At 42.5% G+C, this 211173-nt stretch overlaps 2 protein-coding genes and 1 long non-coding RNA gene across 3 annotated transcripts; 1 reads left to right on the forward strand and 2 right to left on the reverse strand.

The window, feature by feature from the left end:
- Positions 1 to 11765: 11765 nt before the first annotated feature.
- PLXND1 (plexin D1) lies at positions 11766 to 167302 on the forward strand. Its single transcript, XM_080995514.1, has 36 exons — positions 11766 to 14721; positions 58732 to 58908; positions 62926 to 63057; positions 69372 to 69472; positions 71592 to 71721; positions 75930 to 76104; positions 78224 to 78332; positions 80129 to 80231; positions 87145 to 87249; positions 90684 to 90773; positions 91380 to 91473; positions 95113 to 95276; positions 97515 to 97666; positions 100940 to 101039; positions 104588 to 104727; positions 105992 to 106159; positions 108438 to 108528; positions 109928 to 110194; positions 111654 to 111803; positions 117035 to 117149; positions 118153 to 118260; positions 119423 to 119535; positions 123286 to 123393; positions 125523 to 125653; positions 127827 to 128025; positions 143460 to 143606; positions 146080 to 146236; positions 147369 to 147472; positions 148608 to 148671; positions 151892 to 151926; positions 152948 to 153052; positions 154806 to 154969; positions 156373 to 156520; positions 160550 to 160690; positions 161143 to 161217; positions 164635 to 167302. The coding sequence occupies exons 1-36, from the start codon at positions 13117 to 13119 to the stop codon at positions 164749 to 164751; spliced, it is 6084 nt and encodes a 2027-aa protein (XP_080851640.1). The 5' UTR covers positions 11766 to 13116; the 3' UTR covers positions 164752 to 167302.
- LOC308471514 lies at positions 148678 to 179193 on the reverse strand. Its single transcript, XR_013982989.1, has 3 exons — positions 178837 to 179193; positions 178025 to 178651; positions 148678 to 151167 (listed from the first exon to the last, which is right to left on the reverse strand). It is a non-coding gene; the product is annotated as an uncharacterized lncRNA (long non-coding RNA).
- Positions 179194 to 195944: 16751 nt separating this feature from the next.
- RHO (rhodopsin) lies at positions 195945 to 208476 on the reverse strand. Its single transcript, XM_080995541.1, has 5 exons — positions 207073 to 208476; positions 204919 to 205087; positions 204132 to 204297; positions 202885 to 203124; positions 195945 to 196350 (listed from the first exon to the last, which is right to left on the reverse strand). The coding sequence occupies exons 1-5, from the start codon at positions 207620 to 207622 to the stop codon at positions 196228 to 196230; spliced, it is 1248 nt and encodes a 415-aa protein (XP_080851667.1). The 5' UTR covers positions 207623 to 208476; the 3' UTR covers positions 195945 to 196227.
- Positions 208477 to 211173: the final 2697 nt, after the last annotated feature.

A 211173-nucleotide genomic window follows, 5' to 3' on the forward strand; every position in this document is an offset into this window, starting at 1 on the left:
TTGCAATCCCTCCTACACACTAGCAACATTGAATTCAGGCTGGGGAAACTGCCAGCCATTCCCAGGTACAACGTGCACAACAACAAGAACTTGTTGGTTTCTGGAGTAAAGTATTGCACTAAAGGGCTTAGGAAAATAGTCTGCTGCAGTTCCCAATCAGGAAAGGATAAATTATCTCGAAGAAAGAGACTCTCGATGCACACGAATGGGATTTTATTTCAGAAACAGAGATTGGGCACTTGATATTGTTACATAGTCCACACATAGTCTAGACCGCTTGCACGTTTTTGGGTCCCTGAAAAACGCTTCTTGAGAAACTGGATTCATTCCAAAAATGAAAGGTCATGGCAGATTGAGTCTGCATTACCCTGCAGTGTGTCCACTGGAAAAGAGATGTAGATGACCCTGGCCAATGACGTGGTGGGTATCCCAAGATCACGACCACCACATCCTCTATCACTCACGGGGATGGAGGCATGTGCAGGGAGGAAAAGGCGTGGATTACCTAATCCAGGGGAGGGTTTTCAAACATGTTTCAAGTAACCACACTTACCTTTGTGACAGTAGCATCTAGAACAGATTGAAAACAGCATGTTGAGGACAAGCATGAAGCATTCTGCATTGAGAAAAAGTACATTTTTGCACGACAAACAGGTTAATGCATATGCAGCCTCTGTGTGTTTTTGCCATGCGTCCAGATTTTCCCGGACATTTCAGTGATTTCCAGTGCTCAGAGCAGACCTATTGTAGTTAATGGACATAACTAATTGAGATGCATTAATTTCACTGGAAAAGTAGACCTTATTTAGATACACAGTCCTTTTTTCTATATTAAAAGGCTGTTTTATTTGATCTTTCTCATAGGAAAGATGGACATATTATACATGTCATTTTCCTCTAATAATTTCCTAATAATGCTGTTTTGCTTACCTTTTATACTGCCAGAGCAAAATGGACAGTTTTGCATTATTTTTCTCTCTTCTCCCTTTTTTTCCTGAGCAGCTTCATGAAATCCAGAACCTTTAGGTGTATTATTTCACTCACTGGCTTTCCATTTGGTGGGTCACATAACCCACTGCTAGCTTCTATCTTGACCTAAGGAGGATGTCAACAGCAATACCACCACATTCTTTCTTAAACATGGGTTAAGAAGATAAGAGGGTGAGAGAGAAGTAGAATAAATTAAATGTGGGCTGCATGTTGAATGTTAATTCATTATCTGGCACTTATCAACACTTAATCTCATCTTCTAAATTTTGCCATGACCTCTATTCTGGAGAGATCCTTCAGGAGCTCTTCAAGTTGTATTTAGGCTTTATTATCATGGATACTGTGGTGTCATCTGCAAATTTGGCTATCTCATTAATTACCCATCTTCCATGGCTGCTACCAGTTCCACAAATAGTAATATGGGGGGAAATCATATTTGGAAGCATGAATCTCACAGCAGCTCCTGAAGAACAGTGAAAGGTTAATTAACAGAATATCTGCAAAAACTCAGGCTTCTTGTATGTGTCCTAATTGTGCTTGCTAGTGTGCTCAGACCACAATATTACTGGGTTCTGTGCTGGATGTGGCCAAGTCTCTAATGTGTTTTAGTGGATTTAGAATTTTGTGCCTCTTGTGTTTTGTGAATTCTGTATTTCAGCAGCAAGAGACTCTGTGGATCAATTTAGCTCACTCTCATGTGACCAAGAAAGCATATCCTTAAATTAGCTTCTCCAACTTGGTGCCCTACAGCCATTCTGGCCTCAAATTCCCTTGTCCCAGTCAATATGGCCAATGGTCAGGGATGATGGGAGTTGTAGATCAACAACATAGGGAGGGCACCACATTGAGGAAGCTGAAGCATACACAATACATGCCTGCTTAAGCCCTTACTAAAAATCTCCACACCTCTTCTGAAGATCTCCTAACATGAAAAAGTAGCATCTCCAGGCAACTTATATTAATACTGAATTGCCTCTACCCTAATTTTAAAGTTAAATTCATTTTTCTTGAGCTTAAATAAATTATTACTGCATTTTGCACATTGGATGAATTGAACAACCATCTCCCTTTTTGAGATCTTTTAAATGTTTGAAAGCTGTCAACACGCTGCTAATGTTTCTTTATAAAGTGCCGCACTATATTTATAATGCTGTATTTTTAAAAAAACCAAGTATTGTTATGATATTTCTGCTTCCTCAGTCTTTTCTCTGGCCAAAACATCCCAGAATCACACTCCTGCTCCCTATATTCAATCTAGACTGGGTTTCATCTTGCACTTATGCAAATGTTCTTCTTTATCTGTAGTACTGTAGTGGTTCATCTAGGATCTTCTCAGCACTGAAAGTGGGATTAGCACTATTATATCCTAAATCCTGGAAACAGTATTTTCTTTCAACACAAATTATGCCAGTATACTGGTTCACAGTCACTTTGTTGTCTGTTAGAATCCCCAAATCTTGCTGTGCCAGTTGTCACCTGACATACTATGTGCATTTGGTCCAGTGGGTCAGAAACAGGGGAGCAGCTTCCCCTGTGTGCAAAATGTGCAATGTGACTTGGAAAAGGAGTGGTCAAGAGCAAAGCCCATCCAGAAAAAGAGGATCCTGCCATAGGCAAAGCATCCAGAGAGGCAGAGAATGTATGAGAGCTTCTGGCCGTATTAGTTCTACACTCTCCTGTCTGGTTTCAGAAGGGTGTCTTCAAATTCCAGTGTGAAATATGTCCCAGTGTGAAATATGTCCCGCAAAGATTCTGTGACTCTGCTTGCCATCTACTTCCAAATGACTAATAGATGTTGTTGTTGTTGTTTAGTCGTTTAGTCGTGTCCGACTCTTTGTGACCCCATGGACTAGAGCACGCCAGGCACTTCTGTCTTCCACTGTCTCCCGCAGTTTGGTCAGACTCATGTTTGTAGCTTCGAGAACACTGTCCAACCATCTCGTCCTCTGTCGTCCCTTTCTAATAGATATATGAAGGGAATTTCCTGCAACACTTATTCCTGCAAAACATGGTTAGATGTGTTTTTCCACCCTTATATTAGAAAAAAAATGTGTTGCTACTCTGCACGTGTTTTTTACGAGTCAGTTGCACATATTTAACATAGTAATCATACCCACCAGATAGATAGGATGGCTCCTAAATCCCCTTGTACTGGTTACGACAGGGAAATAAATATGGCAACATAGCAATACTCTGGTGTCAGGAGGAGGCTTCTGCCAATGTTACCCTGATGTTGGCAGGATGACGTCAAAGCAAAAGGAACCTGAGTGGAACTGGGGGCATGGTGGGCAGGAATGGGCCTAGCGGAAGCGCTATGCTATGTGCTATGCTATGTGTGGGAGACAGTGTGGTGTAGTGGTTAAGAGCGGTAGACTCATAATCTGGTGAACTGGGTTCGCGTCTCCGCTCCTCCACATGCAGCTGCTGGGTGACCTTGGGCTAGTCACACTTCTCTGAAGCCTCTCAGCCCCACTCACCTCACAGAGTGTTTGTTGTGGGGGAGGAAGGGAAAGGAGATTGTTAGTCGCTTTGAGACTCCTTAGGGTAGTGATAAAGAGGGATATCAAATCCAAACTCCTCCTCCTCCTCCTCTTCTTCTTCTTCTTCTTCTTCTTCTTCTTCCTTGGGATTCTTACTGCCTTTAATAATGGCATATTGCTATGTCTGCAAGTGTGACGTATTAAGTTAAAACGCTCCCACTAAAACCAGACTGGGAGCCGAAGGCAACTGCCTCCCATTTAACTGTGCAGCCAACCGGGACAGATAGATTTCATATCTCAATATATGTTGGATGCGACTCTAACTCCCATATTTAGAGAAACAGGAGAGTGCAAGTGGAAACTTTGGTCCTGGCACATTTTTCACAAAGGCCAGGCTTTGGTCAAGCAGAGAGAGGTATGGGATGCAAATGTGGCTTCGTAAATGGAATACGGTTTTTGTATTCAGAACTGCAGACAATAATAGGTCTTTGGGTCTGTTTTTCTTGGAATGCAGCCCGTGTGAGAATTGTTGGCAATGATATGGTGGACCAGGCTGCTAAGAATGCACTCAAACATAAGGGCACCGACATTGTGTTGCCATTGTCCTCCCTGGAATTAAAATGGGTTTAGTAGAAGCTTGTGAGTGAACAGCATAGATACTTTGAACCAGGCTTCATGGGTAGGAGGGTCTCTTCATTTTTGTCCAGCTCTAGATTTTCAAAATTTAAAGCTGCAGGGAATGGATGAAACAAGCAAGTCTGTTTTGGATTTTGATAGAACGCTGCTCTTCAGGGTAATTTGTTCAAACTTGGAAGGACTGGCACTGACCTTTATGAAGCTCATGGGATGAAGGAAACAAATTGATCAAATAGGATGGGTTTGTCTGAGATATTGGACTGGATTCAGCTGAGCCCTGATAGTGGAAACCAGTGCAAGGACTCCCACTAGTGCAACAGGGTTTTCTTTTTCTTTTTTTAAATGATATTTATTTAAAAAAGAGTTTTTTTTTAAATTACAAAGAAAAAAGACAAAACAGAAAAAGAAAAAGAAAAAATAAAACCATCATTTTCAAATTCTCCACTTTCATTACCTTCTTTCTATGACCTCCTCCTCCTCCCTTTTCTTGTATCTTGATTAATAGTTGTCACAGCAAATCCTTTCCATAATTCATAGTATTCTGTCATTACATTACCTTACTCTATTTTCATCTTATCTTATAAAAAACCTTAAAGCTTAAGACTTAAATCTTATTTTTACCAACTTCTCATAACCATTACCTTTTTACCTAATTCTTTAAACATTTTTACAAGAGCCAAGTAATTTCATTACAACATTTTTCTAACATTCATCAATTTTATAAAACATTCCTAATGATAGAAAAAAGAAATAAGAACAATCCAATCTTCTTCCAGCGTCCCTTCCTCCTGGTCCCGGGTTTGTCAGTCCTTTTTATCCCATTAGTCTGGCACATTAACCTGGTGATCTTATATCCGAGGCCTTCAAGTCTCTTCCATGTCCCTTCCGCAGCTCTTCTTCATATTTTCCTTTCACTCGTGGAAACTCCAGCTTGGTAGTGTTTTTGACCCTTTTCAACAAATCAGCCCCTTTCCCATAGTCCAGACTAGACTCCATGTGGTATTTTAAGACATCTTTCAAATTCCCTCCAAAATTGGGAGCCCCCACGGCTCCAAACATCTGACGGCCCATTGCCAGACTCGGTAAGTCCAAACATCTCTGCATAGGGGGGTCAGTCCAACCCCCCATTTCCAAATCAATCCAAACTTTATCTTTCCAAATCTGGTTTTTTCCAAGTTCATTTGTCAAATCCAAAGGCTCATTTTCCTGCAGGGCCAAAAGTTCCTCCCTTTCTGGTGCCCAAGATTCAGCAACATCCTCTTCTCTCAACTGTTCTGTCATGGCACACTCCTGTTTAAGTTCCTGGGTGGGCTCCATATAGTTTCCCACTACCTGTTCAAATGTTCTGGCTGCATTAGTCATCAAATCCGTCTTCTAACTTAACTGATCCAGTAGGGCATTTATTTTACAGAAAGCACCCAACAGTGCTTCTGAAAACATTGTCCTGCAAGGTCACAAGTCCTTTCCCACGGTTGTAATCTGTGGCAGCTGCAAGCTCCCTAGAATTAGTTACAGTTTCACAATCCCCCTCTAGGCGGAAAACTTCTGGTTGTTCTTTCTTTTAAGGACAATAGCAACAAAGTTTCTTTTTTTAAAGATATTTTGTCAATATTTGTTCCTTTAAGATGCGAAAGGAAACAGTGGAATCACAATGTTACTCTTCTTTTAACTATCTGTCAAAAACATTTGTCTCTGGTCAATGAGCTTCAAACGTCAATTCTGACACCCCGCTCCAGAATCAGGACGGTGGAAAGTTACTTTACTTTAAACTCACTTCTGCAGGTTTAAACAGTCCCAAAAAAAGATCCCCCTTCTTCTCCTGCTACCGAAGGGGGGTTCAATGATTTTAAATGGTGAAAACCAATCCTTTAAAAGTGATTTTCTAAGCTCTAGTTTACGTTGTCTTTGCTTTCTTCTGACTACAAGGAAACGGAAGGCTGACTTCCTGTTTAGACCTTCCCGTTTCAGTACTAAAATTAAAGTAAATTTTTAAGTCCAATTCCTTTCTAATTGCCAGTTCTTATTTGAAGTCCAATTGTTCAATGTTTAAGTACTCACCGGTAATTATTTTAGATGCCAAATTGTCCCAGGAAAAAGGCAGCGCTCTCCGGCAACGGCTATGCAGCTTCGCTCCATGGAAAAAGCAATTGACTCACAGCACCGCGCCACTTCCCCCTCTTCGCTTCGGAGCCCGTTAGTGGGTTCCTTTGCGGGTTGGGGGGGCGCTAAGGGTGCCCGCCGAGTCCCACGGTCACAGGCTTCATCCGCCTGTGATTTCTAAAAGGGTCCCCGCTTCGCCGCAGTGGAAAAGACCCGTTTCGCGCGGAGCTGGACCCTCCGGTTCAGAGGGAGTCCGCCATTGCCGATGGCACCACCCCGAAAGTCAGGGTTTTCTGTCCCATCTCCTCCCCCTGTGTGCCCCCCAACTTGGCTGGGAGTGGGTGGTCCCAGAGCAGCGCATGAAGGAAGAGGAGGGGAGCTTGTTCCTTCCAGCAAGTTGAAATGCTTGTGCTGCTGGAACAATCTCATGAGTGCTATGTTAAATTTCTCCAAGAGGAATGAAAGGGAAGCCCCACTTTGCAAACTTAATGTATTGGATGTTATAAGTTTGTCTTGAGGGACTGACCTTCAGGACAGAAATCTCCAGGGACTCAATGTTGGCAATTTTATGGAAGTTCTTGCAAATTATTAAGCTTTGCAAATGATTATAACTGACTAGTAAAAATGTTGTAGCCCATTAAATGATAGTAATAAGACCTTACAAGACCATTCAGATCCAAGAGAGAAAGAGGAAGAAGGAAGAGCAGAAGGAGAAGGGAGAATGGCTGATGTGTGGTTGTTGGTCAACCAAAGGAAGAGCTGAAAGTGGAAGTCGGGAAGTTTAAGAACTGGCTTTGAGAGGCTTCAGAAACCAAAAGCTGACATCACTGGGCTACAGTTGAGGTTTGTGGAGAGAAACTTGTGGCTCAGGAGGCAGCCCTTGGGAGAGTTCTACAGACAGCTGTCAGTAGGATTCCTAAGTACTTGAGGCAACAGCAGTTGCTGGACCAGAGGAAGTCCTGACAAAAACCTGACGGACTCCAGAGGGCATAGATCTGCTTCTTTCCTCAGCTGTTTGTATCTTCCTTCCCCTGTGATTCCCTTGATGACGGGCCCCATGATGCTTTTTCCAAAGATTTATAGCAGTCCAGAGGGGGCGGGGATTTCCACCAGAATTGTGGGAGAGGAAGTTCAAAGTTTTCTTCTCCCTGCAATGCCCCTTGTGCTGTTCAGCTGACTGTGCTGCTCATCTGAGGGTGAAGAGGCTGGATTTCAAAAAACAGAACAAACAAAAAACTCTTTATCTGGAACCCCACAATGCAACCCAACTGCTTGACTGATCAGTGGGATTGTATGTTGTGGGACATGTAAGATTAGGCAGTGGGCTAGGAGAAGCCTGGGAAGCATAGATGGTACACTTCTGAAACATAAATACCCAAAGGAGGGCATGCTTTTTTTTTTTTGATTGTTTTTTAAAAGACTATACATACTGAGCAGATAATCTCACATTGCCAAGAGAATGTACAAAATTCAGACCCTAAGGTCTGCTGGTTATTATGCCTTATTAGCCAGAAAATGTAAAAAAATTCAGCTGAGATACACACACAAAAAAAAGCCTGTTGGAGATTATGCATAACGGCCAGAGAATTTACAACATTATGCTGATATATGCACAGCCCTGAAAGCTTGTTGGAGAGTACAGTGGTACCTGTGGTTACGTACTTAATTCGTTCCGGAGGTCTGTTCTTAACCTGAAACTGTTCTTAACCTGAAGCACCACTTTAGCTAATGGGGCCTCCCGCTGCTGTTGTGCTGCCACTGCACGATTTCTGTTCTTGTCCTGAAGTCTGTAACCTGAAGCGTATGTAACCCGAGGTACCACTGTATGTACAATTGCCAGATAACGTACAAAATTCAGTCACTATACGCACATTCCCCAAGGCTAGTTGGAGATTGTGCACATTGACTTGGAAATGTGCACAATTCCCATTTCCTGGAAGGATTAAGTGAACGTTACCCATGAAGGGGTTGGTGGAGGCATTTTCCATGGACACTAGGTGTGACTGTTGCTGTTGCTATACTGGCATTTTTTGCTTCTTCTGTTGTACTGTTGACTCTCCTTCTGTTTGAGCAGAAAGTTGTGACTAAGCCCTCATCTGCACTATACATTTAAAGCAGTACCATACCACTGTAAATAGTCATAGCTTCCCCCCATGAATTCTGGGAACTGTAGTTTGTTAATGGTGCTTAGTTGTTAGGAGATCCCTATTCACCTCATAGAGCTATAATGCCCATAGTCCCCTGGGAAGAGGGGCTGTTAAACCAGTTTTGAAATTGCAGCTCTTTGAGGGGAAAAGGGATCTCCTAACAACTCTAGGCACTCCGAACAAACTACCATTCCCAGGATTCTTTGGGGAAAGCAATGACTGTTTTGAAGTGATATGATACTAAGTGAAATGCATAGTGCAGATGGGATGTATATTACACTAGTGTGATTCCAGTTTAGCAGCTGCCTGATGTGAAGACCATAGAATCACTGGCTATGACTGTTTCTTCTAGATTCCTCCTTATAGTGCCAGAGTTTGGGCCTCTAATACAAATAAGCCTGTTCTCTTTCTCCCCTCCCCCAAAGATTCACCCTATCAGATAATTGGCTGAAGACCCTAAAATGAAAGCATCACAATTCAGTAAAGATATTGGAAATTATAGGCCCAGTATCTCATTCTATCCTTTTGTGAAATGGGGCTAATGATTCTTCTGTAGCTCAGCTGTGTATCGTAATGTTTAATTAACTTATGCTTATAAATTCCTTTGGCACTTTCCAATAAAAGGTGTTAAACATAAGGTGTTATTATCTTCAAAACATTGGTGTTTATTCCTTGCTCACAGTTGGATTTGAAACTCAGAAACTGAAAATGTAAAATCCCAGCAATTATAGGAGTTCCACATTAATAACTCTGTCCATTAGGAATATGATTAGCATGAACTATGAGATAGACGGACAGACAGAGGAAGGAATATTCTGTATTTCATTTAATACACGCTTTTGGCTAGCCACTGCTCTTATGTATTAATTAATGCTCTGAAGAGGAGAAAAGGCTAGGAAAGCGGGTGAAACAAGCTGGCAGGTGTAGAAATAAGATTAGACAATGAGGTAGGGCTCGCATGGCTCATTCAGAATTCCCATCACCATTACTGATGTCTTCTACACGTGAAAATAACTTGGGTGACGCAAGATCTAGAGTGGGCACAAGGAAATAAAATAGGAAATGGAGCCTTTCAACACTAGCAGGCAGGTGACTAACAAAGCAGCAAATCTGCTCTACCAAAGGGAAGCTTTTGCTAGTCAGTGCTAAAATCATAGTCTTTCTTAGCAAAATAAGGCTGTCCCATTGCTTAGGGTCCTGGCATCTAATGAGGTGTGTGGAATACAAAGCATGGGACTATGGATGTCAGTTTCCCAGCCTTTGGGAGGGAGGAAAGCATGTCCTTCCCCTGCTCCTTATATCTATCATATTAAACTACATCAACACTATAAGATTAACGATAAAGAAAAATGCAGTTGCGTGGTTCCCCCTCCCCCCTTCTTTTTTTAGTTCTGAGCCTTTAGGGGACACTACAGGCACATTATTAATTTTTCCTTCACATGCCTTTGGAGCATTAAAAGGCTGAATTAGAGAAGATAAAATAATAATAACAATAATTTGCGTTCCCATGATTTAACATTGAGTCGTGATTTTAAGGTTAAGGAATCTCTGCATCATGTGACTTTTTTTGGGGGGGGGGGGAAACGTTGTCAACTCCATGGAGCCAGCAAGGCTCAGAGTTAAAAAATGATTGCTGTTTCCCCTCTGATTGAATCAATCTTGTAAGAAAGCTTGATATGCCATCTACTAGTCACCTCCCATTTCCTAAAGGGCAACATTCTGGCCCAATGCCAGGAACTGCTTCTATAGATACAGAACCTTACAGGAAAAATTAACACTGGAGAATCAGCCACCCACTCTTTGTGTGAGCTTGAACTATGAAGGGGCATTCAACCAGTTAGTCTGGGTGGCTGAAGGCCAATGTGACACAGCAGATGTGTGTAATTGTGTCATTCTGGGGTTTTTTTCTATATAAAAAAAGACAATAAAAGTAAAATGTAGAAGGGTAAGACTATGATCAGAAGAATGGAGGAGACAGGAGAGTGGCTTAACCATTTCCATTCTGGGGAATTACCCCAGCTGCTTTTCCACCCTCAGGAGAAAAGATACACATGGGTAGAAAGCACGGGGGTGGGGAATACTGAGAAGAAAAATGACAAGACGGTAAAGCATAAAACTCACTCTTTCAGTTCCCTCAATTAAATTCCCAGCACCCCAGAACTGAAGAAGTGATCATGAGACTGCCGAACATGTCAGCCACGTGTCATTTGGTCAGGCCTTAACTAACCATCTGCATATCACAATAAGCTTAGGAGTTGAACTTGTGTTCTCTTTGCTTTGTTTCTACATACTAAATACAGCTGAGTGAAAAGTGATTTTCAGGACATGTATCCCCCTACTCATATTTGTTTACTCAGAAGGGTGTGCACTCCTGTAGGTGTGGGGCATTTGCTCCTGAATAATATTTGCAGGCGGGGGGGATGTAAAGTGGCTTGAATTGCCTTTGTTTGCATGAAGATACCCAGATCTTAGGGGCAGAAATCCGTGCCAGAATCCGACAGGTGAGGCAATCAAATGTTAAGAGTCTGGGAAGCTAGCATGGAACAGTGGGAGCAGAGTGCTGGGGAATGATGGCAGTGGGAATGTTGCAAGAGTTCTAAATCACAAGAGAAGCAGGAAATGTTTGAAGTGTGTGTAGGCACCAGGAGTTTCAAGTGTCTCTGATGTACCAACAGCTTCCATTTGTGACATGCCACTTTACTACATTTGTAACCCATCACCTTTGAGCAGCTCAGGTCAGAGTATGTGACAAAAGCTCCAGTGATGTCCAGAAAGCTTTGTGGCAGAGTGGAGGTATCTAACCAGGCATCCCAGACCAAAGTCTATGCTTTACACAACAGACGTTCTTCACAAAAAGCTATTACTACACTATTTTTTTTTAAAAAATTAAAAATAAATTTGTTGTTGTTTAGTCATTTAGTCGTGTCCGACTCTTCGTGACCCCATGGACCAGAGCACGCCAGGCACTTCTGTCTTCCACTGCCTCCCCCAGTTTGGTCAAACTCATGCTGGCAGCTTCGAAGACACTATCCAACCATCTCGTCCTCTGTCGTCCCCTTCTCCTTGTGCCCTCCATCTTTCCCAACATCAGGGTCTTTTCCAGGGAGTCTTCTCTTCTCATGAGGTGGTGAAAGTATTGGAACCTCTGCTTCACGATCTGTCCTTCCAGTGAGCACTCAGGGCTGATTTCCTTCAGAATGGATAGGTTTGATCTTCTTGCAGTCCATGGGACTCTCAAGTGTCTCCTCCAGCACCATAATGCAAAAGCATCAATTCTTCGGCGATCAGCCTTCTTTATGGTCCAGCTCTCACTTCCATACATCGCTACTGGGAAAACCATGGCTTTTACTATACGGACCTTTGTTGGCAAGGTGATGTCTCTACTTTTTAAGATGCTGTCTAGGTTTGTCATTGCTTTCCTCCCAAGAAGCAAATAAAACCATTGAAAAAAGCATGTATCATTAACAGTGCGCTAAGCAGTGTGATCTAAAACAGGCACTGTCTTCTCAAAATAATGATAGTCAAGAGACGATTCCTCCAAGTGGTGGACTGATGAGGAGGAAACCTGGAGTGTGCTACAACTGATCTGTGGGGAAGGAGGTCCCTGAGATTGTGAACTTGGGAGAACACAAGAGGTGCCCTGCAGTTCAGCACACTCTGAAGTACATTTTCAAACACCCTCACTGCTCTATGGTGCCAATGAGCAAAACACAGTGGGACTGAACCAGTTCACCCCTCCCTCATCTTACATGCTTGGCATACTTGTCCTCTTAATTTATTCCTGACCCCCAAACCCCAGACAGCCTGACCTTCTCTTTTTTGTTATCCTTTCTGGTAAAACCCTTTTTATGAGTAGGGCAGCACTTCAAGCAGATGGAGAGTTAACTTATTTTCATTGCTGGGGGGTGGGAGAGGGAGAGAATAACAGCTTGCAAGGAGAAGGGGTCGCTTAGTGTTCCCTTTTCCTGAAATTAATGTTGTTTGGTTAGGTCTATTTTTACAACTGATTGCAGTGTTGCTTTATGGCTAGAGGAGAAAAGTTTTCTATCTCCTACTCTTCTTCTCCCCACCACCACCACCACCCTTTCCCTCCGCCTCCCGCTAGTGGAGTCCTACATTCTTGCTTCCCAACATTAAAAAAAAAAAGGAGAAAAGCGCAAAACACAAGAGTTATTTGTTAGCAAAGGAGCTGCTATCAAGAGCTGCTTCTTTGTGTTTGGGGCTGGTGCGGTGATTGCCTTCCAGCTTTGGGGAAAAATTGCTTCAACTTAATCATATTCACATGACAAACCCTAAATAAAGGAGGGGGGAGAGGTAATGCAAAAAAAAAAAAAAAAAAAAGAGGACCTCGGAGAAGTCGGAGAGCGGCAGCTTGTCCTCAGGCAGAGACAGAAAGAGAGAGAGAGAGAGAGAGAGAGAGAGAGAAAGGAAGGAGAGAGAGAAGCTGTCAGACTTAGGGGAGGGCGCAGCTTTTCTCAGACGTGCCGTTTTAACCCCACTCGAGACGTCGGTCCAGTAAGGAGGCAAAAGGCTGCCGATCGCTTGCAACAAAGGCTCGGGACTTCCCTCCTGGCGTCACTCCGGAGCTGAGGCGTGTTAGATCCTCTGCAGGAAACAGGTTTTCCTTTCTCGTGCTCCGCTGCGTTGCTTCATCCGCCGCCGCCGCCGCCGCCGCCGCCGCTCTTTCCTTTCCTGGCGATTGCCAAGCCCCGTTTCGCCGAGGAGCCTCATGCTCTGTTCCGAGCAGCAGCCCAGGAGGCAGGATGGTTTCTTCGCCGGGTCGGCGAGGCGCTAGCCAGGTGCTGCCGCGGGGCGACCGCCTTCTCCCAGCCTTTCCCCTCGTGCTCTTGCTGCTGCTCCCGGCGCTCCCGGTGCCCGGGCTGGAAGTGCAGCACAAGTTCGTCTCGCTCACGGCCACCAACAACTTCGCTCTGGATGCGTCGGGAGGCAAGGTGTACCTGGCGGCCGTCAACCGGCTCTACCAGCTGTCGGGCCCCAACTTGACCCTGGAGGTGGAAGAGCAGGTGGGACCCAAGGAGGACAACCCGCTTTGCCACGCTCCGCAGCTGCCCCAGGCGTCGTGCGAGCACGCCCGGAAGCCCACCGACAACTACAACAAGCTGCTGCAGCCCGACCCGGAGCAAGGCATCCTGGTGGTGTGCGGCTCCGTCTACCAGGGCTTCTGCCAGCTGCGCAGCATGGACAACATCTCCGTCGTGGCCGTCGCTTTCCCGCCCGGGGCAGGTGGCGGCGGCGGCGGCGGCGGGGGGGACCAGGTCACGGTGTTCCCCAGCATGCTCAACGTGGCGGCCAACCACGCCAACGCGTCCACCGTGGGCTTGGTGCTCAAGCAGGCCGGGCAGGACACGCGCCTGCTGGTGGCCGCCACTTACACGGGCTTGGGCAGCCCCTTCTTCCCGCGCAACGCCAGCCTGGAGGACCACCGCTTCGAGAACACGCCCGAGATCGCCATCCGCGCTCTGGACGCCCGCGGGGACCTGGCGCGCCTCTTCACCTTCGACATCAACCCCTCCGACGACAACATCTTCAAGATCAAGCAGGGCGCCAAGGAGCGCCACAAGCTCAGCTTCGTGCGCGCCTTCCTGCACCGCGGAGCCCGCCCGCCGTCGCAGCCGCAGCCGCCGCCTTCTCGCCCCGGCGAGGAAAAGGGCGCCCCCAGCGGCCGGAGCCCCTACGCCGGGCCTGGGGCCTCCCTTCTCCCCGGCGGCGCCCCTGCCCGGAGCGGCCTCCCGCTCTCGCCTCCGGCGGGCGCCCCGCTCGGCCGCTACGCCTACTTGGCCCTCAACAGCGAGGCGAATGCGCGGGAAAAGGAGAGCCACTCGCACAGCCTGCTGGCGCGCATCTGCCTGGGCGACCCGGCCGAGGCGACGACTCTGAACGGCAGCAGCGGTGGCGGCGGCGGCGGCGGCGCGGAGACCAAGAAGCTGACCGAGTCCTACATCCAGATGGGGCTGCAGTGCAGCAGCGGCGCCTGGCGCGGAGGTGGGGCGGCGTCGGGGGCGGCCGGCGGCGGCGGCGGCGACCTCTTCAACCGGCTGGTGTCGGTCTTCCCCGCCAGCGCCGCCCTGCAGGTGGGCTCGGGAAGCGCTTCGCCGCCCCGGCCGGAGGAGCTGCTCTTCGGGGTCTTCGAGAAGGCCTCGTCCGCCTCCTCCTCCTCCGGGACGGGGTTTGGGGGCCGGCAAGCGCCCCAGCCCTCGGCGCTGTGTGTTTTCCGCTTCGCCGAGATTGAGGAGGCCATCCGGGTGGCCAGGAACTCTTGCTTCGTGGCTCCCGACGCCGGGCTGGTCACGGTGCTGGACAGCGTGGTGCAAGGCACCGGGCCCGCCTGCGAGAAGAGGAAAATCCAGGTAAGGGAGAAGGCGGGCGACCCAGAAGGCCTGCCTATCAGTGTCCACAGTTAGGCAAAGTTTGGCCTGCTTTTAGTGCCAGGGCTCTCACTACCATGTATTTTGGGGGCCCACCATGTTTTTGTAGTTTTAGGTGGTTTTAAACTTGTTTTCCATAGTGCTTGTTAATAGCAATGTTGTGTTTTAATTTGCTGCAACCAGCCCTGGGAACTTGGGGTGAAGGGTGGGTAATAAATTGTAGCATGATAATGCCAACAGTGATAAAGAGAGTGCAGCTGAGCATGTCCAGAAAGCTGAACAAGGGCAGCCACCCTCCATAGGGATTAGGAGGAAGACTTTGTGGGATGCACCTGGTAAAGCAGTTCCAATGTTAGAAGCAGAGGACTGTGTCATTCAGGTGTGTTTTTGGGCTGGGCTGGGCTGGGCTGGTGATGACTTACTTGGGAACCCCTCTGTAAGCAGCTGCAGCACAGAGAGTTATATTGGAGAGTGTCCCTTTTGACTGGGCAAAAGGAAAGGTCAACCAAAACCATCAAGGTCATGGAGCACTGTGTCCCCATTGAGCAAAGGTTAAATGGGGGCAGTGTTTTTCAGTTTACCTACTTTGTGGCCGAAGGATTGGATAGGGGCATGATAGAAGTTTATAGAATTGTGCATGGCGTGTGGAGAAAGTGAGTGGAGAGACATTTTACTCCTCCTTTGTAAGTCCAGAACTTGGGGTCACTAGATGAAATGGATTGCAAATAGCTTCAGGACAGCAAAAGAAATGGCAGGTTGCTTACCTGTAACAAACGTTCTTTGAACAGTCTGCTGTGTTTCAGGCACGCAGTGCATAATTAATGTCTGGGATTTGCTGCCATGCAATTAGATCCTGGCTTAGTTGACTTCAGAAGACACTTTTTGGATGTTTACTTTAAGAGTTCAACCTTCAGTTTATCCAGGCATGGGAATCTGAACTGTGACTTCTGTAAAAACCATAGATGGGGAACTTTTGTCTTTCCTGATGTTGTTGGACTTCAACTCCCGTTATCTCTATTAAAAGGGAATAGTTAGGCAGATTCATGGAAGATGATTCTATCCTATTGCTGTCAGCAATCAGTTGCTGGTGAAGAAGTAGCAGGGAATGGCTGCTGTTTTCAGGCCCTGCTAGAAAGCGTCTGTTTGGCTACTGTTGGAAGCAGAGTAATAGATTTAGGTGGGCTGATCTAGCAAGGTGGTCCTTAAGAGGTCTATTTGCATCATGTGTATCTCTGAAGAAAGACTCATTGTGATAGTAATCCTGTTTCCTGGGCATTTTACTATTCGAGAGCAAAGTACAGATTTTCCATTGGGAAAACAATGTGGGTGATGGAGAAAAGAGAAATCTCTCTGATGAAGCAATCTGCTGAGGCAATTTTGGAATCAAGGTACATTGTTTTGGTAGAATATGGTGCTGTGTTTCCCTTGGTTAGATGTCCTTCTCTTATGTTGTCATCTCTCCACAATGCTGATTGTGCAGATTTTGCACAGGGAAAGCTCCTTAAACAGTCAGTGTAAGCCTTGGATATAGTTCTTTGTACAAAGCTAACTTCTAAAAAATTAAACATTTATATCATGTGCAAAGCAATATGAAAGTTAAAAAGACATACTAGCCTGCCATCGTAACCCTACTTACCTGCAAGCAAGCCCCATTGAATTCAATAGGACTTACTTCTGAGATTACATGCTTAAGATTGCACTGTAAATCTGTAGTGTAGCTTAAAAAGCAATTTCTAACCAGTTCTTCAAGGCTTCCTTTGTTTTGTCCTGTTTTGTATTGCAAACAGTGAACTTTCATGTATCTGCTGACAGTATCCTTCACATGAGTAGACTAAATCAATACATTGGGTCCAAATATCACTGAGCTTTGACAGATTGATTTAGAACCCAGCATCTTTAATTTTTGTAGGTTTGATTCTGCATCCCAAACAAATTGCAAATCTGTTTCTGTGTGCAATGCCTGCTTTCTTCTATTTACTATCATTATTTACACTTGCACCCCTCCTTTCACTTAAGGAATGAAGGCAGCACACATGGTTCTCCAGTTTTCTTCTTGCAACAACCCTGTGAGGTAGGTTAGGGTGTGATACGAATATAAGAAGAGCCTGCTGGATCAGGTCAGTGACCCATCTAGTCCAGCATCCTGTTCTCACAGTGGCAAACCAGATGCCTATGGGAAACCCACAAGCGGGAACCAAGTACAAGAGCTCTGATCCATCATGAGGTTTCCAGCAATTAGCATTCAGAAGCATTGCTCCCTCCAGCCATTGAGAAAGAGCATAGCCACCATGGTTTTGCAAGACCGGGGTCTTAAATGCTTACACTGGCTTTTTATAATAGTCACATTTAAAGCTTAGATTGTTCTCAACATTGGTTTTTGTGTGTCTGTTAGAATGCATGTATAAAAGGGACCTGAATTCATAATCTATACCTCTAACTTGCAATTTAGCCATGTTAAAGTTCTATTCATTGGCATTTCCTCCTCAATGGTTGCAGCTGGACAGAGTAATGGGTGTTGGGGGCCTTAGGCTCTTTTAATCCCTTTCCAACTCCTGTGGATAAAAGTGCGTAATTAATTAGGGGATTCCACATTAATTTGAACACAGAATCTCAGTGATCAACCCTGCAACAGTTGTTGTTGTTGGCATCTGTCTTGAGAGCCAATGGAGTGCACCTTCGGGGGTGAAGTCAAACCGCTGTGTTAGCAGCACCAAAGTGACTTCCCTGGAGCACAAGCCTGGGCAGTGCGTATGGGGGTCCTGGGCTGCCCAGATGACAGTACACACCCACCCCTCGGCCTCGCTGATGTGGTCCAAAGGAAAGCAGAGCACTACGTTTGGCACCAGCTTGACTGCAGGAGTTGCCAGAAGGAGGTGTACAAGGCACCATCCAACTGTCTTAGAGTCTTCACTCTGGATTTGTGTAGGGTTTACTCCTTAGCCTTTTCTTCTCCCAAAAACATCCCGCAAGGCAGTGGAGGTTTTGGATCACAGTTTTCCTTCTCCTAGATGGGCTACCTTCCTGGGTTGACGAGCCCCATCTGCCCCTCACTTCCCTCTGCAGCACGTGCAGAAACTGCTTTCTTGCCTGTTGGACACACTGTTGGTTTCGTCCGCTCAATCTGCCAGAGCCTGTCTTTGAATGCAGGCAATGTCCCTAACTCAATGAGGGTTTGAGACCCATTGGCTACCATCACCTGGTTTAGCCGGCCAGTCAAAGCCTTTTCCAGGGTATGCCCAATCTGACAGCTTCTAGGAGCCACAGGTGAGTGCTGAGTACAGGGAACTAAAGATGTAAGTAACCCAGAAGGAGCATGCTTACCAGAGGTATTACCCACCCCCTAACACCACATACATAACCTGCAACAGTGAACCTGGTGGAAAGTACAGTTTCTTCCCACATTCAGATTTACTGGTTCATTCAGCACTTCCTGCAGTGAGAGGGGAAGGAGCAGAGATGAGAGTGTACATGTTAAGATCCATATCCAAAAGTGATGCTGTGAGTGGGAAAGGGGTGGGGGGAATGTTCCCTGAAGTTTTGGGTTGTTTTTTGTTTTGTGTTTTTTCATACCCATGATGACTATTAAATCCATTATCAGTTCTCCTAATGCATTGTGCGGGTCCTTAAGGCCACTTTACATATTACAGATTTAGAGTGTGTATCGTCCTGTACCCCCAAAATGTTTGAAGCTAAATGCATGTGTCTACTTTAACTCAAGCTATGGAGAGCGACATGCTATGGAGAGCGACAATGACTTTGGGTCTCCCGGTTAAGTTTCTTTGTGTACACTTGGTGAAATAAAAAGCATATAGTCACTTTATATGTGGGCCTTCTTGGTAGTGGCACCCGCCCTGTGGAACACCCTCCCACCAGATGTCAAAGAGAAAAACAACTACCAGACCAGACTTTTAGAAGACATCTGAAGGCAGCCCTGTGTAGGGAAGCTTTTAATGTTTAATAGACTATTGTATTTTAATATTTTGTTGGAAACTGCCCAGAGTGGTTGGGGAAAATTAGTAGTAGTAGTACATGATAAGTACTTGCTAAATGTGTGCTGCATACCTGCAACATAGGGAGTATCTTTTAGGGGAACAGATGGGTGAAGCATGGTGATCATCTTTCCCCCACATAGCTTATATTCATGCAGTATCATATATCAACCCTAGATACATTGTGAAAATCAGTTGGGTTCTTTTGCAGTTTACAATGAAGCCAAATGTGCAGTGGTTTTGTGCACACAAATGCATAAAGAATTTACCCCCCCCCACACACGCTTTTTTAAAATCAAGAAGTGCCTTTCTTCCCAAGTTCTCTGTCCTAAGTGAACCACTGGTGACTCATAGTTTTGCTTCCCCCCACCCCCACTCTCTGCTCACCCACTTTTGGGGTTTTTCTCTTAAGAATGTGTGTTCCATTACAGTTGTTCTCTTCCCACATATTCCTGCAGTGGGGCAGCTCTTGTATGTGTAAAGTTCAGAGAGAAGGGACACAGGCTGCCTTGTTTTACAGCTTTCAGGGTGAAAGTTTGCTATTGTCAAAATTTTTTACCAACTGGACATAAATGTTAGTGTCGGCTGAATGTCAGTGCCTGTTTTTCCTTTTTTGAAAAGTTACCAGGGCTGCCTTGTTTTCTCTTCCTCTGGGAAAGATGCACAACACATTTCTGCCGGGGATCATGAAACATCTGTTTGATTTCACAGAGAAGCTGGACCATGAAAGTTTGGTCTTCTCTCTCTGTCTGCCTTCCACTGACGGTGTCAGAAAGGAGTTTTTCTGTTAACCAAATGCATTTGGCATGGCAGCTTCAATGCTTTGCTAAAGTTTGCGGCCTCACTGCAGTTAATTCATAGATATGCTTCAGTAATCATCAAGTACAGGTTTTAAGCTGCTACAGCCAAGACATTTGGTAATTGGATGGTGTTTCAGTTAATTCCTTAAGGGTGAATACACTAAATATTGCACCGTTATGTAATCACATGTCCCACTGTAACTAATTTTTTAAAGCTGAGATTCTGCTTTTTACAGTGGCTGAACTGTCGACTGCTCTTAGAATCAGATATTCAATTCTTTGTAGGGTGAAGGTCTTTGTTGGGTAAAGCCCATATTTGGATTTTAAGAGGGGCCTAAAAAGAGGGCAGTGGTTAACTGAACATTTTGTTTGTTTTCCTGGGGCTTTTGACTTCTTTGGTGCATACCAGCCACATCTTAAATTAATCATCTTTAATTATATATTAAAAATGATTAATTTAAGGACACCGTTCTTCTTTTTAAATTAGTTTAGACTTGTAGGGTATATTGCTGATATAATAATAGGGTAGATAAAGATAAGTAAGCATTCAGACATTGATATTACAGGATTGGGAATAAAGGGAAAGAGAAAGAAAGAAAATCATGCTTCTGAAGTAAAAAGCAAAATGAAGCCATCCAGCACAATCAGTATGCCCAAAACTGACTTGCTTTGGGATTGTTTCATTTCTTTCTTTGCTTAAAACAACAATAAATATGTGCCCAGAAAACTGGGTACCTTTGTACAAAAACAACAGTAACTTTTTAAGTATGAAAATTGGGGTGGGGAGGTTCTTTTTAAAATTCAAAGGTACCTTGAAGTCTGCAATCCAAAAATGCAAACACAAAGCAACTTGAGGTTGTTGTTTTTTGTGAACCTGGGTGAAGAGATGAAAATGCATATACTCAGCATTATTTAAACTAATGGGAAAAACACTTCAATAGAAGCGTAACAAGGAAATGGCAGGGCTGAGGGCTGAGGAACTTTTCAGAATATATTAGTGAACATTTATATGGGACACATCACATAGATAGAAATTTAAGGGGTATTCCTTTTAATCTAGAGTAGGAATAACTGGCGTGAACTGGGACTTCATCTCCCATCATATGTGACCATTGGCCATACCGGCTGGGGCTGAAGGGAGCTGGAAGCCAACAACATCTGGAGGGCATCACATTGGCTACCGCATGCTCTACAGACACATTCCAGGTTAGTGGCTCTAGAACTTGGGTCTTGTCACCAGCACTTCGTTATGCAATGGACTTCTTCACATGGCATGGCTTACTAGAAGCATGTGAAAGTGAGCGTCCTGGAGAGGAATTCACAGCTGCATTGCTTCTCCTCTTTTTTTAAATTTCCATGCTGCACTTAGCTAAGTCAAGGTTTGGCTGAGTGTGTCATCTGAACTCAGGCTCATGGTTTCACTTTCCCCCTTGTTAACCATGAGCTTGTAACCAAGTTTTAAAATAGCTGAGATAGCTCAGTTGGTAGAGCATGAGACTCTTAATCTCAGGGCTGTGGGTTTGAGCCCCACGCTGGGCAAAAGATGCCTGCATTGCAGGGGGTTGGACTGGATGACCCTTATGGTCTCTTCAAACTCTACAATTCTATGATTCAGTACTAAAACATACACACAAGTTAGAATGCCTGGGCAAAGAAAAAAGTTTTAGTCTGGCCAACAGGCAAACCTCTGTTGAGAGGGCATTCCACGGTCAGAGCCCAAACCCTTTAACACTTTTCTGTAAATAAAAATACAGTCTAGAGTAGAAATGTATTCCAAACGTACTTGGTATTTGCCTTTCAGTTGAATTTTTAACCCATAGTCAAAAGTAATTGAATACAAAAAGCTAACCAGCTTACTTTCAATGCTTCTTGAAAGCTCAAGTGCCTCTAAAAGGTGTTAACTGCTTAGAATAACTGTTATGGCCACTTACAGCAATAAGTCTTTGTGCTAAGGTTGTTTATTTTGGGTTCTTTGCGAGGTTTTTTTGCTGCATTTGTATCTTGTCTTTCCTTCAGGAATCACACAATGGCTTATATCCTTCTCTCCCTTTTATATCCTCACAGCAACCTTGTGAGGTGGAGCAGGTTGAGAGGCAGTAACTGGGCTCAGGTTTTTTAGTTAGGTGTCTAAGCAGTGTAGAACCCATCTTCCTGGTCCTAGACTAAGACTATCAATTATGTCACCCAGTTGCTGAAGTGCAGCTTGTTTTCAATGCTTCTTCAAACTAGTTACTTAAAAATATTAACTGCCTTAAGTATGTTTGATGACTGAGCACAACAGATAACCTAGAATAATAATAATAATAATAATAATAATAATAATAAATAATAATTTTATTTATATCCCGCCCTCCCCAGCCGAAGCTGGGCTCAGGGCAGCTAACAACAATCAAAATAATCCAACGTTCTAAAAACATTTCATTATAAAAATTAATAAAAACAAATTGGTGGCAACCATTAAGCAAAATTCTGTGCAGATTGCCAGAGGAGGGGGTCAGGCTGCGCCCTGACCAAAGGCCTGGTGGAACAGCTCTGTCTTGCAGGCCCTGCGGAAAGATGTCAGGTCCCGCAGGGCCCTAGTCTCTTGTGACAGAGCGTTCCACCAGATTGGAGCTGCGGCCGAGAAAGCCCTGGCTCTAGTTGAGGCCAGCCTAACCTCTCTGTGGCCTGGGATCTTCAAGATGTTTTTATTTGCAAACCGTAAGTTCCTCTGTGGGACATACCAGGAGAGGCGGTCCCGTAGGTACGAGGGTCCTAGGCCCTATAGGGCTTTAAAGGTTAAAACCAGCACCTTAAACCTGATCCTGTACTCCACCGGGAGCCAGTGCAGTTGGTATAGTACCGGATGAATGTGATCACGCAGCGAAGACCCCATAAGGAGTCTCGCCGCGGCATTCTGCACCCGCTGGAGTTTCTGGGTCAGTCTCAAGGGCAGCCCCACATAGAGCGAGTTACAATAATCCAGTCTGGAGGTGGCCGTTGCGTGGATCACAGTGGCTAGGTCAGGGTGAGAGAGATAAGGAGCCAACTGCTTAGCTTGGCGGAGATGAAAAAATGCCGCCTTTGTTATAGCTGTAATCTGCGCCTCCATAGAGAGGGAGGTATCGAAGATTACACCCAAACTCTTAACGGACGATGCTGGCACTAATTGCACCCCCGCAAGAGATGGGAGTTGCCCCCTCAATCCCATATCGTCCCGTCCCAGCCAGAGGACCTCTGTCTTCGAAGGATTTAACTTCAATCGGCTCCCACGTAACCATCTAGCCACAGCTTCCAGACATCTGGTCAGTGTGTCTGAGGCCGAGTCAGGATGGCCATCCATCAACAGATAGAGTTGGGTGTCATCTGATGGCAGCCCAGCCCAAAACTCCGGACAAGCTGGGCGAGGGGGCGCATAAAGATGTTAAAAAGCATCAGGGAGAGAATCGCACCCTGAGGCACTCCACACACCAAGGAGTGGCGCGATGACAATTCCCCCCCAAGTGCCACCCTCTGTCCCCGACCAGAGAGAAACGAGCGCAGCCATTGAAGGACTGTGCCCTGGATCCCCACGTCAGCAAGGCGGTGGTCCAGGAGTTCGTGATCTACCATGTCGAAGGCTGCTGACAGGTCTAGAAGAATCAGCAGCCCCGACCCGCCTCGATCCAGCTGCCTGCGGAGATCATCTGTTAGGGTGACCAGAGCCGTCTCGGTCCCATGACCAGCGTGGAAGCCGGACTGGAATGGATCCAGAAGAAGTGGAGGAAGGATCCAAATGAATGCAACCGAACACTGGTAAGGGCTCATTATCGAGCCTACCTAGTGGCAGTGAAGGCAACAAAGAAGGCATATTTTGCTGCCTCCATTGCATCCTCATTATGTCGCCTGGCAGCGCTTTTCTGGGCGGTACAGGGCCTTTTACAGGCTGGCCCAAAGGAGGTGATAGAACCAACGGTAGCATGCTGTGACTTGTTTGCAAAGCATTTTAAGGATAGAGTCGCTTGCATGCACCAAGATCTTGACGCTGCTGTTATGATGAATCAATTTCATGGGGTGTCCAGAGCACAGTCTAGTCCTGTTGTGTTGGATGAGTTTCAGTTGGTAAGGCTCGAGGATGTGGACAAGGTGCTTGGATCAGTCAGGGTGACCACTTGCGCTCTAGACCCTTGCCCTTCTTGGCTGATAAAAACCAGCAGGGAGGGAACAGCTGGGCTGGGCCATGGAGGTGATCAATTACGAGAGGGGGTGGTCCCTGCCTGTTTGAAGGAGGCTAATCTCCCTTTCCTGGACAAGGTTCTGGAGCGAGTGGTTGCATACCGGATCCAGGTGCTTTTGGAAGAAACTGATTTTCTGGATCCATTTCAATCAGGGTTTAGGCCTGGTTTTGGCACAGAAACTCCTTTGGTCGCCCTGTATGATGACCTCTATTGAGAGAAAGACAAGGGAACCATCCCTGTTAATTCTTCTCGACCTCTCAGAGGTTTTCAATACCATCGACCATGGTATCCTTCTGGAGCAACTCTCTAAACTAGGGTTGGGTAGCCCTGCTTTGTGGTGGTTCCAGTCCTACTTGGATGGTCGTTCCCAGAGGGTGTTACTTGGGGAATGCTTTTCAGCCCATGGAACCTTCAATGTGGGGTTCCACAGGGCTCAATCCTATCCCCAGTGTTGTTTAACATCTACATGAAATCACTGGGTGGAGTTATCCAGAGGTTCGGAGTCAGTTGTCAACCGTATGCTGATGGCCCTCAGCTCTATTTCTCCTTTATGCCTGCAGGTGAGGCAGTGGAAGTGCTGGACCAGTGTCTTGCCTCGGTAATGGACTGGATGAGAGCCAACAAACTGAAGCTCACTCCAGATAAGACTGAGGCACTTTTGGTGGGTGGTTCCCTAGACCAGTTGGCTGGGAGGTCGCCTGCTCTTTATGAGGTTACACTTCCTCTGAAGGAGGAGGCCTGGGAGTACTCCTGGATCCTTTGCTGTCACTTCAGGCTCAGGTGGCTTCAGTGGCCCGGAGTGCCTTCCATCAGCATCGGCTGGTGACCCAGCTACGCCCCTATCTGGACAGGAATAGCCTAACTACTGTTATCTATGCTTCAAGGTTAGATTACTGCAGTGTGTTATATGTAGTAACTTCAAGGTTACATTACTGCAGTGTGTTATATTTAGGGCTGCCTTTGAAGACAGTTCGGAAACTTCAGCTAGTGCAGAATTCAGCGACCAGGTTGCTCTCTAGAGCAAGACAGTTTGAGCATATTACACCGATCCTGGTCCAACTGTACTGGTTACCAATTAGTTTCTGGGCCCAATTCAAAGTGCTGGTTTTGACCTATAAAGCCTTAAATGGCTCAGGATCACAATATCTCAAGGACCGCCTTTTCCCATATGAACCTACTTGGACCCTGAGATCATCTTCTGAGGCCCTCCTTTGTGTGCCCCCTCCTCGAGAGGTCCGGAGAGTGGCAACATGAGAACGGGCCTTCTCTGCAGTGGCTCCCCGTCTGTGGAATGCTCTCCCCAGGGAAATTTGCCTGGTGCCTTCATTATATGCTTTTAGGCACCAGGCAAAAACATTCCTTTTTAACCAGGCCTTTGGTTGATGTTATTGAATTCCAACACCCTTTTAGAATGTGGCTCTTTTTTGGGGTTTTTTTAATTGGGTTATTGTTCTTGGTTTGATTTATATGTTGTGGTCTTGTTTGTGAACTGCCCTGAGACCTCCAGGTATGGGGCGGTGTATAAATTGAAATAATAATAATAATAATAGCAGCGCAATTCAGCTTCATTCTGCTTGAGAAATTGGAATAAGAACTATCTGCTCTGAGAATATTTGTTCAAGACCTTTGAATGGGGCAGTCATTTTTTTCCCAGGGAACAGGAAGCCATTTCAGAACTGGTAGCAGTTCTGCCAACTAGTGACTTGACCTATATTGGCACCACCGGACTCAGAAATAACAAACTTAACATACCCGCAGAAATGCAACCACATCCTGCAAGAGAGCCATTATCCTTGGTGCTGGAGTTTTGAGAAGATAAAATTGTCCGCCATGTACCATGGAAGAGTGGTAGAGAGAAAGAAAAGGAAGCCACTCAAAAAAGATGTGATTAAGTAAGCATGTGATTGAATCACATGCTTAGACATGCCCCATCTTTCTTTCTTTCTTTCTTTCTTTCTTTCTTTCTTTCTTTCTTTCTTTCTTTCTTGCAAAACACTTCTGTGGCCACCAGATCCATTGAGGAAGAGTTTTATAGACATCTCCTGTTTTTTCCATTCGAAAATTGAAACTGTGTCAACAAATAGTAGTGATGCAAGTACTTTTTAGCAGGAAAAGAGCATAGGAGGTAAAAGAGTTAAATCTTTCCTCTAGTCTCTGCTAAGTCTGTGTTGATATTTTGTAAATATGGCCCATCTAAGCATGTTTTTGCACATGTTATAGTCACATCTAGTTTGGCCCTAAAGGTGTACTCACGGGTGTACAGGGTGCAAGGTAGAATTTTATTTCCTAAATTTATTCCCCATTCAAAAATCCTCTGAGGCTAAAACTTTTCTCGTGATACACTTCAATACCAAAGTCAATAAATCTTTGCCAATAAATACTTTTTTTGCAATTTTAAAAAGGCAAGACTTAGAACAGAAAAGTACTAATTCATGCTAAAGGACTGAAAGTGGATCTGTAGGTCAGAACAGTAATGGGTGATGTGGGGACTGTGCATGGCACATTCCAGCAGTAATCATGCGAGATGCAGCCAGACACATATTGCAAGGGTCACTCAAACTACATGCTTCACATTTTTATGTGACCTTTAAGTATGCCACATCATGTGCTTCATCTAGCTGTGATCTTTATAACAGCTCTTTTAGATAAGTTACTATTATTATCCTCCTCTGTGTTGTAGATGGGGGAAGTGGAGAGTACAGTAATTTTAATTGCGCATTGCATTGAAATCCAAATATAAGGAAGGGCATTAATAAATGTTCCAAATAAATAGTAAGCTACTGGTGAAATTCAAACCAGGAATTTGTTTATCCACAGCTCAGCTGGCTACTACCTTACACCAGTTTTTGTTACAATGTTACATTTGATGGCACAATTACCCCTGGTTGTTATTGTTTTAAACAAAACACAGTCATGGGAATTTTAATGGTGGAGCAGTAGACTGGGTATTTAATCTCTTCCCCAACCCAATTGCTTTTCCACTTCCCAGAAAAAAAGATATGGGTTCCTATATCTTTTTCCTGGAGAATGGAAGGACAGTTTTTTTTAAAAAAAAACCAACAAACCAGAAAACCACTGGATGAAAAAAGGATACACACTCTTTCCTTGCCAGTCCTCTTGTGAGATTCACAGTCTTCTGTGCATGCTTTATTATTATTATTATTATTATTATTATTAAGTTAGGGGAAAGTTACTAGCAACTATGTGTAATGTTCTATTTGGCCCCAAATCTAAAGTGTGAATCAAAGAATGAATGCATCAGTAGTTTGTAGATTAAGGTTTACTGCATCTTTGTAAGAAGTGGCTGGATTTGTGCACAAGTGTAGGCTTTTTATGATTAGTTTATTATCTTTGGGAGAAATATTATAGTGATCAAGAATGACTTAGAGTCATTTCTAGACTATATAGTCCATCAATTTTCAGGAGAACCTAGGGCCCTAAGGCTGCTCTCCTAAGCGATTTTATTTTAAAGTAGGTTCCATGGATATTAATGGTACATATTTCCAAGTCAATGTGTTTAGGCGTGCAGTAAAAGTTACTTTGAGGCCTTTGAAAATAACACCCGTAAAATTTAATAGATATAAAAACAGAACTCTGTATCTCATCTAGTTGTCATAGCAATTAGAAATTATTTGACAATTACACAGTTCCATATTCAAGGATCCTGGGTTTCTGTTCAGCACCTGGCAAAATCACAACATTAGAGCTGGAAAAGGTGCAGGAAAGGGATACTGATAATTCACTTGGAGCTATGTAGTTTAGAAGTTTATAAAACTAGACATTGCGTAAAGAAAGTAGAGAGAAGTCTTTCTCCTCTCATAACTTTAGAACCTGGGATCATCTAATGATGCTAAACCAGTGATGGCCAAACTTGGCCCTCCAGCTGTTTTGGGACTACAACTCCCATCATCCCTAGTTAACAGGACCAGTGGTCAGGGATGATGGGAGTTGTAGTCCGAAAACAGCTGGAGGGTCAAGTTTGGCCATCACTGTGCTAAACGATGGGAGATTCAGAAAAGACAAAGAACAGAACTTTATCTGAGCGTAGTTAAAACTGCACCTCATGATTTCTTTATTTCATACACTACTTGATATAGGAATCCCCAATTTTCATGGCTTTAAAATGGAAACGGACACATTCATGACAAATAAGAATAATAATTGGCTGTTAGTCATGAAGACTGTATGCTAATTCCAGCATCAAAGGCACCATGCCTCTGAATATCAGTTGATTGAAAACAGCTGCAGGAGAGGCCTGTTCATGTTCCTCTTCTAGACTTCCCATAAGCATCTTGTTGGCCATTGTTGGAAATAGGTTGTTGGACAAGATAGGCTCTGAGCCTGATCCATCAAGACTCTTCTTATGTGAAGACTTGCATGGTTTTGTAGAAAGTATGGGTGGGGCGTAATAATCCAAGCATTGGCAAACCACCTTTGTGGCTCATGGAGGAGCGGCTTTTGTGACTACTCCACTCTTGACCACACTTTCCTTTCAGTACTTGACCACCCCCTTACTGTGTTGCCTAGAGGGTAATTACAGTTCTGTGTAGAAGCAAATGTAAGTTAATCTGCAGCCGCAAGAATTTATTAATTCTTCCCCTGGTCAGCACTACCCCAGTAAACATAGGATTGAAACATTTATCTCAGTACAATTCATCAAAATCATTATGGGAACCAGTATTATTATTTTTTCCAATGACCTAGATTGATGTTCTGTTTCAGACTGCAGTTTGCCTTGAGCCTTTGCAACCAGGCATACTAGAAATTTAAATAAATAATTAGTTTTTTTAAAAATTCTGTTTTAAAATGTAAAAAATATATATTTCCAGTTGATATAATTTGTGCATAGCTCCAGAAGTCTGAAATGCAGACTCTTATATGTTTGTTCTTCACATTTTCCTCTCCGCGTCAAAGCTTCCAGCTTCCAGCTGGGAGAAGGTGATTGCTTCAAAGTGATCAGGGCAAACAGAAAAGAAGCAACAGGCTAGAGAGCTATTCTGCATTTGCAGAAGTACAAAAGCCCCCAACCGGGGGCGGGGGGAGCACTGAGAACTATTCATGTTCAGTGGCCACCGCAGGCTGACTGGTAACTCAGATGGGGGTGGGTGGGGAACCGCATGGAAGGGGGATGAAACCGAGTACCATAAAGATGAGATGGCTGACAATCTGGAATAGTTTTGCAATGTTTTGTTGTGGGTCCCACTTTCTTTATAGAAGGAGATTGACAGTGAAGCTAAGTGGAGATGCCACCAGCTAGGGAAAATGCACAGGGAGCAAGACAGTTCTTTAAACCTGGGTGGGTAGTTGCCTGAGGCCAGGGCTTTGAATTGAGAGCTGTGAACTGGAAGCTGAACAGGAGTAGCCCTAGATCAGGGATTGTCAGCCTGGTCCCTACCACCCACAAGTGGGCGTTTCAGGATTCTAGGTGGGCGGTAGAGGGTTCTACGGCACAAGCTGAATCCTCCTTCCATCAAGCTCTGGTGGGCGGTAAGGAAATTTTACCATCAAGAAAGATGCATTGGTGGGCGGTAGGCATAAAAAAGGTTGACTACTCCTGCCCTAGACTAAAAAATAAGGACAGACCAAGTTTCTCCTCAGTTACCTTGTGGATATGTCCATGGATGGCACAGTGTCTGGAGCCCATGGCTTGTATCCAACTACATTCTATTAAACGAGTAAACCCATTTAAATAAATGAACTTAAGCTAGTCGTGTCGCTTAATTTCAATGGGTCTACTCTGAGTAGGATTGGCATTGGATGGAACCCTGTATGTTTAGTAAGTATGGTTCTAATTTTGGTATTTCTGCAACGTTCCACAGATCCTTAGGCCCCACTCCTATACCAACCTGGAGCTGACATAGCAAAAAAGAGGGAGAGAAATGTCATATCCTGGCTAGTGTGAGCTGACAGTTCTTGGGCTGTGGTGGTGGATTTGTATTTCTCCACTCCCCCCACCCCCACAACCCATTTAGGATTGCTCTGTCCATTGTACAGTATAAATAATGATGCAGCAGATCTGAACCTGACCCTGATCATAACTACTGCAGTGAAAAGCTCTGCTCCCACCATCTCTGCCCTTCTCTGTTCTTTCCCATTCAAAAACAAAAAACTGCCTCACTTCTCTACCATGTAAGGGTTTGTCTTTAGACTTTGCACATAACTTTTAGTGCCAGAGCTCTTCTGCTGGATTTTGTTACATCTGAGTAGCAAGCACAGGATCAGGCAGTTAGGCTTTGATGCATGAAAAGCATCTGCTTCAGAGCAGATTTACTGAAGCTAGTGGAAGTATTCTGGGGAAAGAGGTTTGAAGTTTACACCTTGAGCTACTTAGGGCTTTACAGAAAGTTCATTCTCTACATGTTCGGGCTTTCAGATCTGTTAAAATATCATGTTTTTATCACCAAGCCTGCCTTACTGGCTGAAAAGCATTACGTTTTGAAAGTCCTTTGATAATTTTGGATTGAAGATTTTACTTCAGTGCGCAGTGTGAAACATGCTACTGTTGTTTGCTTACTGTTTTTATATGTCCCGTTAATTTGATCTCTGGGCCTCTAGAAACATTGACTGGATCCACTGGGCACCTCATTGCTCACCATCTACTTGGAAAGAGTTTTTCATGTCCCCTCCCCATTTTCCTTAATGATCATGAATGCCGGTGAACTAACAAGCTGCTTTTATTTCTGACTCCTTGAACTGCTGGAGAAAAAGGGGATTGTACCGTTGTGTTTCTTTGCACTAAGCCTGTTACCTTGGTTTTTACCTTTGAGGCAGCAAAATATTTTAAATCATTTTGTGTCCCAGCTTTGAATACGCAGTAGGAAAAATATATTCTAAGAGCAGCTGTCATGGTGTTGCAGTTAAGGGTCTGTCTCCCTTTCTGTTGCAATGCCACTTTTCAGCGGTTAGTGAATTTCCAAGTGTTTCTTTGCTCATGCACAATTCAAGTGCTTAACTCCTTTTTAGCCTAGATTATTTTGTTCTGTTTGGTTACACCCAGTGTAACCCAGAGCTTAGCATGTAGGATTATAACCAGGGAGACCCTGGTTCAAATCCTTATTCCGCAATGATTGAGTGGACTAGATTAATAGTGGGTCCAATGGTCAGGAAGGTGGTTTCTGCTAGGGCTCCACCACCTGGGAAGGTAGCCTGTCTAGGAGAAGGAAAACTCTGATCCTAAACCCATTATGAGGAACAAAGGTCCCACCTTCTAGCTCCCATTGGCCACCTCAGGCAACAATCGCCATATCCCTGGAAAGAGAAGCAGTCTTTCTAAACTGTTGGTAGAGGCATAGATGGCCTCAGTGGCAAGGAATGCTTACGTCCAGCTATGACTGGTTCACCAGCTACAACCATTCCTCAACTGAGTTTGCCTTCAGTGATCCACTCTCTAATGACCTCTACATGATGAAGATCCAGAAGCTTGGAGAGGATCAAGAAACTGCAGTTAGTATACAATGATTTTGCACAGTTAATATACAGTTTGAGGAGAGTATGTTACCTCTATCTTCAGAGCCCTACACTTGCTGCCTTTGAGCTAACAGCCCAATTAAGGGCAGCTAAGGAATGATGGTTCATTAACACAGATTATTTTTATCAACTGACAGAGTTTGCTTATAACAAACTAAACCCTGCTTTTACAAACACTAAAGAAAAGGAAGAAAGGAGCAGGAAAGCTAAGTTGCTTTCACTTTTCATAATACTCAGTGGGGTTTAGAGAAAAAGATACCCCTTATCTTAGGCCTCAAATCATTCCCCTCAAAGAATCAACACACAGTTCCAGCAAAAAGTACTTGTCTGTCAAGCCCTAAATGACTTGAGATGCAAGATTGTCCATTGAGGACAATTTTGAGCACCTGAAGGTGAGGAAGAAGTAAAAAAAAAAAAAGCTGTGATTTTGAGTGTTGTATTTAAGATTACAGACCTCTATGTTCAAGTCCTCATTCATCCCCCAAATTTATTGGATTATTTTGGACCATCCACCCTCTCTCAACCTACCTTGCAGGGTTATTGTGAGGATAAAGGGAGTATTGTATGTTGCCCTCAGCTCCTTGAAGGAAGGCTCTTGGGAACTGACTCTATCATCATCATCATCATCACTATTATTATTATTATTTACTACTTATACCCTGCCCATCTGACTGGGTTGCCCCAACCACTCTTAAGGAAAGGGCTGGTGTTGTGATTTTTTATTGTTATGATCTGTATGTTTTAATGGATCTTATACATAAATTATATTGATGTTTAATTGTTTTTAATTATTGCCTTTCTTTCTATGTTTTTAGCCATTTCTATTTTAGCTGTAAGCCATCTTGAGTCCCTGTCAGGGAAAAAGGCGGGATAGATTATTATTATTATTATTATTACAATACGATGCTTTGCCAGAATAGCATAGTATCTCTAGCGCTTAACAGGACTGTTTGTGTTTGGAGCCCCAGACAGTTCGAACTCAGGTGGGATTGGAGGTTGGTTGAAACGGAAGGCTCTCTTGAAATGTTTTCCCGCAGTGGTAAATAGTGCAAAAGGACTCAGGTTGGGTGCTGGTCACATAAAGTGAACAATGAACTGCAGAATTGTACTTCACATTGTAACCTTTTGTCAGAGAACCATTTGTCTTCCTTGCGCCACCTCAGGAAAATGTTTGTTTTATGCTTAATTTATGTTTGTGAATAGCCCTGTGAAGCTGAAAGTGGAATGTCGTTGCTAGAATACAGGTGCAGCGTTCTTACTTTCCACAGGGATGTGCTATTAATTAGATAATTGTTAGAGTAGACAAAGCCATTTTTAATCAAAAGGACCTTTAAAAATTATCTTACATGCATGGGAGCAGCTTTCCTTGACTTATGCCTCTGTAGCAGGAATAATATTTAAGTGACCAGGCTGTGTAGGCAGATCTGGTGGTGCAAGTCTTGAAAATGGAATCATCCTCCTTCTTGCAGGTAGGAGAGTTGGGTACTCATTTCATGGAAGACATGATTGATCTGTGCATACTCGGATAGCACATTAAACAGAACTTCATAAGAGTGACTCATTGGCAGTCCTTCACAAACTGTTTGAAGGTCTCTTAGTTCCCATTCAAAGCAGCAGAATGCTGCACCGAATAGCAGAGGCAATTTAAGCTACTGTTCTGTCTGTCTTGTTCAAAACTGTGCAGTATCATTGATTTATGAGGCTGTACAGTGGATTCTACTGCTCTTACACCATTTCTGACACTGAGCTAATCTCATTAAGATGATCTCACCAGTCTCCAATGAAGTTACTGAGGCTTGGGTGTGTGTCATGCATCTGGTGAACAATCAACTCACCAGAAGGTGCATATTGCGTGGAATGACTGCATTTGGGGATGTTTCCAACATGTAAGCAACTCCTGGTCTGGCACTTGTGTAGTCACAACCTAATGCCATTTCAGATACAGTGGTGCCCCGCAAGACGAATGCCTCGCAAGACGAAAAACCCGCTAGACGAAAGGGTTTTCCGTTTTTCGATGCGCTTCGCAAGACGAATTTCCCTATGGGCTTGCTTCGCAAAACGAAAAAGTCTTGCGAGTCTTGCGATTTTTTTCACTTCCCCCCCCCTTTTTCTAAGCCGCTAATAGTCTTTTAGCCGCTAAGCCGCTAAGCCGCTAATAGCCGCTAAACCGCTAAAACGCTAAAACGCTAATAGCGCTAATCCGCTAAGCCGCTAATAAAAAAACCGCTAGACAAAGAGACTCGCGGAACGGATTAATTTCGTCTTGTGAGGCACCACTGTATCCCCTTGAGTAAGATGTTCTCCTGTGAGTGAAGATTGCAGATGGTCATCTTCTACACAAGAGAAATAATTTCAAGCAAAAATATTTATGCTCCAAGTCCAAACAGTTCTACTTAAGCAGCTTCAGGGCTTACTCCAGAGTAAGTCCCACTGAACACAGTGGTACTTGCTTCTACGTAAACAGGCATAGGGTGATGCTGTAAAATGCGCAAGGGCAATTTTAGCATTAACTTTGAATTTCCTGGCTCTTGTGGTTTTCTGTCAGGCTTTGCATATCATTTGAAAATGGTGTTTTGTGGTTCAGCAACTGAATAGCCAATAGTTACTTTTACAGTAATGACTTGTTGAATAAAGTGTATTGCTTGAGTAAATTATATAAACATTTCTGGTATGTGTACCCTTGGGTTTAGAAATTGAACATAAACCAAGAAAATGTTCCCAGAGTAAAAGTTGAATCCACATGGGAATATGACGGAACATCTACTTACTGTCCAAATATACTCAAGCCTTTCTCAGCTGGATTGGGTTTTTAAGGAATTGTGCTACTTTGAAGTTCTAGTTTATACTAATCCAGAAAATCAAAACATGACAATGAATTTTTTTCCATTTCCAGCTGAAATTTCCACAAAAATGAAACTGGAACTCGACGCTTTACTTAAACTTTAAGATTAAAGCAATAATTCCTATAACATGTCACACATTAGAGTACTTTCTTTGCAAACAAATAATTATTACCTCTTGACCTAAGTGCACAACTTTTAACTCTTAGTTCCAGACTTCCATGGGCTGAGGTGCCTGCCTGAAAAGATTAAAGTTGCAGTATGTGTTAATGGGGCCTTTCATATAACAGTGAGATATACCGGTATGCGTTTTAAAAATTGGTTTCCCTCTGTTCAGCTTCAGGAAATAGCCATAAAGCCAAAGACAAGTGAAATTATAATGAAGTTTGGTACTCTTCTCTGGATTACCACAATAATATTTTGTAGCACTAAAAAGGTGGGGGGGAGAGTTAAAGGACCCCTGGATGGTTAAGTCCAGTCAAAGGCAACTATGGAGATGCAGCGCTCATCTTGCTTTCAGGCTGAGGGAGCCAGTGTTTGTCCACAGACAGCTTTCCGGGTCATGGTGGCCAGCATGACTAAACCACTTCTGGTGCAACGGAACATTGTGATGGAAGCCAGAGCGCACGGAAACACCGTTTACCTTCCTGCTGCAGTGGTACCTATTCATCTACATGCACTTGCATGCTTTTAAACTGCTAGGTTGGCAGGAGTTGGAACAGAGCAACAGGAGCTCACCCCATTGCAGGGATTTGAACTGCCAACCTTCTGATTGGCAAACCCAAGAGGCTCAGTGGTTTAGACCACAGCCCCACCCGCTCTCAAGAAATTTGCTCTCAAGACAGCATATAGTAAGGAGTTAAGGCTACAATCCTATACTTTTCTGATAAGAAGTCCTATTGAACTCGGTGGGGCTTACTTCTGATTATATACAAATAAGATTGCACTGTAAGGCTCTTGGTGCTTCTTGGGGGAAGGCGAATTGAAAAGTAAAAAATTCTTTCTCAGTAGTGAAGCTGCAGATCCAAAGGAAAGTCACTTGTTTATTCATTGAGTAGTTTGTGAACTGAGAACTCCAAGCCATGTGCTCTGTCAATGGAGAGCAATTGTCCTCTCTGTAGATCTTGAACTTTATCAATAGTTTGTGATTAAAAATAAAGTGAATTCAGTTGTGAATTTAGCATCAGGATAATTAACTTTCAAGTGCAGCTCTTCCCATGCTCAACAATTATTTCTCTATCTGCTGAGTAGCAGTTTCAGCTCTGCTTTCCTCACCGAGTGGGGAGAAAAAAATTTAAAAGTAACTGAAGAAATGAAAAATCTGTTTGAAATGATCCCTCTCTTAGGGAGACTGATTGAATTTATTGACATATTTCAGCAGAGAGAGCAGCATTCATATCGAACTTCTGTTTAAGAATTTTGATGGATTCTAACAGTGTGAGACTTTCTGGAATCTGTGAAGCTCCAACCTCAGAATGGGCTGACCTGAAACTGCAAATCTAGCTGTACACTCCTGATTATTCTGCATCCAGTGTGCTCCCACCACTGGTTTGGGATAAGTACCCTGTATCTGCCCTGTTGTTTCTTATGAAATGCTGCATTTTGATACATTGCACAAGTGTGTGTGACACATGGAGCCTAAATACTTTTGATTCTATGCTCATGTTCTGCCCATAATTCTCATCCTTTTGTGAGAGAATAGGAATTCACTGCTGAAGTGAACCTTGATCAGCAATGGTGCGCATTGCAACTGTGACCAGGGAAAGCAGGAATAAATTATAGGGAAAGGTGATAAATTATAAAGCATAATTAACTGTGATCTCTTCCCCCTTACTGTAAATCAGTGTGGTCTTATTGATATGTGTAGATATAGAGCTCTGGACTTTTCACACCTATATTGCCTCTTCTCTAGCCTCTATCAGGTGAGAACAAATTCCCCTTCGGGAATGAGGCACAGCAGAGGCTGTGGTATCTTTAGGATATATGGTTTATTTACACAAATATACAATGAGGGAGGGGCTCACAGCATTAACATCCCAAGAGGGTCTTGCTTCTGGAGCCAAAAGGATATCAACTATCGTGCTCTAAGCCTCTCTCCAGCTTGTCACCTTTACCAGCCTACAACACCTAAAGGACCTATTTCTCCTCTAGTTTGTTGGCCCTCATCCAGTCCATTACCTAGGCAAGGCAACAGTCCAGCACATCCACTGCCTCACCTGCAGATGTAAAGAAGTAAAGCTGTGTGTCATCGGCATATTGCTGACAACGTACTCCGAAACTGCAGAAAACTCCACTCAGCAGTTTCATAGGGGATAAAATTGAACCTTGAGGAACTCCCACACTGAAAGCTTCATGGGGCTGAAGAACTTTCCCCAAGCATCACCCTCTGGAAACAACCATCCAAGTAGGACCAGAACCACCACAAAGCAGTGCCACCTACCCCTAACTTGGACAACCACTCCAGAAGGATACTGTGGGTGAAGGTATCAAAAGCTGCTGAGAGGTTGAGGAAAATTAACAAGGACACATTTCCCTGTCTCTCTCCCGACGGAGGCCATAATACAGGGTGACCAAAGCAGTTTCTGTGCCAAAGCCAGGCCTAAATCCTGGTTGAAATGGGTCTAGAAAATCAGTTTCCTCCAAGAGCACCAGGATCTGGTCCATCACCAACCACTCAAGAACCTTGCCCAAGAGGAGAGATTGGCAACTGGGGGCACTCCTTGATCCAGGTATCTTCAGTGTCTAGGAGTGCCTTTTACCAGCTTTCACTAATATGCCAGTTATGACCATTCCTGGACAGGGAGAGTTTAGACTTCATTGTTATAATGCAGTTTACATGGGGCTTTGGTCCAGAAGCTACAGTAACTTAACAACAACATGCAACACCTCCTTTGAAAGTGTTGCATTGCCTGTCAATTGCTACTGTGCTAGATTAAAAGTGTTACTTCTGGTACATAAAGAGCCTTATGCAGTTCTGGACCAGGGTATTCCACTAATTTAATTTAGTTCTGTGGATGAAGATTTGCTGATGATGCAACATGCCACTGCAATAAAGCAGGCTGCGACCACAGCACACATTTTTAGCATTGCGGCACCAGTTTTGTGGAATTCTCTTCCCCTGGAAATGAAGAAAGCTCCTTTTCTCTGTATTTCCAACTCTGTTTTGTAGTGTTGTTTCACCCTGGCTACCCTAGGTGGAAGGGATAAGTGATTTATTATTGGTTACATTGAATGTGCTGTCATCTAGTTCACATCCTTCCATGATTTTAGACTACACACTATTGAAACTATAAAATATATTGGAATGAAAAAATGAGCGACCTGTGAACAAAGTTTGGGGGTAGATTCCAGATTATAGGAAGCTTAGGCCTAGGAAGAATCCAGATTCAGTTCTGTTAAGGCTGTTAAGGAATAAGTGCTGCCAAAAAAATCTTACGATAAATTACAGACATTATAAATCTTGCAGTCACAAATCTTGTGGAATTGGCAGGTAGTTTCTCAACAGCACTGATCCAAATTTCTGCATAAAAAAAGGACTGTGCAAATGATTATGTTAGTATTTAGTAGAATAGCATTTTTATTAAAATATTCAGAATTTTTAAAGATTAAAAAATAATTATATCACTTTTAGCAGTTTAAGCAGATTGGCTTTCATTATATTTTGGTAGTAGAATATCAAATATATTCACACTTTCTTTAATTTTTGATGCCAAAGAAACTTTGATTATTGTAGCTAAAAAGTGCTCAAAAGTGAACATGCTTGGTTGACTACTGCTGACATTATCATAGTTGCATAAAATACATGTTTATGTGTTTTAGAAAATAACCATTTGAAAATATTTCAAGCATAAATATTATCTATTTTGTTTAATAGATTTATGCGAGAGAAATGAACTTCAGATTCCAGCAAGCTGCTTTTGATGAGTTTCTCTTGAATGATAGTGATCTTCTTCGGTCACTTGTTGGCCACCATTTCTTATGCCTCTGGTTTAAATTACCAAGGAATCTAAAGACTCCAGAAACATATGAACCAAAAGTGGAAATGGAGAAAGAATTCTTCCAAATCCAGACTGAAATCAAAATATACGGTGTTGAATCCAGTTAATTCCATGTCTGTTCAAAGGGATATCTGTTCTTTGGCTTGGCTTCTTTCTGTTGAAATGTTAAGATATTTCATCTTTTGCTGATGTGTGTTACCATTACCATCAACTAAATTAACCCTCTGCAAAAACCCTCTGCTGCTTAATTTTGTAAGTGTATGGGTGCATATATCTCTCGATACACACGCACACACGACTGCACCCCTGCTTGCTCCATTTGCTAATCTCCTGAAATTATCCCCCACATTGACCCCCTAGAGCAGCCTTTCTCAACCTTAGTTCCCTGGATGTTGTTGGACTATAACTCCCATCATTCCTAGCCAGCACTCAGGGATGATAGGAGTTGTGGTAAAAGAACATCTGGGGACCCAAGGTTGAGAAAGGCTGCTCTAGAGCTTCCTTTTCCTACCCCATATAATTACTAAGCTCCCCTTTCACTTTCCCAAACCAATTTCCCAAATCACTTCTCTCTTCCATTCTGCAGCCCCACTTTGCTGCCCCGTTTCCACCTCCCTGCCAATTCCAACCCCCCCTCCTTTTGTGGGACCTCCCTGTCCGCACACACCAACTGCATGGGGTAAAAGAGAGTTGCCATTTAGAACACAGTGATCCTACTACAGGAGCCCAACAAGTGCAACAGTTCCACTTAACACACTTTAGGTAAGAAGAGAAACAATTACCGTATTTTTTGCTCTATAAGACGCACCAGACCACAAGACGCACCTAGTTTTTGGAGGAGGAAAACAAGAAAAAAAATATTCTGAATCTCAGAAGCCAGAACAACAAGAGGGATCGCTGCGCAGTGAAAGCAGCAATCCCTCTTGCTGTTCTGGCTTCTGGGATAGCTGCGCAGCCTGCATTCGCTCCATAAGACGCACACACATTTCCCCTTACTTTTTAGGAGGGGAAAAGTGAGTCTTATAGAGCAAAAAATACGGTATGTTATAAGGGAGCAGTGGTTAATCTGTGGTCCTCCAAATGCTGTTGGAGTGCAGCTTCCATCAGCCCAACCACCATGGCCAACGGTCAAGAATGAAGGGAGCTGTTGTTCAGCAACATCTGGAGGGCCACAGGTAAAAGTTTGATATAATGTATAATCACCCTGGCAACATTGCCTTTCTAGCAGCTGGAGAAAGATACTATCTAGATCGGGGCTAACAAAGGTAGCACTTTGCAGATCTTTTGGACTCCAACTCCCTCAGTCCCACCAGCATGGCCCAGTGGCCAGGGTTGATGGGAGGTGAACACAAAATGTTGGATACCTCTGAGTGAAATTGTAGTGAACCTGCTTGAATGTTGAGAGCATCCTCTGAGGCACTTCCCTGTGTGCCGCCACCTTCTGAGGGATGCAGGTGGGTGACTGGCCAAAGGGCCTTTGCAGTTGTGGTGTCCCACCTGTGAAACTCTCCCCTCCCCCATCCCCAAAGCTTTTTTCTTTCAGCACTAAAGAGCCTTTTATTTAAGCAAGCCTTTTAACTTTTAATCTGGTTTTACTGTTGTTGCTGCTGATTTCCCCTGGTTTTTTCTTTTTTGTTAGTCTGCTGCTCTGCTTGGTTATTTCACTGTATGCTGTGTGTTTCTTGCTTTCTCATTTTGTTTCATAACTCTAAGATGCCCTTGGGAGTTTAATCTGAAGGTGGGATAACAATGTTTATAAATTAATAATAGCCGTGATAGAAGAAGAAGAAAGCAGAGAGGAGCATGTGGTTCCTTTTGTTCTGGCAGGACTTGTGTGTCTTTAAACAGCAGAATGACTGAAGTCCAGCAGGTAAGTGTCTCCCAGTATTGTATGTCCATGCCAGGAAAAACAAAAGACACACAAGTCAAGCCAGAAGCAAAATGTGGTGTTTCTAGCATTATATAAGTGGGAGGCTGTTTGTGCTTCTGATCTTTCCTTCAGCCTCTCACAAAAGCCTCCCCAGAGGGTCATGGGGTGGTAGACTACGGAACATTGTGGGCCAGGCCACAGTGGGAAAGAGAAATTGCCCAAAATCAGTCAGAGGAATCTTTGTGTTCTCGTGGTACAAGATTCCCTTAGCAGATTCTGGTTAATTCTTCCTCTTACTGCCACTCCATATGACACAGACCATAACGTATGGTTGGTCCCCAACCCTATGGAGAGGCAGCCTTTCTGGTAGTACAGGGGACTGCAGGGGATGGGGAGGTAAAGGAAAGAGCTTGCCTTCCATTCGCACAATATTGGACACATCCTACGGAGAACATAGAGAGTGTACATTTATTCTACTACACCATTGTCCTTTTCTGTAACATTAGTTGAGTTTTATCTCCTGGAGTGATCTAAGCAGGTTCTTACTAGCTCTGAGAATGTATAATCTGAAAACAGAAACTTTAATTTGGAGCAGTGAACAAAAATCTTCACTCTTAATGACCACTGTCTGGTGAGACATTCCATCTTTCTTACTGTTCACTAAAGTGAATGAATCTGACCGGATGGCTTATGTGACTGATCTGAAAGTTCTAATGTTTAAGAAGTGAATCTGAAATGTAACTTTGTCTTTCATCCCTCTCATCACTTTCTGACTTTACTGAGTTCTGGTACAAGACGCACACTGGATTTGATATATTTACATGATCTTTCCAAAGATTCTTTGAAACATCTGTTTCTGTGAATGTTGGAAAGAACTATGAAAGTACAGTGATGTTTGGAAAAGTGTTTTATCATATTACTATAGACTACAGTTGTTGAGCATATTATTAATCATAATCAATTGTTCGATTACTTTGGATTTTACTTTTGATTAATGTGCTCAGTGCTATATAGCATCTTGCTTGTGCTCACTACATCCTTGTGAGGCAGTTTAAGCAAATGGAGATATATGATTTAGTGATGGAAGTATACTTCAGATTGGTTCCCACTCCCCCTAAATATTCTTAATCCCAATGTGAGGTGAATCCAAACGCTTTTAATTTAGGGTTGCCTTATAATGAGGTTTGTCCTTCATCACCAATACTGCTGTGTCCTGGATTGTTTTGAGAATAGCTCAGCACAGCTGGAGCATATCCACCCTACAGAATAAAATTGGCTTAACAGTCCCTCTTTTGTGAGAATCCTGGGAATTGCGGTGTCGTGAAGTCTCAATACTTCAGCAACTACAGTTTCCAGAATTCTTGAAGGAGCCATAGTCCAAACGGATCTAGAGAGGTATCAGAAGTTTAATATAGACTAAAAGGTAAAGGGACCCCTGACCATCAGGTCCAGTCGTGACCGACTCTGGGGTTGCAGCGCTCATCTCACTTTATTGGCCGAGGAAGCCAGCATACAGCTTCCGGGTCATGTGGCCAGCATGACTAAGCCACTTCTGGCGAACCAGAGCAGCGCAAGGAAACGGTGTTTACCTTACCGCTGGAGCGGTACCTATTTATCTACTTGCATTTTGATGTGCTTTCGAACTGCTAGGTTGGCAGGAGCAGGGACCAAGCAATGGGAGCTCACCCCGTCGCGGGGATTCGAACCGCCGACCTTCTGATCGGCAAGTCCTAGGCTCTGTGGTTTAACCCACAGCACCACCCGTGTCCCTTGCGCCACCCGCTGGCTGTGCACAAATCAGGGTATCAGAAATCTCTGAGTACTTGCCCTTTTGTGGACTTTCCATATGGCCTCAGACAAATCGTCTAATCTTTCTGGTATTGGTGTGATGCTTTAATACATTCCCAATTCACTTCCCCATGATGCACCATTCATTTATTCAAATAATCCAAAAAGTATTGTCAAAGTAGTAGTAATAGTACAAAATTAAAGCAATACAAAATGGTAAAGCAATACAAAAGGGAGCGAGGAGGACATGTTTTAAAAAGAAGCCCACTTATCAACAACCAGCACCCACATTTCTCATCCCTATATTACAGCATTCTGGCTTTATCTTTCCTTATCCCCATTTTCCCTCATACTTGCCTTATGTTTGCCTATTGCTATACACTACTTTTTCATGTAAAGCTAAAGCTATTCATTCCATTTTGGGGTATCTGTTGAATCAAGTTCTGATTTATGACTGCAGGTCTTCCTATTTCCTCCTGTTCTCCACACTTTTATTTCTTCACCGTTGAGATATATAACATTTTTTTCAAACTCCCATATACATATTTGTATGACCAGGTTTGATCTGCTGGTTACTTCATTCCCAAGATCTTTAAACACTTCACAGTTCCAGGATATGTGATATAGTTACTCCTTATTACCAACTTTGACACCCGGAGGTGTCTTATTTCCTCCTAAGCCAGTCCAGTGGGAAATGATTGCACCTGTGTCAGTTTTTAAAAATAACAATTTTAGGTTTGAGATCAATGGATGATTGTTTTTTTGTTTGCTTATAAAAGCCTGTTTTGGTATGCCTATAAAAATAAGCCTTGTGTGCCCCATTACTGGCATGCTATGCTTTCAAACTCCCTACTCTCATCAGAAATAAGATACAGGGTTGGAAGATGGGCCAGTCTTCCCTGTGCTAGTAAATCTGAAACAAATATTTCTCTTTCCTATTCTTCAAACTTTCTTACATGCATCAGTGCGCGAGAAGGTTGTTTCAAAAACGGCTTTAATAAAATGTGTGCCACATCAGCTGTCCTCTCTATTGAGTAAATTATGCAAGTTTGAGCGGGGATGAATTCCTCTGCCCTTTCCCATAATTCTATTGGCTGTGCAGGATTAGCAGGAAAAGATATGCAAAGATCCAGCATTTCACTAAACTAAGCAGACACATGATTAAGTACAAGCAAGGAATAGTCCTAATGACTACAAAGATGTTATTTGTACATGGGTATTTTTCAGAACAGAGCTGTATTTTATTGCTTCTGAAGCACTTTGAAGATCAGAGGGGCACTGTATTAGTGGCAGTATTAAGAATATATCCTCCAAAGTGTAAGAAGCCAAATTTACCGTCAATCCAAAATTCTGTCTTCTGGGAAAGTTAGGATATTTTTGAAGTCCGTTAGCAAAGCCAAAGCTAAACATAAATGAGAAACACAGCTTGAATGGTAAAAGGGGGATTCTCTTGAGAACTGAGCAGCTAAGAAAATATAGCTTGAATAATGTAGTATAGTCTGAATAAATCAGATGACTTATTCCAAACAATTTCAAAAGCGACATTTTAGCTGCGCTTTCTAAATTGGTGGGATGCCCTTGCAGAGAGGTGCTTTGACTTATGTCTCCTGTCCCAGGAGAGCATGGGCAGAAAAATAGCGTTTTCTAAAAAGGGTGATTTTAAAGGACACAAAGGATTTAGTTGCTTAAACATACAATATTTTAGCTATAAGAGGCCTTCTAGAGACTGTTATTCATTAATCCATCAGTCTAGCCATTGTTTGGGGATTTCATTGTTTAATCTTAAAGTATTGTATTTAACACAGAACGAAGAATAATCCGTCTTCATGGCTAGTAAAAAGGATGTGCATTCTCAGGAAAGGGCAAACACTTCCCTCAACAACTTTAATCAGTTGAGCACTCACTGTCTTAGTTGCATGGAGATTATAGCCATTCCTCCTTTTCCTTTATGACATAAAACACCCACCCTGGCCACATTCATAGGCTTAGGTGTTCTGATAGCATTGAGAAACTTGTGTAATGAAGCTGAGTAGTTCTTTAATTATTTAAAAAAACATATGCAGTCTTCAATAACAAAAAGAAAACCCTGTAAAACAAGTCCCGCTGGATTGTCAAATTAGCATTCATTTTAACTTGCCCTATGACTAGTTCGTTATTTGAACTTTTTTTCATTCAAAAGAAAATGTGAGGAACATTTAACTCTAAAACAGACAACTGATGAAATATTTGTATAGCAGTGTCTGCATTAGAGCTGATGCTATCTTTGATCCCCCTAACTTATATGCGTATGTATTTTCAACCTCTGGGTTTTTGAGGACATGGAAATTGTTCAGTTTTAATAGGAAGCATTTTGGTAAAGCTCCAACCTGAAAATATTAATATAAGGCTACCCTCTAAGATAACTTATCAAAACCACGCAGCTACTCTGAAGTAGCTAATTTGAAAATTAGTGCCTTGAGTTTGGGAGTGAGTTTAACACAAATTGGGTTTAAGATGTATTATTCCATGGACTGAACCACCTCGTAACTGATTAGTGGTTCTAGCTGATGGAATACTTCATTGCCAAAGTAACTTAGCAAGAAGTTTTATGAGATCATGACTTTTGTCTGTGATGGATAGTGTGGATTTTAACTTATTCCTGTGAGGAAAAATAGTTGAGAAATCTGTGTAGTGATGAAAAGAAATATTGGGATTTTTATAGAGAAAGATTTCAACTGGTTGTTCAAAAACTTGCCCTTCTGACAGCTAAGATCTCTTTGAAAGGAAATTCTGCCATTTTGATGTATAAATTGATCAGAGAACCTTCGTCATGTGCTAAAGTATTATTAATGGGAGAAGAAAGTAGATTCACTTAACAGTATTCCCTCCTAATACTTCCTAATACTTCTTGTTAGAATTTTCTAATACTTCGTGTTAGAATTTTCTAATACTTCGTGTTAGAATTTAATCAAGGCTTGGAGTGTTAAACTGAGTGCCAGACGCTTGCATTCAGCACGTGTTAAATTGATTGATGAGCCCCGGGACCCCCTAGCTCCCTCCAAAACAAATACACAAACACAAGTATATTGGGTTGATGGGATAAATAAGGCCACAACTTTATTGGTTACAGAAGTGAGCAGTTTGGCTTAGGCAATTGGGTGAAGCAAGACTATATCCTGACTCCTGCCCGACTGCAGGAAGTCTTTTTAAGGGTCAACCACCAGAAGGGGTAGCCCTATGATGTACATCAAATGAGCCCCCCCCCCCCGTGTCACTGTTGGGGTCGTGGCATGGCCCTAGCCCACACCCAGGCTTCGGACAGGAACCACACCCCCAGATCCCTTTAACAGGATACCCTTAACATGGAGGGGAAGGGGGAGGCAACAACCTCCCCTCCCATAATAAGGCTTACCCAATGCCTAACCTTACAAAGTTGTGACAATTGCTACTAGGTAGGCGAAAACCAAATGGCTAGTGCCAATTTTGCCAAGTGGATACCCGGTCCTGACAGCCAGGTGACAGACATAAGTCATAGCAAGGCCATAGTCAATCCACGCAAGAAAAGAGTGGGCTGGGAGATCCCTAGAGTGGAGGCAAATGAGGCTGCCTCCCCGGCCGCCCCACAATTTAAACTCTCATAGCCACACCTTTAACGAGATACCCCAGCGTTTGGAAGGTACTGGCCTACTATGAATTTTGGATATCCCTCTCAAGTCAAACATTTTTTATATGTATGGTGGAAAATATAGCTCAGAGGCAAAATGTTTACTATACTGCTGAACCGATGACTACTTTTTTCTTACTCTGTGATGGGGGCTAGAAAAAGCTACACTGAAATGCAAAAGGAATTTCAAGAGCAGGGAAAGCTTTTTTGTACAAGAAGAGACGTTCCGAATGTAAGGATATACCATATGAAAACAAACAAATGACAAACACTCAGTTGAAATGGAAACTTTCAACCCCAGCTCAGAAGACTGAGCTAAGTGCATGAATGTAGCTGCTTGCGTAAAATCATTAACTGATTTCCTCTGTCGACCCCTGATGCATCATCGTTGTTATTATAAATGAGCATTCACTGCACAAAAGCCAGTGACATCAAGAAAATCAGTAGAATTAGTTGAGAAAAACGAATAGCTGTTTCATCAGTTCATTGTCTTCTGTCTAGCTACTACAATAGATGAAAGAATTATGTTAGCTGAGCAGACTTCAAAGTGTTTGCTTTCACTGTTTCTTGTTTGTTTTTCTTTTCTCATTAGCATTCCCCCCATTGATTAGAGTGCTTATGTTCCCCTTTCAGTTCACAACAATTTCGGATCAAATCATGGAAATCTCTCTTAATAGATCCAATTGGAATTTCATCAGAACAAATATTTGGGCATTAGATATAAAAGAGGTCCATGTGGGATGGAAACATGATTCTAATTAATGACAGATTTAAGTTTTATCAGTTTTACATCCAGATACGTTGAGAGAGTTTTAGTTTCATGGAGAAGAAAATATATGCTATATATGAGCCATTCCTTTCAAAATACTTAGATATTATAAACAGGAAATAATTGCGCATAAAACTGTTTAAGAATTCAGAATTGTTAATAGATATTGCAAAGGAAGCAGCTACTCAAGATTCCTTTTTTCAGCATGTGGATTAGATAGATGCTGATAACTTAAAAACCTAATAAAATGACGAAGGCACTAAAATTAATGTCTATAAATGTTAGTGAACAATAATCCTAGAAAACAGGACAGTTGTCAATCTTTTTTTAAAAAAGATGCTGTAGATTGCATACTTTGTTGTTGTTTAGTCGTTTAGTCGTGTCCGACTCTTCGTGACCCCATGGACCAGAGCACGCCAGGCACTTCTGTCTTCCACTGTCTCCCGCAGTTTGGTCAGACTCATGTTTGTAGCTTCGAGAACACTGTCCAACAATCTCGTCCTCTGTCGTCCCCTTCTCCTTGTGCCCTCCATCTTTCCCAGCATCAGGGTCTTTTCCAGGGAGTCTTCTCTTCTCATGAGGTGGCCAAAGTATTGGAGCCTCAGCTTCACGATCTGTGCTTCCAGTGAGCACTCAGGGCTGATTTCCTTAAGAATGGATGCGTTTGATCTTCTTGCAGTCCATGGGACTCTCAAGAGTCTCCTCCAGCACCATAATTCAAAAGCATCAATTCTTCGGTGAGCAGCCTTCTTTATGGTCCAGCTCTCACTTCCATACATCACTACTGGGGAAACCATAGCTTTTACTATACGGACCTTTGTTGGCAAGGTGATGTCTCTGCTTTTTAAGATGCTGTCTAGGTTTGCCATCGCCTTTCTCCCAAGGAGCAGGCGTCTTTTAATTTCATGACTGCTGTCACCATCTGCAGTGATCATGGAGCCCAAGAAAGTAAAATCTCTCACTGCCTCCATTTCTTCCCCTTCTATTTGCCAGAGATTGCATACTAGGGTGGTTATATTCATTGCTAGTTCTACTCAGAATAAACCCAGTGAGGTTTATGGGCAGGGCTAGCGAGGTTCATTAATTTCTGTGGGTCTACTGTGTGTAGGCTATAATCCATATCATTGGAGTGGGTCGTATAGGTCATCTGTGACCCACTTACTGTGAATAACGAAAATCAAGTTTATACATCTCAGGCTTGTTACTTCTCTCAAGATCTGTGCAATAGGGTTTTCACGAAACAGGCAGATTTAGAGTCCAGGTTAAGAACAGATAGCGTTGTTCATAATTGACATCTTCATTTGATACTAAAGCAAATAAGATGATTTGGGTCTTGGGAATTTAATCATTAGCCTATAATAGCAAACACATTGGGATATTAGTTGCCAGGGTGCCAAAGAGTTCCTTTTGTGGGATTTAGCAGAACCCTACATTTAGCAGATAAATTGGTCTCTGCAGATATTATGCACATGGAACTTTAATTATACATGCTGTCCACAAAGTTTGGATATTAAAAGTTTTTCCATCCTGTTGATAACAAAAAGATAACAAAAACAAAACAAAACAAAACAAAACAAATCTTTCAGTAATTGCAGCTCAGTTTATGTTGTACAATGTATGTGATTATGTGTGCCTGTTCCAAGTTATATGTTGGCCAGGCATCTAGACCCCTTGGTGGAGGATAACTGAGCACAAGTCCAAGATGTTTACTAGAAATCTAGAAGCACCCATTAACTGTGAATTTTATGCAGTGCTATTTTTGTAGAAAAAATAGTGCCAGAACTCACCATGAACACCTCCCTCGTTCTCTTAGAATGGCAATAGTGTCCACCTGAGAGGTGCCGGAACTGAGTTCCGGGTGAAGAAAGCCCTGATTTTATGTAATGTCATCACATACATTCTGATTTTATTTATTTATTTATTTATTTAGAAAGATGTCATCCTATTTCATACAAAAAAAGAGATCCTTGGACTTGTCACCTTCCCTAAAAGAAGTATTTTGATATATAACTTGAATACCATGTCCCCACCACAGGTTTAAATGGCTTAAGTTTATCTATATTTCCATAAATATTTTCCTCTCTCAGAGAAAAGTGGATGTGAATATGTGGCTACTTTTTACAAAATAGCTCTACTCGTGAGTAATTGTTCTATTCAAATATAATCACATATGTTGGTGATATATGGCTTGTCAGCTGATTTCCATCACTCTAAGACCTTAGTTATATTACATTTTGTGAGAAGAAGTATCTTTTGAGCAGTAATACAGGCAAACCATATATATATGTATAAAACTTTGCCTTCATATGGTACGGTAAAGGTACGCCTGACCGTTAAGTCCAGTCGTGACTGACTCTGGGGTTGCGGCGTTCATCTCGCTTTATTGGCCGAGGGAGCCGGCATACAGCTTCCGGGTCATGTGGCCAGCATGACTAAGCCACTTCTGACGAACCAGAGCAGCGCAGGGAAACGCCGTTTACCTTCCCACTGGAGCAGTACCTATTTATCTACTTGTACTTTGATGTTCCTTCATATGGTAGCTTTGTATTATTCCATTATGCAAACTTTCTGTGCTAGAACGATTCGTGATAACTAAACAATCCTTTCATGTTGTAATCTTTGCGAGCAGCAAGCCCCTTGTGCAGGTCCATATGCGCCGCCGGGGTGCAAAGATCCACCCAGCACCCCCAAATTTAGTTTAGAGAAACATCAGTCTTGTCAAAGGTGCTGCTGACCCCGTTGCTGTATGGCAACTCAATACAATACATAACTTAATCTTTTGATGTAAGTGTTAATTTCGTGTGCACGGCGCCATTGAGAATGACAAGTGCCATCGTTGAGTCAGACAAGCACCGCCGTTGTGAATGACAAGCACCGCTGCTGGCACTGCGCGTCTTTAGTAAATGAGCACACAAAGTCGAAAATCCTTTAGTGAGACAGTAGGTATACATTTCGGTAATACCTAGGTATATATGGATTTTGTTTCTCTAGCTTGATCAAAATTATTTATTATTTCATAACAGGTAGATAGTTAAGAGCTTAGGCGGCTTCAGCAGCGGGCACCTGGCGCTCCCCAGAATTAGCACCCGGGTTCCCCGCACCCCTTGCACCCCCGGGTAAAGACGGCCCTGCCCTTGTGGGATAGGTTTCATTGATGAAGCTCTTGTGGAGGAACTATACTGAGTATTCCATTCATAATAGCATTTCACTCTTAAGTTTTGGATTCCAGTCAATTGGGTGACATTATTTATTGTATTATACTTTTAAAGATTAAAGATAAAGATTAGCATAATTTTGAAAAGTCAAACAACAAGGCTGTACAGTGGTACCTTGGTTTACAACCATAATCCATTCTAGAGGTCCGGTTGTAAACCAAAACAGGTTGTAACCCAAGGTGCACTTTCGCCAGTGGGGCGGGCCTCCAAAAAGGGGGGGGGGGTTGTAATCCAAAAAAAGGGACACGCACTTCCGGGTTTGACGTGGTTGTAATCCAAAATGGTTGTAATCCAAAACGGTTGCAAACCAAGGTACCACTGTAATGGGATGTACAGTTACCATCTGTGAGAAACCTCTGTGTTGTTCTGATGAAGCAGAAAGCAGGGTGCAGTCCAGGAGATCGCATCATCATAATTTGAATATTTGGAGAAATTGTTGTATATGTTATACAACAGTGGCTACCACTCATATTTATAAGCTCATTTATATGCACACAGCCTTGTTTTGTCTAGTTATAGCTCATTTTCATACCATTTTCATTGTTTAGGAGGTTGCTGTGATTTCTTGTACTCTTGGGAACTTCTTTGTTTTGGTTACCTGTCATTGTGAGTAATAGTTTGAAACAAACTATGGCTTACCGTGAACAAGCAGCATGCTGGTGTTGCATTCTGCTCAAATCCTGCTCATGCCACTCCTCAGTTTACCAAAGCCTGGCGGAAACAAACCACAGTGATGGCTTAGCATTGCATGATAACCGACACTTGTGACTTCCTTTTGTCAAATAAACCATGAGCAGAAATGAAGGTTAGGCCTTGGCTTGCCACTCGTGGTGTGTTTGGGAGAAGCAAACTGCATGCACTAGTTCTCATGTCATGTTGTGCCAGCACGGTGTCCTCTAAGATCAGCAAAGAGGAGCAGGGCAGGTGTGATTTGAGGAGTGCACACCAGCACACTGTTCATGCACAGCAAAACATGGTTTGTTTCAGACTATGGCTTACCAGGACGTGCAAACAGGAGGGCCATGTCTGAGCTGATTTTTCTGTGGAGACATTACACCTAATGTTTAACTGAAATCTTTTGTAACTTAATCCTTCACAATACTGTATATGTCTATATGTTTCCCCCACAGCCCCGGTCTGCTGCAGCAGAGAAAAAGTGCAGCCCTTCTCTGTGTGATAGCCCTTCAAGAATTTGAAAGGTGCTATCATGTTCCTTTGTGTTTCTTCGCTAGTCTAAACATAACCAGTCCCTTCAACCTTTCCAGTTTTCATATAAGATACAAATGTAAAAAAGAGAGAAGTTTATGCACTACAAAATCCAATGAATGGTAACTGTATTGCATCTGCTAATGCAAAAACCAAAGTATATAAACTTTGTAGTGTTGAGATGCTTTGGAAGATACATATTCTGATCGAATACTTGATGGCAGAACAAAAATCACTTTAAGCCAGCCTCCTCCTTCCCTTTCTTCCAGCTATTTTGGGTTGTAACTCCAGTCGTACCTAGCCTGGGCTGATTAAAGTTGTAGTCTGAAACATCTGGAGGGCACAGGTTGGGAAAGGTTGGTGGCTGAGCCTGAGCAAAGCACTGAGTTCATGTTTCCTCAAGGAGGAGGACTTTTGCAGTGTTTCATTTCACTTGAACCAAGGACCCTATGTTAAAACAAGGGGCTCTGTTTAAGATATTAAAAACCAAGCAGTTATAGATGAGAAAGGACAGTCTTTCAGATAACCTGCTCTGAAGCCGTTTTGAGCCTTAAAAGTTACAACCGGCACTTTTTAGTTGGAGCTGGAGGAAATGGTCTGGGACTCAGTGCATATGACAAAGCGCCAGTTGTTTTAAATCACTTTATCTTGATCGGGTAAAATACAGCTCCTTCCATGTATTCTGAAACTACAATGAGAGACGGAAAATACTTTTAGTGCCAGGGCAAAGGGGGAAATGAATAGGAAGGGAGGAACTCTGATGGGACGGAAGAAGGGGGCAGCTTCCACATAAAATTAGGTCAGTGGCTGCAGTTTACCCACCTGTGTTTTTAATATTACATGTGAACACAGCACATCCTAGGCAGAGACAATCAGAAGTAAAAGACTAGCATAGCATGAATGAGAATATACCGTAGCTGCAGTATATTTGGATACGAATGGAAGTGCTCATTTGGGGAGAATCCAACCTGCATTTGCTAGTATTACACAACATTATTACCTTTACTCAACCCTATTGGCATAGGGTGGGCTATTTATTTTTGATGTAAAAGGCTGAGTACTGCACAAGTCTACAGATTCATAACTATTGTCAAATTGTATGATGGTGAAAAGTGTTCTCTACACTGGATTTATGTCACTGGATATTATACAGCAGTTTATAGTTGGAGAGTTTTTCATTTTAATTCTAATGATAGCTAATAGTTTACTTTTAAAAAGTGGGTCTCTTTCATAAGAATTAATAGAAATTCTTTTTGTGTAGTAAAAAATAGCTTTTGACATGAGTCTTCATATGCTCCATATTTATGTCCCATAAATTCATAAAGAATAATTTAATGCTAGCAATGTCATTTTCCCAGGACTTCATGCATGCTTAGAGTCAACAGCTTAATCCTCTGCTAAGTTGCATGAAAAGGACCAGAAGAAACCTTCTGACTTCCTTTCGCATTGTGGCAAAAAAAGTTTTAATAGAAATACAGTATTTCCTGTTCAAATAAGTTTACAATTGATTTGTAAGGCACACACACACACTCCTCAATTTGGTCAAGAATGTTCAAGCTCACAAAATACAGGACCCAAAATCTGTTAAATTCATTGTTTCCTTGAGCGTTGCCTTACCACTTCTTTTCTGTGTTTCTTCAGAAACTGACTTCCTGAAAACTAACCTCTCCTTGTTTAATTTAATTAATCTTCTGCATGGCAGCAACTGTGGTTAATCATCTATCTTATACTGTACTCCAGTTTTGAGATTTAAGAAAAAATGCATTGGGGCCTTACGGTTTTAAATGGAATAAGCTTTTTCTTCTTCTCCCAGAATCATATCTTTTATATATGTATGAACTAGATGAATTGAAACAGTTTTGCCATTTTTGTTAATTGCAATAAGAATACTATACCCTACACTGAAATACCTCTCTGCCACGTTATATATGCTTACAGGTGTACAAAATATGCATTTCTCTAATTTGGACAGAAAGAAGGGTGGGTGTCTTGTTTGTGTCCTCCCTGGATTTTATTCAGTTATGTGAGACTGAAATAATATCACACATTCTTGATTTTGGTATCAGCTGTTAGGAGCAGGCATCACATAGGTAATCAGGTGCTTGGGAGCTTTTCAACCCTGTTGGCAGGGATATAACAGCAGCCCAGTAGGGAGCACTGTCATGCAACTCTTCCCCTACTCATCGTTCTTCATCAGCATAAAGATGTTGCAGAATTCCATACAAAGCAGGAACCTAAACAAGAACGACCAGTCAGTTGAAATATCATGGACGCCTACTACCACCATTTACTCTACCTCCCTTACCCTCCTTGCTAAGTAGCAGATGATGAAAAAGAAAATTGCTACCCTCACCCCACCCCCAAAAGTCATGTAGGCCATACAAATGTTTATGTCTTTTGGGGGGGGAATAATTTTGTAGGGGTGTGGAAGGAAATCACCCTAAAATTACATTAATAAAATATAGATGACAACAGAAGGTGAAGAATTGTAATTAATGAACTTGAAGCGAAGTTTAATCCACAACAGCTGATGCCGTAATAAAGTTGTTAGTCTTTTAGTTGCTAAAGCACTCTTCTGATATGTATCTTGTAGTATAATCCCAGAATTGGTATATAGATTCAGGATTATTCACTACTCTGGACAGAAAGGAAAGGATCACATCCTTTTACCATCCTTTTACTATCTCACAGTATCTCTGGAACAGGCAAGCATCATAACCAGGCTTCCCCGTATAGGAAGGCCACAACATTGTGTCATCAGCAAATAAATGGCATGATGATAAGCTAAATTTTGCAGAGAGGAAACATACAGTGCTCCACAAAAAATAAACCCACAGAAATATGAAAAAAACCATCATATTTAGAAGATTTTGATGAAAATTACAACAACCAAAGACTATAGACCCAACCCATCCAGTGTCCTTCCTCTCCTTCTTCTCTATCCTCTGTTATCCTAGTTCCTCTTTCAGCTTCATACCTTTCCCACTCCAGCTACCAAACTCTTGTTTCCGATCTGGTTTTACTATTTGTTAACTTAGAAGTTTTGCACCAGCCTATGTGCAATAGAAGGAAGACACAAAAAGATTAATAAACAGTTAACGTAAGCTGAGATGTGCAAAAATATGCCCAAACCCAAATTTTGCACATGGTAGCCTTCTAAATTCCTGACACATGTGTTCTTCAGTTTTACTTTAGCCTTTTGAAATGAATAGGTATTTATTCATTTGCCATAAAGTAAAACTCTGTACCCCCAGGCACACCATTGGGGTGGTGTGTGTTTGTCCTATGTCACGTGCAGGAGACAATTTGTTTTCTCTATCTGAAGGATGTCTTTTTTCCTATAGAAAGGAATGGGAGAGAGTGGCAATGTATTGGGGACAACTGTGGAGGTGAAGCCAAATGTGTGCTCTGACCCAGACACCACTTGGTCTCAGCTCAACGCACATAAGATCTGATGTATACCTCTGACTGAGGTTCCTCCAAGCTTTGGACTTTCTCTTTCTCTGCCCATTATATCTAGTACATGAAGGAAAATGATATATAGATTATTATACAGATTTGAATTAAAAACAGCCCTCCTGGCTCTTGATATGTTTATGATGAGGCATGAAAGTTGTCCTCTACAGCATTCAAAGAAGAAATCTAGACCTTCTAGTTCAGGAAACAATTATCTTCACCAGTGGTTGCCAAATCCAAGACTGTTAAATAAAGAAAGCAGCTGTTCCTGCCTCTCCCAAGGGCCTTCCATACTCTCATTTTCTGAAAAGGCCATGTGCTTTTGTTTCCAATTTGTAGTGTGCTGTCTGCGTGTGTTTTGCCTAGGTATAACTTTTGTTACAGGGATATCTCATTTCAGAGCGATATGTGCTGTTTTATATATAGACAGCCTCCACCATTGTACTGATTGCAAAGAAATGTTGCGTTTGAAAAGGATTCACTTGTTGAACCCATTTCTGGTGTGGAAGAAACACACTTTCTGGTGCCTGGTATTACAAAAGCATGAGCCTCCCCTGCTTGGTATAGCAGAATTCACAAAAATTGCTGACATATATAAGAATCAATATACTCATCCATGGACAACCTTTTGCATTCTGTAGTTAAGAACACATTGCTTATCCGGGTCTTTGGCTCATTTTTCCATTTCATAGAAAGGAGTTGTGCTGTCAGAGTACTTGAATCAGTTCAGTTGCTTGGACTACAAGGGACTAATCAACTATCATTAGTATGGGGAGCCAGCATAAAGTATGCTGGTTTAAGTTAAGCCAGTGTAAAGTAGTCTGATTGAAATGCTGTTCAGGAGTGAGGCTACTGCTAACTAGTAGCTGGCCTAAGCCTGGCAGAGGGAAAACAAACCTTTAAAATAATTTGATTTGTACCTCCTTTTTGCTGGTGTACATCCCATCAGGATGCCGGATCACATGGCTGAGCTGAATGGAGTTAGGATCCACCATAAGTCGCCCTTGCTCAGTCCTCTGCCCTGCCATTCCCCCATTTTCCATCCTCCAATGTTGCTCCAGCTTCCCTAACCTCAGCTGAGCCATATGAAGGAGTTAAACTAGCATAACTCCAGCTGAGCTGGGATGAGGGATTTACGCCAATGTAGTCTAGCTCAGGCATAGGCAAACTTGGCCCTCCAGATGTTCCCATCATCTCTGACCATTGGTCCTGTTAGCTAGGGATCATGGGAGTTGTAGTCCCAAAACATCTGGAGGGCCGAGTTTGCCCATGCCTAGTCTAGCCATTTCAGGAATCAACCGGCTGAGCTGGAGATCCGTTTGATCCTAACTCACTCATCCAGGAGATATTTTGTTTGGATTGTTCCCTTATTCTGATCTATAACCATTAATGGTACTTAAGTATCTGTAGTTTATATTTAGTGGCAACGACTTTGATTCAGATATCACTGTGAGAGAGACCTAGGAACTTGACTTAAAATATGTACAGTGGAACCTCGGTTGTTGAATGTAATCCATTCCGGAAGACCGTTCAACTTCTGAAACGTTCGACAACTGAGGTGCAATTGCCGGTTGTCAAAATCCATTGAAAAAATGGAGAAACGCGCCTTGGAAGCCATTTGACTTTTGAGGTGTGTTCGAAAACGGAAGCATTCACTTCCGGGTTGTCAGCATTCGGGTTCTGAATTGTTCAGCTTTGGAAGCGTTCAACAATCAAAGTTCCATTGTATAAGTAGACTAAAATGGGGAAGAACTATTAAATAAGAAAAATGAAAGGGACGCACATAGTAAAAACCAATTGTGTTGCCCAGTTACAGGAAGAAATAAAAGCATTGCTTCAGAGATGGGGTTGGATTTTTGTTTTTCATAGCATTAAATAATGCAGAGCTGCAAAATACATTTTGCAGAGATCCTCATATTTGTAACACATTATCTCTTCTGTTTGGTCTCTAATAAACCATGCCATATAGTTGAGCCTATGTTAGTCTTTCTTGGCACTTGTTTTCAGCATAAAAGGTTTTTAAATCAGCCCTTTCCAGCTTGCCTTAGTGTGGCTTACAAAGTCAGTTAACTCCTGGCCTAATGCCTTTGCAGGATAGGGGAGAATGACCAGACATAGTGATCGTTAATTTGGATAAAGCATGTCCTTTAGTTCGTGGCAACAAATTTGCATTTGCGTGCTAATGAAGAGAGAGGCTCCAAAAACAGGTTTGCAACTCTTCAATTCTGCCTTGGCAATGGTTCAAGATCAAAACAGATGATAAGAGGTGCATTTGATCAAGGAGAATATTATAGGTCACTATTTCCATACTTGCTTAAGTGCATCTAAAGGCTGTGAAGACCTATGGGGGATACTTCCTGCCCACCCGTTAGTCCTAGTCCACTCAGGACCTCCATACACACTGCCCAGGCTTGTGCACTGAGGAAGCCACTTTGGTACTGCTAACACAGCGGTTTAACTCCATCCTGGAGTTGCACTCCATGGATGACAACAATTACTTTCATCTGTAAAGAACAACGCCAAGGGAATGTTCAGAATAGGAATTGTTTATCACCATACCTGCTTAATCAAATATGATTTTGTGTTTCAGTTCCTTAGGAACAATAGCATCCTGAAACCAAAACCCCAGATCTATTAAAATTTGCAGTGAAAATGGCAAAACCAATCTCCATCTGAAAATGACCCATTCAGAGGCAACCTGGTGGGATTGTCCTATTTGATTTGCATCCCGGGGGGGGGGGGGATCCTTAACCCCAGGATCAACCTGGATGGCCTATCAGGCAGCATTCAGGTTGACTGATTCGGGATACATACCCAATGTCTGTGCCCAAACCGATTTACATCTGAATCAATAAAGCTGTGGCCATCTCAATCCCAAGATGCTTGCTGCTTCAGCACTTCGGAACCCGTCTCCCCAGTGACCTCCAACCTGCTTTGCTTGTGTTTCCAACTTAGCCCCAAGTCCTTGTTCAGACAGCATGCTAAACCAAACCTTTCCCTTGCTCAGCAACAAGGACCAAGGAGAGCAAAGCGGCAGCAAACTCCCCTTGGGGAGCCCAAGCATTTGCACGATCTTGCTAAGCCAAAGTTTGGGTTAGCGTGTTGTGTAAACCAGGACATTGACTTTAATAATAGCAGGCTGAAATTTAGTGTCTTTTCAAGTTGGGGTGCGGTTTTAACATGAAAAGCGGAGAGTTTTCAGCAAGTATATGACCCAAGTCCTTTATTGGCCATTCCACTAGTGTGAATCCTTCTATGATTCATCTCGTGTGTTTCTTCAACATGCACCGTTTCCTTGCTCAGAATCTCTGACCATCTCCTGCTAGACAGTCTGTGACGGCTGGCCAAAAACATTGATAAGTTGTGCAGGAGTCTTCTGTTTAGAGTCTGTTAAGTTGCTGCATTTTCCATGCTCATTTAGAACAATTCTGTAAACCATCAAAACAAAACAGAGCTATGAAGAAAAAAAAGTTGCATATTACTCATTTGTTTCTAGTCTGAGGACTTTTTTTAAAATTTACTTGTAGCATACACTGAAGTGCTGTTTTTTACTTAAATGATATCTGAGCAGATTCTGAGATTAGCAGTGCAGCTGTTATTAGTTTTTATTTCCAGTCCTGCAACCTTTATTGCTTTGTTCTTTTTAAAAAAACAGCTTTGGCAAGGTTAATATTTCTTGCCTTGGAATTCAGGAAACTATTCTTACCTGAAAGATACTGACATTGCTTGTTTTCATTCCTTAAATGGACCTTGAGCCTAAAGTGCAGTAGGATAGCTATATTCCTACTGAGAAGCATGAGTTCAGAGGAGTTTATTCAATATGCTGAGGATTGCAACCTGAAACCATTGGAAGGAAATGTTAAGGGAATTAGGTTGCTTAACTTCAGTAATATTGCAGTGTTGTAAAGATATATGCAAAATTGCCAAACATAGAGGACAGAATATTTACATATGTTTAAGTCAGGGAGATAGAAAAGCCACCTGCAAGTGTGACAAAGAATAAAACCCTGTAGACTTATACAAATAATGATACGATAACCTGTTTAGTCTTTTCTCTGCATTGCATCCTGCCTGTGAGAGCAAGTGCATTTGGTGCTGATGAATTCATGTATAGGGCCACTGTTTTCCCCCGTGGACTTTATGAATTTCGAGAAAATCCATCAGTGTCATGAGACTACGATACAATTTATCGGGCAAGCTATTTTGGTGACAGATTATGCAGATCTGTATTACACCAAACACTCTTTCAAACAGAAGTAGAAGATCAATCATTTTCAACTATGATTACATTAAGGCAGACAGTGATGTTCACTTTTGATAGTATTCCTGCTTTTATGGTTTTATGACCTTTTCATTTCTTACGTTACTGTTTTCTGTAATCATCTTCTAATTGTTTTATTCTTGTAAATGGCCCTGGGGTGGCCTAAAAATACTTGTAATAAATAGATGGTTAAGAAAAAAGGAGCCTCAAGCTGAAACCCTTGACATTATATATGTTCAATACCTATCTTGCATAGTAGTGTTATGTGGGGGAAGCAGGAAATATAGAACATGAAAAATAGATGTGTCTCTGGGAACATTGTGAAGTAATACAAAATTTGCTTCCCCTGTTAAAATCTCAGCACACCCACCCACCCCCAAGGCCACCTCCATTGCATTGTTTGCAATGTAGAGTGCAGGGGATGCAAAAACCAAATACAGATGCCTACAGTGTCCCAATAGTTATTTACTAATGTACCTTTCCCCCCTTTTCAGTTGCAACCAGAACAGTTGGACTGTGGAGCAGCGCATCTCCAGCATCCATTGTCAATCCTGCAACCTATCAAGGCCAGGCCAGTGTTCACTTCGCCAGGACTTACATCAGTAGCTGTCACCAGCGTCAATAATTACACAGTTGTATTTCTGGGAACAGCCAATGGAAGACTGCTCAAGGTAAAACTTAACAGTAGTAACCAAATGGTTACTAAAGGACTTTGTAGTAATCGGTATATATTTACATGGTGAAATGCTTGACAATAAGTAACCACCTTTGGAAAGCTGTTTTTTAAATTGCCACCTCACCTTTATGTAGCTATCATGCTTAGTAAATTGAGTCAGGCTGGCTCAGTTCCTGAATGATTGACTTCCAAGGAGCTCCTGAATCAGAAGGAAGTGGTTTTAATGATTCATCTCCCTTCTAATGTTACGGGACGCTAAAGAACCGAAGGCATGGTTTTTCAGAGAAAAGACAGAAGAAGTCCTGAGTGCTTGTGGTTGTTAAAGATTCTGTGGTGCTTTTTTGTAAACAATAAAATTGCTAATTTGTGCACTTTGGCTAAATAACAGTTTGTGCAACTGTACTTTCTAAACCCCAAATTCCCCAGCCACTTTCTTTGCATGTACAGTCATATTTGATTGTCTGACTGTTTCTCTTGAAAGTTTAAGATCAATTGAATTTCAGTTGCATTTTCCACCAAACTGTACTGTTCCAAACAGGCTGATTAAGCACTGTTTAATGTGCTATCAGTGCTAAACAGTAGATAAGCACCGAACATTATGATTATCTGCAATGCCAATTATCTGGCTCGTTCAGCTCTAGCTTGTCTGTTAATCAGAGTTATCCTAGGGCACTGGCTTTCTGTACTAGCTGTTCTTTTTTTTATCTCATAGGTGGCTGCAGGGATGTTATGAGGTCTGCTGAGTGATATTTAAGTGTTTGAAATCCCTGTATGGGAGGAACTGGGTGATCATGAAAGGCTGATATGACTGTCTGAACAACTTGGGTTAGCATTTGTGAAATGATGGCTTGTGATAGATCCTCACAACAATAGAATTATTTATTATTATTTCTTAAATTTGTATACTGCCCTAAACCTGTAGATTTCAGGTGTGGAGTGTATCTTGTAGAAATTTCCTGCACCATAAACTGGCAGTTTTATTGCCTATCCAAGCAAGGGACTGGGCCTGCCTGTGGCAGTTTAATATCTGGGGAAAATTAAAACAATACGCATGCTGCCTTACCATTGACCTCTCAGTTTGCTTTTGTGTCTTTGGCAGTCAAGACCTGTTTTGAAGGGGGCAGGACTGCAGGATGCATGTCATGTCATTGTTGTGGTAGCCAATGCAGCAGACCTTTATTCTTAGTGATTGCCATCTTTGTGTGTCAGCTGGCAGGAGATAAGAGTGGGAGAGTCCAGTCCAGGCACGATGCTGCCCAGAAGTCACTCTTGCATTGGAGTGAATTGCAGTTTCCCAGCAACGGGGTAGATGATGTCATCAGCCTGAGGAGGCTGCTCTAGGAATCTCTACAGCTCTTTCATCATGCAAATAAATTTTGCCTGACTGCTGCTGAAGGTTTATCACATATTTCTTAGACTACAGTTGGTCCAGGCTGAGTTTTCTTCACTCCCCTTGTTATTCAGCTGTTAGCCTTCTGCTGCAGTTCTTCCACCCTTTCCTAAGTCTTTCATTCAGTCATGGACCACGATAGCTCTTGTGCCGTGACCCATTCAGTCATGTCTCAAACAAAATGCTTCCATAGAGTGTTCGTCAACCTTGGGTCCCCAGATGTTATTGGACTACAACCCCCACCATCCACAGCCAGCTGAACCAATGTCCAGGGATGATAGGAGCTGTAGTCTAACAATATCTGAGAACCCACAGTTGAAAAACAGAGCTGGACTACTGCTTAAGTGAGCCTAATGATAACTGTGTTCAGTTCAGAGTTAAAAGCATCTTGACAAAGCACTGTGGGCATAAGTGTGCTGATACAGCACACTTGATCAGACTACTGATGATAAAATTAAAGAATTCATACTTGTGCAATGTAAGATTGGCATGTTAATCCATGATTCTGTTAATTTAAACAGGAAACTCCCTCACTTGACAAGCACACTGCACAGGCTTTCATTCTACAATAAAGAAGCAACTGGATGTTGGTTTTAAATTGCATAGTGATATACAATATCTACTAATTCTTAACTTTTAATCAGCATTTGAGGCTACAGTGCAATCAAGATGTCATTTAATATATTGTAGAAATAAATGCCCATACTTGAAGTGTTATGGCACAGCTTTTAGTTATTAACAACTTCCTCGTATGAAATGCTCCCTGTCTTGATTGGCACTTGTAAAAAAGCACATAGAGAGATACACCCTCCATTTTGAATAAATATTCCCTGATTGGTCCCCGCTATTGCTAAGCTGGAGAAGAGACGTAAACCAATGCATGTGATATGCCCGTTTCATCTGTGTCAAAACAATACATCAGGGGCCAAGATTTAAGGCACTATAATTGTCTTCAAGCCATGAACAGCCACCAGCTGCAATAACCATGGTGGGTGTATGCCCACTTGCCAAAGCAAGGTTCAGTATTGGCCAGTCAGGGTAGTCATTCAGTGGAGCTGCTACAATTGATGAGATGCCGACCATTAAGAAAAGGAAAGGGCATTATTAGAAACCTGTTTTATATCAGTCTGGAGATAATAACACATAATGTAGAATATTAGATCAGACGAGAGGGAGGACAGAAGGGAATCCAATTTCTTTGCTTTACAAATGTTCCTAGCAGGAAGGTGGGAAAGATCTCAGAGGTCCTCTGTTTTGACATTGGCCCAGAGGCACAGGCTACACAGCAGAGTGGTAGGCAGGCAGCATCAGAGCCAACTCCATAGGGCAGTCGGTGCAGATTCATTCCTTACAGAGCTTGTATTCACACAATAGTAACAGATCTGCTTCCATTATCATATCAGAAAAGGCAGCCTTATCTGCTGAACCTCCATTAGAGAAAGGCTCCTGGCTGCTCTTTGCTGGGATAATTTGCTCAGATAGCTATAATCTAATTCTGCTACACAGCTGCACCACCCGCTTTTTTTTTTTTTTTTTACCTTAGGGGCTCCTTGTTACTTGGCATTGCATACAGAATACTTGGTGTGAGTTATAATTCAGGTTTCCCATCCAAGACAAGACAGTATAAAAGGGCATAAGCAATGTTCAGCCAGCTCCCCAAGCAGCAATTATGTTTTCCTATCACATAGGGAATTAATCTGATCCGGTAAGTTATAAAGTGCACCGCAGAGGGGCATTTTACAAGGGCCATTATCAATGGCATATTCAAGAGATTCATTAATGGATAAGCAGTATGTGTAAAGCCTCAGTGCTTCTAGGGTTAGCGTTGCAGCGGCAGGGTTTCTGTGTCTGGTTTGCAGCAAATCTGCATATGACTTTTGCTTCACTGCACCCTGTAAGCGAGTGGGTGCAGCAAACTACAATCTCTGGCTTTAGCAATTCATCTTCATCATCAGAAGAGTTTGGATTTGATATCCCACTTTATCACTACCCTAAGGAGTCTCAAAGCGGCTAACATTCTCCTTTTCCCTTCCTCCCCCACAACAAACACTCTGTGAGGTGAGTGGGGCTGAGAAACTTCAGAGAAGTGTGACTAGCCCAAGGTCACCCAGCAGCTGCATGTGGAGGAGCGGAGACGCGAACCCGGCTCACCAGATTATGAGTCTACCGCTCTTAACCACTACACCACACTGGCTCATCAGAACTGTGGATTGTGGTTTGTTTCACTCCAAATAAATCATGACGTTAAGCTAAGGTGGCTTTGGATGTAATTCTAAGCAAGGGGTGGGAAATCCTTTTGGCCCAGCTTGACAGATACTTATCAGTCCCCAACCCACAGCCAACTTTGGCAGGTGAGCAGGACAATCCATCTTTCAAGTACCTGATGTCATTGTTGGTGTGGGTTGGGGAAAACAGCCAATAGTATTACAGTCTGAGTCCCCCCTCCTGGATATTCTTCATTTTAAAAACTGGTTTATTGAATCATCAAACACACAGTAATACTATGTTAATTCGTGCTAACTGTTTAGTTAATAACTTTCAAGTTTCTATAAACAATGATTCCCTTTCTTCATCCAAAAAACCCAAAGTGGTGGTCTTATGGAATATTTATTTCCCTGGCAGATTAATCTGAACAGTTCTATGGAGGAGATAAGCAGGGAGTCAATTACTGTGGCTTATGGTGAACCTGTCCATCCCATCATGCAGTTTGATCCTTCTGACTCCAGCTACCTGTATCTAATGACTTCCCACCAGGTAAGACACCTTTACAGACATACCTTCTCAGTGCCATTAGGTGAGTACGGAGGAATAAAAAGTGTTCTGGAGATGAGGTGATTTTTTTAAAAGGTGGTAGAAGTTTGATTCTAATCAATGAACAAGTTATGTTCATGCCTCTTTTATATGATTAATACTTTTGGGGTTTTCGTGGGTGTACAGGTCTATGCCTTTTTAATATCAACAAATAATCCTGGAAATAAATGTTTTCGGACTATTTGTCTGCTTTAATAATTTGGTATTAAATACCTTGTTGTTAAAAAGATAAGTCTCTTGGTATAACCTGTACACCCATGAAAACCCTAAAAGTATAAATTATATAAAAGGGGCTTGAACATAACTTGTTCATTGATTAGAATCAAATGCTTTGGGGGCAGTGGTTTTCAACCAGTGTGCAGTGGCACCTTGGGGTGCCTAGAATGATGGTCAGGGGTGCTGCAGGCAACACTGGCCTCTGTCCTTCTTTCCTTACCTCCCTCCTCTGATTCCTTCTCATATCTCTGCCTCCCAAAGGCTTGCACAGCTGTTGGTTGCAGCAACCCTGGCTACAAGCTCAGCAGGCGAATGGTGCCTCTGGGGCTGGTCAGAGGGTGCTGGTTGCCAGGAGTTGAGGTGGCCTTGGAATAAGCAAGCAAATGGGCAAGGGAGCCCAACCAGCCAGTCTGCCAACCCTTGCTGTTGGGAATAGACAGACAAGTCCCAGGCCCCTGTGGGGCAGCGTGAGGAGGCGCCTCTCTTTGGGGTGGGGGGAGGGAAGCTCAGAGACCAGGGTGGCTGCCCAGAGGACTCTCAAGGAGAGGAGGCTGAGGAAACACCCCACAAGGGAGGGTGTTGAAAAAAGGGTGAGAAGCTGTTAGCTCTGCAGGCAAGAGGTGACACAACTGGGCTCCTGAGCCCCACAGGGGTGCCACAGAAAGAACGTATTTGATCAAGGGAGCCGTGGACTCAAAAAGGTTGAAAACCTCTGCTTTGGGGCATCACAAAAATGCACAACAAAATGTTAACAAGACTTCAAATTTTGTTATCAATATTTATCTCATGGAACGTTAATATTATGTAGGATAATTTCGCTCTGTCTCTTTAAAGGACTTTAAAGTTTTATCTGTGTTGTTCATTCTGCATTTGGATTTTCCTGAAAGCTGAATGATAGTGGTTCCTTCCTTCCTTCCTTCCTTCCTTCCTTCCTTCCTTCCTTCCTTCCTTCCCTATCTTTACTGAAAGCAAAATAAGAATTATTTAGGTATCACTGAATTTCTACCACAATTTTGCCTAGAGTTTAAACTTGTCACTACTGGGGATTTTCTCAGTACACAGTTGTACCTAATTTATTGGATACCACAGTGCATGAGCGAGAACTATTCAGCATATAAAGTGTTCTTTTCTTGTATAATTATTGCCTTCCTGTTGCCTTTAAACTGCCTAGTTGAAGAGAAACTCAAGTTTGGTATGTGCTCCAGTCATCAATGGTGCAAGCTACATTCATTCTTAATCTACTGAAACAGATGTGCAACCAATAATTTTGTACTTGGTATTTAAACTCTCCAGCTGCAATTCCCTACAGAATATCCATATATCACTGTACAGACTCTCACAAGATTCCTTTTGTGATAGTATATCATGCCATTACTGTATCCCATTAGCATTAACAAATCAAAATGGTTTGCCTAGGATAGGCTTTATTATTCCGTCTGCAAGGCATCAGGTGATATAAGTTGTCTCTTCTCTGGCTAACTTGGTTCTGTTTCCTTTTCTCCAGAGGTATTTAGCATTGGGGAAATTTGTTTAGGCAAGGGAAGAGGGTGTTCCGAACAATATGTCAAAAGTTTCACTTAATCTACACAAGCCAGAGCTATGGTTTGAAATTACATAATGTACCAGCCTTGCTGAAGTTATGCATGTTTGGGTTGGGTCAAGTAACGCTGAATAGGAGAAGAAAAAGAAGAGTTTGGATTTGATATCCCACTTTATCACAACCCAAAGGAGTCTCAAAGCGGCTAACATTCTCCTTTCCCTTCCTCCCCCACAACAAACACTCTGTTAGGTGAGTGGGGCTGAGAGACTTCAAAGTGCATGTGGGGGAGCGGAGACGCGAACCCGGTTCCCCAGATAACGAGTCTATTGCTCTTAACCACTACACCACACTTAACCACTACACCACACCACACATAGGTAGCCCTATGCATGCCACCATCATGTTCTATTGAAGAAAGGTGGAACATAAATATAACTAATAAAAAATGAAGAGGAAAACTCAACTTGTTCTTTATGAATGTTAGTCCTTGAAAACATGCCTTTCTCTTGTCATTTGCTAGCATAGCATATGCTATCCGTTGGTTAGAGAAATCCCACAGCCTGCAGAATTCTCTGTTTGAGAGGTTTCACTGTGCTAACATCACTTATCACTATCTCATATCAGCTGCTGCTATCAGTGTGCGATTATACCATCCTGAAGCATTATCACCACCATACAGTGGCAGCAATATCCAAATTGTGTGTGGGTCCCCCCCCCCCCATATTGTCCTAGCATACCATAGGTTCTGGTTGAGTTATGTGTTAAATTTCACAAGAAAGCAAATGGAATTATGGCTGTTGTCGAGAACCATGATTTTGGATGTGATCTGAGGAGAAGCCAGAACAATGTAAAAACAATTCTTGTGGGAGTGTAAGAGGTTTATTTATGTCCCTTTTGAGTAGGTTTAAATCAAGCATTTGAAGGGCGATGTGATCTCTATGTCAGATCACTCTGGGTATTCTAGCTATTACCGTTAGAATGTTGCACACAGAACCTGCACCAGATAGTGGGCAGAGGTATTCTTTGTAATTGCAAAATGGCATTGAAATTGTTGTTGTTGTTGTTTATTAAATTTCTCTAGCACCCTTTAGCACGGAGGGCTAAGATGCTGGAACTATTTTTCACTGTCTTCTCTTCATATGGTATTTTATAATGGTTTTGAATATCTTGTCACTCAAGAGGCCACTAGTGAAATTATATCGCAGTGTTGCTTCATCCAAATAACTTTCAGCCAAATTATATATTTATTTAAACTCTTATATGCTGCTTTATCTTATGCTGCTTTATCTTATGCAGACCTTAAAGCAGTTTTCATAAAAGTGTACATAAACAACAAGAAGATCAATAAAATATCATAAAATACATAGTACATAGTAATTCATAACAATCTCATTCCACTGAACAATAGCATGAGAAAGAACAAAAAAAAATTGGGGGGGGGGGGGAATAGATTTAACCTCCAAAGTATTAAAAACAGATGAGTTTTCACCAACAGGTGCAAACCCATTAATGTTGTGGTCATTTATGTTTCCAAGGGGAGGGAGTTTCGTAATTCCATCCCGCGCCCCCCCCCCGCGCCCCGAGATGGCCCACTTCCAAGTCATCACATAACAAGCAACCCTCTGGACCTCTGGTAAGGCTCCCACTGCCTATCTTTGGGCTCAGGATGGGGACAGGCATTCTGTTAAGTACCTAGGTACCAATTTGTGTATATTTAAAGTTGGCATTTTGAAATGGACTTTGTCACATAGAGGCAACCAGTGCACATCCCACAAAAATATGATGATGGAAGTGATTATAAGGATGTTCTCTAACCTACTCTTCCATCCCAGACTGAGGAAGATAGGTATTACATGATACTTCACCGAAGTCCGGCTGTGCAACCAATCTGCCTAAATCCTGAACCAGATCATGCTGATTTGTGCCTGGTACAAGTTGGCTTGAAGCAACTATACATTGCTGCAGAGTCAGCCAGGTGGAGCCATATTGATTTGTAGCAATTTGTGCTAATCCAGAGTTTAAAACATGCTCCAAAAAAATGTAGATAGACTGTCTCTGAAGTATTGCATTTTCTAATTACAAGATTAGGATTTCTCAGTCCAGATTAGGTCGGATCAGGTCTGGATAGATTTCTGCCAAACCAGGGAGGGATCAGGGTAACTTTACACCAGATATCCCCAAACTCAGCCCTCCAGATGTTTGGGGACTACAACTCCCATCATCCCTAGCTAACAGGACCAATGGACAGGGGTGATGGGAATTGTAGTCCCAAAACATCTGGAGGGTCGAGTTTGGGGTTGCCTGCTTTACACAGACTTACATGGAATGCTGGTCAGTATTATTGGCAGCAGCATTCTGCACTATCCAATGTTTTTGTTTTTCACCTTTCAACAAAAACTTCCAGAGCAGTTTACATAAAGAAATACAGAAACAATCAAATTAGAAATAAAACAGCCTAGGAGTCATAACAACAGAAGAACTAAAAGGCATTGAATTGATCCTGCAACTTTCTTAAGGATGCCGTTTTCAGTAATAAGAAATCTAGACTTTTTTCTTGTCAGGCATCTTGACAATCTTCTCTTGTTCAGATCTTAATGTTTTGCATATAGAAGACAAATACAATCTTTTAAGTAAAAACGTATAGATTTATTGCCATACTCATCCAAAATTCCTCAACTGGGAAACAGCACTGGAATAGAATATTTAAAACAACAGAAGAACACACTGAACTGTCACTGCCATTTCCATCTTAGATGCTTCTACAGAAACTTAGCCCACAGAAATGATCTTGCAAGACTTCTCAGAATTCCTCTGCTCCATTTTTTTAATGAGTTTCCAGGAATGGGGATTTCTTAGATTAAATACAGAGCTGCTCCAGGGTGTGTGGGGAAGTGGGGAGGCTAAATTTGGCCGACTTAGCTTAGCTGGAGGTCATCCTTTTAATGCAGTACCTGTACCAACAGCAGCAGCCCCGAGTGTCGCTCAGGCACCAGACAACAGCTGGCTGGCATCTTCATGCTCACCCAGAAGCCCCTTTGCAGGGAGTCACTGAGCCTATAAAACTTTTAAAAATTGCTTAGCGTGGGCAACACATAAGGTAAGGTTGGGATGATACGGAGAAGAATTGCATGGCCTTTGTGTAAGAAGGACACATAAATTTGTGAAACATTCCATATTTTTCAAGCTAGGAGTCAGAGTGCTCTCTACTGAGCACACAGTGAATGGGTAAGAGTTGCACTTATGAAGCTGCTGTCTACTATAGATGTAAGGAGGTTAGAGAGGGAGATTGCAGGCTAAGGATTAGGAGGAAGACGGAAAAGAAAGTTAAAATGTTTTAGTCAATATTAGTGATGTTCTATATTTCTTAAAACAAAGTTAAAATGTTATGAGACATGAATAACGGGTGGACGTTTCACTTGGTGAGAATAAGCACTTCCATTACTTGATCTTAGAGTAAAGATTTCGGTTATAAATCCACCCCTGTTTAGGATTGTTCTACGTGATACATAAAGTTTAAATCTCAGTATTTTCAAAGGGGTGAGGTGGCGGCAGCAGGTGGAGGGGAGATTGTCGTGAAACACAAAAGAGAAGACTGGACGCTTACTCCTTCCTGGGTGGGTGCCTGTTGTGGCCTCTCGCACTCGGCCGCCATCCCCGGGCAATGAGAACGGAGCACGCATGGCTGAGCGGCCATTAGGGAAATTCCTCCGGCCGCCTGGACATCCGGCTGAAGTTCCAGCCTGCTGCAGCAATGGGCCAATCAGTGGCCTCAAATGGGCCAATCAGTCAGTGGCATAGCGTGGGGGGTGCAGGGGGGGCGGCCGCACCGGGCGCAACATCTGGGGGTTAGGGTTAGGGGGCGCAAATCCACGGGTTAGGGGGCGCAAATTACTTGCCTTGCCCCGGGTGCTGACAACCCACGCTACGCCACTGCAATCAGTGGCCTCCCTAGTGGGTGTGCCTCACAGGCTGATAGGGCATTGGCTGCACGCCTGCCCTTGGCGAGGCATAAAAGCCGGCAGTGCAAAACACAAAAGAGAAGAATGCAATTGTCTCTTGATTCACCCTAGGGCCCATACTCTCTACACATGACCCTGGGAATAACCAATCACTCATTTATTTATGCAACCTTGTATAAATCTGGTTGTAGGTGTACGAGAGCATTCCCACCTGGGAATAGCACACAGGAGAGAAGGCTTTCTCCTAGGAGATCAGATTTGGACCCAAGTGATGAATTTATAGCTCATTAGCTTGTTCTGGGGCCTGTCTCTAAAAACTGCTAGGATTGCTAACACTTTCTCCTTAAAGGTCTCTTGCAGCAGAGTGTTCTGTCACGATATATGCTAATAGTTAAAGACCTCTGTGGTGGCAGTAACCTATGACATAAAACAATAATGTTAATAAACTGTGGTTTCCTTCTTTCCTATTAACAAACTAGTACCTCTCTGAAAGCTTTTTTAAATAAAAAATATTACTCTCTTGGACTTTTGTTATTATGCAGATAGCCCGTGTGAAAGTAGCTGCCTGTGATCAATATACCACATGTACAGAGTGCTTGGCTGCAGCCGATGCTTACTGTGGATGGTGCACCTTGGAGACCAGGTGGGTATTTTTGTACACTACATGCCTCTTAGTATTAGGCTGCTCTGTGCAGAAAATAATTGTCTGTTGTTGAGGGAAATCACTAGTCTTTTTTATTTCATTACTCTGCTTCTGCTCTTTTGACAAGATTAGGGTTGTTTGATAGCAGTCTTCAAAAGTCATTTCTAATTTTAATAGCTCATTTTGAAGAAATCATTGCCATGGCTGAAACCTAAGCATTCAAAAGCCATTTTAAAAATATTTTGTAAACAAGGTACACTTTTCACAAGTGTAATTTCATAATTCATAATTCAAACACATAATTGTTTATGGAAAAAATAATAATACTTTACAAAATAAACATTATGAGATACTGAGTTTGACAAGAATAAAAAGCATCTCTAATTAAAATCAGTATAGAAGTGCTTTGTCATCTGTACTTCTATTATTGTACCATAAAATAAAAGATCTATGAAGAGACCTTTCAAGGTCCTTTTCAAGTGGCTTCCATTAAGCAGGGGACCAAAATCCTAGGAACATTTCTTTGATAACACATATACCTGAATATTAAGATTATTTTAAAACATGTTGCTAGGTAATATTTTGAAGGGACAACATAGGACTAAATGGCCGAGTGTTCTTTCTTTTTTCCTTTGTCAAATACAATGTCCACTGTAACCATGGGATTCAAGAGTGAAGCTAACAGGATTACACCACCCCTTGGGAAAATGATAAGAGTATTTTACAACTGAATATTGTTGGTCTTATTCTGAGCACAGTACCTACAGTCAGGTCATGTGCAATCTGTAGTCTTGATGATAATAATATATATTTTTTAAGTAAGTTTGTAAGCTATAGGTCTTGAAAACATGAAATCAGCATCCCCCGCCCCGAGAACTGAACTAATGGTCCCAAGTTAATGGTTTAGCAGAGGGAGCAAGGTCAGCCATAGGCTATATATTACGGGCAATCACCATGTCCCAGAACAACATATCCCCATAAAACCCTGCAATTCTCTAAGCTGTAAAATAGTCTGATGAACAAGAATAAGCTAGATAGCTCTGTCCTACTTGCCAAACATTAGATCAAAGTTTTTTCCTAAGGCTGTGCAGAAGGACATGGGAGGGAGAGTGCCTGCCTTGCCCATCAGAGCATGTGTGGAAAGAATTTGCCTCCAGCACTGAAAGGAAGATCTCTAGAAGGTTCTGTAGGTGGAGAACCTAATCATGCAACTTCACGGACGACCACTTGAAGAATGTCAATTGGAGATTAGCAACCGCTCTTTATTTTTACTGCCACATACTTATGTGCGGTTTTGAATGGTTCAAAAACTGGCCAAGCTCACCCAACTTCACATAGGTTGCTAGTTTGCCACGTCATAGGAACATAAGAAATTGCCATCTACTGAGTGAGACGATTGGCCCATCTGGTTCAGTATATTCTTCACTGATTGGCACCAGCTCTCCAGGGTTTCAGGCAAGAGTCTCTCCCACTTGGGGATTGAACTTCGGACCTTCTGCATGCCAAGCCTAGATGCTCTACCGCTGAGCTATGGCACTTCCCCTTCAGGAGTAATGCTACAACTAATAAGAATCCTGCCGCTCTCTCAAGCCTTTCCTAACTCAATCATAGGAGCAAAAGACTAAACAGAAGTATTTATAGGAAACAAGCCAGAACATAGTAAAGATAACCAAGGCAGAACAATCAATTTAGTTTGCTGGAACAATATATTTATTTAAAGGGAAAATCTGATAAAACAGAAATAGAACATGCAGGGGAGGGAGAGAAAGTAACTTTCATGGCTAGCTGATACACTGTCTCCTCTGAGTCTGCTAAGCCAACATAGTTCAAAAGCTTAATTTCTGGTTTCCATGGGTTTTTGAGTCGATTTTTCAGCATCAGATACAGAAAAAGGGTATGTGGGAAAACACAAGGAAAGCATAAGGTGTAAAGTATCTCTCAATTTTGTCTCTTGTGCACTTGGGCGTTGAAGCTAAAATGTTTATATCATGGAGATCATGTTGATTATATAAAATGGATGCTAGCGCAGTGAAAACTATGAGGAGGGTTGCAGTTCTCCCGGCAACATTATTAATAATTTTGAGAGTCTGGGGTCATGACTGTTTTTTAATTGTTTTAGGTGTTCCCTGCAACATGAGTGCACTAATTCTTCTGAACCCAATTTCTGGATAAGTGCCAGCGAAGGAGTGCAGCAGTGTCCGTCAATGACCATACTGCCCTCAGAAATAAACATTGAGAAGGAGAACAAAGTATGTCAAATGAGAATTGCACTGTTTGTTGATATTGTGTCATAAGCAGCGGGATTTATTCTAAACCCTTCTAAGTGGAACCTGCAAAAAAAATATAAAAATGACTTGGTGTGATGCCCAGGGTTCCAAACAGCCAGGAAACAACCAGGAAACACCACTCCTTTCCCTCTCTGCCCCAATTTTCTATCCACACTTCAACCGTCAGCATCCCGCTGCCACTGAGCATGCTCAGTCCCCATTGGGCTATTTTGGAGGGTCTGCCCCATTAGGCTCCCCCTCCCCCGAGACTTTTGTACTTTGCAAACTTTTGGTTTTCCTGAGCCTGCAGATACAACCCTCTTGTGGGTGGGTTGTGCTGTTTTGGTTGCATAATGACCCAAGCCACCTCTGAGCTTCAGAAATTATGAGGGAAAGTAGGACCTGCAGCAAAACACTGCAATGCATAGAGTGCTTTGCTTCGCTATTCCAGCCAGCCATGCCCTCTTTCAGAATACTTCCATTTTATCCTGGTTTCCTTTTCTTCTCCACAACAGCATTCCGTGGCGACTGAGTATGCTCCACCCTCATGAAACTGTTTCACCCCTTTTTTTCCCTCCCTCAGGTATTTTCCATAAATACTTTCATCTACACCTGTAAACCATGGGGTTTCCACAAGCCTGCAGGAACCATAATCACACCAGCAACTGAGTTTGCTATTATTAGAAGAACAGAACTTTGCAATCTGACTTTTATGTATGCTGGTAGGCATACATCACTTGGCTTTGTTGTTACCAGACTTCAGGTGCAGCCAGGGGCATCTTCAACTGTGTGCATTTTAAATAGATGTCACCAGTGGTGCTCTCCAGCAAAAATACCGCAGCTTGTTCTTTCATTCTGTACCCCTCCCCATTTTTGTCACTTTCCGCCCCCGCCACCATCAGTCTGTCAGTGTTCCATGCACGCTGAGCATACTGAGTCCTCCGTTTCTTTCCTCCTATGTTTTTTCTTCATTTTGGGAAAAAAAATTGGGTTTTTTGTGAGAGGCACCCATCCTCTTACAGTATCCAACCTACATGAAATTATTTGTTTTATCCATGAGTTTCCATGGTTTCTCTTTGCTACTGTATTGGCCCAAACATAAGCCTTTTTTTCCAAATTCTGACCATGAAAAGTTAAAGTGCATCTTAAATTTGTGACCTTACAAAAATTGGCTTTTACAATATCACTGCTGAAACACACATACGGTAAAACGGAACGGGTGTGAATGCCTGTGGAATTTTAAGGGAGTGGCTTATATTCGGGTATTGTATTTTTTTCTTTTCCCCCCCTTGAACTTTAAAGGTGCAGCTTATATTCAGGTGCAGCTTATATTTGGGCCAATACGGTACATCCTTGGGGAGATTTAAAAAAAAGGCTTCTCAGTATGAACCAGGATGTGACCTTTCTAGACAATGTGATGATTCTATCCTTTATGGGTTGTATCTGACTAAGTGAAACTCAGAGCACACCCCCATGGAAATCAATTGACCTAAGATGGTCTACTCTGAGTTAGAACTAATCAGATTCTGAGTAGGGATTGACAGGATCAGACTCTGTTCCCTCTGCCCCCTCCACCCTCACACATCCCACCCCCATTGTTATGGGTTTTTCTTCTCAGTCTCTCAGTGCTTCAAGCCACTGAGTTCTCATGGGGCTGTTTGGGGAGTTTTCTTTTTTTTTCTTTTTAAAGAGTTTTTGAGCAACTGCAAACCTTGGGGTTACCGCAGGTCTGCTATTGCGTCATCCTTTTGTATGGACAGTACAATTTTGGCTATGGAATGGTGCACATTTGAAGACTTGAATCACTATTAGAAGGAATGTTTGCCATGTTACCACCTCTGAAAGTTGAGACAGCACTGGTAATTTTGGATTTTTTGACTCTGTGAAGCAGCAATTTCATTCAAAATATTGCACCTGTGGAATCAAGTAGTCATTGGGGATATCTGTCCACGCAGAGGAAGTCAAATTGCGTTGTCAGTGTCATCCCTGTGCAAGGAGGAACTGGCTTAACATACCACTCAGGCCAAGTCTAAGGAGAGTACTACCTGAACACAAAAGGCTGAACCAGTTGAACTGATGAAAAATTGAAGTTTAAATATTCAGCATACCTATTTGCACACAAACATCAGTTTGATATTTCAGAGTTAAAATGGTTTTTCACTTTTTTGAAGCCTTTCCTCAAATCATTTCCCAAGATTTCTTCTCTGCTGAAGAAACTATGCCTAAATGATTATTGGTTCTATGTGGTAATATAATTATTCATAACATAATATAATTGTGATAATGGGCCACTTTTAGCTAATGTGCAAATAACTCTGAATGTGCATTCCACTGAACTCAGTGGGGATTTCTTCTGAGTAGTTACGTGCAGGATTGTACTGTTAATGACACAAGGCCAGTACTGTGGTACATTTCACTGGACGAAGAGTGTAGATGCCTTTAGCACTGAATGCTAAGCAGACTTGAACTTATTTATGTTTAAGAACAGCATCATCTGCACTTCCCTAGAGTTTGAGGGGAATATGGCTTGAATGACAAATCCAAAGACCTTTGCTGGTTGCCAGTAAACTGCAGAAGATTTTTGTTCAACTTCTGTCATTCCTCTCTGGAGATCAGGATTAGCTTACTATAAGAGCCAGTAAATAATTAAACCATTTCCCCTAGAAACCTCTAACCCTTTACACAACTGCATTAATAATGTTAAAATAAACCAACAAACATTCACTTAAAGTTTATTTTTTAGGACTAGTAAGCTACTGCTTCTTGGCTCTTCAGTAAAAAGCACACAATGGAAATTATGTTAATTAATGCATTTAGCTTAATCTTTCAGCTTTGAATTTGTGAAATAGCTTTTCGTAGATTTCCGTTAGTGGAACAGAAACCTCTTCAGTTTTGTTGCACCAATCAGGTGGGGTGAATTACATTATGCCGCCAGATTGTGTACTACTGGAACAGATTTATCGATCAGACTCCTTTTCAGTTGCACTTGGTTAGCCACCACTGGAATGCTACAGCACCACACCAGAGCAGGTTGCTTTGCTGCATTCCATCCCTTCTCCCAAGACTAGAGCTTCTCCCCCTTAGGGATTATGTCTCCTACAGTGCGGCGTTCTGTTTTTCACTTCCACTTTTCACTGGTTCTGAAAGGGAGGTTCACACAACACACTGAGACAGAGGGATGAGGATGGTTACAAGACCTCCTGGGTCAGTTTTTCCCCACTGATGTGCACCTTGGTCATTCCTCCATCCTGTGGCTTGCGTGGAATGATTGGTATAGGAAAGGGCTTTCCGCAAGTACTGTCTGATGTACACAGTTAGAGCTCAGCATTGGAAAGGACCCTGATTGAACCAAAGTACCCTACATAGAGAAGTTCTATCCATGAACATCAGTATCTGGGAAGCATCCTTTTCTTACACCATCCAAATATGCAGACATCAGGGAAGTGTTTCTGCTGTGTGCACTGACAGCAAGAGGTGTGGCCATTGTGCATGGGCAAAGGGGTGGATTTGGTACACGTGATTCCATTTCACTTGATAAGCAAAGCTGTTACACAACTGTTACAACTGGCTGGGGAGAGTCCACACAATATTTTTGCTGCTTATTGAGGCTATAGGTTGTATCCAGAATTGGTCTTACACATAGTAGATTAATTGAAATGAATGAACCTGATTAATAGATATGTTACTTCCAATGGGTCTACTCTCAATAAATGTAGTAGGATGCAACTATGTATGTTGTGTGTGTGTGTGTGTGTGTGTGTGTGTGTGTGTAATTTGTATATTAATATTGTTGCAAAACACTTCAGGGCTTTTTTAAAGGAAAAATGTTTATGCTAATTAATTGGAAAATAAATTTAAATAAATATACTTTTTTGTCCCTAAGCAAAATGTTTCTACTAACTTCCTTTTTCAAATTGTCCAAATAGAAATTGCAATAAAAACCTAAGAGAAAACAATGTTACTAGCCAAGAGTAAGTCTCCTTCATTGACTGCTTATTACCTTTCTGAAAGATGTACTAGTTTAGCCATGCTTTCCATACATTATTTTCCAGCTGACAAATATTATGCAAAATGAAAAATCAATTGTAGCCATTTGTTTCCTAAACCAGATAGTCAATGCAATTCAAAATTCTGTGTCCCCCCCCCCTTTTTTTTTGTAGCAATAACTCAATATTTTTTGTCTGTATTAGGGCATGATAATCCAAATAAATGGAAATATTCCAAGTTTGAATGGAATGGAGATGTCTTGCAATTATGGAAATAATATATCCACTGTAGCTAAAGTTGCTGCCCACTCTTGGAGCCAGTTTGTTTATTGCAATTTTCTTCCTAGAGAAAAATATCCAGCCTTCCCATACAATCAAGGTATGTAACAAAGAATAGAGACAACATGCTTTAAAAAAAAAAATGAGAGCAGTAGTGACTTTGACTTAGAAACTCCACTATTTCTGTAGTCATTCATATTTATTTGATATGGAAAACTGGGTTACTGCATGAAATGTGTGTGTGTGTTCATTTATGTGTGAGCATTATCAAGGAAATATTGAAGTCCTCATGTGTACTACCTTGGTAGGTTTTGGCCACAATCCTATGAACTCTGTAACAACAACAACAACAACAACAACAACAACATGTTGCCAGGGGAAAACACAATATCTGCTACCTTGCTATATCATGCAGGTTCAGACAATTCCTTTTTGAAGATCCAGTATGACTTTGGATACATGGTGGTTGTCACAGAGTCCTCAGGTTGAATATCACTATAGATGCATGGTAGAGAAGGATGTGCATATTTGTTCCTAAATCATTCAAATAGTATAAGTGCATATAAGAACCAGTTCATGGTGATAAGCCCACCATAAGCATGGTGTTAAGTCTTAGGCGTGTTCATATATGTCTTGAATATATTGGAATTTGCAGCTCACCATCTCCTGTCAAATATAAATCAACCCAGGAAGTACTGAGCTGTGATTTCGGCACATGCTAGAGCATCTGCAACACCAGCCTTGGTGGGAGAAAAAAGTCTCAATTAATGGTGACTTCATTTGTCATCGCCATATCCAAATGGTGGTATGGATTCCCTCTGGCCTTAGCAACCACCTCTTTCCTCCATCTGGTATTGATTGCTGGACCTTGACAATTCATGAATGCCACACTTGTGCATTATGCTGCAATTTTCCATATGCCAGACACCTGTAAAGTTCTGCGGGGAACTGCCAGCCTTTCCCCCTCAGCGCAGCAGCGCCTGTGTCTTCAACAGCTGTGTGATTAGCAGAAATTCTGCAGGAGAAGCATTTCCAGACATGCAAAGCCATTGGGAAAAGCTTTACCTGCTGATTAACTGCTTGCCATGTGGCTTTCTGCTCATTAGCCAGCAGTTGCCAAGCACGGTTTGTCAGTCTAAATGTGGCCTAGTTCTAATCACTTGTAATACTTTGCAACTCTGTGCTTAACAGAAATAGTATTTTGTATCTTGTGGGTGTTTTTGGTACTCTGATGTTGAATAAGTAATTGTGTAGAATTTTGTATCCTAACTTCTTGAGTACGGCACATGAACTTTGCCACAATGAACCAAGTCAGATGATTACCTTATTTCTGTAAAATAAATCTCTGCAACCTTCAAATTGGAGGATTCCCTGGGCATCCTGTTAGTGTAGACATGTGTGGAAGATAAAATGCTTCAGAACTTATGAAATGTTTTCTTACTAATGCGTTATTTTCTCACAGGTGTGTTAATGTTTGGTACCAAATTTTCCTTCATCCAGAAAAAGTTGCCCATGGGGCCCCTCCAGACTGGCATTTTATTGCAAGTCTATTCTGTAACATGGTCTTGACACAATAATAGTAGTGGTGGATTTATCCTGCTTTATTAGTTGTTCTGCAGTGCTTCCCCAATTACGGCCTGGAGGAACTATAGTGCAACAAGCACTGGACAAAAAACCCACCCCAGAATATTTGGGGTATGAGAGGTTATGGGATTTTATCAGTAGGTTACTGAAAATGCATTGACTAGAAAGGAAGCAGTATGAGTTTCTCAGAACCTTTGCAGGCATAAATAGTATTGAAAGTGAGATCACATATGACCTACCTAATAGCATCATGAGCACAAATCATCATGAATGTGCAATAAAAGGGGGTTACATGACAAAAGCAGAACCCTGCAGCTTTCTTTGTTCTATATGTTACATGCCCCCCCCCCCAATTTCCTCCAGGAAACACAAATTCCACTGCTAACATCAGTGTTACACATCACCCGCTTGTTGTGTGACTACCTAGTTTGGAGAAATAGAGTTGAAAGCTGTAATTTTAAGTGAAGAGAAACTTTTGAGTTTGGGGGGAGGGTAAACTGAGGACTTGCATTCCCCTGGGAAAAGAAACAGTTTTGAGACAACCCGCCCAGGCATTTATCTTGTCTTGAAAGCTTAGAAAAATATAAAAGCAACTCTCTTGTGATCTGTTATATTTTGGCTTGTTTTCCCCCCAGATCATGTGATTGTTCAAACTGCTGTACAGGTCAACGGCAAAAATATTGTGTGGGCCAATTTCACCATCTATGATTGCAAGAGAACTGGAAACATTTATCCAAAGACAGCGTAAGTGATCTCATGGTCCGTAAATTACAGTGGAGGGGAGATGGCAGCTTGCTGACAAACAGTAGGTTGCTTGGCTATGACTTGCATCAGAATCTGACACTGGGAAACCCTTTTCGTGTTTTGTTTTGTTTTTGGTAGGGGAGAGATTGTGAATTAGGTAGTCCTAAAAAAAAAAGTACATTCATCACCCAGGAGCAATTATTGTAGAGGGTTAACTAAGCAGGAACCACTTAGTTGTCAACCAGATATTTTAGACCCTGGGCAGGATTTGGCAGGGAAGTCTGTGTAGCGTGCCAAGATTCACAGAGAAAGGGTCTTAGAGCATTTCAGACCATCTGGACAATTTTGACGGCTTTTGGCATTTTTTCCCTTCAAGTTTCTTAAACGTGCTTAATATTTTATTTCATTTTATCTGAAAGCTTTAGCGTTAACCCTCAGAACTCTGCTTGATTTTCAGGAGATAAATTCTACGTATTAATAGACTGATCAGTCTATTGTAAAACAAAATACAATTTCCCAGGATTCAGTAAACATAGTGAGCATGAAGGTTATGCAGCTCATGGAGCTGTGGAAACAACTAGGTGTTAGCTTGTCAGGCCTGGTTTTTCTTCCACGCGCCACTGCCACTATCCCTAGGAAGTTCTCTTCCATGTGCTTGCAGATCATGCTCTTTAACCAATCAATCTTTGGAGACAACTTTTAGGAATAGTTACAGCAGTATGTGAAATGGCATTACTTCAGTAAAATTTCAAGAGCCGATCAACTGTTCTGTTGACAGGATTATCAGCCCCGGAGTTGGACACAGTTGGTTCCCCAAGTATAACCATCCCTTTTGTTTTGTTTATAGGAAGGGGGATATATTCTGCAGGAAGCATCAAAGGAAAGAGTAATTAAGGGATGTGAAGAGGCAGTTGTGGATGTGCAAAGTTAAAAGGATATGGGTTTTGAAGGCAGTATAGAGTTAATGACTTAGGGGAACAGATTCACTCTCCTTCTAGAATAATCTGATTGCTTGGGGTCAGCACTGAAAGCATGTCAGTAACATGCTTTCAGCATACCCATGCTAAGAAATGTTTTGTTGATGCAAGAATGTTATTCATGCTCACATATGGTCTTGTTGCCTCGATTTGAGAAATGCTGATTAAGACCTACATTATGATTGGATTGTTAGTGTATACTTTGCAGCCAATCAAACTGATCTTTTCGAAACTAAGGTTTAGATTCTTACCTACCACTCTGCAAAATATCCCCCAAAGCTTAAAAGTCACTATCACTAGCTAATATCATGCATGAACTACAAGGCACAGGATAAAATTTTACAACTCATGTTGGCAGGTCAGACAGGATTGCCGCAATGTTAACACTGGACTAAAGATTTCTTTATCTAATAGTAAAATAGTCCTGAGAGGGAGCAACGATGGTGGTGTTGAGTCTTTACTCAGAGCAAGTTTGGGTTGCTGCTTTTCAATGGCAAAGTTGCCTCTATGCAATGGTGGAAGTCGTGTTTATTGAAGAAAGTTATTCCTGAAAAACAATAAGGGAAGTAGCTCAAAACCAGATGTTATATTAGCTCTCTGGCCCATGGATTAAGTGGAATGGCAGAAGAGCAGTTTCTGGGCCTTCTCACCAGGGGAAAAAATGGAGTGTTAGACTTTTAAAAACCTTCAGTGGAAGGACTTGCCACAAGGCCATAATGAAGAGTCTGTAGACTTGCAACAGAAATTTAGCTCCGGACAGGAGTCTATAACCCGCCCTGGTGTGGATTAGTAAGTGTACATACTTTTTATGCATTTCAGATGTATCACCTGCCTCTCGGCTAAATGGAAGTGTTACTGGTGCACTAGAAAATACACCTGTGTCTCCAATTCAACTGAATGTGAGGACTCAATACAGATGAATGTAAGCACATAACACTGATACTTCTTTGTTTTAATGACACTAGGGTTCTTTTTCTCCTTGTCTGGTAGAAATTTGAGGACCTTGTTTTTACAAATCTTACAGAGTATGGTGTGTATAGAAGTTGTGCATAAACATTGCGTATTGTGGTGGTGGTGACGTTTTGAAGGACAAGGTCAGGCTCCCTCAAACTCGGCCCTCCAGATGTTTTGAGACTACAATTCCCATCAGCCCTGACCACTGGTCCTGATAGCTAGGGATCATGGGAGTTGTAGGCCAAAAACATCTGGAGGACCGAGTTTGAGGAAGCCTGGACAAGGTCTTTCGACACTGATTTCCAGTTATCCCCCAAATGATAATAGGTTGCAGAGCCTGCTCAGTATTTGGTATTCAAACCTCTAGTACTCAACATTTCTACATGTGTGTGCAGAAAAATAAATGGACAGTGGGTTGGATTACATAAATCTTCTGTGGCCCGTTTATTTAGCTGTTGAGTGTCCCAGGTAGTAGTTCTGTGAGCCTGATCAACTGAGCCACATGGAAGGCCAGATGACTTTCAAAAGTCATTCCTAATCATGATGGGTTTGTGTTCATGCTTTCCCCATCTTTCACTGACCTTGTTCGTTGACCAAATGTAAGGTTCCTCATCCCTCTGCGTCTCACATTCCATGTGTGTGAAATGAGCACTGCAATTCCTGTTGTTAAAAGTTGTGCTGTAGTGTTAATTGATAAAAAAAACCACCTCTTTCCTACTCGGATGCATGGAGAGTAGAGCATTTCTGTTTAAGTAGTTTATCCAGGTGCAGGATATTTGGAAGTTCGGACAATTTTTAAATAATAATAATAATAATAATAATAATAATAATAATAATAATACAGACAGTTATATGTGCTTAACAAAAGTATTCACATTTCCTGGCTGTTCAATCAGGTTTTATCCATTGGATTTTTATTACCATTTAAAACTGGAACAGTATCTTTATTTCCACATGGGTTGCAATGCCTGGATTTTAGCAATAAAATAAATCTAGTAATACCTTGCAGGGTGTTTTTTTTAACCTTTTACTAGTCTATTGTGGGATATTAATAAAACAAGCTAGCATTAGTAAAATCACCAGTTTGAACAGGAAATCACTGTTATCCAAAATCCATCTCGTCATTATAGTGAAATTTGGCATAATGTTCCTGAGGTTAATTTAAACAAATTGGCCTTTTAGCAGTCAGTTTACTGATCATTTACATTTTAAATACCATTCTACTTCTTTGTAGCTTTGAAAATTTTCTAGCGTGTTGAGTCTCTCCTTGATTGTTTTATTCAGAAAGGGCCTTGCCCTTCCTGTCATACTTTCTATTATCACTTTCCAGTTTTTACTCTGCCTCAATTATATATAAGTGCAAAATATTCAGAAAGAATACATTAGACAAATCAGATCTTATCAGTGTGGTGTAAATTTATTAAATACAGGGATTTTCATGCATGGCTTCGTTAAAAAATTGGCCTTGGTTTTGTTTGTTCAGTTATGTTTTCCTCAGTAAATGTCATTTTCACCACAGCAACATAACATTGAACTGATGGTTGTTAAAATCTACACATTTGCAAAATTATGCCTGTAGGCCTTTTCTGAAGCAGAATGAATAGTAAAAGTAGGCACATGAGTAGTTTGGTCTATAGGTAGTATCTAAGGCAGGCATAGGCAATCTCCAGAGGTTTTGGGACTACAATTCCCATCATCCTTGACCACTGGTCCTGCTAGCTAGGAATCATGGGAGTTGTAGTCCCAAAAACATCTGGAGGGCCGAGTTTGCCTATGCCTGATCTAAGGTGACAACCAACTGTTACTAGTTTGATCATAACTTTAAACGATTTAGAAGCTGTCCTTACAATCCACCTCTTCCAACATGATATCCTGAGGTTTCAAATTCGGGCTTCCTCAGAGGCTGCTAGATTGGTCTCAGCACCTCCATCACCACTGCTGACCCTAGAACCCACTGGATTCTGGTTCCTTCTGTTAATGTCCAGCTGCCAAGTCTGCTCTGTTGAACAACATTTGTAGCCAAGCCCTTTGCTTCATACCGACTACCACAAATTTCCATTACATGAAAAAGAAATCCCCATAGGGTAGAAAGGACTGTGTGAATTTGTCTGCTTTTCTTTGGAACAGAAGAAAAGGAAATATAGCATGGAGGGAGTAACTGCCTATACACTTGCATTGCTATCTGTATGGTTCCTTGGGAATCTGAATACACAGAGGAAGAAAACTCAGCTTTTCAGTTCCACAAACTGTCTTTTCCATGAAAGCATCCCTCATAAGGCATATGTTAGGCATGCCGTAGAATTCCACGCTAAGTCCTTTTGGGAAAGCATGGCCCTTTGACCACCACTTCACCTTTTCAAGACCCTAAGATCCTTGCACTGTCAGCAAAATGAGCCTCCTAAACTGTTGAGGATTAAACTAAGCAGATGAATCTAGGGCACCCAGAAGGGATCATCTTCAAAAAGGCTTGGCAAGGCTAATCTAGAAACCCCTGCGCTTACTTTTTATATACCTTTTAAATCTCCTTCTGGAATAGGTAGAAATTTTTGCTGCCATGAGATGGACTAAGAGAAGTGGGTGAGAGCCCCAAAGATTTGCATTAATCTGAAATTCACAGAATGGTTTTAGTTAGCAGATGTTACATCCTGAGGGGTGGGTGTGGGTGGGGATGGAGGAAAGAAAGCAAGATTTCAAATGAAGTTTCAAGGGCATGAACTGAATTTTAATAGACAAGTGTGCCAGCAAACCCTTACCATCTGAAAGCATAATTGCCTCAGTCCCACAAACATTTAAAAAACCATTCTGCATTCAAATAAACACACGTATTTGTATTCACAGACACCTGTGTGCCATCTTCTGTGTTATTTTTGGTGCCTCTCTGATATTAAGACATGAGGCCTAGTAATAGATATAAGAAACCATACGACTGCTTCACTGCTAAGACACCAAAATCCCAGGCTGCTTTCACCAAATTCATGTCTCAGCAGCCCTGAAGCAGACACCCTGCCTAACTGTTCTCACATTATAAACTGACACTTATCAAGTTCTGTTTTGGTAAAATGCAATGTGGGAACTCCTCTGATTTGTTTGAATAACAGATATGAATGCACAGATACAGTTAGATATTGTGCATTGTTTAAATTATGCAATACTTTTTGCTAAACTAATGGAGAAATGGAGTTTCTTCCCTGTCTCTGAGATGCTAACTTGTTTGAATGCACCACTGGTTTTCCCCTGTGTTTCAGTGTGCCCAGTACAAAATGGAGAGAAAATTTTTTCCCCCTATCCAGCTGAAAGAATTAGTGCCATTTTAGAGAGCTGCTTCATAGCAAAAGATGAAAAGCGCTGTTTCTATGCTTAGTAATAACAGACTAAAGGATTAAACACCAAATATGAAAAGGCCCTTTCTGTCTCAGGTACACTCAGGCGAGCTGTCCCTGCTGTGCAACTGAATGTACCAGGTTCATCCATCTAGAATGTGTTTGCTGGGGTGATTAAACATCAGGATGCGTGGGCTGCAGTATTCATTTGGTTTCCTTGGATTGGAAACTAAAGACAGGAGCACTGAAAATAAGGGACTAGTTGATAACCAGGATTTAGTAGTTTAACCCTTAATAAGCATTTGCAGTGCAGGCAAGTCATGAGCTGAAAGGGAGGGATCTGTTTCACTGAAACTTTTGCCCTCTGCTGAAATGGGGGAGGGTGTCTTGTTTTGGTAACCTTTCAGGGTCTGTCCGACAAGAGGGTGGTGGAGCAGGGATGGCGGAAATTACAATTAGCAAAGTGGACAGACTGGGGACAAACATGGATACAGGCTCTTCTCCCCTAGGCAGCCGCAAATGAAAGTAGTAGCTTGCACAAGGCAGAAGAAGGCACTGTGAGGTAGTGAGTTAATCTGTTCGCTATTGTTTGTTTTTCTAGCAATCTGAGCTAGCTTCTTTGCTGTGCAGGGACACACAAAGCTATGTTCATTTCCCTGCTGAGTTTGCTTGCCCTCTTTTTTTTTTCTTTTTCTTGCTCGCATTAAGGAGACTCAGGGACCAGAATCAATCCACTCCCTCTTTGTTGATTTACTTCTCTGCTTGCATATCGCCCTTATTTAATCTTCGTGCTGAGGCAGCCCAGGGAAGGTGCATGGTTAAGATCAGTGTCCCGATAAACCATGAAACATGCTTTTCCCCATCAAACAAGCACTTTAAGATAATTGAGAAGCCTTGAAGATGGGCTTAGCAGGAACCAGGGGAGAGCCAGTCTTAAGTGCAAGGAGTTCCCAGTGCTTGCAGCATATGAGATAGAGAAGTGTTCTACTGTTTATCTTTTTAAGTGTTACAAGGCCCAGGTCTTAAGTTGTCTCACTCAGGTGTAAATTAGAAGTCAGTCAATGACAAGAGAATCAACCTCTGTGCACTGTGGGACATGATGTTTTCTCAGTTAGCTCATGGAATCTATTTATGCATATTTGGTGGACTAGTGAGATAAGAATTTAGCCTGACTTTTCAGGGGGGGGTGTAACCCTTTTAGATGAACCAAATCGTGAAAGTTGGGCTCGTTGTAATCAGATCCTTTGTCCATCCATCAGTTTTATGTGATGCACTTTTGAGAAGATGGAGAGAGGGTTCTTTTATATTTTCCAACTTTGTACGTATGGCTTCATGCATGTTTGAGCCTTTGTTCGAACTGTGATAAAAGTCATCCAATAGAGCTGGGTGCTGTGGAATAATAGATAACATACAGTGGTTCCTCGGTTGTTGAATGTAATCCGTTCCGGAATACCATTTGACTTCCAAGACGTTCAACAACCAAGGCACAAAGGGCAGTAGGCAAAGTCAATGGAGAAAAAAGAAAAAACCGCAGTGGAAGCTGTTCGACCTCTGAGGCTCATTCGAAAATGGAAGCAATTACTTCCGGGTTTTCAACGTTCAGATTCCAAGACACTCGAAAACTGAGGTACCACTGTATTTGCTTCATATTCAGCCCTTGCTTAATCAAACAACACACATGTCACCACACCAATGGTTGTCCTTTTTCTCTTGTGCTCCACGATAGCCTGTCTTCAATGTCAACACTCAACATACACACAGTCTTTATACAGATGGTTATTTCATTTGGAGCAATGGGAATGACTTTCTCTATATGACTCCCATGACACAACACTAGACCTGGTCCAGCAGAGGAACCTTAATAACTTAATCCATTTTCATAAAAAAGCAAATTCCCCTAGTCCTGTACATATCAGTACAGTTGTGAACATGAACAAGATGAGGCCAGCTTAGGAGCAGCTTTTAACCTAGTCAGTTTACTCCTAAGGGAAACTGCTTCCATGTCCGTCCGTCCCCCCCCCCCCATCATTTAAATGGTTACGTGAATGTGGACAGAAATGTGTGCCCATTCTTTCATGCACTATACAGCAGCAGCAATGCAGTGCTCTTTATGGGTACTTAGTATTCACAGCCATCTCATATTGTACACCCATCTACTGCAACAGTGCTAGCCATGCTTCTGATTGTTTATTTCTGCTTTTTCAGGGCAGTTATAGAAGAGCTACAAAACTGCAAAATGGATTTGTTCAGAAATCATGCCTTAATAATGATGATGATGTGTGTGTGAGATAGGCAATGACAGCCCTTCAATTCCACCTCTAAAACTGATAAGAGTTATTGCCTGTACATAGCCACATGCATGCAGTGCTTAAATTTAGCATCAAGTGCATACTTAAAACAAAAAACAAAAAGCACAGCAAAATGCTCGGTTTTTTGCAAGGACTGTTGCTGGAATTTCTGTAAATACACTGTATCATATTAATTGGTTTCATTTCTTCTAGTGAAATAACGGGTATAGTAGCTACCTCAGACATGGCAGCTGATGAGAGCATATGGTTTTCCTTTTAATTTGTGAGGAAATTAATTTTGCTGTGAAAAATCCCAGATTGATAACACAGTTGCCTGAAGTCTGAGAGCACAGTGTTTATCCGTAGAACAGAAGATGAATAGGAAGGAATGGTGCAAGCCTCACACGGTCACACTCCAGGGAGGAGGTTGTTGGTGAAGTTTCTTCTGTTTTCGCACTAATATATTCTTGGTCTGCGCAAGCAAAGGTGCCAGCTCACACCACATGCAGTTGGCACCTGCCACTGAGTTCAGGATTGACGGCTATCTTCTATGTAAAGTAGAGGGCTTTTACTGATAATGCAGAGATGAAATGCATAGAATTAAATTACTAAGCCTATAGTTCTAAGCATGTTTACTAGTGATTAAGTCCCATTGGCCATGATGGGACTTTGCAGGATTGTATTTTAAGGCTGTGAGGCAAAGAACTGCCTTCAAAAGGGTGCTATAAGTTGGGGAAGGGATGTGGGTCGCACTGTGGTCTAAACCACTGAGCCTCTTGGGATTGCCGATCGGAAGGTTGACAGTTCGAATCCATGCAATAGGGTGAGCTCCTGTTGCTCTGTCCCAGCTTCTGCCACCCTAACAGTTCAAAAGCATACCAATGTGAGCAGATAAATAGGTACTGCTTTGGTGGGAAAGTAAATGGTGTTTCTATGCACTCTGGCTCTCATCATGGTGTCCCATTGCACCAGAAGCGGTTTAGTCATGCTGGCCACATGACCCAGAAAGCTATCTGTGGCCAAATGCCAGCTCCCTCAGCCGGAAGCAAGATGAGCACCACACCCCATAGTCTACTTTGGCTGTACTTAACCTTCCACAGGTCCTTTACCTTTACCTTATCTTTGCCTGTTATAACTTGGGACTAAAAATTAGTGAATGCCAAGGATGTATCAGCCATGCCATTTTTTCTAAATTCTGTTGCCTCAAGTGTTAAGAAGGCCCCAAGTTTCCCATATTAACCTTCCTTTCTTTTGCTTGCTTCTTGAACTACAGAACAGCACTGATTGTCCACAGATTGTACCTTCCTCTGTTGCACCAGCACCAACAGGGACTTCCCAGGACATTGTCATCACCTTGATGAATACCGCTTTCATAAAGGTAATAAAACAGAGAGTCATTGCAGAAAAGCAAGTAGAGTCCACATTTACACTGCGAGTCAGAAAACTGAGATTACTAATGGGGTAGCAATCTCTTATCATAAATGAAATGAAGTTAATGCATAACTTGCCTTTTCCCATTGCCATAATGGCAGAAATAGGCATAAGAGGAAAGACCTCTAATAGAAAGCAGTCACTTTGGCAAGCGACTGGGTGGGCTTAAAAAGAAAGAAGAAAATGTACTGTGTATGCAGACGTTCTCTTGGGGTCTGTTACATGTAATGCAAGAACCTTCATGGTATTTATACAATAGGTGGATTTATAATATTGTAAAACTTTCACTTGAACAGATTGTTTGGGGGCAAATCAACTTCATAGACTTGAAGATATTTTTTCCATATTTCACTCAGTGTACTTTGCAGGTGTGCAACTCTCACAGGGGAATGTACTCCAAGCCGTGCTTGAAAAAGAGAAAAAGCAGCTTGTTAAAAACAAGTGGCAAAATCTATGACTGGAAATGAATCAAGACCAGAAACATGGACATAATTCCTCTCTGCTCTGCAAATCACACCCTGAGTTTGGCAATCTGGGGTTTTTTTGCACTTACGGAAATACATGCTCTTTGTACTTTCCTGACACATGAATTGGGTCAGGCAAATAATTTTAGCATTACAGCATTATGTGTTTGAGGTACATTCATAGACTAGTTTCTATAGGAGTCTAGGAATCAATGACACAGAAGAATACTTCATTTGTATCTTATGCTTTTGTGCATTCCCCCTGAAGTATATGAAAGCTGCTATTATATGAACCCTTAAAAAGAATATGAGAGCTCATGTATTGCATTAGAATATAGTGTTTTGTCCTGCCCAGTATCCTCTTGTTCATTGGCCAGGTCTGGGTAATTTAGGGTGCTTATGTACACATGGTATTAATTTAGTCATCCATTCCTACCTTTCCATCTTGATCCCCTAGTAGTTTAATATATTAGGGATAACTAAGCTATAGTGTGGATGTACCAAATATTCTACCTTTCTTCTTCCTCTCGAGTTTTTGGGGTAGATGGAGCACAATGTTTTAGGTGCTTAATCAGCAAATGCCACATGAATTAATGAAGACAAGGAAACCCCCCCCCCCCATAAAAGCTAGCATTGTAGAGTATTTCAGTGTCTCATAGTGGTGCATGATTTTTAAATGATCACATGTGATTACAGGCCTCAATTAAATGTGGGTTTGTGTGAAAAGCACTCCCCCTGCTTATAGCTGTGCATGCATGTAGCCTGTCCTTTTTTGTTCAGAGCAAATAAGTGTTTTAAAAGCTTTAAAAGGGCCTTTATTGACAGTTTTTGAAGTAGTTGCAGTACCCAACAGAGGAGCTTAACAAGCCTTAGACAAAGGCACAGTTGGCTTGCAACACTAGCAAAGAAAACTCTTTATGTTGTAGCTTTATTACAGTTTCTTCCCTAAGGTCTGGCACTGGTAAATAAGGATATGCCCTTATGTTTACAGCAAAAGAGAAGGTGGGGGGAAGCTGCCTTCCTCTGGGGTGCTGCAAGGTGGCTACAGGGGAGAAATACTGTGTGTAACTTGATAAGAGGTGAAATAAACAGGAAAGGTACTAAAGAAACTCAGCTCCTAGATGGCAAATCCAGACAACTATCTTACAGTCTGGTTTTCTCTCAGCCTGTCTGCAAGTACAAGGGAAAGATTAGCAACACTGCATTTCTTTGGAAAATGTATGCTTCATGATTGCACTATATATGTACAAACACAAGTAAACGCCATTGACTGAAATCACACATGTATTTTGAGATCTTTAATGATTACTCATGAATTTTCCCACCCTATAGTATTATATAATAATTGCAATACCACCATTCATACGACCACAATACTACAATAACCAGTTGAACCCGTTTAGGGCTCTACTTCCCAAAATCATGCCTCAGATCCAGGGTTTCAAAATCTCCTCTAAAATTAGATTGAACTACAAGCCTAATCTCGCATTATTTCCAAGGTAGCCAAGAACAGAATTTGATTCACTGATTTATCAGAGTGTAGGAAAATAGGAGTGATACATATTTGCTTGATTCTGCACAACTGTAGGAAGGAAACTGAAGTCGTGGCTATCTGACTGCATTGAAAGGTGAGCCTTTAGGGGACGTGGGTGGCGCTGTGGTCTAAACCACTGAGCCTCTTGGGCTTGCTGATAAGAAGGTCGGCAGTTTGAATCCCCGCAACAGGGTGAGCTCCCGTTGCTTGGTCCCAGCTCCTGCCAACCTAGCAGTTCGAGAGCATGCCAAAAAGTGTAAGTAGATAAATAGGTACCACTCCAGCGGGAAGGTAAACGGCGTTTCCGTGCACTGCTCTGGTTGCGCCAGAAGCGGCTTAATCATGCTGGCCACATGACCCAGAAAAACTGTCTGCTGAAGTGGACAAACGGCGTCTCCCTCGGCCTGTAAAGCGAGATGAGCGCTGCAACCCCAGAGTCATTCGCGGCTGGACTTAATGGTCAGGCGTCCCTTTACCTTTACCTCTTAGTATTATATTTGGTAGTCTTAAGAGTGTGCATTATGCGTCATTCATCTTTTTACAGGAATAAACCTACCAGATTGATAAGAACCTTTTTTATATATAATGAGTCATACCTTGCTTCATCTAGACCAGTATTCTCTACTTTTTCAAAAAGTCAGCATTGTATCTAGAATGCCAACTTATTATGCATTCAAATCATATATCTTTACCAGTGAGTTATGGCTCCTGGTTAGTTCAGGATAAGTACTGTCTCTAAATCAAATGCTCTCATTCAAATTTCTTTCACCAAGCTTATTAGGATTATGAAACTAGTTATTGGTCACAGTTATTATTTCTGAAATTATTACTGGGCTAAATGAAATCTTATGTCACAGAGAACTAGGAACTGAAGGAGAGTTTCATTTGGTCCACTTTTTGAAATGAATTGACTTGGTTCATCCCTCCTGATTAATACATGGATTGGAATGTCATTACCCTTTGCATTTCACACCTCTGAATTTTGCAATATAGTTCTTGGCTGAAAAAAAATGACCAAGTGCATAAACAATGCATATTTTAGGATAAAATATGTTAAGAGGTACCTAAATTGAGACAAAATGCATATTTTAATATGTGATAAAATATTATTTGCATATGTATTTAAATACAGATTTTCATGCAGGTTTTTTTTAAAAAAAATGATGAATGCAGAAATGGGATGATATGATATAGATTTATGAATTGCAATGAACATATGTGAAATTAACCAGAAAATGATCTTCTGAAATTGATCAGACATCCATCACTACTAAGAACAGAATTGGGTTTATTGGGTTTATTGGAGTACTGAAAAATTGGTGTTTTTACTTTAAAAAATTGATATTGCTATGCAAATTCTTCCCTGTCTTCCCAATTGTCTAGGAGTTGCCTTTGGAATGTCATTTTCAAACTGACAGGATATTTGAGGCCCAATGGGTGAATGCATCTGCTGTTCAGTGCAGCAATGTGCTGGTGAGTTCACAGCTAGTGGGGATGTTTCCTCTGTTCTAGTGACAGAGCCACAGGCCCTGTGTATGCTGTTTTATCAAGTCATATCATCCTAGCAAAGTTCATTAGGTTCTGCTTCCATGAACTCTAGCATTTCCATGACGTAAGTTCATTCCAAGTTTTCTTACACTCTTTTTAGCATGAATATACAGCAGTGATGTGCAACATGTCCAGCAATGAAACTCCAGTTGAAAATTGGAGCCAATTGCTCTCTTATCTATAGGCTTTTCTGGCTAATTGTTGAGAGCTAGAAACAATTTTTTTTAAAAAAATAAGGTTGAGCTTGCTTGCCTGGCTTCCACATGGAAACATAATTTTTCTTTCCCATTGGTTTGGTACTCTGCTACTGAGGTTTAATTAACAAAGACAGAGCAGTACCTCTTTTTCTTTTCTTTTTTTGCCCCAGGCTCTTGATTTCTCCTGCTGAATTTGAATATCATATTCCAAGAAACATCTTGTTGCAATATAGAAATGCCTTGTGTTGACAGCTATAAAGCTAACATGTATTTTGCCACTGGGGTCTGGTGTTTCTGTAAATGGGATAACTCTTAATTCACTTTCTTTGTACAGCTTCACACTTCAGACAAAAGGCACCTCTTTCCACTAAACCTTCAGCTGAAGGAAAAACCCAATAGATACATTGATAGTCCAGCGCTGATGACAGGTTTGTTCTAAACCCATTTTCCACCTTTTTTTTCATTTAGGGAGGGTAAAATATCCTTTAGAAAGTTTACAGATTCTTAGCTAGTTGGTACTTTTGACCTCCTAGAGTCTCTTTGCATACTTTAGTAGCAGATGTTTTGAAATCAGGAAAACATACATCTTGTTTTACAACGTTTATTTATTTATTATTATATTTCTTGCCCACCCTTCACCATAAGGTGCAGATTACAACATACAGGGCATACTCGGAACTCACCATGAACACCTCCCTTGTTCTCTTATAATGGCAATGACGCCCACCTGAGAGGTGCCAGAACTGAGTTCTGGTGAGTTCCAGCTAAATACTCATATGTGAGTATACAGTATTCTCACACATGTTCTGCTATGTGCACTCATCCAATTATTAAATACACAATAGTTTGGGCTGTAGTTTTATACGTACATACTTGGGTGTAAGTCCCATTGATTTCAGTAGGACTTTCTCCTATGCAAACATGCATAGGATTGAGCTGTTAAAACTGTAATGCTATACATACCTGGAGCAAGCCCTGCTGAACTCAGTGGGGCTTTGCTTCAAATAGGCATGTGTAGGGTTGTACTGTAAATATCATACTGGATTGATATTGAAACAAAAATGTGTGGACTGTTTAGGGTCAGGGATGGAATTTAGCTCAAAGGAGATAAATCTCCAGATAAACCAGCAGCAGTTTTTATGGGAACACAGTGTCACTGTGGGATACATTTGAAATATGTGTATTTTCAATGCTGGGAAGAAACAAAATATGTAAACACATTTCTGCTAATTCTGTCATCCCTGCCTATATATTTGTAATCAAAGCAAACACTCTTGAGCAACCACTTAAGTTTTTAATTTATTTCCAACCAGGGAGGGAGGAGAATGTTGTTTGGCCTGCATTTTTAGCAAACTGACCTCATTCACACCCCTGAGGCTAATATAGGGATTGGGCCATTATTAGCCTTTGGGTTTTGTGCTTCTCTGAATTTTGCAATAAAGTTTTCAGCTCCAGAAACATACCAAAATATGTGAAAAGTGTGCATTTTCAAGTGAAATGTATTAAGAAATGTGTCCATTTGTATAAAACACATATTTAAATGTTTTCTCACAAAATATGTAGTTATGTAGTATGTAATTCAATAATTTATCACTAAAAACAGTTTGGGTTAACTAAGATTTCCCTAGAGTATGACCAGCTTTGCATTACTTGTTTAGTTGATAGCTGAATTCAAGTGTTCTGAATATTTATATCAACTTACCTGATTTTATTGTTCACTTCTCAGAAGAAATTATTTTCAAGTGAGGGGTGAACAAGCAATAAAATATATTTTGTCACCAGATAATATTTAAGTACACATTTAGGCATGAATTTAAATACAGATTTTCATACAGATTTTTTTAATGGTGGTTATTTTTGCATTATTTATATATAAAAATGTGTAATGCTCTTTGTAAAAATACTAAAGCAGCTAAAGCAGCAGAGAATATAAAATCATTAAATGCCATAATACATCCAAATACAGTGGTACCTCGGGTTAAGTACTTAATTCGTTCCAGAGGTCCGTAGTTATCCTGAAACTGTTCATAACCTGAAGCACCACTTTAGCTAATGGGGCCTCCTGCTGCTGCCGCTCCACCGGAGCACGATTTCTGTTCTCATCCTGAAGCAAAGTTCTTAACCTGAAGCACTATTTCTGGGTTAGCGGAGTCTGTAACCTGAAGCTTATGTAACCTGAGTTACCACTGTAATAAGTTCAATATCAGTGGTACATGGTTGGGTCAGGACTAGTCTGTCTAAACAAAAATGTGTTATGAAAATGGTTGAAAATTTTGCCCGGTTGATGCCTGCCTAATATCAATAGGGAGGAAATTCCAGAGAAAGAGACGCTGCAACCCTAAAAGCCCTGCTCCCGATAGTCAGACAATGCTCAGAAGCATATAGAACCACTAAAAGTGCCTTTGCTGAAGATTGTATTGACCAAGAAGGAACATAAGTAGTCCTTGAGATAACCTGGTCCCAAGTTGTTTGATTACTTAAACAATTACTTAAACTTGACCCAGTAGCATTCTGGCAGTCACTGCAGTTGCTTCAGCAAAGGTTGAATTTACCAACACTTGGATGACTGTGGCCAAGCTATGAGTCATCCAAGAACGACTGGAGATGTTGTATCAGCCAAACCGGTGAAAAACATTCTTAGCCACTGAGGTCACCTGGGCTTCGAGTGACAATGATGGAACGAGTAGTATCTCCAGACCACGGATCCAGTCCTCCAGATGGAGTGTAGCCTAATCCAGAACAAGCAACTGATATATCAGTTCACCCACAGAGCCTCCATCTTGACAGGATTCAGATGCAATTTATTGGCTCTCATCCAGCCCATCACTGCATTCAGGCACCAGTCCAGGACTGCATAGCCACACCTGATTAAGATGTTATCTAGAAATAGAACTTGGTGTCATCAGCACGCTGGTGGCACGTGGCACCAAAATCTGAATGACTGCTGCCAATGGCCTCATATAGATGCTAAACAGCACCAGGAAAAGACTAGTTGCCTGCAATATCCCATAGTGGAAGTGTCTATGGACATCTATATGTGGCTGTTAGCTGTAATACGCGTATGTAATATCAATGTTCATAGGTAATACATCTTTGATCAAAGGGTGCTGAAGGCAATCATTCAGATAGCTGTCTGAAAAATACTACTGTTTGGTAGAAAATACTGGGCAAAATCAAGCTTTGGTTCAGAATTATACTGTAAAGTTTTCGTTATAAAATTCAGTTGTTGCGTTTTCATTGCAACAGGGCTCCAGTTTGGCTGAAACACTAGTCTGTATGATTCCCCACCCGCAGTTATGAATCCAGATCTTTCCTACCCTTCTCCCATTTGGTTATTGCTTTCTATGTGATTTAGTTTTGTTCTATAGCATGTGGTGAAAATGTTTCTCGACACCACATTCTGTTGATTAATAAATAGGATTTCCTATTTATTCAGGGGCAAAAGGCCTAAACCTTAGGAGAGCAGGTAATCCCTTTGTGCTCTAACACAGGGATGAAGAACCTGTGGTCCTCCAGATGCTGTTGAACTACAACTCCCATCATCCTGTTTGCTATATTAGCTGGGGCTGATGAGAGATGGGACTCAGCAACATCTGGAGGCCCACATATTTTCCATTCCTGGTCTAATAAAAATGTAACAAGCCATTGAAACAAGGACAGGCAGAAATAAGAGAAGTAAAAAGATTCCCATTTGGGGGAAGTTGGTGAAATGTACGTATCATGCTGAGCATTGTAATGATAATTGTTTGCCATTGTAAACTAAAGTTTTTGCTAACTAGATGTATTGAGCTGTGCAAAGCTGCCTCTCATGTGGATATCTAGAATTAGAAAAATGTAGCACAAATTGACAAAGGGATTTTCAAGTACTAAATTATGTTGCAGTGGGAACGAGTGCCCAGAACTTCTGGGAAATCTTTAGGACCATGGCCAAAACTTCTTAAATTGTTGTATGTCCAGACTCTGCTTTTGGAAATGTTGCATTACTCTGGCAGGGGGGCAGTTGCACACACAAAATTAAGCAAAGTCATATATGCTTCCAGCTTAGGATATTTATCTCTTTTTTCTAGTGGAGATTTATAATTGTGCAATTGGAAGTGCTGACTGTTCTCAGTGTCTTGGGAGAGAAGATCTGGGTCATCAGTGCATTTGGAGCGAGAGCAGTTCTAATTGTAGACTAAACACTGAGTCCCTCCAGATTCCAGGCATGTGTCCTCCTCCTGAGATTAAGAAGGTAAGTCTTGGGCACAGTACAGAAAGAGGCATTCTGCTCAGTGTCATTTTGCCGCAGTAAATAGGAATTGGTTGTTATTAATGGATGATAGAACAGGGACCAGTATTCTGGACTTTACAGTGGATACATTGAGCTAGCTTGGTATTTAGAATTGGAGCCAACTTTAAAGACTTGTCTAGTGCAACCCCACCAATGCAGAGATTTTAAGATAGGAATTCTAACCATTAACTACTGTATGTATTTAGTCAGTGTACCAAAACGGTTTAAAAGTATTTAAATGTATTTCAAAAATACAATATTAAAACATTAGAAATACCCACTTCAAAGCAATACCAGTACCTAAAACCAACACAAAAGTAGGAATAAATTCACCAGTCTCAGTTTTAAAATGCTAACACAGATGATGCATGGCCAAACATAAATCTCTTGATGCTGCAAAGCCACTCCAGGAGGATGCTATGGTCAGTGGTATCAAAAGCTGCTGAGAGGTCAGGGAAAATCAAGAGGATCATGCTTGCCCACCCTCATCCCTCTCCTGACACAGGTCATCAACCAGAGCAATCAGTGCTGCTTCAGTGCTAAAACTAGACCTGACACCAGTTTGAAATGGGTCTAGAAATCTGCTTCCTCTAAGCACATATGAAGTTGCTTGGACACCGTCCTCTTTTACTCTTTGCTCATGAAGGGCTATTTGTGATTGGACAGTAGTAGTAATAAAAATATTATATATATATATATATATATATATATATATATATGTATATATATACACACACTGTATATATATATCACAATCCAGAAAAATGCTCTTAAAACTGTGTTGGTGAGGATGGGTAGGTCCCTACTGCATTCATAATCCAATAGCCATTTTATTGTTAACATCTACCGTTCCCGTTTCTCAGGCCTGGCTGTACAGAGGAAATTCTAGGGAGCGTGCCTTGCTCCACTGTATAGAAAACTTAGCCTCCTGCCTCTCTGCCAAAATCAAGAATTGAAAGCAAACCACAAGAATTAAGGTTACAGCATGTCATGGGGTTGGGATGCTATTTCTTAGCAGATACTGTACATTCAATCCAAATCCCTCCATTTGCAAAAACAAACAAGCTTTTCTTTAGTGTCTACAGAGTTGTCTTGTGGGGGAGGAGGACAACCACAAGTCTATTGGAAAGGGACGCTGAGCTTAGTAAGGGAACATTATCAGCCCTAAGCAGCTTGGCGGAAGAAGGAGCCTCCACTCTTGACCTCCTGCCCCTTGGCTTACGTCATGTTATGCTGGCAGCAGCTACAGTGAATGGCAAGCTGCAGCCTCTCTAACTGTACTTTGAGGAAGGAAGGCTGCTGTTCCTGTGCAGCTTTTGGCGGCTTTATTTTTTTCCAATAGGTTTCTTGCAATTTAAAAGGCCCTTTCTAAATGTAGGGCATTAAGCTAGGCCAGATGTCCAGCGAAATCAAAGTGGCTTTGTGGCTGACTGCAGAACAAAGTGTAACAAATAAAAATCTCTCCTGAATGTGCAACAAAATGTTGTTGTGTAGACACTAACCACAACCTCCCAGAGGACATTGTTGATCGGGGCAGTATATAAAAGCCATAGGTAGGTAGACAGGTAGATAAACACTTTTTTTGAAACAAACTATAGTCTTTTTTGCAGCAAGACTTGGATATTGTTGTTTAAATGAAAAACCCCAGGGTGATAATTAGGCAGTCTTCTCTCTGAATCAGTGCTGGGTCAGTATATAAAAAGGCAGGGAAGAAATAGCCCACTTATAGCTGTTATCATTCATAACATGCATGGAGGTGTTTATTTAGAGAGACCAACCCTTTTCTTAAGGATTATACAAAAGATTGTGCTGACTGTTCCCAGCGCAATGAGTTGGTATCATTATTATGTTTTCTCCACTTGTCAGTTCTTACTACTTTCCCCCTTCCCTTAACTGTTATTCAAAACTTTTAAGAATACTGATAGTTGTATTTTCAGTGGTGTATGAAATTATTTCTGTATGAGGTAAAAGGCACTGTAAAAACTGTATTAGTCACAAAGCCGAAGTAGGACATGAATCTTAAGCATATGGCTCATTTATTGGACCCACAGCCTTCCCCCCCCCCCCCCCGTAGAAGAATAGGGAGCATAAAATTGATGTTTGTACCCAGACGGGAATAAAAATGAATGCTCCCCACCTTGTTGCCTTCCATGCCTTTGCTTTTAACCTACTCTCATCAGGTTCCCTTTGAACTTGCAGATTGAGCCCCTGAATGGACCCCTGGAAGGAGGAACTCTAGTCACAATACGAGGAAGAAATCTGGGCCGTAGGTTCAGTGATGTCATTAACGCTGTCAAAATAGGGAATGTGAAGTGTTCGCCGCTCCCGGACAGATATATCGTCTCTGAGGAGTGAGTAACTCATGCTGAATGATTTAAAAGCGAGTGAAAGGAAAGGGATTGCTGTCGTTTATTTCCTCCTCTTCAGCTGATTGATCTCTTCCAGTGGTCTTTCTTCAGAGATCAGGAATGTGAGGGCTTGGTGTGAGCGTGCAAATGTTTGCAGGGATTCACATGCATGCGTAAATGGAGAGTAAGGCAGCCAATTATCCACTGGCCTCCTAGTTGTTAATAGTAGCTGCTACTGTTTGCTTTGTGACCCAGTGAACCAAGCTGACTCTGAATCAGCTCATTTATGAAAAGGGCAGATTTCTGTACGATACATATTGAAACTGATTAATGATTTTTATCCCCACAAGGAATTTATTCCACAGTAATAACTTCAGCTGAGAGAAGTCACATTCTAGAATTCTCAGGTCGTTCCTGTGAATTGTATTCTCTGCTGAGGACTTCCATCTGGAAGATTACCATAGGTCCTATCTGTTTTGTTTTGAGTGATGCACATGCATCCTCAGAGGGGAAGTTACCATGAGACAAACGCTTTCTGTGAAGACGTGCGGAAAAGACAGGTACTAACTAGCCTTCTAGTTAGCTGGCTGTGCCAGGGAATTGATCTCCACAATATTCTAAGCTCCCGCCTGTCTCCTACCTGTGCCCTCAGCAGGTCAGGAGGACAAATGTAATCAAAACTCGCACAGCTGCTACCCATTCTGCAGCTCCATCTAAAACAACTGGGAAACTTCTTCTGTGCTGTCAGACCTTTCACTAGCTTCACATTCACATACATTTTTGCAAAGTTGTCTTCGTTATCTCTGCTAGACAGGCTTCAGAGACCAGCTGAGGTGATCGTGTGCAGTTACTTTGGAATGAAATCATCCACAAAAACCTGGGAGAAATTCTTGTGATAATTTCTTATGGAAAACGGTTGTAGGAGGCCAATGAGCCGAGGCCACCAAAGATCAGCAGATCAAGCAATCTATAAGGGCTGTGCTTGAAGGCATGCTGTTGATAACAAGCAACAGAGCAAGATCTAATTTTGGAAGAAATTGAAATTACCCGTTAGGAACAGTTGAGGGAAATAGCTGGGTGTAGCAATTATGAAGTTACCATTTCCATCTGAGGAGGAAGAGGAGAAAATACGCAAACAAGGCATTGGTGTTCCTGCACCAATTGTTTTTCGTGTGGGAATAGTGGATATAATGAACACTTTATCCCAAGTCCTGACTCTGATTAACTTCCCAATCCTGGGTTTCTTTGAATTAAAGGTAGTGCCAGAAGTGACTCGCCAAGTGGGGCAGGGCCATTACACTAGCTTCCTGGCATGTGGGTTGCTTACCACAAGGAGAGGGGCAGGTCAGCGGAGAAGTTGGCATAGTGCAAATGCACCAGCAGGCGTAACGGAGTGGCTCTGCTGTTCCGTTTACACTGTGGTGACCTCCCTGCTGCCTCCCCTTCTCCCTCCAGGTAAGCAACAGTAATCCACTGGTAAGCTAGAGTAATGGCTCCACCCCACCCAGTGAGCTACATCTGAGTAGTGCCTCATTTATTAACCTTCCCATAGTGTCCTTTGCACCATCTTGAATAAGCATTCCAAAGTTTTTAAAGTAACAGTAATCCCCACAAAAAGAGATGCTGTTCCTTTGTTGGGTAGTGCTAGAGGGGGTATTTCCAGTGTTTAATGATGATGGTTGTTGTATTACCCTATGGAAATGACCTCTTGCTTCCTCCCACCTGCCACTCCCCCCCCCTTTCTTGCACCCTATAGTATGATATGCCATAGCTTTTGCAGTGTACATATTCAGCTCTTAGTTGTTGTTTATGAATGCAATTATCTGAAGAGCAGTCTGTTGACCCAATGGGAACATGCATGCCTGGACAGGAAATGCATAAACAGCAGCACTGGGACAACAAGGAGCAAATTAAAACACCAAAGATTAATTAATTAAAGCCCAAAGGTTGCTGGTACAGACATATTTTATTTAAGTTTGAAGTAGAGGGTGCTACCGAATCTAAATCACAGGATTATTTAATACTAATATAAACACCTAGTTATATCCTGTTGGGTCATGAACAAACTTCATATTTCTCTATAACGCAAAATACCTTTTATTTTATTTTTAGTGACTTTTCGTAAGAAATAAAGCATAATTGGAGTTTCATGAGCTTCACGTTTTCAAGTAATGTGAAATACGTAGTTGCTCGTTCAGAAAAAAATGGCAACAAAATTTCAAAAGTCAAGTCACTTTAAATAAGAATTAGCTTAATTCTTCATTCTGAGAAGGGCACCCCAAAATTCTGAACTGACTCTTGCCTCAATAGGAATGGTATTACTTTTTTCCGGCTCAGTTCATCATGAACAGAAAAGGGTTAGTAAAATAATTTGTACCAGGATAGTTTACACTTTGTTATATATGCCCCCTTCTGGAGGCTTACCTATTACCATGCATTTGCCATCATGAATTCATCAACTTGTGAATATTTGGATGTTGAAATGGCTTCTGTGTCAGGAAAGTATGACAAGCCACCTTGCCATAGAAGAGAGCACACTGTTTTCTGCTTGATCATGGTAATCCATGATGTGCAAGCTGGGCATTTGGATTCCATTTTGGGGGGCATCCCTGTTTCATCGAGAGAAGAGTGAGCTTTCCCTACCAAAACATCTAAAGTGCTCTGAATTCTTAATGCAAACTGGTGGGGAGACCAACAGACACTTCCCCCCTTTCATGCAGAATGGAGTATCTCTTAGCATGTGACCACACAAGCAAAATACAGTGGTATCTCTGGTTATGAACGCGATCCGTTCTGGAGGACTGGCCATATCCCAAAATCTTTGTAACTGGAGGCACCTGTTCTGCACATGCGTGCAGCGCCGTAGAGTGCTTATGTGCATGCACGAGCGGCAAACCCACTTCCAGGTTTGCCGCGTTCGCAACCCGAAAGTTACGTTACCCGGAGGTAACGTAACCCGAGGGTCCACTGTAATCTGATTCTAGTGCTTTTGACCTGGAGAACCCTTTTGTCAGACTTTCTGCATGGAAAAATCATCTGCACTGGAAATGGTAGCCAACCCCATTTGAGGCATTAAGTTTGAAGCTACTTTGTCTCCTGTATAGATTATCTTAGTTGGAATCCAAAATAATGCTTTTAATATAAAAATAAAGAATTTTAAAGAGCGGGGAATAGAATTCAATCCAGCCCACCTTTTATTTTATGAGGTGCTATTTCAAGTTCATCCATATTTTTCTTCTCAGTTAGAATTGCTTTTTTATTTTTTATTTTACACAGAATTGTGTGCTGGACTGGAGAAGCTCCAGGTGAATTTTCTGATGTGGTGACAGTTAATTTGAGCAGAGAAGGAAAATCCAGGGACCGATACTCTTATGTGGTAAGTTGTTTCTTGTTCTTACTGTGGGTTTTAACTTTGAATTTGTCACTGGGAAAATACCCATGTCTCAAACTCTGAAGAGCCCCTTCCAGTCAGTGTAGACAATACTGAACTAGGACCAATGGCATGAGGCAGCTTCCTTTGTTCTCTTTCTCTCAAGTCTCCTTTTTAAAAAATAGCAACACTAAGTCATCCACATATATGATGCAATGTAGCAAACTAGAGCTCACAAAAAAACTGTATCTGGTGTTAGAACTATTATGGCGGTGATGGGGAAGTTAAAAAGGATGAGGATGTTTTAAAGCTATTGATGGTGCCGGAGGAAATTGCATCTTCAGGAAACACCTGCACAGAAGCAAAAATAGGAGCCAGTGGCTTTGGTTGGAAGTCTTCCTTTAATGATTGATTTAACATTCCCAGGCCTTTGTTCAGGTCAGGCAACATTCCTACAGGAGAAAGCAATTGAAGGAACATCCATTAATTGCATGAGGAAAAACACATCAAAATTTGCCCAGCAACAATCACAAGTCTGAACAGGTTTTTTTTTAATGTTTTATTAATTAATTCAAAAGATTAAGAAAACAAACAACAAAAACATGCCATCACTGATGGAAACTCGCAGGTAGAGCTATCTTATCAACACTTCCAGCTTTGACACAAACGGAAATTTACAGGGTATACAATTCTCACGTCAATACTATAATTATCTTGCCAAGAGATATCTGCTCCAGAGCTTGGTGTGTGTCATTGGGGACTGCTAGGAGGTATTACTGTTAATAAAGCTGACAAACAGCACTATACAGTGTCAAACTTGCCATGTTTAGCTACACCTCTTGTTGCTCTTCTTTGATTATTAAAATGTTCTGAGAGAGCTCCTTCGCAGACTTTGGCCCAGCACCCTTCCATTATGTGCCCTTCTGCTGCCTTCTATCATCTGTCCACCTCCATCCAAACAGCTGGCAACATTAGTGATGCTAATTCGCTATAGAACACCAAGGGGGTTCTATTTGCTTTAATCTAAGAGCAACGTCAACACAACGTCTGGGAATAAAATCTTACCAGTTATAACGGAGGCTAATTCAAACACCCAAACCTAGAATTTGGTTACTTTGGCACATTCGCATCCCATGTGAATAGGGATTCTCCTTTCCTCACATCTGCACCAACAGAGTAGGGACAAGGTCCTTCTCCTATGAGAGAGTCTCACTGGGGTCCAGTGCTACCAGAGAAGCAATTTGTGGGTCATCTCTTGAATTCTGGTGGAGGGTGCTTCACCCAGATTATCTTCCATCTTAACTTGTCTCGTTGGACCTCAAAGTACCTCTCTCATCCAAGGTTCAACCTTTCAGTACCACTCATAACTTGACCACTTGGCAGTTTATATATTGGAGGTTACTGCTTGTCGTGGTCTGGCTCAATGCAGAGAAGGGGGCGGGTACCAGTTTGGGAACTCCCAAGAGAAGAAGGCTCAGATAACTTTCTGAAGAGATAGACATTAACAAATTGGCATTAACAAAAATAACAATTAAGGTAAAGGTAAAGGTACCCCTGCCCGTACGGGCCAGTCTTGCCAGACTCTAGGGTTGTGCACTCATCTAACTCTAGAGGCCAGGAGCCAGCACTGTCCGCAGACACTTTCGGGTCACATGGCCAGTGTGACGAAGCTGCTCCGGCGAACCGGCACCAGAGCAGCACACGGAAACGCCGTTTACAATTAATAACAATTAATAACCCCAATAAAGGGCAATCCAAACTATTACATTAATATGTTTTGGCTCTTAGGTAAATAGTAGCTTTGGAAAGGCAATTTAAAGCAGAGAGAGAGAGTTTAACTCCTTCCCTAGCATCGAAATCTTTATCCAAATCTTCAGCTTTCCACCAGTAACTGGTTTTCAGTGTTAAAAATGAGGCCTAGGGAGGAGATCCTGTTCACCATGGTTTGGCTCTTAAATCTCATACAAAGTATTTTTTACAAAAATGTAAAACTTTTCCACAGGATTATGGGGTTTTTAAAAGTCAAAGTGCTTTTAAAAAGTATCTAAAAACATTCTGCTTATCCCAGTATTTTTTGGTAAAAAGGCCCCTTCAAAGTTGCAATGTTACTGTATAGTATACACTTCGGTATTAAATTTTGCTGTGCAAGATTAAACTCAACTAAAAGGCATTTGAATATATTTCAGAAGGCCAGAAAAAGAACACCTATGGCATTTCTTTAAAAATGCTCCTTCAAAGGTACAATAAATTTCATCTCCGTTTTACTGTCACAGATATTATTATCCTTACTTACAAATCAAGGCAGTCAGAGCCTGCCAGTCTGATACAAATATGACTGAAAATGCAAGTGTATTACTGCATCAGAAACTCGAGAGGACTTTAAAATTTGAGCACGGTTTTAGGCCGGGTTCAGAGTTCAAGGGGCACTGTTTGAAAACCAGTCACTGGTGGGAAGTGAGAAATGATTGTTGTTTGTTTTCTGTGTTGCTCTTCAGCTTCTGTTTTCAAAGTTTAAAAACAATTTCAAAGACTCAGATATGGAATATTACAAAACAATGAAAGCAGCAGAATAGATAAAACAAGGCAGATAAGGCAGCAATGGCTTCGATTTATTTATTTTTACAGTCAGGAAAAGAATTAGAAATTTGTATGTGGTATCAAAATGACATCAAAATAAAAAGGTAAAGGTACCCCTGCCCGTACGGGCCAGTCTTGACAGACTCTAGGGTTGTGCGCTCATCTCACTCTATAGGCCGGGAGCCAGCGCTGTCCGCAGACACTTCCAGGTCACATGGCCAGCGTGACAAGCTGCATCTGGCGAGCCAGCGCAGCACACGGAACGCCGTTTACCTTCCCGCTTGTAAGCGGTCCCTATTTATCTACTTGCACCCGGGGGTGCTTTCGAAACTGCTAGGTTGGCAGGCGCTGGGACCGAACGACGGGAGCGCACGCCGCCGCGGGGATTCGAACCGCCGACCTTTCGATCGGCAAGTCCTAGGCGCTGAGGCTTTAACCCACAGCGCCACCCGCATCCCTGACATCAAAATAGATACCAGTTAAAAGTTCAAGTAGGGTATCCTCAAGTGGGATGCCACCTTAATCTGACCAACAGCAGCTCTACCTTTTCATTTCTGAGTTTGAATTTTGGGGCACTAATCTAGTTAATTACTGCCTCCAGATAGCAGTTTAACACCTTCTCAGCTTCACTTGTTTCAGATGTAAAAGAGAAATAGAGTTGATCAGCAGCAACATACTGAGGACAACCTACTCCAGATCCTTTTACATATCTTCATCTTGTGAGATGAGTTTTACAAATTGTCCCATTGGAAGCTTGGAAGCCCTACAAAGTCTGTGGAGCCCACTTCCAAACAAATGTGGTTAGAATTGCTTTCTTAGTTCGCAAAACCAACCCCCCTTGGTTTCTCCCTGGAGAATTGTTGCAGAACCTTTGACATGCAGAATCTTCCCTGCCTGCGGTATGTCTGTATCATTAGCATTAATTACAGACTAAGAAACTAATGAATACCTCACCTTGACATTCCTCTCTTACTTAGCTTCCAGTAGTGAAGTTTATGTCTCCATCTACTGGCCCTAAAGCAGGAGGAACCAGAGTAACCATCACAGGGAGTAACCTGAGTGTGGGATCTGAGCTCCGAGTTTTGGTTAATAACACAAAAGAATGTGAAGACCTCAGGTAAGTGCTGCCTCAGAATGAACCATAATTCAGCAGTGGAGGCAGGAAATTATAATTTACCTGACAAGAAACAAGAACCATATGCCATGTGCCAAGTGTTTGTCCAATGGCTTTTCCAAGGAAACACAAATTCTTCAGTATGAACAAATTCAGCACAGCTCTCTGTAATGCAACGCATATAAACTTGCTGAGTAGCCATAAAATCTCACTACTAGTCTTGTATGGTTTCCCCCGCTGTTTTGCATCTGTGAAGGGTACTTAGCAATTCTTTCAAATTATATGTAACTAGCAGATAATTTTATATTTGCAGAATTTTCTCATGAGCTGCAAATATTAAAATAGGGTCAGAAGCTGCCCTGATCAGAAGTGAGAAAACAGGTCTATTAAAAAGCCCAGTTCTCCAGTCTGGAGTGTAGGAAAAGCACATCTTGCTCTGTTAATATAGTCTTTGATGCATGGATTGCAAAATAGCTTTTTCTCATGCAATGGGGCTTTCCCCACTACACCGCCACAGGTAAGCACACCAGCACAGCAGTTTGATGAGGATAGTGTGAGCAGTAAAGGATGGGAAGAATGAGGCAGGACTATGGGTGTAGCTGGGGGGGGGGGCAAGGAGGGGCAGCTGCCCCTCCAAATCAATAAACATACCTAGCAAACTGAAGTTACTCCCCCCCCCCAACAAAAAGCCTGCCTCCCCTAGCAAAACAACTGGCAGGACCTTACATTGGAAGAGCACTGCTTGAAATCACACCAAAGTCCATCTGTTGCAGCCTTATTTTTCCACTGCCAGCCAGCAGGATGCCTTTCAGAATTTAACTAAGAAGATAGCATGAAGGCAACAACCGGAAACAGTGGTTTCGAGGGAAACAGAGCTCCATTTAGTTATCATTGCTAATACCTATTGATAGACCCTTTGTGAATTTGTCCAGCTATCCTTTAAAGCCATAAACACTAGTGTTCGTCACCACATACTGAGAAATTCCATGTTGATTGTGCATTTTATGAAGAAATGCTTCCTTTTTTCTGTCCTCAGCTGGTTGCCAATCAGTCATTAGGTGGCCCCAAGTTGTGCTTGAGGGAAGAGGCAGATGGACAGAGACAAACACACACGCTCACTACACACCGTTCGTCATTTCATAAACATCCATTGTGTTATAAAGCTTCGGATGAATGGCATGTAGTGTGGATTCTCACTGTAGAGAACAACAACCAGGCATACCCATGCATTGCCCTCAGCAGCTCATTGTGTCTTCTTTTTTTATAGTCGCACTGACACTAGCATCACTTGCACCATGCCAGGTGTGGAATTTACTACCACTGTGAAAGTCTGTGTCCAGTTTGAAAGGAAGTCCTGCATTGGTGATAACAGCACCTTCAAGTATGAGAAAAACCCAAGTATAAGAGATATCAACCCCAAAAGGAGTCAGATCAGGTAAGACATTACTCTGTGCAATTTTCTAGAACTGTTAACAGGGACTAATAGGATTAGAAAGGTGGCAGGCGGTCATCTAGGTTGGGGTTTGGGCATCCATGGAGGCTGCATATTGTGCTAAGGCTGGGGTAGTAAAATAGACAAATTGCTTTGAAAAACAGGCAGAGCAGATGAGTGGGGCAGAACAGTTGTTCACCATGAACCCAGTTTCAGCTAGCATCACTAAACTCCAAACTAATAATGGGGAAAGAATCCTAAGTTTATGTGCTTCAAAGGATGTAGAAATTCAGGCCAAAGTCCGCATGAGTATTGTACTATTCCTACTGGCTCCGACTGATTGATACAGTTTGCAAATTTTTTTGTTATTCAAAAGAACCTGCAAGGCAGACACATTTCAGGGCTTCTTTTTTCTTTTTGGAAAAAAAAATGCTTTTGATTCCATTCTCCCCCCCCCCCCTCGAGCCCTTGGGGCTCCAGTTCCTTTTTGCATTTCTCCGTGAAATCACTCCCTGCTTAGTACAGTCTTGAAGTGTGACAGCATAATGTGAACAAAGAAATTTGAGGAAGCCTGCAAGTGCACCTGAAGCCCAAGTTACTCAGGAAGTCTTTTAAGGCCAACCAGGGCCAACTGCCCTGATCTTATGCAACGTTCTTAAAGTGGGATCGCATGTCATCACAAAAACCAAAACACGAATTGCAACTTGGGGAATTGCAAATGAGCAGCAGCAGCACACCCAGTTTTCAGTGCTGGGCGGGAAGTTCTGTTAGTCTTGTGAGTGCGAGGCAGGACAGAACTGGGTCAGAATGCAGGGTGGCAGCTGCAAAATGTAAGAGTCAGGCAGAAACATTCAAGATCACTAATCTGCAAATAAATGCTGTTCTAAACCGTGGTGTGCAAACGGCACTGTTACTGTAGGCCAACCAAAGAGGGCAACAAAGTGCTTGGAAATTTATACTGCAGGATTCCTCTTGAGCACTTCGCCGCTAGTTCCGTTTTGCCACCACGCTGCCGCTCCTGCTGAACGTGGTGCTGTAGGTTTCCTCATCAAAAGGGTAATTGGACCTAACATAGTTTTTCCCCGCAATGATCAAATACCATTCGGAATTAAATTTCTTCAAGGAAACACCAAGCAACATCGCAGATGTAGCATGAACTACAGAGAGCCTATGAATATGCATAACCACAGCATGCTGAGGCTTTAGAGGCCTTAAATGACTTGCGAAGGCTGTGCTTGTAAGAGCCCTGTGTGTTATCACTTTGGATTTGAGTGTCTTTTGGAGGCAAAGGGGATAAATCACTATCTTCCTGAATTCCCCGATGAGCCACCTGATGTTGCGGTATAATTAAAGCAAGTAGAACACGAAATAGTTGAAGTAATGAAAGGCCACATGCGGGGGTAAAGTCTGGATGTAGTTTTTGGTAACCAATGGAGACAAGCCTCTCCTCTCTCCTCCTCTCTGTATTGGTGGCATGTGCTAAAGCTATCTCATTATTTTCTTTAATTGATTTCACATTGGTGGTGCCACATTTAGCATTCCTCAGGCATCTTGTCTGACGGGGTAAGACTATCCAAACCTTCCGCTTTTTAATAACAAGTGTTTGAAACATCCAGGATTCATGTCAGCGCAACTATTTATTCGTACTTTGCAGCCGAGGTAATAAAATATATTCAGAGCATGTCTCTATTTAGCCTCAGTGGTGAAATAGTTATTTGTTATTTTATTAGTGAATTGTGCTTTTGAAGTTATTAGGTAATGCTGGGAGCAACCTAAAATTATTTCAGTGACTGCATGCAGCCCCTAGGCTGCAGGTTGTCCACTTTTTAGTCCAAGCAGATGCTATTACATTTTCTTTTATCCATGCATGTTAAAATGCATTTTGTGCGTACTTGTAAAACTGTAAGATGCACATACAGCAAAGTATACTTTCTACCACACGTCTGATCATTGTCCTTGCACACCATGCTTGACCAATGCTTTCCACCACATGTGCTTAAATTTGTGTGCATTTACTTATGGGTAATGTGTGAAGTAGCCTTTATTCTGCTACAGTTTGGTAAAGTGAATAACATAAAAATGTCTCTGCTTGAGACTTTTGAAAGTCACTGCCAGTCACAGTGTTGATTGATGCTGGGCTGAACAGGACTGCAGACTTCATTCAATACAGAACCGTGTCTATTTCCTTTTCGTTCATTTTCTTATCTTGTATGAATGAAAGATGCCCCATTCTTCATCTGATCCCTTACTTCACTGTTTTTGTTTTCATTTTGTTTAAAAGTGGAGGCAGAATCATCACCGTAGAAGGAAATGGATTCTTGATGGTTCAGAATGTGTCTATGGTTGTTCTCAATGTTGGAAAAGAACAAACGGTAAGTCTTTGTGAGAGTAGTATGATAAAGAAAAGAGCGAAAATGGTGGAAGCATTCAGTCAAATATGATAGTGGGCAAAATAGAAGGCATAAGTTTTGCATAGAAGCCGGAAATGATATTAGTTCACCTCAGTTTGTGACCCACTGAAAATGGCGGTCCTCCTCCACCACCTAACTTCCTACAATATTTTTCTTCCCCTGGATCATCAGGGAATTGCTACCATTCCATTCCTGTTTCCCCTGGGGTGGGTTAGAGTTTGATTTACTGCCATATGTAGGATCATATTGGTTGTGGGTAGGTTGTTGTCCTCCAGGTATCATTAGACTATAACTCTCATCATCCCTGACCATTGACCACATTGGCTGGAGCCGCTGGGAGTTGGAGCCCATCAATCCCAGGGGGCTATAGATTCCTTAACCTGGTGTAGATATTTTCCCACAGGTTAAATTACTTAAATAGCTATATTGCCCTTCCTATTCAGGGTGGCACACATGTTCTTCTCTTCCCTCCACCCTTAGCCTCACAACAGGCCAGTGAGATAAGATATGCTGAGAGAGGATGCCTAACAGAAGACCATTCAGTGAATTTCATGGCTGAGCAGTGAGTACTGGTCTTAAGTCCATGAGTCTAGCTAGTACATCACACTGGCTTTCAATTAACTCTTGGTTAGGGAGGACAACCTTGGGGTGCACCTACACTCTGCTTGTGGTGTCCCTCAGTCCAGATTTTGTGGGTCAAGCTATAAAGCTCCTCTTATTAGACCAATCCCACTACAGTGGTACCTCAGGTTAAGTACTTAATTTGTTCCAGAGGTCCATTCTTAACCTGAAACTGTTCTTAACCTGAAGCACCACTTTAACTAATGGGGCCTCCCACTGCTGCCACCGTGCCGCCGGAGCACAATTTCTGTTCTCATCCTGAAGCAAAGTTCTTAACCTGAGGTACTATTTCTGGGTTAGCGGAGTCTGTAACCTGAAGCATATGTAGCCCGAGGTACCATTGTATTTGTTTAAAAATGAAATATTTTTCAACTGAATTTTGATTTCTTGTATTTGAAAATGTCTGTTTGGATCATTTTTGTGATTGTGGGCTTTGATTATTTTATTTTGCCAAAACATAAGGATTTTTCCATTTCTTTTTTTATTTTGTTATGATACATGACGGTCAGAGATGATTCAATAATTTCGTAATTGCTGCTTTCTCCCCAGCCTCTCTTGCATCCCTTTAGCAAGCAGGGCTCCCTTTCAGTGCCATCTTTCTCTGTCCACTTTGATGAAAATATCTAGCCCCGTGCAAACAAGTACTCAAATGGCTGCAGACTTTTTGAAACCTTTGCTTGCACATCGACACCACTTGAGTTGATCTGTATTTGATGTGCATGCTTTCTCCTGCTTTCAGAACTGTAAGGTTCACACGGACACTGTGATTACCTGCCCTTCTCCAGCTGCTTCCAACCTCACCGGGAGCAAGCCAGCACCCGTGGACTTCTACATCAATGGACGCCTGTATACCGACGACAGCCTTTTCCCTTTTGAACACCCTGAGGAGGCCATACACATTAGCAAGTTCCATTTGGAATACTATATGGACCCCCAGTTCTTCACAGCCAAGAAGGAGAAATGGATCAAACACCATCCAGGAGAGCCTTTGACGCTAGTTATACATGTAAGAATGTGGTGCACGTGAAGCATGCTTCAGTGGTGGCATTTCCCATTGGTTAATATTACCTTTTTGTTCAGCTGGTGAGGGAATATTGCTAGACTGAGTTGATGGTGATACACAATCGATGGTGAGAAATATTGTTAAGGGGGAATGTTGTTTCTTAAACGGCGTCATAATGAGCTTACCCTAAGAAAGAGCAATACCATTTTAATCCCCCTAAAGAGAGTGGTTTTGGATACAATGCTGAAATGGACGACATGCAAATGTGTCTTCCTTCCTGTTCCTCTGCATCTTCAACTTATCCAGAACTTTCACCTCTCCCTCTCTTGGAAGATGTACAAGTTGTTGAAGGGCAGACAAGTTTTACATCTTCCGAGCAGGGGAGGTGGAGAAGAGACACTTGCACTTCCAGTTCCTTACACCTTCATGTCCTTATCTTACATCTGAAACTACCCTCAAAACAAAGTTGGGCTGCCTGGATGGTTCTGTGTCCTATGCAGGCAGATAAGTGAAGAAAGTGAAAAGGGTCCAGGGCTGTGCTTATTTGTGAAATCCTTTAACGTCTCAAAAGGGAGGGATCATGAAGAGGCAAACTTAGCCTGGAATAGGACCTCCCAGCACCTCAAACACTGTAACAATTGATTGGGGCAAGAAGGAGCACCTCATGATTCAATAAACACAAGGGGAAATGTGGACACAGAGAGTCAAGCAAGAGTTTATGTCTCTTCCAGCAGCTGCTAAATCCAGCCCTTGAGAGACTCAGAAATAAGGAAATAGTGGCCAACAGATAAAAGAACATTTGAAGGAAGAAATGGAGGCTGAAAATTTATACTTACTCAGAGAAATCCTACATCATTTTGACACCTCCTGTTAAATAAACAAGGAAATCAAGACAAAGCAGAATTGAATGATTTGGAACAATGCTAGTCACAGGCCTTTATGTTCTGCGAAATGTTCTCACTGAGTACCATGGACTTCAAAAGCATTGTCCAGTCAAATGCAGCCATTATCAGGATCTAAGCACCATCTAGTCTTTCTTTCTGTCACCAGTTTCTATACAGGCTTATGATTATCTTTAATCAGATACCATTTGATGTGCAGAATCAGGGGAAGATCAAAGACAGTTTCCCCAGGCCTTTAAGGCTTTTTGGCTCTGATGTTTTCCATTCTGGGAGTTGGGAAGGAACAGGAAAACAGTTCCTGTCCGTTCCCCCCCCCCATCCCCCCTATCTCCATCACATCCAAAATAGAAATATGGGAAGAGGGCTGTGTGTTTCCTGTGGTGCCTTGGTAAAATGGAAAATGTCAGCTGAAAAGGAGAGCTTTGGACTAAATCAAAAGATTTCAGAAATGTTTGAGACAAGAGTTTAGTGGACCTTTTGAGAAGTAGACAGTGTAGCGGAGACCAGCATTGATTCACTGGCATAGTCATTTTTCACTTGGTTTGTTTTTTCATAATTAGAAAGAGCCTGACAACCTTGGCCTGGAAAGCAACGAGTATGAAGTTAAGATTGGCTTAATTTCCTGCGAGATTCAAATAGTTTCAGATAAAGTAATTCACTGCTCAGTCAATGAATCTTTGAGCACCTCAGAAAGACAACTCCCTGTTACGGTAAGTAGTAGAAGCCTGAAAGCATTTGCCAGCTTGTATTTAACCTGCCTCCTCGCCCACATACAGTACACTGTTGACACCCTAGATTTTGGCTTCCACTATATGTACAGGCAATCCAACCAAATCTTTAGAATTCTCACTTTTACTTTAGTGTAGCATTTTACCTCCGCCCCCATCATTTCACCCCTCCTAAAAAGGAATTACATCACTTATCTTACGCGGGAGAAGGTGAAGGAGTGCATTCAGGAATGCATCATCAGAGGAGATGGACTCTTTCCCTACCCCTTTGGGACCTCATTATCTGGGGTGATGTTCATGTTTGTGAACTGTTGGTTTCTGAACTGTGACTCAGACAGAAGTCCATTCTCTTCATCGTGGGTTTTGTTTCTTTGTCACTCTAAAATGCAATGCTAACGTGTGACAGAACCTTGGCAAGAGGTGGAGAGAAAGAAAGAAGGCAGCAATTCCCCTGCAGGCTAAGAGTAACTGAAACCCATTAGGGACAGGCCGGTGGGATCATGTCCAATTAAGAAATGACCGGTTCTGCTGAGGATAAACAAATTAAATACAAATAAAGTTGGGTATATGGTTTTGTGAATTCCCAAGCGGCAGTATTGCAGTGTTGAATTGCAGGTCCTGTCTATCATCTAATATTTTCCTTTAAAAGTGCTTTGTCTTCCTTCACCCATGTATAGTGAGTATGGCAATTCTCTGTAGTTTATTGTGAGCTAGCACTCCTGCTACTGCTCTCAGCGCAGGAGACTAAGTGGATGTGAGAGATGGGAGTATAGTCGTGGGGACAGAGGCAGCATGGAGAAAGTTTAGCCAGTTCCCATGGTTGGCTGTCTTGTGTGTGTTTTCCCCAGCCCAGGGCTCCTTTCCTCCCTCTTCCTCAGTCTGATGGGAGTTGCGCAGCCCTCAAAAGGGCCATGTCCCAGCTGCTAATTTCACGTTCAGGGAAGTTTTGCTCTTCGGTGCAAGCTTTCTTCCAACTTGTATGTCTGCTTTTGTGGTTTTACAAGTCTTCATTTCTGTTTTTTTTCCCCAGACTGAGTCACTAATTACACTCATTTCTCTGCAATTACTTTTACCTTCTACGTGTCCCTTAGCTTCTTCAGAGTGGCTTTAAAGCTGTTCACACATTGAGACAGGTGGAGACGTTCTCTCTAAGGCCTAACAACCTACAGCTTTCTCTCTTTTTCCCTACCCCCAAATTGTTCCCTTTTTTCCAGTAAGTGCGTTAATATTAAGTTGGCAGGAATATGTGGCTTAGAGAGAGGGAGGGGGAGGGAGCCTTTTGGGACTTGAGAAGCCTGTGGCCAAATCTTCCCCAGAAGCACAGCATTTCGCAAATGTGGGATGGAAACTTTTCTTTAGGCTGGAGAAGAAACCCATGCTTCTAGCATTGCATCTGAGAAGAGGGTGTTATTTTGTTATTTGGGTCTTTGTACATGAAATTCCATTGCAAAGGCAAAACAAACACTGGCAGAAATAGGTCTCTGAATTTCCTCACCCATTGTTACAGGGAACTATAAAATGAGAAAATTCCATCTTTAACTGGAACTTTTATAAATATAGGGTAAGCTATTTTTAAAAGCAAGCTGGAAGGGTCGCCCCCTTACTTCAGAGATCTTTTAATACCATGTAAATTGCTGTATCCTAAAAAAAAGTGTGCTGTCGGTTAAATTCATGCCACTTTATCAGCCTGTCAAACCCCCCAGGGTAGATGTGCCACACTAGGTATGTATTGCAGCTCTCCTTGATAAACATGGGTGGTCTACCAAGTATTTGGCAGGTCACAATGCCTGGCTGGCATCCCACATATGACCCAGAGGCAGCAAATTTGGAAAATGTCGTTCTTATCCCATACCAGCAGCCATTAAACCCAGCTAAGCAGGAAAGATGCTAAGAGACCAAGGCTGAGTTTCATCGCGGTGCTCCAGAATTCTACTGCCAAAATTGTTCGCTTCTCTTATCATGCGGACCATGCACTCCCTTCTCCACCCCCAGCCCCAAATCCCTTCACCGACTTCCTTTGCAACCAGCTCAAACAACTTAACACTGCCTCCTGGTCTTCATAGGCTTGCCTCGCCCTCTCTTTTTCTTCCTTTGTCTCCCCAAATCCCTCTTTATTATCATCAGTTCTCCAACCCGACCAGCCTCGCTCACCCAAAAGTCTTTAAATAGCTTCAGTCTTTCTCTCTTGCTGCTCCCCGTGCTTGGAACCCCTTCCCAGAACACTTAGGTGAAATCATAATCAAATCCCTGCTTAAAAGCTACTCTTTCCATAAATTCGTCAGCTTGGAAACCTTTAGGGTCAAACTACTTGTTGCATTAAGCATGCTTTTTAAAAAGCATGCTTCGTGCTCCCCATTTATATTTTTCCCGGGGGGGGGGGGAGCAATTGTGTGAAGACTCTTGTCTGGTGCACTGGCTCCATACCAGGGCTATGGGTACATTTTTATAACCATGCTTTGTGCAACTCACTTAGTCCAACTAAGAAACTAAGCCTAAGTGCATGTACAATTCTCTCGTTGCTCTCTCACCTTCCTTTATTGTCTACCTCAGTATCAAAATTTACTGTGCAGGGGATTTCATTTTTTGACTTATGTTATGTGGTATGTTCATGGTGCTACTAATAGTGGCAATAATCATAATCATAATTAAAATAATATTATTTCTTCCCCAGCCACTCTGAGCGGCTTTCAACATAACATTAAAAACAGAATAAAACTTCAAACATTAAAAACTTCCCTAAACAGGGCTGCCTTCAGATGTCTTCTGAAAGTCGGATAGTTGTTTATTTCTTTGACATCTGGCGGGAGGGCATTCCACAGGGCGGGGGCCAATACAGAGAAGGCCCTCTGCCGGGTTCCCTGTAACCTCACTTCTCGCAGCGAGGAAACCAAAAGGCCCTCAGCGCTGGACCTCAGTGTTCAGGCAGAACGATGGGGGTGGAGACGCTCCTTTATTACTCTACTCATTACCTAGAGCTGCTCAAAAAGTGTGGGTTTTTGCACTCACAGTGATGTGAGGGCAGCATAACAAGACATAACCAATAAAGAAAAATAAATCAAGAGGTTTTACATTGCAGTTTTCTTAGACAAAGGATGTGGAAACTTTAAGCTGTGGCTTCTGCTTTCTGTCTGTTTCCCACCATTATTAGATACCTGAATATATGTATGGTGGAATATTCTGCTAAACCAGAATTTTCAGGAAATGTGAATATGTTTATGTTTTGCTTATGAAGTTTAGTAAATAGAAACTTTTATTTTAATAAGAGGCAAGGTTGCTGTACACATTTATTCTTCTGTTCCAAGTCTGAAAAAGTAGGCACCATGAATTCTGTGCTTATTTGTAAAAGAATGCTTTAAAAAAGTTGGGTCACCTGATAGGCTTTTCCATTGCTAGATATGGCAGGGTTATCATGTTGCTAAACAACATTTTAAAGCACATGGGAAATATCAAAATCATCCGATGCCTGATATCATTTCTAAAGGAAATAAATCCCATCCAGGAAACTCTCTAGTGACAGATTCTATTAAATTAGATTACCCACAGCTAAATTATATCAATAAACTCTAGGCCTGGCCTCTTGGATAGTGATGGGGAGCATTCTGCCTTCACAGGGCACAGGGGCGAGCAACACTTCTTGCTGTTGGAATGATTTAAGCCCAAATAGCCCCTCTTGCACTCATTTCTTTGCCCTATAGATGTGCCCCTTAGTGGAATTCCTGGTCGTTTCCAGTAACTTCTAGCAGGATTATGCAGCTGCCCGTGCAGAGTCTACCAGTGAAAACAGAGTTCAGTTCTCAACTGACCCCTGATTCACAACTGGTTGGCACAGAGCAGCTCCCTCCAGGTCACACTCCTTTCTGTGGGGAAGCGAAACTCAAGTTTCCAGAAGTGAAAGTGCCCCATTTTCTTTGTTGTTCTGAGTATGCTTCCCCATTAAATCACAAATAAATTCCCTGTCCCCAGCTTTCCGCTGGACCTCTTAGTGCAGAGATGAAGTGGGTTGCCTAAAGCCACACATTGGTCCCAGTTGCCCATCCCACTACTGTGCCTTAACCCCAACACTGCCGCAAATTCTTCAGCACGTGCCTGTGGCTCTTCATTTCCTTTCTTGGTCCTATTTTTTACTTGGAGATTTCCAGCCCATTTTAAGAGAGCTTAACAACTGACAACAGTAAACGGCAAATAATACTCTTGGTTCAAGGGATTTGTTAAACTGCATGGAATAAAAAGACATAGAATTGTGCACCACTATATTGTTTAAAAATCATACATTGCTCACCTAGCACAGGAAGGTCAAAGCGCTCGTCAGTCTTTGTATCATTAATAAGGGGGAACTGTATTTTGCAGATAGTTGAGGTTGCTGCATATGTTTCTCTTTCTGTTTCAAATCAAATGTTTGAAAAACTGCTAAATGTGAACTGAGCTGGAGAATTCGGATTGATTAAATATTATTGTGCATGAAAAAGGTTGTTTGTTGAAAAAAAAGCATGCTGCTAAGGGAATGGAGACACCTTACAGTGGAATCTTATATTAAAATTTAATCAACTGGATCTGAATAACTAATTCCCACAGCCATTTAGATGGTTGAGACAGAGGCTCCTTGCATTGAAAAGACAAAGGTTCTTGGGAGTGACACCCAAAGTTTAATGACAGTATGATGTTGGAAACAAAGTGAAGTGTTTTTATTTTTTTATTTTTTTGCATCAAGCTAATTGTGCACTTACATTTAAAAAAAAAAATCAAAACATATATTTTGTCTCTCTGGGACTGATACTTTATTCTAGTTCTGATGTTCATCTTCAGGCATGGGTATGACTTATTAAAGTGCACCCGTGCATTATAAATAAACATAGTGGACAACAGGATCTGAAGAAGTCATCCAGGGTCTTGTAGCAATTCTTGTGATGAGCAGGGATATAAATAGTAGTATCTGGGCCCCAAGTCAGTAACTTCAGTGGATAAGTTTTGCCTTTGTGCATGTGACACACAGACAATCTGATAACCATCAACCAGACCCGGCAATGCTAATCAAAGTAGGTCCTACTATTAAACTACAGAACTGTGATTCATTCAGCATTGCAGAGCCAGCCACAAAATGATTTGCTAAACTCATTTGTCTGTTCAGAACATCCCTCCCATGTAACCTGATTTCTGTACTGCTCCTAGCTTTTCATTAAATAACTTCATGATGGTTCCATCCTGTTCTTTCTTAGATCCAGGTTGGGAAATTCAATCAAACAATTGCTATGTTGCACCTTGGAGGAAGTGAGACTGCAATCACTGTTTCCATAGTCATCTGTAGTATCTTGCTGCTGCTCTCTGTTGTAGGTAAGGGACAAATGCCTGTCACAGGCAGCTTCACCCAACATAACCATTTTCCAAGCAGAGATTCCAAAGATTTATTGGAGTTATTTTATTTTATTTATTTGTCATTTTCCTGGAAGAAAAATCAACATATGAAAATAAAAGGCAGTAGACTGTTCAAAATGCAAAGCAGTACAACAACACACTGAAAGGGATAATACACAAATTATAACAGTCAAATGTTAACACTCAAGTTCCTGATAGAAGGGAGTCAAAATATGTTAATATCAGCATTCCACAAGTTGGGGAGGAGACACAATTGAAAAGGCCTGTTCTCTTGTTACCATGGTTGGGATTGCTTTCAGAGGAATACATGGAGAAGGAACTATGTTGGGGCCTCAGAGTCTGGGTAGGGCTCATATGACAAGAGGTGTTCCATCATGTATTATGGTTCCAAGCCTAGGTTAAGACCAGCCATTTTTTATGGGGTTTTGATGTTCTTTTGTAAGCTACCCTACTAATGTATTTGATTAATGTAATAATCGAGAAAGGAAAGAAAACAGGAGAAATACGTTTAGCTTACCCACACAGTTTATAATTCAGTGGGTGGGTTTGTGTTTGTTTGTTTGTTTGTTTTTAATGTAAGTTGGATGGATAGACCATACCACAATCCAAAAACAAATGTGTTCATCTCGTATCTCAAGTGGGCTTCTACCATATCAAAGCAGCATCTGCTCCTGTATTGAGATAAACTGAACTGTCTTAACCCTCTGGAAATGTTGCTTCATCCGTGATCCAAAGGACTAGCCATCAGACCCAGCTCTGTCAATTATTTTTCATTCCAAATGGCTCATGTTTGGTGAGCAGCAGTTCTCACCAGTTGGGGGGGTAGCGTTACGTACTCTTTTCCCCAGTGAATCGTAATAGCAACACCAGTGCTATTTTAATAGGAAATGGACGTGTTGAACGCTGCCACAGCTGCTCATTGCCTTCTCTTTGGGGCCTTTCTTTCCTTCCATTCCTCCAGCCCTGTTTGTGTTTTGCACCAAGAGTCGCAGGGCGGAGCGTTATTGGCAAAAGACTCTTCTGCAGATGGAAGAGATGGAGTCCCAGATCCGAGAAGAAATCCGTAAAGGTAAGTACCTTTAAAGAGTCAGTGTTCAAGGGCATCAAATAAATGTTTCTTCTCAAATACTCTGAGGGACGTTTGCAGTCCTGAGATGCCCCTCAGAGTTCATGCAGAAGAAACAGCAGCGCCCACAGCATTGAGTCCTGTGACTCGGAGATCAGCTTCCTCGGAGATTGCAAAATGGTATTATTGTTAACAAAAGGGAAGCTGCCGCCTCGTGCTGTGATTGAAACTTCCAGAAACGGTTTGCTGCATTTGGGGAACTTGTAAACAAAATCGCAACCAAGTAGGCAAACCACAGCCTAATGGGTGAAGGGTCAGGAGTTTTGAATGAAACCTGTTGCATGGACTTGGGGAAATAGCAAGCTTCCAGTTCCCTAGCATTGTAAAATAATCTGATGAGCAAGGAGCACAGGATCTACTTCTGCCTATGGCTCTTTTTCAATATTGTCTTACCAATGCCATCAGAAGGTGGCTACTAGATGGTCTCATGTTGCTGGTTTCCATATGTGTGGAAATGGCTTCTTCACAAAAGTCCTGTGAGGCATTAATGATGCTCTAGGATCCATTAGTGAAAGAAACTAAAATAGCATTCTCTGGAGGAGTTCTGTTAGTTGTCCCCATTTTACAGCAGCCTGACTGGCCTGAACTACAAGTCAGGTGATTAGTGTTGCCAGTCCTGTGGAACACACTTTCAGCAGAGATCTGGCAGGCATCCTCACTTTTAACTTTCAGGTGTCTCTTGGAGACCTTTTTATGCCAACAGGCCTATGCAGTTATTCATCATTTTTCTTGAGTAGTCAGTCTTTAAAATTATTGTTCTAAACTGCTTTTAATTTGGGGAAAGGTGTTATAGTTTTATGTTGCTGTACGCTGCCCTGCTATTTTATGAGAGCACTGTATTTTATGAGAGCACTGTAGATACTTAAGAAATATAAATATAAATATTGCATGCCGAAGTTAGAGGAAAAATAGATTTCTTTTTAGTCCATGAGTCTTTACAGAATCCTCCACTATACATGATGTTCTAGAGATCATTAGGATGCAAGATTTGACCCCAAAAGTAGGCGTAACTGCTGCCAACGTGCTGCAACATACAGAAGAAGAAGAAAAAGTTTTCATTATATGAAAGCAGCTCTTTGGTCTGATTGTGGTTTCTTTGGATCAGGTTTTGCAGAACTCCAGACAGATATGACAGATCTTACCAAGGAGTTAAATCGCAGTCAAGGAATACCATTCCTGGAATACAAGTACTTTGTTACACGAACATTCTTTCCCAAAGTAAGACAATGTGGCCCTTTAAGGTTCTAATAATGCATGTTTTTTTTCCAGCTGTACACTGGTGTGTGTGTTTCTGTTTGCCTTATGCTCGATGTTGCCTTTAACACTCATTGTTTAGAGTGCAGTTTAATACTATTGTCCAGTTATTGTGATATTCGTTCTACAGCAAGCCCCCAGAAGCTGCTTCCCATCACCATGGATCTTTGTCTTGTAAGCAGAAGCAGACCTTGTTGATAATTAGAAGGCAAGTTTATAGTAGAAAATAATGGCTGTGCAGTCAGGCAGTGGCACCGAAGAGAGATCTCCAGTCCAAAGTAGCATTAACTAGGGCTATATAGCATGTCATCACTTAGCATCGAGTGCTGTTTCTTAAATGTTTAATAAGCAAATATCTTTTCCCCAGTTGTGGACTTTTGATTTATGCACTATAGCAATCAGGGTTAGATATATCTTCAGTTCCCCAGTGAGAAGATGGTTGGTGTTACACTGAGATTGGCCTCAGGAATTGTGTTATGGAGTTCAATTTTACATTCATAATTCATCTAAGTCAAATCACATCTGGACAGCCTGTTCAACCATGCTCACATTCAGAACCAAATATCTCAAAGACAGTGGCGTAGCGTGGGGGGTGCAGGGGGGGCCGGCCGCACCGGGCGCAACATCTGGGGGTTAGGGTTAGGGGGCGCAAATCCACGGGTTAGGGGGTGCAAATTACTTGCCTTGCCCCGGGTCCTGACATCCCACGCTACGCCCCTGCTCAAAGATAGGACTATAACAATAATTGAAGTTGTTGTAAGACACTTTCTTGGCAGAAACAATCAGCATTCAGTGTCCTTATGACATCCTTACAGACTCTTCACAGGTGTATACATTTTAACTGAGCTGTTCCAGATCCAGCATAAATAAATAAATAAATAAATAAATAATTTTTTATTTATACCCCGCCCTCCCTGGCTCAGGACGGCTAACACCAAATATGAATTACAATAAAACATAATAGAAAACAACAACAACAACAACAACAAACAGTTAATTAAAATACGGCTTAAAATGCAGCTTAAAATGCAGCCTCATTTTAGTAGTAGCCCATAAATCAAGACCATAAAGGGAGGAAACATCAGATATTCGAAGAATCGGTGGAAGAAGATTGGAAAAAAAATTAAAGTATACTTACAGAAACATTGTAAAATTAATGAGTGTTAGAAGGATGCGGGAATGAATGGTTTTAGTAGAAATGCAACAAAGAATTAAGTAAAAGTTGATTGACATTCGGTTAAATTGAAAAAAATTAAGGTTAGATCGTTAAAACTATAGAATCAAAATTGAGAAAGATGGGAAGAACTTGCTGAAATAATGAATTGAACTAGAATACAAAAAAAGGGAGGTGTGAGGAGGTCGATGAAATAAGTTAAGGAAAGGTAAAGATATGGAATATTGGATGTGTTTTTTAGTTTCTTTTTTTGTCTGTTTTTTTTTTTTGCTGTATTATTGTATGGTTTTTATATGTTTTATGTGTTTTGTTATTGTTTTTTTCTACTTTATTGTTATTTCTTTTTTTTTTCTTTTGTAATTCTTAAACTTTTAATAAATATCATTTTTTTTAAAAAAAGAAACATCAGATATTCAACCAAGCCAGCTATCCATGCTGGTCCTACATGGGCCAGCAAAAAAGCCAAGGGAAAATTTATATACCAAATCGCATATAAGGGGTCAGAGTGAGTCTAAGCCGAAGGCCAGGCGGAACAGCTCCGTCTTGCAGGCCCTGCGGAAAGATGTCGAATCCCGCAGGGCCCTAGTCTCTTGTGACAGAGCATTCCACCACATCAGGGCCAGTGTTGAAAAGGCCCTGGCCGTAGTTGAAACCAATCTAATCTCCTTGAGGCTTGGGACCTCCAAAGTGTTGTTATTTATGGACCTTAAGGTCCTCCGTGGGGCATACCAGGAGAGGTGGTCCCGTAGGTATGAGGGTCCTAGGCCACATAGGGCTTTAAAGGTCAAAACCAGCACCTTAAACCTGATCCTGTACTCCACCGGGAGCCAGTGCAGCTGGTAAAGCACTGGATGAATGTGATCCCGTGGCAAGGACCCCATAAGGAGCCTCGCCGTGGCATTCTGCACACGCTGGAGTTTCTGGGTCAGCTTCAAGGGCAGCCCCGCGTAGAGCGAGTATGTTAACTTAAACCCAGTAATGAATGTCACACCAAATGCTGTGCCTTCCTTTTCTTGTTATCATCTGCCCATAATGTATTATATGCTGATCTAAAAGCAGCATTGCACCCTAGAAACAGCTGCATTTTATTGATAGTGGGAAAGAGAGGAGTGATTTCTGTTTGGGAGCTTCATTTGTTGTTGTTGTTGTTGTTTTGCGCTAAAGTAAGCAGGGAGGTAAGCACTCACATTCACTGAATCTAGTACATAGCAAGACGTTAAAATTGGCATTCTGAGGAAGTGAATCTGAGCCCATGTGGTGTAGTGGTTAGAGGTTCAGACTAGGACCTGAACCTCTAACCTGGGAGACAAGGGTGCAAATCCCTTCTCGGCCAGAAGCTCACTGAGTGGCCTTTGGCCTTTCACTCTCAGCCTAAGCTACTTCACAGGGTTGGTGTGAGGATTAAATGAGGGGCAGGAGAACCATGTATGCCACCTTGAACTCCTTGAAGGAAAAAGGTGGGATATAAGTGGAATAAAGAATAAATAAATTCAATTAGCGTGTCCCATCAAGGATTTTTGCTTCTGTAAGTGGACATTTTCCACTCTACACCACCCATGCCCTCCCCCAAACTGCTCTAGCAGGTTGTGGAAACCCCCTAGAACAGATTTAGATGGCGTGTCGGAGGGAGAGAACGTTCAGTTTCCGAACAGAAATCATGTACTGATGGAACGAGAGACTTAGAACTTCGTTGAATTCCACCTGAGATTTGCTAGCTTTCATAGTTGTGGAAAAGCACTAAAATGAATGAGCAGCTATTGCTTAAAAGGAAAACTGGGGCTGAAAATGATTTCGGGTAGTCCTAGGGAAAGACTATAATATGCTGCCAGCAACCTGCCCCTTGCAAATGGATGCTCACATCTTATCTCCTGTTACCGTATACATGACCCCCCTCTTCCTCATTCCCCATTACACTATTCCATCCCAGTACTTGCCCCAAATTTTTGAAAAGCCACATTTCAGAAGCAGAATAAATGAAAGCAAACAAAAAAAAAAAAACAGGAAGAAATGGAAATATATGCAATTCCTTCATTTGCAAATGAATTCTGTGAGCAGAATTTGAATTGTCTTGCAGATTACGCAAAGCCTCGGGCGAGTATATAAATATAGGAGAAAGAAACAGTTCGCTCCTTTTGTCTTGGAAGAGGCAAATATTCAAATAGCCAATAACTACTTATTGTGGCTTAGTCCCAAATAATTCCCTCTTTTCTGTGAAGCCATGAATGCCAGATTAGGCAGTTCATAACCTTCACACTGTGAATGCCTTGTTTCTCTCAAACAATGTGCCTCCCCCAAAGTTCTTCTATGCATTCATTCAGAAGCTTCTTGCCGAGAGTTTAAAACCTCCATAAAACCACATTATTTCTTACTTGTGAGTAGCCTCAAGTCATGATGACATCTCTCCTGGCCACTCCATAACAATACTGCTTTGTTGGCACAGGGACTTGGAGAAGGCACGAGGGATTTGATCATGCTTCCTTTTTTGCCAAATAACAAGATGTGCTTTGGATTTGTTTTCTGTGTTTCTTAAAAAAAAATAGTGTTCCTCCCTCTATGAAGAGCGTTACATTCTGCCTTCCCAGCACCTTAATTCCCAGATGGGCTCTCAGGTGCAAGAAACTCACCCATTACTGTTGGGAGAATGGAAGGTGAGTATTGGCTACAGATACAGCTGTAACGATCAGTGTGTTGTTTTATTATAGTGGTTAAGAAATGCATGAGAAATAAGCAATATGTTCCATACTGAGGGAAAGGGAAAGGCTGAGGAACCAATGAAGTTTGGCTGCAGAGGAGTAAAAACAATAGGAAATGTCCTCCTAGGATGTAGAAAGCTGTAGAAAAAATAATAATTTAATGGGGGGGGAGCTCTAGAAGAAATGTATATGCATTCACACATATTAGAAGATATAGGATACACTGAAGAAACACCCTTCTTCACACAGTGCATAGTTTAAATTATGGAATACGCTCCCACAAGATACAGTGATATCACCAACTTGGATGGCTTTAAAAGTTTAGACAAACTGATGGAGGATAAAACTACCAGTGACCACTAACCACAATGGCTGTGTTCTACTTCCACTGTCAGAGGCATTATGCCTTTGTATAACAGTTGATGAGAATCACAATTGGGGAGAATGCTGTGGCGCTCAAGACCTGCTTGCAGACTTCCTGCGGATCTCTGAGCCCCGTGAATGAGGTTTTTATTTATTCCAAACCCAGTTTCTGGTTCCACACTTTCATCTAAAGAAGTAATGACTTACCTCAGCTCCTTATTACCTCAAACATTTACTGCCCAGATACACTAAGCATTTGCCACTCTATTTCCTCACTAATTTTCACCTTTGAGTCCCTGGGTTTATGCTAATTTCTTGAATTCATAGTACAGTGGTACCTTGGGTTACAGATGCTTCAGGTTACGCGTTTTCAGGTTACAGGCGCACTGAAACCCAGAAGTACTGGAACGGGTTACTTCCGGGTTTCGGCGTTTGCGCATGCGCAGAAGCGCCAAATCGTGTCGCTCGTGTGCACAGACGCGACACTGCAGGTTGTAAACACTGCGAGTTGTGAACGTGCCTCCCACACGGATCCCGTTCACAACCCGAGGTTCCACTGTACTATTTTCTTTAATGGACCTTTTAAGTTGAGAAGTAAGTACTTACGCGGGGGCTCCATTCCCAACTGCCACACGTCACCATGGATTCCCCCGTTCCTCCCCCTTTCAGCACTGAAAATGGTGTACATGTCAGAAGGAGCACACATGCTGATGACACACAAGTGGGGAGACACCTGTAATGTATATGCTGGTTGCAATAAGCAGCTGTCAGCAGCTACTAGCCACAATGGTTATGTTCTACCTCCACTGCCAGAGGCCTCTGAATGCCAGTCGCTAGGAATAGCAGGTGGGCAGAGTGCCATTGCATTTGTGTCCTGCTCCTGGTTTCTCTGCAGGCTTCTGGTTAGCTGCTGTGAGAACAGGATGCTGGACTAGATGGGCCTTTGGCCAGCTCTTATTATATTCTAATGCTGAGTCTCTCTCTCACAGGCTGCCATACCTCACAGAGTTGTTGTGAGGGTTAAATGGTCTGTGAGGTAATTATGTGTGTCACCTTGTTCTTCTTGGAGGAATGGTGGGGTATAAATGTAATAAAAAATAATTACATTGGGGGAAATCGCTTGCAAAAATGTGCGTACTATGCCAAATTACATGCAAAAATGTGTCTGTTAGAAACAATGGCATAACAATGAGAATGAATGTTCATGTGGGCTTCTTTTAAAACAATCACAAACAGATGCAGAAATCGAACAAACTGAACTTTAGGAAAATGAGAGACAGGCAAGCTGAAATTGACAAATTCATCTATCCATCGTTAGTTGTAGTCACAAGGAAGCACTTTTAGGCTCACTTTAAAAAGCTGCCTGTCTAACTTGATGGTGAATCATAACTTTGGGGGAGTTTTCACATGAATCAGGTGAATCAGGCTCAAAGCAGGGGAATGCATATTTCCCTTTGTGTGCCTACTTTGTGGCTGATATGTTAATTATACTGTGGTTTTTATTAAATGGTTTTTGTTTTGTGTATCAAGGTAGCTCATACCTATCAAATTTGTAGTCATAAACTATTTGGAGTGCCTTCAGTGGTAAAGAAGTTTTTGTTTTGTCTTGCCAGCCACTATTAAGCTGCTGTACACAGTCTTAAAATGAAGGAGGTTCGTTAAGATGTATGTGATGGGCAATGGAGGGACTGTTCTCATCCAAATTGCTGGTTTTGCCTTAGATTCCTGAAAATTGTAGACCTAACATGGAAGAAGGAATTGCATTGTTCTCAACCTTACTCAACAACAAGCACTTTCTCAATGTCTTCGTCCATGCTCTTGAGCAGCAGAAAGATTTTGCTGTTAGAGACAGGTAAGGTTCTCTTTTAAGATTTTAAGATAACTTTAGGTGGCGCATAAGTTCAGCCTAACTTGACCACACACCTCTTTCAGCCTGCAAAGCTGGATGAGCCCTGCCCTGATTTGGGGTATTTAAAAGTACTTCCTGTTTGATAAACACAGAATCATTACTTGGTTTTCTCTTGAGTTCTTTTTCTAAACCTGATATCTGTGCTTATGGGGGAATGAATGCTTCCAGGTGGTGTGTTTTTTGAAAAAACAAACTCAGAGCAACTCCAAGTTTTAAAGAGGGTAGATAACCTGTTCACATTCTATGTACTCGGAAAGATATTAAAGCAATACTAAATAAGCCTTGGACTGCTGGTTTTGAATGCATTACCTGAAATAAATATTTATAGCTTATATAAAGACCATTGGGGCTCATTCACACACTTACAGATGGGTTTTAAAGTTGCCAACCTAGCAGTTCGAAAGCACCCCCGGGTGCAAGTAGATAAATAGGGACCGCTTACCAGCGGGAAGGTAAACGGCGTTCCGTGTGCTGCGCTGGCTCACCAGATGCAGCTTGTCACGCTGGCCACATGACCCGGAAGTGTCTGCAAACTGCGCTGGCTCCCGGCCTATAGAGTGAGATGAGCGCACAACCCTAGAGTCTGGCAAGACTGGCCCGTACGGGTAGGGGTACCTTTACCTTTACCTTTACATACGTACCTCAAATCAACCTTGACATACCCTCAACATATTACAGAAATTCTATCTAGCTGACAGAAGGAAGCCAAGCAACACCTCAGGAAAAAGCAGGTGTAGGATTTCATCTTCACATAAGTCCTCTTCAGACATCCTATTTTTGTTTTAAGTTGCACATGGTTGTTGGATGCTGCAGGGACAAGCAGGTAGCCACACACACCTGCCGCCATTGCAATTTTCATCACCCTCCACAGATGGGAGGACAAGCACCTGAAGCAGAAAACTTCCTGGAAAATCAGGGTTCTAAAATGTTTGGGGAGCCTCCCTTTTTCAGAAGGGCCGGAGGGCAACTGGAAAAGCAGTGTGGGGCTGGGCTTGCATGCTTGTCCCTACGGGGTGGGGAGAGTTTGCATGATAATTTGAAGACAGAATGCCTGAAGAGGACTGGACTTCAACAGTCCTTGAATTGAGAAGGGACGAAAGAGGAGGAATTTGATATCCTTATGAAGAGTTTGGATTTGATATCCCGCTTTATCACTACCCGAAGGAGTCTCAAAGCGGCTAACATTCTCCTTTCCCTTCCTCCCCCACAACAAACACTCTGTGAGGTGAGTGGAGCTGAGAGACTTCAGAGAAGTGTGACTGGCGCAAGGTCACCCAGCAGCTGCATGTGGAGGATCAGGGAATCGAACCCGGTTCACCAGATTACGAGTCCACTGCTCTTAACCACTACACCACACTGGCTCTTATGAGTTAAGCTTCCTTCCACAGCACTGTGGCTAAAATCAAATTCTCTTTGCTTTCCTTGCATCCTCTCTGCACTATGACAACTATTCAGGCCCTCTTAGTAGTCATTTACGCCTCCTCCTGAGTCACTAGCATATCACAAAGTAGTCTTCACGGTGCTATTGTGGAGCAAGGAGGATTAACCTGTGCATTCTGTGGCTGCCTCTGTCAGCAAGAGACACAATATATGGTGCTTAATTCAGAAGCACCCTGTATAAAGAAATGACAACTGGGGAGCTTTTAAAGGATGAAGAAAGTAAAGTAGTTGGTAGAGCTGCCTGGCTGTGTTTTATGGTTATCGTACAGCAGACCTAAATAGCCTTGCATCTCAAGGGCTCTGTATATAACCCGCATACAAAAAACAACCACCATATCCCCCTAAACATCATGCTGTTCCTTTATTTCTTTAAAAGATACAACTATGCCATTTTCCAGCTTTCTGGTGTTAACCTTCTCTATTATTCTACAGAGTGCCAGAACAGTGTTTTTTTCTTTGAACGATTGGCATCCATTTCTATTGGAGGGCATAATACAATGTGATTATGCACAGCTGCAATACAAATGGTTTGAAGCTTCAACAATTTTGAAAGGCTTTGCGCAAAAAAAATTTAAAAATCTGGAACGTTACCATGGTTTTAATTTCTGTTCACGTTGATTGATGGGTCCCAGTTGTACTATCAGTCTCAAAAACCATCCATTAACTTTTCTTGCAGATGCAACCTGGCCTCCTTGCTCACTATTGCGTTGCATGGGAAACTGGAGTACTACACCAGCATCATGAAGGACCTCTTGGTGGATCTCATTGACGCGTCTGCCTCTAAAAACCCCAAGCTTATGCTGAGGAGGACAGAATCTGTAGTTGAGAAGATGCTGACCAACTGGATGTCCATCTGCATGTACAGCTTTCTTAGAGTAAGTAGGAAAGACCACTTAGCTTTGGGGGAGGCGGCGACCTGGTGTGGCTGTGGGAAACTGGGTGGGGCACCTTTGATAGTTCATTGTCTCCTACTCAGGGCATTTAGATTTTTTTCCCCTGCTCTCTTTTTAGGTAATGGTGGCCCAGGAGAGAGATTAAGATATAGTGTTAGCTCACTTTTTATCAACAACACTTCGATGTAGAATAGGTTAATGGACAGTGAGTTGTCCCAGGCCATCAAGTAAACTTCACAGCTGAACAGAGATTTTCAGATACAGTGGTACCTCAGGTTAAGAACTTAATTCGTTCCAGAGGTCCGTTCTTAACCTGAACCTGTTCTTAACCTGAGGTACCACTTTAGCTAAGGGGGCCTCCCGCTGCTGCCGTGCCGCCACTGTGCAGATTTCTGTTCTCATCCTGAAGCAAAGTTCTTAACCTGAGGTACTATTTCTGGGTTAGCAGAGTCTTTAACCTGAAACATCTGTAACCTGAGATACCACTGTATCTATAAGTATATAGAACGGCTGTCATTTAAGCAGTTGTTGTGAGGATCCAAAACAGTAATGCGTGTGATTCCTGAAAAGTTAAGATTCTAAAAAAACTTAATCCCCATTGTTGAAACAGTTGATACTTTTTCCATTTAGCCTACCATAATAATGTTCTGGCAAAATAACATACTAAGGTGATAACTAGCATAGAGGGAAGTTGTCTATATCATCGTATTTTCAGCATTTCCCACTTCTTTATCCCCCAAGTTTTTCTAGGGAAGAATTATTCCCATTGATGCTGTTGTGGAATTTCTGTTCGAATGTCAAATGTTAGCCTCTCAGATTTTGTTTCGAAACAACTGCATTTTTATCATAATGTTTCAACCAGGATTGTTGATATTGGCCATATTTCTTTTCGAGGGGCTCCCTCTGATCCTAGAAAATTACTAGGCTGATATGTCTATAGCCCAACATGAGAAATCCAAACATGAACATAAAGGCTGCACCTGTTTATGCAAATTTTGTAATTGGCTCAACTCAAATGCTGTCAGCATACTGTCTGCAAATGTTGCTTTTCAAGAAAGGATTGGAGGCTTGGAGTTTGCTTTCAAGAATTAAACTCAAATTTAGTTTTGGATTTTTTTAAAAAATACAATTTTATGCTTCAAAACATAATCAGTGATGACCAAAACTACCAATACTCAGCTATTTTATTAATGAGCCCCATGAATCAAGGCTTTTTATTTCTTCAGCTCCCAATTTCTGGTTCCATACTTTCATTTAAGTAAGTCTTGCTTTACCTCAGCTTCTTATGCTTATTACCGTATTTTTCGCTCCATATGATGCACCTGACCATAAGACGCACCTAGTTTTTAGAGGAGGAAAACAAGAAAATATTCTGAACAAAACAGTGGATGTATGATTTTTGTGGTTCATGCTGTGGCCACAGACATGTGATTTGACGGTGAGTTTGGGGTAAAAGGTAAAGGTACCCCTGCCCGTACGGGCCAGTCTTGCCAGACTCTAGGGTTGTGCGCTCATCTCACTCTATAGGCCGGGAGCCAGCGCTGTCCGCAGACACTTCCAGGTCACGTGGCCAGCGTGACAAGCTGCATCTGGCGAGCCAGCGCAGCACACGGAACGCCGTTTACCTTCCCGCTGGTAAGCGGTTCCTATTTATCTACTTGCACCTGGGGGTGCTTTTGAACTGCTAGGTTGGCAGGCGCTGGGACCGAACGACGGGAGCGCACCCCACCGCGGGGATTCGAACCACCAACCATGCGATCGGCAAGTCCTAGGCGCTGAGGTTTTGCCCACAGCGCCACCCGCGTCCCCTTGAGTTTGGGGTAGCCCAATGCAAAAATCCCGAGAATCCATGTGGATCCGTGCTTTGTAACCACGTTTTTGCACCCCACGCAACAGTGGGTGTGTAATTTTTTTTGTGCAGGCTGTAGCCATGGACATGCTATGTGATCTGATGGTGAATTTGGGGTGACCCAAATCCTGAGGATCCATGGGCTTTTACCTCTCAGGCAGCCTCCTTTATCGCTAGCCTCCCTTATCTCCCTCCCAATCCTTTACCGATCAGCTGCTTCCTTTCAACTCTCCCTTCCCTCTTGTTTGCCTTAGTGACTTTTCCTTAGCTGGAGCAGTTTTTTGCTCCTCCTTTTCTTCTAATTTCTCTCCTCATTGCTTTAGTCTTCCTGTCTCCTCTCCTTGCAAGTTTGCTGTCCTTACCCCCTTCCCTCTTTCAAAAAAGAAAAAGAAAAAAGCACGATCTGCTTTTCGCCCCTGGGCAATTCGGCTCCAGGGACCACACATTCACTCCATAAGACGCACAGGAAAATACAGTAGCTCAAATGTTTACTGCCCACGTATACTTGCCGCTACATGTCCACACCCACAATTAATTTTCACTAGTCACCTTTGAGTCCCTGACGTATATTCATTTCTTGAATTAATGTCACATCCATTACAGAAAGAGTTTAAAATTTACTAAAAGTACTATATCCTTTAATGGACCTTTTAAGTTGAACACGTAAAGTTTAAGTACGTAAAGAATACGTATGCAGTTGGCAGTAAGCAGCAATCAGCGGCTACTAGCCACAATGGTTATGTTCTACGTCCACTGCCAGAGGCCTCGGAATGCCAGTTGCTAGGAATAGCAGGTGGACAGAGTGCCATTGCATTCGTGTCCTGCTCCCTGGTTTCTCTGCAGGCTTCTGGTTGGGTACTGTGACAACACGATGCTGGACTAGATGAGCCATTGGCCTAATTTAGCAGACGCTTCTTACGTTCTAACCAATAATGTTGAACACACACACCCCGCCACCGCCAAATGACATAATTTGGCTATAATTCCCTCATTAAGATGGCTTTTTCAGTTCCAGCACTTCTCAGGTAGCCGCCATTGCCATTCTAAGAGAATGAGGGAAGCGTTCATGGTGAGTTCTGGCACCCCCTTTTCTAGAAAAATAGCACTGCTTATTAAAGTGAACAATATTTAGAAGTTTGGACTATTTTGAAAGGGATCCCAAGGGTCAACTAGTGCAATGCAGGAATCTCAACTAGATCATCCATTTCTCTGATTTGTATGATTTGTATGATGTGCCATTTGACTATAGGCATTCAAAGTCTGAACTGCATCACATATTTAAACAAAACCAGTTTGTTCATGTGCGGTCGGTGATAGACATTCAACAAGCCTGGGAAGGGAAAGAAAGTAGGAGACGTGCGTTTTTTTTAATTGCATGCTATGGTGCTAAAATCTGCTGATTTTGCATATACTTAGCCTCCCGGTTAAGAAAGTGGAGACCTCTTTTGGGACTAGAGAACTCAGCTGGAATCCGATACAACCAAACTCAGCTGCCTAATTTCTTCTGAACGTTGTGCAAGAAAGCCTTGGGAGGGGATAGAGCTTTATCTTACGGGACCTCTGAGCAGGATGGTCTTACAAAAGAAATTAACAACGGCTGCAGCTCCCTTATGGTCTTTTATGTTCCTCTGAGCTCTCTTCTGCTGCTCTCAGATAGGCACGCATGAAGAAACAGCCACTGTTTACTATCGCTCCAAGGCTTCACATCCCACCTTGCGCCTGTCTGAGGGCAGGAGAGCTATCTCAGAGGAAGAGTTTGGTCTGCACAGCCAGGGTGAAGGATGCAGCTTTCATAGCAGGAGAGTGAAGCAAAGATTAGGACTCTTAAATGTTAATCTAAAACATGAAGCTAGCTTGTAAATAATTTGTTCCCCCCCCCATCCTGCCCCCCATCTTTTAAACCTGGCATGGTCCCAGCTAAGAGAAAGATAAAAGACAGATGTTATAAACATAAATTGATTCTCCATGTGTGCTGTGATAATGCTTTAATTCTGTGGTATTTTGTGGAGCAGCCGATAACTGGCTGAATCTGGGGAAAGACTGCCAGTAAATTAGACAATTTGGAAGGAAGCTGGTTTTGACAAGGGTGAGACAGTGCCACCTCTCCTTCTGCTGTTGTTCGTTCGACTGAAAATCAGCTCTTGTCTACTTAGCTGTAGAACCGGAGGACAGGAAAAGGCAGCATGCCAGTGATGAAGTTCAATATTTTAAAAAATATTTTGTGTATATGCATATAAAATTGCTTAGCACTTTTCATTAGGAACAATACTGCTTTTAGAAGCGAAGTGATAACAACGAACACATACAGTACTTGTCCTGAAATATACAGCTGATGTTCTGGTTTTGTCTTAACTGATGAGGAAATGTCTCATTGAAAAACAAAGTAGGATAACTACCCCTGACTTTCTGGCTTGCTGCTATGAATTGTGTGGTCAGGAACAATCAGGATTAATTGGCGATCTAAGAGAACATAGTCAGTAGATCTTGAACTCATCTCAGTCTCAGGTAGAAGTGCTTTTAATCATCCAAGTGAAGATACCATCGATTATCTCATACATAGAAAGAATTGCCTCGTCTCGTTCTAAGTACAGAAGGGCAGTCCTGCTGGATCAGACCAAAGGCCCAGGTAACCCAGCGTCCTGCTCTCACACTGACCAACCAGATGTTTGTAGAAAACTAATTAGTATTATTATTATTATTATTATTATTATTATTATTATTAATTTCTACCCCACCCAACTAGCTGGGTTTCCCCAGCCACTCTGGGCGGCTTCCAACAGAAGGTTAAAATACATTAAATTAAAATACATTACTACTACTACTAATAATAATAATAATAATAATAATAAATTTTATTTATACCCCACCCTCCCCAGCCAGAGCCAGGCTCAGGGCAGTTAACACCAGTAAAATTACAATAAAAACATAAGGGGGGGGCAATTTAAAATACAGGTTAAAATGCAATTTAAAACGCAGCTTCATTTTAAAAGTAGCCCATAGATCAAAACCGTAAGGGGAGGGAAAACATAAGGATCAGACTGAGTCCAAACCAAAGGCCAGGCGGAACAGCTCTGTCTTGCAGGCCCTGTGGAAAGATGTCAAGTCCCGCAGGGCCCTAGTCTCTTGTGACAGAGCATTCCACCAAGTTGGGGCCAGTACTGAAAAGGCCCTGGCCCTAGTTGAAACCGATCTAACCACCTTGCGACTTGGGACCTCCAAAGTGTTGTCATTTGTGGACCTTAAGGTACTCCGCAGGGCATAACAGGAGAGGCGGTCCCGTAGGTACATGGGTCCTAGGCTGCGTAGGGCTTTAAAGGTCAAAACCAGCACCTTAAACCTGACCTTGTACTCCACTGGGAGTCAGTGCAGTTGGTAAAGCACTGGAGGAATGTGATCCCACGGCAAGGACCCCATAAGGAGCCTCATCGCGGCATTCTGCACCCGCTGGAGTTTCTGGGTCAGCTTCAAGAGCAGCCCCGCATAGAGCAGTTACAATAATCAAGCCTGGAGGTGACCGTCGCATGGATCACTGTGGCCAGATCAGGGTGAGAAAGGCAAGGGACCAACCGCTTAATATGGTGGAGATGGGAAAATGCCACCTCTGCTGTGGCTGCAACTTGCGCCTCCATGGAAAGGGAGGCGTTGAAAGTTACACCGAAGCTCTTGACAGAAGGCGCTGGCACTAATTGAGCCTCCACAAGAGATTGGATATGGCCCCACAACCCCATGTCGTCCTGACCCAGCCAGAGGACCTCTGTCCTTCGAAGCAGGACATGACTGCAACAGCACTCTCCCACTAGTGATTCCCTTCAGCTGGTATTCAGAGGCATACCACTCCCCATCGCTCCTCTCTGGAAGCTGTTAGTCTAAACCTGAGTATCACAAATGAGCACCCCAGTGAAGACCACATCCTTTAATCAAGTGAGCACAAAATAAGAGACTGGTAAGGGACCACCTGATTTCATGATTTGCTTATGAGACACTTGGAAGTAGTGAGAGACGTTTGACTGCTTTGGAGCACCTCTGAAGTCCAGCACAACTGGAAAACACAAGCCCAACCCAGGAGTAGGATCACTCAGTTGCATAGATGATTGGGGGTACTCTGATGCAACGAGGTTTCTCACTGCTTTCAAATGTCCCTGGAATCCTGTCCAATGTCAGAAACATGGTCTCTCCTGTTCATTAAATTGAAGGAGGGGCAGAATTGATTGTGGCAAGCACAATCAAGACTAGCTTAAAAAAAATCTTTATGTGACAGAAGATAACTCTGGGACCTGTCTGGATTCCAATCTCAGACTATAAGCTCCCACTGCAAGCCCACATTCCTTCATAGATAATGTAACCAGACAGAATGGTCCCTTCTCTCAGGAAACTAAGCAAGCTCTATAGGTTTGCTGATAGGTTAGTCCTAAAGGACAAATTCAGTCATCCAGTTTACATCAGCTCTGCTCTCTTTTTGTAAGCATTTTGGGAAATCTTAATGAGAAGGCAAAGTATAGTTTCAGAAATCATATTTGTCCTACACAATTGTGGCTACACAGTATGATGATTGTAGTGTTCAGTGATCCATTTATTTGTGGTGGCTTCAGAGATTTTTTGTTAAATCTGGTGATAATTAGGACTGAGAACATTTCTGCCCACACACGAATTTCCTGATGATTTTCCTGAATCCACTCAACAGTTTCCTAGAATCACAGAAAACAAATGATAGGTGGCTGCACATTTTGAAATGGTTGGCCATTTCTGCATGCACGCTTGCAGGACCAAAAATTAGAGAACATGTTCTTGTTGTGTTTAATTTCTTCAGGTGTGTGTGCCTCCAAGGCAAACGTAAATGTAGCAAAAGCCCATAAATTTATTATTCATAACATTAAATGTTATGCTGCACCAGGGTCTCGTTATTACAGTTGCCATCACAATAGAGTAATCGCAGGGTATGATAGAACCCTTCTTCAAAAGTGCCTGTGATGTGTTTTCCTCCTGAAAACATGAGAATATCAGGGAACGGGGAAATAACAAAGAGCATTGTGGCAATTGTAAAAAAATGAAAAAGCAGTTTTGGTGATACAATCACCATTTTGCTCTTACATAGTCAGGGTGCAGTCCTAACCGCTGGCAGGCAACAGTGGGTGGTGGAGCCACCATTCCTTCTGAAGCCCCCGTGCTTTTCTTGGCCAGGGCAGCAAAGTCTACATGTTTGCTGTACCACCTTCAGACCAAGCAAACAGGTCAAATTTAGGCCCCTTTGCCACAACCTGCCAGGAGCTGGACAAGCTTAGGATCCAGTGATGACTGAGACAGCTCAGCTCTACTACTCTCTCTGTCCCCAGATGCACCATTTCAATAATTTATGCTGCCAACCTTTTGACATGTATACTGCTGGTGGTTGCTTCCTCCCACTCAAGTTTTATTTAGGCACAGTGGGAAACTTCTGCAGCAACAGAGCCTCATCCAAACCTAGTCCAGTGCAGTGGAACCAAGGTTCGAACTGTATAATAATCAATGCTCATTCTTTTTGCATTTCATGGTCTTCTGACTTCACTCTTCTCCCCAAAAAATCACGTGTGTATATTTGTCAGTTTAGGATTACACTTTATAATGTTAGATGAAGTGGACTCTGGTCCACAAAAGTTTATACCATAATATATGTGTTAGTCTCTAAGGTGCTACTAGAGTCTTGACTACTTCAACAGACTAACTTCAACTTAGATTAACAATGGAATGTCAGCCTAGGTCTGCTCAACCAAAAGAAAATGGAAGTCACAATTGATTTCTAGCTGCAAAGGTTTTGGAAAAATAAAGCAAGCCTACTGTATTCAGGGATATTACACCCAGATCCACCAACAAGAAATTAGACCCACAATCTGCAATTTAAATTATCCGCTATAAGTCAACCATTTCCATTATGCACCACATTTTTGTGAACCAAGCCCAGTCTTACAGGCAGCTTTTGGTAAAGAAATTTACTAGCCCTCCTGTAGCACTGGGCCGTGAGACATATGTGACGATGGGTCTGTTTTTAGTTCTTGAATTATCCCCATTAATCACAACATCTATTTGAAACAGCTGCTGCAAAAGGTCCTTAACAATTGTGCAGTGGAAAAATTCCAGCTGCTTGTATTTTCCCTCGTAAGTTAGCATTACATGATTTAAACATTTGTTTTATATTAATTCTGTGCCAAACAATCCATCCATTTGTATTGCAGAAATGGAGGGTTGAAGAGCAAACCATCTAAAAATGGAAACATTCAAAAATAGTCAAATAGCCATTCGTGGCCTAAGCAAAGGGCAACTCCAGTGATGAGCCTGACTAGTTGGTTCAGTTTGTAAATATAGCCCTATTGTGAAAATTAAAAGGCTCAGATTTTAGGTGCTTTCACAAATGTGTTCTGCTGCCCATGAGATAAGAGAATTTACAAAGAACTGCCTGCTGTAATTAGGCTATTTTCATTGCACTTGGACTCACTCAGCCAAACTTGACTAGACTTGGCCCCTTATGGTTACTCTGCAACACAAGTCAGCTAGACTCAGACCTCCTTCAAATGGGCACCCAAGGATGTGGCGTCCACTTCACAGTGGTGCAGTTCCATGCTGCTGGGGTGTATGTGTGAATACTGTGGCCACAGCATGGCCACCAGGAGTGTTAATACTGTTGACAACAGCAAAGCATGGTTTAAGGCTAGCTAGCAATTTTGCCTCATTGAGGGGAATCAAACAACTTTAATTGTGACTTCATGGTTTGTTTCTCCCATGCCAAGGGAAGAATGAAGAGGGAATGACCAGGTTGCATGTACCATTACATTACTCATTCACAGTAAAACTTTGTTAAACCTGCAACCCTGGTTTATCATGACATACAAATGCAGCTAATTGTACACAGAGTAACTCGCGTAGCTTAATCCTTAGGGAACAACTTCATACAATTTATTTTGCTTCAGGGTCCTCTCCCCCCCCCCCCCCCAATTCACACATGTCTCATTCTTGTGCACAAATTCACGTTGTGGTCAAGGTCTGAGAGTTCAGACATTTGGGGGAAAGAAAAACAAAGAGTTTCAAAAAGACAAGTCTGAAAAGAATTCCGCAGAAACACATTGCTTCAATTCAGACAGGAATTATTTTAAAGAAACTTTCATGGTTAAAGAAGGTGATAGTTTGGTGTGATGTCTGAAGTGATAAATCATGGTTTGCAATCAGCCAGCAAAGCTTTGTCTGAAATTATGTTTAAAAGTATATTTGCAAGGCATGCTTTTGCTGAATTAATCTGAAACCATAGTTGAGACTATTACTCTTATAGAAAATGAAAAACACAAAAGGAAAAGGAAGGAGAGCAAGCAAGTATCTCTAAATAGTGGTTGATTTGGAATTGTAAGAAATGGTTCAGGTTTTAAACCATAGTTTGGCATGATGTTTGAAGTGTACCAGTAAAAATATGATGTGACTTCCAGAAAGTTATTGTATGTTTCAGGAGAAGGAGAAGGTGCCTCAATAAAAATCTAGATTTGCCGTAACAAACTTAGGATTTTATTAACTTATAAGTGAGAAACCCCAGAAGGCTTTTGCCTTTTGTCATACAATGAGAGCCAAACAAGCTGTGATGTTTATTGCATGATTGCAATTAACGTGTCTGGTTTTTAAATTTTTAATAGCAGCTGCAGGGGATCAGAATTAGGACCAAGAAGGTGGGTGGACACTTTTCCATATGCTGCAGTCCTAATAACACCCTCCCCAACTGCTATTGGAAGCTGTCAATGTAAGTGTCTCTCCTGGGGTTGAATTACAGCTTCAGGTGGGAGCACTTTCAGTGGGACTCCAACATGGGGGTGGGAGAGAGTTAACTGTGCTTCCCTGCATGCTGTGTACCCAATTCTCATCCCACCTGCTCCCACTGTACAGTCACTATTGATGGTTTAAAACTAGGTATGTTCATTGCAGTCATATAGGTATCATCTTTCTAGTTTGGCACTAAAAGAAGCACTTTGGAGTTCTCTGGAGTTAGCTTCAGAAACCATAGGGGGAAGAATAAACTGAGTCCTCTTTGGAGTCTAACTAAATGCTAATATACGAGCCCATCACAAATGACATTCTAGCACTTCTTTATCTTCTCTTGATAGGACAAGATAACCGATTCTTTACAAAGATTAAGGTTGCATAATGCAGATTAGTAAATGTCTTTTAAACACTCAGTTGTACTCATCATCAGGGTAGTTTTTTTCATCTTTTCAGTGTATGATGAGAGACAAGGTAGGAATAGTAACTTAGTGGTTGTAAGTATGGAGCTTTGGAGGGTGTTGCCAGGGGTTCTTCTGGACAAATGAACACAGAGTGCAAGAATTTGTCGTTTCACCTTGAAAATGTTGTTATTATTTATTATTTATAAAAAAATAAGCATATACCACTAGATCATAAACAATATCAATGAAGTTTACAACAGTAGATATGTGTAATAAAGAAAATAACATCCACACATTTGAAGTTAGAGAGCATCAGCTATTATGGAAAAATGAATTCTTAATTGCCTCCATAAGCCAGGCAGAATGGGATAGTTTTCAGCAGCCATTTAAAGGTTGAAACAGAAGGCACCTGCTGAATCTCTGTTGGCAGATTATTCCACAGGACTGGGCCAATGACACTAAAAACTCTTATTTCATGCTGATGTCAGAAGAGCCTTGCTAACCCTAAGGTGCCCTGGACCTATGTCGTTCAGAGCTTTCAGAATTAATAACTGGAACCTTGCTCAGATAGGCAGCTAGTGCAGATATTCTAGCAATGGTGCCACAAGTTGTCAGCTAGGTGTCCCCATCAGCAGTCAGGCCACTGTATTCTGCACCAGATGGAGCTTCCAAACCAGGCCCAAGGGCAGCCCTACACAAAGTGGATTGCAGTAATCCAGCTTCAAGGTTATCAATGCATGGACATCCCTGTCCAGGAATAGCCATACCTGGCATTCCAGGCAAAGCTGGTAAAAGTCACCCCTAGCCACAGAGGAGAAACAGGGGGCAAGGTTTCAGCTGTGGTTCTGTGGCCCAATAACTAGCCAAAGAACTAGAATGTGAAGCCAAGATAGTGGGTTTGAGACACTGGAGTTTGCTATTATGTTCCCATTGCTAGCCTCCATAAAGCAATGTTTTTAATGTAAGAAATGACTTTGAATTGGGGTAGTTGGAATAGTTTTATTTGTGCCCTCAGGCATTTTAACTGTCTATAATATGTTCCTAAGAGACATCTCTAACATTGTTTCAGTCTCATTAGAAGAGTAGCTTGTAAATTTAACCCAAGAGTTCATTCTTCCCCTCCCAGTTGTTGTTTAAACCCAGCATATAGAAACAGAACTTCATACAACCTATATGGAACAGTTCAAAGGATGCCAGCTTTGAGTTTCATTAATACAAAGTGATTTTACCGCCCAGGGTTACTTGTAAGAACCCATAACATTGCAGTTACAAATCACCAAACATTTCATTAAAAAGAAAATATACAGTGGTGCCCCGCAAGACGAATGCCTCGCAAGACGGAAAACCCGCTAGACGAAAGGGTTTTCCGTTTTTCAATGCGCTTCACAGGACGAATTTCCCTATGGGCTTGCTTCGCAAGACGAAAATGTCTTGCGAGTCTTGAGATTTTTTTTCGCTTCCCCCCCCCCTTTTTCTAAGCCGCTAAACCTTTAATAGCCTTTTAGCAGCTAAGCCGCTAAGCCGCTAAGCCTTTAATAGCCGCTAAACCGCTAATAGCGCTAAGCCGCTAATAGGGTTGCTTCGCCAAGATGAAAAAACCACTAGACGAAGATACTCGCGGAACGGATTAATTTCGTCTTGCAAGGCACCACTGTAATAGAGAAGAAAATGTGCTCTGTAAATGAAATATACCGTACTCGGAGTCAAGTGTGAATTTCATATTCTTTATTCAGCTCATAGTAGCAATGAATGAAACTTTCCCCAAAACGTCTAGCTATATATACATTATTTACACAATGGGCCCCATGTGATTGGCTAATTCCGGGCTGCTCCTGTAGGCCAATCAGTTTGCTGATTCACTTCATCCAGGAGCCTGATTGGCTGCTCCTGCAGGCCAATCAGGTCGCTGATTCACTTCCACCTGGAGCTGGATTGGGTGGCTCCTGCAGACCAATCAGACTGCTGCATTCTGGATCCTATTCTAGGATTCAGCTCAGTACATAACGGTAAATGTATTCAAAACATCCCTTTTCCCCACGAATAAGCACATTTACATCCCTCCCCCCAAAAAGCCTAGTCCGAAGATGGTTTCGACTCCTTCCCAAACCAGTTTCCCAGCAATAAATTTGAAATAAATTCCAAGTTATCCACTTCATCTGTAGTCCCTCGCTGTCCACGTCCTTTCCAATATACCGACTTTCTGTTTCTGCAGATTTTCACAACAACCCACTATTTCTGGGATTCATAAACACAAAGAACTAGCATGTCAGAGGCTGGGACTTAAATAATTTATTTCTTGTGTAATAATTCTTGTTGTAAAGTCTACAGCATGAATAGTGTAGCTGGAGCTGAAATGCCTGCTTAACTGCTTCTTGCTGTGGCACTCTCAGACGTAGCGGGGGAGAAATGTTCACATGCTCTGCTTAATCATATGCGATACATGTTATGCCAAGGCAGTAAATATCAGCTCTGTCACTGTGGCCTTCTCGCAAAACACTTTTACTGGCTTTGGAAGCAGGTTTATGATTCAGGTGCAGTTTGTCTCTGGCTGAGACTCTGATGCATTTTGTGGTGGAGACTCAGCTACATGCCTTACAAGGCGGAGGGGGGTAGGGGGGAATCTGATTTTAATACACAACCACCCTATGTTCCTCTCTAGCATTTCACAGTAAGGTCAGCCTTTTCAGCAACTCCCTTACAAGGTACACACTCTTCCTTCTCAGAGACGAAAGCATGGCTGCAATCTTTAATGCATTAGCTAGGGAGTTAGCATCCTTGAGCACAGTAGGATTGAGCCTCCAAGTAAACATGCATAGGATTGTGCTATAAAAATCCGAAGCAGAGGGCAATCTGGAGCACTCTCAGTATTGTCTGCTTTCATTAAAGCTTGATTACAAGAACATATGTGAATACAAAAAAAACCAAAAAAAACATCTGATTTTATTCTGTAACAATGGCCATCGTCATTCTTGGGTCCAAGACCCTTGATATCTTTCTTCTCCCTCCCTACTTTGAATAAGTGTCACTATTTCCCCACTTGTAACTCAATGAGCCCTAAACCACAGTCTGTTCTCCAGTTTTTGTGAGACTTGACTCGACAAAGCACCTTAATTAAGCATGTGTATAGCATTAAGCACATCCTAAAGTACATCTCCATTCAGAATCAATGCTTTGATAGCTCTGTGGCTTGGAGCTATAGTTTCTCCTCTTCATGCAACTGCTGTGTGACTCATGCAGAAAAATCGAGGGTGTAAAATGCAAACATTGCTAACTGTTGACCACAACAGGCCCAGTTAGATGTGGGTATCTGGCAGAGTGTTGACAAAACCTTCAAATAAGAAGCTAGTATGATTATTGTTTTAGCATAAGAATGCTGCTTGTTGCAAATTAAATCCTGGCACTTACACAACAGATGGCATGTACCCATCTTCAGCCGTATAGTAGCATCCCAAGTGTAGCAAAGCCAAAGCTGGCATTAAACTAGCTGCTGTAGTGATGAGAAAGCATTAATAGCGTTAGCATCAATCAAGCAGAGGAATCGGAATGAACAGACGCTGGCCACTTGGATTCCTGAAACATTTTTGCAGTAATTGTACTTCTCTTGCCCTTAGCAATTAAGAAGTTCGGAAGAAGTGTGCGTGTGCATGAATGCATGAGGGGAAGAGTGAAATTGAATTACAAAAATGGTAAATTAATATAAACGTTTTAGTTGGAAGAAAAAATTATGAATATTAAAAAGGCTGACATATAAAGGATTTCTGAATTAAAATACATTGGGGTTAGCTTACAGTTATTTGACAGTGAAGCTGGATGGATTCAATCTGGAAAATTGCCTTTGAAATCTCTGAAAAACTGTACTGAAAACGTGAATAAAATTACTGTTATCCAATTTCAGTCGTATCAGTATTGAAGTACTGCCAAGTAAAATAAGCATGGCGTTAATGTCTGGATAGGATCCAGATTGTACAATTGATAATATTACCTATCCTCCCAATATAGAGACATATAAATGTCATGTTCTGGTTTCAGAAGAGACTAAGCAAGGATCCCATCTATTTGTGGGGCTTTACAATAGGATAATTTCATTTTGACTCTTTAAAATTCCTCCTGTAATTTCATTGTATTATTGCTTCCAACTCTGCTTCCTGCTCTAGTTTCTATGATAATATTGCTTGATTGTATAGAATGATGAGCATCTCTTTTTGGTTGCTTGAAAGCTGCATTTGCTCTCCAGGATCTTAAGGGCTCCTGCAGACGACCCATTTATTCAGCATTCATCCTGATTGCTTGCTCAAAGTTTACATGGTGGTTAGACTTTGCCTTGAGTTTATTGAGCATTCATTCTGATTTGTTTATAGGGTGGCTAGATGACAATGAGCATTCATCCAAATTTGCTTGTGGGTGTTGATACATCTTCCTGTTAATCATTCTTTCACCTCAAAGTTTTCTATGTGCTTCCCCATCGCTTTCCTAATAGCAAAAAGTTGGGGGAGGGGGGGTTAAGTGAGATTTGTTGTACTAGGACAACAGAGGACTTTAATCCACTTTAACTGCACAAATGTAATGTTTCAGTTTGCACTTGAATTCCCTCCCACAAAATAATGACTAGCCTGGAGGCCCCCTGCAATAACTTTGCTTGTAATATTGACCTCTGTAAATATAGCAGCAGGGAAATGGCTCTGTAAATCAGGGGTCAGCAAACTACTTTCCGCGGGCCGGATCCAGTCCAGTTGCCCTCAGGATCCGGCCCACGGACAGTCCATGGATTGGCAATTCTGTTCATTATTTTTTCCCATTAATTTTTTTTTCCGGCGCCGCCATCCCCCCCCCCCAATGCCATTCCCCCCTCCCTCCTCCTGGCTTCTCCTCGCCCTTCTCCCAGCCCTGCGTAGTGGAGGAAGGGGGCTGGTTGAGCACCATTTTGGGCAGCGCCCCTCCGGAGCCAGCCAGCCCTTTCGGGCTGCTCATCCCTCCGCCGCCATCACCAGCCTCTGCCACTCGCAAGTGCAGGCACAGGAGCCGCAGGTGGGAGAGGCACTGCACTCTGCCAACCACAACTTCTGTGCCTGCCCTTGCAAGTGGCAGAGGCTGGCGGAGGAGGAGGAGGGACGAGTGGATGGAAAGGGCTGCTTTGGGGCCACTCGTGTGTCCCCCCGCTGCCGCTGCCAGCAGCACCATAGGTAGGCAGGGGGAAGGGAGGGGCTGGGACTGGGGGAGAGAGGGGGAGCAAGAGAAGCCCTCCGCAATGTGTGCGATCCAGGTCTGGGGGCGGTGAACCAGCCCCCTCCCAAAAAAGTTTGCTGACCCCTGCTGTAAATCATTGGGGGGCATGTTGTGAGAAATTACGCTCATTGGTTCTTGGTCACCAAACCATTTCCTGTTATTTCCCCTATTAGGAAACTGTTGGGGAGCCCTTCTTCCTCCTGCTCTGTGCAATCAAGCAACAGATCAACAAAGGCTCCATAGATGCCATCACTGGAAAAGCCAGGTATACTCTCAACGAAGAATGGCTATTGAGAGAGAATATTGAAGCAAAGCCAAGGGTAAGAGATTCCTGCTCTTCAGTGAAAAGGATTTGTTTGTGTCATGGCTATATTTGAAAGTTGAGTCATCCATATCAATTTTAGGAACTGAAGCTCTTTTAATGGGGTGAGGCAGTGTGCCCTATTTCTAGACGTATTGGACACTTGGGGAATGAGAACTGGAGGAGAGGGGCAGTACTAAAGAAAGAAAGTGTATTTTGAGTCAGTGGATGAGACCAACAAGTATATCCTGTAAATAGACCAAAATCAATGGGTACAGCAAGTCACAAGAACTTTGAGGCTGACAAGTCAAGAGATCCATAGGAAGGCTTGTGCCCTAAGTACACAATTCCTTAGGAATTGTGCATATCAGATAGCTTTGTTTTCAGATTCACTGTCAAAATTGTTTCATTCTCCATGTAAAGTTACCATCCTTGTGCTAGCATATATTAGACTTGGAAAAGTACATATGGAAGTATATCTTATTTTAAAACATCTGGGTACTAAGATCTTCAAGGCAGAGAATATATTGAGGCCATTGAAAATTCCATCTGATTGGCTGATGTTCAGGATATGCTGGGGGGGCGGAATTAACAAGTCATTATCAAAAAGGAGTGTCACATCTTTTCAGCTTCTGGCAAAGCACTGACTTCACTGCCAGCAAAGGTTGCTGGTTGTAAAGCGGAGTCCACGGTGTGAAGGCTTTTACGCAGGGTGTTACAGAAGTCGTGCTGAAAAGTGATGCTGTAAAATGCCTCTTGTGGGACTAGCTCATACAAAGAATGTAGAGTCTCGGGGAATATGTTAACTACAACCCTGACAGTAAATGCAGTAGACAGACCTTTGCAAAGTCCAAACCAAGCTCTGCTTTTGATTACGATAGCATAAATCTGAAGGAGCTCTCCCAGAATCAGTGGGGTTCACTCAAGAGCTGTGCTGGTGTAAAAATGAGAACAGGTTTTTGGTTGGGTGTCCTTTGTTGCCTTGCTGTAGGTTCACATTACCAACTGATTTATAATTTATGATGCAGAGCTAAGGAGGTTAGCAGCAGGGCTTTTGGCATTAACTTTCTCTTTACAGAGATAACTCCATAAGAACAAATTGGGAAAGTGCTGTTGACTCTTTGTTTACAAGTAAGTGAAACTTAAGCGAATGCACAATTCCCAGGTGATAGTAAATAAAAGTCCCTGCAAGGATAACATCAGTGTTAACCAAACTGTGGGTAAACCTGGTTATTTTTAAAAAGAAAAAGAAAAAAACACATTAAACTTTTAAGTTCCATTGCTTACCATTCACAAAGCAAACTCTGATCCTAGAAATAGGCATAATTCAAACTCTGTAATGGTGCAATAAGCGACAGTGGCATCCTGTAAGCAAGGGAATGGTTCGGATACACCTTGCTATCCTGTCTGTTGCAAACACATTATAAAAGGCTGCTATCAAATTCAGATGGGGATAAATTCACTTCATCTTCCATTTAAAGGCAAACTTTCCTAATTCTTTCAAAACAAAACGCAAGCCTAAATTCACACTCTTCAAAAGCCGCACTTCTCCAAATTTTGCAATGCAGTTTTTAGCCAAAGAATATGTTCAAAAATGCTTATACCAGGGTAAGTCAGCATAAAAATGCACATGCATACTAAATGCCAATACACAATTTAGGGGAAACTCCTTTGCAAAAATGCATACAAAAAATATGTATGTTAAAAAAAATCCACACTAAAATGCTTACGAATTTTCATGAACATTTTTTTTAAATTGCAAATGTGGAGAACTGAATTTAAGATTGGAAAAATGAGACAAACCAAAATTAATAAACCTATCAAACATGGATAGCTCATTCTATGCTGTCAAAATGCTTTTGTGAAAGTACATGAATGCTCTACCATTGAATGACAGCTCCTCACCACATGATGAAGAACTCATGATTCCTTTTTCTACAAATCTTGAATTTGGAACTTGTATGCTGAGTTGTCTAGTCCTTATATTATGACAAAACGCTGTCAAATAGCCCCATGCTGCACTTTGAAGTCCTGAAAGGCAGGGCTTCAAAGTGCAGCATTACCTCATGTCACTGTTCATCATTGTACAGTAGATTAACCAGCTGCCACTCTACTATACCTATTGATTCACTGGCACTCAGTCTCCTCCTGTGACAAAGTGAGTGCATGGGAAAAAATTGCAACAGTCACTTTTCCTACTGCCAGCTTAAGATAGTTTCTGCTTTTCAGGGTTTGGGTTCATAGACAGGACAATTCTGGGGAAGCTTAGACTGTACTCTCTCATGGTCTCATAGTTCTTTGAATAATATGGTCAATTTCAATCTATGAGACTGTAAATCAGCACTTTTCACTAGCTTTAATATTCATCTCTTTTTAGTACAGTGTTTATGGTGTGCCAAGATTTTTTCCCTCCACTTATAGCTCACAGGCTTTTTACGTCTTTTAACTTGTGCAAATCACCTCATACTGTAAGCAACCATCTTTCTCCACAGAATCTTAATGTGTCTTTCCAAGGCTGTGGGATGGATTCACTGAGTGTTCGGGTCATGGATACAGACACTCTCAGCCAGGTTAAAGAGAAGATACTTGAAGCCTTTTGCAAGAATATTCCATATTCCCAGTGGCCTAGAGTAGAAGATGTTGATCTTGGTAAACCATTTTTTCCCCTGTTCAGAAATATCTGTCATTATCTTTAGCATGCAAATGCTCATCATGTGCAAGTATAATGTTAAACATGGAACACCTATATTCCGTATATTAACTGTTGTTGAACTGTGGTGCCTTAGGAACATTGTGAATTGATTTTTTAAAAAATAATAACCTGCTACTAAGATCAAGTCCCAAGTTGAATACTTGCCTAGTAAACATCTTTTGGGAGCCCACCCTGTTCATCAGGAATGAACATTGATACAGAATGAACGTTACTTCCGTGTTTGTTTTGTTTTGTTTATATTGCAACATTTATTTACCACTTGATTGTAATAAAACCTCAAAACAGTTGCATATTTTGCATATGAGCAGAACCTGAAAAATTCAGGACCCTTTCTAATTGATCACTTGCTTTCCCCTGGGTCTGTCTTAACATCTCTCAAACACAACATAACAATGCATTTTGAATATGGTGAAGCTCACAGGAATTGTGGCGATTTCCCTTCCGGGTCACAAAAAAATGAGGATACAATTGTAACTGAATTACCCACTGGGGAAAAAGTGCCACAGTTGAAACCAGAACAAAATGAGTGGGAACAGAAGGTAAAATCTGCTCCCCATGAAAAGGTGTTAGCTTTGTTTACATTATCTTTCTAAAGCTGTGATCCATAATTCCAAATCTGCTGAACTTACTTCCATACAAATGTATTCAAAATGAGCTATTAGTTAAGTGAATTTTCTCACTTTTTTTAAAAAAAAGCCCAGATTATTGGAGATCAGGTGTGTGCTTCTACTTTACATCCAGATTCCTTTATTTTCTTTACACACTGTGTGTTGTACTTGAACAGGTTTTTTATTCACAGTGTGAGAGATACATGACATCAGAATGAAATGCAGTGGTCACATTCTTACCTGTTTGGCATATCCTTGTAAGATTTCCCACAATAGGTACTTAAAAGGTTTGTGTATTTGAGTTTCATGGCACAAGTGCCCCCAAAGAGCCGCAGAGCTCGACACCGAAACACCTGTGTCCCTTGTCAAACGTGACACAAAAAGGAAACACTCTGTGTTCTTGCCAGCACATGCTGTGTTCAGAGAGGGTTTCCACTTGTCCCATTTTCTTTATATTTAGAATGGTTTGCCACAAGCACTGATAGCTACATCCTCCGGGACCTCGATGACACTTCAGTGATGGAGGATGGCAGGAAGAAACTGAACACGCTAGCACATTATAAGGTAAGAAGTGTGAATGCTCCGTGAACTTCCCTTCCTTTGGGCCTGCCTTTCCTCGGGGAGATGCCACAATTTGCTTTCTAAGCAGAATTAGCAAAAGCAAGCAGGAAGGTTGCCATAACTCCATAAGAGCTTCCGGGGAACAGACATCTGCCCTGGCGAGAAACTTGTTAATATTGCAACACATCGAGACTAATTAAACACTCTTCATGCGAAACAAGTTAGTGCTGGGGGGAAAGCTTCTTTTTCCCAATGGCTGCTATCCATCCTAATTAAAATCATACCATTCCTCTTTGTTGCTGAGAGTGGTGTCAGAGTTCCCATTGGTCTCTTATGGGAGCATGGTTTTTTCCCCCCTTCCTTTCTTCTTTTGAGGAAATAATTTCATTTGAAGTTAAAGTCGAAGAATTTAAGTGTGTATTCAAAGGACTACTACGGATGTGCTTGGGCTTGGGGAAGCAACATAACACCAGCAGCGTGGTATTGTGGAGCTAGGCCCTTGTCGTCTCATTATGACGCACACACGACCCAAATCATATGGATGGCTACATATGTGAACCAGTCCTGGGTCTGTGATTGTTCCACCACAGTGTTTGGAGTAATTTCCATCAAGGAACCCACATGCAGAATGTTGTCATAACAAAAAAAAACCTTGTGTGTCTTCTGCTGCAATGATCTGTAAACTGGTTATTATATGTCTTATCATCTCTTGTTAATGGGTCTTTCGTGAAAAATCCTCGCATGTTTTTTATTGTTCTGATGTAATAGTTTCCACAAGCAATTCTTCTGAAGACTCAAAACGGTGCATGCAGTGCCATCTCATACATGTTTAATCGGAAGTCGGTCCCACTCTGTCCATTGGGACTTGCTCCCTTCGTAAGTGTGTTCAGGATTGCGGGCTCCAGGATGCATCTTGTTCAGGATTCCTGTTGCATTTCATTCATTTGTCCCTGCAGTAATCTTCAGATTTCCTATCAGCATGCAGACTTGCAGGCTTCTGTGTGCTCACTCACATCACAATAAATTTGTTGCAGTGTTATCAGGAAAGAGGGGAAATCTTGAAATGCATGGTCCATCTGTCCACCTATTTTCTATTGGTCTTATCTATTTATTTATTTTGCATTCCCCTCACTCACAGATCCCTGAAGGTGCCTCCCTAGCTATGAGCTTAACTGATAAGAAAGATACTACTTTAAGTAGAGGTAAGCTACTACTTTTTTCCTAATGATTTATGCCTTTTGAGTGGAAGGGGTTCCTTCATAAGTTGCAGACTGAAGCCAGGATTAGGGTGCCTTTCATATTGCTACTTAGAGACCAGACTGCGTGCAACTCTCAGTCAATTGTCCCACCCCCCCCAATTGTTGGGGTGTTTTGTGTTTTCTTTTACAAAATGGACCCAAATGCTACTATTTTTCACATGTAGTTTGATTCCTCAGTTGTATTTAGTATGTTTTATCAAACTCGAGCTACCATCTTTTGAAAATAATAATTCCAACAGATATAAAAGCATAATAAAACATCAAACATTTAAAACTTCCCTCTACAGGGCTGCCTTCAGATGGCTTCTAAAAGTTGTATTGTTATTTATCTCCTTGACATCTGATGGGAGGGTGCTCCACATGCGAAGGTTTTTGCTATAAGGTTTACCAAGCAAAGCATTCTTGATACTAATTGTTCATTAGAAACATGTTTTGTTTTTAAAAATTATAATAGTGACAGGTGAGGGCCACCCACTCCAATTTTCACGGGGACTACAGTACACTAGGATGATAAGTCTAGCCCCTCCCTCCCCAGCCACAATCCTGGCAAAAATCACCCACACTGCCGTTAGCCATAGGATAAAAGCTCCAGTTGGTGCCAATACTCTAATCGCTAGGCCAACCTAGTCCTCTTAGATTTTTGAGTGTTTGTTCATTTACTATCATTGCTCCAGCAAAACAGAAAGTTGAAGGCAGGGCTATGAGGTTTTGTACCTCATAACTCAAAGGCATGGGGAAAACCCAATGGAAACATCACTCCTGTGCAGACTCCATTTGCATATCTGCTGTAATAATGTAATGATCTCCCTTCCCAACATCTATTCACATTGTTCCAGGTATGTTTTCTCCAGGGAGGGTAGAAGCAAAAGGAAGCAGTACTTTTCCTACTTTGACTCTGAGAGTAAAAGGAATTCGCTGCAGTAAAAACGGTTGGAAATGGACCATACAATTTTACCAATGTTGCCATTGCCAGATTTTTAAATCTGAAAGTTCACCAAACCTTCTGGACCCTTCCTCCCAGAAACAATTTTGGATTCCTGAACCCCATGTTCCATTTTAGAAGTCCATCCTAGTACTGTTGCATCTGTGTCAGAATTCAACAGCATTTCCTCCCAATCCTCCCTTTGAAAGCTCATGCCACAGTAAGCCCATTAGTCTCTAAGGAATAACAGTGCTCTTCGGGTATTTTCACATGTGAGGCTTACAGTGGTCCTTGCTTCAGTTGGATTTGTAATACAAATCCTGCACTGGTTACTCACTGTAGTGGTTCTAGGGGTTGCTCGTGCGTAAGCCGGTGCAAACACCTAGCCGGGTTGCCTGAGTGAACCTTTTCTGTCCAGACAGCCACTCACCCGTGGCTGTCTCAATCGCTGGCAGAATCTGTCAGTGGGCATTTCTTAAACTTCTTCCAGCAAAGAAGCTCTTTGACGCCTAGTCTCCTCCTACTCTCTCTGCGCGAAAGCCTTCTGCGCAAGGAGGGCGTAGGCAGCGGAGGACCTCTACTCTCCCCGCTGGTCCCCGGCAAGGAGTCATGGGACCGCCTCACCGCTTCCCCCATCTGCCCCCCTTCTCCACTGGTGCTACGCTGATTCTCTTCCCCAGAAGATGGGCTGCCTCTCCCAATCCCGGGACGCTCTCTGGAATCCCTCTGGATTTTGCTCTCTCCCTCCGGCACTGATGGCAGTTCCCTGACACTCACATTACAAATTTACTCCACTTTCTGTTCTGCATTAAAGATATAAGAAAAGAAATTGGGGGGGGGCACAAATTAAGCCTCACTTGTGAAGTTGTTCTTTGTTTTTTTCCAGTTCAAGGTGAAAGCAATTTAATTATACTATGAAAAATTTCTACAGCTTAAAAGTAATCAACACATCATGATATTACTTTGTTATAACTGGGACTTAGCAAGATTCACATCCCTATCTCAATCACAGTGGTTAAGCTACAGTAATTTATGTTGTTGAATAATACCATTCATCTGAAAGCCTTCAACATCCACCACAGAACTGAGTAGGATTGATGGCTAGACAAAGAGACAGAAAAGCAGAGCGGAGACACTTAGTGCCCTGTTCCCTGCAGTGCATGTCATTCTCTGAATGGCAGCCAGCAACCAGAGAGAGAAAAATGGGTGTCCAAACAGCAGCAAGCAGTATTTTGGCAAAGCTGGCGGGGGTGGGGACGCACCGAGGCCTGGAGCTGTCCATAAATACTTTGGTCATCATCAGACTGGATGTTATGAGGTCATCCTCTTTACTGTTGCTAAATAGGCTTGTTTGCTGACCTTTGTCCTTGAATGGCTGTCATCTTCTACTGCAACGCATCAGCTGCCAATCTCCGCCCACTCTAGACACCAGGCAGAATGGCTTTTAGCTGGGTAAGTGGCCGACCAGTAGGCAGATCAAGTTTTCAGCAGTCACAATGGCCACTTTCAGAGCGAAGCTGACAAATGAAACGATGATGAAAAGAATTGAAGGTCACCGAGGAAGAGGAAAACACTACTTATTCTGCGCTATTTTGCTTTTCACTGGAAAATGAGGTCTTATAAAAGAGGGAAAGAGTCTGGAGAGGAGAGGGAAGTAGTACCTACAGTGCAACCCCACACATACCTACTCAAAACTTCAGCCCTATTGAGTTCAGTGGGACTTAATTCACAGATAACGCTTAAAGATTGCAGCCTTCAGTTACAGCAGCCTCCTCTTGTAGCAAATGCAGTGGTGGCAATTCACTGTAGAGATTTCAGTTTGTCCAGGTCTAATTCTCTACCACTCTATTCAAGGAACTGGCATGTGTTCCATGATGAGGGCAACAAAGGCCAAATAATGCCAGGCATGGATGTAGTCTAGCAATTGGAGAGCAGGACTGGAAGCCAGTATCTTCTGTATTTCCTTCTCGGTTCAGCCACTGTGTCAAGTTCTCCAGTTATAAAACATGGATTTTACTACCAGATACTCATGTAAATGTCATCTGGGTCAGTTAATGTTTGGTTGGGGTATGTTACTTAAGTTCTGAGCACAGTTAAGTATATCATGTGTTATTACCGCTGATTATCCTCAGCAGCAGAAACATTCCTTCTAAGGGGGGGGGGGGGACTTGCTGTGGAAAGTAGCAAGCTAAGCCATTTTCTTTCATTTTCTCCAAAAAATATTTCTTTTTTTTTTTTCAGTGAAAGATCTGGACACTGAAAAATACTTTCATTTGGTAAGTATCCTATTCCAAAATCAGTGTGGGATAATGACTCGCCCACTGTGGGTGGGCCAAAGATTTCATAGTGGGTCGTTTCCCTCTCTTTCCTCTGTAAGGAAATGTCTGTTTGGGAATTGGACCCACACACACAAGGAAAGTGTGTGTGTGTGTGTGTGTGTGTACAAATGACATGGTACGGGTAAATCACTGTTCACACACAAATCGCAACAGCTTTATGCAAACGTGTGGAAATAATTACTTAACCGGAATGGTTTGATAGGTGGGTGGGTGGGTGGCTGGTCTGACCCAATGAAATTTGCCAAGTGTGTTTGTTATGAAACAAACCTCCACCTTTCCTTCCCCCACCTCACATCAGTTTAGCAGTGTACAATGAAAGGGCAGTAATGCTGCACATAGTTTATTGTCAAAGACAAATCTAGGAATGTTTTCCATATGTGCAGCATATGCCGACTGATGCATTTGTCAGCTGGCCAGCTTGTTGGCCCAGGATCAGACCCACCAAGGGGGGTGCGTTTGAGACCCTTGTGGTTCCTGCATTGTTTGTGTAATAAGATAATAATTGAACACACGTTATGTTTGGCAGGGAGAAGGGGAGAACTCAATTTTTCATCTTAATCTCAGTCATAATCTTGCATATATTTCTAATGTATTTTACCTTTATGATGACTGCCAATTACCAGAAGGGAAAGGGAACATTGTGTCTGGTGATGCTTCAGACAGCTGAATTCATTGCAAACTGAATCTATGGCAAAATCATTCATTCATTAAGGTGGAGGGCGGTGGAAAGGAATCAAGCAGCACAGCTGGCAAACAGTACAATTGGTGTTTTCATATATATATATATATATATATATATATATATATATATATTCATAATATGCATAATATGAATTGTCTGGTTTATAGCATGGGCTAACAGTCTTTTTTTCTTCTAACACAAATGCTTTATTAGCAGCATTTATTTCAAAACATTCATTTTAACCATGTATAACCCTGTCTTTTTGCAATTGCTCAGGTCCTTCCCACAGATGACCTGAATGAGAGTAAGAAATCTCATCGACAGAGTCACAGAAAAAAAGTCCTCCCTGAAATCTACCTGACCAGATTGCTGTCCACAAAGGTAGGATACATTATGGCTGTGCTGAATATGAAGAATGGTGACCGTCACTGGTGTGAATCAGCACAAATTAAACTCTTGAAGAAGCATCCCGTCTCTGGCTTTTCATGACCAATACCCAGAATAGCCAAATTCATTCAACAAAAATGGACAGTGGGATCCTGGGCATGAGTATTCAAAAAATAAACAAATGGAAGGTTACTCCCAGCTAATATGCATAGGACTGCAGCCTTCAACAATGGAGCCTACTTCTGAATAAGCAAGTTTAGGATTGTACAGCTAGTTTACCAACTCAGATCAGCAGGCCTTAAAGATCCTTTACTTAGAATGCTTTATTAATGGGGAAAGGATTTTGGTTCTTTCCTTGCAGTGCCCTCAAAGTGGAACCACACAGAATATGCCAGTGCTGCTTAGTTACTGGGACGGCATCTGTATTTTGTACCTCATAATATTATGTTTTATTGTAACTGCTTTGAGGGCCTGGGCAAAAAGGGAAATCCCAACAGCCAGTTGGTTTAGGTGAATGCACTTCATGAGTGTGCCAGGGAGTGACTTGAATTGGAAAAAATGGTGCTTAACCCTTCCTTGCTGCTTTCCCTCTATAATTCACACTCACTCAGCCACCTTTCCATCAAGGGTTTCAAGATACTAATTTGTGTAGTTTGTTCTTTTAAAAAAACTAACAAAACCCCCAAAGAGTGGCTTATAAATTTTGAATAAATAAAAATAATTGTGATAGTGAGAATCAGTAGTTGAGAAAAAGGAAGGGCACCCACCCCTCTCTGCTTCAAATCAGCTCCTTGAAAAGTATGTTTGTTGATTAGAAGTGAGGATTACATGGAATCATGGAATTGTAGAGTTGGAAGGAACCATGATGGTCCTCCTGCAATGCATGTAATAGTAGTGCATATAACACATAGTTAGGTCCTCCACATACTTACAAATGACTTAACATGAGGATATATGGATTGGGCAGGCAGATTAGTAAAAAAAAAAAAGGTATGTGGATACTTGCAAGGCTGGACTAAAACATGAGAGAAAAGCTTAATTTGCTGTTTCTTACTAACTTACATTATTCACAGTGTAGTTCTCAAAATACCAGTGACACAAGTGGAGCTTTCAAGCACTCTCATGTCATTAATTCTGCTTCTTGTTTTGTTGCTTAAATGGGACCTGAACACTATGGGAAATATGACGGTAGTTCTCAAAGTCTGCAAGGATTTCACATGTTGGGGTGTCAGATAAAGTGCTAAACCTCAACGGAGTCTGAGGCAGCCTAGGAGTGCCTGATGCAGCAGTGGAGAACAGTCCAGTTTGCATTGAGAAACTCGACTTACAACATCAGACCATTGCTCTTAACAGACTTGGACACAGAGCTTGGCTTTAAGCCAGCCTGTAATTCCAGTGCTTTGTGATTCATAATTGGAGGAGAGATCATAAGAGTTGCCAGGGGTCTGTAGCTTTTCCCACTGTTTACCACACAGAACAATCACAGATGTGCTCTTGGATTCCAGCAACAGAGAAGGAGATTCTCCGTGCCAAGAGAGATTAAATGCAAACTAAAGCTAATTATATCACAGTGCACAGAATTAACCCGTCCTCCATTCCAGGCTCTTATTTTTGCCTCATTCTTCAATCGTTCTATAGCAAGATTTCTTCAATTTAGTTTTAAAAAGAAATAGTCATATCTCATCAACATCTTTGCCACCACAGTTGCCGCTTTCTTAAACCAACTTGAATATTCTTCTTTTTTGAGGGCACACTACAAAAATTCCTGGATGACTTATTCAAAGCCATTCTGAGTTTCCGAGATGACAAACCTCCTCTGGCTATCAAGTATTTCTTTGATTTCCTGGAAGAGCAAGCAGAAAAGAGAGGGATCTCTGACCCAGACACATTGCACATTTGGAAAACAAACAGGTTGGGAAAAGAATTTTCAGTCCTTTTGCCTTGAATGAACACATGCTTCTAAAAAAACCTTGTATTTCAAAATAACCATGGCTTATATTATTTATCACTAGAATTATTAATAAGAATATGCAGTGAGGGGGCTGGAATACTTAAGTGTCCAGACCCAGAAAGATTGAGGAGGAGAGGGCATGGAGTAAATCATACTAAGCGGGCAACAGACATTTTATCTGTGCAACATCTGAGGTGCAAGACAGGCTGATCGGAATAAATAAACAAAAGGAGAGAACTTCCTGTAATTATAAGTATGCTTATGGTTGAGCACATCTCGTTGATTTCCATTGTAGTTTCTCAGGAGACAGCATATACAGAAAAGGAAATGGCGGGAAATGGCAAGGGAACAGAAAATAGCTTCAGGTCTGCTCAGCAGTGGAACGTATATCCTCCTCAGAGAATATTAAAGAGATGCCTTTCAAGTTGTCGCAGGGGAAACAACCATTCCAGCTCAAAAATAAATCAAAATTGAGTGTCAGCAAGTTTTCATATAAATATAGGCAACCACAAATATTTGTGCAAATGCAGAGAGTTCTACAGATTCACTGTATTTGAGGACAACTGTAAACAGACTTGTCAAAGCTGAAGAACAGACTCTGTTGGTTTATAGGTAACATAACCCATTTGGCAGTGATCAATAGAGTTCTCTCCCACTCCCCAATTAGTTATACAGTATCTCTCCTAAATAAGTAGGTACTCATAGCAAAGCTCTTCAGGGGCAGATACACCCATGTTTTTTGACAATCGTGTCAGCAGTTTGGGCTGAAAAGCCAAGAGATTAATGACCCATAGCACCCTATATGTGTGAAGGGAGGAGTATTCACTGAATCTTGTGCTCCTTCTCTCCGTGCCACAGCAGTTTCGTTCCAAGTCATTTTCTGAGCAGTAATGGAAATAACTGTCAGCCGATAAATAACCTGTGTTTTCATAAACACAGAAAAATTAGAATCCAGGAAGAAAGCATGACGGTCAGATGATATCATACATCAATCCAGAACCCTACTGCACTATTCAGATTTAGCAGTTTATATTTTAATACAGTGGTACCTCGGGTTAAGTACTTAATTCATTCTGGAGGTCCATTCTTAACCTGAAATTGTTCTTAACCTGAAACACCACTTTAGCTAATGGGGCCTCCTGCTGCTGCCGCACCACTGGAGCACAACTTCTGTTCTCATCCTGAAGCAAAGTTCTTAACCTGAGGTACTATTTCTGGGTTAACAGAGTCTGTAACCTGAAGCGTATGTAACCTGAAGCGTATGTAACCCGAGGTACCACTGTACTCCCGTAGACCTAAGTTGTTTCCATTATGCTGTAATGGAGAGATGAGAGAATGATAACCATTTTCATCTATTTTTCAGCCTACCTCTGAGGTTTTGGGTCAACATTCTGAAGAACCCCCAGTTTGTTTTTGACATTGACAAAACGGACCACATAGATGCCTGCCTTTCTGTAATAGCCCAGGCCTTTATCGATGCCTGCTCCATCTCTGACCTGCAATTGGGCAAGGTACATAACTGCCAATAAGGACAACTTTTTCTTTTCTTTCCCTCACAAATATTTCCTTTCTGTTTGTCTTGCAATGCAGCTAGTGTCGGCTTAGCCAAGAATACTAGGGGGATGAATCTGGCCATTGTGGGCAGCTGACAAAATGAGAATTATATGATGGCACTTTAAGCTTTCTTCCATTTCATTGTTATTAAATGTAGCTGTGTCAGATGTGTTATCAGTACAGCAGTGCTAATGGCACAAATCACTCATGATAAATTGTCCGGCTCATACCGCTCAAATAAATTGCAATCCAGACATTTTAAACACTTTTTGAGTGATCAGCTCCTGCAACAGACAGGTCAGCTTTGTCACTGAAAGACCTGAGATCTGCTGTGGGGTAAAAAGCAGTGGAGCTACATGGCCATTGGCAGCCTGGAATTTGAGACCCCATCCAGCAGGGCTGCGATATTGAGCTGCTTCAGCAAGTACATCTAGGGGCACAAGCCTGCCATAGGTTCCTGCCAATGGGGCAACTCAAAAATAGACTGTAGCTTAGGAGAGTAAACATGGATCAACCCCTTTTCAGGCTTCTTGCTCGGCCTGGGATAAGAGAGCAGGTTTGGCAGCTACACCGTTTGGGAGTGTTCTTGGATAAACAGGTGGTTGTGTCCAGGAGTTCCTTTTGCTCATCTTTGGTTTGCTAACTATAGACTATTCTGTCTGTCAGTCAGTCAGTCAGTCAGTGAGACTATATTGTAGAAGGGTATTTTTGCCACAGTTACACATGCATATGTCTCTTCAAGACTAAGCTACTATATTGCCCTTGAATAGTGTCCGGAAGCTTCCATTGGTGCAAAATGCAAAAGTGTTGCTGACAGGAGCCCAGTCTTTTGACCATAGAGCAATGATATCCTATTTGCCTTGTGCAGTATGGGATCAGAATATCTGAACGATCACCTGAACCTATCAGCACAGTACAGTCATCTGAAGATGACTTATCTTGCCACGCTGTAACACATGGAGGTAACGGGGACTTTTCCATGGCAACTGTTAGATTACGGTACCCAGAAATCCCAGCATTGTATGCCAGTTTGTGCATTGGAAGTGGCAGACCTTGTTTAAGTGTGATATTTCTGGTATTCCAAGGTCATCTCAACATCTTGTAGTGTGAACAGGCAACACTAAAAGTGGGGTTTCAGGTTGAAGTGTTGGCCTGAAATTATTTCCACTCCGTTGAAATAAAAAGCATTAGAGTTTGATGTGGCAAACTGTCTTTTTTTGTGCCAGATTCCTTGCAGAGGTTGTGACAAAAATGAACCTCTCTTTGTTAGGATGATTGATACTTTGTGCTAAAGACACTTTAACAGTCATGGCACCCTTTTGGAAATCTCCTGTTTGCCTCCTACCGGCCTAAATTCTTTCACAAAGATAAGTCAGTGGCAGGGAAAGGAAGATCCCCCAAGGTGAGAGACTGGGAGAAGAACGGGAAGCTCCCAGGTGAGAGCTGGGAGGGTCCACCACTCTGTGTGTGACAAGGGCTAAGAGCTACCTTTGAGACAGGACTCTGTATTTTCTTTTTGTTTTTATTTAGCTTAGTTTCCCTTATTGTATTATATATTTTTTTAAAAAAATAATAATCTTATGGGGGGAAAGATAAGGCAGAAGCAGTAATTTGGGAATCAATATATATCATACCAATGCTAAATCTCTTGGAAATAAGGTGTGGGAAAAACATATGTACTCCACTCTCTCCTTGTTTCTTGTCTAAGTAGGTAGATGTTATGTACCGTATTCTAATGGAGTCCAGGAAGCTTCCTAACCACAGGAAGCATGGTGCTGATTTATGAGATGCATCTCTGAGTTTTACAACCATTAATTATAACAAAGGCCTGTTTGGCATTGTTCCACATTTTAGCCAGAATAGAACCAAATGGGACCATTTTGTATATGTACTTCCTTTATATGCTCAGCAGTGGGCTTTGATCCTCTCATTTTTTAATACATCATCATCTCTTTTTTGTTACTTACACTGTTTTGTCCTTGAGTAGTCGAGAGAGTGTCCCCATTTTCCTAGAGAGACTGCCTGACCAATTGGCTCATGTTTTAAAAGGAGCTTAGTGTCCAGTTAAGTAGACTGATAGCTCGCAGAATCCAGGCTGGAATAGACTCAGAAGTCTCTAGGCTCTTTTAGAGATTCTTCCTATATATTCTTCTCAGGCCTTATGACTGTAATAATAAATGATCGTTCTGGTGGTGGTGGAACGGCTTTAGACCACCATTTATTATGAGAGATTCTTACATGGTTATGAAGGAAACCGTCAACAATAGGAACCATGCAGGAGGAAACCCCTCTTTGTGTATGTGCCATGTTTAGTTGTGGATATCTACAAAACAGGTTATAGTGCGAAAGTTTGAGGCTAAAGCATGGTAATGATATAGATACTCTGATTTAGCTCACTTGTCCTGTTCCAGGAGGAGAGAGTTGCAAGCTGTGCAGTCAGGACACAAAACTGTATCAAGGGAACTCATAAGGCCATATACTACTTGGCACAGACTTTATCCTGCTAGAACTGGATCATATAAATATATATTTTTTAGGAGCAAGCTTCAGGAGCAAGATCAATCTCTAAAGCAGAAAGGGTGTGTGCGTGTTATATCGTTCTCTTTATGACTGCTGAGTTTGGTGTTGACATTTGAAACTTTCTAGCATAAATAAATTTTATTAGGGTAGGTTGTAAATCACATACGTCTCAATGCTGGCCCGTCTTCGGTGAATGCGCAGCAGAGCTGCGGTGCAGAGGGGCCCGTGCGAACCACTGCAGCTGAGCATTCCCCTCTGCACACTGGGAAGCGCTTCGCCCAGAGAGATTAACACGAGGTGACATTGTAATGAGATGTGTCGGTTGTGTATGTTTGGGTTTCTGAACATTTTTGCATCTGTTATGAAACATCTACAGTTTTTCCTTGTCAAACCCTAAGTCAGGACAGAAAACGGGTCGGCTGGGGTCAGACAGCAGATGGAAATGGTTTCAAAGAATACAACAGCATAAAAGGCGGCATTGTGGAGTAAAGTGGGGGAAATAAACCCCATGCATCAAAATACAGTGACATGTGTTTATAATACGTCATTATTTTCCTGGACCCAGTTCTCCCCACCCCAATGATTTAAAAGCTGCTAACTTCAGTCAAGTACCTCACTAGACTTATCTAAAGGATCCTGACCCCTCATTTCATGGGGTCTTAAAGTTCTTTTCTTTCTTTTTTTAATCCACAGTAAGTAGGGACACTGGTGGATTGAGCTAAGAAACAGAGTTGGAGACTGATGCGGCTGGTCAGTTTTTAATGTGGGCAGCTTCACTTGCATTTTTACAGATCTGACTAAGGAAGTGTAAATGCCCTTACTCCTCCTTGCAGTATTGGCAAATAGTGAGAGGCAAACCCAGTTTCTGTGTAAAGTTGGCAATATGTTGATAACATAAGCTCTTTAGCTCTTCCACATGAAGCTTCTGGTGGGTCATCTAGAAATCGGATAGCTTTGGCATTTGCTGTTGCAGGTACACACGTCAGCAAATGATCCTGGTTAATTATATGTATTACACACTGCAATATACATGCACAGTTACATTGTGTTTACCAATACAGTGGTTTCAATGGGTTTTATCCAGTGAAGCCATCCCACTAGCACACTGGGACTTCCCCCGTGTCTCCCCAGTCTCACACACACAATCTACTCTGGAGGATTGGAGGAACTTCCGAAACAGACTCGGGGAGGGCAGAGAGGGAGGCATGCAAGGAGAGGAAGTCTTGTTGTGCAGGTGAAAATCATTGAGCTAACAGGAGGACTTTGTTGGATACAACCCCATGCCTTGAATGTGCTGTTGCATGTCTCTGTTTTAAAGGGCAAGATGCATATAATTTTCCTCCTTAAGGTTGTATATTACGTTCTTAAATTGATGCCAATATTATGCCCACTAAGGATCACATAGCAAGGGAACTAATCATTGTCAATGAAATAACAATGGATTCTTCCTGTTCTTCTCTCTCTAGGACTCGCCTACAAATAAACTGCTGTACGCCAAGGAGATTCCGGAGTATAGAAAAATAGTGCAGAGGTATTACAAACAGATCCATGACATGCCACCTCTCAGTGAACAGGAAATGAATGCACACTTGGCAGAGGAATCCAGGGTAAGAAATCAGCTCTGCCACTCAGAGCAATAGCTTATGACATCAGCATCCCATATTGTGGGAGCAAATGTTTTTAGTCATGTCCAATATATAGAACATTGACTTCAAATCTATATAAAGATATTTTTAAGTTCTGTAGCCAAAAGATGCTAAGTGATATTATTTAGAGTAACATGGAGGATCAAGCAAATCCATGCATGAGCCAAAGCAAGTATAAATCAAGGGATTGACCTTGGTTTCATTTTTTCCTCCTGCAACTCTGAAGTTATGTATGTCACATATTAATTAACTAACTTAGAAGAGAACCAGAGTTCAAATATGCTGATGTTAGCTTACAGCGCAATGAAATCCAAGTACCATTTTAGTGTAATTGATTTCCGTCAAACAGGATGGATATCATTTTGTGTATGTTGATTAATAGTCTTCCCCTGTTTGTTTTATCCTTTATGAAGAAATATCGGAATGAGTTTAACACCAATGTTGCCATGACTGAAATTTACAAATATGCCAAGAGATACCGCAGTCAGGTAAGCATCTTTCTTCGCTGTTTCCCTTTTAGTTGCCAATTCACATGACCTTGTGCTGTTGACCCAGGTTGAATGCAAACAGGCTCTGTTTGCATGGATGGTTGAAACAGTCATATGAAATTTCAACACGTGCCCTCTGCACTGAAGCATTACTGCAAGTCCAGATCCTTGTTCTTCAGTGCATGGTATTAGCAAGTCACTGACAACCAGCTATCAGAAAGATTTTTCTTATTGTGTCATTGATGCAGACCCAAGGTGGAGAACCAATTTGAGCCCAAGTGCTGAATTCAGATTTGGCCAACCTTCTACAGCACACATTGAAGTGGTGGGACAGGGGTAAATCTCAAAAGAAAAAGAAAAAGCACATACTTTTATTTCCCCTCTCCCAATTGTCACAAACACATACACCAGGCATGCAGGCCCACTGCGCACTCTCCCTTTCTGTGTCTCTCACACACCTGCAGGCAGGCACACAATTTCACACACAGGCACACAATCATCCATGCATACACAAGTGTTCAGCATTTCCAGCCCTCTCCAGGCCATGGGATGGGAGTATCTAGAAAGATCTGTAAAGAGCAAGCAGAGGGATTTTATCTCCCGTTCTGAGCTCCTAAGCACGGCAGTGCTAAGATCAGAGATAAGAATACAAGGCAGCATTTATCTACCCACAGCTTCCAGTCAATGCCAGGGTGGATCATAGAACTGTAAAGTTGGAATGTATCCTGAGGGTCATCTAGTCCAGCCCCCCGCAATGCAGGGATCACAACATGTGATGTGGCCTGTGGCTCCCCCATTTGGTCCACAAGGCCATTTCTGCCAAGCCACACCCACCTCAGTACTGGGAAAGCTGGCTTTGTGGGGGAGCCACAGGCCAGAGGTTCCCCATCCCTGCTCTAGATGCACAATGAAGCCAGCCATATGACTGATTCACAAACTTAGTCCACATACAATAAGGCCATATCTCAGCATGCATTAATCAACTCTAAAAGGAGTTAATGACTTTTAATAATTCGTCTAGTGGATTGCAGCTCTAAAACAAAGAAGGCCGCAGGAAGCAGACCTTGCTCAGGCTTCCAGCTTTTGTGATTCTGTGCTGTGCCCTTAGGGTCCTAAGCATTAGGTGAAGGTGCTGAATTTATATTGCACAGCTTGTTGTTGTTGTTGCTAATTTTTCTAGCAGACCTGTGTTACTGCTGGTTAAAAAACAACAACCAACCAACCATTGTCAAGCACTTTGCTTCAAATGCCAGCTTTTTTCTGTCTTAAACATCCACAAATGGGTTTTTAAAGGACAATGGAGCTCCCACACACACAAAAATAAACCTAGTGTAATTAGAACACTTCTTAAATTAAAACCTTACTACCACCAGCTGAAATTTCCATCCAGTTGCAATTCCTGCACATCAGGATTTCATAGCAAAGGTTGAGATATGTGATCAAAACTTTATCCAAAACCGGGAGATGTTGTTTTTATTCAGTTGAAAGCACACAACTGTTCAGCTGTGTACCAGAGAGTTATAATTTTATTGCATTTGTATCTAAGCACACCTGCTGTTGCTATGTTATTTGAACAATGACAAGGTAGGGCAGTGTGCAGGGTGACAATTTTGCCATCTTCCCACATTAAGAAGCCAAATGGGTAGAGAGCCCAAATCCCACTTGGGTTAGTGTTTGGGAAGTGGTTTGCTAGGTCCCTGTCCCTTGCTATGATATGATATGATATGATATGATATGATATGATATGATATGATATATGATATGATATACTGGCACAATTTTCTGAACTTTGTCATAAATTATATGAAGACATCAGAGACAACATTTAAAGATAAAACAAATTCATTCAGGATATTGTATAATCCAAAAAATGAGAAGCAATCCGTACAAACAGAATGTCAAGCACAATGATGACAGATAAGATTCATTGTGGATGTGAAACATATTGCACCTTGGAACAAGTAATTCTAATTATGTTTAGAAACAAACAGATCCTGGTGTTATTCTAACTGCTCAGGAGATAACCTTACTTGTCACAATGTTAAATGGCCATTAACACACCAACTCGGAGAAACAGCAAACCCAAAGTTGCAAGTCCAGTGTATTAAAGAAAGTCGTATTAGGGACATGTTTAGCAGTTACTTATTCACAAAGTTTAGTGGGTTTTGAGGGAATGATACCTCAAGAAGACACTGTATTATGTGGATATTAAAAACAACAAGCCTATCTTACAAGTCAATTAGGGCCAAAGCAATTTAATATGCAGTGATTTAAAACATTAGTATTTCAAACATGTTGGGCGGAATTCCGGTAAGGAGTCTGCCAGCAGAAGCCCTGCACAATGACTTCCACTTGTGCAATGGCACTGTTCTTCCCTCCTCCCTCCCATGCACCCCAAAATTGGCTTCCAGGAGTCAGAAGAACCCCCAGAACAGCGGGGGGGGGGAGAGAAGGGGTTGTTTAGTCTCGCAAGCTGAAATGCTTGCCCTGACAGAAGGCTTGCATTAGTGAGACGTTGCCAAAGAGAGGTCATGCAAATTAATAATGCAAAACAATTGTATTGAACAAGTAAAACATGGTGTAGCTTTTCTACAAAAATAGTAATAAGCATAAAATGTTTGGCGGACAGGGGGTTTTTATTAAGTCACATAACTCACACACCTATGATTCAGTTACTAAATGTATTCACTTATCATTGGCAAGAATCTGTATATCGCAATATGGGTGAAAGCTATGAGAACTACAGTACGAGGATGAAATTCAAATGCTTTGGGTGAAATCCATTAGTCATTCTCAGAGTAGACCCAGTGAAAGCAATTTATTTTAGTGGGTCTCCTCTGAGTGTGACTATCATTGGCGACGCAATACATCCAGGATTTGTAGAATCACAGTTTTCCATTACTTCTAGGAAACTGTGGTTTATGCTCTAATACAGGCATTCAAACCAGGGTTACAAACCCTGGTTTGCAATCAAGTGGCAGTATGCTGTTTACAAAATAGCGAGACAAGAGGCTGAGCTTAAACCGAGAACAATAGCTCTGTTACACAACACCCTTTCATAAAGAGCAGAGTATTTAGGAATTAGTGTGGTAAATGATGTGGAAGAGGGTAAAATGAGGGTGAATGGTGGAGAATTGAAATTATGGGAAATGTTGCCGTGGGAGAGGAGGGAATAGATGGACTTAAACAGATGTGTGATTTAGGCTCTTGAACAACATGAAATTATTTGGCAGGGAAACCATTATTTGTTGGAAGTCCTGGAACACTTTCCGGAGGATTAGCCCCATTAAACTCAGCGGTGCTTACTCCTGAGTAGATATGCATGGGATTGCACTGGCGGAATGCAAGGATCTCAAACCCTGCAATCTCACATCTTGGTGTTGTTGTTTTTCTTTCTTTCAATCCCTCTTCCCACAGATAGTGAATGCGCTGGACTCCAACCCCACGACGAGGCGCACACAGCTGCAGCACAAATTTGAGCAAGTGATTGCGCTCATGGAAGACAACATTTACGAATGCTGCAGCGAGGCATAGGTGGCAATCTGGACTTTGCTCCACGTCTAGAAGTGGCCTTCTCTACAGTGCACTGTCCTTTAGGGAACACCTTTTCAAAGTATCTGTGTGTGTTAATATGCAGCCTGTTGTATGTATGTGATGATAAAGAAACCAACTTGATGGTGCGTCTGTCTGGCCAGCCTCCTTGAACCATCAGGCGATGGGAGGGTTTGGCCACCAAACAGCTTGAAATCCCTTCTGTGATCTGCACTGCACGGCACCCATAATTTATTTGATCTTTCAGACAGAGGCACAATACTTGCGCCGCCAAATGTAGTAGTTCCTTCTGAAGAGCTCCTACTCGTATTCAAAGTGGCCGTCTTTCCTTTTATTCATTTTCCCAGAGAGACTCTTGTAAACCAGAGCTCAGGGTATGGAAACAATGCTGAGGTGGTTTGGAGAAAAGCAGAGAGACGTCTCGGGAAACACTGAATGAAGGTTTCAAAAGGCCCTTGGAGCAACAGGGGGACTCCCCACCCCCTGCAAAACAGTGCCCCCTCTCCCTTCTGTGTACTTTAAATATCAGGGAACCCATTTACTGTACACAGCCTGCTGCATTAGATGTATTTTGTGCCTTTTATTTTTGTACTGTACATGGAAACATAACCACATCTTCATCCGAGGCTGAAAAGAGGTGGGGAACTCACAGGCTAGACAATGCAGTTGCTTCCTAAGTAGTCATGAGACATGTGAAAGCACTTTATCCCCCAAACGGAAGTGGCTGTTACCTTGCTGGAGGGATCATTATTGTGTAGCAGACAATGTTGAAAAAGAACAAATCAGTGCAGCTGTTCCCGCTTCGCAAAGCTTCCCAGATGTTTATGCACACTGAACTGCAGTCGACAAATTCCCCTCTAAATGCCCATCTGTCTCCAGGAATAATTTTTCCCTAGAAGGAGAAAAATACATATATATACATACTTTGGGGGTCAAAGGGATGCACTTCCTTCTCTTTGTTCTGCCCCCTACAATTTTAGAGGGAATGTACAAAGCTGAACTCTTGGCTCACCATAAATCCACAATTGGCTTAACGCAAGACCACTAGTAGCTTCACAAAAGCAAAAAAAATAAAGAAGTGTCTGTTCCTGCTCCAACTTCATGCATAAGGTAACATCCTTTAATGCAGTATCCTATATTTGCCAGCATCATTAAAGTATCATTTGGTTTTAAACATAAAGCCCCTTAACTGTTTCCCATATGCCTTTACACAGACTACACTAGGAAGCATTATTTTTTCTCAAATGTGAGGAAGATACACAGTAGTCCTAGCTCTCTTGTCTCTTTCTCTTTCTTTCTTTCTTTCTCTCTCTCTCTCTCTCTCTCTCTCTCTCTCTCTCTCTCTGAATTCCTCTTTAGTATAATAGGTAGCTGCCTGAAGGCAATGGCTGTTGCATACAACAAAATCCAGATTTAGCGTGAGCACTGAAGCCAGCTGATGCTGCTGACAATGCCAAGGTCACAAACTGCCAAATAATGCTTAAAAAAAAAATACACTACCTCATCCACGGCAAGGTCTAAAGGGGAGTTGCCACAGTTTATGAGGCTAAGATTTGATCACTTAGGTAGGAATTGAGCAGTTTATTTCCCCCGATTGCAATATTGTTATGGGTAGTTATCCTTTGTCAAGTATATCAGAAATGCATAGTGTAGTATATTATGTGGGGAACCGACATGTCATGATGGATTTTATATATTGGTATATTAAAAGTACAGATTTTATCCAGTGCAAAAATAAAGAGGAATATAAGACATGAAAAAAGACAGAATTGCAGAAGATTATGCTTACTGAGGAAATCTACATCTGTTTGCTGAGAATGTGGCTGCAGAAGAGAAACTTTAAGGATGTAGCTGGGCTACATTTAACCTAGAAAGAGTTTTTTTTCTTCAAAATTCTTTTTTCTTTTCTTTTCTTTTTTGAACTGTGAAGAGCTGCCAGCTACACACATACAGAGAAGGCTGACTCAGGAATGTGAAAAGAGAGTCTGCTGGACCACCAGTTGTGGGGAGGAGGAGAGAGCTGAAGGAAAACAGAGACAGGATTAGAGATTTTTTTCTAGCCCAGTCAGTGCAGACAGCTGTAATTTTGGAAAGCATCAGCACAGTTTCAGCACTTAATTGGGTTTGCAGAAAGCCACTGTCTGGACAGGCCACCAGGCCAGAGGGACCAATCTCTGTATCCCCCTCACATATTACTATATCCTGAGTGTTTGTGTGTGTGTGTGTGCGTGTGTGTGTGTATGTACGGTATGTATGTATGCTCCAAGTAATGTGCTTGGCAGCATACGTGTATCATGGCATATGCTTTATTATTTAATTCTTTGTCCAAATATTTGCTACAACCATTGAAATGAATTGTCTACAAACTAGAATCTGAGGGTTGGTGTTGTTGCCCAGAACCCAACTCCATTGTAATATATTTTTAATTCTGTCATGTTCTTTGTGGGTGTGTTTTTCCCCTACCTGCTGTTTAATGGAAGTGGCAGAATTCTTTGGTGGGAAATATCTTTGTAATAAAACAAGGTGATCAAAATTAGTGTCGGAGTGTTTCCATTCATAAAACTTTGGGAGAGGAACGAAAGTCAACTGGAATGTCATGTGTCCAGCTTCAATATGAAACTTCACTCACCCACACGATGAAAGCCACTAAAAAGTATGTGGGAATATGTCTGTTTCTAAACAGGACTCTTAAGAAGAACCAATCCAGCTACCTGCTCCAGTCTTGAGGAAGAGGGCTTTGGGTTCTGGTAGTACAAGACTGAATTGGAAATCTCTTAAACTGTGGGCTATTGGTCTGGGTAATTGGACCAAAGCAGGATTAGGCCGGTCTCTTGCCCTCCCCTTGCCTGCTTCCCTCAGTCCAGCAGAAGGGATCCTTAGAAGGCAGAGGTACCACTATCATGTGTAGAGGAATAGGCAAGCTCTGGGGCTCTCACCACCACTTGCCATGCTGTGTCTCCTTCCAGCTCCTATGCAAAAACCTGCCTAGAGGAACAGTCCTTGGTTTGATATCTCTACATCACTACATAGCAGATTCACTGATCAGTTCAGATTGCCTCTTGGGCTTCACTGTCTGCCACAACCAGGCCCTGGGAGAATCCCTTGATAATTAAATCAAGGTGTGTTTTTTTCAAGCCATGAAAAAGGGAATGAGGGAAGGCACTTGTAGAGTGCCTTCTTTGGTGCCACTTTTAAAAGTAAAGAGCTCTCAGGTTTGAACTTGAGGGTTTTATACCCTGTAGGCTTTCAGGCCCACACTCCTTTAGCCTCCACAGCTCCCTTGCCACTCCTTTCCTCTGTCCCTTGTAATCCACTCCCTATTCATTCTTCTGCCCTTTGTGAACCCTGAGTCTTGACCAGCCTTCCTAGTGCTTCAGGCTCAACTTCTTGGCAAAAAGCCTGTTGCAGATTGTCTGCCCCCACTCAGCTATCTGCCAGGGCCTCTTCTTGCTAACCTGTGCTACCAGCAGGTAAAGAATTTAACTGACCATTTCCTTGTCTGGCAACTTGATTTAATAGTGCGCCAACCACTGCACCCAATGAATTACGGGTTGTATAATTGATAGACGTGAGAATTAACCATGGGCGGTTTACCTACAGCTTATTCACCAAGGCTGAATTGGAGGAGAAAAATAACACTAGAAATCTCAAAGTTAGTGGTGGCATCTGGCAGAAAAGCTCTTTAAGTGGTACAATATGCTTTTGATGGACAAAAGTCCACAGGGTTTTGGATCTAAAGTTAGCTACCAGACTGGTCCAAGGTGGCTCCTTCAAGTCAAACTGTATGGAACACAAAGCTACCAAAGAGATTTTGGTGCCTGTTAAATAAATAATCCTTTCTACAAGCATCACTCACTGTCACTGGCAGGAAAAATCATGACTAATAAATTTGCTGCACTTCCATGATATAAAAATGCCCAAGGAAGCCACTTCCTTGTACCTAATGGTAGGGCCAGCCTTGCTCAGAATACAGTGAGAACTGCTTTTTTTTTTTAATATGGGAATTGCTGCTCTCACTTCAATCACTGGATTTATGGAACATCATTCATCACCACTTCTTGAGATATTGGGGATTGTTAACTGAGAGGTGCAGATACACAATGGTCCATAGAGACTCAGTGCATTGTGATGACAACTTTATGGTCATCATTATGCCTTCAGACATGGGATAGAAGAGAGGATATTGTCCAGTGAAATGGTTCATGTGGGAAAAGCTAAAACTGCTGAAATTCATTCCTTTGCACAAGTATTAAAGGTTTGGAGTCCTCTCCTCTGCATCTGGTCATCCTTAACAGACACATCAGCTTCCTTAGCAGACACATTAGACAGATAAGCTTCCACCCGTTTATTTTACACCAGAAATGATAATCTTGTTTGGGTGTCCAGCTGTGTAGAAATGATGGTGTGGAGGGGGAATGCAGGGTAGGATACGAACCAATTCAAGTGACAAGAAGGGAGATTCTGACAAAAATCAGAACTTTCTGACAGTAAGAGCTGTTTGACAGTGGAACAGACTCCCACAAAAGATGGTGGTCTCTCCTTCCTTGGAAATTTTCAAGCAGAAGTTGGATGGCCATCTGCCAGGTATGATTTCACTGAGATGCCTACATCGCAGGTGGGTAGACTAGATGACACTTGGAGGGCATTCCTTGGGGGGATAACATTTTACTGATTTTCCAAAAATAACAAACATAATACAAAAACAAAACAAAACAAAACAAATTGACTTCCCTCTAATCCAGGCATCCCCAACCTTCAGCCCTCCAGATGTTTTGGACTATGATTCCCATCATCCCTGACTACTGGTACTGTTAGCTAGGGATCATGGGTGTTGTAGGCCAAAACATCTGGAGAGCCGCAGGTTGGGGATGCCTGCTCTAATCCCTTCCTTGGTTCTATTATGTATCAACATACTGCATGTCTATTGTTAAACTTTTAACCTATTTAAATCCCTATTCATTCATTCATAACAAAATTACAAGTACGGTAATCTTAAAACCCTGCTAATGTAGTAACCTGTGTACATTGCTTCTGTATACAGTATATGCAATAAACATCTTCCATTCTTCTAAATTCATTGTCGTCTTTTCCTCTTAATTTCATAATCAATTCAGCATATTCCATTAATTCAACTTGCCAATCTTCTTTAGATGGGAGACCTTCTTCTTTCCAATGTTGTGCTAATAAGGTCCGTGCAGCTGTTGCTGCATACATAAACAAGTTCTCTTGTGATTTTAATAGGTCCACTCCTATAATACCTAATAAGAAAGCTTCTGGTTTTTTGAAAAAGGTTGTTTTAAACATTAAAAGGTTGTTTTAAACATCATCATTTCTCAATATTTATTTATAATTTTAAAGTCCCACCACATGTGGAAAAATGTTCCCTCTGTTACTTTACATTTCCAACACTTGCTTTCCTTAGTTTTATACATTTTTGCTAATTTAACTGGAGTTAAATGCCATCTATACATCATTTTCATATAATTTTCTTTAATTGCCACACATGCTGTAAATTTTATATCATTCTTCCATAGTTTTCCCCATTCTGCCATCTGAATATTATGTCCCACATCTTGTGCCCATTTAATCATAACTGATTTGACCCCTTCATCTTTCATTTCCCATTCCAGCAGCAGACTGTACATTTTAGATATTAATTTCGCATCATTTTCTATTATTTCTCTCTGAAAGGTTGAAATTTCACACCTAATCCTATCTTTTTATCATTCTTAAATATTTCATTTAACTGAAAATATTGTAACCAATCTGTTACGTTCTCTTGGAAGGCATTCCAACTCTACGATTCTATGATTTCTCCCATGTTGAACACTCCTGAACTATTGCAACAAAAAAGTAGGAAGAGAAGGAGATCCAGCAAAGTAGGTCTGTGTTGCTTCACCTATGTATATGTCAATACTTTGATGCTATAAAGCACAAACAGCTGGCTAAAATACTGAAGAGGTCACATAGATCATCTCCGGTTGCTGTTATTACAATCTGATTGCCTAAAGAGAATACAATCCTCAGTCCAATTAAACCTGCATCAACCAAGATACCGAGCCAGCTTGCAGACAAGGAAAACAAATTCACTCAACTCTCACTTGAACCCTAGCTGGGGCAAACCACAATCAGTCTGTAAAGATGGCAGTTATATGTGGATACTGACAGCCATCGCCTTTCAGAAATCCCAGCAGGTGGAAGGTCTCCATCAACCCCCTTTCCACTTTTTAACATCTCTCCAAAGGAGCACTGATCTTTGACTAGGGAAGCATGGGTTGAAAACCCTTCTTTTTCCTGATTGAATAGCCTTAAGTTACGCGCAGCTAATGATTTCATTATTGTAACCTGGTGTTTTTTTATTGCTCTCTTCCTGTAAGGTGCTCAAGACAAGGCACTGATTGTTATTTTCACAACAATCCTGTGAGGTAGGTTAGACACAGCAAACCGCCCAAGGTTACTCAGCATGCTTTGTGGCTGAGTGGCAATTCTAACCCTGGTTTCATGAGTTATGGGTCAAAATGTCTGTATACACGGTTAAATGTGACATGTATTTCTTTTTAACAATTGCTGATGAATGCTAAGTTTATCTTTTTTCTCTCTCGTTTTTCTTTAGCAAATAGCAGGTGCAAGGAGTGGCACTAGGATCAGAACGCCAGCAGGCAGAGAGAGGGAGCTTGACCGTTTCGCAGTCTGCTTCCACCCCCATGCCCTATGAAACTGCTATTTACATGGGTGCCAATGGAAATTTCCATACCACAGGCACTTCATCAGAACTATTGCAGGGCTAAACTCACTCTCTTTGCCCACCACAGAACTGTGACTGTGTCAAAGATACAGATAGCATATCATATTCAATCACAAATGTTGAAAAGAAGATGCAGCATTTTATTCCTGTAATGACATGCACTAGTTTGGTCCTAACTCCCGGTCCTAAACTCTGAGCCCTGTAGGCACAACTCCACACTGACTCTGCCAGTTGCATGCGTATTGTAAGTGTTTGTAGTTTGATTCATCGTTGCATTAAATGGGGGGGCCTACCTGTAAAGCTTATGCCAGATCTATTCCTTGAGCCAGACCAGGGTTACACAATACTCCAGGCTAAGTACATTTAAGGGCTTATCCACACTTATGACTCCTCCAAATTGACCGATTGAGCTTTAAGAGTGGGTTTTCACTGGGAAAGCTCCAGGGCAAAAAAGAAAAAGAAAAGCTCCGATAAGGAGCTTTTAAATGCGGACTTGTGGACTTCCGGAGGCGGCGCGAAACCGTGATGGCGGTCCTCTTCGAGCTGTGAAGAGGGGCACCGCAGAAAAGGGTTGCTTCGCTACGGCACAGCGGCAACCCATCAAGATAAACCACGGGCAGAGTGAGCTCGTGGCCGTGGGACTCGGCGGGCACCTGGAGCGACCCCGAATTCGCGGAAGGAACCCCGTAAGAAAAAGAAAAGCTCCGATAAGGAGCTTTTAAATGCGGACTTGTGCCTGGAAAGAGACAAGGGCAGATCTACTATGAAACTAATGAAGTTTAAGCTTCAGGGCTCCTAATCCCAGAAGGGCCCCATAAGCAACTTTAGTCCACCTTGCATTAAAAAAGATTGCTTTTTAAAGCGCATCTCACATTTTCCTACTTTTCATGCACCACATAGAATAGATGGAAGGGACCACAAGGTCTCATGCTCTACCAACTAAGCTATAACTCGAAAACTATAAGGCACGCGGATTTTTTTATTCACACCAGTGTTTTTGACATGTGAGATAAGCCAGTACAGCAATTTTAATCAAAATCTATGATGTAGTTGCTGATTTAAAAAAATGTGATCTGTCGTGGAACAAATCCGCTGAAGAAGGCAACCGTGGTTACCCAGACCTCACTGCTGGTTGCAAAGGGCCCCCCGCCCCAGAAAAAAGTGTAGCTCCGCCACTCAGCAGACCAAAGCACAAGTGTAGATAAGCTGTGTCTGTAACCAAGGAAGAAACTCTGTCCATCTAATAAGCATATCCTAAGACCAGGTTCTTATTTCTAAGAGTCCCGGGCCTCTGAACACAGCACTAACACTTAGGGTTTTTGTGAAGAGCAGTGCCTCAGTTACTTTCAGAGAGGTAGCTGTGCTGCTCTGTGGCAGCAAAAACAAGGAAAGTTTTTGAAGCACCTCATGCCATCATAAATTGGTTAGTTTAAAGCTTTCACTGATTACAGTCCAATTCAGATGCATGAAATGAGATGTCGTCTGACGAAGCAGACTTCAGTCCACCAAAGCTTTTGCCACCATAAATTTATTAGCCTTTGAGGTGCTAAAAACACATTAATTACTGAAAATATATGGACTGCCAACCACCCAGAGCAGCTTCACGGGTCAACATGGAGCAGACACAGTGATAGTGGAGAAGTATGTTGCTCTCCTCGCTACCGAGTAGGCTCAAAAATGAGCAGCAGCTTCCGCTTACTCGGTTTTCTGTCCCTTAAACTCCAGCCATTTCCCCATACATTTAGTTGCCTCCAGCTCCTCTGAGGAACAGATACTACAGTCTGGGTGACGTCATCAGCATATGCTGTCACAGGCTCTGCTCTCTATAGTCCTGGAATTTCATTTCCTCAGAGACCCATTGAAGGCCTAGTCTGAGCATTTCTTAGAAGGCTGTTAGACTTCTAATTTTAATTAAAAACAGGTTATGCAGCTGGGGGAATGAACATGGAGGTATTTCAGATAGTACCTGTTTAAAATATATTTCAAACTCTGGGTTTTGTTTGCTTAATAAATTATTTCAACAAAACATTTAATAAATTATTACAACAAAACATTAAATACAGTTTCCCATATCAATTGTCAGATAATAGTACACATAGAAGAGAATAACACATCAATAAACCATACAAAATGTATACAGTGGTACCTCAGGTTAAGTACTTAATTCGTTCCGGAGGTCCATACTTAACGTGAAACTGTTCTTAACCTGAAGCACCACTTTAGCTAATGGGGCCTCCTGCTGCTGCCGCACCACCAGAGCCCGATTTCTGTTCTTATCCTGAAGCAAAGTTCTTAACCTGAAGCACTATTTCTGGGTTAGTGGAGTGTGTAACCTGAAGCGTATATAACCTGAAGCGTATGTAACCCGAGGTACCACTGTAGTGGCATCGGAGGGACACACACAATCAAATCACAAGCAGAATCCCACCCCTTCCAGATTCAACTGATGTACCTAATTCGGAGACGTATGTTGCCTACTTTACTTCCTGAATAAAAAACCCCACAGATGCCTTTATTTACCATTTTATGGGGGAAAGTCCATTTTTCGAATGGAGTTTGTTGTACCATTAACTCCATTCATAGTGGGCGTCTACATGCACAGCCTGAAGGACAGCTCAGTCTGCAGAGTATGAGAGTCGTAACCTCAAAGTCATGGGTTCGAGCCCCACATGGGGCAAAACAGTTCCTGCATTTCAGGGGATTGGCTTAGATGACCCTCGTGGTCCCTTCCAACACTACAATTACATGATTCTAATAAAAAAAAGAGTGCTCTACATTGTGGAGAGCCCCTTTTTCCTCTGCGGTACTTAGTGATGGGGCATTTGCACTGTTAAGGTTTGTTCATGTATGAGTTCATGTGTACCCCTGGGCTTCTCTACAGTTAATTAATGTTGGCTGAATATTTAAAATCACACTGTTAAAAAGGATGTTCTGTATGTGGCATTAGATCTGCAAAGATCCATACACATCCACTTGTGCATGTGTGAACCAGCCATGGATATTTTTCCACCTGCAGCAAAACTGCCGATCGCACAGACTGGAAACAGGGAAGAGGCAGGGACAGGGAAGCTGAAATTCTGCCTTTCTCAACAAGTTAAGTACATTGCTTTGACCTACTCAACTGTATATCATTCCTATTAACTATCTAGAAGCTCGAGCTGTAACGTCGCACAGACTACTGGGGTAAGCAGACACCGTCCTCCACTGCTAAAAGATGTGAACACGGCTGCCCTTGTAGAACAACCCTTGATTGAGTTTTGTTAATTAGTCCCGTGTCATTCTTTCCTTAGGATTGGAAGATTGCCACATACTTTCAGCTTAGCTCCATTTCACCCGAACGGCATTTATCATTGTTCTAATTAACAAGGGCAAAGGAAGAAATGAATGCATCACAGCCGGGGCCACACTCAGGTTTCAAGGAAGCCTTTAGCAGGAGTAAAGACACTTCCGGGTTGGCGCCATCGCCGAATGGCGGACTCCCTCCGAGCTCCGGAGGGAGTCTGCTCGGCAGGGGCTGGGTCCTACCGCGCCGGCGACGCGGGGACCCTCAAAAACCACGGGCACGGAGCCCATGGACATGGGGACTCGGCTGGCACCGCTAGCGCCCTCCCGACTCGTGAAGGAGCCTTTTTAAAGGCTTCGGATCGGGTGCCGGGGAGTGGCGTGGTGCTTTGAGTCCATTGCTTCCCCTGCCGAGCGCAGCCGCATGCCATTCGACGGAGAGCGCTGACTTCTTCCATTGGAAATTCGGACTATCAACAACAACCCGTGAGTAATTGGGAAACCGGGTACAAAAGGAGAAAAAAAGAAATTTTTTTCGGATTCGGCACGAGCGGGGGGGATCTAAAAAGGAAGTCAGTCCCCCCCCCGATTGTAAACATTCTAAAACAAGGACTGGGTAACCAAGATCGAAAGAGAAGTTTATTGCTGACAAAAATCATTAATTCCACGAAGGGAAATTACAAGAATTGTGCTGGAGGAGAAGAGTGGAGGGTGAGAGGGAAAATGCAACCCCCCCTGGGAACCGGGGCGATTCGTAGAACCTGGCGAAGAGAGACGGAGACTTTGACAGCTGTCAAAGTAGCTGTCAAAGCTGGAGAATATAAAGAGGACTTTGTTACAAGGACTTTGCTGGCTAATTCTGTTACAATTTGACACAATATGGATATAAACTGTCGGAAAATAAGGAACAACAATTTGACTTTTGGATTAGAGGATATAAAGTTACTACAATCCCCCTAGAGGGGTTTCGGGACATTACAAGTGGTCGTATGTGGAAAATCACTCTGGGATTCGCACAGGACTTATCTTATGGGAAAGCTGCAAAACTGACATAGTATTTTGTCTACAGAGGTGTTTACATTAAAAGGAGACAATAGAATTTTCTATTGAAGAAAGGAAGGGACTGGACGTAAGTTTTTATTCCTGAACAACAAACCTCTGTAGAGATACCAGATTTCGGAATAAGAAAGTTTTAGCAGCTGAACAAGACAAGAAACCTGAGAAAGTAAGGAATAAAAAGAACAAAGGACTAATTACGACACGGAAAGAATAATGGGAGGAGCAGCAAAGACCAAGGAAATTAAAGGCATCTATTAGACTGGATTTTTGAAGTTAAACATTATTAAAATAAACAAATTAAAAGAAAACCGGCAAGGTGGAATGGGAAAAATCTGGCCATGGACTTGAGATCTCCAGGCTGACAACATACAGACTGATGGACATGTGGAATTCAAACCGGGGAAGGGAAGGGGGAGCTTTGGAATCCAAAGGCTAATGTAACCATCTTTCTGAACCTTCTTATACTTTTTATCTTTTATTTCTTTATATAACTTTTGTATATCATGGTATTTTGATTTGGCATGTTTAAAAAAAAGGGAATTCGTGGAAGGAAATTGGGGTTGATCTTGGGGAAAAATCTTTTTTTCTTTTTCTGTTAATGATGAGGGATGATGATAAAATTGTATAATTTAAATTGGTTAATGGGTTAAACATATTAAGTTTTAAACTGGGAGTGAGAGCTTGTGGAACCAAATTAATGAAAGGGGAATACAATCGGGGGGGGGGAGGAGGGAGTCCTAGAAAGAAGATAATGAAAGTAAGGCTCTAAATGTATTCTATCTTTTCTTTTCTGTTATTTTTCTATATTATTGGAAATTCTAATAAATATGATTTAAAAAAAAAAAATAGCAGGAGTAAAGACAATGCAGAACAAAAATAAAATACTTCATTTTGCAAGGTAGGGTGCCAAGTCCACAGAATGACCTTGGACTTTCGTGTAGCTTTCCACAAGGACTTTTCACCTTAGCTTACCCAAAGCGGAGGGGGGGCTTTCAACTCTCTGGGCAGTCAACCAACCTGGCAGGGTGAAACTTAGAGATGAGAAACTTGAGTTCAACTTCACTTCTACAGTGGTACCTCGGGTTAAGAACTTAATTCGTTCCGAGGGTCCGTTCTTAACCTGAAATTGTTCTTAACCTGCAGCACCACTTTAGCTAATGGGGCCTCCCGCTGCCACCATGCCACTGCAGTGCAATTTCTGTTCTCATCCTGAAGCAAAGTTATTAACCCGAGGTACTATTTCTGGGTTAGCGGAGTCTGTAACCTGAAGCGTCTGTAACCTGAAGCGTATGTAACCTGAGGTACCACTGTATAATGAAATTGTGTAGCTCTGGGCACCCTCTCTGTTAAGTTGTGGGTGAACATATCAGACAACACAGCGATTCTTCAAACAGCTCTTGTTTATGCACAGGCCAGAACAGAACTGAACTGAAGGGTTCAGCCAGCCTGCTTATATAGAGCTTCACTACAATGCAACTGTAGCGCTTTCTGTAACTATCCAATCACTGAACGTCACTTTCAATCCCTTATTTGCATATGTGGACCTGAGTGAAAACTATCTACAGTATCCCCCTGCTGGCCCAGGGTGAGAACTTCAGTACATAACACTCTCATTTCTTGCTTATGAGGTTATGGTGATGCCTCTTGTACAGGAACCAGAGGCGCCAGCTTGCAAGGGCAATTGGGAGGCCAATGTTGCACAGGTAACGTCAGGAGGTTGGGAGGAGCTGAATGCAGAAACAGCATGGCTTCAATGGCTGGCAGCTCTTCCTCCGCCTCCTTCTGGCGCCACCACTGGCAGGGAGCTGCTTCAACCCTTCTTCCCCTCTGCGGCAGGAGGAGGAGGAGCTGCTCTCCCGATTCTTCAGGATATGGGGGAGTGGCCCCCTCTCCCCAAATGGCTTGGCTTCCCTGAGCTGGCACCCGTAATAGGAACGCCTTTTATAGATATAACACCCTCCTAACAGTACAGGAGATTCTTGCTCCCTCTTGCTCACTAGCATGAGGGCAGCTCCAAGGATTTGGGCACACGTGATTTTCATGTATATGTGGAACTCTTGGAACCGAACCCCAGCATAAGATGTGATTGTACTGCCTACAGAATGGTTGTGAAGTCACAGCAAAATTAAACATGGTGGAGTCAGAGTAAGCTGACCTTGTTCAACTTACTTTTGTTGTGGCAAATGAACCTCATGAATATTTGACTACGTGAAAAGGGAAAAGCTTGTAACTGGCTTCTTGCTGGCCAGGGCAGTTGTCTTTGTTCTACTGGCCAGCTTTCTCCAGGGTGCCCTGCTTCTTGTCTGCCCTGGCATCTTTCCCTCTTCAGTGCGCTGCTTCCTTCGGTTTCGCAGGCACGCTGGCCTGCCTGTATCCAAGAGTTTGGTCAACATCGTCGCAACAGCATGTGCTTGTATGCAAGCTTGCGCCTACGAAACTAGGTTCTAGCACTTTTAACACACTGCAGATTCTCACCAGAGGAATGTAAGCTCTCGTGCTGTCATAATACAAGTCACTGCGGAAACATCAGATCCAGCACTTTCTGCTTCAATTTGCAGCTTTGGGAAAAGTTTAATACTTCAGACCTCCATGGCAGGAAGCTGGGTCCCTTCCAGCATTCCCCACACTGTCAAGTTTCGACACTGTTGAGAAGTAGCTCCTAATCACAACTAGGGCGCTTGCAGCACTGAGCAAGGCAAACAGATGGGAGTCCTTCATTTGGCATCCAAGACTTAACGTTGCTGGATTTTGCCTTAGGTTTTTTGCTCACAGCTTTTGGTTTCTCCTCCTTAGCATCTGTTGAAAAGATTGGGGATGGGGAGCAGGGAGAGAGGAGAGAAACACAGATGAGTCATTTTCTTTTGTTTACAAGAGAAACAGTGCCATATTAGGCTATTTAATCTCCCTCCCACCCCTCTATCAGCCAGTAGGCCTAATTTGTCAATCAAAACCATAACACACTGATGCAGAGCTAGACTTGCCTCCAGTAGTTTAGATGGGCAGTCTTTCGTGCAAAATCAAGGAGGTTAATGGGCCATCAGAGCTTGGGAACTTAACACAGTCAAGTATCGGTGTCTGAATAATTTAGAACTGGAGCCTGATGAGACCAATTCAATAAGCCTATCATAGCCCAGTGGGGTAACACTCCCCCCAGAAAGAGCCAATTCAGTGTCTGGGAGTACATCAGTCAGAACTTAAGCTGCCTGGTTGAGAGAGTGGCCAAGAACATGTTTTATTGGCTGCCACTGATTTCACAACTATGCCTGTTCTAGGAAGAAAGAGATTTGGTAATTGTTGTGCACTAGAACCCCCTGAAATGTGTCAGATGTGGGGCTTGAAAGTTGTTTGCAAGCTGCAGCTTGCCCAGATTTCTGGAATTCGCTAAGGGGAACACAAAACGCCAGTCTTAATGTGAGTGGCACTGGTTATGGGTTTGTTTCAGGTCTAAACCTAATAATAATAATAATAATAATAATAATAATAATAATAATAAAATACCCCACCCATCTGGCTGGGTTTCCCCAGCCACTCTGGGTGGCTCCCAAAAGAAGAAGAAGAAGAAGAAGAAAAAGAAGAAAAAGAAAAAGAAGAAGAAGAAGAAGAAGAAGAAGAAGAAGAAGAAGAAGAAGAAGAAGAAGAACAACAACAACAACAACAACAACAACAACAACAACAACTTCCCTAAAAAGCCCTTTATGGTTTGATTCTGGGATACCTGTGTAAGCACATTTCCCCATATATCCCTTCCCACTCATTAAGATCCAGCACAGATAATGTTCAAATAGTTCCATCTTCTATCAGGTTGGTGGTCATCATAAAGAAGGCTTTCTCCGCCGTGGCTAGGACTGGTCGATGGGCACTAGGGGCTTACACACACTTACCTTTCCTCTGCTCTTTCCAGGCACAGTCTGTGATTTAATGCTCTGTGTCTGAGCAACCCCTCCCTCCCCCCACAAGCTTTCCCCATGAAAACCTGCTCTTTAAGGCTGAATTGGAGCAAACCACAATCAACAGAAAATTCTGGTTGCCTTTTGTTGTGCTTCAGCTTTAAATAGCGGGTTTTCGCAGAGAACACTCTGAAGCAACAACAAAGTGGGGCTTTCAGACCCAGAGCTTTAAAGCACAGACTTATGCCTGGGAAAAGTGGGGCAAAGGGTAAGTGTAGATAAGCCCTAGAATGAGAAAAGATGAATTCAGTCCAAGAAAAGCAGCCCAGAACATCCCCCTGCTTGGGAAGAGGGAGCAAAATGGTGGGTTTAACAGCTGCATGAATCCCTTTAATATTATGTTGATCCTACCACCATTCTCTGAAGTCAGAGAAAGCCAAAATCATTTGCCCTTGTTTTGCTACATGGCTAGCAATTTGGTGGCACTGAAGAGCAATTGCTCTCTGCAATACAGAAATCATAGGCAAGTTGGGGAGGCTAGTGCTCAAAACACAGTGACAGATTTTGGGATAAAGGAAGCAGAAATGCATAGGGCTGTTTCTATTCTGCAGTTGATGCCCAGTACATAAGGCAACACCCTGAGAATATTAGTCTTTTAGTAACAGAAAATAAATAGAAGTCAAGACCTTAGGACTCTATAAATGAAACATCAGAAACAGAGACTGTAAGGCAGAGCAGCAATTCTGATACGTAAGCCAGGTCTGAATTTTCCTGTCCAGCTCTTTGTCTATACATAGGACAAGTAAAGGCATAAAAAGGCCAGGTAAAGAATTCAGTTTGAATCCAGCTGAAACCAAATTACTTTTTTCATTGGTTCAGGCTCTATCTCCAGCACTTTGTCACATTGAGTGCCTGTGTATTCAAGGCAGCCTTGGCAGGATGGGCCAATGTAGCTCCTTAGAATGCCAAGAAGAGGTTTTGGTGCCTTGCCCAATCTACAAACCTAGCAAAGCATCATATTCAGTCATTTTCACTAGCCTTTGCCAAGGCTATTATTCACACAAGATCAATACTCCAGGGACAAACAGGGTTCTCTGGCGGATGTCTTTTGCCTTGAACTACTGCGCAACTGGCAAAGCAGTCCCCATCACTGCAACTTCATCCTGGGAAAAGACTTGTTGATTTCTACAAATCTTGTTTTGGCAGCAGCTCTGCCAAAACAACAATGGCAGTACTAACTGGACCAGTTTCTCAAAACTTTTTACTGGCCTAGCCCAGCTTCCAAGGCAGTAACTCAGGCCAGTGCCTTCTTGCCTACCTTAATAGAATTAGCCTTTCTTATCATAAAACAAAATTGCACAAACAGACCTTTGCTTTCAGAGCAAGTTTGCTTTCTTCCCTTCCTCTTTCCTCACTTTCCTCTTAATGCTTCTGATTAGCATCTTAATTGAGAGGGCTGCAGTGGCAGATGCTAATTATTCTCCTTCAAGTCAGTGTGCCAGCGTGATTACGAACAGGTGGCAGTGGGGCTGAATTTAGTTTGCCAGCACTTGCAAACAGGAGTGTGGGTGAGGAAGGAGGGAAAGGATAATTAGAGATCTCAACAATAAAAGAGAATTCTTAAGGGGCTTGTTCTAGCCACCACCTTTAAACCGGAACAAACTGTACCAGGAATTACCTTGCAGGGTGGCTGCTGCCGCCACCACCCCTCTTCTGAAAACATCTCCACACAACCATATGTAGCATGGGGCGGGGGCTTTTATCTGTGCTGGACAAAGTTTCACCTGCTAGATTTCTGTGTGGTGGCTTTTTCTTTTTTTCTTTTTTTTCTTTTTTTTTCAACTGATAGGTGTGTGGCAGGTGCGTGCTTTCCTATCATGGTGCTTCAGTGTCAGGAAAACTGGCACATGATGAATTAGAATAAGTCACTAGCCAACCTAGCCCTAAGGAAGTTAGATTAGCCTCAACCAGAGCCAGGGCCTTCTCAACACTGGCTCCGGCCTGGTGGAATGCTCTGTCTCTTGAGACCAGGGCCCTGCAGGATCTGATTTCCTTCTGCAGGGCCTGTAAGACAAAGTTGTTCCACCTGGCCTTTGGCTTAGAATCAGTTTGATTCCCTCTCCCTCTTTCTTTTTCGTTTCTCCTCCTATGAAGAGATTGCACCGTAATGTTTAAATGTTGTATCTTAATCTTCTGAATTGTATTTTAATCAACTTGTTTTTATTATTGGTTGTTAGCCGCCCTGAGCCCGGTCTTGGCTGGGGAGGGCGGGATATAAATAAAAAATTATTATTATTATTGTTATGTACTGAAGTTCTCACCCTGGGCCAGCAGGGGGATACTGTAGATAGTTTTCACTCAGGTCCACGTCAGTTATTTAAAGCGGGAAACCATGGGTTGTTGTTGCTACAATGTTGACAGCCGGCTGCTTATAAAAGCAGGCCGGCTGAGCTGTTTGCTGTTCAGTTCTGTTCCAGCTTACAAAATAAAGAGCTGCTTTGGAGAAATCGCTGTGTCGTCTGCCATGTCTACCCACTATTCAACAATTATTATTACTACCTCAAGCCTTCTCCAACTTGGTATGCTCCGGATATTATTGGACTCCAGCTCTCACCAGCCCCAGACAGCATGGCCAATGGTCAGGAATGATGGGAGTTATACTCCAAAACAAAGGAGCAATCAAGCCTGGTAAATGCTAGCCTGGCTGTGGGAAGGAGGCATGAGGGCTCTCAAAGAGTCCTAGAGGCCTCTAAGTTCCTTCACAAAGCCGGACAAGCTCTTACTGAGCATTGTGAAGGACCCTGCCAGAGCCTTACACCTCCTCCCTAAAGCCCGCTTAAGCCAGTGCTGTGGAGGCAATACAAGAGGGAATGAGCAGCTGCCTTTACATCAATGTGTCTCTTCCTTTCCAGACACTCTCAGGCCACTCTGCCTCCCACTGGGTTTTCATCCCAAGTGTCAGAATTCCACAGCCAGTGAGCATGCTCAGTCCTCATTGGGCTGCTTCGGGGCTCCCCCTCCCTCGTGAGTTTTTCTTTTTTTTCTTTTTAAAAATTGTACTTCTGCAAAGCTTAGAGTGATGCTGAACCTGTTGACATCTCCTTCTTGAATGTCACTGAGGCAATTGAATTAGGATATGGAGTGTGGTTGTTTTCCACACTCACTCACACACACAAACAAACCCCAGTGTATTCACCTAAATGTGTGGCTGCTCTAGAGAACATTTTGAATGGGAACTCTTTCCACTTGAAATGGGTGTGATAATAGGTGCAGCTCACATGAACCAAGTATTCACTGAAAGACGGGCTGCCTGTCCCTTTAACAGTTCTGAGCACCAGGAGCTCATGCAGCTGCGTTATCCATCCTCCTGTTCCACTATTTCAAGGATCTCTTTGGACACTCTGGTCCCTCCCCATCTGTAGCTGGAAAGATTTTGCTTTTGCCCCACAGCTAGCAGAGGGGAAAGGGATAGACAAAAAGGCCAGTACCTCAGAACTATTAAAGGGACAGGCAGCCTAAATGTGGTCTGCACCCAACAGCAGCATGTAAACAAGGCTTTGGGGATATGTAAGATACATGGGATATTAAAATCCCTTCACAAATCTGATTTTAATCTCTCAGAGTTGTGTTTGTGGCATTTTCAGAAAGCGCTCTGAGACGTTACAGTATGGACTACCGTAAGCGACTAGCAGTAAGGTGGCATGTGGAAATTCAAATGTTTGGCATTTTGCATTCTAATTGGAATCTGTTTTATAGTGTAATTATTTTTAATGGCACTGTTTCCTGTTCAAGTGCTTTGAAAGGAGGTGAGGGAAATGCAAGAATACATAAATAATTAGGACTGCCGTCCTATGTGCATTTACTTGGGAGTGAGCCCTGTTGAACACAGTGGGACATTCAGCCAAATAAACCGAATAAACCAGGGGTGGGGAACCTCAGGCCTAGGGCTGAATCTGGCCCTTGGGATTCTCCACAGGCTTTGCCCCCTCTATAGACCACACCTCTCACTGGCCCTAGTCCCTCCAGCTTACACACCCTTTTTGAGTGCTTTTGCTTGACTGGCATGCGTCCCTCAGAAGGTTGGTCAAGAGGGAACTCTCCAGTTTAAGATGTTTCCCACTCTTGTAATAAAGAACAACAGCATCAGAAAGTGGTGCATGAACTAGGTTGAGGAGGATTTATTACATAACAGACTATGATAACAGCATCCCCACCCACTTACCGTATTGCTTTGGGAAATCATAGAGTAGCTGTGAAAACTGGGGGACTGTATTAGGGCAGCTGCTGTAAGAGATCCAAACCAGAGGCACTCCCTTCTTGCTGGAATGTGTACTCACAGCAGGCTTTGCATGTGCAAGTCATTCTCAGTTTTGTTGGGTCATGGGAGCCTAGTGGGTGGATTGTCAGGCTGCCAGAGAGTGCATGGAGATAGCAGAACAAGTAGGAAGAGAAGAAACTTCTGGGTCACCAGGAATTCCCCAAATAACATAGGCAGAATTCATCCACTTGTGAGTTCCCACTGAGTATCAACTGCTGGTTGGAGTAAGGTTGCCAGATGTGTCCTGCTTTAAAGGATCTTTCTATCCAGAACTTATTGGTCCTGCTGTAAATTCATGCTTTTGTAGCACGTACTGAACACCCCATATTGTGAACTCCACACAGTTCCAAAGCAGCCTCTTATATTGAAAAGTTTGATCTGGCAGCCTTGGGTGTAAGGATTGTTCTGGAAATGTACTGTATGTAAAAACTGAGCAGAGATGGCAAAAGTATATATACTAGGAGAGAGGAGCAACTGCCTGTCTCTTTGCATGCTCCTTCCCATGCTCCTTCATGCTCTGTGTGAACCTAATTCAAACCCTTCTTAGAAACATGTGCAATGGAGTCCCTTTGCTAGCAGTGGCAATGCAATCCACAAAACAGCAGGCTGAATTTGCACTTAGGAAATGTAAATTCAAACAGAATCCAAAAGCCTGTTTGATATAGAACAGAGAATGTTTGCATCTCTCTCTCTCTCTCTCTCTCTCTCTCTCTCTCTCTCACACACACACACACACACACACACACGGGGGGGGGGGGGAGAGAGAGAACCATAGCTGGAGATGTAATGAGTGTGCATCTCACATGGCCCTTAGATTCTGTTTCTACAAACCATACCAGACTTCCTCAGATTATGAGAAGCAGATGGCTCAAGTTGCTAGCAGAAGTCACGTTCTGAAAAGACAGGAGTCTGAGGCTGCTTGGCCCATGATACTTTACTGCCTGAAGTGGTGCACTACGTAAGTCGTCATCCCCGACACTGGGGCCAACAATTATTTTATTTTTAATCACTCTGCACCGTTTATATATCAGTTACTGCCTTCATCTATATCCCTTTAAATTCTGCCATCTGAAACCGCCTGCTTCGGCTTGCTGCATAGTAGTCCTGGTTTGGTAGATTAACTACCTTTTTAAACATAAAAAAAACATGATTCCATGCAACTACCTGCTTCATCCTCATATAGTAGTTATATATAATAGTTTGTTCTTTACATAGTAGTTTCATGAACCCCCTGTAGAGGATATGAGCTGATAACCACCCCCTTCCCCAACAAGAAAGCACACTGCTCAATGCATCCGCTTGCCGCTTATTGGTGTTAGTATTAAGACCCCAGGGCAATGCCTTCCTGGAGAAAATGGAGCAGATCCTGGCCACATACCATCATATGCTGAGATTGTATATATGTGTGAATAAACCATATAGCATAAAGACACCACAGTCTCCGATGTGCCTCATTTTCTGAAGGAAACACAGAGGATAAAGTGCACCTGAACTGCTGGAATCTCACCCTGCTGTGGAGATAGGGGCGGTGTGTAATAATATGTTTGGTGGACACCCTCCTAAAGGACAGCAGGGTGTCCAACATGGCACCTAAGAAGCAGAGGGAGAGAGGGAGAAACTAGCGCTAACACACAATTAGAGAACAACCCAACAATAAACGGGGAGGGGGGCACACAAAGACAAAAGCTAGAACTGAAAAGGAAACACACACTCATAGCAAAGATGCTCAGAATTGGGATTTTTTCCCCCAGAGGGAAAAAGGTCCAGGCTGTCACAGCCACAGGCAGAAAGATCTGTAGGGTGGGATGAATTAAAATGCTGCAGGGTTCTTCCTATCCAGTGGGAGGCATCATCCTCAACAGTGAATGTCCTCCAGCCTAATCTGGTAAATATTTCCTTCAGAACTGCATCTCATAAACAGCCTCACTCTTTCCTGTTGCAAGAGAAGACTGTGATTTTTCTCAGCCTCTGGGCCTCTGGATTCTGAAATGAGGAGCAAAACAGAAAAGTGGTTGCTATAGTGACTAGGCCTTGTCCAAGCTAGGTCACAATAGACCACAGTGTGAAGAAGGTTTAAAGTTGGATACTTCTAGTGGCTCTGAGTCCAGAGTGTACCCTGATAAGACCCTGGAATCATATCAGTTGCCCCCCCCACCCCCCAGCCAAAGGGAGGGTCATTAGCACAGGGGGAGAAATGGCTTCTAAGAAGCAGCGAACCAATGGTTCCCCTGAACTGAAATAATCAGGGGGAGGAAATTTACCACAGGTATTGGAAACCATGCTAAAACACTGGAGATGTTTCAGTTTTAAAACTGGAAATGAAGAGGTTGGAAACTCCAGTATTGGAAGCCGAACAGAGAAAATCATAAAGAGCTTTTTGGAAGCCACACAGTGAATTCAGACATCTGAATGCACTAACAGAGATGCGAGAATTGGGAGATGCAGCAGTCTGAAGAAGCAAAGTGACAGCTAGAAACTGCCAAGTACAGCATCCACAGCCAGCAGCATCTTTGGATGAGGACAGAGATAACATTTGTAGAGTAGTGAGGCTGTACTAGACGCACCCACACTGAATTAAATACAAATATACCTTTTGTATTCAACAGCAAAGGTTCCTAGGTTTATCGAGGGTGCAATGAGATTAAGGGCCACTATCTGAACGATAATCTTGGCCATTTGATTGCCCTTTTTACTCATTGCTGTCTTTTCTATCTGTATATGTTTTATTTGTATATATTGCTTGTTTTGTGTTGCTATGGCCATTGGCTAATGCGAATAAAGTTTGTCTTTGACTACCTTTTCTATTTAACACTTGGCCTCGTTAAAAATAAAAATTGTGATCTTAGGGTAAAGTCAGTGGTGAATAAACAGCACCAATTGCTTAGCTGGTAAGCCTTAGCTGTTGTGATGTCACCAAGATATTTTCCTCCACCCCACCCCCCGTAGTTTTGCAATTATTATTTTTAATGGGATTTTAACACTGACATTTTGAACATGCAGATAAACATACAGGCATTTATTTTAGAAATAACAAGGTGGGTGGCCCGCATGAAACATGGAGGAAATAAGACTGACAGCTGGCCCAGAATTCAGCTTGCTAGAATGTACATAGGCTATGTAGATAGTGAATGGGAAGCCAGGCTCACATCCAGAGTGAATAACGTAGAGCAACTTCTTTTTAAACGTGATTACATCCGTTTTCTCCATTCTACCTATTTGGTAGCAAAAGGATTTGATATATATATGTGTGTGTGTCAGGGAACTGCCATCAGTGCCGGAGGGAGAGAGCAAGCTCCAGAGGGATTCCAGAGAGCATCCCGGGATTCGGAGAGGCAGCCCATCTTCTGGGGAAGAGAATCAGCGTAGCACCAGTGGAGAAGGGGGGCAGATGGGGTAAGCGGCGAGGTGGTCCCATGACTCCTTGCCGGGGACCAGCGGGGAGAGTAAGGGTCCTCCGCTGCCTACACCCTCCTTGCGCAGAAGGCTTCCGTGCAGGGAGAGTAGGAGGAGACTAGGCGTCAAAGAGCTTCTTTGCTGGAAGAAGTTTAAGAAACGCCCACTAACGGATTCTGCCAGCTATTGAGACAGCCACGGGTGAGTGGCTGTCCGGACAGAAAAGGTTCACTCAGGCAACCCAGCCAGGTGTTTGCACCGGCTTACGCACGAGCAACCCCTAGAACCATTACAATATGCATGACAAATGCAAGAGCATTCAAATTTCCCCCACTTTTCCTTTGGAAAAGGATGGATGAAATTCAGGAAAGCATATATCTTATTTGAGGAATAAAATAGAGGAAGTGGTAGCTTGGAGAAGGTTTGGAGAAATGAGACAGCAAGAGAGAAGGGTTATCACCAGCTAAGTTTCCATAAGGCCATAAGAAAAGTTATGTTAGATCAAACCAGAGGTCCATTTAAGGAACATCCTATTTCTAACAAAGGTGAGCTAGATGCTTTTAGGAACCCTACAAACAGCAGCACAGCTGCAGGGTTTATTCCTACTACATGTACTGTATAACCTCTGAACATTCAGGTTGTCACTATTAGACCCACTCTCTATGGTTTTGCCTGTTTCCCTTTTGTCTCATCCCTCATGTATGGGAGCAATTTAACATGGCTGTCAAACGAAGTTGGGGATGACCTAATTTTCGCAGGAATTGAAATACTGAATTCCAGAAGAACAACCGATCTGCAGAGTAAGGGAAATCTGGCTTGTTTTTGAGGGTTGCTTCCTTAATAGTGCCAGCTGGGAATGAACAGCACAGGCTTGGAAAATGTCCACATGGCAGGGCGCTACATGATCAGCCACGACACACAGTACAGAGAGGTGGCACCGAGAAACTATTTCATGGAGGCCATTCCAGCTTCTTCGGTGTGACGAAAGCAACAAGATTATTATTATTTTATTTTTAAAAAGTGGCATGAGCTTTCATAGGTTAGACAAATTAAGTGGATGGATAACAGAAGGGAATGCAGGAAAGCAAATGCAGGTCACCTGATAAATCAGAATAGTAGTAGATGGTTCAGGAATAACATGTTAATATAGGGGATAATGGGTCAGAACAGACCATGAAACTGTTGGGCCAGCCAATATTGTTAAGTTGAGGGTGAACATACCAGACGACACAGTGATTCTTCAAACAGCTCTTGTTTATTCACAGGCCAGAACAGAACTGAACTGAAGGGTTCAGCCAGCCTGCTTATATAGAGCTCCACTAGAACGCAACAGTAACCATTTTCTGTAACTATCCAATCACTGAACGTCACTTTCGATCCCTTATTTGCATATGTGGACCTGAACTATCTACAGTATCCCCCTGCTGGCCCAGGGTGAGAACTTCAGTACATAACAAATATCTCTTACTTAGCCTAACCCACAAGACAGGGTTGTGGAGAGGAGAAAGGGAGTGTGGAGTGCACTCTGTGCCTGTTCTAGGAAGAAGGAAGGCTCCTCTTAATTATTAAATAATTATTTAATCCTAGATGAATGTAAGGCAGCAGCTGAAGAACCAGCTTTTGAGACCTTGGTATCTCTACTTTCCTGGGTTTAATTATGAGGCAGACTGGTGGTGACTGCTACTCTTAGTAGAAAATTGGTCTTTGCCTCTCTAGTGATACAAGTCATGTCAGTTCTGGGTCACCAAGTGGTGCAGTGGTAAACTTTGAAATACAAGAGCCCATAGTCCTAATCTTGCAATGTAGTCGCCCAGCCAAGTAATGTGCACAAAAATGCATATGCCAGGGTAAAGTATGCATTAAAACTCACATAGTAGTGAAAATAATATGCATAACTATATTAGAGGAAATTGCTTTGCATAGATGAATAGATAGATAGATGGCAAAATTACAAACAAAACTATGTGTGTTAGGACAAAATTGCTAATGAGTTTTGACTTTTTTTTCTGCTCTGCATTTTAAAAGCCTCTTACATTGGGGTAGGGGAATCCTATGCCTTGGGCTGTATGTGGGGAGTTCTTCATTCTTGTTTTTCTAGCACTGTATTTCCTCTTTGGAGAATTTTAAGTAAGGCGTCTGCAGTTAGCTCTGCTATTTACAGCATGGATCCCAGCAGTTATCTATAAGTCCATAAGACTGTCGAAAAACTCAATTTAATGCCCTGGGTGATTAATTGTAAAAATTAATCAATCAAAGCTTAAATCCCTCCCACCCCATATATTTCATAATATACCTTTTTAGGAATAAAATTTGAGATAAAATATTCCCAGGCAATACTGAAAAGTATTCGGTTCACCTCCATTCCTCCTAGAAATTACCCCTCTTATGTGCGAAACAGTAATTAGGTGCCAGCTTAAGTAAAGAGAGCTTAACATGTAGAAATGTCAGTAAAATTAATGAGAGGGGCTGCCCTTGCAAATAGTTCCTTATTGCAGATTTAACTTTTGTGCTTCTTGCTACCTTCCCTATCACTCCCTGCAAAGCTGCCTAGGATTAAAAGCCAGAGAGAGGATCATCAGGCTGCACAGAAGTAGTCTCCAGCATTGATAATGCAGAAGAGAGAGAGAAAGAGACTTTTTTTTATTTAAAAAAAAACTGAGCTAAAAATAAAGTTTCAAATACTTCAGTACAATTACACTATGCCATCTTGCGGCTCCTCAAACATATGTCAAAATCTCAGTCCATATGCTCAGTTGGTTTGCTTGTTACAGAGTGAAGAATAGCTAGCTGCCCATTAATCCTCTCAAGAGGGAGTGTTGGCCAAGAACTTCCGACTTGGGCAGCCGCCAACTGGTATTGCAGCTGAAAACAAGAAAGGTGCCCGCTGGAGACTGGTAAGAAACTCAAGGTCAGAAGCTGTGTGGTCTGTGTGGGAAAATGGGAAGGGAGAGGGAACGGAGAAAAACGAGGCCACATGACAATCTGTATATGCTGCCATGGAAACGTGTCATGCAGCACGAAGAAGACATTGCAAAGTCTCTGCTGACTAAGAGTCTCCTAGCCTAGGCCTTTTCTTGAATCATTTATGTGTGGTGTCAGGAGGCAACAAAACAAAGAAGATAGGTGGGCAAACAAATACCATTCTGTCTCCCAGTCTTGGTGACGGGATGCCTTTGCGGTCTGCAGAGCTGAGAGGAAGACAGCCTTTTTTTTTCCTGGTGGCGCCTTGCCTCACCACGCTGGCCTCCTGCACATGAATTGGTTTGTGCTACTATGTGTTTTGAGGCAGGCATACACAATCAGTGCTTAGTTCAAGGCAGGAAAGCTAGAATAGCCCTTAATGAAATTGTTGTTGGCTTCGAGACCTGTGTTTCCCACCTTGGGTCTCCAGCTGTATTTGGACTACAGTTCCCATCATCCCTGATCACTGGTCCTGCTAGCTAGGGATGATGGAAGTTGTAGTCCAAAAAAAGCTGGAGACCCAAAGTTGGGAAACACTGATCTAGGCCATCTTGGCTGAGACCTGCTCCCTGCCTTGCAGGCTTTTCCTCACCTGGCCTAGGAGGACAGGGTCCCCACTGACTCCAGCTACAAAAGCTGCAGCTGCTGAACAGAGTCATAGAATCATAGAATCATAGAATCATAGAGTTGGAAGAGACCACAAGGGCCATCGAGTCCAACCCCCTGCCAAGCAGGAAACACCATCAGAGCACTCCTGACATATGGCTGTCAAGCCTCTGCTTAAAGACCTCCAAAGAAGGAGACTCCACCACACTCCTTGGCAGCAAATTCCACTGTCGAACAGCTCTTACTGTCAGGAAGTTCTTCCTAATGTTTAGGTGGAATCTTCTTTCTTGTAGTTTGGATCCATTGCTCTGTGTCCGCTTCTCTGGAGCAGCAGAAAACAACCTTTCTCCCTCCTCTATGTGACATCCTTTTATATATTTGAACATGGCTATCATATCACCCCTTAACCTCCTCTTCTCCAGGCTAAACATGCCCAGCTCCCTTAGCCGTTCCTCATAAGGCATCGTTTCCAGGCCTTTGACCATTTTGGTTGCCCTCCTCTGGACACGTTCCAGTTTGTCAGTGTCCTTCTTGAACTGTGGTGCCCAGAACTGGACACAGTACTCCAGGTGAGGTCTGACCAGAGCAGAATACAGTGGCACTATTACTTCCCTTGATCTAGATGCTATACTCCTATTGATGCAGCCCAGAATTGCATTGGCTTTTTTAGCTGCCGCGTCACACTGTTGGCTCATGTCAAGTTTGTGGTCAACCAAGACTCCTAGATCCTTTTCACATGTACTGCTCTCAAGCCAGGTGTCACCCATCTTGTATTTGTGCCTCTCATTTTTTTTGCCCAAGTGCAATACTTTACATTTCTCCCTGTTAAAATTCATCTTGTTTGTTTTTGCCCAGTTCTCTAATCTGTCAAGGTCGTTTTGAAGTGTGATCCTGTCCTCTGGGGTGTTAGCCACCCCTCCCAATTTGGTGTCATCTGCAAATTTGATCAGGATGCCCTTGAGTCCATCATCCAAGTCGTTGATAAAGATGTTGAATAAGACCGGGCCCAAGACAGAACCCTGTGGCACCCCACTAGTCACTCTTCTCCAGGATGAAGAGGAACCATTGATGAGCACCCTTTGGGTTCGGTCAGTCAGCCAGTTACAAATCCACTGAGTGGTAGCATAGTCAAGACCACATTTTACCAGCTTCTTTACAAGAATATCATGAGGCACCTTGTCAAATGCCTTGCTGAAATCAAGGTAGGCTACATCCACTGCGTTCCCTTCATCTACCAGGCTTGTAATTCTGTCAAAAAACAAGATCAGGTTAGTCTGACATGACTTATTTTTCAGAAATCCATGCTGACTATTGGTGATCACAGCATTCCTTTCTAGGTGCTCACAGACTGTTTGCTTAATGATCTGCTTCAGAATCTTCCCTGGTATTGATGTCAGACTGACTGGGCGGTAATTATTTGGGTCCTCTCTTTTCCCCTTTTTGAAAATAGGGACAACATTTGCCCTCCTCCAGTCTGCCGGGACTTCACCTGTTCTCCAGGAATTCTCAAAGATGACTGCCAGTGGTTCTGAGATCACATCTGCCACTTCTTTTAATACTCTTGGATGCAGTTCATCTGGCCCTGGAGACTTGAATACATCTAAACTAGCCAAGTATTCTTGTACTATCTCCTTAGTTATTCTGGGCTGTGTTTCCTCTGCTGAATCATTTGCTCCAAATTCTTCAGGTCGGGCATTGTTTTCTTTATCGGAGAAGACTGAGGCAAAGAAGGCATTGAGGAGTTCAGCCCTTTCTGTGTCCCCTGTTTGCATTTCACCATCTTCTCCTCTGAGTGACCCCACTGTTTCTTTGTTCTTCCTTTTGCTACGGACATACCCATAAAAGCCTTTTTTGTTGCTTTTAACCTCTCTAGTCTTGGGCTGGGGGGTTGTTTGGGGGTTTGAGAGAATTGTTGCAGTTGAGATTTGGTTTTTTTAATCTTTATTATAGATATTGTGTTGGAATTGTTCAGTTTGGTTGTGCATGAAATGTTTTATTTATTGTTTGTGACTACTTTTGTTATTTTGTAGTTATGTGTTTTTTCATGTTGTAAGCTGCTTCGAGCATGGTTTGAACTGCAGAAGGGAAAAATACAAATAAAATTATGAATGTATGTAGACCTGGGTTCATTTGGCCTCTCTGCGAGGATTACCAAGGCTCAACCACTCATACACGTTTAGGGTGACTATGTGTTTCTATCTTCTAGACGGGCAGGCTTCAGGCCTCTTATTTGAAAGGCTGTCAGATGACAGGCCTTTATTTAAGGATATCCTTCTTCTTTTTTTGAAAGGCTGTCCAGTCCAAGTTTGACTTTAGATAAAGAATCATAAAATGGGACAGCAAGAGTCTTGACGTTGCCCTTCAACAGTTGGCAGAACCTACTTAGCACGCTGAACTGGCACATAAATTGACTTCCCCATTACAGTGAGAAGCACTTTATTTCTAGTTAGATTATAGAAATTATGTCTAAATCAGTGTCTTTACAAATACAATTACCATTTGCAAATTTTGTGCAAATTGGTATTCTTTGCTGTCCTCTTTTTTTGGGAAGCAAATCCTCCTTTCCGGCAATGCAGAACTGGACACCCTATACAGGCTTCTGCTGCAAAAATTAAACAATTTCTTCCAGTGGTCTCACACAGCCTGCTTGTACTGGGCCTTGTGGCTTGCGTCTTAACAAAACAAAACACAACAGCAGATAATGGGACCCAGTCATTACAAAAAGCAAAGGAGTTGGGTCCTCTTTAGCGACTCTGAAATTCAAGTATTATCCAAAATCAAAGATTTGGCTGGCTATTTTAAATCAAATGCAGGTTTCCTCTCACTGTTGGTACCCTATTGTTTTGCCTTTATTGGCCACTGTCCCCATTCTTCTCCAGCATTCATGTACTGTATATCCATCCATGGCACACAAACTCTTGTCAGCTGCATCCCTGCCTTCTGTCCCAGAAGTCGTTGAACCCCTCAGGTGGTCTCTTGTTTTCAGACAATCCCCTGGTGGGGACCTGCATGAAGTGTTTGGCTGTTCCCTTTAATCACAAGATACCACATTTTTGTTTTGTTTTACATAGGCTGTTTTCTATCCTGCCTTTCTTTTCCCCTCTCTTTTCCCTTGAACAGTCTCATCTCCTGCCCATCTTTCACCCCCTCTCTCCCCTTGTACAATTTCCTCTTCCTTCTGCCTTTTGTACTCTCTCCCTCTTTCTGGCTTGCCACTGCGATTGATGTGCCCCAGACCATTCCATCCTATTCCTATTCCTATTCCTCTTTCCCCACCCTTGTTGTCTTCACTGGAGCAGCACAAATCCCCTTTGTAGCTTACCTCTTTTCCCCCTGCGTCATCCATCTTCTTCCCTCATTGCTCTCTCCTCACACTCCAAACTGTTCTGGTTTCATTGTATTTTCTGTCTTCCTCCTCTGTTGCTCCTGTCCACTTCCCCATTGAACTCTGGGTCAGGCACTCCCACATTGCAACGTTTCAACTGCTGGAAATTCTCTGCCTCCACCCAGCATGAAACAATCCTACACAGCTTGTCTACGCAGCTTGTAACACCACTGTTTTACTTTGGAAGGCCTGAGGAGCCACCCTGAGGTGAAACCTGTCCACATGGGTTCCGTTCACAACTTCTCTTGCCCACAGGCACTTCTGACCCCTGAGAAGCCTTTCTGGAGGATTAGGAGAGCTTCCTGAACAATGTGGGACACAGTGCTGAATTGTTACGAGAGAAGGGAATAGAAAATTTTCCTTCCTTGAACTTGTTGAGTTAACTTGGAACCCAAATCCCTGGGGATTATCTAATTGATTCTTGATTTTTATTGTTATTCATGTTTTTATACTGTATTTTATGCTGCTTTTATAATTAAGTGTTTTAAAGTGTTTTAAATTTTTTGTTGGCCGCCCTGAGCCCGGTTTTTGAAACGGGAAGCGTGGGGTATAAATAAAAAATTATTATTATTATTATTATTATTATTATTATTATTATTATTAAAAAATCCAGTTTCAAGGCACAACTGAACCCCACCCCCAGCTTCACTCTGTGGCCCAACTCACGTTATTCATGAGGTCCTCCAGAAAGGGAGGGAACATCGTTCAGTGCCAGAGCATCTACTTTACATGCAGAAGGTCCCAAGTTCAATCCATAGCATCTCCTGGTAGGACTGGGAGAGAACCCTGTCTGAAACCCTGGAGAGCCACTGCCAATCAGTGTGGACAATACTGAGCTAAATGGACCAATGGTCTGACTCAATATACAGCAGCTTCCTGTGTGCCTAAGCTTTTTGTGAGCTGCTGCAAGGACGGAGTGGAAAGGAAACTTTCCTTCTGCTAATTTTCCTTAGGATCCAAGCTATTGTTTTTATGTTTTCTATCATCTGTCCTGGGAACGCCACTTGGCTCTGAAAGTGTTGGTTATAATTTTTTAGGAAGAAACAAAGGCAAATGCAGTACATGCCTGAAGTGAAATGTAAATCCTGCCTGCTGTGATTTGCACTGACAGTATGTGGGCCCTGGCATTGTGGTATACCACAGTTTTATTGCATTGAAAGTTGAAGCAATCTAAAGAAAGGCCAACCCACTTCATGCTACAAAAGAGATGTCCTGGTTTTCCTATTTACCCACACTCCCGGTTCACAAAAGTGAGTTTCAAATTATACATTTTTCTTTGATTACGCTTCCGTAAATTAAGCTTTGATAAGTCTCTCTACATAATAAGAAATGAGCAACAACAGCTACAATGAAAACAAAACAGGTCTCTTCGCTACGCATGAATGTTCAGCTGTTCATTCTGTACAAAGCTCAGAAAAGAACCTAGGAGGAAAATGGAAATTTAACCATGGCAATGCATCCATCAGCACAGCCAATTGGCCCCAGACAACCTTATGTACACAGGCCATATGACTGAAGACGAAAATTAGATGCAAATGCTGCACCAAGCAGGTAAGTCAATTTGCAGGGAATATATGGTTTTAGAGGCAGGCATATTAGGGCCATGAACTCATGCGACATCGCAGCCTTGGGCCTGAGTTGATTTGCGCCACAAATACAGGCTCATTTCTCTGATAGCAGCTGTCAGAAAATGAAGAGTCCATTCTGCCCTGCCAGGTGAATTGCAGGTGGCATGCTGCAGAGAGTGACAGAGACGGCAGGGGTGAAAAGAATGCGGTCATGCAAATGAAACAGTCTGAAGCCCAAGGTTTCCTTGGTAGATCTATGAAGGGGAAACCTGGCTTGTGGAGACGGTGGAAGTCTCAGTCTTGGTGCCTGCAGACGTGTCCTCCTCAGCCAACGGATTCTTTCCACAGCAGAGGGTGCTGATCATACAGTTACGGAACTGTAAACAAACAAACGAACAAAATCAGCATGTGGAGCTGTGCCCAAAAGTCACTGATGTATCTGGGCATCAGGAAAGGCCATTCAGACCAGTGTTTCCTGAATTTGGACCTCCGGCTGTATTTGGACTACAATTCCCATCATCCCTGACCACTGGTCTTGCTAGCTAAGGATGATGGGAGTTGTAGTCCAAAAACAGCTAGCGACCCAAGTTTGGGAAATCCTGATTTAGGCAATGGCTACACAAATCGTCTAAAGTTGAATTCACTGTACCTTCCATTGTTCTTCTGTCACTGTAATCCTACATTTTTTATTTTTTTTAAAAAACCTGCTTTGTCTTGCCCCTCTCTGTCTAGTCACATAGTAAAAGCTGTACTGTATTTTAAAGCAAGTGAAAATCCTCTGGGACCCATATGTTGATTCCCTGGCACAACGCAGCTCCCAGGGAAGTAATTGATAATACTATAATTCATAGTCTGAGAAATGCTTAGGCTTAAGTCCTGTTGCCGTAAATGTTTCACAAATGGTGAGAGTCATTAGGAGCTTGCTGTTTTAATTTTAAAAAATGGGTGAGAAGGGGGACAGGCTTTTTGGCAACCAACAGAGAGCAAGTATCATCCTTGAGATAATGTGAGAACATCCTCTCCAGTCCCTTGCCACACGGTTCTATTTTAAAACAGATGATTAGGGATTTTTTTTCATATTAACCATCAGCACCTGCATCAAGACACATTATATTCAGGCACATTAATAAGAAGCAAAATGCAGTAAAGATAAATTTAGCACATGAGCTAAAGAGCCTGGTTCAAATCTCAGCTCAGCAACACAATCACTTAGGGGAAGCCACCGTCTCTCAGCGTCCCTCCACTTCACATTTGTAATACGGGGGGTAATAAAAATGGCCTACCTTACAGGGTTTGCCACAAGAATTATTAAGCTAATTGTGATGGGACGATGAGCTGCTTGTGTGTAAAATCCTAGTCCCTCAGAGTTTGGTCAAGTTTGCAAACCTCTGTCTGTAACGGAGCCCCTTAAACATGGCTCCGTCAGTCGCTGGCAGATTCCGACAGTGGTTGCTTTCGGAATCGCTTCCAACATAAAAGCTCCTTAACGGAAACACGTCTTCTGGACTCTCTGCGTGACAGTTTCCGGCGAGGAGTGGGTGTCCCTACAGGAGGTCCTGAAACCTCCCCACTGTTTTCGCTGGAAGTGTCTCTGAGCCATCCCTCCAGCTCACTTTCCCTCAGCTCAGCTCCTCTCCCCCTACTGGTTCCCTCTTCAGCTGCTGAGTCTCTCCCAACCTGTGTGAGCCCTTTCACTTCCCTTCCTTCCGATGGCAGTTCCCTGACATCCACCTCCCCTCCAGGGCCCCCTTCATCCCCTCTCGCCCCCTCCTCTACGGGCGGTGAGGAGGCAAAACCCCGGAATGAACTTCCTTCATCTTCCGATGTCCCGAACACTTCTCTCCACCTGTTGCGGTTCCTGGTCTCGAAGTACTCCTCCTCCTCAGAGTCCATCTCCCCTTCCCCTTCCGAGTCCGAGAATCCTTCCAACTCCTCCTCCTCATCGGTGGTCCCAAAGTATTCCCTCCGGAACCTCTCCACAGGCTGAGGTTTCCTTGGGAACCTTTGATGGAACGTTTCTATCAATACCTCGTCATTGATATCTTCTGCCATTACCCAAGTGTTTTCTGACTCCGGTTCTCCTTCCCACGCTACCAAATACTCCACCTGATCCCCCTTCCACCTGGCGTCGAGGATTTCTGCCACATGGCTGCTGCATTCCCTTTCTTCTATGACCGGTCCCCGAGTGGCCATCCCTTCTCGTCCCCCCTCATACGGTGACAGTAACGACCTGTGAAATACTGGGTGCAGTTTCATGTGGTTGGGTAACCGGAGCCTGAAAGCCACTGGGTTGACCTGTTGAATGACCTCAAAGGGACCCAATCTCCTGGGTCTTAATTTCTTACAACCTCCTTTGAACGGCAACCCTTGGGTTGACAGCCACACCCTATCTCCCACCCTTATGGTTTCACCTTCCCTTCGGTTCTTGTCTGCCTGCCTCTTGTATTCTTCCTTCGCCCTTTCTAAGTTGAGTTGGAGCTGACGATGGATTGCTTCCATTTCTTCTACAAAATGCTCGGCTGCCGGGACGCTCCATCTCTCCCCTTCTCCCCCTGGGAAACCCCTGGGATGACACCCATAATTAGCCAAGAAGGGGCTCATCCCTGTGGACACATTCTCGGCATTGTTGTAGGCAAATTCCGCCAGCGCCAACTTTTCTACCCAGTCATTCTCTCTGTCATTGACATAACACCTCAGGTATTGCTGGAGGACACCGTTTGCTCTTTCCGCCTGCCCGTTGGTTTCAGGGTGCCGGGCAGTCGAAAAGTTGACCTCCACCTGCAGTAAGCTCATGAGCTTCCTCCAGAACCTGGAAGTAAATTGTTTTCCTCGGTCTGAGACCACCCTCAATGGCACCCCGTGCAACCTAAAAATGTGTTCTACAAATAACTTCGCTGTCTCTTCCGCCGTGACTGCATGCGAGCAGGCTACAAAGTGGCACATCTTTGTTAGTAGGTCTACCACCACCATGATGGCTGTTTTCCCCTTGGACTTCGGCAGATCAGTCATAAAATCTATCGACACTGCCTCCCAAGGTCGTTCTGGGGTTGGTAAGGGTTCTAATAGCCCCGCCGGTGCCCGCCTCTCCCCTTTGGCTCGCTGGCATTGCTCACACCCTCTTACATACTCCCGTACATCTTCCCTCACCTTAGGCCACCAAAATTCCCTGGTGACCAACCACATGGTTTTGTGTTGTCCAAAATGCCCCGCCGTGGGGCTGTCGTGCAACTGCTTGAGTACCCTCCCCCTTAAGTCTCCTTCAGGGATATACAGTGCCCCTTTGTAATACAAAGCTCCATTTCTTTCCTCGAAACCCCCTGGTTCCTCTCCCTCACCCCTAAGACCTCTGAGCTTATTCTGGGCGTATTCATCATTCTCTGTTTCCTCTACCAGTTCTCTTTGTCCCACCAATGCCGCCCCACACACCCAGCGGTCCTCTGGAATGACATGTCTCTCTTCGGGTGCTCCCTCCCCCTCCAAATATTCAGGTTTGCGTGAGAGAGCGTCCGCCCTAATGTTCTCTGGGCCTGGCACGTAACAAATCTCAAAGTTAAATTTGGAGAACTCCTGGGCCCATCTCACTTGCCGTTGGTTGAGCACTCGTGCCGTCCTCCAATACTCTAGGTTCTTGTGGTCAGTGCACACTTGCACCTTATGTTGTGCGCCAATTAGCAGGTGCCTCCATCTCCGGAACGCCTCATGAATGGCTAGTAGTTCTCGGTCATACACCGTGTAGTTCCTCTCGGATTTGTTCAGCTTTCGCGAAAAAAAGGCACACGGTCTCCACTCTGACTCCTCCTTCCCTGGCTGCAGAAGCACCGCCCCAATCGCTCTGTCTGATGCGTCAGTTTCCACTCTCATCGGTTTTTGTAAATCCACATGCAGGAGTTGTTGTTCCGAGGCGAAGGCCCTTTTTAGTTCCTCAAATGCTCGCTCCGCCTCCTCAGTCCAAACGAACTTCTTCTTACTGCTGAGACAGTCCGTAATGGGCGCCGTCAGGTGGGCAAAGTTTCGGATGAACTTACGATAGAAGTTCCCAAATCCTAGGAACCTCTGCACATCCTTCCTTGTTTTGGGTGTTTTCCATTCCAGCACCGCCTGGACCTTGCCGGGATCCATGGCCAATCCCTTGTCTGACAGGCGATACCCCAGGAATTCCACCTCCTTGGTATGAAACTGACACTTCTCCAGTTTCACCCACAGCTGGTTGGCTTGCAGCCTGCTCAACACTTCTCTGACGTCTCTCACATGCTGCTCCTCATTCTCAGAATACACCAACACGTCGTCTAGGAAGGCCACACAATTCTTGTAAAGCAAAGGCCCCAGGACGTGGTTCATAAACGATTGAAAGCACGCGGAGCCTCCTTGTAGGCCGAAGGGCATAACTAAATATTCAAATGCCCCCAAAGGGGTGAACATGGTGGTTTTCCATTCATCCCCCTTCCTTATTCGTATCAGGTTGTACGCCCCCCTTAGGTCCAGTTTAGTAAAAATCTTTCCCTTCCTGACCCTTGTCAAAATGTCGTCAATCCTGGGCATAGGGAAAGCCACTGGTTCTGACACTGCATTTAAGGCCCTGAAGTCACACACAAGCCTCGGCTTGTTCGTGTTTTTTTTATCCACAAAAAACACTGGGCTGCCCCCCACCGCCCTGGACTCTCTGATGAACCCTCTCTTCAGGTTCTTGTCAATGAACTCTCTTAGCTCCTGCATCTCTCTGTCTGACATGGCGTACAGCTTGCCTACAGGGAGCTGTGCCCCAGGGAGTAAATTGATTTGACAGTCAAAGGGTCTATGCGGGGGTAGTTGGTCAGCTTCCCTTTCGCTGAAGACGTCGCGGAGATCTGCGTATTGTCGTGGTACCTTCACGTTCTCCGTTACTTCAGTCCCTGCTAGGGTGGCTTGGGCCCCTGCCAAACCCTTTCCCTCTTTGCAGTGTTCTAAGCAATGTGCTGAACCAAAAGAAACCACTCTCTGATGCCAGCCCACCAGCGGATCATGTAACGCTAGCCAGCTCATCCCCAATATAATGGGAGCTCCTCCCAAGGTGGCCACATTAAACGCTATCAGTTCGGTGTGCCTTGCCACCTTCATTATCATTGGGACGGTCTGCAAGCTGACTTCTCCTCCCAACAGCTCCCTGCCATCGATCGTGGTCACCTGCAGGGGGTTGCTTAAAGGGATCGTCTGTATCTGGTGTTCAGCTGCAAACTCTTTGCTCATGAAATTGCAGGAGCTGCCTGAGTCCAACAGCGCCTTTATCTTTAGAGGGTGTCCGTTTGGCAGCTCTAGCGCCACTTCTATCACTAGGGCGGGTTTAGGAGGTTCTGGCGTGGGCACTTTCACTGCTCTTTGGCCTGGCTGCTGTGCCCCGACGGTGGCAGCCAGGCGTTGGCTTTTACTTGCTTCGGTATTTCTTCCTCTCTTCCCTCCACAGCTCCTACCATCCCTTGCCATTCCTTCCTCTGGGGGCAGACTCTGGCAAAGTGACCTGGCTGTTGGCAGAGATAGCATTTCCGGGCGCCTTTTCCCTCCTTCTTTCCCCCCTCACTGGGCTTTGAAACTGCGCGCGCGCGCGCTGTTCCGATTTCCATCGGCTCTGCCGGCGGGAAAGTTGGCTCTGGAATGTCTGGAATGCGGAACTCCTTCCAACGTTCCCCCTTCCCTTCCCGCCTCTCCAATGCTCTCGCCTCCTGGCGCGCTCCTATGGTCAGCGCTGATTTGGTCAGCTGGTCCATAGACTCCGCCCTGGGCGCCCGGGAAAGTTCGTCTTTCACAGCCGAAGAAAGCCCTTCTTCAAAGAGCATTTGAATGGGTTCCGCCGATAGATCCCACCCCAATTTATGGATCAACATGGTGAACTCAGTCCAGTACTCACGGACAGATCGGCTCCCCTGTTTGCAAGCCATTAACTGTCTGCGGACCACTCCCTGTTCAATATCGCTGGAAAACATCAGATCCATGGCGCGAAAGAACTTCATCGTGTCCTTTAGGACGTCACTATTCGCTGCCATCAGGGGTCTAACCCAGTCTCTCGCCCCCTTTTCAAGATGCCCAATCACGAAAGCCACTCGTGATTCCTCGTCAGGGAATTCATCAAACTGCAGATTGAGGGCATATTGCATCTCTGTCCGAAAGCCATGATAGTCTTTGGGCTCCCCCCCAAACTTCTGCACCAATCCTGGTACCTTTCTGACGAGCTGGGTGTCTTTCCCCTTTTTGTCTGCATCCTGAGCCCTCCTCTCCTCAAGCCTCGCCGTCTGCAGCGCTAGCTGGACCTCCAACACCCGGTACCTTTCTTCCAGGCTTGGACCCGCTCCAGCTCCTGCTTCTCCGGTTCCGGCTGGGTTGCTCATGATGCCTTCTCCTGCACAAGCTGCTCACGGAGACTGTCGGAATGCTGTGATGGGACGATGAGCTGCTTGTGTGTAAAATCCTAGTCCCTCAGAGTTTGGTCAAGTTTGCAAACCTCTGTCTGTAACGGAGCCCCTTAAACATGGCTCCGTCAGTCGCTGGCAGATTCCGACAGTGGTTGCTTTCGGAATCGCTTCCAACATAAAAGCTCCTTAACGGAAACACGTCTTCTGGACTCTCTGCGTGACAGTTTCCGGCGAGGAGTGGGTGTCCCTACAGGAGGTCCTGAAACCTCCCCACTGTTTTCGCTGGAAGTGTCTCTGAGCCATCCCTCCAGCTCACTTTCCCTCAGCTCAGCTCCTCTCCCCCTACTGGTTCCCTCTTCAGCTGCTGAGTCTCTCCCAACCTGTGTGAGCCCTTTCACTTCCCTTCCTTCCGATGGCAGTTCCCTGACACTAATGTATATAAGGAAGCACTTTAAGCACTTAGGGAGAGTGCCATAAACTCTTCAAGTATTGTTATATTGTTGGAAAGCCAGGGCAACGTTGCCAAGTTACCTGTCTGTTCATTAAGATGTAAATCACCGGGTTGTAGATAGCAGAGCTCTTGGCAAAGAAGGCCGGGATGGTCATAAATACAGGGCCGAAGTCTGACCCTTGGTGAGTGAAGATGTAGAAAGCAACACTGGCGTAGGGCACCCAGCAAACAAGGAAGGAAATGACCATGATGACAACCATGCGGGTGACTTCTTTCTCAGCTTTCTGGGTGGTGGCAGACTCCTGCTGCTGAGCCGCTGCCTAGAAGCATGACAACAGAGGGTGGTCAAGACTAGGCAACAGGGCTGTTTGGGAATGGGAAGCTAATCACCGGAACAGAAACTAGCAGCATTCCAGTGCGGTGGGGGATGATACAGCTCTGGGTGGGTTTCTTTAGTTGCTGTAGTTAAAGGTTCTGGGCCTCCAGAACCTCTGTGACATCCCAAAGAATAACAGTTGGTTCTCTTCGTTGTGAAGCTGGTGCCCAATCCTTTTTCAGAAGCAAGTGACAATCAAAAACTATTATTACAATATGTTGAATTGTTAAGGCTGGCATTGGAGGGAAGAGCAGGCAGCAGGGATGTGGAAAACAGCATGGGGTTTCATAGTTTGTGCAAATCGCAGTTTGAATTCCCGCCCCCGTCCCCCCAAAATATTTATTTATATTCTGTTTTGTAACCAGCTGCATGGGCATCACTGAGAAGGGCTTACAGCATTTAAGGAGAACAGAGCCTAGGGCTTGCCGATCAGAAGGTTGGTGGTTCGAATCCCTGCGACGGGGTGAGCGCTGGTTGTTCAGTCCCTGCTCCTGTCAACCTAGCAGTTCGAAAGCACAAAGTGCAAGTAGATAAATGGGTACTGCTCCGGCGGGAAGGTAAATGGCGTTTCTGTGCGCTGCTCTGGTTCGCCAGAAACGGCTTAGTCATGCTGGCCACATGACCCAGAAGCTGTATGCCGGCTCCCTCGGCCAATAAAGCGAGATGAGCGCCACAACCCCAGAGTTGTCTGCAACTGGACCTAACAGTCAGGGGTCCCTTTACCTTTACCTTAAGTAAACTATAAATGCAACATTCCACAATTATTGCTGTGGTTATGTTTCAGAAGTACCCTGAAGGTACAAAGTCAAAACTTGGATTATCCTGGTAGCTGCACTGTGGAATCTCTTTACACTGGGCTGGGACTGATGAAGTCAGGAGAAATGTTTTCAGCCTTGATAGGTTTGTGCTGGGGAAGGGAGAAGAGTTTTATCTTTTTGTAGGGTCACTCACCTGTTTAACAGTGCAGACAAGGCGACCGTAGCAGAAGAATATAATAGTCAATGGTGTGACAAAGTGCACCAGAAACATGTAGATGACAAAGGATTCATTGTGAACTTGCGGGTTTGGTGTATAATAATCAACTCCACAAGAGCACTGCATACCTTCTGGGATATACCTACAGTTAAACCAAAAGAGTTAGTGGGTGGGATTGTAGTCTATTGTGTGTGCCCCACTTCCACAAGATTTCAGAAGCTCCAGCAATAGCAGCAACCCAGGTTTGGTTTCATTTGGAGGAAGAGAGCACAGTCACAGTGGGTTTTTATTTTGTAATATTTGGGTTTATAAACATAAGCATAGTTTTGGGGTAAACATATTAACACTCCAATAGCTTTAAATTGTAACATTCATTCATTCATTTAATGCTTTAACAGTATGAATAAACTTCAACTGGTGCAAATTTCAGTGGTCAGGTTGCTCACTGGAGGAAGATGGTTTGAGCATACTGCAATGGTCCTGGTCCCTACTGCACTGGCTGCCAATTAGTTTCTGGGTCCAATTAAAGCGCTGGTTTCGACTTTGGCAAAGTATGCCTTTGCCAAAATGGCTCTCACCTTCCAGAAGTATCTCCAGTCACTGTGGGCCATTTATCTGTCATTTCCCCCAACAAATAACACCCCTCACCTCTGATCATTAAGGAATGCTCACTAGTTGTTCTGGCCCCATTATCCCTCTCCTATCCAAACCCCCCAAATTTACTGCAGTCTGTATTACTGCAAGGAATATGATGCATACCTACCTTGACCATCCAAAGAGAGGAGGACCAGCGCATGCCAAGGCCATGATCCAAGTGAAACTCACCCCTATGATGGCATGGGTCCCACTAAAGCGGAAATTGCTCATGGGCTTGCAGACCACCACATATCTTTCAACAGCCAGGACAACCAGAGACCACAGGGCTATCTCACCTGTAAGAGAACAAAAGAAGCATCTGTCAATAAGGGGGGGAGGAGGAGGAAGAAGATGAGAAGGAGAGGGAGAGATGGAAAAGCCACCCCTTCAAACAACTCAATGGGTTCCTCTTTTTCTTGTGATTCTTCATATATTATTGGACTCCAATTCTCATCCGCTCCAGTCAGCATGACCAAAGGCGGGGCATGATAGTTGTTGTGCAAAACAATGGAGGGCATCAGGTTTCACCTCCCTGTCCTATGGTCTACTCAGCACCATACTACATGTCTGATCAGATCCTTCTTTAGTTCCCTCATTCTTCAGGTTCACACAAGACTGTGGCAAATTCATGCACTTAAGCTCAGAGGATGAGAGAGCTGAACCCTCTTCATGCCAACCATTGGTCAATTCATTTCTAACATTTTTATACTGCTTTTCAATAATTCACTCTCACAGCTTACATCCCTGTAGCTCCTTTCCTCAAGTGCTTCTCCCTCAACCAGGTACACTTTCCAGCAGAGCCCAGGGGAGGAAAAGGGGGCACCGGGGTTCAGATTATATAGGGAGGAAAGTGTTGAGGAAGATGTTGCTTTCCTCTCTCATTACATTAGACTTCCACCACTTGTTTTGTATGGGATGTAGGCAAATCTGAGTTTGTTCTATTCACTCATTTACTAATATATTTTATTTAAAACAAGCATGCCTCATGCTTCAACACAGCTGCCCAAGGTGACTCACAACGGAGTTATCAAATCATTATATGTAGTAACGATTGAAAGCCCAACAAAACAGATCAAAACACAGGCGACATAAAAAAAACCCCAGCATGACGAAAACCAACACAGCTCTGCTGCCTTAAGCACCATTCCACATTTGTTTTGATCCTTTCTTAAAGGATGCTGTGGCATCCCACCGTTCCATTCCTGGCATTTCTCAGCCCTTGGAGAGCAGGCTGAATGCAGGATACGCCTCCCAGTGAGGGACACTTGAGAGGTAAGGGCCCGAGTCACATAATTCTCAATCAAAGTTTTATTTTCTCTGCTGTCTGCCTGTAGCCAAACAATAACCTGGGAATAGCCACATATTTGAAGCTTCGCTTCTTTACAAACCTCAGTGAAATGAATGGGCTTGTAGGGAAGCAGCACTGGGTGGACCTTGCCCACAGCAAGACACTTTGAAACTGAATAGTGAAGGGAATAAAACTTGGATTTTTGCCCTTCTTGATCATGGATAAAGACCGCCTAAAGAGACTTGAGCCAATTTGGTCGGGTTTGTTTGCTTTTCGTTGGTTTATTTTATTTCAGATTTAGGTCTTCTCTACCCTAAGGACCGTATGTCAAGTGGAAAACCAAGTAGAAATAAAATAAAAGATAACATCACATAATCAAAATGATCGAGAGATGATGATTGAAACTGACTTGAGCACAGAAACAGGTTTTGGTCTACATTTTGTTAACAACTTAATTCTGTTCCTGATTTACACATGGAATAAAAGATGCCTTAGCTAAAGCCCTGCCATTTCAGCTAAGGTGTGAGATCTTACAAGTTACCATCTCCGGAGGCTCTCGGAATGTCTTCCACCAAAACCAGGAGAAAAATCACGACTGCAAACTTTATAAAACAGGAGAAGTAGGCATAGTGCACAGAACCATATATCGCATTGCACTTTTGAAGTTGAACCTAGTTTTAACCATTTGCCAGCATGATCAAAAGCTTGGTTTCCCATCAATTCTATTAACATTATTCCAGCACGGTTACCTTAGCTCAGGTATGCGACACAAGAAGGTGACACAAGAATCTCTGAATAGTACTAGCTTTTGGAATTCTGTTGAAGAATGAAGTCATTTTATGATCTAGCTGAGATTTCTGCATTGAGGGGTTGGACTAGATGACCGGGGGTCTCTTCCACCTAAACAATTCTATAAGATCTGAAATAGGAACTTATGTCTACAGTGAATTCATAGTGGCATGATACTTGAAGGAAAACATAAAACAGACCTACCGCCCATTGTAGCAAAGAAGCCTTCAATGTTGCATCCTACCGTTCCAAAAATGAAATATCCATTCATAGATGTGTACATGGTAGTGGTGAAGCCTATTAAGACCATGAAGAGATTGGCTATGGCCAAATTTAAAAGGATGTAGTTCAGAGGAGTTCTGAGTTTCTTGTGCTGGACTGTGACAAAGAGAGTCAGAAAGTTGATTGGGAATCCCAGAAGAATCAGAAGAAACATGTAGGCAGCCAACGCAGAGAACTTCCACGGTTCTGCCAAATAGTACTGAGGATACTCATACGGATTCCGAACAACGCCGGTCTTGTTGGACATGGGGACATAGAAATTTTCACCTTCTGTTCCATTCATGGTGGCAGCTTTGTAGGTATTTGGCTTCTTCAACAAGTATAGATCTCTGTATTTCTCTATAAATCTCCTTCTTACATTCGCTGGACTGTTCCAAGCTAAGCTAGCACTGTTCCTTTTATAAAAAAAAACACAGGTAAGCCCTGTGTTATTGATGTCAGCACAATTTAGACTTGGGTCAACATTAATCATAATAATCCAAGCTAAGATTGGAACTGTTAATTCTCTGCTGGGGTGACGCTCAGGTAGTGCTTGCGATGGTGTTACAAAGCTGCTGCAAGAACAGGTTGTGTGTGTGTGTGTGTGTGTGTGTATTTGACAGAGTGCTTAGATATAACACAAAGATGTCAAATAGGATACAGGAAATAACCAGTTACCTGCTTGGCTTCAAGAGGCTGCTCCCTGCCTTTTACTTCAGCTAGAGTAGAAACATCATGCACCGTTTCTGGAAAACCAGGTCTCCTTTGGAAGGAAGTTCGAGGGACACATATCTGCATGCTTTTGCTGATCGTACCTGAAGTTCAGCTGTGTAGCTAGCCTATTAAGACTTTTCTGCTTCTGAATGTAATCTCATACGGCCCATAAGGCAATAGCAATAAGTCTATTTATACAACAAACAACTGAGTTGAATCCACTTCGAAATTGGTTTAAATGCAATCGATTCCCTGAAAGAACCCTTGGAATCATGCAGATGCTCAGATTGCTTTTGTTACAGATTCCCAGTCCCTTCCTTACATTCCTCAAGCTCCTGTGTGTAGGAGCTGTGGCAGGGAAAATGGGAATGAAACTGTTCTACACTTGTGGCACAGAAGCACCTTGCATTTAAATATGCTTGCACGCTATCCATCATTTATAATGTGCCTCCCAACCATATCCAAAATAGAAAGCCACTGTAGAAACCCAAATGCAGAACTATCAATAAAACCACATAATAAAAATCGGCATTAAACCATCATAACAATAAACAGTCATAAAAATCAGCAGTAAAGTTGCAGCACTGAAATAATAAAGCAGTGCTTTGTACATAAATTAACAGGGCACAATCTACTTGCACGGTGGGTGAAGCACCCTTGCATGGGTGCTATATAGTATTTTATACCGGTTCCTTTCTAGTACCACCCAAGTTTAAATAAAATGCATGTAATAACAGTAGGAACAAGATAGTTAATTTATTAGTAAACACCTTCATGTCAGGATTTGAACAAATGCACTCTGATTTCTTCAGCAGACAACTGATCCCCCCAAGAAAGACTCAAAATGCAAGATAAATCAGGTCATGCCTTGTCCTCCGCGAGAGACCACAGGACCATCAGTGTGGGGCAGGAAGCTTACACACCTGACTTCCCACTCTGATGGAAGGGGGTGTCTAATTGGGAAACTGTGTACAGTACAGGAATGCTCACTCTGCTACATAGCTGGTCCAAGGGCATGGAATCTGCTATGCGCACATGACCCAAATATCTAATACTTAGCTGTTACATAGATCTGGCATTGTGGGATTAAAGGTTTTATCTTTCAGATGGACAAACGGACTATATTAAGATTCAATAAGCCATTGCTGAGGTGGACAGAGCTCGCTGCCGAAACTGCATCATGCCAGGACTCCGCCCCAGTCATCCATAAGGAATCCTTTTAAGACTGGAATATGGAGAGGTTGAGTAAGGCTTTGGTGGGACATTTGCTAATGGTGGAACAATTATCCATAGCAAAACACTGGAGAGATCTAACAAGTACAGTGGTACCTCGGGTTATATACGCTTCAGGTTACATACGCTTCAGGTTACAGACTCCGCTAACCCAGAAATAGTGCTTCAGGTTAAGAACTTTGCTTCAGGATGAGAACAGAAATCGCGCGGCAGCAGCAGGAGGCCCCGTTAGCTAAAGTGGTGCTTCAGGTTAAGAACAGTTTCAGGTTAAGAACGGACCTCCGGAACGAATTAAGTACTTAACCTGAGGTACCACTGTACAACAATGGAGTATTGTGTTGATAGGGAAACGGACTCAAAAAACCTAGGAATGCTTTGAGGTCAAAGACAATAAAATTTGTCAACAAAACCAATAGAATCTAAATTTTTAATGCACAATAGCTTATTTACACAGCATATGGTTTATTATCACTTCATTACAACTTTCCTTAACTAATTGCACTATGTCTGCAATATTATCACTACACAGAATAACTGTAGCTTCTGTATGAGGGCCTAGTCAGTCAATCAATCAATCAATCATCAATCTTTCTTGCGGTCAAAGACCAGACAGATGAGGGCCTATTAATTTTCTTTTAACTTTTCACTTTTAAGGGCTTTTTGTAATGGAAGCAGTAGATATTTGTTTGGCTATATGGTTTGAAAGGCAATAAAAGGTTTTTGGTTTTTTTAAGTGCACCACCCACATCAACAAAGTGGGAAAGGGGAAATAAAGCAAATCAGATTGACTGAGTAAGGATGCTTTTATTAGATTGCTTATTTGGTCCATATACGAGTAATGATAATGAGTGGTGCCAAAGTTAATATTTTAACATCTATGAGCTACCACTACAGATTTTAGAAAGCTCTTTTTAGATTAAGCATGACATATTTATATATAATCAGAACTTCTGACAGTCCGAGCAGTTATGAAGATCCAAAAGACACCTTTGATGTTATGTGGCAAGTCTGCTGCCAAAACATGTCAAGGCTCCATGTATGCTGGTATATTTATGACAGCACTGTCTAAACTTTGCAATATCTTGCCTTACTGATTTTTCAAAGGCTATAGCTGGTCTTGGACCCCTGAACTGTGTGAGATTTCAAGAGAGCAGTCTTGCCAGCAGGCACACAGTCCGATTGACTCTTAGATCTCCTGACTTTGGCAGTCCAGGTCTGCCTATCATCCTGTGATCCTTGCCTCCCTCTGGCATGTTCCTGACAGATCTTAATGGAAGGATGTGTTTGATATTGTTTTAACATTTTGATATTTGCTGCCCTAGTTTCCTTCGGGATGAGGGGGTGGTATAGAAATTTAATAAATATCAAATTGAACAAGAACTCAGTATTACGTTTGTCTCATTCAGATGCTCTTTTTTGCGTTCGTTTCCAGTGTTCCCTGCTTCTTTCCTTCCAAATGCTGAAGCATCTCTGTTCCCCTGCCTTTGGCTTGTTGCTTCACCACTCTCATCTTTCCCCTTCCCCTTCCGGACAACCTTTAGTAATTTGCCTTCTATTTTACTTCATCAATAAAACCTCATTTTTTGGAAGAGCTCTGGCCTAGTCTCTGGTTGCCTCTCTGCTGAAGAGTTGACCAGTACGATTCCCAGTTTGCTGACCAGCCCACATGGGTGCAGCTCTGGCTACTGCTTGATGCTCACAGCTGGACCAGAGGCCTGCATATGCAGCACCTGTTACAAAATATGTATCACTGATTGACACTTAATTTTTTTAACTCAATCTTGCTACAGTTACCTTGGCTGCTGGACCATCATCCCCTAGCATGCTGGCTGAGGCTGATGGAAGTTGGAGTCCAACAACATCTAGAGCACCAGAGGCTTCCCATCTTTGCTTTATAACCATCAGTGTGTCTTTGACAATGTGTGTATTGAAGTTCAGCGTTTCAGCTAATGGAGCAGCTTAACTATTTGGGGACACAACTCATTCCTACATCTGAGTCATATTTACAAATGTCACATTATTGTTTGCTTCTAATCAGAGTGTCTTCAAATTATACCCACACACCCACCCCAAAGTTCAGCTCTGTAAGTGATGTCA

This window comes from Podarcis pityusensis (genome assembly GCF_964106645.2).
Source record: "Podarcis pityusensis genome assembly, chromosome: 2".
Taxonomy (NCBI): domain Eukaryota; kingdom Metazoa; phylum Chordata; class Lepidosauria; order Squamata; family Lacertidae; genus Podarcis; species Podarcis pityusensis.

Bases quoted from the DNA above. Each gene is read 5' to 3' on its own strand.
- RHO (XM_080995541.1), bottom strand. From the start codon at position 207,622: ATGATTAATGTTGACCCAAGTCTAAATTGTGCTGACATCAATAACACA. The intron at 205,088-207,072 runs GTAGGTCTGTTT...GTTCTCTTACAG, and splicing joins CTTCTTTGCTACAATGGGCG to GTGAGATAGCCCTGTGGTCT. The intron at 204,298-204,918 runs GTAGGTATGCAT...GTTTAACTGTAG, and splicing joins CCTCTCTTTGGATGGTCAAG to GTATATCCCAGAAGGTATGC.
- PLXND1 (XM_080995514.1), top strand. From the start codon at position 13,117: ATGGTTTCTTCGCCGGGTCGGCGAGGCGCTAGCCAGGTGCTGCCGCGG. The intron at 14,722-58,731 runs GTAAGGGAGAAG...CCCCCTTTTCAG, and splicing joins GCGAGAAGAGGAAAATCCAG to TTGCAACCAGAACAGTTGGA. The intron at 154,970-156,372 runs GTTGGGAAAAGA...TCTATTTTTCAG, and splicing joins CACATTTGGAAAACAAACAG to CCTACCTCTGAGGTTTTGGG.